The following is a 239,612-nucleotide window of genomic DNA, read 5'->3' on the forward strand; positions in this document are numbered from 1 at the left end:
AGGAAGGAAGGAAGGAAGGAAGGAAGGAAGGAAGGAAGGAAGGAAGGAAGGAAGGAAGGAAGGCCATGGATATCTTCAGGCCATTAAACCTCATGGATGAAAGAATATTTTATTGTTCAAATCATGCAACATGAAACTTCACTACAGGGCCTACCACTGTCTGGTGGGGAAAGGATCTTGTCATAGATTTCATTTTTGGATTTGCAACTACAAAATTAGAGACTTCTCTTCTGTGGGAACAGGGAAGGGAAAGTGGGATAAATATGGCGTTATTTTTAGTCTAGAGAGAAAACCAAGCATTAACCAGGAATAATTTAAGAGGTGGTTTCCTCATTTTGGGCTATCACTCCAAATTCACAACAGAAACACTACTTGAGAAACAACTTCCAAAGCTGGATGAAGAAAAAATGCAGTTACATCTGAGACCCAGCTAATTCTCACCACTCTTCTGACTTGAATGGTATGATTGTGAACAACTAAGAGTTGACCTTGAAATAGTATTTATATTTGCATGGAATGCTCTCATTTGGGACTGCAGATGCACAACTTGGCCAGACGTCAGGTTGGATGGTGTGAATGTTGATTTGCTCTTCCCTGCCTACAGTTACCAGGGTGGTTCCTGTGCACAGTCTCAGAGTCATGGTCAGCACTGCAGCATGGCAGGGCTGCAGGCACAGGGCTCCTGATGAAGGCAAAAGCCAATAACCCAAAAGCTAACACAGAGGCCTGATCACCGCTGACTGGTGGGACTTGCCATCAAGAGACAGATAACTCTAACTATTCACTCACCCAGACAGGACATACTAAGCCTAGGCTTTGTATGGTCTAGACTTTGTGTGCCATTTGGCACTCCTCGAGGCAAGTGCAGTTTAGCCCTCACCACTCTTGTGCATTTTGCCTGCCTTTGTAACACTGAAATAGTACAACCTCTCTCAAGCCTCTGGTTTGAGCAGTCTGACTAGGTGTCAATTCTGTTTTCAAAACAGAATATCCAACTTTAAAGGATCAGAGAAAAATAATAAAACCCCATATGTCTAACCAGACAGCAATCACTGTGTTATCTGAGTGCCTCACAAATAAAGCCTGTCATACAGAACAGTTGTTGCCATTTATCTCAGGAATGGTGTTTGCATATCCGTCTTGATCTCCACATTTTGCAAATTACCTAAAGGCATTTGAGTCAAGGTACAGAGAACAAGGTGAGTAGTAATTGCAGTCATTCAGACCTCATGACACTTTTCACAAATGTCAAATAACAAAGTTAACTAATGAGATAGTCCATACCTTTGGAAAGATTCATAAAGGAAAAGGACCCTATCTTCTCTTCCTGCACTAACTGCTCAGTTAACTGCCAAAAGGCTCCAGCTGACCATCACAGAAAGTCAATTCTGTGCACGTAAGAGTACCTAAAGCAAAAAAAGCCTAATCTGCCATGGAGATAATGTATAAACTCATGAGAGAGTTTAAGAGCATGGCTGTTGGTCTAACCCAAAGTAGGATTCAACAATAACAGACCATCCTCAGTCCTGTAACAACCCTGTACCCAGAGAAAAATAATTCCACTTTTTCCTCCACATCTCTACATTGAAAATGGAGATAACAGCATTTGTTTTACTTCTTTTGACATTGTGAAGATTTTGGTTTTTAATTGCTTTCAGAAACTTGATAGAAGACACTTCTGAATTTTAATTGATCAGAAGCACTTTTTTCAGATAATAGGACAAAAATAATGCAAAAGCAATAGGTGGCAGAAAAGGTTTCAAGTTTGGATTAGAACTATGTAATTTGGATTAGAAGTCTGTAGGATGTAGAACACTGGGATGAGCCTTCCTGCGGGAGATATTGCAGAAACACTTCCACTTCCAGGGTACATGCTGTCCTTGCTCAAACACTGACCTTTTTTTGTCTTTCTCCAACTCAGTTGCACCCCAAGGGGCCAGAAGTCTAAGTGTTTTTTCAAGCAATTATATGTGATTACATAGTGATGCAGAGTGCCATAAAATGAATGAGTGAAGACATTTGCAAAGAAGTGCTCTTATAATCCTTGTGATGGTGCACAATGGAACATTTTATCCACACTCAAGCTTCCTATTTCCTAAATTTACATAATACATCATAGTTGTATTATAGGCAATACAATCTATTGAAGTGTGCATTAATTAGCTTGGCTTTTCTTCTAAACAGAGGTAATATAATTAATTATTAAGCAGTCAAAGGAGTCAGAGAAGTGCTTTTTATCATGTTCTGTAATCTTGATAGTGCAATATCTTCTGGGGAGGGTGCAAGGACCAGTCTTAGAGGAAGTCAACAGGCATATTACTATTCTCCAGAAGCTGCCATCGAGGTAGCTCTGGCAGCTGTGAGCCAAGGTCTAAATTAAACAAGGCCTGTATCTTCAGGGACTCTGAAAGTGTCCCATCTATTTAAAAGGGACAAGCTTCTATGATATTGATGACACTTTATATGGCAATACTGTTGAGCTCTACAAAGCAAGGACAAAGGATTGGAGGTATCATATGCAAAGGAGATACATTACATATCCTGTTGGCTTGGCTACTCAGTGAAGTAGGAAGGATAAGAAAGGAGATTAATTTATTTTGCCTGACCTATCTCATATTAACTGCACAGCCACATTTTCTTGTTTGTGGTAAATGCAAGGTAATATTTTCCTGCTAATAAATTTATATTCCATCATGACCAGTGGAATCTTGTTTGTAACAATTCCCCAGATGCCTGTTCCTTAGAGGCATCCTCTCACCCCTCATGGTAAACTGCCAGGGGTTGAGACTCTTTCTGGGGATTCTTCTACACACCAAAGATACACAGGTTTCAATACATTAGCAAAAAAAAAAGTCCCACTACAGAGAGAAAATTTATGTTTTGTTCAGAAAATAAAAGAAGCAAAAAAGGACAAAACAACTGATTCACAATTTATGACTTGCTAAACATTTTGCTTCATACCCATAATCTGTTTACATGAATTGCTTTAGTGTAAAAGTCAGAAAGTTAATTGCTCAATTGCAGGAACCTTAGATAAAAGCTGGTTCAGTAACTATAATTCACTGCAGCCTACCAGAAGTCTGGAAATAAATAACTTTATACCACAGTAATTCTACTGCTCTCTGATGCTTCACAAGGAGCAGAAGGGTTTTGAACCAAAAAGAGCTTGTTTTACAAAAGATAATGTTCCTGATCATAATTTATTCCAATCAAAGCTTCCAAGTAGCATAATTTCTGAGCTCTTTATTTCTCTGAGTGTCCATTTCAAGAACATCCTAAAGCTTACATCAGGGTTTTCAGAAAAAAAGTGCCTGTGATGGTCTGCTCCCCAGCCAGATTCAGCAGTGATATCCTTTAAATGCCACTACCTCACTCCTGACAGTCTATGTTTTTCTACATTCCACTAGAGTCCAGGAGTCTTTAAGATAATATCCAGAAGTGATTACATCATGTCCTTCCTTTTGCTTCCCATAAAATGAAATGTCATCTCTATAAACCTCTACTCCCTTTTAGGCCCTCTGGGCAGCATCTCACTCACTTCCCTTCAGATCAAGGGTCTGCAGAAAGAGTAACTCCCAACAGCCCTCTGCCCTTTGTTAGCTGCCATTGCCAAACTGAACAAGGGCTTTGTGGAAGCTGCAGAATGCATCCCACAAAAGCTATATTGCTGCATGAGGCAGCGTGGAGATAGAGCCCAAGCCCAAGCAAGCTTTCTGCCCTCCCTGTTGCATGGTTAGGACCTTTTTTCTTCTCTGCCAAGAACAGCCTTTTGTGGGGACCTGTGGGATTGCTGACTGCACAGGGTGGTTTCCAGATTCCACAGCAGCCCCTCCTTGAAACACATACTTCTCACAAAGCAAAGGCCCAAGGCCCTCTCTGTACCTGCAAGAGCTGGTAGAGGGGCCTTGGGTTACCACATTACAAAGATGTCACTCATATCCTCTTTGCCTTTGTAGCATGTTTGAATGGATTTAGACAATTGAATTGTCACCTTGAGCTGGTGCATTTTTGTCCCTTTACAAATCCCAGTCACCTCTCCCCTGGCATCAATGTGATGTGCAATAACTGTATTGCAGACCTTAAAAATAACAGTCTAGGCTTGTTCATTAATGCCTTTTATGGATATTGAACTCAGAAAATAGGTAACTCTCACTTGTACCTGGCCTTTCTCTGTGGCTTCTTTGCTTTGACAGACACGTTTCCAATATCCTATTATTTTGTATGTTTGTACTACAGTAAGTAGGCATAACTTTTCTCTATTACCTTTTCTCTAGCATTCACTGCTTTCTATACTACCATCCTGCCCCTTATTCCTCTTTTCTTCTGAGCAAACAAAGACATTTGTTTAAAAAACAAAGAACAAAATTACTACTGAAAACTACTGTGAATCTTTCTTCCCTTCACTGCACAGCCTCTACCTACAAACCTTTCCTCAGCCATCTACCTCCCATTTGAAGAAACCTTTCAAGCCTGGATATTTTCCTTTCTCTTCCCCAACATCAGCTCTCTGGGAGCACAGAGCCACATGACTTTCCAGCACCTTCATCTTCCAGCATCCCACACCAGCCCTGTGGGTGGGATGGTTTGATGGCCTTGGACCAAGTGGAATCCACAAGCAGCAAGAAGCATTGGAACAAATGATTGTCCATTAAATGCTTTCATCTTTTTAATGGACTTTGACAAGCAAAAACCCTGAAAAATGTCCCTACCAAGTCACCAGCAAGGTCTGACAAACTATATGTGCCCCACTCAAAATCGTAAGTCAGTGAGACTCTCACGATGCACATGATCCTTTCTTCTTGTGAAAAAGAGGTCTTTTTCTTGGACTTCTCTGAAGATGCAAAATTATCAAACAGGAAGTGAAGAGGCTTAAGAGATAGAGAGGGTTATAATTATAGAATTAGTACCGTCACCAATGTCTCCAAGAGCAATTGTACTTAGGAAAAAAGTTACTCAATGCACATATGAATCCTTGCTAACTCAAGAATATAATTTATTAGGTACCAACTGTCAATGACTACTGTCTGTTTGTTCTCAATTTTTATTTATTTCTTCTAACTCAGATAAATAAATCTTGCTTTGACCCTAATGCATGACTCAGTGTTCAGTACAAAAAGCAGGTTAGCTGCAGCAGTTGCCTTAGCTGGGAAGTACTCCCCTTTTGGAGCAGTAACTACTTGGTGTGGTGAAGATAAGAGAAATGCTATTCAAGAGTTCAAATGCTCACAGTGAAAGTAAAAATTAGTGCCGAAAACAGCCCCAAATTGAAGACCAGATGTCAAAAAGTCCCCTTCAAACCATATGAGGGGTTAGAAAAGAAGCAGAGGAAATGAGAGATAAGTGGATGACCTCTTCTTTCTGTGCTTTTTCACTGAATGATTCCAATAAACCTAAAGCTTTCTTTTTTTGAAAGTAAATAAAAAGTTACTTCAATGAAGGCCATCCCCTACAGCCACAGGATTCATTCCTTTTTAAAAATTTTTAAAAGTTACATCTTCCTTTTGCTAGACTATAAAGGTAAAGGAAATTAACGTTACAGGGATTAAGCCTGCTGTGACATCTAGGCATTCATTCATTCGTCTCCTGGCTGAACTTCAGACATGTTGCAGGGTATGGCTCAGCATGAAATTGTGAACCCATCTGAGAAAGGGACAAACTCGTCTGCCAACTTATTTCCTGTGGGCTAGAAAGGGCATCATCAGTGCTCACAGTGACCAGAGCTGTAAATGTTAAAACCTGAGGATGTTGTATTTCCCACACTTGAATGCCTTGATTGTTTGCTGAGCAGCTGAGGTTTAGCAGCCCCATCTAGATCCCATCAATCTCATTGGACTCCCATGTACATTCACTTTGAGAGTGCTGCTCATGTTAAAAATGTTAGGAAAGGAGTGGAGAAGGGATGTACAGGTTCTTGGTAGTACAGGAGGATTTCAGCTTCCCAGCAGTGACACTGGTTCTGCAGGGACCTCCTCTCTGGGAGAAGTAACTGGTAATATGGATTTCAGCATCAACCTCAATAAGCATTCAACTAAGGAAGTGATATTTATGTCACTGCATCTCCTGAAGGGTGAAAAACCTTCATGGGTTTAAAATTGGCTTAGTTAGTGATGGCAATCTGTCTGCTCTAATGTGTTCCTCAGGTAAATGTGTCTTCTCTTAGCTCAGTGTAATTGCTTAGTCCCATGTGTTTGTGTGTGTGTGTGCATATGCATGCTTACACATAATTAAATACATGCTCATACATAACTAAAGTAAATTGCACTCATATAGAAATAACATGTCCTCTGCCCTCACAGAAACTTTTAAAACCATTCTATTGGTTGAGAGAAAATGAGCAAGGAATCGATAGGGTACAACTTTACACTTATGCAATCTTTTCTATTTTCAAACCTTTAAACTACATCTTTATTGGCAATGCACTTTGAAATGTCTGAAATCCATTTATAGATGGAAAAATTCTTAAGGAGTTTTCTTCTTTTCATTTGATCCACAGTACTGCACACAAAAAGAGAATATGCAGAAATATTTTTGTGAAAACAAGGAGATGCTTCAGGCTGTGCACTCAAGAGAACCACAGCTGAGACAGGTTTCGATTTGTCATTCTTTTCTGGCAGTGTGTTTCCTGCTTGCTGTATCTTTATCATGGGAAAGTAATGTGCAGAAAGATTCCTACAAAACCCCTTGTCCTAGGTGACTTGGAGATCACAATATATTTTAAGATTCTTCTCAACACCAGATAGTACCAGTATTGCTTACAGGTTTGTGGGGCTACAACTATTTTGTGAAAGTATTCCCTCCACTAGTGGTGGTGGTGGTTAGTGGTTTTCTTTATTTGTGGTTAATATGATTACTCTTTATCTGAGGTTAGGGGAAAACAATTTTTATCCCTGTTGGTTTTTGGCATTTTTTGTTTGTATTTTTGGATTTTTTGGGGGTGTTTTTGTTTGTTTGGTTTGGTTTTGGGTGGTTTTTTTGGGGTATGGTTTTTGGCTTTTTTTTTTTTTTTTTTTGGTCTTTTTTTTTTTTGGTTGGTTGGTTGGTTTTGATTTTTTTGTTTTTTGGCACTTTCACCTAACCTCAATTTGAAAAGTACCCTTATGCTCCTATTTTAAAGAAACTATGATCTTCATGTCAGGAATGTAATTTTCCTCTTCTCATAAATAAAATTCCCAAATTTCACCTCACTGTAACCCATTGCAAGAGAAGAAGAGAATCTCTCAATTCATATGTGCAGGGAAAATTTAAGTAAAAGCCAAATGCCTGCCCTGTTGGACATAAGCCAGCCCAGGACTAAAGTGTGATTCTTGCAGTTAAGTTTCTGAAAAAGTACTGTAGTTCAAATGTTAAAAAGAACACAGTAAAATTTTAGATGAGTTGTTTTTTGGGTAAAACATGCTTGTGAAATAGAGTGGTGAGGAAACTGCAGGGTAATTCTGTGGGAAAGACACTAGGAATTTTCTTAGTCCAAACTCCTCCTGGAAGCAAGGTTAGTCAAGAAGTCAGGTCAAGCTTATCAGGGCTGTATCCATTTAACCTCCTTCAAAACTTCCAAGGATGTAGCCTGCTCAGCCTCTCTCAGCAACTAGCTCCACAGCTAGTGGAGCTGGGAAATAGTTCTCACTGGGAAATATGTTCTCTTATATCCAGGCTGATATCCATCTCCTTTCATTAAATCACCCGCCCCTTTTAGCAATGGGTCCACATTTTTCTTGTTCATTCTTTTACTGCTAAGTAGCACACAAGCTTGTATTGTTTTCCTTGATCTCCCTCACAAGTATCAACTCCATCTGAACACTGCTTTTCTAAAACCATGCCTACACGCCCAGACAAAGTTTCTACATCCCTCCTTCCAGCCCCTTCTTGCTGTCCACTGTCTGAGTTCTGCCTTTTGCATTACCCAGTCATGTTATGGCCATGCCTGACCCTAGTTCCCCTCATTGTGCCTGAGAGGACACAGGGCAGCAGTCAGGGATAGGGGAAGGGGTCAGGGAGAAGAAATGGCTTGGACAAGAAGTCAGGAACAGCAAAAAGCAAAGCTCCTCTAAGCAGAAAGAAATTCTCTGTGTTTTATATTCTGGGTATCTGACTTCATACTCTTGAGCCTGATTTCCTGAAATGCTGAGTATTCCAGCTGCAACTGAGCTCAATAGGACCTGAACTCTGCTTTAAACAGATAAAGCTGAGCACACTGGAAAAATCTGGCCATAGGTGCCTCAGACTGAAAAAAAGAGAATTTTGTCTGTGAATCTGTAAAATAGGGCTAATAATATCTCTCATTCTCACAAGAGTCTTGTATAAATAAGTGCATTCATTGCAGAGTGCTCAGATACCACATGAGGGATGAGCTCAATAGAAAAGCCTAGGAGGCAACTGAAAATTCTGTCTTTAGAGAAGGGTTTGAATAGTGTGCAGCAAATAAAGCTTGAGTCCTCTCATCTGTGTAATGAGGAGTAAACAAGAGACTGAATAACTGCTGATTAAGTGAGCAGCATCCATCCTGCATGATGAATGAGGTATGATCCTTTGGAAAAAATCTATATGCAACTGTGTTATTCAAAACTATGCCATGATACATAGACACAGTGGAGTGGACATTTATCTCCTGATAATCATTGTAATTCTGATACTTTCTGATTCTTTGGTAAAGTGACTCTGCAATCTTAAAACTGTTCTTTTAACATAATTTCTGCACACACTTGCATTTATGTTTATTTAAAATATTGTGGTTTACTACAGCTTTGAACCAGTCGATTTTTGGCATACAGACTTATTCAAATAATTTTGATAAATCAAGGAACACTGTCACAGTTTATATTTTCTATTTGTTGCACTAGTTCCTCCTAGCTTACACAAATCCTTCTAGCCTATCAGTGATTGAAAATTGGTTTCCTCTGCGGTTTAGTAGTTTCCATATTTTAATCCATTGCATCAATAATTGCATTATAAATGTATGTGTTAAGTGCATATCTGGCATAAAACAGGCAATCCCATTACTTAGGGAAGCTGTATTCATGTCTGCATACACAGAAAAATCCTAGGTGATGTGTTTGTCATAAACACTTGTAATGAGAAATGGAAATTGGGTTGTGGGTTGCTAGAAGGAGTTTAAATAAATTGCTTTATTGCTATAGAAAATTTCAAAAATAGGATGCTTTCTAAAGCAAGGTGCAGTACTGATCTCAGAAAGGAATTTTGCTTCCTTTAAGCCGAAAGAATTTTTGTTTTAATTCCATTTCAGTTTGGTCAGGCAGCTGCATTCAAAATGTGTCCTACTATAGAAATAGAATAATTTTTGGGTTACTTGCAGTCTGGCTAGGCTTAATATTAGCTCTTGCTTGAAATGGCACTGTACTATCCTTGTACAACTTTCTGTTAAAAGACAACCCACTGCAGGGGATTTACCCATCAGTTCTTGGGGCAGCTGCTCTAAGCACTTTAGCCGGTTTGCAGCAAGACTTTTTACCCATTCCTATTCACAGCTGCCAAAATTAAGTGGTCTTTGTTCTGCGTACCTCTTAGGAACAAGGCAAACACACTGCCAAACCAGCACTAGAGCACACTGCTGCACCAAAACCCTTCCAGAAAGAGTTCAGAAACCAGCCCCTAGTGTCTGCTGCTGCTAATTACCACATCATTAAAGCAAATGGGTTTCTACAACCAAAAGCAAAAGCATGTTTACAAGAAGGTAAAATGTCTGAAGACACAAATAAGTGTAATCTACAAGAAGGGCTTTAAAGTTCATAGCCGGTCAAGTCTAGCATGAAGAAGAGCAGATGGTATGTCAGCACCAGAGCAGCAATATTTTGGGATTAATCTGGCTTTTCTGTAACCAACAACGTGCAGGGATTATCAGCTTTCAAGATTTTGTTTTCCTGCCTTTGCTTTAGTATCACACAATTTCACAGAAGCTGCATATGACAGACAATGCTGCTGTTCCTCCTTTGGATTTTATACTGGAATGTTAATGGAAAATTCAAGAAAGAGCTGAAGATGGCTGTCACCCTAGGACAATGTCTTAAGCTTTCCACACCATCCTTGTCATCAGACCAAGAACTTGTGCAGGCACATGGGGGAAAGAAGCATTACATTGGTGGGGGAACAAGTATATGAATATTTTTCTGTCCTGTAACTTTTGTTGCTTGGGAGGTTTTAAGGATCCTGCCACACATTTACTGTCAGATTGAAGTCCTGCTGCTGAAGTGATCTCTACTCTCTCATTGTCCACTCTGTCACCTCCTGAAAGCTGCTGTCTCTGTAGCTGAGGTGACTGGGTGGCTTTTGAGCCACCTCTTGACCACCACATGTGCTATATGTTGCCGTGAATCAAAGCAGATTAAAATCTCCTTTAATAAGCCTGGCAGTTAAATGCATGGATTTAGGAGAAGCCCCACAGTCCATATTGTGGGGACAGACATTTCTAAGAAAAGGGCAAGGCAGAAGCTAGAGAACTGCCTGCCTGCCTGCCACAGTTCAATCTGCTTCTGAATGCACATCAAAGTCTTCAGTGGCATATGATGGAAACATAAAAAAAAGATGAGGAACCTACCCTGAATAATAAGATACATGTGATAACCCAAGACTAATATAACCTAACCTACAAGATCTCATCCCTCCCAAGAATTATGTCACTTTTCCCAGTGACACGAATCACATAAGAAACCATTGCTTTTGTGAACAAGGAAATGTCATTTAAATCTAAGCATTTAGCCTGTTGAGGGGAGCTTCCTAGGGACTGGTAGAAATTAAAACGAGGGTAAAAACATTGAAAGATTTTGTTTTCATTAAAACTACAGTTGATACTGGATAGTATAAATATTCATTTCTAATTTAAAAAAATAGAAGTTTAAACAACAAACAGGACACAAAACAAGGAAGTGAACCAACCCCAGATAACATCTTTACTCATTCTCTTGTCTTTTGTCTGGGTCAAAGTGCAGAAAAGAAGGAGAAATGTTTAAGCTAATAGGAGACAATTATAGCAGTCAAGCTTTTTCACACCCACCTTTCATTCCCTTCCTGATGTGTATTTGCCACCCCGACAATAGCAAGCAAGATATGCCATCCATTGTTTCATTAATGATAAAGGTGGGTGGAACAGGGGCTGCTGCCTGATCCCATGACAGAAAAATTCTCTGTCACTACAGTGTGCTGGAAACCTTATGTCTGACAACCTGTGTTGTGCCATCCCTTCCCGCAGCCTCTCCTAGATGGGGGAAGTGGGCTCCCACTAGGGCAGCACTGCAATTTGGAGAGAGAGCGAGGCTCTCTCTGGGGCTTGTGGATGTGTTTCTAAGGCCAAATCCCATCCTGCTGCCAGGCCCAAACTGCTCTCCTCCATGATGGTTTGAAGCTTTCAGCATGAGACCATTCTCTCCCAAACATAATCCAGAGATATGAAAATACTTTAAACTCTGCAGTTCTTTGCATGATCCAGGATCCCCTGGGCTCAGCTGAACAAAAGGGATGGGGATCTCCCAACTGGAACTTGCACATGCTCCAAATACAACAGGGTTTGCTGTCATTTGTAACCACCACTAGCACACCAGTGCAATGCCTGAGCCCTGTCAACCCTTTAGCCACATCCCACTGCCTGGCCTGCAGCAAGAAGCACCTATGTGCACTGCAAGGACAGCTTTGGAGGTCTGGGAACCACTGATAGGCAGCCACATCCTCTGGTGCTGGGGCACCCAACCATTTGGGGAAGCTGTGTGCTGACCAGGCTGTACTACCGCTGAGAGCTGCCCACCTGCCAGGAAAAGTCCTGCATGGCTGAGCAGAGGTTATTGAGATATATGCCATGGGAAACCTCTTGGTATTGTAAGGAAAGGCAGCAAAAATCCATACAATAATGAATAGATGGTTTCGGCTTTGTTTTCTCAAGCTGTACATTCTCCTGCCCTATGAGCTAGAGGCAATGGAAAGTAATTGGTGACTACTAGACAGAGATTTTTAGAAATGCATATAGCTTAGAAAAGCCTAAGTACTATTGATATCTTACTCTAAAAACCCACACCCTTTCTCCCCTTGCACTGTAGAGGATTCAGACAAGCAATCCTCTTATCAGATATATTAATTCTAAAATAAGGAACACATATAGCTGTAGAATTTAATAGGGTTATTGGAATGGAAAATGGCACTTCTAGAAAATACATATCTTTGTTGTTGCCAGTCTGTAATACAAAACTGCATCTGGAACCCCTGTTTTTGTGGCAATGTCTGAAAGGAAGTTTATTTCTGCAATGATGAGAGACAAAACCATGTAGTTTTCAAGCTGCTTCATATTTTGCATGCCCTGTGCAGAGGTTGCTTTTAGAAGGCACTTCACCCATACCAGATGCTGCCACAGAACAACAGCATAATGGAAATTTTACATTCTCTGCCCCTTGCTGGACCTTTCTGTTTCTCAGCACACAGTTCAGTAAGCAAAGATACAAACTAATAACAAAAGAGAAAATGTTTTTATTTATTTTTCCCTGATCTCTAAGGTGTCGGTGACGCTCAGATCATACTTCCCAAATGAATAGTTTCAGTCTTTATGGCTCATTCAATTTCAGTTTGCACACTGCATTTTATCCAGCTCGGACTCTGTCAGTATAATGCAATTCAAGATACTGGGTTTCTATTCTCCATATATGTAACGTTGGCCAGAATTCAAGCCCAGAGACATAACAGAGGCTTTTGTGCAGATATTTTTGGCTGATATTAGGAACTGCTACAATAAAGAGGGATGGAAGCCATCTGCAGAAAACACACACACAGACAAAAGCAGTTTTACTGGTCAAGGAATCCAGGATCAATGCTTTGCTTCAGCTCTGGATATTATCAGAGCTATGCAGGAGCTAGAATTTCTGTCTCAGAGACAGTCCAGGATTTTTAATCTTGCCATATTAAATCAGAACAGAATGTTTATTTTCAGAATCTTCCCTACAAATGTTTCTAATAAAAGTGTTACTTTTTATTTTGACATTTGTCAGTTATAATTTAAAAAAAAAAACACTCTAAAATGGAGCCAAGAGGTGCAGTCTGATCAGCTTGTCATTTCAAAACATTAGAGAAATAATGCTTTACAGAAAGTGAGAAGGTGGCTTCATTACTTTCCATTTTGTTCAAAGTGAAATATCATTATAATCAATATTTCCTGCAAAATGTCCCAGTTATAACAAGCTGATATTATCAAACATAAAGCCACTTCCACCAAACGTTTTTGACCATATTTGCTAAGAAGTACTTTTCTACACAGGAGGAATTCAGATACCTGATATCCTTTCTGTGCAATTGAAATCTTATTTCTGCCTCTCTCAACCTCATTTCTTATTAAAGCCTCAGGAGGAAGCAAACTAGAAACGCTGTAGGGGAGGGGAAAAAGACCTAGCAGGAGAAGCAACAGCTGACACAAAAGAAGGAAATGCCTTATTAGGGACACCACTAAGGCTAGTGAGCTGTCTCTTGCATATTCCTCACTCCCAATGAGCTGGGGTGGCAACTGCTCTCATGGAGGCATGAACTGAGCTGATCTGGAAAGCATGAGCTAAGCCAATCTAATCTGAGCTGAGTTTGTCATTTCATTCATGGGCAGGCTATGTTCCTGGGCTCTGGAGCCAGTCTGGCTGAGCCTTGAACTTAGTTCAAATGAAATATTTAGTAGGAGAGCCAAGAGGATCATCTCTGCACCAGGCACAGACTCTGGCATTTTGCTCATCCCTGTGCTCACTGTGCTCTGCCAGCGGTGGAAACAGAGGCTATGCTGATAACACATCCTGCAGGACCTGCCCAGCCAGGATCCCGGAGACTGCCAGGGAGACCCTTCCCTGGTAAGAGGCATCAGCAGAGCTTCAAGCTCAACAAGGGCTCTCTCAGCTGTCCCACAGTAATTCTGGATGGGTGAGTCCCTGCTTCTCTCTGCCCAGCATCACCAGCAGCAACGCTGAAAGGGTCAGATGTTGAGAAAATGCTGCTTAAAATTGAAATGCAGGCTCAAGTCCTCATAACAAGCATGGGAAAAATAGGCACTACGAAATGCCCTACAAAAAAGACAACATGCTGAAATGGTCCACCTACATATTTAGAACTGGAAAACTAATATAGGAAAAAAATTCAAAACATTAATTTTAGAAACAATTATTTACAGAATTATTTATGTCCTAGTGAAGCAAAAGACTTAGTCCACACTTCATGAAGGTTTATGCAGGGCTTTTCTTCTGCCACTTTGTCACCTGGGCATTTCAATGCCTCTTTCCTGCCCCAGTCTGCACAGGACAAAGTCCAGCACTTCTTTCCTTGTGCTTGGTGCAAGCTCTGCCTGCCTCTGTGTCCAATCATATACATCTGGATGGAGGCTTAAGTCATGGCTGGATGGCAGTGAGTTTGTAGCTGCTTCCAGGCTTCTTTCCCCTCCCCTCTTTAAATCACACTGCATGAGGACTCCATAGTGTGGTAATGCAGTAACATTTTTACATCAGCTGCAGTGAGGTGATGCCAGCTCTGTGATGCCTCTTGCTTCAGCAGCGCTCGTCTACAGCAGCACAGCAGTGACAGTTTCATTCAGACCCTTACCATGTAATTGCTGTTTGTGTTTTGCAACTCTAGGAGTTGGTGCTGCTCTAGAGTGAACTTTGAAAAATTTAGGGCAGACTTACAATTTTTTTCAACTGAAGATCCCATAATCAGGATTCCAAGGTTTGGCATTGCACTTCACAAGGGCAGTCTGACCTTAACTCTCAATTCATGCCACAAGTGTGTCAGCCTTTCAAAGCAGGGTCTCTCTGCTGCTTATTCAGCGCATGCTTTGTGCTTCTTGGTAGAACAAGAGGAGTAAGGGGTCAGCAAAATGGACAATCCAGTGCAATATTGTCTTTGGCTTTCTTTACTTTTAAATTGAACACTTCTGGTTTCTTTTAAAACAAAACATGAGGACTGTTTCTTCCCTGTCTTGGTTTGTTTTGCAGTGTTTCAGCTCAGACTGGGACTTGGATGGTATAGTACTAATAGAATTTATTAATAGGAGTTAATAATGGAAGCACAGATACTTTAGGGAATAAGATCACTACAATTAAGAATATGAGAAGCCTATACAAGAAAATGAAACCTTACATTGCCTAAACAGTTTTAATAATAACTAGTGAGTTTCCACTCATTAAGATTAAGTAATCTGCATCAGAGAGATGGTCAAAGAAAATATATTCAGAGATAAACTGAAGAAAAAACAGAGCAATGAATGGAGAATGAGGTCACACTTATTTCCAAATATACAAATAGATAAATATCAGAACAATAGATTTTCTTCTGTTCTGTTCACAAAGGTGCAGTTTCCTTATCTGAGATCATTGTGAGGCTAGTAAGAGCACAAGACAATACAAAATCTCCCAGAGAAGACAAACAGTTTGGCCAGGCTGGCTTTATTTTAGTAGAACCCTTTGTATACATACACATACACGCAATATATGTGTGTGTGGACATGTGAAACCAACGACACTTAATTTTCACTCTACTTGCTGTTCCCTTTATACAAAAATATAATTGCACAGTTAGAATAGTGGAAAACAGTAATTTTTTTGCCTTCAGCCTAATGGGATATATTATGTGTGTGTGTGTATGTGTAAGGATGTTGTCTGTGTAACATGCAGAATTACTTCTTCAGCCTTGAAGTAGATTTCATGTGTCATCTTACCTGTAGTGATGATAAGCAAGTCTATTATTTCTTTGTAAATTTAACAGTACTTACTGCTGTCAGTAATTAAACCCTAGACAGAAAGAACATCCATCTCCTGCAGGACTGAACACTCATTTCCCCCCTCTAATATATTTGCCTCTCTTACCAGCCTACAAGTAGGAAAAGAAATGATCCCCTTCCAAACATGCCAATCATCTACTGTGGTTTGGCAAGGAGGCCTAAAACCATGTTGTTGTGGGAGATCTTTGGCAGAAAATTGTATTCCCAGGCTTTTCTTTTGGCTGACAATATTTCAGAACCTGAACCATGAGCTGGCTGGTTGGAGCTTTCGCTTTCCTTCCCATCTACTCTCCACTCCATGGTCCACCTATTCAGAATAGAAAACTCCTTGCAAGCTTTGTCCAAGTTCACTGCAGTCCTGGGTCTCCTTCCTCTTGGTTTGGAGGTCATGGTTTAGATATTGAACCTGGAATGGAAAAAAAACTCCAGCAACATCACATAAGAAAGTTGCTGGTGGTGGCAGAAGGTTTTACAGCCAAGGTATTTCCATGATCTTGGGTGACTCTGCCAAGGGAGCAGAACCTTCTGCCCCAAGTAAAAAGCATGGAATTGCATAAGCATGCATGCTCAGCACTTCTAACAACTGAAGTCCAAGGTGTCTTGTTTTTGTTAAAACCTGCCCAGGCAGAAGCAGAGCCTTCTTTGCATGACATGCACTTCAGGATAGCATCATTCACTGCCTCTGAGTATGGGGGGAGAAAAAGAACACTGGGAATGGCCTAGTCATTTGGAAATCCTGTCTTCTATTCATGGCTAGTTACAGCTTCTCCTCCATGTGTAATTACCTGCAGTACCCAAGCAGTGAAGACAAGGTGACACAAGCTTTGCTATGAACTGGACAAAGTTTCCAGGACCCATGTAGTGCTGAGGTCTGGACTACCACATGTCCACTGTATTTCCTCCTGTGCCAGCTAGACCTAGTCTGTGCAAGTGCACCTGCCTGTTCTGGGGTCATTCTTTAAGTTACAACATATAAAATTCACAGAATTATGATCCCAAGTTTCCCATTTGGTTTAATGAGATGGGACAAATCATTATACCCCTTCCATGCAAAGTTTACTTTAGACATTTTTCGTAGTGCATACCAAATTCATTCAAAGCCTGAAAAAGCATAACAACCACAAAGCAAACTTGTGGTACCCTTTTAAAATTATGTTTAAATCTACGCTACCATCCAGATGCTAAAGGCAGGATTATTATCCACCCTTCTGCCTCCCTCATTACACTAGCTTTCCTAACAAGAGCAGGGAAGCAAAGGAAGCTACAATACAAAACAGCATGTCAAGTTTAAAAAAAAAAAAACAACCAGTTATCAGGCCTTTCAGATTTTCATTATCTTTTACCACCATTAACTAAACCTCTTTCTGTGACAGATGTATTTTATCATTCAATTTCTTTAATGAAGAGTTCAAATTCACAGATTGTGCTAGTGTCAGGGACTGAAATGAGAACTTATGACTCTGTGTCTGTTTGACAAAAGCTAATTCATAGGAGTCATCTGTGTGGAAAAATAACTGCAATAATATTCATAAAACATATTGTCCATGAAGATACTCATGGCAAATGTAGCCTGAACAAGTTTTCACCACTGCTGTTTCCTTAGAAAGACACATCATTCCTTGAGAGGTACGTGTGGTAAGCGATGCTGAGAGCGGCAGTGCAAATGCACAGTGACTGGGTACCAACAGTTCTACCAAAATACATTCCCCAGATAAAAGAGAAGCTGTCATCCAGAAACACACTGTCAGTATAGATACAAAAAAAACTGGTTTTAATGAGGAAATCAGTGTCAATAGAAAACAGTGATAAAAAATTAGCAAAAACCTAGATACAAATGGGGAAAACGTGTATTACATCATTCTGTGTTACTGAAGTAATGATATAGTCACAAGGGGAATAAAATGGTCAGAACGACCAAGAGAGGAGAATTGTGTTCAAATTTAAAATGTCAGTAGTGAAAAAGAGGCATAAAAATCTGAGCCTGAAGAGACCTACATAAATGAGTGTCTGATATTTCACACATATGCTTTTTCTTCTGTAGATATCTTTATTCTTTGTGCTAATTAAAATCTTTGTTTGCATGTACTTTGTCTCCCTCTTTCTCTTTGCTACTTCATTCTATTCTGTTCTTTCTTTTCTCATCTTTTATCTTTGCAGATATCTTCTAATTATTTTTTTTCTTAAGGTCATTTTTTTTCCTATCTAATGCAGAATTAATTGCCATTTGTTCTTTTTTTCTTTCCTATCTTACCTTTTCTCTTTCTGTCTTCCCCCCCCCCAGTGTTTTCCAACACTTCTTTCTTTTAGAGAACTCTTTTTCTGCTCTCATGTTCCCATTTTGTGGCTCCCTGCACTTACTACCTTTCTACCACACTTCACTCTCTTTCTTACCCTATCTCCTTTATTATCAAAATTCTCACATAATTCTTTTCCATAGCCCCAGAAATGCTGACCCTTGCCTCCTCTCAGACACACTCCCCTTTCTTGGCAGCCTTTTCTTCACTAAACATGTAAAATTCTCTCCAAGGCATTACTGCTTTGTCCCAGAACCTAGTCACAATTGCAAATTCCCTTTTCACCAAATTTACTCATGCTCAGACTCATGTACTTTTCCCTACTGGCTAGAGATAGAAAAAGGTATTAAATGCCCTATCTTCTCCTATTTTAATTGCAGAAATCCAGAGCCAGGTTTGGTCCTCAGAACTGAAGATTTCCATTCTGATCATCTCAGCATCTGCTGCCTGGGCTACAAGCTCCAGATCTGTTAGCCAGGACATGAGGGCAATGGGCCTCTATCTCGTCCTCAGAGACAGGTACTCATCTGATGCCACAGGAGCTGTGGATAGACAGGACTTACCCATGCTGCTGTTGCTATTGCATCCAAGCCCTTTGAAGGCTTCATAATCTTTCACGTGCATTTCTTGGCCCAACAACTTCACAAAATAAGGATATCAGAAGTGGCAAAGTAATGAGAAGACTAAGCAATGTGTCTTGGTCCACACCAAGGGCCTATAAAAGAGCCAGGAACTGAGTGTACCTCTGCTGCTTTGCCCTGTTCTCTTTTCTCAGCCTCCCATCCTAGGCCATTCAAAACTTCCCAGCTCTCACCATGCACTCCTGACCTTTGAACACATATAATGTTTCCTGGTTTTCTCAGAAAGACATGTAGCTCTACAATCCTGAAACACACACAGACTTCTCTGCTTGTTCCTATACACCCCTCTCTTACAGTAACTCTTCCCTACCTCTTAACCTTTTTCATATTCCTCTCCATTTTTTCAGTGCCACCCCAAAATCACTCACCATTTCTAGACTCCTTTTCTCATCTCCAGGTTTCTTGGACTAACTCTAACATATCGAAACAGCTCTGCCTAGTGAAGGGAGCTCAGTGTTGGGCCAAACAGAAAAACATAGCTTGTCCTAATTCTGTGAGCACTGTGACCTCAGTAAAACTGGGAGGCTTGCTGGTAATTGCCACTAACAAGGAGAAGTGACCAGACTGGATTCAAAGGACGAAGTGGAAAAAACTCACAAAAGTGGAGGTGTAGCAGCGTGAACTACTACAAGTAAAGTCCAGGGTAAAGAAGCAGAAAGGGCCTTTGCATGGTATCCGCAGATGTTTAATTCAGCCACACGGTGAGATGTTCAGAATTCCCCCAACACACACAGGTCTCAGCTCTCACTGCCTGTCCCTAGGGGTGCCAGGGGGTGAACCTGGTCTCCGGGCAGTACAAAGATGAGGGCCAATCAGAGAATAGGGAGGGAGTGGCTCAGGGACATGAAAACAGACATAGGAACAGCGCAGGAGCCAATGGGGTTTTAACAGTTTGAGGGAAGCTTCTTGTGTCTCCTTAACTTAGGGGATGCCCCCCAGGGTCCCCACATGGAGGAAATTTGGTTTTGAGTTTTTTTCTTGGGTAGGGCTGAAAGCAGCAATATCACCAGGTGCAGGAAAAATGCAATGAAATGCATCGCTGTGTAGATATCAGTAAGTGCTCTGTGTGCAGGCACCATGTGCTGAGGTCAGACCAGCTCTCCCTGGCACCAGTATGCTCTCAGAGGGACCTGTTCTTTTCAGCATGGCTTTCTGCACTATTTAAATATTCATTCTTATGTAGCACAGCACCGAGTGTGTTTTCAACCAGCTGTTTTGTAATCTAGAAGCAGCCTGTTGAATAGTCAGTGTGCAATATTTTTGTGGTTTTTCGGGACCCACCTCCTCTCACTTACTTTACACAGATATCAGGAAGTGCTCAGCTGCTGAAAATGTGTCTGAATACCAAAGACCTGGAAATCCAAGGGAGCGATTAAGAAAATCCATGTTAGTTTCTAACACACCTTTATTACCTTGGTAATGAATTTTGATTGATTTGATGCAAGCAGGTCATTATGAGTGTTTTTAAATCAATTTACAGCTCAGAAGTACTCGTGGAGTTGGCACGATTACAGAGCATCATGGGACCAGGTGAAGCAGCTGTGCCTGATGCACCACATGGTCATGCTGATGTCTCACACTACATTTTTGGGTGGTGTCTGCTCCCTACCAGCTGGCTGCAGGAACAGTAGCATACAATCAGAAAGACCTATGTCTATTTTAAATGTGAAATTAATCATATTCTGTCGCCTTCTGATGAGAAGGCGGGCGACCTGGTATCAAGACACAGCACGGCGACCCGGCCTCGCCCGGGTCACTCGGTCCACTGACATGCACAGACACCAATGTGGTGGATGGTCAAATGGCGTTTATTACCTTATCTCATGAGGTTAAATAGTCAAGGGGGTTTTACTACGTCAAAGGGGGACGGTGGGTCCGGCTAGGGTTAGTAAGGAGTGGAAAACTACTGGAGTTAGGAGGGGCTGCATGCTTCAGGGGTGATTGATCACTTATAGCAGGATGAGGGGGGAAGGGTCTTGCTTTCTGTCACATCCCGAGATTTTCCGTTCGCCTGTCCCTATCTACCACATCTCCCCCCCCCCTTTTTTTACTCATGAATGAGGTAGTTATAAACATAGGCACTAAGGTGAGGTACAAAGTTATAATTTGATAAGGGAAAAGGGGTTTTGGTAAACCTGAGTAATCTTCGCAAGGGAAGTTTAGAGAACCTTTGCGACTGGCAGTGTCCTCGGTTTTTGGTTCACAGCATTTGTTGATGGCCTATAAACAGGATGTTGGCCCGTTCTAGGCAAGCTTGAACAAATGAGACCAGCTTGTTTAGCAGGCATGGTCCGAATGTGAAGGTTAGAAGTAGTATTGCTAGCGGACCTATCAGGGTGGAAATTAGAGTGGTGAGCCATGGCGATTGATTGAACCAGGACTCGAACCAGCTCTGTTGGGTTTCCCTGTCTTTCTTTCTTTGAGCCAGTCTATCTCGGAGTTCTGTCATGGAGTCTTTAACGACTCCTGTGTGGTCTGCATAGAAGCAGCATTCCTCCTTCAAGGTGGCACACAGTCCTCCTTGTTGCATGAACAGGAGGTCCAGTCCTCGCCTGTTCTGTAAGACCACTTCCGAAAGCGAGGAAACTGATTTCTCTAGAAAGAAGATGGACTTCTCGATCCTCTGCAGGTCCTCATCAATGGTCATCTGCAGCTGAGCAAGCCCTTGGTGTCGGGTCGCGAGGGCTGAGACAGCCGTGGCTGTGCCAGCTGCTCCCAGGCCGAGCAGCATTGCGATAGTCACTCCCATTATTATTTCCCTTTTGTGGAGTCGGCCGGGCTCCTCAAAGAGGTGGTATACCTCTTCGTCTGAGTGGTACAGGACCCTAGGAACAATCAGAACTTGGACACAGAAGTCAATAGCATCATTGAACTTGGCAAGGAACACGCAAGGACTCACCCCAGATCTCTGACAAACCCACATCCCCGATGCGGATGGGACCGCCCACTTGTTGATCTTTCTGTTGGGCTTGACGACTTCGGTGCAGAAGTTGCCTTTCTGCTTTGCCAAGGCTGCATTGCCAAAGCATTTGCCCTGGCCTGTGACTTGACTCAGGGTGATTCCTCTACAGGGAGTGTCCCATCTGCACTGGTGGGGGGCATCGGCTGTGGAGTAACTGAAGAGGGTGTTTAGAGCAACTCCTTCGTAGAAAGGAGGTTTAATATCATAGCAAAGCCAGCAGGAATTGGTTAGGTTTGGGTTGGATTCGTTCAAGTGTTATGAACAGTTTCCAGGTGTTCCCCAGAGTCGCGGGCAGGGCCTTCCTAGTTCCCATGGCAACACTAAAAGAAAACTAACTCTAGCTAAGTACCGATATTGAAATGCTAATTAGCTAATTGCTCTGTTTGTTTTCTCTAAACTACCTGGGGACAACCGGCCTCCCACCCCTCCACGCTGCCACTCTGAGACTAACATGCAAATAGAAAACCCTTAAGATCGTGGGAGTATTTTTAGGAGGAAAAAAAGAATATAAATCAAAAACTGAACACAGTAGAGGAGTCTAGGCAAATGCCCTAGCTGAGGAAGAGGGAAACACATCCCCTGATTGACTTTTAACTGTCACCATCACCTAAGAAGGAACAGACTATATTAGGCTCTGAGAAGCAGGGCGATAGAGAGACAGAGAGCCCTGGTGCTGCCACCACGGAAGGAGCGAGGACAGCTGTTGTTCTGGACTTCAGCAACAGACTCTGCACGCCACGCCTCCTCATCCTTGGGCCACCGGTGTGCCACAAGGAAAGGAGAAAGGACAGCTGCTGCTCGGGACTCCAGTGACAGACTCTGCACGCCTCCTTCCTTTCGGCTGCCTGGGAAAGCTACGACTGCGGGGGCGAGATGTGCATCGAGCCCCCTGCCCAGCTGATCTTTTTAATAAAGAGCTGAACATTAATAAAGGCATTAGCCCTGTTCATTTCACAAGGATAGAAAGGTAGCCTCTAGCATGCGGAAGATTGGGTCTGAGTCTGACTCGGCTAAGCGGCCTATTTGGAAGGCATCTGCATGGCCGGTCAGGATATCAGTGGCCTTTGTGGGTAAGGTTTTGGGATGGGTTATGTTTCTCCCTTTCAGCACGTCCTTAATAACCTTATTGGGTCCTACCGGTCGGGGTGCCGGTGGTTGGAGCCTGATAATTCACACATTCACCCACTCTTCTGGCCCTTTGAGGACTACAGTCCACGTTCTGCCTGTGGCCCAACTAGGGTGTTCTGGCTGCAGAACCGTCATGTTATAGTCTGTGCACTTCCAATATTCGGGCTGTGTATAATGGTTGCTATAGACCCCCTCCGTGATGGCGGGCTTTTTACAGCCGGTAGGTGCCCAGGTGAACTGTAAAAATCTATCGGGCTCCTGCGGTTCCCACCCTTCTCCTGATGGTCTGGCATCTGTGACAATGGTTTCACAGCCCCAGTGTCCGCAATATCCCCACCCCAGGTAGTTACAGTACTTCTTCCCCGGGTTGGAGGCTGGACACCAGTAGGATAGGTACATGTACATAACGTGTGGGTACTGGGGTCGTATTTTTGGTCGTCCTGGAAACAGGTCAGCGATGTGGAACACGAAGGATAGGGTGTCTGCCGTGGTGATTTCTTTGAATACCTTGTCACTCGAAAGATGTTGCATGACCCACCTGAATGGCTGATGGGGTAATAGTCTGGGTTAGCTCGCCCCCCGGCAATGAGCCCTAATAGCAAGATCACACAAAGCCACCGTTGCTGTCTGGGTCTCACCGGTGTAGGACTCTTGGGTGCTGTCTGGCGTTTCGGTGGTTCGTCGTTTTCCTCTGGAACCGGGGTGTACGCGTTACAGGGACGGCCCACAAACATGTCCTGTAAACAGAAACTCGCAATTCTCATTAGTCTCATTCTGAAGGTCTGGCTTGATTGACTTAAGTGGGCACCACCTGATCTTGCCCTCTTTTTTAACCGCCGCATACTCCCGTCCCGTGAGCACCAGTCTCCAGCCCCGTTCCCATTCGCCCAGCTCGTTTTTGATTACGACCTGCGGGCCCTCCTCTAGTGCTCGGGTGACCCAGTGCTTTCGAACAGGACTGTCTGCCTCATCTCCCCTAGGGAACTGATTCAGTGCGAGCAAAGCTGTTGCCAGTATACGCGCTTGGTCCCCTGGGGGAACGGAATTGGCAAAGCCCTCTGCCTTTGCCAATACTTCTAGCTTAGCTTTCAGGGTCTGGTTTGCTCGCTCAACTATGGCCTGTCCAGTGCTGTTATACGGGATACCTTGTACTAAGGTGATGCCCCATTTTGAGGCGAATTCTTGCACTGGTTTGGAGATGAAATTGGGACCTTGTCAGTTTTAATTTGCTTGGGGATACCAAGCCATGCCATAGCTGTCAGCCAGTGCTGAATTGTGGCCTTAGAGTTAGCTTTGGGGTGCTGTGTGGCTACGATCGCTCCGCTGTAAGTGTCCACTGTCACTGCAAGCCATGCTCGGGGCTTTAGCAGTTGACATAAGGTGAAGTCCGACTGCCAGATTTCCGAGGCCTTGAGACCTCTTGGGTTGACCCCACTGGTCCATAGGGGCGACTTCTGGCAGTGAGGGCAAGCGGCCACTACATGTTTTGCGTCCACTGTCGAGATCCCGCATCTCTTCGCCAGTGCTTTGGCTCCGATGTGGAACAACTCGTGCAGCTGCCGAGCTTCCTGCAGTGTCCACACTCCCTTTGCTGCGGCGTCCGCTTTGTCATTGCCGGTCTGGAAGAAGCCTTTTACTGGGTTGTGGCTATTGACGTGAATGACAGACACGGTGCCCCGTCGTGAGGAGAGCGCCTCTTCCAGCATTGAGGCCGCTGCTGACGTTGACACGCCTGGTCCTGACATGGCCAGGCAAAGCCTTGCCACGAATATAGAGTCCGTTACGATGTTGAGGTGTCCATCTTGGAAGAGTCCGCACGCCAAGACCACTGCTGCTGCTTCCAGTTGTTGCACTGACAGTGTGGGGTCACATGTTTTGACGCAATGCCATCGCTCTCCTGCCTGCCACACTGCCGCTGCAGTAGAAGTCGTGGAGTAAGCGTCTGTGAAAACCGTCGGTCCCGGCTGCGGTCGGTCCATGACCTTTGGTGGTATGTCTATATCGACAATGGTCAGCAGCTGAGTCCAAGGTGGCCTGGTGGCGTAGGAGATTTCTCCTCCGAAGCCGGTGAGAGCAAGGGCCAGGTGCTCCAATATCGCGGTTGACTCCCTGGTCGGCCGCTTGCGAAAGGGGAGGTGGATTCTTGTCGGCTCGGTTCCCAGGTGTCTCAGGGCGAGTCTCCTGCCTTTCATGATGAGGTTGGTGACGCATTCAACTCCCGGGGAAAATGCACGAGTTGGTCTTCCGAGGACCACCCATTGGATCGGCCGGGACTTTTCGGAAGGCCCTTGGGCCAGTGCTCCCACTCCTCCCTTCTGTGTGAAGTAGATGTATAGATCGAGCGGCGCATCTGGGTTCCACCTGGCAAGCGTGCCAGTAGATATCTGATGCTCAATGAAGTCGAGGGAGCTCGCTGCTTGTGGCGTCAGCTCCTTGGGATCCCAGGGGTGCTTTCCTTTCAGGAGGTCATATAGGGGGTCCATGACCTCGGGGGGAATCAGGGTGATGTTGCGGAGCCACTGCAGAGATCCCACAAGGCGCTGCATGTCATGGAGCGTCTTGATGTCTCGGCGGACCTTCACCTTGGGGGGTGTCACGTAGGAGTTCGTGATCTCCACTCCCAGGAAGGTCATGCAGGGTCCTCTCTTGATCTTCGTGTTCGTGATCTCAAAGCCATTGGCCTGGAGAGTTTCCGTGATCGTGGTCACCAAGTGATCCACTTGGCTCGCTGATGGTGCAGCGACGAGGATGTCGTCCATGTATTGAATGATGGTCGTAGCGGGGTAGGATTGTCGGACTGGCATCAGTGCTCTGTCCACGGTGATCTGGCATATGGTCGGGCTGTCCACGAGACCTTGCGGTAACACCTTCCATTGGAAGTGGAGGTTAGGTCGCTCGCCGTTTGGGAACACGATGGAAAAGGCGAATCGTTCCTTGTCCTCAGCGTGCAGGGGTATTGAAAAGAAGCAGTCCTTGATGTCCAGCACTGCGCATGGCTGCCCTTTGGGGATGGCTGAGTTCGTGGGCAGCAGTGTCTGAACTGGACCCATGGGTTGGATCGTCCTGTTCACTTCCCTCAGGTCGTGGATGAGGCAATAACCCTCTCCGGACCTTTTGGGGATTACAAATACAGGGGTGTTCCACGGGCTGGTGGAGGGTTCTATGTGACCCTTCTGCAGCTCGCGGCGACTAGTTCCAGCAAGGCTGCCATTCAAGGCTTTGACAGGGGCCACTGCTCGACCCATATGGGGTCTGACGATTTCCAGGTCAGTCTGATTGGCAGCGGTGGGTGTACGGCAGTGGCCCTCAGGATAAATTTGTGATCCTGACTCCTAACATAGCGAGGACATCCCTTCCTATCAAGGGTGGAGAGCTTTGTAGAATGTAGGGGTAGATTGCCACCGTCTGTTCCGGTCCCTTTTTCGTGTGGAGTGTTATAGCCACCAGCTGGGTGCTTTTCCACGCCCGGGATGGCCCTCCCACTCTGTTCACTGGGGGGACCTCTTTGCATTGCCAATGCTGAGGCCAAAGCACTTGGGGAAAAACCAAGCAGTCTGATCCCATGTCCGCCCAGAACTGAAGCTCTATGATGTGGGGATCCTGACTGCAATAAAGGCGGCATGTCCCCCACATCATCAGGGGCTCCTTCCCTATTTTCATGGCCAAGGCCACCCAGGGGTCCCGCTCTGGGGCGTCTCCTGCTGGCCCTGTGGCACAGGCGCGGCTTGTGGCGGTGGTGGATACGAAGGTACCACTGGTGGTGCTGGAAAACTCTGCAATTGTGTCGCTGGTGGGGGTGCGAAGCTGGCTGCCTCCTGTGGGGGCATGGGGTTTGAGGGCCCCCCGCCCCACTGGGGGTTGACATAAATGGGCCGCTTCGCATTCACAGTGGGAGGAGGCTGAGTGCGGCCTGTGCGCCCCCTCCCTTTCCCATTTCCCTGAGGCCAGGACCTGCAGTCCCTAGCGAAATGCCCCTTCTTCCCACAGCTCCAGCAGGGCCCTCTTGGGCGTGCTTGGGGTGGGGGCACCGCCGCGGACTGCTGTGCCGGCTGGGGACAGCTCACTGCGATGTGGCCTGCCTGACCACATTTGAAGCACGCCATTGCACTGGTTAGGGTGCGGACGGCCGCTTGAATGGGTGTTAGGTGTTCTTCTCTTACGACGTGCCTGATCATGTCGGCTAGGCTGGCTCCGGCTGGCAGGGAGCGCAGGATGTCCTTGGTGATGGAGTTCCATTGCTGGCGCAAGCAGTCTGCCACCACAGGGCCCTTTGCCTCCGCAGGCAGGGTAGAGGAGTCTACTGCCGCCTGCAGGCGGTCTACGAACTGTGTGAAGCTTTCGCTCTCTGCCTGTCTTATGGTGGACCACGGTGATGGCTTGGCCACAACCAGAGAGGCAGCCTGAATAGCCTCCCTAGCAGCTCGAGTGGTGGCCCTGACTTCCTCGGCCCGCATCTGTGCAGCTTGTTGCTGAGGTGTAACCATCTCGTCATGTTTCCCCAGCAGCCTGGATAGGCTCAACCCGTGCAGTGGCTGCCCCGCCCCAGAAGCCTGGGCTACCGCTTTTGTACAATTATCTTCCCATTCCTGCTGAAACACGATCATTCCCACGCCGCCGAGTATCATGTGACCTATTTGTTTGATATCAAAGGGGAGCAAGTCGTCATTGCCAAAAAGGCCGTCCACGAGGGTGGAGACCATTGCTGAGTTGATCCCTTTCTCTGAGATAGCTTTGACAATTGCCTGTATGTCTTTGGGGTTTACCGGATTATATATCCTTTGCTGGTTTCCCTCTGGTCCGGTGATCCTCACCGGGAAGGCTTGGACCGCGGCTGAAGGGGTCCATTCTGCACAGGCTATTTTTATTCTTCCCCAGTCGGTAAACTGGGCTGTTTCTCATTGCGATTACCTTTCGATGTGGCTTAAGGCTTTATTAGTTTTTGTTTTAAATCGCGTTAGCTCCGCTTTTTCCGTTTTTGAGTCCCAGTCGGCTTCCGTCAGCTCTCCCGAGCTGGTGGAGCTGGTGTCGTCGGACTCAGAGCCGGAAGTCGAATACCAGTGCACTTCCGGGCTTCGGTGCCTTTTTGTGCAGCTCCAGCCCCGCCCCTCCCCTCGGGGGTGGTGCCGCTTCCACCCCCTGGGCTTGCCCTGTCGCCCGCAGGGGGAGGTCTCTCCCTTAAATGGTAGCAGCGCTGAGCGCGGCTCCCAATTTGGCATGCGCTCTCTGCCGCTCTCCTCCTCTGTTGCATCCCGGAGTTTGGGTTTAGATTAGGGTTTTTAATTTATGTTAAAATAAGTCAAGTTCTGTAATCCCGTGTTTCCCCTGCGTTGTTCCCCCCCCGCGGTTTCTGGCCCCATGTTGCCTGCTGCCGGATCCTTACCCCTGTGCCGCTCCTGTAACCACCCTGCCGTCCGGCCCCGGGAAACCCCGTGCTGGCCACCCCGAGCCACACGATCCCGCTCAGCCCGTGGCTCGGCGCTCGCCCCTGCGGGGTTCTCTGGTTGGTCGCTGTTGCTGGCGTCACCGCCACGGCAGCCGCCCCTATTAAGCGGCAGGCCGTGGATCCTCTCGCCCCGCCCCTCCATAAAGCCCTATCCCGCCGGCAGTTAGGCGCCATTCTCTCCCATGCGAGTGCCGGGAGCGGTCGCGCCTTTCCATCGAACTGCGCCACGTGACCAATAAACCGTTCCTGCTAAGCACGGAGTGAATGGACAAATTCCTTCCTCTTTGCCAGGTCCCTAGCGCACGGTAATAGCGGCTGGCCAGCCCACGCACCCGAGACACGGAGCCGTGTCCGGGAACCCGCGGCAGCAAACCCCGGCAGCACGTGGAAGCTACGCCGCAGCCGGGCTCCCAAGAGCCGCGTGCAGCCGAGGAGAGCGAAAACCCACGCCGCAATTGGCGCCCGAACATGGGGCCGAGGCCAGCGCTGAGCTGATCGCGTGGACGGAGGTTCACCGCGGAGCTTCAGGAACAGCGCCGGGAGCCGCCGCCGCCGGCCTGGGGCCACGCCGCCGCCAAGGGGGGAGCGCCGCCGCCAAGCCAGAGCGGGCAGCGGTCTGCGCCGGACCACAGCTCCGTGCCGGACGGAAACCGAGAGCAGGGGCTCTCCAAAGTACGTCAGTGAATTCTCCGTCGCCCACGAGGGACCAGACAGTGTGTCCTGAGTGGGACAGGAAGTGCAAACTTTCGCAGCCAGGAGGGCAGAAGAAAGGACACTTCCCGGGACTCCCGGACCCTGGTGGCAGCTTTTCTTTGCAGAGACTTCAGTCTGGTAAGTATTAGTCGTGGAAATGTGTCCAGCTAATACGGGGAGGGCTGGCCGTGTTCCCGAGGTTGGGACGTGTGGCGCGCAGCACGAATGGCAGCTGCTGGAGTCGCCTGCGTTTTTTTCCTTTTTTTTCTCTTTTTTACTGCCCCAGGGGTGAGGTGGGTTGGGTGGAAGAAGCATGGGGACCGTGCTATCTGCCCAACAAAAGGAATTTTATTCCCAAGTTAAGGAAATCCTTTTGGTGAAGGGCCCCTACCCAAAAAATTTAGTTAAGAAATTTGTCCGGTGGTTGTTCTTTGCTTTCCCCCGTCTACCGAGGACGCGCGCAAAACAGAATTTTGGGAGCAAGTGGGAAAAAGGCTAGCAGAGGGGATCGGAAGGGATCCCTCCATAGATGACTGCTTCCCTAAATTCCATTTGTTGATCTCAGATGTGGTAAAATCAGACCCCGCGCGAAACTTGGTTGGGGAAAGGAAAGAACCATTCGGAAAATCTGTTACTCCCTCTGAATCTGTTTCCCCATCCCCTTCTCCTACCCCTTCTTCCCCTAACCCGGGTGGGCGAGGGGGAGCACCCCGTCAGTCTGAGACGCAGGGCAGCTCCACAAATGTGGACCGTGCGCCTGGCTCCCCCAAGCCACCCCGGCGTCCCTGCCTTAGCGAGATCGGTCGATTCGCTGAGGCCACGACCCTAAACCCCTTTTCCAATCCCTTTTTCCCAGTTGAAAATCCCAGTTTCGGCGCTACCCTGCGCAGTTCTGTTTCTTTAAACCCCTTTCTTTGTTCCTCTGAGGAGGCCGAGGCCACGTGGTCGATCCCTTTGTCTTCCCAAGATGGAGGGCGGCCACATGGCAGGGTCTCTTCTTCCCACAACCCCTTTCTGTTCTTTGTTCCCGGTGTCCCCGCCTTTGACCCAACCCCCACCTGCCTCCCTGTGGGCGTGGGCGCCGCCCCCTCGGGAGGTCAGGTTACTCCCTCACCCATTGTTCCCCCTCGAGTGAGTGTTCCTCCAGTCCTTTGCATGTCGTCCCTGCTGAGTCATCGACTCCGCCCTCCTCCACCAGGGAGAGCTCTGCCATCTCCACCCCGCTGCCTGAGGGAGGCAGCCCCCGTCCTATTGCCCGTACCCTGTCCCCATCTTCCCATGGGTCCCGGAGATCCGGGCGGGAGGGAAGAGGGGGGAGGGAGGAGTGGGAACCCCTATCCCCATCTTCCCATGGGCCCCGGAGAGCCGGGCGGGAGGGAAGAGGAGAGGGGGGGGGACGGGAACCCCTACCTCCAAGTTCCCATGGGCCCCAGACGTCTGGGCGGGAGGGAAAAGGAGAGGGGGGGGAATCGGAGCCCCTGCCTCTGCAGTCCCAGGGTTCCCGGAGACCCGGGAGGGAGGGAAGCAGGGGGATGTGGGTTTCTGAGCATTTTCCAGATTCCGTAGAATGGGTCGAGCCGACAGATGAGAGGCATGTAGAGGGATCGGAGGTTCGGGACAAGTTTGTCCTGGAAGCGGCATCCATGAACACTGCTGCCTTGGATGCCGTGCCTCCAAAGAACGCTTGTCCGAAGCAGCCTCCAGCAAGACGCCAGTGCTTCCACTGCAATCAAAGAGGACATTTTGTGGTTCAATGTCCGTTTCTGGGCAGGGCACCCCCAGGGACAGTGGGAGGGGGGAGAGGGGGGGAGGGAGATCCCATTCCCCCAAAAAACTGAAGAAACAACGTGCACCTGCCTTGCGTAAAGATAAAAGTAAGGCAGGCCACAGCACCTTAAGGAGAGCTGTGAGTTATCAAGTAACTGTGCAGGTGGTAGTTCAGAACATCAGGGTGCCTTTGAGCGTGGCAGATGACCCCACCAATCGGGGGGTTGCATCAAACCGCAGGCGGCGCAAAAGAAAAAGGACCCTACAATCTCCTTAAATCTCCTTAAAAAAAATGTTTTTCCCCAAAGCTGTGTCTGTGTGTGTCCCAAATCCCCATGTTTGTAATAAAGTTGTCCCAGTTTCCCTATCCCTAAACACCCTGAGAAGAACCAGCCCCAGCACCATCTCCAGGCCCTCTCCACCTGCATAGCAGTCACCGCAGTTGCAGCAGCAGAAGAAGCTGGGAGAAGAGGCCACCGCTTGAGAGACTGAATCAACACCACTGCTTTTTATATTTTATTAAGCGGGGAGATGTTGCATCCCGGAGTTTGGGTTTAGATTAGGGTTTTTAATTTATGTTAAAATAAGTCAAGTTCTGTAATCCCGTGTTTCCCCTGCGTTGTTCCCCCCCCCCGCGGTTTCTGGCCCCATGTTGCCTGCTGCCGGATCCTTACCCCTGTGCCGCTCCTGTAACCACCCTGCCGTCCGGCCCCAGGAAACCCCGTGCTGGCCGCCCCGAGCCACATGATCCCGCTCAGCCCGTGGCTCGGCGCCCGCCCCTGCGGGGTTCTCTGGTTGGTCGCTGTTGCTGGCGTCACCGCTACGGCAGCCGCCCCTATTGGGCGGCAGGCCGTGGATCCTCTCACCCCGCCCCTCCATAAAGCCCTATCCCGCGGGCAGTTAGGCGCCATTTTCTCCCATGCGAGTGCCGGGAGCGGTCGCGCCTTTCCATCGAACCGCGCCGTGTGACCAATAAACCGTTCCTGCTAAGCACGGAGTGAATGGACAAATTCCTTCCTCTTTGCCGGGTCCCTAGCGCACGGTAATAGCGGCTGGCCAGCCCACGCACCCGAGACACGGAGCCGTGTCCGGGAACCCGCGGCAGCAAACCCCGGCAGCACGTGGAAGCTACGCCGCAGCCGGGCTCCCAAGAGCCGCGTGCAGCCAGGGAGAGCGAAAACCCACGCCGCACTCCTCCTCTTTTCCTTGCGGATGCGCACTAGCAAGAACTTGGGACCCCAGGATCTTCCCGCCGAGAGCTTCCGCACCCCGCCCATCCCCTTGGTCGCCGGCGCCATGTTCGGCTGGGTAGGGCGGCGGCGCCGCCCGCGTCTCCTTCTGAGCCGCGTTCTCCGCGTCTCTGGCTTCCCTCGCCAGTTCCTCCCAAAAGGACTGCGCGCGCTGCCGCGCTCCCGGCACCGGATCGCTGGTCAGCGGCGAAGGGACGGATGGGGATTTTGTGGGTTTTTCGGGAGGTTCCGTGGGGGGGTTTGGGCTCGGGGAGGGGGGGAACGCGCCCGATCCCCCCGGGTCCTAGCTCCCGGGTAAATCGCTTTTGGGGGCGGTTTGCATTGCCGCTCCTACCCCCAGCTTGGGTGTAGCTAATAAACATGTGCGCGCGGCGCCCCATGTTTCCTGCTCCTCTAGCGCCCTGCGTAGGGCTTGTTCGACTTTTCCCCACGCCTTGAGGCTTTTGCCGCTGCCTGAGGACTTTGTATCCTCGGCTAGTGCGGCTGTGCATTTCTCCCACACCTCCGGGTGTAATATTTCCATGGGACGTTCAATCGCCCCAAGCTCTAAGAGTCTCGCAATAGAGAGATAAAAATCCTTGAGCCTACATTTAATTCCCCACTGCTTATAAACTGAACTCACGACCTTCGCGATGGCTTCCATGTCCATCGCTGGTCTGGGGACGTCTCCCCCGCCGAGAATCGGTCCAGCCGTTCCGGCCGCTGCTCTTGTCCAGACGATACCCGCTACCCGAGAGTTTTTCTTTTCCCTTTCCCGGGTTTCGGCAGCACTATGTCGCCTTCTGCTGAGAAGGCGGGCGACCTGGTATCAAGACACAGCACGGCGACCCGGCCTCGCCCGGGTCACTCGGTCCACTGACATGCACAGACACCAATGTGGTGGATGGTTAAATGGCGTTTATTACCTTATCTCATGAGGTTAAATAGTCAAGGGGGTTTTACTACGTCAAAGGGGGACGGTGGGTCCAGCTAGGGTTAGTAAGGAGTGGAAAACTACTGGAGTTAGGAGGGGCTGCATGCTTCAGGGGTGATTGATCACTTATAGCAGGATGAGGGGGGAAGGGTCTTGCTTTCTGTCACATCCCGAGATTTTCCATTCGCCTGTCCCTATCTACCACAATATTCCCACTTTTGTAATGCTGCTAGTTTCAAGCTTTGGGTAGATGCTAAGGCAGACATTTTAACTGGCTAGATAATAACAACATTTGCTTTCCTTGTTGCTTTTCTCTCCTTGGTGCTTTGATCTGTAGAGGACTAGTTTGTTTCATTTCAAATACTAACAGCTAAATAATAACCATGTTTTCTGGCTAATAAAAACCTGAGTCAACCAATTGACTTAGAATGTTGTTTCACTTGTCTTTTTTGCATTCTGTCTCTCTCTTTTATCTTTTTCCTGTTTCTTTTTTTTTGTTGTTTTGTTGTTTTTTTTTTGTTTGTTTGTTTGTTTTTTTTTGTTTTTTTTTTTTGTTTTTCTTTTTCGGGGGGGAGGGGGTTTGCTTAATTCATGGGCACAAGGTTAATTACAGCTGCTCATATCCTCTATAAAAATCTTCTTCATCTACAGTAATAGATCTGGAAAGATGAGAGTAAACAAAAAGAGAGCCCTGATGCAGTACATAAATCAGGACATTGGCAAACCAAGCAGGATTTGTTTGTTCTTTCTCGTTAGCATTCTTTCCCCACTAGTTCAGTAAGGAATTTTAGCTGACTCTTCCTTTTGAGAGGAGGCCCTCAAAGCCTTCTCTGCTGCCCAGTGTCACATTACTGTTCTAGCTTTTTCAACTCTACTTATCTAAGCTAGTTTTTAAAATGTCTCGAAGGGCTCAGCAGCCCTCAAAGTCACACCTTTCACAGGTGCTATCTTCATGTTCATTTACACCTAAATGTCATCATTAAGGAGAAGAGGAAATATTTGTTAGCTCAGGAAAAACATATGTATGTATGAAAGCAGTCTAAGTGCTAAATGGAACCTGGCCATGGGGGAATTGAAAGTGTGGAGGCACGCTGCAGCCTACACTAAAGCAAATGCATACTTTCCTTGTTTCTTTCTTACTCTTTTGTTTATGGTTATTTTACTTTGTTACTATTCCTTACTTACACTCTGGCAGCATCTAAAATCCAGATCAGGATGGAGGCAACTTCTGTGCAAGACTTTTGCAGTCAAAATAGTAGACCTACTAGTCTTCAGAAAATAACTGAAGGGAACACATGATGGTCTCTTAAACTTGTTCTGAAGAAGAGCTTTGAGTTTGAAAAAAAAAAATCTTTTTCTGACATGGTAAAATTAGAGGGTTTAATTTTGTCCAGAAATAAATGCTTTGAGGCTGGGTTTCAAAATAAGTTCATATTTCAGAATAAATTACATAACATCATATGCATTTTATGTTGTGTAACACAACATAAAATAAAAGGGCTCAAATTCCTCTACAGTGCTTCAGTTTTAGAAAAAAGAATAGTGTCATGCCTAACTTAACAAGAAACTTTGTGTAAGTGCCCCTTTTCACTGGGGATTTTGAATTTTCAGCTCTTTAGTGCAGATTGTAATAGCATTATAAATTTAAAGATTTCAGATATAGGGATGTAAAGTTTCTGTGGTTTAGGAAGTAGAAAATACTTCAGGCTTCTGAGTGACATTTATGGGTCAGGAAAAGACTATTGCAGAGTTTTAAAGGAGTCTGATGTGTTAGAGTTACAAACAGACTGATGTGCTATCTCGTGTCTTGTTTGTGGTATTAATATTTTTCTCTGATGCATATATTTGATTGGAAGAATTTGCTGCCTTGGAGATTTCATAATTACTCAGATACAAAAATTCAGCTGAAAAAAAAAAAAAAAGACATTTCTAATGTTCACTCACGTCTAGCCAGAGCTTCTCACCCGCCACAGGAATCACAGCCTCAAGAAATGTTTCACTTTTCAGTAGATAAGAGCAGAAACTCACAGTTACTGCATTTTCTTTTCAATATTTTGATTTTCTTGCTGTATTTCAGTGACTTTGAGAGTAACAGTCAGGACAAAACAAACATAAGCCACAGCTCCTTGCCATTGCTCCCTAATAAAAGGAAATGTACCACTTGCTATTGCTTGGAACTTTTGCAGTGAGATGTAATGAAGTGACATGAAGAGAAGGGGACATGCAGCTACTGAATTTACACTTGAAAGACTTTACCAAAATGCTCAATTGACATCTCTAACTTCTTTCTAAACAACATGTTTGCTGAGGCCAGTGTAGGATGTTCTCTTGACTTCAATAAGTTCTGGTGAGGGTCTTCAAAATTATTGCCTTATTATAATTCAAAATTATTGACTATCTGAGTACACCCTGTATCTAAATGCTAATAAATACAGAAATCTAATGCTGAATAAGTACAGAAAATGGATGATTGCAGTGGCTATGTGAAAACAATGAGTGAGACACTTGCAAAGATATGAAATTAAAAAGACAGAAGCCAAAAAGCAAAAGCTATGTATGATGTAGATTTTTCTTTCAAAAAAGGTCCTGTTTAAGTCTACAAAATGCTATTGTATTTTAGCTGAATTTAACAAGCAATGTGACCAAAATACTTGTTAATTTGTGTTGCTCATTTTGTCTACTGTTAACAGCACCCAGAGTCTAGATCTATTTAACAGCAGACAGAATTATTGATTGGGTTTGTTCTGCATTTAACACTAATAAAAAGAAAAAAACAGCATTTAGAGTTCTTTAGCAAAATATGCAACTATTAATGAGCAAATAAAAGGTAAAAAAAAAAGGAAGTGAAAACCTAGCCTAGACACATTAGAAATAAAGACACCTCCCTGTCTAAACAACTTTTGGCAGATAACACTTCTTCTTCTGCTTCTTGTCTTTGATGCTTTTTCTGCTGCTGCTCTTGACAGTTTAATGACAATTTGTAGTGAATCAAACAGTTCAAAAAGTACAAAAAAAATCACTTAATATAATATTTCATTTTATCCAAATTAGGATTTTTAAATTCCAATTTGAGACCTTTATAAAAGATTGGTATTCCTTCTACATAAATAAGAAAAATATTTCCAAATTAATATTTAATAGAAATTAACATTTTAAAATATTTTTAAAGGGAAAGGTTTATTTTAAATGTCAGAAATAACTATTTAGTTTTTTTCAGTATGCTTGTTTTTTGTTATTGAAATGAAAAAAATACTTTCATATATTTTTGATGTCATAAAATGATCCTCCCCTGTTACAAAGAAAAAAAAAAGGAAAATATTACATACCTCAGCAAAGTAGTCAAGTCAGCAATCAGCTGAGAAAAGTTACAGTACTGATGGGTGTCTTCATATTCTCACATGTAGCATGGATGTAGAGGTCATCCTTAATTACCTTCATATTCACGGCCCTGTTATCTGCAAGTTTCCTGTAGAAATTTTCAGCTGCCATTCATAGGGATTACTCCTTCTCTTCTGTCTTTACAGCTGAGATGCCTGTAGTGGTCAGATAACTGGGGGTGTGTTGGGCAAGCAAGTGGAAATATGCTCAAGTGTGAAAGACTATCAGCATTACTAAGTCCTTACAGAAAAGTCTTTAAAATTACACAGAAATCCTACATGATCAGAGGACATGTACATGCTAAATGAGGATTCATACAGAGAAACCTAAGCCTTTTTTAAAGGGCACAGCTCTGGGACCTTCAGGTTCTAAATGAGACTCTGTGGCCTTTAGGTTCTTCATGTTCCAAATGACCTGGAGTAACTGGGATGACTCTGGAGGTCAGGGTCATTGCTGCCATGCACTAGTGTAAATAAACCAAGGTCATGGTTGAATTTAAGACAAGGCAGAAAAACAGAAAAATGGTACAAAGATGCTCATTTCTATAAGCTTCCCTATTTCCTTCCTTTGCGATGGATGTGCAGTGAATACCTGTACTGATGTCTTTACTGAATATTCAAATATGAAATTACCTATAGTGGCTAAAATGGCTGTAAGAAATAAGCAACTTTGTACCATAGAAAAGGAGTTTTCCCTTGGAGCCTCAGCAATTGCAAATAGGTTCCAGTAAGAATTCTAAATTATCTCCAAATTTTATATGTAGTGTTTTAATAGGTTTTCAAACAATTTGAATAGATGGTAATTTAGAAATGGTTCCTCTATTCTGCTGTGGCTTGGCAAGACTGAAGGAGAGAACTGGCTGCTAAAAGATGGACTTCTGGAAAAATTTGAAATAAAACACCAGGAAACAATATGTATACAAACAGCAGAATATTTGCCAGAGTTTTGTCATTCTTTCCCTACTGAGCTTGCAGTTTCTTGAAAGAAAGGAGATTATTTTCCCAGCTTATGCTTGGAGTGGATTTCTCGTTGAAGTCACACTCCAGGATCTACAATCACCGAGATCAATTACACATGATGGACACCGTAAGCCAAATCTCTCCTCCTGCAGAAAAAAACCTTGGGAGATAGGGAAGGTGTAAAATAATAAACAGAAAGTGAGAAAAAATACATGGTCAAGGAATAATTTCTTTTAACAATGCAGAAGCTGCCTTCACAATTCCACATAAAGGCAAACAAGGCTTCTAGGAATGAAAAAAAAAGCCTGTTTTCATCTGAAATCTTCAGTGGAAGGCAGTGTGTATTTGTTTGCATAAGAGGATGTGCCATAGGCTCTTACCAGCAACACTAGAACAAGATTGAGAATTTCTCTTTGAGTAAAATATTTATCTAAAGCATTCTATCTCAGAAGAAACTTCTTTTGTGGATCTTTTTATGTGCATTATGCATAAAATAATAATCTCCCTTCTTCTATTGTGACCTCCCCCATTTTTCCCAACAGGCCAGATCAAAACTTGAGAAAATTCAGATCTCCAGTGTCCACTTGTCCCAGCTAAGCAAACTCCTCTCCCTCACATCCTGCCCATCATTCCTCTCTAGGCAGAACTGAACTGAGGCTTTCTGGTGGCTATGGCACAAATTTCAAATCAGTGGAGGGTACTTAGGAAAGGAATATCATTCAGCCTGGGGGAAAAGATGTGGCAAAGGCTGAGGTGTCTGGCCTGGCCCAGGAATTTATGCAGAAGCCCTGGATCAAACCAGCCATGTGATGGTAAGGAAGGTGTTTAGACAAACACAAGGTGGCTCCTTCTGGAAAAAAACAGCATGTTAATATTATATGAAGAACACTTTCTCTTTCATAGAATTCTTTTTTTTTTTTTTTTTTTTTTTTTTTTTTTTTTTTTTTTTTTTTTTTTTTTTTTTTTTTTCTCTTTTCATATCCCACATGCTGCTGGCAGTAGAAGTCCCCTAAGCCTTTTGGAGATGGATAGCTTCTCACCTCAACCACTCACAGCTTCAGGGAACTTGCTCAGGGAAGTACCTGAGCTCACCTCAGTGTAAACTGAATCCACATCAGATAAATAAGTTTCTCTGCATCTTTCTTAGGGTTGCCCTTTGGAGGCTGGTATATTGGGAGGAAAAAATTAAAATGAAACATTTAATATTCTCTAAAAAGTTACTAGACCACTGTTTCCACCTTGGTGCCTTATTAAAGGAAGGTTGCTTCTCTTCATCAGCATCAAGAAGCAGAGCACACTTAGACAGTAATGTTCAGAAATCTCAGGGAAGTGGATAAATTTACAGGGAGAAAATGCCAAGGGAAAGTGGTCAATTCATAACACTGGCATTCAGTGTTAGTTGGTTTAATTAACTGAATGTTCAATTACCAAAACACTTTGCCTTCTATGCTAATGCTGTTTCAAATAATAGGTAAAAACAACAACAACAAAAAAATAGTCCATCTGAGGCTAAGAAGCAAACAGAGCATAAAAATTTGTGATAGGAGATAGGAAAAAATCAGATATTTCTTAAGGAAATATTTCACACAATAACATTCATTTTCCCATAATATTATTCATAGAAGGCATAGGTGGCAGTTAAGTGTGCACCTTGTTTTTCATCATTGGTTTGGATAAACTTTGTGCTGTCATTAAACTATAATGGACTTTATCTGAGGGGTGTCTCTACATTAAATTCTAGCAAATCTCTGTATTTGTCAGCCCAGTGTTAAAAGGAGATTCCTGACTTTCAACTTTAATGTGAGGCAGTTCTTCTTAGCATTTTAAAATAATACCCACTCTTTTTTTCTTCATAATATTTAAGCAGGTTGAATAATTTAACAAAGAGCATAATCCTCTAAATTCACTGAAATGAGGGTTTTGCAAAGACAAACCCTGAAGAGGTTTCAAAACTGTGTCACTAACCACATGGGCATTAAAACCAGGGTATGGGCATGAAGTACAGCAGTGATGTGGCTGCCAAGGCACCTCACCTGTGGTTCACTGACCACAGACAAGCCACAGCAGAAGCCTCAGTGAAACCCAGACCCAAAGTTGGTGGGACCTGTGTAAGATTAGGCCTGAGGAGTGAAACTGCAGAAACCCTAAAGCACTCCTGCCAGACTCCGAAGATCAGCACTCACTCCATGACAGCTCCTGGGGCAGTTCACTTGAGGCAGCCTGAGCTGTGCTGAGGCTTTTGGTGGTGGTACAAGTGCCGCCTTCTGATGAGAAGGCTGGCGACCTGGTTCAAGACACAGCACGGCAACCCGGCCTCCCCCAGGTCACTCGGGCCACAGACATGCACAGACACCAATGTGGTGGATGGTCAAATGGCGTTTATTATCTTATCTCATGGGGTTAAATAGTCAAGGGGGCTTCACTACGTCAGAAGGGGATGGTGGGTCTGGTTGGGGTTAGTAAGGAGTGGAAAACTACTGGGTTTAGGAGGGGCTGCATGCTTTGGGGGTAATTGATTAACTATAGCAGGAAGAAGGGGGGAAGGGTCTAGCTTTCCGTCACATCCCGAGATCTTCCGTTCGCCTGTCCCTATCTACCACATACAAGCCAGGTGTAACCACAGACATCACCATGAGCACCTGAATAAAGGTCAGAAACTCCAACTTGAACATCAAGCACACACCAAAATGCTGCACTGAATGAGTACCTCCGAGCTCATATTCTGCCAGCTAATAAAATAACTAAGGGACATATGTAATTTCCTAACCATGACCCAAGCAAAAAATAAATAAATAAAATTTCCCCAAAGCCAACCCACATCCCCCAGCCTGCTTACCCAGACAGTATAATGACATGCATTCCAGCATAGCTCTGCAAATCTGTTACGCAAGGACCATGTTCCCAAAAACAGCCTCTGGCTATAGCAGTCCTGAAAATATGTTGCTGACTTTTTTATTAAAAAAAAAAAATATAGGGAAAAAACCTTATTTTTGTAAAAAAAAAAAAAAAAAAAAAAAAAAAGGTCCAGGTTTTCATTTATACAGGAATGACTTTGTTGTGTGGTATGCCCTTCAATAAAATTATAGCTTAGGTCCAGAAGTGTGTGCATGTTTTGAGGTCTTATATTGAATCTTAACTTTTCTTTATTTTAAAGGTATTCAATATTGTTAACAACCAGGAATGTAAATTACAGACATACACACTCATGTACATTGCCTACCTAATTTTACAACTCTTGTTAAATGCTTTAATTACACACAATGGGTTATAAATAATAAGATAGAAATGCATCTAAATATTTTGCAGCAACACCAGAAGCTATAAAACTCCATAGAATGTGAAAGGTCCTCACTGAAAAAATAGGTTTCAAAATTTACAAATTAAAAGTCTGTGAGCATTCAAACCCTTAGGTAGCATTGTATTTTTTCCCAACTTTTAATCTACTTTGTACCACATTAACAGAATTTTAAAGGGTCTATGGTTTAAAGTCCTTGCTGTTATGCTACTGTACTCACATATTAAAAAACACAGTAGAAAGCTATTTCTTTTACCTAATTATGAAGAGAATTAAATTCTTGTACTTCCTCGTAATAACTCAGAACTTCCCCAAATGCACATATTTTTATTATTTGCTTGCACATTATTTATTTCTATCCTTGTGACCTTACTTTTTTAATAAATACATTCTAAACTTCTTCAAGAGCATGGAAAGAATATTTAACACCAAGCAAAGTAATTATACTCTGAAGGTTCTGAAATATAACTGAAGTGTATGCCTGGGGCTATTTCCTGATAATTAGGTATGGCATAAATAATAATGATTAATTATGTTTCTGCATAGTCATCTGCCTCCAATGAAATATTGTTATCCCTGATAATACTCAATATAAAAAAAACCCCACAACTAAGTGTGTTTAAACAGAATATTTTCCTGAAACTCATGTGCAACTCAGTACACAAGCTATAAATGTCTTTGATGTTGCTCTGATACATTGTGCCACTGGAATACCAATTCTTCATTTCTGAGTGCGTTAAATAATATAGTCTGGCAACAAGTCAAAATCCAGGAGACCACAATTACACTAAATAATTTGATGAGTTTTTCTTAAATGGGTTTGGAACATCATCTTGATTTTTCTTTTGTCCAGTTTATTAAAGATGTGACAAATTTTTCACCCATTTGTTGCATCCCTCTGATTACAGATCTACCAAGAAATAGTACAGGAATGTAAATGGATCAGAGCTTGAGCAACTTTTTTCATGATGATTTTGTAAGTACCAACTGTGGGTTTGGATGAAAACTGAATTTTTGTTCTTTGAAAGAAAGCCAAGGCCTTTCCTGATTATGTCCAGCACATTCCTGTAGTATTATTAATACCTTCTTTGAGGCTCATCTTAAAATGCACAAGGCAGTGCCCTGAAAATGGAGTTTGGAAGTAAAAATGAAAGCTGAAGAGCAAAATCAGTAGCACTTAGCAAGTGAAAAGCCAAGGGGTAGGGGTTGCTCAGAGCTTGACCTTAAGGACCAGACTTCCAGGTGAGCACTGACCCTTCCCAGTGCAGCTTGGTCAGGCTCATCTCTGCCCAGCACCACACCTGGGCTGACCCCAGGCAGAGCACCAGCAAAGCCAGCCCTCAGAAGCCATCAGGCATCCTTGTCTGTCCTTGGAATGGCAGTGGGGGAATTAGACAGTGACATGCTGCCTTGGACATGTTCAGAGACCCCTCCTTTGGAGAAGAGAGGTCTCCACCAGAAAGACAATGAGTGTCTTTGCTGGGAAGAACTGGTCACTACCTGAGCTGGGCTTCTTCTGGGTCATCCAGATTGGTTATGCTCACAAAAACACAGAAAGACCTCCAACAAGCCCAGAAAAAGAAGCAAGGGTCATTCCACACTGATGGCCAGTCCTCCTTTCCTCCTTTCCTTCTTTGTGTTTGCTCTTTCAGCTGTGACTAAGTTCCCACCCTTTTTGGCAGGAAGATGGGGGCAGAGTCTCATTCCAGCTGAAACCAGCACAGTTGCCATGAGCAAACGTGAAGATGACTGCTAATGCAGCGGGGTGATCCCTGGAGATCCACAGCTTCATCAGGCTGGCTGCTGATAAACAGATTCCCAAAGTTAATGCACAGGAGGTGGGGGAGGAATGAGGAGTGCTCACTTTTAAAGCAGCAATCGTAACAAGCCACAAGGTGGAAGCAGAAAAGCCAGAGAGGATGGCATCTGTCATGGTGAGAAACAAAATGAGTGAACAGAATGCTCTGTTGCAAGAAAACAGCAGGAAATAGGGGAGCATATTCTTTAAATACTTCCATCTAAGAGGGCCTAAAGAGGGGAGACGAGGACTAAAAGTAAGTAAAATAATAAAATGGTCATAAAAGCCCCACCTGCCAAGAGTGTCAATAAAATGATGGGAGCAAAGGCAAAGGACATTTTCTTGGCAGCAAGAAGCACAGATGGTCAAATATAAAAACCATGGTTCTATATGGGATTTTCATCTTTGTTACATTTTCGATGAATGAATGCACAGGAAAAAATTGTACCTGGATTATGCTGTGTGAGCAAACTATAGATTTGTATTCATGAATATTCTTGCCATAAAGCCATGCTAAAGTTTTTTTAAATCCTGTTCAGTTCAGTCTGAAAGATATATCGTAGAGTAGCAACGTCTTTGGTGAGATGTCTTCATGCCAGTGGAAATGGAAGCATAAAGAATTCTGAAGGGATGTATTTATTTTAAACATATTTGCATTTACCACATGTTCATGTCAGGAGTTGGGTAAGATAATACCTAAGTTTGAAGCAAATCACAGAGTTAGAAGGCATTACTAGTCACTCTGTCATTTGCTAGGAGGCATTCCTGTATTTAACTTACAAATTTGTGCTATTGTTACAGATATAATCCCGGCTTGTGCAAATAGTCTGTGAACATGGCACAAAGTTTCTGCCAGCATTCGGTTACCAAACTTCAGCTGAACTCTGTCCACATTCTCAGTGACCAAGAACATGCTATTTTTAATCCTGCTTGAAAAACAATTTACATAGCAGATGTAACCAAGATGTATAACTGTAGCTGACTTCTGGAACTCTGCTTCTTTTTTAAGGAGCATCTTTCAGGGAGACAAGATTCCAAGGATAACGAAATAACAGCAGAATAAAGACTGGCAAAGGGACCACTGCTGCATCCTCTAAAAGTGAGGAAGAATTGGGAAATCTCTGCTGTCTTTGGGAAGTGCAGAAGGGAGTAAACCCCAGCCCCTGGGTCAGTTGGTGAGCCTAGACTTGCATCCTTACTGACTCTTTAAAAAGTATCCTGGCCAAAAGCCCATTGCATATCCTAATACTGATGCTGAATAAAACATTTGCTCAGTTTTCCTCAGATTCCTTCTCAGGAGGAAGGAGATGTTTTGAGGCTGCAAAGGCAACCATGTAAAGCACATTTCAGGACTGAGCATAGAGTGAATTAAAGTGACATATAAATACAGGAATATGAACTCAAACTATATATATATATATATATATATATATATATATATATATATATATATATAGTTTCCACCATGGGCTGAATATGTTTAAGCATTGTACATTAATTAAAAAGTTATGCACCTATGATCTGAAGCTGTCCCTTGAAGGCAGCTTGAGCTTTTTATTTTCAGTGCAGAAGTTTCCTAGATACATTTTTCCTTTGTTGTAGCTCTACCCATTGGCTTGGTCAGCACATACCTCCTTCCTTCTTTGTTGTGTTGTTTTGCAACTCACTCCTATTTCAGCATGGGGTTGCTTCTCATTCTGCCTTACAACACAGGCATGTGGTAATTGGCTCCAGGAAGAAGCCAAAACATATGTTTCCCCATGGCACTAATTAATTAGTCATATGCACACTCAATACTTAATTGCTATTGTACACTCTGGCCTGTTTGACTTCTGGGAAAAAAGGTGACTTTGCACCTATCTTGATTGGAAACCTGCAAAAGTGAAAAGTGGCCGTATGTTTTTACAAATGAAAGAAACAAAATTTCACTAGTCACACTATTTATTCCTAGCATACCTCTTACTTAAAAAAAGTCCTCTGCACTCTGCTCGGTACATCTTCTAATGTAACCAAGCCTAGAAGCATAAAGTATCTGTGCTCTACTAAAAACTGCTGATATGACAAAGAAAAACCTCTTCCTCAGGACTACTACTCCTCTCCTGTAGCATAACAAGTGCTAGTCAACCACAAGTGCTCCTAAGAATGGCTACTTTTAGTGCTTCTTACCAACAACAGGCAGAGGTTTTGCCCATTAAGGGTTTTATTTTCCATCTTACAACAGTGACAACCATTTGGAGCTTTGCCCATACTTCTCTGTGCTGTTTTTTAGGTATTTATAACATTTCTATTGTACTTACCGCCATATTACCAAAGTCCCTTGCACTCATTAATCTCCCATATAAGTTGTTCCTTTGTTCATTTCTTAAATGACTTAGAACAAGACCACAGCCTCTTAAGCAACTCTAGCAGGAAAAAAGAAATTGAAGGTAAATTAGATATTCTTATTTTCTCATTACTTTTCCACTTTAAGTGTTCCTGAAATAGCCAGAATTATTAAAATAAACAAATAAACAAAAAAGCCACAGGACTAAATTTTACTCTAAAAATGTATAGGTGACTGAGTTAGGAGCTGCTGGAGGCAGTCCAGTGAAGTGCCATAAACAGGATTTAAGGGACTGGAGCACCCCTGCTATGAGAAAGGTTGAGAGAACTGGGACTGTCTAGCCCTGAAAAAAGAAGGTTCAGGAGAATCTTATCAGTGTCTACAAATACCTGAAAGGAGGGTGCAAAAAGGATAGAGCCAGGATCTTCTCTGCGGTGCCTAGAGACAGGACAAGAGGTGTTGGGCACAAATGGAGACACATAAGGTTCTCTCTGAACATCAGGGAATATTTTTTCCCTGTGAGCAATGGCACAGGTCACCCAGAGGAGTGATGTAGTCTCTCTCCTTGAATGGGAAGCACAGTCCTGGGCAGCAGCTTCTGGATGACTCTGTTTGAGCAGGGAGGTGGAAGCAGAGGAGCTCCAGGGGCCCCTGACAACCACAAGCATTGTGTGATGGCATGAACTTCATAGAACCCAGGTCTGAGTGTGTCTCCAAAGACAGAATGCAGATAAATTTCCAGGACAAAACATTTGCATATCATTCTGGTCACTGTGTAAGTTTAGTCTGAGAGCAAAGTTCTCAACATTTTTTAAGTGATTCAGTGTAATAACTTTGTTAATAAACCAGCATCAAACCAAGACTTTGAAATGCACTGGATTTGCAAATAGAAGCTTGGATAAATGGACAGAATAGCACATGAATTCAAAATAGCAAATGATCTCAAAATATGAGGATCTGGTAGCACAGCAAGATGGTTTACCAGCCAAGAGTTGTTGTGATTACCTTCCTCAGCTGTCCATTTTCTTCTCTCTCAGGTTCCAATCTTCCATGTCCACACAAACCTCAGGTGCTCTCAAGGCAGTTGCTGGGTGATCCCAGTTTCTAAACCATCATGGTGAATGGGGCTCACACTTTTCTATCAAGTTGCTATTTATACAGCTCAGAAATTGGTAGGGGGGGCAAATGAATGCCCTTGTAATGAGGGAAGAATGGCCACTGAGGTGACTTTTTTTCATACCAACAGTACTGACCTATGCCTGGAGGTCTACAGAAGACTGAATTGCTTTACAGAGTAGCATGGATTGTTTGCAGCAAAACCTGGTATCTCAAAGACCATATATTGCCCAATTCAGGGTTTACAAACTTGCATTTAATTTCACATTTGCTCAGAGTTTGCTACAGCACAGAAATAAGTAGTGACTGTGGATCAAGGTAAGATTTTATGCTATTCCATACCATTGCACAACTGCATAAAATGAAAATTGACGGTTTCCATGTTTTCTAAACCTCAAATTGCAAGCATAACTCAATGCCTGAGTAGCTTGAGCCAGACCTAATTCCTGTCAATCTCATATATTGTCTTTTACACCTGTGCAATGAGATGAGCAAATGGGGCACTGAAGGATGTTATTTCTCTCTCACTCCTTACAGAGATATAAATGGGTTCAACAAAGTGAAGGGCAGTGAAGGAAGGAAATGCAGAAGGAAAAGTGTTGAAGAGAAGCAAATCAATAGGTAAATGTACAGAAATTGCATTGGGAAAAGAAGGAAAAGGACTGCAATTTGAAAACAACTATGTCAAAAGTTCCTTATGAGTCAGAGGGCCAAATGAAGGCCAGCAGTGAGTGGAACACCCCAGTCTCTCCTTCACAACATGTCACAACTGTTGGTACTGGGATATACCTGAAATGAATTTTTCCATAGAAAGTTGATTACAACATTTCTGAAGCTAAGGAAAAAGAAACTGGAAACATGTTTTGTGAAATATAATCAGAAGTGTTAATATCTAAAGAAGCTGTATCACAGAGAAAAATTTGTAGGAAACATGAATGTCCAAAGTAATGGGAGAGAGAGAGTTAATAATAGGCTTAAGTGATACTGACTTAGTACAAAAATCCATCATCATCACGTTGGCCATGCTTCCCCCTTAGTGAGACAAGTCATAAAATCAAAGTTAAATTTTAGAAGGTGATGTGTCCTAAGAAAGTGGTCTGATGAGAATTGGAAAAGCTCTGATTTCACTACACTGAAAAACTTCACTGTCTCGAATTTCATTTTATGTCTCTGGCATCAGTAGGCCAATGCATGAGATAATCAGATTGGTGACTGATGAAAGTCTGGCAACATCAGCGCTGGCATGCCAGTTTACTGATGTCAGTTTGCAGCATGAGGATTTTAACCAGCAGATTTTTATTAATTCTTTAATTTAATTATGCATGAAGTTTGAAGACCTCTCTGTGCATGGTTTGATTTTTCAACAGATCTTGATGTCAATGGATTGACAATGCCAAGCAGCTGGATCTGGACCTCTGTGTACACTTTTCTTGTTCTTGTATTTAAAGAACCATTATAAGGACATTGGGAAAGATCTGATGTTATACAAAGAAGAAATTCAGTAGCTAGATTCAGCTGAAATGGGAGCAACTTTCTAAGTATGTTGGAAAACCTCCCTCCCAAAAAAACCCCAGACTAATCCCATATGACCACCAATTCCTGTGGAATTTGACAGGTTTCTTTCTGGTTCAACCACTTATTGCAGATTCAGAGCTTAAACACCTTTCACACTGCAAGATGACAGCAGGACACCTATTGGCTTCAAAGGGGCCAAAATTTCATGAATGACAAATGTGCTGCTCTTAACTTGATGGAAAGAACTTGCCTGATGCCAACAAATCTCTCAGCTGGACTATGCCTGGGGTATGACTGTTCTGTGGGCACAGTCTGTGCAAACTTCTCTCTGAGAAAGCCACCAAAATGAAATGCCTGCTGGAAGACCACCACCACCGTCCCAAATTTCAGTGTTGCTAAAATGGCTCATATTGCAACACTTTCCAAGGGGCTAAGGATCTGCTCAGTTTGTGAATGTCTCCTTGAGATGCTCATTATCCCAATGCAATATAATAATGTTTTGAGGGCACTTCAGCACTGACATGAACAATAAAAATATACTCATATTCACGGAGCAAAAGATTGTAGCTGCTTATGACGGTGATGATTCAGCGCAGAATGAAAGTCACCTTCCTGAGTCCATTTGCCTTGGGAGTTAATTAAGAGTCCTCAGCAGAACGAATACATGAGGAGAAATTGATACTGAGTTTAGGATTAGGAAGATATAAGTCTTTCTTATGCCCTTGCTGCATTTCTTTATTCAGGTGTCCATATCAGCAGTTAAGTGCTTGGAGGCTGCAGGTGATGGATGCTTAATACATGATTCCTTACTCTGCTGCAGGAGAGATCACAGAGGCCAAACGTTTGGTGTCTTTTACACTTACACCTCACTTTACAGAAATATAGCTCCAAATACTGCAAGGGTAACAAAGGACCAAAAAACGACTGCCTGAAGTCCTGGTTTGGGTATTTTGCAGTGTTTATTGTTTTAGTCATTCAAACTTTCAAGTTTCATTAAAATAATACTGTCTGATGTTCAGGCAGAACCCTGTCTTTATTGTTCCCCTGTTGAATCAGTCTCACAATAATTATGTGCAGAGATGCAAAGTGAAATTACTGTAGCAAAGGTGCAAATTCAACCGAGACTGAAAAGGGGCATCAATTTCAAAGTCTATAACTGAGTATATTTCGATATCAAATGCTCAGTAGGAGGTCAAGAACTTCAATATTTTGAGCACTTTATGCTTTCTCATCTTATAACTACAGTCCCGTGGTACAATACAGAAATATTGTTTTTACAAAAGCCTCCAGATTATGGTATTTGAAATGTTGCATTAACATTGAGTTAAGATTTAATAACCAGAACAAATGCATTAACTCATGAACCCTGAGGTCACAGGTTCTTCTAGAAAACACTCACATAAACTACAACTTTTTCATATATATTTGTAACAAAAAAAAAAAAATCATATTGATATTTCAAGAACGGATAAATTGGCAAAATAAACATTCCCAAATTATCTGCTAACCTCTGATGATTGTGCCAATTACCTTTTGCAGAAGTAATTAAAATAATTTACAATGGAGAAAGAATATGAAATTAATTTCCATTGCATGTTCATTGAACAGAGGTAAAGTAGTTGCCCTAGAAAAGGATATTCTAAAAATGGCAAAAATGAGAATTTGTTATCATATGGAGCAATTTAGAATTTCTGGTATGTTAAAATGATCAATTAATGTTACATTTAGCATTTTTACACTTGCCTAGACTTGACAAGCAATTTGTGGTAAACTGGCACATCATTTGCTTTTGGCAGATGTCGATTGCTCTCATCATTATTTCAAAACAGCAATTATAATAATTGAAAGGAAAAAAAAGAGGAAAATTACCTTATTTCCAGTCCAAATAAAAATATATTCTTATTAACTTTATGACACTGTTGGCTGCTCTTCTCCTATGTTTATATTATTTAATCAGAAAGTTTGTCTTGCTGTTTTGGTAACTTCTGGAGGTAAAAAGTAGAACAGATACAATATTTTCTTTTGTGTTTCTGAATAAAGTATGAGCTATTTTAATGTATATTTTCCTGACTTCTTAAACATCTGATGGAAAATAAACATTCCCACTGATCCTGGTAAGCCATGCCACTATAATCACAGTGCCAAGTTGAACCAACTCCGTAAAGAATTCATAATAACCGTGGGGATTTGTCATATCACCATGGGCAGACAAATTTGACTCTTCCCATGAATGGGGATAGCAGCCAAGATATGAACCAGCTCAGAATTAGAAGCCATTTAATTAAAGGTAGCACAGTGCTGAACTCAAATTAGCAATGTTTACTAAGAGGCAGCATATATTAACTTGGGCTCAGCGTGGTGATAGAGTGCTCTGCTTCCAGCCAAGGTTACACAGGCAGTAATCTCCTAAAGTGCAATGCCATCCAGAGGAGCGAGCCAGAACAGACAAGGCTGAAAGAGTTAAAAAGAAGTTCTACTACCTCTTTGCTGATGTATCATCCTTATGGAACAAAAAAAAAAAACCCCAAAACAAAAACCCCAGAAATGCAGGCCAGTGGTTACGTACAGTATTTAATATTCCATTATGGCTCCAGGTACAGCTCTTCCAAAGCAGAGCAAAGAGAATGGGTTATGGAAAGCTGAAGAAAACATCCTTTCTTTGCCCAGATGAAGTATGAAAAAATTGTGGTCTTATGCTGCTTTGATATGCATGTCTGAGTATTGCCATTAAAATACCACGTATGGCTGAAATACTTAGCAAGTAGACAATTTTAATTATCTGTTAAGTGTTGTGTAAACATCAGAAACAGCCATGATATTCCCAATTTACAAAGCTGCAAATCAAAGCAACAAAAGTTATTGCCACTCTAATGCAACAGGGAACTATTTAGCTCTTCATTGCTCTTCTTGATCATTCTCTTGGTTTTATTTCCTTTCATCTTCATTGCAATTTGGTTAGGGAACAACTCTATCTAGATGACACCTCTAAGGTCCTTTAAATTTCATTCAAATAAGGAATCCAAATTTGAAGCTTTATCCAAAATTTATAACTGTTTTTTTTTTCTAAGGGTCCATCTATTTCTTTCATCTAGGTAACTTTAAATATTGGGACCTCTACAGCTGGATACTCAGGTTTTGGCACACAAGAGGTTCTCTTTAGGTGAAATGGAAAACAGTAGGAAAATACAATATGAATAAGATTACATCTGTGAAGATAATCCCATAAAAAAGAATTGTGAATATAAAAGGGGAAAGTAGAAATTACAATTTCTACTAAGGACTAAGGTAAATCAACCCAATAAAAACATTTTTATTTGGAACAATCTTGTAGCTGTGCTTTTTTAAAAATTAAAGTCAAAATTGTCCTTGGAAAATGTCCAAAAAAAAAAAAAAAAAAAAAAAAACCTTAGCTTCCTTTATAAATTGGATACTAATTTTTTTACTATGACCTCTTACTATGAGTAAAGATGAGTAAATATAGGAGTCTTCTGTACCAGCAGAAAGGAGCTGATCAGCAGTCCCAGTAAATGTTTTTCATAATTAATTTTTATCAAAAAATGAAATAAATGGTTCAAAATAAAACTCAGGTAAATACTACTATACTATGGAATAATGAAGGGAAAGTTTGACAATTCAGGGTTTGAAATACCACATTAAAGTTTCCTTTGCACAGAGGATGGACTGGCTTAAGGAGTGGAGTTCTGCATGCTGTCAGTAAGAATGTCTTCACTGACTTCAAATCATGTAAGATAAGCTCCTGGGGGAGAGTCTTGAGAATTTTTTAGGTTTAAAATACTGCATCTTTAAAAATATAAAGCTGCACGTGGATGCATTATTTGAGAAGTAATGCATGATCACCCTGCTAAAGACTGCCATAGGCAAAAACCATAGTTATGAGTGCATGATGTACCTCAGCTTCTGAAATGTTTAGTTTCTGACTGAATAATAGTGAAGCCATAGTATTCTAAAACATGGTTCTCTACTTAATGGGCATATAAATTGTATATATAGGGAGCATATGTAGATGGGTACCTTCCTATATATATATATATATATATGGACCTACACACATAAAAATTTATGTGTAATACAGTCTTGTACTGTAATAAAACAAAAAGGTCAGGCTAGGGAAGTACTTCTAAAGTGTTCGGCAGGAGATAATATTTAATCTTCAAGTTTTCTTTAGTATTTTATCATTCAAATTTCTGGAGTGAAATGGAAAATATGCATCAAACTTGGATCTTTAAAAATAAACCTCATCATAGAGAATTTCAGCTGTGGAATCAAATGCCTGATATTTGAACTTCCAAGGAAAAGAAAAGCAAGGATTTCAAACACAGCTAGTTGTACCAAAGGAGAGCTTATAATCATTTTTATAATAATGACACAAAGGATTCAATTTTCCTATTTCAAAAACAATAGAAAGTTATTGAAATAGTAGGAAATTCAAAATTGCAGCTTCTTAGAAATGTAGAGTACAGCTGAGTATCCAAGACATGGAAAAGTCTAGCTGAGGAAGGTCAAGGTTTGGTGAGATGTAAATTCCCCTGAATTTCACCATTCAGTACTGCAAACATTATATTTTCTGCAGGACCATGATGCACATTAAAAAAAGGTTACTAATTATCAGCAGTAATAATTACAAATTTAACAAGTAACCATTATACTTCAAAAAGTTCACACTAATGTGTGAATAATTTTTGGCCTAATTAAGTATCTAATATTGCATTTATACACAAAAATGAAACATTAGTTAAGAGTGTGACAATGTTTTTGCATTAGATAAAAGGAAAAGGTAATTTGGATAACTAATTCCTGGACTGAATTTGTTGCACAGAGCTCATAAAAAAAGGAGGTAATTTTTATCCTTCCAAACATTTAGAAGCATATTTTTCCCCCACAACTCTCCCTTTCCAGTGCAGTATTCAACTGTACATCTTTTTTTCCCCACCAGAGATGAAATCAAGAAGAAACATCAGGAACTCCAGAAGCCCTGAGGGCTTTCAGGGTAGGTGTCTTTTGGGAGATGGAAGGAGTCTTGTGCAATGCCCCTGCATGGAGAATATGTCTGCTTTTGCTGGCAGAGTTCAGAGTGCCTTGTGGTGCTTCAGGCAACAGGAGTTGACAAAATCATACAGTAGACATGAATGCCTCTCAGTGATACACAAGTGGTACTTAACTGAAAACATTTAGCAAAAATCAGCTTAGGATGTAGCACGCCACAAAGAATGTCTGTTGTTACAGTGGCTTTCACCTGGTTGCTGTTTCTGTATTAATTTTCCTCCTACCTTTTCACAGGAAAAATAAAGCCAGGTGCTGTAATAATAGTAATTTATTCATGTATCCATATATCCATTTATGGTCATTTGAGCCTCAACAATGTTAGACAGTAAATTGTGGGAAGGAAAAAAAAGCCTCCCTACTCATCTGCAAATGCCTTGATTTCACAGTTTTCATTTTTATTAATATTTGAGTGAATTTCCTTAGTCAAGATTACTACATTTTATCAAGCACAGCACTAAGTCATCTTTGCTTGAATGTCCCCCAATTACTGGCCAGTGACAGAAAATTACACCAGCCCAAAGGACAGACAATTTCTGTGATATTTTCCCATTCTTTCTTGACAATTCATTACAGAATTCCCTACACACTACACAGGCTGCATAGCTGGTTCTCCCATAGATCCATGTAGCCTGTGGAAAACATACCATCACTTTTGCTGTAGGCTTGCTGGAATGCCTAAAACTTCAGGAGAACTTATTTGAACAGAAATACAAAGTATTGTGTAAACACAGTCCTGAGGCTGCCAGACCATAGCTAACTCACGTAGCTTTGAATCAGACTGCACCTCATAACTTCTCTGTGTGCAAGGCCTTGAGACAAACAACAGGATTTGCAACATTCCAGTGTGAAATTACTGTAAGTGTGCCACTGCTGTTTAACTCCTTGTACTCTGGTCCAAAAAACCCTTTAGCTATGCCATAGCCCTGAACCCCTGAATTTCATGTTGTTTTGTTGCTTCAATATGTGCATGTTCAAAAGTCTGCTTTAAAGCCTCTTCAAAAAGCAGACTGGAAGCTTTATATTGTTTTCAATAGGAGTTTGCAGGACCAATACTGAGAACACGTACAGGCTTAGGTACATATATTGCACAAATCCCTGAATACACACATGCCTCTTGAACCCTTGGACCAATGTCCAGTGGGAATTGTTTCTCACCTGCTCTTCAAAGGAAAGGCCACTGGAGAGCCATACTCTTCAATGCACTCAGGGCAACTCTGCTATGTAATAAATAAGTGAAAAAACCATCATTAACAGCTGAAATTGAACCTTTCCATACTTGTATATGCAGATTATATCCTTTTACAAAAGTAGAATTTTTAAACTAACTTGCTCTTCCTACACCCTCCTTCCATCTCCTGATTATTCAGTACATGTCATGGGACCCAATGATGATCCTGAAATTTCTCCCTTAAACCCACATGTGGGGTTGGTTGGTGGTAGCAGTTAAGGCTGCCTGGAAACAGTCTTTAGAAATGCAGAGAACCTGGAGAGAAACAAGACTGTCCATAATATAGGACCAAGAATTTGGAGGGGGAATGACAGATGCTTCTCCTGATGGAAGGGGCTTCAAAAGCTTTTTCCATTCCCTGTAAGAAATCTAAGGTCAGGTAGGGCATAGACTGCATCCCCTATATTTTTTTTTTTTCACCTGAATACTGCCCTGCCCTTGTTTAGGAATATATTAGAGAGCTGTGGAATGAACAAATGAATTATCCCATTTTGGCAAATGCTCTAAATACATCCCTTTGGGTATAAGTGAGATTTGCATCAGCCCGTATTTGCTTTCATTCTGATGGGTTTGGATACACCTTTTCTATTCATATCAGTGCAACTTGACCAGAGCTTTCAAGATAAGCATAAGCTTAAATGCTTTCCATAGGGATAGGCTTTATTAAAAAACACAGTTGAACTTTTAGTGTAGATTTTTAAATGCTTTTCTCAATAATGAAATAAGCAATGTTGGAGGCATGTTACCCAATCCACTATATTTTCTTGTGCCTACATTTTAAACATATATTCCTCCACCTTTTGAACTCATCATGTCACATCTCTGTAGTTTTAAGCCAGGCTAGAGGTAATTATAGAAATGTGTTAATTGCAGTTATACTTTCTATAGCATCAAAAATATAACATCAGAATACTTTTTTTTTTTTCCCCAAATAAATGCTTCAGATTGGTATGCCTTAAAATATCCATCTGTAGCAGTGACTCCTGGTTAAGGAACTTTTCACTTGTCTTTCAAAATTAAATAAATTACTGGAAGAATCATCCTCTGAATTGTAGAATGAGTCAGCAATACCTTCAGTATTTTTGGGGCCTATTTTACAGAGGTTGCTTTTGCTTAAGCCATTAGCAACTATTACATTTATTCTCTTCATTTCACGTTGTATACAGCTGATGGGAAATGTGGGCAAAAGACAGCCTTCAAGGCATTAACCCCTTCACTCCACAGGATGTTTTTTCTGCTTGAAAGGAATTTGATGATTTCAGCTTTCTTCTCCTTCTTAACTTTGCCTCCATTAGGATTGCCTGCATGAACAAGGGGCTGCAGAAACTGGCCCTTATATTGTAATGTAATCACAGATTTATTCACCTCTGCAATCAGCCACTCGTCTGTGATGATCATCTCAGGGTCCTGCCAAGAGTTTCTGGAAGGCTCTGTGCTAGCTCTCTACTGATCACATAAACCACAAAAAAATTACCTATATATTACTTTCCACTAATTCAGATCTGTGTTCTGAGGGAAGAGAGAATCAATCATAAGGAATCATAAAAAACACTGCTTCTGAACATTAATAAAATAACCATGCATACCATGCTCAACAAAAACAAACACACTGAAAAACTGCAGATAGAAATAAAATTTTCTGTTAAGTTAAAAAAAAAAAAAACAAGAAAAAATAGAAAACAAGGGGGTGAAAAAGGCTGAAAAAGCAAGATTTAAAGAAGGGAAGTTGTATGTGGTTTGAAATGTGCATTTGGAAAGAAAAAAGATATCCAAAGATCAGCATCTCTGAGAACAGCCCATTTACCAATGTCTAAATAGCTAATAACTAAATGTAAAAGTGTCTCCTCAATCTAATAAAAATGTACTATTGTATTATTTACTACAGTATAAACTTTAAAACATTAACATGGAGAAGGCAAACAGAAAACTGAATGTTTACTATGTCAAAGACTAACATTCCTTCTAAAGTTTGAGTCAAATATTGCTACTAATAATACTGACAGGAATATTTCCCTGGGTGTGAGTGAAATTATTCTGAGTCAAAGTCTACAGAAGAGCCAAGTTTGGCCTTTTGTCTCTTGCTTTGTGATATCCCTTTCCACTGACTCCCTTTTGCTTTGGACAGCTGGAAAGAGCCATGGACTCTGGCATTAGCTAATGGCCAGGACCCTCAGTTCTTTGTATGAGATGCCACAAAATCTTTTTATTTCTGGTGTGTCTACCCCCCTTCAAGTGCCACTGCTGTTTTCTTGTTCAATGGCTTGTATCTGGCACTTTTAACAAATATTGCCCTCACTCTCTACACTTTAAAATGATAAATGCATCACCTGGAGGCTGTATCCACCAGTCCTGTGTAATACTTCTCTCTTAAAATGCGACATAACATTTTATAAATGGAAAATGAACATCCCACAAGGAATTCTCAAGAGGGAAGGACATGTGCAAGTGCAACCATGCAGTGAACTAATCTTTAACCACAAAATGCCAATGTACTCTTGAAAATACCGAGAAACGCTGCAATGAGGCACCAGTTAAGCAACTAAATATAAATCACACAAAGCCACCAGTGGCAGACACTCCTTGTATCTGCTCAATTGTTAATAGTTTTTCTCCAAACTGGAGCAGTTTTCCATGGTGCTAATGAGAACTTTTGCTAGCACACCTTGCATACACTTGAAATCCAGCATCAGGGGAAGTATCAAAAGCTGCACCCACCCTGCTAAAGGTACCCCCTCAGACAGCAGTGCCAAGTAATGCAATGTCTGCAAGTAAGACAATGTCTGCTACAGCAGTTTTCTCCAGGTCCAAAATGTAGGACAGGCATACTCTGAGACACTGACCCTCCCCAGTCTTGACTTTGACATGAGAGGATCCTTTTCCTCTGCAGTGCTGGTTTTCCATCAGCTTGTGTACCCAGAAGAAATTTTTTACCATGGTGGGGCACTGGCACAGGTTGCCTGGAGAAGCTGTGGATGCCTCATCCCTGGAAGTGTTCAAGGCCAGAATGTACAGGACTTGGAGCAACCTGGTCTGGTGTCCCTGCCCATGGCAGGGGGTTTGAAATTGAACGATCCCTTCCAACCCAAACCATTCTACAATTGTAAGTTTTTACCCTGAAAGGTAAGATGTGGTTGAGGAATGGTGCAGTGCCAGACATTGTCCTGCAAAACACTTCCTGGGTAATCAGGATACACCTCCTCAGAATTCCCCTGGCTGTAGCACAGGTGATGAAGTCTGGCTGCAACACTGGGAAGGGATGTACCCACACCAGCACCATGTATTCTCTACCACACCTGAGATAATTTGGTTCTTTCCTGAGGAGAAAACTTGCTGCAGCTGAGTACTGATTTGCTACTCAACCTATGTTTCTAACTTCACTGAAGGACAAATGTCTTGTTAGTGTGAACTAGAAACACGACAATATAATTTTCATAGATTAAGCTATGATTTTCTGCCTTAGGAGCAATTTTGGTACCAAAGAATCTAGACTGGCACTCATCCTGGAACTCCAGAAATTCCCTGCATAACAGGCTGGGCCTTCCATGCCTAGAAAAGGCCACAAAAACTCCCTTAGAAGAATTTTATAATTGCATTCACTTCTTACACTGCTAACTATGCCAGCTGGAAACTGAATTTCACATCAGTGGTCAGCAGTGCACCTCCTGAAGTGAGAAGATCTGTTTTACAGCCAGGGGCACAATATGACCTATCATTATTAAAGGCCAGAAGAGGATTCAGTTCCCCTTTGTGAGCAGTATCACTGACTATTCTTGTGAATTACTGCTTCTCAGAAAGGGAGGTAGAATACTTCCAATCATTTTTAACATCCAAAGTAAATAGCAAGCTCTCATATCCAACAAAAGTTACAATATTTTCATTATGAATAATTCAACCTAGTTTTCCTCAAAATAGGGGATATTAATAATTCTTAAATTCTATAAAGCCTTTCAAACTAACCCATTTTATTGCTATAAGTCCGGACTTTGAAAACCTAAGTTGTATTTTACTGTACAAGTAAGCCCTATGAGACTGCTCTTAGCATATATTATCATTTGGTGTAAATTAATATCCACTGGGCCATAATTTGTAGTAATAAATCAGATTTTACTGTGTAAGTTCAGAGGTGAATTGTATAGGGAAGTTCACACAGATTTGAAAAGTGAAGAAAGATATAAATGTATTAAAATGTAGGGCTCCTTCTTATCACTTTAAAAAAGGTCTGAAATTTGGAAAACTTGCAATAATTTCTCATTATTTCTGCAGATTGCTCATAATTGGATCCAATAATAAAGAGGAAAAAAAGTCAAGCCAGTACTTAACTTGAAGTATTAACTACACATTGTTCTCCTGTAAGCACTCAACAGATCTCTTTTTGCTAAAATTATGGCAAATTGGAGCAGCAGTTCCCTTCTGAATCAACCTTCATTTCTCTGTCCTTCCCTGCTGAACACTGTTACATGTTGAAGGCACAAATGGTTATTTATTTATTCCCCTATAAAATGCATGCATGGTCCCAAAAGCCATAATATAAACACCCTGCAGTACACATAAATGCAGTACTCATTATTACAAATTATTAGATCACTTAATCTTCTTTGCCAGTTCCTTCAACAAAAAAAAAAAAAAAAAAAAAAAAAAAAAAAAAAAAAAAAAATCACAGTCCCCCTATACAAGCCTAAAATACAAGACAATAAAACTAATAGTAATAATAATGATATGTTTCCTTGGTCTTTTATTACACAGGAAACAAATGCCTCTTGAGTTGTATTGCAAGGATATACACATTGCAAGTTGATACATGGCTGAGTCAGTCAGTTCCTTACCCTGCGGATGCTGAGCTTGGGTAGAAAACGTTCACTTGCTTTTTAGGATCAGGAAAGAACTATAGGAATGAAAAGGGGGCACATTGCTCCTGTTTTGAGTCCCTCCCTTTAAGATGAGAGAACTGTCTCTTGGACCTTTGACTCAAAAGTCCTCTCTACCAACAGCAGGATTTGGTAGGATTTCTTTCCTTTGCCCAAATAATTGAGCCTTGTCTGGAAATTGAAACAGGGCAGCATCAATCTACAGGCTGATGCCAGATCCCACTTGGGATGCTCACCTTGTCCTGGCTTTGTATCTTGCTTTATCCTGTTCCTCAAACTCAGCTTCTGCTCCAGAGATCTGTTCATTCACCTGATATTTCCCATTGCTTTTTTCCGTGTCAAGGACTGTTTTCCTTCCATTTCAGTCAATGAGAGTAAGCAGCTGATTACAAAGGGAATTTCTGAGCAAGAAAAGGCAAAAGTAAAGGCATGCTCTGCATTCATAATCATTCAAACCATGATATAAGTAACATAGTAAAATAAAAAATCTCATTCTCCTGGAAAGCAATTATGATCAGAGGTGGTGTAAAAAGAATATGAATTCTGCATGCCCTCAGAAATCCTTACATTGGTGATGAAATTAGATCTTCTAAGATCTCTTGAAGTGAAATTACATTATTTACTTAGGCTACCAGTCAGCTGGACCTGAGTCAGGTGAGCTCTCCTTAATTTTTCAGGTCTTAACACTGACTGGAAGTAACAAATTCCTGGTAGGTGTAGATAGTATACCCTAACCCTTTTTCTCAGTCTGGATGTCTGAGAATTGCTTGCATAAAAGGGACAACTGTTCAAAATAAAAAGAAAGTACACATCTTCATGTCTCAGAAAACTCTACTGCAGCATTATGTGGTGACATTAGAACCTATATCAGCTAAAACCCAATTGATTCTTGGGTTGGGTATCTTTAGGAAGAAAAAAGAGATATGAAAATAGAAAACTGTGCTGTCCTTCATTGGTAAAAACTCTGTGGGGCCCTGAGTTTTTCCCAGTATTAACACCAAGTATAACTAGATTAGAGTCATAAAGTTGGCTGTGATTTGTTTTGGTTGTAGCAATAAGAGTACACACATGCACAGCACTCCAGAGCAGCAGTAACCATGATTTCATTATTTTATTGTTCATAGCATTATTTATTACCATATCTGAGGGAGTCCAAGTGAAGACCAGTGTCTAGTATGGCAACACAAACCTTCAGGTTCTTACAGTATGAGAAATGTGGGTGGTGTCTCTGAGTCTTTGGACTTAAATTCTATGAGACGATCCTGTGCAACAGTGACATCCGTGGCACCTTCAACAAACATTCTTAGAAAGTGTCTCTAATTAGTCACCTTCTCTTATCTTTATTTTACTTTGAAATGGAGTAAACTTCAGGATTGAGCACAATCTATTTTCTGTCCCCATTGTGGTGCAAAATCACATGAAAGAAAAGGTAAAATAATTTTTGGAAGCCAGAAATGGAAACGTTGGATCAGACTAATCAAACCACAGTAAGGTAGGTGGCTTGATCTTCAGGAAAGAGTTGTGATATAGGCTCTCCTTCTACCTCCTTTGTCAGGCAAAGGTAAAATCAGCTCATCAAATAAGCTGAAATTCTTAACCTGTTCTTTCACTCCCACTCTTCCAGTACTTGCATCAAACAATTATACAGAGACTCTAACACAGGCTATGTAACATATTCTGGGAACATACAGTAAAAGAACCTTATTAGCTATCTCCATTAGCTGAAATGAGCAGGAGCAAAATAGCTAGTAAGCTGAATTTTAGGTGTAGGGCATTACACATCCCACAGAGATAACAGAGAAAATTCACGCCTCTTTTAAAAGCTGTCAGAGTGTAGGCTGGGAAAGATAATACTGCTCTGGGTTGCATTAAGATCAGGTACTGTGCAAACAGAAAAGGTGGAAACTCAAGCAAAACTACAAAAGCTCAATTTATGATGCTAAATTTTGCCACAGGGTCAGATTCCCATGTCCCTGGGTAGCTGAAGAATCCCAGAAGACAGACAGACAGGCATAGAACAGTTCATTGCAGGTGTCTGCAAACTTCCCACAGAAATCTGCACTGAACAGGGAGATTTTGGCCCTTGCATGCCTCTTGATTTCTTGCACCTGTTCCTCATTTCTAGGAACAAGCAGTTACAGTCACGAAGGACCAACCACATGGAAGCCATTCGTCCCTTCTCCATTTACCTTCTAGAGTCACACTGAAATCCACAGGCGCCACCAGTTTCTCTCTGGATTTGAAAACAATGGAAATAAGGAATTAAAAGTGGAGACAGCAGAGTGAAACTTTCCTGAACATAAGAGCTGAAAATGAAATGTTGAAAACTGCAAGATTTCAAGAACAGACATTTTGGTTTCTGTGTTTGACTGAGAAACGGAGACAAAGCAGAGAGAAGGATGCATTGGGCTGATGGTCCTAGAGACAAACCTTGGCAAGGAGAGAAGTCCTTTGCCGAGTTTGGTCTGTAACTATTGTTTATCTAGCCATTGATGGGAAAAATCATGGAATTATTTGGTTTGAAAGGATGTTTTAAATATTACCTAGTTCCGACTCCCCTGTAATGAGCAGGGACAGGTTTCACTAGAGTAGGTTGCTCAAAATGCCAGCCAACCTGGCCTTGAACATTCCCAGTGATAGGGCATCCCAGACTTCTCTGGATAACCTGTGCCAGTACCCTCATCACCCTCATAGTAAAGAATTTCTTCTGAATATCTAATCTACACCAACCCTCTTTTAGTTTAAATCAAGTGCTATGCTTCACACATGGGCATCTCATTCCCCATGAGTAAGCAAAAGGAATTTGGCAATCTGGACAGGACTGCCACCCCTGACAAGCCTACTGAACCACAAAACAACTTCCCCCAGGGATTCTCAGGTATTTTAAATTTGTCTAAATTGAATTGACAATGCCAGCTGCACCATTCAAAACTGCAAAAAAAAGCCTTACAGTGTCCAGCCTTCTACCAGCATCGCAGACATGGCTTGTTCAGAAATGAATTTGAGTTGAGAGTGAATTTCAGAACAGATTTTTCCTACATGGGAAATCTAAAACTTAATTAGTTAATAAGATGCCAGTACTTTATTGCTAAAGGAAAACAAGGAGGGAAGGGGTGCTGTCCATATTCCTTCTTGCATAGGGGGAACTGGTAGTCTAGAGACATGAGGCAAGCATGGGTACTTTTGATTTTTTGCTACAGCAGCAAGTCCTTGCATACTCCTTCAAGAAACAGCTTGTCTAAAATTCTATTTGACAAACATATTCTCAAAAGTGGTCTCAGAGATTTGTTTCATCTTCATTAGGAGTTCAACCATTTTTAATAACAGATTTTGAGGGCGGGTGAAAAAGGAGGGATTCTCTTGCTGACAACTATTGTTGAAAATGAATTTTAATTTGTGTGTGTGTGTGTGGAGCCAACTCAACATGGACCAAACAGCATCTGAAACAGTTAGGAAGAAATTAAATCTCTCCATTAAGAGACCTGTACTTGTGATTTAGAAAAATATCCATTTTGACCACCTAGTATATAAAGACAGGTACCACATGGCAGCTACTAGTGTCACATTCTTGACCTAACAACTCAGGTGGAGAAAAAAACAGAACATGTTTGTTTCCCTAGACACAAATTGGCTGTAGTCTTACATACTTCTGGTTATATAAAATAGAGGCATTTTATTCTTATCTTGTTTGTAGGACCAGATCCTCATCCCTAGCACACTTTACAGTTGCTAGGAGATTTTTTGACTGTATAAAGCCAGGGCTGATGACCTGACACTGTGTGTCCCTGAATTATCTTTCCCAAGATACAGAGAGAACTCTGACGCTCTGGGACAGCAAGTCATGAATCTGGGATCCAGCTATTCCTGGCCTTTAGGCCTTTAAAGCAGACCACAGATTAGACAAATTTGTTCCAGGAGTCAAAATATAGAAGGTATAGAAAGGTGACAGAAATTTACTCTTGTCTGCCTAACTGAAAGAGTAAGAACACTCCACAAACATGTGAAAAAAAAATGTATATGGCAAATATGGATTTATTTTAGACTGCAAAGTCTACTGGCACTTTTATTATGTCTGTGGAAGACTTTGACATATCTCAATGGAGATGGTGACTATACAAACATTGAGGACAATTTTGGTCTAGATTAGTTTTCACATATCTTGGAAGAGCACCATACAAAGGATGCAGAGACAGGGTTGACCTAACTCCAGAATCAAGTTGCATTCAGTCTTTTGGGTGGTTAGGCTTATTTTCTCATGTACAGCACAAGATCTCACTTTTGAAGGGAAGTTACTGTACGTTCAGCTGACTCTTTGACAACCCTTGCCAGAAGGACCAGTTTTACTGATACCAGTTCCTAAAGGCATGGTACTGGTCTTTCACTTCATTAAATTGAAGGCATTGTTTGAAGAAATTGAGCTTAATTAACTTTTGATAAAGCACTACAACACACTACTAAATCAGAATCTGGTATCCTTTGGAAATAAATAGAATTTCTCCTTGTTTTTAGGGAGAGGAAAATACTTTATTTTCCTTGGCTGATAATTCCAATTAAAAAGTCTACAAATCACATCAGATTAATTAAGTTTTATGTGGAAGTACAAGTGTATATATTTTACTTATTAATGTATTTCATTTGCACAACTCCAGTTATAAATATTGATCTGTTTGGACCATTAACTGAGGTGCAGCTTTAAAAATGGAATGATCAAATTCAATAAAAACTAAATTTAAGAATAGCAATTTTTGTCTTTTAATACAGCAACCATCAGCTTAGCAGAACCCAGCTGGATTGAAGAAGAAACAGCTATGAGGCTGTCTCCCACAGCAGCCTCTGAAATAGGGATCACAATTGTATTCTTCAGCTGTTAAGAAGAATCATGGTTTCTTCTGCTAGTTTACTAGTGGCAAATTGGCTTAAAAGAGTCACCATAAATATATAACGTAGGGTAGCTAGTGCCAAATGTGTTTATTAGGCTAAATGAGAGTATTAACCTTAAATGCAATGGGATTTCCTGTCCACATCCAAAGTCACTGGTGTGAATGGTACTTGCTGTTACGACTCTGCATTCTGTGTCATCTGAGACTTGCAGGCACTGCACTATGGCCATGGTCAATCAAACCCTTAAAGATCACAAGGGCACTGAAAGATTAATCATTATCTCTCTGTTATTCTTTTGCAAGGAAGGTAGGAATCTCAGGGGTAAGAAAAGCATGCACAATGAGAAGGGGAAGGAATAAATAAATTATAGTTTTCTAGCCAAAGGTAAATCCATCTGTGCATGTTGGATTTATCACCACCAGAGAACAGTGCCTACATGATCTAGAACACACAGAATGAAGAGCAATAGCAGAGCTAAAGGTGAAACTAAGAAAGAAATAGGAGTTTGTCCAAGGTCTGGCTGCAGAAGAGGTGATATTGATGGTAATGGTTGCCAAAGAAGACTCAAGAGCTTTGTTTGTGTTTATGGATGACTCTCATAGAGCACTTTCCAGCTCACATGTGACTGGGTGAAGAAATAAGGTAGGGCTGAAAACAACCCACACTGTCCCTACAACGTCTGGTACATAAGGGATACTGGGGAGCACCCTCCAGTTAGGACTCACACGTCAGGCTGGTTCCAACTCTGCTTCTGAAATAGCTGAACATTCTATTTTACTCAGGCTGGGATGAGAAAACCAGATGAGTTTCAGCTCAGTTTGACCTAGCATTCAGCAGATACCAAGTGGAGGCTCACAAAGTTTCCTCCTTGCTGAGCTACTGTCCTCTTAAAACAATCCAATGCAAGTAAATGCTATTTAAATCGATTGTATGCATTCACAGACAAATTTGGTTTAAAATTTATTATGTGTAGTGGCTCACCATGTCGAGAGAGAACAGAACATACATTTTAAAAAACAAGCAGGTTTTCTTAAAATAATCAAACATTCAATAAAAGAGGTTTGTTGCTGCCATCTTTATTTGTTAGGATGGGGAATGGACTATTTTACTCTTCTTCTTGCAAGCTAAGCAATGTTGAATAACCATGGGAATGATACAGGGATTTGCTTTATTAAGTTTAATAATAATTTCAATTGTCTTTGAATTTATTTTAATCTTGATTTAAATGGATAATGCAGTGTATCCATCTCTGCAGTTCTTGAATTGCCCACTTGCATAAGAAAATACACTTCAGAATATGCTTATTAAAGAGCATAATGGCTTTGAGGGATTTTCAAAAGCAAAGAGACATTATAATCTTCTCTCACTGTAGTAGTTGCATATTTCAGATGTAGACAACGTTTCCTTTACAATTATTGATTATTATGGCTGCCAGATGCAATTAAAGAACAGTTTGTGCTCTTCCTATGGCTCCCTTCAAGCACTCACCCTGTAAGTCATTACTGAAATAGCTAGATTAGAAAATACTAATGGCTACCACATGTATTATCTTTACTCCCCAAAACCCTAAAATAACTTGCAAAAGAGAGAGGCATTATTGACCTGTTGTTCTGAGGAGGAGAAGTGAAGGGTGGAGGCATTCAGGCAAATGCATTTGCCTGTTTGAGGTAATTCCATTTGTAGGAATTGTGCATGGAGAGTACAAAGCCTTTTCAAAGGCATTTCACCACATAGTGAAAGGACTTTCTAAAAGTTTTCAACAAGCTTCCTCTTAAAGGGCTTTTAATAAATATTTACAAAAATGCTCAAAAAAGAAAAGGAGGGAAGAGTGAGAGGACAAATTTGTCAATTATCCAGCAGAGTGGAAAGGAAAGGATGCTGTAAAAGCACACAGAAATATGGCACCGTAGTGGGGAAAGCCAAAATGCAGTGTCAGTAAATATGCAGTGATGCTCCAGAGACACAATTTAACCTGATATGTGCAAGGACAGGCTCTGAACTATCTGTCCTGCATCCAGAGAGCTCCCAGTCACAGCAGCTGATTCCATAAAAACATCAGTTGGCCCAAGAAAAACACAAGGGGATGCTTGGAAATACCAGGAAACAAATAGAGATTCAGGCTGCAAATGTAATTATTTCTTTTTATAAACCCATGGTGTGCCCATACCTCAATACTGCCTGCAGTTCTGACTTTCTGGCCAGAAAAGCTGTACAAGGGTGAGAGAACATTCTGATAAGGTATCACATAGACAAGAAAAATATCCAAAGTAGAAATAACTAGATTAAGACTCTTTTGCAGAGAAAAGAGATAACCAAGGGTAGATGTGACACAAATTAATAGAAATGTCAATAACATTGAGAAGATCATTAGGAAATTATTTGATTTTTCACAGCTCAAGAAATAGGGGCAAAAAATGACATTATCAGGTGACAGGCTGAAAACAAACAAACAAAAGAAGGCATTTTTACAAGCAGCAAAATTAAATGGAAAAAACTTCTTGCCCAAGATTATTCCAAATAATGTTTATTCTTTCCAATAATGTTTATTCATTTCAAACAGCAACAGGGTCAATTCATGGAAATTATTCCACCAAGGATGGTAAATCCACAAACAATGTTTCTAACCAAAGATTTCTGGAAGCAGGGAGAAGATGCCAAGGAAGCATTGATGTATACTTGCCCTGTTATTGTGACTTTTTCAATCATTCAGTACTTGACTATAGTTGAAAACCAGCTACAGGCTAGATGAATCTTACCACCCCTTAAAAAAATGCCTCAGTGGTCTGAAGAGGGCCACCACAAATCGAAAAACTTTTGCTGATACATATAATTCTGTTGTTTATTGTGGTCAGTGGGCTTTCCCAAAGAAACCCAATGGATCCCAGAATTTGATGTCACAGATGATACCAACATCTATTATTTCCTCTTGGGTGGAAGGATGAAATATTGGCTATGTTGAAATCAGCAGAAATTTTGGCAACTCCTGCAGTAGAAGCAGGATCTCACCCCATTCTACCTGACTCCCAAGACTCAAGTCCTCCCAATATATCAGGTTTTCTCCTAGTGACTGCCAGAATAGTCAATTTGAAAGGATAAGAAGATTTCCAAAGTGCAGAACTTTGCAGCATGCTGTGCTGGTTTTGGCTGGGGTAGGGTTAATTTTCTCCACAGTAACTGGTATAGGGCTGTGCTTTGGATTTGTGCTGAAAACAGTGTTGACTATGCAGAGATGTTATTGCTGCTTGCACAGAGTGAAGGCTTTTTCTGCTGCTTGTACCACCTCACCAGTGAGTAGGCTGGGGCTGCACAAGAGGCACACAGCCAGGACAGCTGATCCCAGCTGACCCAAGGGATATTCCATACCATATGGCACCATGATCAGCATGGAAAGCTGGGAGAAGGCAGAAAGGGGAACATTTAGAGTGTTTGTTTGCAAGTCACCACTACACGAGATGGAGCCCAGCTTTCCTGGGGATGGTTGCATGCCTGCCTGCCCATGGGAGGTGCTGAATGAATCCCTTGCTTTGCTTTGGTCGTGCACAGCTTTGCTTTTGCTATGAAGCTGTCTTTATCCCAACCCATGGGTTTTTTCACTTTTGCTCTTCCAGTTCTCTCCTGACCCTGTGAGTGGGGCAGTGAGAGAGTGGTTGTGTGGTACTCAGTTTCTGGCTGGGCTTAAACCACAACACATCTCTTCACCACAATCTGAGAGGAAGTGTTACTAAACAGGACTTTATACTAAAACAGCATACAAAAATGAATGAGCACCGTGACTCTGGAATTGGTCTGCTACAGTCAGTCTCATCAACACATTAATTCTGTTTTAACATTCAGATAGCTGACATTGAAAGCAAGCCTGATTTTGCATCTTAAAGAGAAGCATGTAAAATGTTTTATAGGCTTTCACACTTTATTTGAAGATTATCATAAAGTGAGATTTTTTCATACCACAAAGAGTATAAACCATAAACCTTTTAAGACAGTTATCACATTTTTTTTCAGAGAATGATCTGGTCTATATTTTCATCAGAGTTGAAAGCATCAGAACTTAAGTTAGAAGTCCACAGGTTGAAATGAACTGTCCTTAATTGAACAAAGCCTCCCTTAAAAAAAAAAAAAAAAATTGTAGTTATATGAATTCTGCCAGCACATTTTCTTTGGCCTTTTAAAAAACATTTGAATCAAAAGATTATTTGATTTTTAAAAATGAACATGTTAGTGTATTTCAAGAAACACTTGATATAGTATTACTCAGGGGATGAAAGATGGTGTTATGAACTAGAGAATGAGTAAACAACCTCGCGTAGCAATATACATTTACCATATTAACATTTTCTTGATTCATACAAAAACAATAAAGGTATGAAAACAGAATCACTACTAGTGAGGAAAACCTCTCTGTAAGGCAGAGCTTTTTGCACATGCCTGACACGGCCCCATTTATTAGTGAGAGCTATTTCAATACTTCTTCAGGAGCAGCAATTTGCTTAATTGTGGCTAAGCAAGGTGGCTGAAACTGCTGAGATACAGAGAGATTTTTAGCCATGACAATTCATGAGGTAAACTAATCTCGTCTTGACCAATGAATCAAATTTTTGGATTTTAAGTCTAAATCCAACAGATGAAGCTAATCAATTGAGGGTTTTAATAATAAGAAAGGGGAAATGAGATGAACCATATTATAAATATAAATTATAACTATATAGCTAAATTATTGTAACTACACAGTTGGAAAAGCAGAGACAGTTTGCACTTGTAACAAGTTAGATCTCATGAAACCATGTAATGGAATAAAAACCTTAACAAAGAATTAAAACAAAGATGGAGGACTTTAATTGAAAACTTGATCAATTAGCACAGAGGCCATAAGAAGGAGGCAACAGAGCATGAAATTTGATTAAACTGAACCATACATCCTACTTCATTTTCAGTGATGTCGCAAAACTGATGACCTTGAAAAGAGAAGACATTAGAAGAGTATAAAATAGCAGTTATCTCAATGTTGGCTAAAATAGAGAACTGATAATAAATATTGTACAGCAAGGAAGCCTTAAATTAAAATGACATACATATTCAGAATGGAGAGATGGGTAGTCATAAATTGCAATAATTGACATGCAATCCAAATTTATTACAATGGATCTAAGCAGAGGGAAAGCAAGAAAGTGCCCTAACTCCACAAATTTGACAAACAGATCAGATCATACTCCATCTCACTGACTGCTCAGATTATTGTTTGATAGTTGGCATGATTCTACTGCATTAGGTGATCTTTTTGTAGTCGGTAAAGTAGATTAATTTCTAAAGATGCAATGAGCATCTACAGTAACACAGCACAGGAGTCACCAGTGTGATTCTTCTGTTTTGACCCAAAATAAAATCAGAAAAAAGCCACTCCTTCACCCACGTCACGCTACCATAAAGCTATGAAGAGCTCCTTTTTTTTTTTAATAGGTGAAATAATAGGTGAACCTGCTATACTTTGAATACAAGATGTCTTTGTTCTTGCTGCAGATGGGTAAAGCTCTCCATTGCTCTTACAGATCCCTACAGCACAGGCCCACACAGCTATGATCCCATATTCTCATAGGATTAAATGCAAGGACTCTGACATGTTCTTATTGCCATACAGAAGCACCAACATCAGCCCCAACAACATGGGGCTTACATCTTGATCTGCATTTCAGCTTTATCCCAGCTATAAACAAACAAATAATGCCTTTCTGACCTAAATCCTGCTAAAACAAAGGTTCTCCTTTAGTATTTTTTAACAACTTGGACTGACAGGGAGACATTGTACAGCTTCAGGGCTTTATGTCATATGGCTGTGGTGTTTTGTTTCTCTACAGTGATCCTTAAAATTAGATTTACTGTCATGTGGCAGCTTAAGTGATTTTGAGGTGGATTTTTTCCAAAGTGTCATGCACTTGCAGACGTGCTATGCCAGTAAGATTTGAATGAGATCATCCCAGATAGCTTTTGAGCGTCCCACTTATTGGGAATTCCAAAACAAAACAATATCAAACATATATGTATCATGTGATGGTTTTGCTATCAGTGTTCTGAGAAAAAAATGCTATGAGTAGAAATTCCTTATAAGAAATTTGAAAAAGGTCTTTCTAGGTTAAAGAGGTTTTATAGCTTCCTTTACCTGTTTGTGCATACTCATAGAATATGTAGAATAAACTGATTGCAGGAGAATAATATTAGTATAATGTAATTTTCTGTTAAGATGTCAAAAAGCAAAAAAAAAAAAAAAAACAGAACTTAATTTTATGATGGCTGAAAGTAAAAGGAATTTTTGCATGGCCTGTATCAGAAGGTACTGCACTGTACTGTTTTGGAAATAAGTAAGTCAGATAAACACAATTAAATAGGTTGTCCACATGGGTGCTTCTTGCTTTACTGACCTACCTCCCTCTGCAAAATAAAGAAAGGGACAAGCACTGGTGTAAGACTGATTTGCAGTGGTCAGGGCTCTGGCACATCCTGTCCTGGGGGATCAGAGCAAAGCACAGAGAATGCTCACAGCTGTGATGAACATTTCATTTTTTTCCAAATAATTTGTGAGTAGTTTTGTTTTTAATCTATTCCCTTATTTTCAGCTTCCTTTTGAATGGTCCACCAATACTATTTGTGATATCTGACACAAAATGTTTTTGCCTGCAAATTTCACAATCTGAACTTTTTAGATATTTCCTAACCCACTCTTCTCTATTTCTATGGGAAGTGGAGAAAAAGGTCTGCAAACACTGGGCATTTTTTTTCATACATTTACTTACATTTTCCTTGGGCTGAGAGAGTACTAGCAGAGACCCTCATTTTCCTACAAGGCTGCTGTATTTTTTTATCTTCTTTTTCAACATGTGTACAAACTTCCCTTTCCAAAGCAATGAAAGACACCAGTAACCAGTCAAATAGTCATATAAACACTCATCTAAACAATATCAACGTACAAGGAGAAGGAGTATTATTTATGAAAACTGATTTTTCCCCTTTTTTTTTTTTTTTTCCAATGAAGCTTACAACAATTTGCATCAATCTGGCTTCGGGATCTCCATGACTTTTCTTTCTTCTCTCTCTTTTTTTTTTCCTTTCTTTCATTTCTTTCTAGTGTCTGATTCCTTTCTAAATTTTATATCATGCATGAGAGGCATAATGTATTTATTCTGAGACAGTACTAGTTTCATAAATTGCACTAAATGAAGTGTACTGCTAAATACTACTTTTTTGACAGTCAAGTGACATATGAGAATAAACATGAAAATATCAGTATTAATGGGCTTCTAAGAAGGAAGTAAAATCTGTTAATGCAACCATCTTACAAAAGAAAAAAAGCCAAGGAGACCAAGACTTAATTTTCTAAAAGAAACAAAATGACCAAAACAGTTCAGTAGTTCACATTCTTGAGAATTCACAGGCGCCAGGAAGAGACCACCACTGTGTTTTAAATATCCACTGCTGCTGCATGGGCTGTAAGAACACAAATAGTCCAACAGTCAATTTTTAAAAGGCACTTTTCTCATCAAGCCCACACAACATTTGCACTGGTCAGCAATGGCTCATAGATACAGTAGATCCCAGAAAGATACAATAACAGCATATAAGAAAAACCTCTAGTGAAATCTCTTTGCTATCAGGAATCACAAAATGGATAGGACATATTCAAGGCAGTTCAGCAGATGCACTGTGTCAGCACACAATGGCCACAATCATTGCCTCCACTGGCCAGGTACCTATAGAAGTTTTGCACACTCCTAACACCAGAGTATGGAGTGTGAAGCTCCTTCTTCCCTGTGTCAGGCATGAGAAGTACCTTCCTCTGCCTTCAGACAGAACCCAGAGAGGAGGAATCACCAGTATTTCCCTCCACAAGACCATACAGCCAATTATATTATTTGTTTCTTTATGGGGAACTTGATGCATTTTTAAGGAGTGGATGGATGTTTTCTGTGGATTACACATGCTGATTCTGATATAGAAATACCATATGGATTTTTTTAAGATGCCATATGGATATTTATTAGCAATGGTAAGCTTTGACAAATAAATTAATGTTTTTATTAAAAGCAAATAGAGTGCTCTAGCCTTTTTGGGACAATAAAACTTCATGAGTCAATGGAAAACTCTTTTTCTGAGAAGTCAGAAAAAGAAGCTGAGATGATAATTCTGGGAAGGCCCATTTTAACCCAAATGATTAATTCCAAAAAGTCTTCCCACCCCGTAGTCCATGTTATTGTGCATCCTGTAAAAAACACACACAATGAACACCATATTATGTTTTTTACATCTTTTGGGATATGCACCAGCCAACCAGTGATCACTATCACTGGTTGATCACTGCTTGCTCCAGCTCCAGTGGACTTGTGGGTCCTAAAAACTCAGTGCAGGATCACATGGAGTCTGATCAAAGATTCTCAGTCTCAAGTCTACGCCCTTTTTGGACCCCAGCTTGCCTTACTCAGGGGAAGGCTGTTGTAAACTCATTTTATTCTCTGCAAAACCCATAGAAGCAAACAAGTCTTAGAAGGGTTTTGATGCTGCAGCCAGAACACAGGAGTTGTAGGCAGCCTGGCCCATGGGCAGTGTCCAGGCAGCAATGCAGATGGACAGACAAACCATGTCTGCTCTACCAAGTAATGCAGGCCAGCAAGAGAAGATTTTCAGACATGAACAGCTGATGGCCAGGAACTGGTATCTGCACGAGCTGCACTTCAGAGAGCTTCAAATTACTTCTGGTCTGGCCCCATGCACTGAGCCCATTGCATCTGAAGCATGACTGGAGCATGTGTCCTGGCTTAGTTTCATCCAAAAGAAATCCACTGTGAATACTCTCAGATTTGTTCATGATGTGAAAGTTTGCTAGGTGTGGATAATGGATAGATTAAGCCCAAAACCAGCCCAAAGTAACCCACAAATATGGATCCATCCATGAAGTCTTTAGCAGAAGGGTCAGAGATCTTTCAGACAGCTCCGTGACATGAACAGATTTGGGTATTATCTCACTGACTCCAGCAGCTTGAGGACTTCCTATTTATCAAATCTGATTAGAGGAAAGAGGGTTTCCTAGACCTGGACATGTTGTTTTACAATTTGTATGGCATGGTTTGTGATATGCAATATGATTCTAGCAATACTATTTGTGATATCTGACACCAAATTAAGAACCAATATAAATTTAGAAATGGGGCTATGTTTCACTCTTTGTTTAAACTGTGTTATTGTATAGAATGGTATATCTTTTCTGTAAAATGTGATAAGCATGTAGGATCTCAGGTAAGAAACTAAAATGAAATATGGTAAATGAGGCATTTCAACTCTTAGTTTTCTGCATTTTTTTTTTCAGGTATTTCAATCCCAATTTAACTTCTACTGATGTTCATCTTTTCTTGCCAAGTCCCCAGCAGGTTTATCAACCAACTGTACATTGTTTTAACCAACAAATTTGTTCATTTTGCGGTTTAGCATGGTACCACACTAACTGTTGACCTTGCAGTGTGGCTTCACTTTAACAGATAATTTACTAATCTTTTTTATTATTTCAAAATTATCAAAAATGTTTTTAAGATGCTACTTGAAACAATTAGAGTGAGTATCATTCAGGTAGATTCTCCTTTTCAAGTGGGTACAGCAAGTCTTTTGATCTTTCTCACTTATTTTTATCCTCTGTAAGGCTTTAATTCTAGTAATTATTATGAAAAATTCAAGAACTAGAGTTATGTTTGCAACTGCAGCTTTTAATTTATGTTTCACCACTTTTGGAATACTAGACTTAAGATACCCTGCAGCTAATTTTCAGAGGTGCTTAATGTCCACAGCTGCTGGTGGCAGCTGCTTGATGCTAGTCTGTCTTGAGACTGGCAGAGGGATGGCATATTAAACCACGAGATAAAATTGCCAGTGGCCCTGTGTCAACTCTGAGGTGAGGGAATTAGAACTAAAGAGAGGGCTGCACAAGTTAGGAAATTATTATTGGTTTGTACACATGCCATTCCACAATCCCTCTCTGTGAACAGTTCATTAATGCCACAAATATGAATGAAGCACTTCAACCTATCTTCAAAGACATCAAGCTTTCAAAATAGCTTTGGGAACCAAACAGCTTAGAAAGCACATTTCTAAGTAAGATACGTCTCTCATTGCTCATAAAAATGTCTACACAAGGAGGTAGTTTGGAGTACCCAGCTTAAGGCTGGATTTACTGACAAGAAAATGTATCTGTGCTCTTACTCATTATTCCATACTCTCATTCTACTAATAGCACTCTGTGTGGTACTTGTGTTTTCAAAACAAATGACCAGACAAGGCCACACAAATATTTCCTTTTTTTTTCTTAGCACAGAGTTGTGTACAACACCACACCAACTGTAATTCCATACTCTAGCTTTGCATAGCAGTAACTCTGTATAGGTGAAGATCTAAGGATAAGAACACAGCTTAATTGCTACATCCCTTTAGACCTGCATCTGAGCCAAGCAGAGTTTCTGATCCTGGCACATAGCCTGGAGGAATTTCATGAAGAGATGTCTCCTCTACTGCAATTAAGACCTGACAACAGAAATGCTTTGCAGACAGTCATCCACTGTTACTTGGAATGAGAGAACCAAGCAAAGACTTATTGTGATGTTGTCTTAAGAATTCATACATGGTCAAAAGCTGTTTTACATTCAGAAATGTTGAATTAAAATAAGACAGTGCAAGTTTTCATTCTCACCTTGAGAGAAAAGTATAAAATTGAATCTTGTTTCACCTTTTGCTTTGATTAGGTCATATTAACACCTTATGTTTTGAAAAGTGAGAAGCATTAAGTATAATTTTTTAATTTATCAATTTTGTTATTAATTTATAAGGTTTCATATTCTTTACATAATATTCTTCAGACATTTGATTCAATATAATAATCTGCTTCAGCATTATTAAAATAAAATTGTTCAGCATTCCAAAATAAAATAGATTAGCATTTCTACTCTAACTGAGACTTTCATTGTAATTGAGAAAAAAACCACTCTTTGAAACTCCAGAATATCTTGTGGGATACTACCTTCTCACTTGCTGTGCTTCTTAACAATAAATGTAAATAAGAAATACAAGCTAGTACCTCTAGAGGATGAAAAAGAAATCTTCTAAATCTGAAGTCAGGTATTATTTCAGTACCTTCACACTTGAGAAAGAAACTGCTAGTTAGCAAAAGTCAACACATCACATATTCATGTCAGTAATCATTATATAGCTTTTCTTTCTTCTTCATTCTGTTCCAATAACATCTAACTGCTGGATGACAATCATAACTGCAGTTTACAATTGCTTTTCATCCCGAAAGATCCTAATGTGCTTTAAAAGCCTTTATAGAAATGTGGTTTGCAGAGATTATTTAATCTACCACTACAGTTCAGACATCTAGTATGAAATTTGGCATCTGTTCAACGTCCTTATCACACAGAAAACTAGAAGTGAATAGGTGAATCACAGGTCAAAACATAATCATCTACCAAAGATGAGACCAAAGTTTCAAGATTAATAATAATAATAATAAAATAACCAGAACACAGCAAGTTAACATCTATGTCTGAGGGAATGGTCTCTATGGAGAATGATGTGGATCTTACCAGGCTCTGGGAAATACATTACTTTCTTTGAAATGAGTCTTTATCTTTCTCCACACCCTGCCAATGATTCTGGAAAAAGTGGAAAAGTGACCAGGCTCTGGGATGCCTCTTCTCTATCATACTAGAAGAAGGACATGTAAGGACCTGTCTCACTTCACTCTTGTGAATCACCTCTATATGATCCAGAAATTAGAGGCTTCCCCATACAGTCTGACCTTTAATGAACAGCAGCTATCAAGACAGTCTCTTTTTAGTATCATTCCCTTTCATTAATGCTTCGTGCTTTACCCATCATCTAACACCTGCAGTGTCCTTTCAAAGGAATCTTAAAATCCCTTGAAACTAATTCCTAAAATTTCCAGGCTGTGATCCCTGGAAGTGGTCTTATGTGTCTAGAAATGGAAGTTGGTCATTCCATGACTTCAGAACGTGGATCCAGATGCAGGACTTTGGGATCTAAGGCCTTGCTGCCTTCTCTCGCCTCTCACCCTTTTGCATTCTGCCTTTGCTGGAGTAGAATCGAAGGTGTTTAGTACAAAGGCAAATGGCTGCAGCCTGTGCATTGCACCCTCCCCTGCAGCAGAGCATGAAGGCTTTACAAAGATCTTGGCAGGGTTGATAACGGTGTTACTCTTGCTACTGTGAGTCAAGAGACTGAGCTGCACTTGTGGCACACAAAATGCAGGTGGGGCCTTTCATCTCCTCTTGCCAATATTAGGTTCTGGCAATTTGCATACTTGAGGCTAAATCATTATCAGATACTCCAGTCCCACCTGCATTGCCCAGGATCTTGGCTCCAGGCCATGTCTGCTGAAAGGATTCAGAGCTCAGTGCTGCTCTCACTGCATGTATGAACTGAGTCTGCACTGAGAGCAGGCTGAGCTGTGCTTAGCTCATTGCTCACTGACATACTCATGCAACATAAATAGAAGAATTATTTTTAAAATTTTGTTAAAAATCACATCCACCTCAGTTCCTTTATTTGGTGATTTAATTATTTAAAGTGCCAAGACTTAAATGAACTACTGAGAAATGAGGTATAATTCTAGCTAGAACACCATTACTACACTGAAACTTAATTGCCCACATGCATTGTCATTCTGACACCTTGTTTTCATGCACACATAAATTTCCAAGGATACATGTTTTGAACTGGGTTCTTTTTCAGATTTGGTGGCCTTTCACATGCTCATTTTGATTTTCTATTTTATTTTTTGAAAACACAACCAGGAATGTTTCAGCATTGCTTTACTACAGGGAGAGGGGGCACAAAGAGAAAATGATCTCCTATGGCTTATTTTAAAAAAATAGTGTACCATTTTATGAGTTCTGGCACCATTAAGACATAAAGGTAGAAAAATTACAAGTGTCTTCATTATGTGTTTTTGTGAATGAAAGTCTTGATGTATGTAGGACCTGGCTGTAAACAGTGCTCTTTAAACATTCATTGAATAAATAAAGTTTTACATAGGAATAAAGTTTTCAACACATTTGGTTGAAAAGCCTACCAAATCAATATCAGTCTTTTCAATTATGATAAAGGTTTTAGGTTGAACAGAAAATATACATTAAACTATAAGGATATCTGAGTTTTTCAGAAGAAAAATGTTTTCATTCTGCAGAGACTCCAGGCTGCATACTTGTCCCTCATGTTGTTTTAGAAAATCCTTTTTGTCTACCTTTCATTAATTTTTCAACAATAAGGTCCCCACATACATATTAGAAATTTAATTAAAACTTTCAGTTCAGATTCTATGAACTTTGATAATTACTGGATGCTTTTTCCATTATTAGGCTTAAGACTTTGATTTTTTTTTTTCTTTTTACTTACTTTTTCTCAAAGGTGATCTGGTAATATGTTGTATATTCAAAAATATTATTTATTACACTTAACAGTGCACTTTGCTATGTCACATCTATTGTTGCAATGGATTATGTAGATTACCACCATTCTTACTGTGCCAGTTGATAAGGCATCTAATTTAATACGTTACAACTCCTGTGTTTGCATGCAACCACTGGGATACATGTATCTTTCCCTGAAGTGATTGATTGAAAGTTGATGAAAGTTTATTGGAAATCCTGAGACTCCAGAGGCTGTTCAACTGATATCTCTGAGACCTGAATATGGATTTAAAAATACATTATTTCTTTCAATTTGAAAAACAGGCACAGAGAATCAGATCTCCTTTTAAAATGACACAGTAAAAATGAGATACAAACTTAAGAGTTGTTGATTATAAGAAATAATTCAATTTGAGACTTTGCATATGATTGACATAGTCTATGCTTTGAAAATATTAAAAAAATCTCAAGAGACAATCTCATAATGAATCATTTATTATGTATATCTCTTAATTCTAGACAGGTTGAGTGAGCATGAAAGCCAGGGACAGAGCTTCATGCATCCCATAAACACTCCTTGCAGATATTTATACGTGTCTTCAAGCACCTCTGCATGAAATACAGGAGCAAGGACACTTACCACATTTCCTAAAAAACTTCTGCTGCCTAGAAAGTGTTGTCTCTCTTGCATCTGAATCCTGCCATGACCCCAGAAGTTGAGCAGGCAAGAGCACAGAGAAGACCAGTAGCACACTTGCAGAGAGCAAAAGTAAAGCCAACCTTTCTTTGTGCCAGGTAGTAACAGGCATGGGGTGGGGTACAGAGCAGCCAGGCTGTAGCCCATGCACTAATTTACCTTAGGGCCAAAAGGCAAGAATATTGTACAGGGGGCTGGAACAACCACAAGTGGTGGTATGCCAGGGAATGCGTATCTTTGGCTTTCTGCATCACCTGCTCTCACTAGATGTACACTTGAAGAAGTATTTCTGTTTAGCAGGGTTTTTTGGGGGTCAAAGCACCAAAAGGCAGTTTGCATATAAATACAGAATGACCTTTTCAAGAATATTTGCCCTAAAATTTCTGTCCTTGGACCAGTTATGCATTGAGCAAAGGTTTTCTTTTTCTTCTGTACATCCTTAAAAGAATTCTTTAACTATTTTTTCAGGGTCACAGAACAAAGTTCAAATGGGTTTCATTAAACATAAAAGGGAGATTTTGTAGCCAAGTTGTCCGCACACCTCTATTTACAAGCTGGCATATGAAAAGTAAGCAGGTGCCTTTCCAGAGTGACAGGCATGATATATAGCTCTTAGAGCCATCTAATACCATCATAAACACCATGTTTTACAGGCTGCTAGATGACTTAGACAAAGAGCCACCATAATGACTCCCCTGGCTCTGTAATAGCTCCATTTACAATTAGTGTGAGGAGGTAGCAGAGTTCAGTTTTGTGTTCAGAGCAGGCACAGTTTAAGCATGACATTGGTGTACTAAACATGCCTGAGACACTTGTCTGCAGGAATTCATGCTCTCATTTTACAGTGGTGGCTACTTGGATTGTTGAAGAAGACCTGCTTGAGTAGTTTTGTTGTACCCATGTATTTTGTTTGTAAAACACAGCTTAAAATTCCAGACTGTGGCTGTCAATTTGAATATTCACCTTTTGCTATCTAAGCTGGATTGATGAGATTTAAGAGTGGATTGTTTCACCCTTATGAGTGGTAAAAGTGCCAGATCTTAGGGAAGGAATTAGATACATTTGGAGCAAAGGTCTGCAGGGAACTTGGCAGGTTTTGATACAGGGAGATGACACATTCACAGCCCACTCCTGGGCTTTTATTATTTCAGGTGGAAAAAGTATCCTGGATGATGGCAAGAACTTCTATTAAAAATGTGGTAAAATAAAGATCATAATCAATAGTAATTTTCTGCTGATAGCACCATTTTGCTTGGGTTTGGTCACAGGTACGGGATCACTGAGGACACATCACAGCAGTTTCCCTGATGGTGGGGGACACATTACCCAGCAGTACTTCCTAGTTCAGACCTGGATTTGCTGCAAACATCCAAACATAAAAAACTTTCAACAGCAGCAGTGTTCCAAACACATCTGACACAAGTGGTGCTCAAGACAGGCAAATGTTTTAATGCCCCCAATCTTCAAAAGATCTAATTTTAAGAATTGCATTTTTTTTCCTGCTGTCTAGCATTGCAATGCTTGTTACTACTGTTCGTTCTTTAATTTAAGCAAGATACACTGCCCCTCTTATCTTACTTCTTCCACCTCAGAATCAGGAGAAACCTGTTTCCCAAACAAGCAGAAGCCCTCGCTGAAATACACAAAAAAGCATAAAATATTTCAGCTCACCATAAATTGCTAAAAGGAAAACAGGAAATTGATCCTGTTTATCTTTTTTTTTTTCTTTTTATTTATTTTTTTTACCTGCTTGCTTTACCAATGGCAAAAAATTATCTAAAAATCATCTTGTCAATGTGCTTATTGTCTAAAATAAACCACAGTCACTATGAATGTCATTTAAAATAGAGGAGTATGTTGAAATATTCTAATTTGGTGGCTAAAAGATATTATCTACTGTGAAAAAAGAATGGAAAGACATGTTGAATATAATAGGCAGATCATCAAACTAAAAGAAATCTTTTTTCACCTAAAAATCAAAATAAATAAACAAACTCAAACATTTAAAAAATAAATACAATAAGCACACAAGTGTTAGTAAAAATCTGGATCTTTCCTAGTAACACAATGGAAGACATTAAAAATAGATAGAAACAATAATGAGAACATTTCTATGTGTGTTACATGAGATTACCATCTCTGTGTGTGTACAGACTACAAGATATTTCAGGTACCTTAAGCCAAGCATTTAATCATGTGAAAGTACAAACAGCATAATTCAAAATACCATCCAGGAAGAGAGGACACCTACATTTTTAAATCACTTTTTCTCACAATTGAAGAATGGAAAGCATTACACAGAATGGGAGCAAATTGTGCCGAATTGACATTAAAATATGGTAACTGGTTATTTCACAATTCCAGAAAGCCACAGTTTGGTACTTTCTGTGACCTTGGGTTAGATTTTCTATGTACACTGCTTTAGTGACTTACAGGGGTACTTAGGCAGAGGTCAGGAAAGAAATGAGCTTCCTTTTTCCTGAGCAAACATTCACCCTGATCTTCCCTACTGGGAAGGTCCTCTCCTGTGACCTTTAGGTACACTGACTCCTGGTCTATTCATGTGCACGAGGCTACAAAGAGTTCGAGACTCTAGAACTGAGAGCACTTGTGTAAGAGGGGAAAATACAGCCACACACAAACACTGCCACTGAAGATTTGCATAAAATTATTCAGGTGCAGAAACCCTAGATCCTTTACCTAAAATAGCTCTCAGCATACTTATCTTTAGGGACTTTTCACCTTGTGGATGTAATTCCTTAATTATGTAATTCCTTAATTAATTACTTCATCTTCTGTCTGCAATCCTCCAAACCTCTTTGCAGATCTGTTACAATACAGTTACATATTCATGTAATTCAAGCTTTGTCTCAGTCAAATGTGGTTTTTATTCATGGTATGGATTATAATCACAGTTCTTTTGAAGTACGAGCTCATGAACACACCTAGCCAACACAGGTAGCTGCTTAATTAAAAAAGATAAGTAGCAATAAGCTTGACGTTTCAAAGAAAGACACATTTAAATGTATACCCCTTTAAAAGTAATTCTGCCTAGCTGTGCAGATGCTGCACTACATTTAAAATTAAGGTAAGCTTTTACCTCCTTAATGGAGGTAAAAGTATTTATGCTTTTCTGCACTGACTAAGATAGAGGCAGTCCCTACATCAGTGATGAAGTCTGTATCTCAAGATTTGGGTATGCAGTCCACGGCACACGGGAAGTATATGTCCAGTAAACAAGTTACTGAACAGGCACTCAGTGCCTGTAGAGTAAAGCTTTGATGTCCAAGTCTGTGGCAACTAAGAGGCTGATCTCCCAGGTCTTCTGGAAGCACAGTTGCAAAACAAGTTGTGTATGTACCCATTTAGCTAGGAACCTTTGTGCAAAAGGAGGCCTCTGAGCAGCCATCAGCCTACATGGGCATGCAGGTGCAGACATGGAGGCATCCCGCAAGTACAAACACCAGGTGTGAAACCAAGAACTGCACAGCAATCTTTTCAGCCTGAAGTTTCAGTATGTAGGAGTTCTGAAGTTTCAGAAGTAGGAGAAGATGGAATGCGAAAGAGTCTTAAGATGACCAAATGAGACATCGTAGGAGCAAGAACTAATATTTAACAATATTAAATGTTCCCTTCTAGTAACCTAGTTGTGCATATTACCTTCAGCCCTGTGCTGTCCAGATGCTGGATGACTTTTAAGGAAATAATGATTTCCCCTGCATCTTTTCTTCTGCTTCTTGGTTTTGAGATTTGGAAAGATGTGATGTTGCTAAAAAGCTTAATCAAAGGAACATGTCCAACAGATATCATTGGGCTGATATTCTAATTGCTTGCTAAAGTAAATTTTTCAAGTGACATAAAAGAGTATCCTGTTTCACGTCTTGAGATTAGAAACTTCACTATTGTGACAGAAATTCTTATAAAAAATGATGCTTGTAGAGAAAGATGTGCTTACTTGAGTAGCTTTGGCAGCCAGTGTGATTTGGCTGCTATGAATCTAGTGCGAATGTCACAGATTTGGCTCCATTCCCAGCTCTTTTGTGAATTTGTCCAAAAATTATCACTCAATTTAGTACTCTTGTTTTGTTTCCTCAGTAGTGCCATGGTTTGGAATGTCCACACATGACTTTGCAAACTACCTAATTCAGTGGGTCCCTATTACAGCTAAGAGGGAAAAAAAAAAGGTAAATCCTCAGTAGGCTTTTGAACATAAGGCAGAAATCTTTAAGTTAATTCTGTATTCAGTGGGGAACTAATGGAGAACAGAGCACTAGGGAAATGAGTTTCCTATGTTTCTGAATAGACAAGTTGCTGCATTCTATCATCTTGGGCTGTTTTCAGTCTGGGTAGCTGTATTTCCAGCTGTATTTCCAGATAAATTTCCAGGTGCAATTTCTCCAAAGCAGTTTTAAATCCTGCCATATATGATGAAAGGTTTCAATGTTTTTCATTTACTTGCTTGTGTTCTGCAACAAAAAAAAAAAACAAACAAACAAAAAAAAAAAAACAAAAAAAAAACAAAAAAAAAAAACCAAACAAAAAAAAAACACAAAAAAAAACAAAAAAAAAAAAAAAAAAACAAACAAAAAAAAAAAAAAAAAACAAAAAAAAAAAACAAAAAAACAAAAAAAACCCAAAAAACAGAAGGACAATAACAGGGAGTTGATTGGAAAGATATTGGGGACTATCAGGGGGTTCAGAAAAAAGTTACAATTCCTAAATATGGTAATACCTACAGTTTGCTAAAAGCAGCAATTTTGTAGCATTTACTTAACTGCACCTTTTTCATTAAAGAAAAAAATAGGACAGTTAAACTTTAATGCATTTTTGTCTGTGTTGACAATTCAGATGGGTCTTGGGATTTATGTGTGTGTTTGTTTATTTATTTCTTCCTAATTGGATTATAAATGGTCACAGAGCCAATTCAGTCTCTAGAGCCTATAATTTAATGATGTTCTGAACCTCTTTCTGAAAGTTACCCACAGAGGAGCTGTACTGAGAAAGATGACACCTTCTCTTTTCATAGTGTAATTAAACTTTACCTGGCTACCAATAAATTAATTTAGAAGATCTTCCTACAATTTAAATGAAATGCGAAAATATACATCCTTTGACTAATTTTCAGGAAGCTGCATCAATATAATTTAGGAAATTAAATGTTGTCTTCAGACAGCTGATCTTAAAACCAGCCCCCTTTGCTTTCTCTCTTTTTCTACCAAAATTTTTATACTTTGCATAACTCAGAAACAACCCATATTTTGCCAGTGTCTTGTAGCTAATATACCATGACACTATACGGGGCATGTCTTCACAAATGCAACAAATGCAGAGCAACATTTCTTTATTGGTGTGTTCTTATTCTTTCTTATGTTTATTCAAATACAGCCAGATTGGCACATATCAAAAATAAAAATTAATCCATCATTAAGTGCAGATAAGGTCCATGGCAAAGCAGCACAGCTGCAGCCTTGTCAGTGTTACCTCATTTTTTGAGTCCAGAGAGATATTCATGTGCTATGTCATGTGGACTAGGAGACAGAAAACAGGCCCTGGACCGTTAGTAAGAATGAAGCCTTTGGGGCTTTCACCTCTGAAGAAAGGATAATACCCCTGGAGAATACCAGCATAGAAGGAATTTCTGGTACAGTAAGTCGTACCAGATGTGACAGCACCCAAAGAAAGTGCTTTCTCCTATGAAGCCCTGCTGACACAGTCATGGTTTGGACTGCTCCTGTAAGAACATTTTCAGGGGCGGGTGTACTTTAAAAGCAAACTGTCAAAGCCGGAAGGCTGTGCTACAGTAATTCAACTGAATTTAAATATGAGAGAGGAAACTTCAAAATGCCAAAAGATTTACAGCCTCATTACACTGAAAATAGCTGCAATTTTTATGTTCTTGAGTTTTGAGGAGCTTTAAAAAGTTTTCTCCTATAACTTGAGGCTTCTATGCAGTATGAGGAAAACCACATCAAAAGAATGACTGTCTGGGTCAAGACAAAGCCATAATTCCCAAGCTGTTGGAAGGAAAAGAGATGAAGACAGAACCAGGTCAGAGACCCAACATTACAGCTCTGCAGATTTGCTTCTGGTGCTCTTTTTGGTATCCAGGGAACAGGGAGAAGAAGCCTTGTGCCCACCTCCAGCAACAGGTGCTGCCCCAGCCTATCAACCACCAATCTTCAGTTCATTTAAAGCTGCAGCTGGCCTGATTTTGCAGCGTTCTGGTACAAGCAAAGCTATCAGAAGGTCATCACCACAGGACTGCTCAGAGCAGTCTGCTATTTCAGGCAACTGTTTTTGCCTATACATACATACACTCCAGAATTCACATGTTAGTGAGAAATAGTTTCCAAATACAGAAATGACAAACTGGTGGCCACCAAAACTACTGGAATGAATAACTGTTTGCTGGATGTGTTAATGCACTACCTTGCTATTCTTAACTGGTCTTATTTTTTTAATTCAACTCTAGGCAGCTTTGAAACAGAATAAAAATGAAGACAGAACATGGCTGGAAGAAAATGATCAGCATAAACTAAGTAAATAGTCAAATCAAATTGCAATCATAGGGTACAAAATAAGAGTTTTACATGAGACCAAGAAGGAAGAGAACAAGGGAGTGAAGATTCTAATTGTATTGGTTATTAAGGGTATCTGAAACCATGACAAAGGCAGAGGACAGAAAGATTAGTTTATACCTCAGAGAACATACATTTCAAACTGTACTGAAAACCCTTAAAGGTTTTCAAAAAGAAGAAGCAAGTTCTTTATTTAAAAATAATGCAGGTGACACTAAATAATTGCATGACTATAAAAGATGGGCATCCAAAGTTGTTTGCAGAGTTCAAAACTTTGCCATATGTGTCAGCTGCATGTAACAACTGTTTAGGAGTTTTAAAATTGAGCAAATGGAAAAGCCCACAGAATATTACAGATGATGTAGATTTAGCATTTCAGAACTTCTGGATAAAACTATGATTTGTCTAGGAACCCTTCATATTTTTAATTACCCTTTTGGTCTCGTGGATGAGATCAGTATCAGTAGAATTATGGAAGTACTTATAGAGGTACAGTCACTGTGAACCAGACTTGAAGTGATTGGGAGTGACAGAAGTTAAGCCATAAACAGTCACTCCTTTATATTCAGAATATGTATTTCATGAATCACCATCTATGCTTTATTTCTAAGTCACAAAACATTGCCACATGCTTTATGTTACTTTGCAAAGCAAGCAGAATAATACTAAGTCCTGCTCAATTCCCCTTGTCCATCTCTCACTTGCTACAGTAACGTGCAGTGATTCTTTGTCTGCTCTGTCAACCCCACATATTGCCTCTGCCTGAGACTGAAGTTTCCCCAGCCCCTTAGGAATAGCAGATGAGTCTGCAGCATTAATATGACACACAGTACATCTAGATGTAAGTGAAATACCAGCCTGACATGTTCCTCCAATCTCCAGATCACCTCCTAAAAAGTTCTTATATAACCTTGTGAGGTCATTTCAAAGCACTGTTGAAAATTAAAGGATGTTGGCATCCAAGCTGAAAGTAAGTGCCCTCAGAAATACACGCATTTTAGAAGAAAGCCTGCTTGATTAGACCCAACCTGAGGACATTATGTTTAATCCAATGAGGGCATTTTTGCCAATTTACTTTTATAGGTGATTTGCCCTTTACCATTTAAGTTAGCAACAGTACCCACAAGTAGAAACAAATCCATTTTCATTCTGTACCTGTGGAAAGACTAAGCAGAATTTTGCAAAGGTTATGTGTTTACAGAAGACCAAACTAATGCAAGAGCCATACACACCATAACAAAGAAGACCTAAAAGGATAGATGGCTGAACTGAACAAAATGACAATGGGACAATGAAATCTCCAGCAACCAAAAGCAATACTTGAGAGAAATTTTAAAATTAGGTGCCTGAAGTTAAGCACTCACATTCATATGTAGGCAGTGATGTGAATGATTTGAGCTATGAAGGATTCAGGCAACCACTGCTTACACTGGAATCACTCATCAAAAATCAGGTCATACACTTCTCAGCCTACATATAGATTTAATGCCTAAATTAGGAAGGAAATTTTGGAAGTCTTGAGTTCTGAATCTTAAAAACACTAGAAAACTTTAACATAAACATGATATTAAGTCCTCATATATGGTAAATCAGCATAGCCCTATTGGCATAATGAAAAAGCATTGATATTTTAATGAGCTGAAGATCTGGCTTCACAGTCTGCTGTGGCATTTGTGTATCCATGTATGGATAATATCTCTATATTGGCAGGGAGAGATGGACAGAAACAAGGGAACAGTCCCAGAAAGCAGGAGTTACGGGTTCAAGCCAAGATCTACATCCAAACTGCTGTGCTATCTTGCACACATCACTTTGTAATTCTGAGCATTTTCCCAAACAAAACTTCACTTCTACATACCTGTTTAGACTGTAAAAGTCCTCTTGCTGTGTGTCACACAATGCTGAGCAGAAACAAGATTATTAGCTCAGTTTGTGCCCTCACCTGTTATTCCAAACACTATCAATATTAAATATATTTGAATTTATAAAACCAGCCCAGACTCTCTGACTTGGCTGTGTAAAATCTGCCCCTGACTCAGCAAAGAAAAAATACACCTAACAAGCCTTGAATCTGCATCTGTCTATGTTTGCACAGACTCCATGTAATGGATGTAACTGCACATGAAATTTTACAATGACAATAAATACACATAAATCTACTAAACTGATGAGCATTCATTCAGACCTGATTAATGATGTCCTCAAGAGCAGCACCATCCTTAAAGGTGAAAAGCAACGGTTTTAAAGGACATGAAGCAACACAGAGGACCATTTCTCTTCCAAGCCCTTGAGAAATATTTCCAGCATGATTCTGCCCATCAATACAAAAGCATTGCATGGCAGCCAGAGCACCAGGAGGTAAAAAATACCTTCAGCTCCACCACAGGAGGGACAGGAACATAAACTCTGCACCATGGTAGTAAAGGTGCTATCCAGTACCTGAGCGGAGACTTACAGGAGAACCCCACACCCCTCACAGCTGACCTGGAGCACCCCCACAGTAAAGTGAGCAGCTCTGCCCTTCAGCCTCATACAGCCAGGCAGGAAATCTCCAAAGGTTCTGAACCAGACCTGGCTTTCATCCAGACAATGCAAAGGAACACAAGTTCTGATCTGCCTGTGCCCATTCATGCAGGCATGGCTAAAAAATGCCATGCACCCACAGTCAGTTTGGGAATCAGGCCTTATGGACTCCTGTACCCCATACTGTTCCTACACCAGCAGCTCTCTCTGCTAATCATATGCAAGTTCATGCTGCCAGGATTATTTAAATGGGATGAATTGGTTCTCTGAGTATTTAATAAATATTGCCTGCTGGTATAAAAGGGATTGAAGAGCTGGAGTTCTGAAAGAGCCAAACATCCCTTTTGGCACCTTTGCTCTAATGATGCAACTGTGTCTGTCAGTCTCTGCCAGTCTCTGCCAGTCTCAGCTGACTGGCATTAAAGTGACGCTTTGCGCAGGAAAAAGGAAATAAACAGATTATACTCTATCTGATGCATAAAAAGTGGGATTTTATTAAAAGCCACCAAATGCAACTTCAAACAGCAGTGCATTTTATTCTGTGATTCATTTGCAAACCATTGGCCAAGCAATAAAATCTGTCGTTGTGAAGTATTTTTATTTTAAATAATATGTGAAAATAGATTTATAATTGTGTTCTTCTGGGAGGACAAAGGATTTCTGATAATTAGGCTACCTAGTTAATTACTAATTCTCTTCAAATATGGCTAATAGTCTGGTTTGTCAACATAGCTTAATAGAGATGGAAATTAAGTGTGTCTGATTTTGTTAGCCACAGTACTTTCAGAAATGGTAGAGGTGTTTTTCCTCCCTTTTCCCACAGAGAAACAGATGTACCATAGGTCATGGCAAGATCCTGGGCACAAGCACAGCTAAGTTTTGATGTTGAGCACTGTTAGCCTTCCTGGCTTCTCCCTGCCCTGGTCCATACCCTTGTGAGGTAATTGTAATACTAACTCCAGCAATAAATATTAATTAAGTTCAGTTTTAATATTTCTCATTATTACATAATCTCATAAAATAAAAACAAGCACAAGTAACCACTAAATTTTGACTACTTGCTATAAAAGTGACTTTATAACATGGCAGATTTTTAGCCTTTGTTCAAAAGACAGCTTTGGAGATTTTCAACATAACAAATAACTCAATTTTTTCAGTGCACAGTGTTTTTTATAGAAGACTGACCCTCAGTCAGGTCTCTTTTCTGGTTTAAAGGACAGTGCAATGGGCTAGGACCCAGGAGATTTTTGCCCTACTTTCCCCATTTTAATGTCATCCTTGAGGTGTATCACTTCTGCATGCTGTGGTCACCATCTGCAAGATTCAGGTAGAGCTAAAATATTCCTTTGTGAAGGAATGAAATTACCCCCAAATTGTCCCCTTCAAATTCCTACAGAGAAGTTAGGTCCTATTACCTACATTGAAAAAAAAATTGAGTCAATATTTTTGTTCTAATATAATGGAAAGACTAATTACTCTCCAACATGCACATATGCATTCATTTTACCAAAAAATTAAATATAATATAAAGACCTCTTAGGTACCTTTAAGGAATCAGAAGGAAGATAAAATTAAATACTGTCTAATGAATAGCCTTCTTTTGTCGTTATTAGATTCTCAGAAATATCATCCTAAGCTAGTTTTCTCTTTTTATGTTCTTCTAACTCTGCACATTTAATAGGCATTAAGGATAAAATTTCACAGACCCAACTTGCAGTCCTTTGCTGAGTACCTTTATTACAGTTTAATAAATTGTTAATATTCAAGATAAATAATGAAATAACTACTGTCATGTAACCCCCTACTAACCATTACACAATTATGCTTTCTGACAAAATTTCAACTTATTACTAAAATATATAGCCCCTATGCAGGCAAAGGTAATATTTCTGATGTTACTATTTCTAATAATAATTTTAAGATAAAACCTTTTTTTTTCACTAAGAAATATTATCTTTCATTTGAACAAAACACTCTGAAGCTGCATCCACTTGTTTTGCACTGTTTTCCATTTGTTAATGAAGAGAGTAGAGGAGTATTACACGCTTACTCTGAGGCAACTGAAGTCTTGGACAGTGCTTTATGCGAAGACATAGAGAAACCAACCAAAACCCATGAGCATGGTTATGGACAGCTGGGACAGGCCTTCAGAATTCTCTATCAAAGTTAGCACTTTCATGCCAAAGACTTATTCTGCAGCAGCTTTCTGGTGTGTAATTCCACACTGAGTACAGTGCATGAGTTTTGTTCAAATATTACATTTGAACCTGCACGTCTAACTTCCCTTCAAATTAACATTTGAAACGTCCATCAAAACATGCTACAATTTTATGAAACTCCAGTGCAGTCCCATTACTCACTGGCATGTTTCATCTCACTCTCCATCTCCTATTTTTAATATTTAATTTTGGCAAACAAATGCAGACATTTATACATTGTGTAGTCCCATGACTGCAGTATTGCTATTGATTTCTTATGTGACAAACCAAATACATAACTCAGCAGGATCTGGGCTGGTGTAATGATTCCTGAAGAAATCCACTTTTCACTTTATTAAGAATGTTAGGGGAAATAGCCTGGTAGTTTTATACAGGATACATTAAAACTGGAAAACAAGGCTCTCTCAGCTACAGCTTTTTCTATTGTTAGGTTGTCTTCTCTTCAGGCAGAACCTGATTTGGAATTCCTTTTGGGGGGCTGCAAGAGCCCAGCTAGAATCTGGGGAATCCTCACTATTCAAATTTATCATTTTCTCTGGAGGTAAGCAGAAACTACTGAGGTGCCATATCAAAACCAACCAACCAACCAACCAATCAACCAGCACATCACCATCAACAAACCAACACAAAACCAAAAAAACCTCCAAGCCACCAAAACCTAGCATTATCACCTGTTTTCTTTCCTCCTGTCTCTGTCCTGACGCATTTTTTAATATACCAGGATGCTTCTTTCTTTTTCATGAGGGCAGTTATTGTTTCATTATAATCTTGCTGCTCTCCCAGCAACTTGCTTAATGTAAGCACATTTTTACTTTAGGTTCTTTGTGTTCAAGACGAAGCAAACTGTTACAGATGCTCTAAAAATGGTTAAATAAATAATTTTTACAGTATTTTCATTATTTGTCCTGAGGCATTGTAACATCTCAGACTGCCAAAACACAAGCCAGGTCTCAAGGTTCCATTCATATCAATGAGAAATAAAATGGGATTTAACAAAGGTAAAAAGATGAGCTTGACACCTTTCTAGTAGAAAAATCATTTGGATGATAAAGAGATGTGAACTGGGAATTCCTACAAGAGATAACTGAAGAAAGGAATGCTTTATCAAAGGCAATTTTTCTTCTACTTTATAAGAGGCTGGCAAAAACAAACTCGAGTATGCTTTAAAGTGAACATCCTATGACCTGTGATGTGAGTTTTACTGTGTTCTCATTCAATCGAAATGTCCTTCAGAAATGGCAAGATCTGGATTTTTTTTAAATGTAAAACAAGCCAGCAAACAAACAGAGCATTGAACCCAGAGTTCTTTATACAAGGACAAGAGGGTGATGTTCATCTTTAAGCAAAGAACAAAGGACAAAGGGATGGGAAGCAAACATTTACCTGTATTCCAATGAACATCGAACATGTGACACATCAAAAGCCTGAGATTTTTAAAGGAATTGTAGAATTCAGTGAGAGCTTTTAATTGGATATACTGAGAGCATTACACATTTCTTGAGAACTCAGTAATTGCATATGTAATTGTTCTGAAGTGCATTGCCATGAGGGCATGACCTCTGCATGTCCAGACAGAAGGCAAGAAATACTGGCCAGGGCACCCTTTAGGATGGTGGTTTGGAAACCACACTGTGCACCTGGTGATCAGTAAAGCTCAGGGTCTGAATGGAAATACATTGCTCCACTTTCAAGAGCTTCCAGTATCGTAGGACATAACACAGTACACACTAAGGAAAAAGCAAACTGAGCTCTCATGCCTCTTTCATAACTTCCAGGTGGAAAAAGGCCAGAGCCTCTTTCCTAGGGCTTTTCTTGGAACAAACACAGATGTCTGGCACAAAATGTACATTTGTGTTTGTAGTGGATGCCAAGCTGAAGCTCAGCTTTTCTTCATTTCTCTTCAGCCATTCATCATACGGATGGTGAAGTAATTTCTCTCTCAAGAGCTCCTTTATCAGTTTAAGAACACCTGACCTCCATTCAGCCCACAGATCCAGGAGGGGACCAAAGTGCAGACAGAGATGCCTGCAGTTTACAGGCTGAGCCCCACAAAGCCCTCATGCACAATGGGCAGCTGAGCCTCCAACACCTTGGGCACAGAGCTTGGCCCCTGGCCCACAGAGCCCCAGTTTGAGTCATGCTGAGTGCAGCAGCAATGAAATCAGCACTCGAGTGGCTCCTGCTGCCTTCACAAGTGGGCGCGCCCATGGTCACCTAAGTCATGTGCCAAACGCTTTTGTTGTCTGAGCTGAAAACTGCAGCGGGAGAAGAAATATTTAGGGGATGACAGCACCTGAAAAAAAAAATGTGTGGCAGCAGCACCTACCAAAACATTTTGTTCTGCTACTTGCAGTCCTGCTGTTAAAAGACATAATTTTAACTTTCAGCAAATAATGTGAATAGAACTAAGAATTCCTGAAGCATTTCTACATTCCCAAGTGAAAGCTGCTATATTTAATTTCTTTTGACAAATTTTGCAAACAATTACAGTTGCAAACAATTACCAGATCCTGAAGTCCTAAGCAAAATGCCTAAAAAATTCCATCTGCATTTTCAAAATAATTCAAAGGCTACATGATGTATTTCAATATAGCTGCAAAAAAATTACTGTATGTCTGTATCAGGCTTAACTAGAAGTTACTGTTAATCACTAAGGATTGAAATAAAAGCCTACAGACCATTTACTTGCAATAAAATGTAACAAAAAATATAATAATGCTACCTTTTACTTATCTATATTATTCACAGAACAAGAGCTGTGTTAACAATGTCAAAGAAGTAATTTGAAGAAATCTTTAATTAAAAATTCCTAAACATATAGAAAATAGTAAAATAACTGTCCTAACATTTTATTAAAACCTCCAAGTGAATTGATAGATTGAAATTCAGATAAATATCTAAGCAGACTGTAAAAACCACTGCACATTTTAATAAAGGTGTCACCAAAATAGTGTAATACTCTGCAATATTTCAACATAATACCTTGATTGCAAAATGTCTGAGTGCTTCCCACAACTCTGTGGAGAGTCAAAATCTCACACTTCCATCCCTTCCTTCATATTAAAAATCCACCCAGATAATTTGATTTTGAATAAAATCCCAGAAATTCTTCTGAAAAGGATTGAATCATTATGTGGAATTGCAGACAGAATTGAAGAGAATTGATTTTTATGCATGGAAATTTAAATTAAGGCAGTTCATGTTTAGAGTCACAGAATAGAAGTGTGCCTTTTGAGTTAACACATTGCAAAATTCAACTCTGATTAAACTCTTTCAGATTTATATAAAAGACTAGCCTAAGATGGCCTTTTGGGGGATAAAGCAAAACTGAATTTCGTCACAACATTTCACATCCTCTCATATACCAATACCTGTGCTGGCAATTACAAAAGCAAGAATTTTGCTTGAAGATTGTTTCCTGCTTCCTATCCCTTCTGATTTTTGTGTGAGTCTTAATATTATATATACAAGAATAAAAAATAGATGGAAATATTTTCCCCCAAAAAGCTCAGACTCTGTTTCATCATTTCAAAGTCCATTTTTCAGCCTTTACTGGGTGAAAATAAAGAATTTCAGGTAAAAATATAAAACTGTGGACTACAGCAGAGGGTGACTGAATCCTTAAAACACCGCTCTATTTGGACTATGGGAAAAAAATATAAATTATCAGAGCAGAAACATCACAGAGTAGGGAAGCACTAGACTAGAGATGGCCAAGTTACATTTATCTCCCAGTCACGTTACCATTAAATAAAATATTGTCATGTTTTTATATTGCTATACTTTTCTAGAACATTGTGCTGGTTTGCAATGTAAAGTCTTGGTCAGTGAGAAAAGGGCAGGAATTTTATGGAGAATTCAATGGAATGAGGTAAATCTAAAATAGTCTCCAAGAGCTGTGTGTCAGGATGTGCTGGTGTACTTCTAGCCCATGAGAAATGGCACCATGATTGTTTCTCTTATTGTACCTTCAGACTGAAGGATAACAATTTGGGCTTTTTTCGCCTACCAAAAAAAAAAAAAAAAAAAAAAAAAAAAAAAAAAAAAAAAAAAAGTAAAAGATAATAATACATTAATGGAACAGTAGCACAAGCTTACCAAAACATTTAATTTATTCAAGTTTTTATTAAATACACACACAAAATAATATAGAAGTTAACACAAAGCAATGTAGAATCACAATGTTAATATTAAAAGAAAATACAGCAAAAATATTTCCAAAGGAAAAACACAAAATGTGTTTTTATATAACACAAAATGTGTTTTTCATTCAGAACATTGATTAAACTGTTTTCCCCAACAAAATATTTTTATTCATTCCCATAAATATTTGAAATAGTCCATCTCAAACTATTTTAACTATTGCTAAGAGTAAATGTACATTTGAAAGCTAAAGCAACATGCTGGCTTGCTATACTTATTTTATATAAAAGAAAGCATCCTTGCCAGCAACTTATTTCTTACTCTAACTCTTTCTGGAATGAGACTTGTCCAGCAAAACATAACAGCAGAGCTTTGAAGCAGAAGGAAAGAGAGGAGCAAAAATTACTAAAATAGCTCGAAGGCACAGAAAATATGATACAAAAGCCAATGGCACAATATCTGCACAATCCACAGGATCAACAAGGCACAGAAATATTTTCTTGTGGTGCAGGGGTGAGCTGGAAGCAATTAGGGAAAAACAGCCCCTCAGTGCTACGTACAAACGTGAAGCAACAGTCAGGACTAAAGCACAGTGAATCGATGCCTGCCACAGCTGCCATTTCCAAAGTGCTGCTCCAACAGTGGTTTGTGGAAGGAAGCCTAAGAGGGATAAATGTCTGCAGGAGCCCCAGGGACATGCAACTGCTCTACAGACATTAAAAATAGCAGTGAGAATTCCTGCTCTGACAACGCGGCTAGCGGAAAGGTCCTTGGCCCCAAGTAAGTTACAAACGGATACTAAAAACCTGGGAAGCCCCTTAAAGTCTCACCCTGGGCCAGCCAGGCAGATCCCACAGGCTCTTTGGCTAGAAGCTGAATGCTGATGAGCAAAACCATGAAGAAGGATATAGTTTGGGGATAAAGCAGAAAATTAAATTGCTGAATAGAAAGCTGTGCCTGGCTTCCTTAATCCTTGCAGGTTGGGAGTAATTGCAGTGATTCCATAAAGCTCAGTCACAGAGAGTACAGTGGTTAGATGGTCAGTTCTTGGCAGGCAGTGGTTCATATTAATAATGTTCCAGGCTTTCAAAAGCAGCCTGTATGTCTAAATCAATTACTTCCTGCAGCCCTTGTGTGCGGTAAGCAAGCAATACTATCTCTTTTCTGATATAAGGAAACCAGAAGGAACTGAAATCGTTACAACAGGAATGTGAAGCGGACAGGACAAGGGACCCATATTTCTTTTGTTTAGAGTTGTGCTTTGAATAATTTCTCCAGACTGTTTCTCTCTCTCCTTTTATGTTACTCATTGTTATCTCTTCAGATTTCAAAAAATGAGTTAAGCACCAGAAAATGTGCAGGGTGCTGAAAAGCCACTAAAAAGGGCTCTGTAAGCCTTAAGAGTCCTACAAGGGCTTCCCTACAAGAGAACTGCTTCATGTTTTGGCCTTGCCATTTAAAAAGGTCATCAGATGATATTTGCAAAGAAAAACATGAAAACCATGCAAAATGCAAGCTTTTATTTAGAATGAAGGTTGATACTCAAACATGTACCTAGAATAGCTGCAATGTTGAATAAAACATTCAACACTGACAGTGATTTGATAATTGACATCATTTTATCCACGAAAAATATTAAGCTTGTTCTATTCATCCTCAAAATTACTCAAAGGGAGGCAATTTAATAATGAGATAGTCTCTGTGGCTAGCCCAGGACAAGACTTCCCAGGGGGTTTCCCAGGTTTTTAGGATCTGTTTGCAACTTGGGGCCAAAAATCTTTCCACTAGTCTTCTAGAAGGAAGCAAGATGTGTGCTCTCTGGGGGGTCTAAGAAGACCTATTCTTTCATTTCTGAGCAGCATATTTGCTCACCATTCCCACTGGACACACCCATGCTTGCGTTTATCCAAGGGTATCTTTACTAAAAAGCACAGTGGATGAAATTCCAGCTCTACTGATGCTAATGGCAAAAACTCTCAAGTATTTTGATGAAACTCATCTGATATTAACTTCCTGAGTCACACTACAATTTTGGTCATTATTTGGGGAAAAAAATCAAAATCTGCACAATAATCTTTGTGACCAGATGGGAAAACTATTACACTACAGGAAATACATCTGTTATGGGGTGTCTATGCATGCAGTCTATAACTCAGGGCATTATAGCATAATCCTATATACTATACAGATATATGAATTAGTACCGGAGTAATCCAACTGTGGTAGCACAGGCATCTACCCAGTCGAGAGAGTTTAAAAGTAGCTCAGATTTCTGTGTGCTTTGTACAGTATGCAGTGAAACCATTTCCTCGCTGACAAAAAAATATTTAAATTAAACCCCTTTTATGATATGTAAGCTTAATTATATTGCAAACATAATCTTATTTTACAGCAAAGACTCCTAATTGGATAAGAAAGACTTCTTATACTGGTTTACTTCACTCCATCTCTTCTTAGTATCTGTTCAGTACTGGCATGAGATAACCAGGTATTTTTTAAAGCAATAGAATTTACTAAAAGTGTCTCTCAGCCCAGCATTATTTCTACTTTAAGTCAGAGACCTAAAGAAAGAATTGAAAGATGAGGACGTATTCCATACTTTGACAAAAAGCCATGATAAAAGTATTGATAAAACAATAGGAGAAAAATAAATCAAGAAATATCTCCAAAGTCTAGCATATAGGGTGTTTCACTGTTCCAATACAAAAGAAAAGAGAGAGTTGGTACAGAGCCCAATTATTGCCTTGAGTGCAGTATCAGTATTGCTCATGACTTCAAAGAACTTTGTGATTTTTCCGGTAAGTTCATAAAGCTCTTGTAGGCTGCCTAAGAACTGATAAAGAACTTCACTTTCTGAGGCAAAAAGTGATGTCTGCATCAGAAACAGCTGTGTTAGGAGGTTCTGACAGATTCCTGTTTTCCCAAGGGTCATTTCTTGGTGAGGTACATTTGTTCCTATCACTAAAATGCTGCAGGCAGAATCCTCAGCTGGCACAGATGCTTTGTGCAGACTTGTCATGGAGCAGCCTGGGCATCCTAACGAAAATTTATGTCCTAATTTCAGGGGAACTATGCCATAAGCAGCCACTTCCCCACAGTGTGGCTCTGGAATCTTCTAGCCCAGAAGAGTGCTTAAGCTTCAGAAAGTGTCTATAAATTCAAGCAACCAGCTTGAGTGTGTGTGTTATGTAGGAGAACCCCAAAGGAGTTAGTGTCAGAGGGATCCTTTCTTGGCGTCCTGATTTTGTACCTAATCTTCTAATCTTTGATGGCACTAACTGCTGAAAATAGGAAGGACTGCTCCTTGGAGCTGCTGCTGACAAAGGACAAAATGTGGCCGTGGCACATCACAGAAACAGGGCCACCAGTGCTGACAGGAATTACAGACTCTGTAGACTCAGCAGGCAGCATTTGAACCACAAATACAAGCACTGAGCATTAAAAATGGAGTGAGGTACAAAGGGGAGGAGTTCAAAGAGGAACAGGAAAGGTGCGTAGGTTGAAGCTCAAAGATTTCTGAATATCTCTCTATGAATTGACTTATATAAAACCTCTGGAAGAGCTAAATAAGCATTCAACGTCAATTTTTCTGCAGCTATGTTGTAGTGTGTTTTGTTTAAAGTTAATGTCTGCCCCCTGTTTTCCTCCTTAATCCCCTCCTCTCCCGAGCTGCCAGTCTTCCCAAGGTCCTTCCTAACTCCCTCCATTCCAAGTTGTCAGTCCTCCCTTTCCACACCCCTTTTCTCCAGAATGTTCCTTGTCAATCCTCCCTATCCCTACCCTTCCTTCCAGAGTGTTCCTTGTCTATTTTGTTATACTGGGCACCCTATTTGTTACTTTGTGTTATTCCACTCCCCTACTTCTCCTGATAGGTTTATAATACTCCCACTTTAGACCACTCCCCAGCTTTACCCTCATTGGTTAATGTTCCTGCACCCCTCCTCCTGAGTTACTGTATAAAACTTCTGTTCACCCCCCCCACAAGTCTGGTCTTGGGGCTCCATCTTGTCCATCCGATAAATACACTCTGGTTTACCCCAAGACCCGTGTCTTCGTTATCTGTCCCTGCGCCGAACCTGCTGATAACTGGGATAGCAGAACTCACAGAGGGACGGTCGCGCCCCTGCATTCGCCACCCAGCACACCCCACGACGGCGCCCTGCGACACAGCTATCGCCTGGAATGTCTGCATTCCCATTTTGGTTCTGACATTGATTCCCTTTGTGCCCTTGCCAAGACAATTAGCAGTACCAAGTTACACCGCCTGGATTCATGCCACAGAGGTCCTTATTCTGCAAACATAGAAGGGTTGCAACCTGCTTTAATATTTTCACTCATAAAAGCAAGAGATTATAAAAATAATATACATCCTTTCTGCTCTCACTTGGGTTATGAGATTTAAGGTTTTTCCAGTTCTTTGAAAACGTAGATTGACACTGAAATCAAGTATTTTTTGATAAGTTGTTTAAATGCCAAAAAGGCAGCATGATTATCAGAGATGTTCTGCAAGATGATCTATTGCCTCATCTTAATGTAGTTTTTCTTAACAAGGGGTAGATTATTGTATATAACTGAGTGTTGGAGGAGGAAACATGGTGGGAATACTTTGGGTACATCTATATCCAGTAGATCATAAGCCAAGACAGATATTCTTCTAGAAAGCAGAGTCTTACTCCTCGTACTGGTCCCACCACTTTGGTACCTGTCATTCAACAACCCTGCACTTAGACCATCACCTCTACCTTTACCTCACTAATGCACTACTGTACCTGAAACAATAAGAAGGAGATACAGATTTTAGGAGATTTGAATAACATCACTTAAATTGCAATGATTCTCATGAATACCTGAGGCAGTGTAGCCTTTCTGGAGCAACATTCTCTGCTGGGGATGATGCGTACATGCAAGCAAACAAGAGAAAATGTTTCTTTTTTTCCATATAATGTACATTTGGACAGCCTAGTTACACCTAGCTTGTGTGCTTCTGAAATATTATTTTCAGATATCCACATTCAGGATAAGCCCCTGAAGTGTTAGATCAGATGGTTATTAACAAAACCCTGTGATCCCTCACACAAACTCACAACTTCTAGCACTGAGAGATGCTCAGAGAGCACCTAAATCACAGCTTTGTGAAGAAAAGCAGGAATAATGGTTTCAACAACAGCTAGATAAGTTGGTTGCCAAATGTCCTTGCCATTCCCAACCAATCCCATTGCCCAAGTTCCTCTGGCAAGGACCTCCTCACCCATCCTTAGTACACTCATGGAACCTTTTCGCGTGATTTTGCATGTACTTGCACTTTCATATGCACTTTAGGTTCTTTCAAAAATAGTCAGAAATTCTTTCAAGTCACAGGTCTGTGCCAAATTCAGCATGGTTGAAGACCATAGACATAATGTAGGAGACTGGGTAAATTGATATTAAAGGATTTCAGTATTTACTACTAACTGTACAACAAGTGCATGTAACCAAAATAAGAAAGGGAAGAGCACGCCATGGTGAACGTATAGGAGATTAAGTTCTAGGCTGCAAAATCTGACTCTTAGCAGTTTTCTTCTGAAATACTTACAATTTTATGGTTTCTGTTCTCTACTTTCCATTCTACATCTTTGCTTTTCTCGCCTCAATAGTGAATTTATCAAATTTCTAGACTACAGTCTGGAATAGGCCCTGCAGTACAACTTGCAAACCAAAAGGGTTTGTTTGCTTTGTCCATATGCATGAAATGCTCCATATGTAGAAATAGAGCTTGGAAGAGTCTCTGTCAATCTGACTTCAGTATTGCTCAAACTCTCTTAATATAATGTTTTAGAACTTTTTATTATTTTTGTAAAAAGAGCCTTGCTTCCCTTGTGCAATTGCCATGAGATTGCGAGACAGAGCTGCTATTACACCAGGTATCAGATTTAAAGAGCTGAACATCAATATTATAAAGGAAAGCATTATCTCTGTGTGCAAATGTATGCATACATAGGGATATGTGGTGAGGTGTAAGTGTGTGTACATATATTTATCAGTATAGATTTCTAATTTTGCATACATGCCTCCCTCATCCTGCCATCACAATGGCAGAATGCAATTTTGAGGCTTATTTCAAAACAAAATAAATTGCCTCCTGGCAATTCCATTTGTAAAATGTTTCAGTAAATTGTTTTGTTAAGAGTAACATTATTTTCATCTCACCTAATCATTATTTGTCTAAATAGTGTTTTCCTTTTAAAAATACATTGCTTTATACTACTAAGTTTTGCTGATTTATAAACTTCACTGCCCCTAACCGAACAATATTGCAGAGCATGCTGATTACGTGACTAGATTGGATAAGACTATGCCTGAACTCCTTTCTGAAAAAGAAGTCTGAGCTACAAGGCTGTATTGTCCTCACCATGAGTGAAAACAAGGACACAAATAGCACAGATATTACATATTTATGTAAATTTTAAAAATCTTGCTCACTTAAAATTTGTGTAAAATGGATGGATTGCTTAAAATTACCTCTCCAGTAAGACTTCTAATTTAATTTTTAAGTTTATGGTTTTTTGCCTCCAAGATACCAGGAAAGCAAGACTTTGAGAAAAGGAACACTGCTCTTGAACACTTTCTGTGTTAACTGACAGGTGTTCACTGACTATGGCACATTGCTTTCAATCCAGCAAAGGCAAACACAGTTACCATTACTTCCCTGAGTCAAACAAACATCCACGGAAGTGATTGGGACTCTATGCCCCCACTTCCCCAGAACAAGAACTAGGGCTGGATATGTGCATTACATAAATTGTGCAGGATGGGGCACTAACCCTTATTCCAAAGGCCCTTCTTTCATCCTGCAGCTACAGCAAAAGTAGAATTACAAGAGAGCACAGAAAAGCACAATTCAGAAACACATGGACTCTCTTCTCAAATTCAAAGGCAGATGCAAATTACAAGCAGTGAAAAATAAGAAGTGCTGCATTCAGCTTTTTGCCCTGGAACACCATGGAGTAAACTCCTAACCACAGCAAGTGTAGCACGTAGGACTGTGGTTTCATGAAAGGCTGGCTCCAGCCTTCTGCAATAATTTGTACTGAGCTCTTAGTTAGATGTGATATCTGCAGACTCTGTAAATCCCATGGATGAGGTAATCTGGGTCAAACTGAAGAAAAAATCCATATTCATTTTTCTTTTCCTCTGCTGCTATTCCATCTGTTTTACAAGATTTAGTCCCCTCATACAATTGTAAAGTATTTAAATTCCTAACAAACAGGATGTCTTGGTAAATATAGTAGAGTAATATACCTACTATGAACCTTAAAGATTATTATAATTAATGTGCTAATAGTTACATAAATAAAATTAATAATGACAATGCATATACATTTATTTAACCCAAACTGGCAGCTCTGGACTCAGTCAAGCACAAAGCAGAGCCTTCATCTCTTCTCCTGATTTTCAAAGATCATTTCATTGTACTTCATCACAAAATTTTTGGAAGCACTTTTCTTTCCTGCTCATGTTAAAAAAAAGTTTTAGTAGAACATCTGAGGGATTCATCCAAATCCTTGACTATAATATTCCTAAAAAAGCCAGATATTTCACCTAAGTCAAAGATTACATAATGCCAATCACAGTCTTTGCCTATCTAGGGTCTACTGAGGAAGCAGCAATGGAATACAGCATTTTCAGTAAATACCTTCCACATACTATCCCATTCTGCCAGTTATTCTGTGGTACACCTTTCAGCTGAACAGTGGGTGTGAGGTACCTTCCACATGAATTTACAAGCATAGTCAGAATGTTCTAAGTGTTTCTGACATGGTATGTAAGCATTTCCTTTTTTCTTTCTCTTTTTTTTTCGCCTGGGATAGCTGGAGCTGTCGTTGTCATTCATAGCATCTAGCAGCTTCCAATCTGACATAAATTCATTCTTTGCCAATACAAAATATCTGCTGGTCACGATGCATGCTGTTTCTTATCTCTGAAGATGTGAACGTATGTTTCAGATATACACAGCCATACCCTGCTAAGAATAAAGTAGTAAAGAGAAGATGCATTTAGGCACTTAATACACACAGATATGAACAGTACATTGTATTATGAAATCTTTCCCACTTATGTGCTATTAACATTAACCAGAAACATAAGATATTAAAGGCTTATATGCAAAAGGAAGATGTTGCTGCAAACCACACACTAGACACCCACACAGTTCTAGAAACATCAATGTGATAAACAAACAGCATTGACACAGGAACAAGTATTGCCCTGTATTCAGGAGTGTCTGTTTTGTCAGGATGCTATTCATGTAAATATTTTATAAAAACAAGAAATACTTATATCAAAATATATGGAAAAAACATAAACACATAGTTTACAGTAAAATGTCATCCATGTGTTAAGGTGGTTCTGGGATGCCTGCTGCTGCTTATCAGACCTTTTTCAATATGACTAGGCAACTCAGGGAAGTTTTTTACATAAGATGAGTGGTAGAAGAGTGAAAGATGGAAAATCAGGGTGATAATGATGGCTAGCAGGGCAGAGGATGAAACAACTGACAATGGAAAACCAAGACAGTAGGCAGACCAGTGCAGATAGCAAATTCTTACATTGTGTGCATATATTTAATGCACACAATATTATATTATATTATTAATATATTAATATATTAATAATAATTAATAATATTAATATTAACAAAATAATAATATTAAATTAATATTAATAAAATTAAAAATATTAATAATATTATATATTATATTAATATTATATTATATTTAATATGTTCTTTACTATATTTATGTAGATAGATATAGATATAGATAAAGATATTCACATTTATAAGCCTTCTATGAGCCTTCTAAGATGCATATAATTGTTTCTACCCTGGAATGCTTAAAAATAAATGAATGGCAATTGCACTTCAGTAATGTATTCTACCAGAGAAATTAAAACTGAATTTGTCCATCAGGGGAAAAAGCAAGTGTGACATTATTTACATAATGCCTCAAGTGGAAATCGCCTAAACAACTTCCAAAAGTGAGAAAATTTCTCAGTGATCTACTCGCTAATACTATGTATTTGAGTTAAAATCTATTTTGTTGTTGGTAATCTGAAATTTTATTCTACCTTGTTTGGAATACCGATACAGTAACAAAGAGTTTGGAATAACAGAATGTGCAATAATTTAACTTTGAGATTATAAGTGCTATTTGGAAGTCTTGAAAAAATTGTTAACTTCTCTCAATTAGAATAAAACATAGCAACTTCTTCTTCCAGAGATTTCAGCTACAGATGCAGAAGTGATAGAGAGGTATCATCATTTCTGTCCTAAAACGTTTTTACTGTCCTCCCTTAAAAGTGTATGTTGATTTAAAGTTCTTTTCCCTCACAAAATCTTTATGGTAGCTAGCTAGCATAGCTTTCAGATTTTATCTTGCCATATGTTTCAAGTTGTGTGCTTCAGTCTGCATCTGCTGACTATCTGCAATGGTAGGGCTACAACATCAACTCAAAACAATTAGGACTACAGTCTTTATAATAATTACCCTCTGCAGCTGTTGAAATCAGAATCTCTTAAAAAAGGAATTTAAAAACTGTAGCTTCTCTCCCCCTCTCTCTCTCTTTCTTTATTTTTATCTAAGGCAAAAACAAGCACATCTTGATGGGACTTTCTGAATTAAAAGATAGAAGCAGATTTTTTTCAAGGTATAATATAAAGACACTCTGCTTTACAGTATGGAATAAAGTTACATCTATCTTTAACCGTGATAGGTGATTTAGAGAAAATCTCGTGGAAAAAAAGTTGTAGTACAATACGTCTTAGGCATTAGAATTCTCATTTGAAAATGACATTGACTAAGTTCTGCTTTTCAAAAAAAATTTGCTGGTTGTCATAAACTGAAGAATTTATTAACATCTATAACCCTAGCAATCCTAAGCTTGCTTCTCTTATGGTTTATGAAGGCATTGCCAACCTCTTTATCTTAATAGCTAGACAGCCAAAACAAAATCAACCTGTCTTTCCAGTAAATATATTCAAGCACCTGCATGCCGTTAGATGTGGCGTCACTACAACGATTCAGAAGCTATAAAGAAATGTATTTACGGTATCAAGGAAGAGTTTGGTCCTCTAGTTAAGGTAGAACTGCTTGTTTAGAGTAATTCATTCACAATCTGAGCACAGTAGGCATTTTTATCTGTTCTAGTAGTGTTATTTTAAAACTTCTGTAATTAAAATAGTATGCTCATAGGATTATAAGAAGGTAAGTGGCCTCAGGAAGTCAAACACAGGATCTCTGTTGAGGGCAGACCATGCTGATCACAACTTAGTCTAGCCAGGTTTTGAAATCCTTCAAAGACAGAGACAGAATATCCTTGTTTAGCAACCTCTTCCACTGCCTGACTGTTCTCTTGGGGAAGAAGTTTTTTCTTGTATCCAACTTGAACCTCTCTTGTTTAGGCTTCTGTCCACTACCTCAGTGTTCCACAAGGAACCTGGCTCCAACATCTTGATCATCTCCTTGCTTCTCCATATAAAGCTGCTATTATGTTTTCCCAGATGCTCTCTTCTCCAGATGGAACAAGTCATTGTGTAATAATGTAAAAGCAAAAAGGTTTTATATACGTATGACAATAGCAGCAGTGAGTGCATGTAGTGTTATTACTGCTGCTAAAACACAACCAAAAGTTGTTCCTTTATTAAATAGGAAAAATAATGTTTCTGCCCCAAATGATTGAAAGTGCAGATTTTCAAAGGTGTTTAAGGATTTCTATTTCTCTTAGATTTGGAGGAAGCCAAATACCTAGATAGCTTCAGATATTCTGCCATAACACTGTAAACAAAACCACTTTATGGTCACCACAACTGGAGCCCTTAAAGGTTCAGTAAACACAGGAACTTACTGCAAGCATTTGAGCAGCCGCATCTGGTCTGCTTTCAAACCTACAATGAGCATATGCAAAAATATTTTCAGATTATTAGCTAAAGAAAGATAGTGCAAGGAAAAAAAAAAAAAAAGGGAAGGCAGCAAATACTGGGACAAAGGGTGAATATGTGATGCTCAGAAGTACATTTTTACAATAAACCCAGCTATTTTCTTTTCTAATGTGTTAACAAGTTGCCAAAAAAATCTCACTACTGTGATGGTGAGAAACTTCATTTCAAAATTTCAACTAAATCAAAAAGCAATGTCAACACTTCTGTGGCTGCACTGTGCTCAAAAAATACACAAGGTAAATTGCTCTGGAGGAGTCTTCATCCATCCATGAGAACTGAATCTCAGTCCTTCTGTTTGTCTGGAGTTCAGGAGATTAATTCTGTCCTTTGGCAATACATTAGCAATGGCTCTAAGGTTCTCTTTTCAATGAGTTCCTCAACACTGCTGAAATCCACCCCTTTCCTTTGTACCTCACAAGGTTCAAATTATTACAACAATTGCTATAGCAACATTGGAAAACTTCTTCAAATAAAAAATAAGCTTTTTCGTTTATTTTTTTGATGTACCCAATGATTCGCTCTCATTTTACAATGATGCTGTTTTTGGTGGGGATTTATTCTATTCTCAGATATGCATCAGAAGAATCTAGAATGATCAGACAGGTATCTGCCTGCTACTTTTGTGCTATAAATTTAAGAATTAATAACTAGGAAATAAATGCAAATTATTTCCAGGTAATAAAATGCTATATCCTCATTTTATGAGCATTAATGACAATTTTAAAAATAGTGAGGTTCAATCTGCCTAGCCAGACTCTAACATAACAATTCTGATACCTTATTACATAATGATTACCTACAAATTCAGCCACCCTACACATCTGTATGTGGATAAAGTTACTAATTTTCTGCAGAACTTGCAGATTATTAAGTTGTTAAACTACTTAAATTATTAAACTACTACTTGTTTAAAATTTTGGAGTATGAAAGACATGCTGAAGAGAAGCAGATGTGCTGCTACTATAAGGACTAAAAGGTAGACCATTAAACAATGTATTCTGATAAAAAAGTTTACCTGAACTGAGTTTAAAAGAAATTACAGACATTTTATTTCTCCTCTTTTAAGATGTGCTGTGCAATTTTCTCTTTCTCTAAATACATACATCTGTATCAGTGTGAAAAATGTACTAGGATGTAATAAGCAAAAGTGTATCTATCAAACTAGTGGTTTTTCTTCTTAGCCAATTTCAGAAAAGCAATTGGAAGTGCACTAGGTCTGACCTGTGCACTAAATCCAAGGAGCATCAGCTATGACAAATGTGTACAAATACTTGCAAGAATAGAAGAACTTTATTCTACTATGCTGGTAGTCTTTCCAGGGCTCGTTGTTGCTTTTTCCAGTCTTCCAAATCTTCCACAGGAGCCCATGGTTAAGGCACAGAAGTTGTGCAAGAGGTCTGCTGCACATTTCCTGTTTTAATGAATGGGTCTCCAATTCTTAAAGCAATATAGCAATCAAGTATATAAATAACTATAAGATTCTGCATTTGTTTTCAGGGACAGGATGAAGGTGATGATTATATTAAGTAAGTCTTACACTTTCAAGGTTACTCCTCCCTATTCTGCCTATGTTTTCTCTCTAACTGAATGTAGACTGGAAGCACATGGAGAATCATAAATTATGGATAACAACTTTAATTCATTGCCCTCATAACTGAGAGCCCTCAGTAATCTGCACTTACTCTCCTATACACCAGCAAACAAGCTATAAATCTTCTGAAGGTTGTTACTAATATGCCTCTCTTTTCCAGCAATCACAAGCAATGTCTCAAAAAAAATAGTTGCCTTATTCACTCCCACAGTATTGTGAAACAGTTTGATAACCGTGGATTTAGCATTAGTGGAGAGTTCAAACACAGTTTCAATCTCAATGAAAATAGGAGGGTTTAGTTGGTTACTAGGGCACAGACTCATCTAAATCCTTTGCTTTGCTTAAACTCAAACTAATTTTTTTTCAAATAGAAATTAATAGCATATGAAAATTGGCAGGAAAATGAAACTAAAAATATTAACAAAATGAATACTAGATCAAATTCTTTGCATCCTAATTAAGCCATAATCTTGTTTAACAAGAAATTTACTTGGTTAAAACCCAGCAAAATACAGCCATTATCTGGGGAGTATGGGAGGCATGCTGAGCAACCTGCACAACAAGAAAACTCCGTTGAAAGTTGCTTGTGACCTGCCAACAGCACTGCCTAAAGGAGCTCTCTCGAAAGGAAGTGAATTCCACTTGGACTGCTAGAAACAGCAACTTGCAACCAAGAGGAACATGGCTGAAGGAAACCAATTTTGGTATGCCATGTGTGTCTGCAGCAGCAATGGCTGCCACTAGCTGGGATACTGAGTGAAACATAACAGGAACTAAGAGTAGACTAACTCACCCATACTTACAGGATTCCATGAAGAACATTTGCAGCCTATGGTAGGTGCATGTAGGCTAAAAGGCAATGAAGATATACTACACATTCTACAAAAAAGCGATTGTCCTGAATCAGCTAAGACTTTCTTTCACTTTGAAGACAAACGATGGACTTAAGTAAGTGCATAAACAATTTTTCAGGTCAGCGGTAATTCATGCAAAAATAATGGTGTCTTTTGACAATACAGGAAAGCTTTAATATAAATAAATGACAAGTAAAAATCTCAATTTCCTATTGAGATATAAACTCCACAATGGCCTGTTTATTATGATCAGCTTGCATATGTTGCACAAGAGTGTTAAGACCCCCAAACAGGACATTGGAGTAAATTTGAATAAGAAAAATAAATTAGCTCTGAACAGAAATTATGCAAAAATTAGCTTAATAAGCAAAGTATTATGCTTAACAATTTTTTTTCCTCAAACCTACTATACTAAAATAAAATAGTTTAAATTTAGGAATAAAAAGGACCAAAAACAAGAATGTGAGTTAGCAGGCATACAATATGTGTCTGCAACTGTTTCTCACTACTCTTCAACCTCCTACCAATGATTCAGCAACTGAATCCTTTTTCCAACTTGTTAAAGTGGATTAGTTCTGAAGCTAATGTACAGAAGGCAAAGGTATTTCCAAACTTATTTCCAGTCTACTAATTCCCTTATATACATATACATATACATATACATATACATATACATATACATACAATCATGTGTAGCCACTGCTGCTGTGTTCCATGTGTTCAAACAGTAGGAGTCATCAGTAACAGCAGCTGCTCTGCATGGGGAACATGACATCCTTCTGAAAAATCAAGACCCAATTCCTTCAGCCACGAACAGCCTCAACACTCTGAACCACAATAAGTCACATAATTCCATCCATGTTTTCCCATGAATGTTCCATAACGATGACGGTACTGCCCATCTACTGATCAGAACTCAGGGCCTCCTGATGAAAAGTTCATAAAAACAAGTAATTATAATGCCTATTACATTAACTGTAGTAGTCACCCAACTACCAGTACAAGAAAAGTACCTCTGCCCCCCATGGTTTCCACATAGCTTTGTCTAGCTTCAGTTTATTTACAGTTAAATAACACATCCTATGGAATGCATAGGTAAGATCCCAAGGATATTTTCATTATTAAAACAAAAAGACCTAGTAGTAATTTATTTCATTGCACACACATGCAAATCACATTTAAGCAACATTATCTAAAACTTCAGATTTCAGCAGGACTGAGCTTCAGTAATGTCTTTGAACAAATACCTTGAGAAGGCAATCTGCTGTCACAGGAAGATAATGCACCCTAATAATACCATTTTCCAGATTATCCATGGCTTCCACAGAGGCTCCACATATACTTTGGGAAGGACATGAAGGATTCGATACCAAGAGGCACTGGATTATAAAAATTCTCAAATTCAGACTTCTTAACATTTCTCAAAGAACTGAAGTGGCCCACTTGAAGAGTTTCTCTCAAGGATAGCTTATTCTTAAGCAACACTCAGAGGAAAAACCAAGATGTTATAGATTACAGGGCACTACTAGCATTCATGGGACATTGTAGCAGTTTCTGAGTCTTTTACAGATTATTTGTTGATTCAGGAATTCAATCCCCTTCATCCCCTTCCTCAGTTTCCCAATCAAACACAATATAAATAATGATACTGACATTCTTTCTTAAAGTGCTGTTGGAACTGTGCATGATGAACTTCACAGAAGCTGCCTCTAAGTCCTATTATTCTCTCTTTTTTTTTCTTTTTTTTTTTTAATTTAAGAGCCACTTAGCTATAAGTGAGATAGATGCCATCTCTAAGAACCTCTTAAGACCTCAGAATTTGGTTCATACAATATAAGAATTACAAGGCTGTGCCATTCTCCATGTCATCAAGTAGCATTTGACAATGCAACATTAATTTAGTAGGAGCTCAATTATAGGCTCAAATCCTCCTGGTTGCCTTTTAGAGCGGGTTCATCTTTTCAAGGGGTTCATCTCTCTCAAAAGAGATATGATTTGCAAAAAAAAAGTTCACAATGCATGCAAAATTAGTTGCAGTGGTTCAAAAGAAAGTGGAAACCTGTCTGCCTAACAGCAGCGTTCACTTCAGTAATCTTCATTTATGCCTCTCTAAAACCTCAACCCCATTCTCAGAAACCTGAAATTTCATACACTGCTGCGCTGTTTCATTGAAGCAAATTTTAATTTCCTTCCCCATCTTACCCACAAAAGGACTTACAAAATGTCTACACTCTCTTCCCATTTCCAACTTCTCGTTCTTTTGTTTTGACCTTTTATCTATGTGAGAAAGAAACAAGGCTGAAAGATTTATACTTAAAGAATGGGTGAGTGAATGTGAGCAAGGTGCAGAGAACTGTGATTAATGCATCCAATTTTTTTTTTTTTTTTGTTGTTTTGTTTTGTTTTGTTTTGTTTTGTTTAAATAGATTTTACAACAGTCTTACAAAAGAACAACAGGGGAAAAGTTTAGTTTGAGGATCAAATGGTTCTTCAGCATACACTTAACACCCTTATACAGATGCATCTTCTTATCTTGAACTAGATATTGAATATACAATTTTGTGGTGAACAAGTGGCACGACCACTATTTTGTGTGTGTCATTAATAAAGGGACACAAAGCCTGTTTACTTGTAGTGACTATGTAACATCTTTAGCATAGAGTGAATTTTAAAAAGTACAAAACAGAAGATAAATTCAAAAAATGGGTCAGAAGCAATTCTGTAAGGAACAAGTCCTCTTGTAGGTTAACCCTGAAAGGCAGCTCAGACCCACCCAGCCATTTGCTCATTCCCCATAATGGGGTGGGTGAGAGAATCAGAAGGGTAAGAGCAAAACAACTTTTAGGCTGAGATAAAGACAGTTTAACAGGGAAAGTAAAAGCCATGCATGCAAGCAAAGCAAAACAAGGAATTAATTCACTACATCCCATGGACAGGCAGATGTTCAGCCATCCCTAGGAAATCGGGGACCCATCATTTGTAATGGTGATTTGAGAATACAAACACTATCGTTCTGAACATGGGATGAAGCAGAAACATCTTGTCTGTGAGACATGGGAGACTGTTTGACAATGAGAGAATAGGGTGAACAGCAATCTGCAAATAAAACTCTGGGTAGCAGAGTCAAGGGAATAAATTGACCTCTGAAAAAAGTTATGGACTTAAAAAGTTAGATCAAATGAAATCCAGAAAAGTAGAGAGAGCTTGATAAGTCTGCCCTAAGTAAAACAGGTAGATTGTCCTTCTTGTTACTAACTGCAAACTTTCAGAACACTAATTCCAGGAAGTTTGAACCATTTTGACTGTCATTTCTAACTAGGAACCATTACACACATCCTGACAGAATGAAAATCTGACCTTGCAATCTACAATGTGCTTGCGAATCCACCTCTTGCAGAGTGTGATCCTGAGACAGCTGATAACAATTGTCATCCAGCCTTTGAGTTGAAGACTGCTACTAAATAGATTACCAAAATATTAGTTATCCATCCTTATCAGAAATTCTCAGCACTCTGTATGAAAAAAAAAAGACCTTACAGCACTGCTTCTATAATTGCACTGATTATTTTAGCCAGTGGAAACATATGGGGCAGCTACTACAGTAAGCCTCTCTCACAAGGATGCACCAGTAATTGATATTACCTTCTAAACTGTGACTCATCACTGGTGTCTAATCCAACAACCTGTAGTTACATCTTCTGCCAACATAAAACGACATAAATCACCTTCCTAAAGACATTTCTCTGGTTTATTGAAGGTAAGTACAAGTTCATTTTTATGAAAATACATCTTCTACTATAATTTCTGCAAATCAAAAGTTTTTTCAAGTTTGATTTGGTTTTTTTCTACATTTTTTTTGCTTTGACATAAAAAAAGAAATTAATACAACAGTGTAATGTATTCAACTGAGCCAGAATAATATACAAGAATAACATTTTCTTTTCCTTCAAAGCACACTTTACTCATCCTATCTAATTCATCTGTAAACTACCTGTAGCAGGAGCTCTTCCTTGTTCCAGAGCAGCAAAGCTTTTTGAGAAGAGTCCAAGAACTTCAGAGATTTTGCTCTAATGCAACATACATATTATATAATGATCATAATTCATACATGGATAATTCTCTAAATCCATGTGCTAACTCTCCACATCTTCAAGTATGTTGGAAATTTTCTGCTGATTTAATTAAACTGTTTTCAATAGTTCCAATCACTGTGTTCTTTTCAAGGGCACACCTTGAAAAGGTATCACCTTCTGAGGAACGAGCATTACATACATAAAGGAGATATTCCAATAATTTTCACCTGAGTAGTGCTGCAATCCAAAGAATCTGATCTTGAAAACCTTTCAATCTTCAAGTATTTAAAAATATAATTTACAAATCTAACCTTGAAACAGGTATCCAGTTAAATGAGAGATGATCAAATACATTTTTTCCAGGGATCTGACAACACATAGCTCTGAGGAACACACCATCAACTGGTGGCCTTTTTATCCCTTGAAGCAGGCCTATTCCTGCCTTGGGTAACTGGCAGATTGGGAAAAAGCAATTCCTTTCATTTACTTAGGAATTGCTCTTCCTAATCTACAAGTGCTGATGTAGCACAACTGGGGCAGACACACTGCAATAAAGGTTGCAAGGAAGAAATTGCAATGTTGGAACACAGACAGTGGATTCATTTTAATGGTTCTGCATATGGCTACATTAAAAAAAAAAAAAAAAGCATAATTGATTTCCTGTTGACCCTCTCTTCCAAGTTAATGAATGAAAGCTGCATATGTTAAAAGTCATGCAGCATGAGAAAGTCTGCTACTACCATGAAGAGTGTAAAGAAAAACTGATTAGTAGGGTCTGAGGCAATATCTGTCACAGAAGAAAACTGCACAGCTTTGGGATGTGCAGAATCCAGTGTCCTAGCATTGAAAACCAGTGTGAACCTGGTACTAACTCTATTTTAATCCTCCCTTCCCAATTCTCATTTTATTTCTGTATCTCATTTTCTCATTTGTCATTTATTATTTGCATCTCTCAAAGAAGCAGTATTTCAAAGGATCTGAACTCTGAAGTATGGCGCACCTGCTCTACTCAACACTAACTCATCATTCTTCAACACTTGATCAAGGTTCTTTGGTTCACTCAAGACAAAAAGAGAAGAAAATTGCTCCTGCAGAAGAGGTAACAAATTTACTTTGGTCCAAGTAAGTTCTGAGCAGGCATGAAAGGTTCTGAGCTTTGTCCTTTCCATCTTCCACAGAGACCTACAGGTTTGCTCAATTTTCAGTGATTTTCATCAGCCACAAGAAGATCTGAAACCAAGTGGTCTCCAGGTGGATAAGGAGCAAACTCTGTTCCATATCTTGCACTCAAACTTTCTATAAAATATCCCTCACTTCTTTCCATCCTTACTTTCACTGCTGTTCTCATAATGCAAAGGAGAAAATCCCCAACATGCTCTGAATGAGTTACGTCCACTTTTCTCCCCTTGGCTAACTTTGAAAATTAAACATGAGCACACTAACTAGTACAGGCAGGAGCACTGCACTGAATTGACTACCAGTCATGCTTCTGATCTTTACATCTGTTTTTATTACCTTTCTCTAACCAACAGAAATATAAACAAAGTAGTTTCAGTTTGGGAGATTGAGGATGAAATCTCAGGAACTCTGAATCCTTTCTTTGGTTTTTCAAACAGATTAGGAAACCTGTTCTTATCTCTAGAGTTCAGTATCTTGTCCAATGTCACAGGCTGCCAAGCACTTAATGATCAAATTAAGCACAAAATCCTCAAATGAAAGGCAGCACAAAGTTGAAAGCTATTTGAGTGCCTACCTTATAAAATGCCATGATTTAATGTTGTGATAATGAGTGGCAGCATGCAGCAGGGATAAGGAGGCTGTGGCCAGAGCAGGCCTCCATTCCTCTTGGTTGCTCTGCCAGGATGCTGTCTGCATTTGCTTTGGCAACGTGAGTAGAACTGGGTAACACAGGCCCAGATTTGGATGCTGGGGCAGATTATGACAGAGCTGACCTTGCAAGAACCCAGCCAGTCCAAGTCCCAGCCACAAGTGATATCAAGAAAACAGATGGGGAACTGCTTCCAGGTGAGGCTGGTGCCAACGCCAACTGCACTGCACTCCTTACTAAATAGCCCTGTGGAAAGGCTCCTCAGCCCAAGAAGCAGCTTCACAGACCAGGACTTGGCTGAGGCCCTCTGAGAACTATGTTCTGCACCGCTTGAGACTCAGGAAAGTCCATCCTGCACACAGGCAGGCCAGCTGTGGGTAAGTGTAAGGAGTTCATCCAGCAGGGCAGAGAAGCTCAGTGACATCCTAATAAATCACACAGCACTCTGCTCTTTCTTGTTCCTTCACAGCACACCAACATTGCAAACCAGGTGTTGCAGAACTGCTTGCAGGATGTTTTTGGCAGAATGCAACGTGTCTTGTAAAGGATGCTGCTTAGTACAGGAGGCCCATCAGATCCTATATTATTAAGGTATTTTCCTGTTACAGTCAGGGACTGTCAAGGACTAGAAAGCACAAAAAGTCAAAGAATTTGATTTCATGGACACTGAGAAAAGGGGAAACAGTCTAACCATTTAGCAATGCTAATAATCTCATTCTTTGTATTATAGCTATTTTACTTCAATATATTATCAGTGCTATTCTTCGCAATTGTGTATTCCACTGGATACCAGAAAAAATAATTCTTTGCCCTCATAAGTGGCTTTTGTAATGAAAAAAACCAGAGTCCTGAAATCTGAAAACTGCTTACTTTTACCTACCTCAAACCTTTATGAAAAAGGCAGAGGAAAAGGTCATTGAGCCTTCACAAAACGTGAGTAGGTGGCCAGGAAAGTTGATATATACTGGTCCAGCCTAAAGAACTGGATTGCTTTTTCTCTTTATGCACTTCTCAATCACCATCATCTAATGTGAATCTTGTCTATTTTGTGCATAAAACCTGCTTATAATCTAAAAATTTTATTTTCTTCATATTTGTTTTTAAGGCAGATCACAAACTTTTAAAGACAACCAGCTATTCTACAAGCTCCGTATTCTCATGTTCCATTTGTATTTTATGAAAATTTCATCTTAGCTGAAAGCATTCTGGGTATTTTGTATATATTACAAATGTAATGTTATTTTAATGAATGTTTGTACAGTGCTGTTCCTTTATTTATTTATTTATTTATGTTCACTGGACATGTGTAATAGGAAAATAAGTTTTTTTCAGGAGCCTAATTGCTATGCTGATGACTGTAATAACAACACTGGCAGGCACTTGCTAATGTTCTTCAATAGTATGATTTTTGCAGTGAGGAAATACTGAAAATGTTGATTTAAGGTATTCTTATTGTAATTTGTTGAGGTTTTTTTATTTATTCCAAATATATGGGTCTTGTTTACTTAGGTCAAAGACAGACAAATTTGCAGATACCTGCAGAAACCCCAATTAAGTAGGCTACCTTCTTTGCTACTATCTGTCACAGTTCACTTTTGTGCCAGCTCTGGTTTTTGACCATTTTCTATGTGTCCTGCATGTTCTGTTTGAAATACTTTACAACCTAGAGTTGTACTTGACCATGTACAGCTGATCCACTTCAAAAAGACTTTGCTGCCAGTTATCCTCACGTGCTGATGCTGAGCAATGCAAAATGATTCCTGACAGACATGAGTATTCATCTACCACAGCTTCTAGTGCAATCAAGCAAAATCAGTGAAAGACTCTGCTTGAATTCAACATGCTTTGGCTGACATGATTTGCAGAGTCTGGTGTTTAAAGGTATTTAAGGCACCTGAAGGAGCTAGAAGCACCTTGTGGATTTCTCAAGAGTCATAAAACATGAGCCAAGTCCCAGCTGATTCACCAAAAATTCCTGTGTCTGTGTTGTAACCAGCAGTATGGATTACATATATGCTTAAGCCTTGGTGTTAGATAATGTTGAATCACATTTTAACACAAATGACAATAATCTAAACCCATGCAAGTCTCTTCTGAATTGACACCTTTACCCCAGCAGTGCCCAGACAAACAAACAGAACCAGATTTGCAGAAATGCAAGGCTGGACATTGCATTCAATGCTTGTCTTACAAATCAAGGGCAGTTTAAACAACAGGTCTCCACTTTGCAGATTGTATTTTGAGTGCTGAGCCAAACCAGCCCTCAAACTGATTAACAGTCATCCACTCACTATTAACAACAGATTAAATTATCAGGAACATTGTGCTCTATTAAACACTATTCTCTACTATTCCTGCTAGAAATTGAATTCCAAAGTGTTTTATGTACCTGCTGTAAAAGGGAAATGATGTTTCAGATTAACAAAAACTCTTTGTTTTTATGCACTTTCAATCCACTTTGTCACATAAATAGAAAATCTATGGTTTGATAGGATTAAGCATTTAACAATATATTATTATTGTTATTGCTTTTCAAAAACCAGTTATTTTCTACAGATTTTTTGTACTAGTAAGTGTTTTAGCTTCTTCAAAATAAATGTTTATTTTGTACTTTAAAGCCAGGCAGTTGCTGCTTTTCCAACAGATTAGTGCCTCACTCATGCTCCCATTAACTTCCATAGGAAGAGGAGCATGGCCCAAGAAAATAATCAGTAGAAAAACAAATCTATGTCCTATCAACCTAATAGACATTAAAAGAATTAATTACAAGTCTTAGAACTGAGGATAGCCGAAATGACATAGCATATAAAGATATCTTTAATAATTATCTTAACAATTTCTAATAACATTTAAAATCCTGTAAAGTTATTAAAACACTTAGGCAATCTGAGCTTGAGATATTTTCTATTTACTCAGAATTCAAAGAGCTCCTTTCATGTGAAATGTAGAAACAGCTTTGAAGATAAATGACAAAGGAGTGAGAGAAACCCTAAACAAATCACACTTCTGATTAAAGTATTATGTCCTTAATGTAATCTCTCACATTTCTCATATTCCTTACAGACTTTAGGCAACACATTCAGAGCAAAACAGTCCTCAAATAATTTTTCACAATACTATCTTGAGCATAAATTGTAAAATTACCCTGTATGTTTTGTCTGCCTGAAATGTATAGTTCTATAGCTTGCCTTTTAGTCTCTGTACCAGGCCATTGGAAATTATTTACTATACTCAGAAAGACTTCCTTATCCCTCCTCCCAGTGAGAGAACATATACTATTCATTATGCTCATGCAAATGAGGCAGCAGTTAATCATCTGCTTTGAAAACAAGGTACTTGGGCATTATTTAATTCCATAAACCAGCAAACCATGTGTTTGCATTTATACAAATTGATCTCACTATTGCCATGTTGAAAAAAACCCAAACAAACAGGTACTAAATGCAGAGTGAATTCTGGCCAATAAGCCTTTTCTTATGTTTATTCTCACTCAAAGCATTTTTAGAGTTGGCTTTTTCTGTTTTGTTTTTTTTTTTTTGTTGTTTGTTTGTTTGTTTTTTTTTTGTTGTTTTTTTTTTTTTTTGCCAGACACAATTTTACTCACTTCAACAAGATTGCCCATACCAATGTAGGAGATAGGATTAGGCCCTTAATTTTTAATGGAGCCCAAGTTGTTGCAAAATGAGCACATACTATTAAAAGCTCTATAAATGGAACAAAAACAAAGTAGGAATAAAAGTTTGAACTCCGTTAAATGGTCATCTCAGTGCAATTCTATAGAGAGCCTCTCCCAAGATTTTTGAGGAAGTCTCCAGGTCTGACAGCAAGAGAAATATTAAATTTCCCTACTAATGATTACCCTACGACTTCTAAACGTGCAAGAAAAAAAAAAAAAAAAAAAAAAAAAAAAAAAAAAACCAACAAAAAACCAAAACACTGAATGGGAAACACTAATTTGCTTCAACAAGAAAACAAAAAGATTATTGATCTTAAAAGTAGGATTGTTTTAATTTGCTTAGTAATATGCCCATAAAGAGAAATCTGCTGAGAAACTAAAGGACAACAGACCGCTGCGGAGCAGTAAGCCTAGAAAGAAAAGTATTTTAAAAACAGATTGCATGGCATGCCTTACACAATATGAAAGATAATAATGTAGAAGAACAGAAGGACTTTTTGAAGTGAAGACAATAATTTAGACTTAAAGTTCTAAAAGCCAAATATTCCTTACCCCGCTTTACAAAAAACAAGCACGATATGCAAAAAAGTACATGGGCTGTGTTTTTCTAAATGTACTCTGTATCACTGTAATGTTTAAGTATTTTTAGTTGTTAGCCATCAAGAAAATTGTTTTGAGAATGGCACAACAGACTGGCTAAGTTTGTCTTTCATTTTCCGGAGTTTTGTGGAAGTTCCCGTCCAAGAATTCAAATCATCACATGGTAAAGTGAGATAGAGCATTTGACACTTCAGATTTCACTACTAGAAAGTCCCTCTGGAGAGACTAAACTATGTGCATTATTCATATTTCAGATTTTGGACATCAGGTTTACTTCACATGACTGTGTGGGCTACGTGTTGGTCATGCAGAACTGTTAGCTGAGAAACTTACTGTGTGGCTTCAGCGTGCTTATTTCCCTCTCAGTGAAACAGCACTACTTACTCTGACTGAAACTGGAGGAGAATAGAGCACTGTGAATGAAAGTGCTGCTTCTGGATTACATTACTTTGATGGGGAATCTTTTTGACCTTTAGGGCAGCCGTCTTCCACAAGTGACGAAAGATCCCTCTTCACCCTGCAGTGCATTTCTTCATACAACCAGTGTGCTGAGCTTCCCTCCTTTTATCCAATCCTCTGCTTTATCAAATAAATCAGATGAAGCTGATTGTTATTGTCTTTGCTTTTTTTTTTTTTTCCCCCCTTTTTTTCATTTTGGCTCAGAGGAGGCACCATCACGTTTCTATACACACAATAAAACGGGTATTGTCATTATTATTTCATTATTTTTTAGCTTTGGATTTGCAGTACTCGTAACCAACACGCTTCCTGAACACAGCACCAGAAAACAGCCCATGCACCGAGCGGAGGCAAAGCAGGAGTAGGTGAAGGAGGGATCGGCTTGTCCCGCATGCCCGTCAGCCCCGGCCCCTTCGCCTTCACAGCGCCGCCCCAGAGGCAGCGGCACATCCCGGGCGCCAGGGGAGGCTGCACGGGGCGGGGCGGGGCGGTGGCGGGGCTGTCCGCGGGGCTCCCCCGGCCTGCGCTCCGTGTGCCGGCAGGGGCGGGGGTTCGGGGGCCGGGCCAGCCTCGCCACCGCCCGACTCCGCCTCTCCCGCCGCAGTGCTCAGTCCTGGAGCGCCGCTCGGCTGCCAGAAGGGAGCCGCCACCTGCTCCGGTGCGGAGTCGTTCCTCGCTGCGCGCCGAGAGGGAGAGCAGCCGCCCCGCCGCCCGCGCCCGGGAAGTTACCGCTGCTCCCGCCGCCGGGGGAAAGCCGCCACTGCTTCTTCCAGGCCTCGGCAAAGAGGGAAGAGCTCCCGCGGGCGCGCCGCCCCGCTCCGCCGCCGCCTCCCGGTCCCGCCGCGGGCAGGCGGGATGATGGAGTCCCCCGCCACTGCCGCCTGCGCCTCCTGCCGCCGCCGCCCGCTGCCGCCCCTGCTCTGCCTCCTGCTCGCAGCTCTCTGCCTGCCCCCAGGTGAGCTCCCGCCCGCAGGAAGCGGTGGCCACGGCCGCGCCGTCCCGGCCGCGCGTAACTTGGCGGAGGTGAGGCCGGAGCGCAGGTGGCGGTGCCCGCCCGCCGCTACCCGGAGCGCCACAGCACCTACCGCGGGCTCCCTGCTCTCCGGGGGTGGCTCCCGACCGGTGGTGCCCGCCACATCCCGCTGCGCTTCTGGAAGAGAGCGGTCCTCTCCTGCCCTCCGAGGGTGCGCCGGCTGCTGCCGTCTCTCCTGTGGAAAGGCAGGAGCTGCCCGAGCGGTGAGGGGGATCGAGAGACGCTGGTCTCATCTTTTCCCGTTGGAAGCGGCCGTGGGGTCCCTCCAGGGCGTTGTCGGCGGCCGCCGGGCAGCGCTTCCCCCGCGGGAGCGACAGCCGAACCCCGGTGCGCTGCCGCTTTCACTTCGTCTGCGAGGCGAGCCGCCTGCATCTTCGGCGCTACAGCCGCTTCTCCCCTCCTCGCCTTCAGTGCCGCCCGTGGCCGTGCCGGCATCCCGCGGGACCGGCGGCCTCCCGCCGCTTTCCGCTGCCGGTGGGAGCCCGGGGAGCGCGGCGGGCGCGGTGCCGCCCTCAGGCAGCCTCGCTGTCGGTGCCCCCTGCTCAGGCAGCCCGCTGGGGCAGCGCGAGTGTCGTTCCCGGGGGCAGCGCTGCGTGCCTGAGGCTGCTCCGACGGATCAGGGCCGCGTGGGTAACTTCGCTTCCCCTCCCCGCCCGTGAACGCACTCCTGAGCGAGGCGCTAGGGAAGTAGGAAGGCGCAGAGAGTACTAAATATCCTAATTGTTCTGGGAATATTTTGGCTATGAGGTGTTTGTAGGCTTTGTTTTGTTAATATTGAGCGTGAAAGTGAAGTCTGAGGGAAAAGCTGTGAATGAGGAGTTCTGCATTCAGCGCGGGGACCGTCTCATTATTTTTGTAGAAAGAGCGTCAGCCTGTGGTAAAATTTTGTATTGCTTTAAGAAATGGCTTTGCTTCTATGTGCCTTTACAACAACGGAGGGTTTGCAGAAGTGTTGGAACTGGTGGTGGTTTTTCATTCCTGGCCTCTGCCTGGTTGTTACGTGCTCTCTAGTTAACCGTTTACAGCCAGTATGCTTTTGGCGAAATGGAAGAGAGGAGCAGACCTCTTTCACTAGGTGCATTGATACTTGTGTTTTACAAGCTCCAAGTAGAAAACTGAAAACTAGCTGCAACAATAAAGGAAGCCTGCTGAATCTGTAATTTCAAATAGAATAGTAAAAAAGCACCAGACAGAATCAACAGCAATATTGGAACTATAAGCAGTGTGTCAGACTGTGCTGCTTGGCTTTTGCTTTGGCAAATACAGGGTATAATCACTGTTGGACATAATAAATACTAGTCCCAGTGGCAGAGCTTACAAAGAATACCGGTTGCTGTGATGCAGAGAAAGTCTTCAGGAAAGATTGTTCATTTTAGGAAATCTTGAAGGCATGTGGATTATCAGAGGGATAAGCACCTCAGCTTCTAAGAAGCAAGACTTGGCTCCTGTGGAGAGATTTAGCCAACTAAATACAAAACTATCTTGGTCATTGTGTGACTGGTTACATTTTCCATTTGAAGAAAATGTGAACCAGTAAAATATTTTATCTCAAAGGTTGTGTTGATGGAGCTCTATAAAAAAATGTCACTTGACTATCTATGATCTTAATAGGCCGTCAGCAAAGCCATTTAACTTGTTCTTTCTGCTTTTCATTCCTTCTTTGCCCCATCAAGGAGAAGCTCAGGCTAACTGTAAGGAAATATGTGTGGGGAGAAACCAGCTCCACCTCAGCTTAGAAACTTTCCCTGCAGTGAAAATGCTTGGAAAGCCCAGTAGTAGATTTAAGCCTCTAGTTCTCTGTTTAGTCTGAGGAATATAAAAGATACTTACATGCAAAAATACCTCTAAAAAGGTCTTGATATTGCTGTAGTTTTACTGGTTCTCCCCCCTTGCTATCTCAGCTATTTTAGATGATAGCTAGTTTGCTATCATCTAAACAAATTATAGATTACTCTATCATGGTGCTTGGCTTTTGGGAGTTCCATTTGAGCTTTGGGTATGGAAAGCAATAGATGAGCTATTAAAAGTTGATGTGCCTCAATTGTAAATATCTCTGTCAATATTTAAGATGGACTGGAAGTCCTTATGAGAAAACTTGGTTTTGTTTCTTTAAAACTTTAAAACTTTATTTTGTTTCAGAATAAACTGCCTAGGAAGATACCCATCTTAAAAAGAGAGAGGGGGTCCAAGTACACATTTGGCACTAAGAAACTGACTCTAGGTCAGACTAAGTGAGAAAATGGATTATTATCTCATACATCACTAGAGGAATGTCTGTGTGTGAAAAGAAAGTAAACTCTTAATCAAGACCTCATTATGACCTTCCCCCTCCCACTGCTTTCTGGTGGATTATAACAACAAAGAAGCTCTTAGTCTCTCCTTTAATTGCTAGACTTGTTACATATTGCCTAAGCCTAGTGAGACTGAAACATGTAATCTTATTTGTGACACTCATTGTGTTCTCACTTCTGACTGTGTTTTTTTCCCTGGTATATATGGTGTGACTTTGAGCTAGGGAAACTGGATTTCTATATTAAGATCTGGAGTTCACATGAGTTTTCTGAAACTGAAGTCAGAAAGCATCTGCACCATGTGTGTATGCTTCAGTGTGCCATGTATTTGTGGCCTAATATACAGGTAACCAGATTCATTCCTAAGTAAGTTTTAATTGTTGGATTGATTGCTTTGGGAAGCATTTGATATATTTAGGTTTTTTTTTTGTTTTTTTTTTTTTTTTTTAATGTGAAAATCTTCCAACATAAACTATTTTTCTTGTGCTCTCCCCTCTACTGTTGTGTTTGTAGCACTGAGAAGACATAGGCCAACAACAGAAATCATCCAGGTCTGTAAATCCTTGAAATTTCAGCCAGGTGATTTTTATTGAAGAAAATATATGTTGTTATATTCATGAAATAAATATATTTGTCACAAGTCATATTTAATTTCAGGATATTTTATTTTCACTTTCTAACCTGTGTAAGAATAATCCCCTTTCTTGCAGTACCATCCATTCTCCTTCCTGAAAGTAACCTGGGTTGTTAAAATTATTTTCCCTGGGTATTTTCTTCTTTGTAGTAGAACTCATTTGTTGACTTACTTCCAGCAGAAATTTTTGGGGAACAGAATCTCTAAATATTTATGCAAGAAGATACATAAAGGGGAAAATAAACCAGGAGAAGTGTTTTACATAATGCAAATTACATACGCATGATCAGGCTAAAACTGTATTCACTATTTTCTTGCAAGTATCTTACTTCTACAGTGGGGTTTATTGTCTTAAGATGTAAGAGTGCTCACTGCAGATTTCCATGGTATCGTACCTGATTCCTTATGAGATCCTTCTGAGCCATATGAAAACAAGCATTTCTGTAGCAGCAATAGCTTTAATATAGCTGCTCATACGTAACACACCATTGTGGTCTTTTTTAGGTTCCTACCAGAGGATTTTCTGGAGAGTATTTTTTCGTGAAAGTGGTTTTGGACTTCTTGGGTGAAAAAAGAGCAGGTTGCTAGTAGGGAACTGATTACAGAGGAGCCCCACCTCTCTGTGTGTGTTTTGAACCTAATAACACTGGGGAGACTGAATGGGCTTATTTTCTAGGCTGTAATTTGTAATTGGATCTCCTAACACTAGATGATCAATATTCAGTCTTCCCTTCTAGTGATCGGTACTCTGTGACCATAACATGATGATCACAGATAAGCTGGCCCGAGGTCTGATCTCCACTGGTTATTCCACTGCTGTTTCACACACGGGAGTTTTGTGGCTTTTTAATACTACCATGATGATTGTTGAAACTGTTTTTCCACATCTCTAATAGTTTGGTGTCATAGTATGGTCTTGGTTAGTTCTGCTAGCTCTGATAGGAGGCTAGACTTTATATTTGTTTTCACCATATCTAAAACCCTATAATCTTTACACTTTCTCTTCAGTGCTACTCAAGGTTCCTCTGGGGTGGCTGGTGTGCAGCTTTTTCATCTGGTAATAGTCATTTTTATTAAAAAATGTGTGTAAACTGCAAGGTCACATTTGTAAGAGAATTGAGGACCTGTTGCAATATTCTGATTTCTCTCAAGTTCCTCTGTCTTCAAGAAAAATAGTTATGCTTCCATTCACTGATGCTCAGATGAGAGACTATTAAAGAACTGTAAATGCTGTAGGGTGATAATTAGAAATTACTTAAGCAGAATGTGATTTTTTCCAGGAAAACCTGCATATTAACAACTCCCCTTGATATGAAATGGTTGAGTGTTATCTTCCAAGAAGACAAGGTTTTGACCTACATGTTCTTTATCTTAGTATATTTTCTTTAATGGGAACAGGATGAATATTAAAGAAGGCTGTGCATTTCTGCCTTTAATACACTAGAAAATGAATCTCATCATTTAGAGAGGAGATTGCAATGCACCTTGTATTCTGACAATCCACTACTGCCAGTAATCAGATCAAGTTTCTTCCTTTTTTTTTTTTTTTTTTTTCTTCTCTGGTTTTGTTTCCTTTGTCTTTCCCAGTGTTTTATTGAGGATGGCTTGAATCACAATTATTCCTACACCAGTGGATGTTAATCTACTGCTCCACAGTGTTGGCTCTTTTGAGGAATTTCTGCCTAGCTTAAGATCAAATTGCTTTTTTTTATCATGGATATAGGTCTCCAGAATGGCAAATAAATACTTGCTTATTAAAACACTGCTGCTTCTTCTGAAGTAGTATTTTTATTGTTGGTAATAAATGTGCTTCTTTTGGGAGGTGAAAAATGGGAGAAAGTGATAAAAGAGCATAGAGAGCAAGACAGAGCACCTGCAGGATATAATTTTTAGAGGTTATCAAGGGTTAGAACAGTTCTGTAATGTTTGGGTAGAAAGCATTCAAAGTGCTTTCAACAGCAATGGAAATACTAAGCTGTTCCCTTGGTAAGAAGTAAAAAATGCAGTTGGTGATTTAATAAGTGTTTCAGCAGTTTGAATATCCATATATTTTGTTTAGGTTGTACTCTGTACAGTTAACCCCTGTTGTGAAGAAAAACTTCAAAAGCTCGAACTGCACTCATGTGTTGTGGTTTGTGCTGTGGTAGCACCATCTGTAGTATGCCCTGGCATCGTTAATCATGGGCGTTGGGCACGGCAGTTTGGGACCTGATGGAAAGCTCTCAAACAGGAGCCAAGGACAGCAGAAGTCCCCAGGGCTGTAGCCCTGGCAGGCAGTGACATTTTGGCATGTGTCACGGGCTCTGTGTGGTGGTTGTCCCCTTCCCTTAGCTGTCTCTTGCATACAGTGTACATGACGGGTCCCAGCTGCCCAGGCTGGAAGGTTTTAAGTTTTTATTAGAACATTGATTCTGACCACATCGGCATCTTTAAAGCTTTGAAGAGATATTGGCAGCTAATTCAATAGAGGGAGCTCCGCTACATTACTGTTAGAAGCAGCATGTCTCAGCTTTTCCCAGACCTCTGGCTTCAGCCAGAAAGTTATATTAAAAGTCTTTGTTTCTTCACAGTGTTTTGTGGTGCTAGGCTTCGTTACTGAAAGCATCTGACTTTCATCATAGGCTTCCTGTTGCATGAAGTGGAAGGAAGGACAAATCCAAATCACGTAATAGGCAAACCCCAAAAGATGGCTCAATTAGAGATAGTTCTCTTTTGCTGCAAGGCTTTGGGTGTTTCAGATGGATACACTACAGAATCCGGTTTTTAAGTGACACTTTCTTGTCTAGGGAAGCAGCTGGTGAGATTCATGGAGAAGCCCAAAAAGAATTAGAATAAATATTTCCAGGGTATTTCTAGGGATCAAATGACCAAGAGTGGTGTAGCATGAAATAGGCTACAAACAGGATAAGGAAATGGTTGTACCAGACTTAGTGCTGGGGTGAGAGAAAGTTAGAAATTCCAGTAAAATGTTAGGTAGGGCATTTGTTTAAAAAAGTCTGGGTTTTTGTTCTTCCAGGATTTTTTTTTAAAGGAAAAGTGGAATATGTATGTCATTCTGTAAATGTGGTGATTGTGAAAGAAGCCAGCTTAGGTGTATGCTTTTAAATCCTTCCATGTCTCTAACACAGAAAAACATACATACAGAAAGCTGATAACTGCTCTGTAAACTTAGGGCTTTATATTTTTCTTGAATATTTTCTTTTTTTTAAATAGTATTTCTGATCAGATGATTTTGAAACTAATTATGAGGTCCCAATAAATAGCAGGACTTCTAAAAAGTATTCTTAGAGTCACCTTCAAGTAAGCTTGTAATGAACTCAGCATTATTCTTCAATGAATAATGGTGAATCCTGGACATATGCCATTTATCATTTTGCTTGCTACAGATATTGCATTTTTTTAAACCATTTTTCTCAATTTAATTAAAGAAAATATCCATAGACATTGGAGAACAAAATAGATGTAGCTTGGGTACAGCTTGATTTAAGTATGATGTTTTATATACAATTGACTTATTTCACTGTTTCATTGGTTTGGCTTTTTAATGTGAATTTTTGGTGGGGTGGGTTTTGGTTTTGTTTGGTTTTTTGGGTTTTTTTGGTTTTTTTGGGTTTTTTGGGGGGTTTGTTTGTTTGTTTGCTTGTTATTGTTAGAAAATGTAACCATTTATTTTTTGAGAACTCACGGTTGAGCTGAATAAATTTTTCATGCTAACCAGGAAGAATTCCTAAGGCCCCTGTTTTAGAGGGTTGGCACAGTTTATCTCTGGGGTGGAATGGTAAGTGTTCACTTAAGAGTCTGTAACTGGATACCTTACAGAGAATACATGGGTTGAAATACACTTAAAAATGGGCAATTGAAGGCAACTATGAGATCTCAAAATTATTTGTGAGATGCTGTTTCTTTTAATTGCAGCTTCTGAATTATTTTTCAGTTGATGAGATAGCTAGAGTATTAATCTATGCATTTATCCCTTTTGGCATGGAATTTTATTTCATGAAATGTACAAAGCAGCATGTGTTTAGCAAAGTGGATTCTGTGAGTCATCCAGATAAAATCATGGTTTGTGATTTATTCTAGTTGTTCTGGAGAGTAGAGATGAGCTCAGTGGCTTTTACCTACAAAACCACACGTGGAACAGGGAAAGGACAAATGGAATATTCAGGCAGGATTTGGGAAACTGCAGTGTAGCCATGTAACTTCAGAAGAAAGAAGAATGCTGAATCAATTTCTTCATTCTTGATAAAGCACATCAAATGTTTGCATATGGAGAGGATGATAGGGCGTATATTATTTTAAAATCCACACAGGGACACCCCAGTATGCGATTTGCTTTCTAAAACTGGGGAAGGTGGAAATTTCTGGCACTTGACAGCAAAGTAGTGCCCTGACAACTGGTGATGTAAATCCAGAAAACATTTGCATCTTACACTTGACAGCTTTAAAGGTTAGCGAGGGGATAATTTTTCTAAATATAATTAATGACTGAGATTTTTTTTTGTCAAGTATCTTTAATATTACTCTTCAGTTTTCAAACTGCTGCACAACTTGCTGCTAATCTTGCACCTGGCCTACACACAGAAGCAATAAGAAAATCAGTGTTATGAGTGTCCCAGCAGCTTCCAGTTTGAGTGAATTATATTTCTTACTGTTATTTTTCTGCAAGAACTTAGTAATGCAGAGCTTTACAGTCAGTAAAGTAATTCTAGTAATTATGGTTAATAATGGAGCCCTGTGGTTTGAAACAGTCACCAATGTATGAGTAAATAATGACAGCTGCTTTGCATTGCATAAGTTTATATTTTGCACTTTTTCCTCCCGATATTTTTTGTTTTGTTAAATATTTAAAACTTTCAGAAAATGGTTTGCTCCAGTAATTTAGCTATTGACATGGTTTCTGTAACTGGACTTTTGGAGGTTGACTGTTCCGTAGTTCAGTTTGACCTGGAACATCACACTGCTGTTGAATGATGCAACATGTTCTGTTTCAGCTTTGAAGTTTAAGTCCTTGATCTTCAAGATTTAACCCCACTTAATGTGAGGTGCCTCACAGCAGCAAATTCCAAAGTGTCTATGTGAATCTTGGAGTGCACTTTCTGAAAGTTCACCTGCAGACTTGATAAGGGTCAGATTCTGGTATTTCATCCAGACTCCCTTGTGGCTGTGGGTCATTTCTTGTCACTTTAAGTACCCTGGGATGTTAAATCCAAAACTTCTGCACAGCTTCTCAGGGCAGCAGGGGGAGTAGTCTAAAACTTTTGAGATGTTGGGAAATAAGTAGTATGTTGCAAAGGTGACTACTGTGGATATAGAGGCAGATTAACCATTTTTTAGTAGATTCCCAGAATATTTTGGCATCTTCTATGCATCCTAACATAATGTATTGCCTGCTCTCTAAGAAAGTTCTTTCCTTATTTCAAAAGAGCTTTAAGCCCTTGGTATCTGCAGCCAGAAGGAAGGTAAGCTTTCTGGCCTGTGTATAAAACTGTTGGTGTATCAGAGGGGCAAAAGAGATGCCTTGTGTCTGCCTGAGAGCCAAAGGGACAGGAACAGGAAAATGAGAATTGTGGTTTTTTTGGAGGTCTTGTGGGAATGGGAATGTAGCTGGGTATTGGGGCATGCTGGCAACACTAGGCTCTGCAGAGACTGCTGGCTGTCATCATCCTGCAAAGGGGGCCTTGGAGGCCTGCTGCAACCACCAGAGCAGCACAACTCAGCCTGGGGAGCTTGGGGGTTCCTCTTGGACAGCATGCAGCTGAAGAGCCAGCTGGCAGGAACTCTCCTGTAGTGGTGGTCACCTGTAGGTCCATCGTGGCTGTTTAATTTCTGCTATGTAAGAGGGGAAAGATGTCTATTCCTCCCAAGCATGAGAAGTTCCCACCTTTTGCTGGGGGCATGCTTACTGTCTGACCTATTGCAAAGATGTGTCTGCTTACTTTAGAAACACTTTTCATCTGCTCTGAATCGTGCATGAAGCCCTCTGTGGGTCAATTTTTAATCATTATGTCCATCTGCAAGTACAGCAGTGATAAGGAAAGATGGGCTTCAGCACACCCAGTACGCTCACAATCTTTGTCTCTCTTTCCCTTGCATCAGTGGCACAGGGCATAGAGGAATGAATAAGTGTGTTTCTGTAGTGAATGCTGAATGGCTGAGTGTGAGCTGCCAGCAGCTTTATCCAGAAGGAAGGGGGTGTTGGGAGGAGTGATACTTGTATCCAGAGGAGGAGAGGCAGGTGAATAGTTTCTAGCTAGAATGCTCAGTCCAGTTTTTTTTTTAAATGTGGGAGTAGTTTTGAAGACTGATGTTGATGGCTCAGTCCAAGAGGATGTTAATTTTTCTGGGCAGAAGTAATGCATTCAGACTGTTTTTCAAAATGATTTATTCTTATAGTTTTAATTATGGTTACTCCTGAAGGCCACATATGAGGTTCACATTGGAAGTTTTGTGTGAATATATATAAAAATTTAGCTCTTGGTATGGTAGGATGCCTTGTTTTAGGTGTGGATTCTAATTCACAAAAGTAACATCCATAGCTTGCTTATACTTGTGTTTCAACTGTTTTCTAGTCTTCCTGTGAGGTGTCATCATCTGTAAGCAGCAACAATTGTTCTGGAAGGCTTTTCATCTAAGTGTGAGAGAGCAGAGTGTTGAGCATGTGGGGACCTTGACTCCTTTTGAGGAGACTCTCATCATGCAATAGAGAATTCATGCTTTTTTTTTTTTTTTTTTGGACATACTGTACAGTACAGATTTTTTTTTTCATAACCACAGAAGGACAGAAGGAAGTTGGTGGTTCACAGACTGCAAGTTCTGTGACAGTGTGATAAACTCTACATAAAACTTGAAGGACCTTGTTATTTAAAAATAGAAACTTAAAAGGGAATATTTCAATGAAAACCTTTATTTTTTTGCTAAAACTTTTCATAATGTTTGAAAGATTTTTTTAGCTGGCTTTTAAGTCGCTTCTAGTTATGTTTTTTGCATTTTCTTTTCCTTCTTTAGAGCTGAACTATTACTCTGTCTTTAGGGAGGGATAGCTACTACAAAACCAGAAGTTTTATTGGGGCTTAATTCCAGGTGTGAAGTACCTAAATCTTCCATCTACTAATAAAATGCTAAGCTCTGCAGTTTTCCATTATCTTCCTCAATAGTAACTTGAAAGTTAAAAAAAAAAAACAAAAAAACACCAAAGTCCAGAGTTTCTTTAATTCCCTGTGGGCACGGAACATTGAGGACTGAATGTGGATTCAGGGTTGGATGTTTCTTTTTTTGTTTTTGTTTTTTTTTGGGTTTTTTTTTGTGTGTGTTTTTGTTTGTTGGTTGTTTTGTTGTGTTAGGTGGTTTTGGTTTTTGTTTGTTAGTGTTTTTTCTTTTTAAAAGAAGAGGAAATTGATGAGTGTTCTCTGAAAAAAGTCGCACCATATGCCAGGCTTTCAAACAATGATAGTTGTAGAAGCTGTTGTGAACTAGGACTGACAGTGGCTTAGGAGAACCACTTTCCCCTTGGACATATCAGCCCTCTGGGGTTGTTAAGTTAGGGTGGAAGTACTACAGCATGCATTTCATCTGAAAGGATTTGAATGATCTCTGTACTTTAGTGGTGAAACAATTATTTATGTTTCTTATGGCATTTGCTTGTGCTGTACTTCAAACATAATGGACACTTAACGGCCTTTGGCTGCTTGGTAATGCTTTAGTTGCAACTGCAAGGCTGGATAATTTTCTATGGTCTAATTCTGCAATGGATGCACATCATTGGTAATTTCTATTGCCCACAAGCTGTTGGTGAGTCTGGAATGCTTAATCTTGTGCAGATTATATTTGCAGATATACCAGGTGAATTGCAGGTTGAAGTGCTCTCCCAGTGTCACGGTGGCCGAACTTTGTCATGCAAGGCTTGGAACAGGGAGATTGTCTTGAGATCAGATCTGGAATAGCACATGTCCAGGTCAGAAAGCTCAGGGAGGTCCCATTTTCATCAGGAGCAGCAATTCCTGTGAGACAGTTTCTTCCCTCTGTTGCAGAAGGGACTAGGCTGAGTGTTTTGTGACTCTGGAGGGAGCTTGACAGTGTCAGCCTGTACCACCAGCTACTGCTGCAGCTGAGGAGCATCCGTGTCTGTGATTTAGCCTTGGATTGGACCCTTGTCTGGCTCTAACTATGCCTTCTAGGTGCTGTATATTGCCACATGTGATCTCTTCTACTCATGACACACGAGTGGAGGTTTAAAATTCCATATAGTGAGTTGGAAGATAAAGCTGTTCTTTACTGCCATTTTATTTGGAGGGGAGTCTGAACCTGACTTCTCAAAATCATAGGAAAGGGAAAAAAATGCAAAGATTACTTAAATTCTTACCCACCAATTTTTATTCTTTTGGCAGCTGAAATGTAAGAGAAAATGTCTGGATTTCTGGTTTAAAGAAAGCAAAATAATATAATAGAGGTGGTTTTGATTTATAAATACCATTTGAACATCAAAAGATATTTGATAACATTTCAGGCTGAGAAATAGAAAATACTTTTTTTGCTAGCATATTGTTTGCTTAACTTCACTCTGTTATTGACATAGTATGCCTCTATGTTTTGTAGGCTTTGGAGAGTGAAGACTTTAGAGGTGAAAACAATTAAAGCTGGAGTGTCTAGGATTGCAACAGCAGCACTTTGGATCTTTGACAGGGTATATTAATGTGCATACTTAAAAGTTCACTTTTCTGCCACTGTTCTGTATGCAAATATTTATGACTGGAGCCTTTACAGACGGGAGAGAGAAATTTGCAGTCAGTAATGGTGATCCGGCCAAGGACACAGATCAGCATCTCTGTAGAGTGACAGACCCAAATTAAAGGCAAAGAACTTACTTCCAGCATGTGCAACACGGTATACCCCTACAGCCTATGTAAAGAAATACTATAGGAAAATCATGGAAAGAGGTCTGCAACAGAGACTGGGACAGGAAAGCTGGGACAGAGAGCATGGGGACAGGAGGAGCTGTAGCTGGCGTGTGTGGGGCTAGCGTGTTGTGTGGGTGGGTTTTTGGAGGACAGTCGGCTGAGTCTGAGGGGAGCCCACATGCCCTGCTGCTGCAGAGACAGTGGGAAGGGATGTTGGTTGGAGAGCCTGGGGTGGGAGAGCAGGCAGGCCATGTCAGGAGGAAGGAAGCAGAGGGCCCTGGCACAGCCAATGTGTGCTGCCTCTTCCCCTTGCGTGGGTGGGGGAGGAAACCCTCTGCACAGAAAGGGCAGCTGGATTTGGGCTTGCGAGTGAAACAAGTTGTGACAGGAGAGCAGAAAGCATTCTGGAAAATGGTGGGGTTGAGGAAGAACCCTCGATCAGAGTATTTTGAGGGAGAGGAGCAGGGGAGAACCCAATTTCAAGATAGGCAGTGCCTGGCCGCCCCTGTCTGTATCTCCACGTATTCCCCTGGCGTTGACAATCACACCCTTTCCTTTCACCTGTGGTAATTCAGTAGGATGTCCCTCTTGGTAAAGATCCTGTTACTGCCATGTCACGCTCTTCCTCTTTTGTCAGCCACACAGTTCAGTGTTATTTCCTGTCTCAGGACTCCATCTCTGCTTCCCACAGGGACTTGGCAAAGCTGACACATCCTTGCCCTGGGCAGACGTGGCCTGTGCTCATAGGGCAACCACCTGGACTAACATAGCCTTTCTAGACAGCCTCCCTTCTCCATCTAGGGGTCAGAACAGATAAACTGAAAAGCTCTTCATACTGACAGTCTTTTTGAGGGGAGGAAAAAACCCTGAATGTTTTCTTCTAGGCATCGTAAGAGACTTGGTGCATGAGGTAATGTGCCAGGGAAAGGGTGTCATGTGCTGAGCATAATCTCTGGGTGACATAAATGTCTGTGTCTGTCCTGTTGAGCCATCAGATGTTTTGTGGAGTAGCTATTTAAATCTATTTAAATCTATTTAAATACTCAAATAATTTCAAAGCTGAGTGTTCTCACAGTGCGTTTTTACCAATTCTGAAGAAATGTAGCATTAGTTGTTTAATAAGGGTATTGTAATAAATATAGTGTATGACCCACTGCTGCTGAAATTGCAACAGTCAGCCTTTTTCCTGGTCTAAGCCTGTTCATGCTGTATCTGGAATGAGGTGGGGAGAAGCAGCCTGTGGTAGTTGACAGGTGCTGTAAGCCTAAAACAGCAGCTTTGCTTGGTGACTAAATACAGAAATTAAGCTAACACAATAGTTTTGAGTCATCATCCAGCATGTGTTTGAACACCCAGCTTTGAAATTATTTGAGTATTTAAATAGTTTCTTAAGGACCTAATTTTTAGAATAGAAATATCAGGGCCTATGCAGAGAGGGGACATGGGAGGATATAGTAAACCAAAAGAGATGGTGTAGAGACTGTTAAGATGCTGGATACTGTCTGTGAGTCACAGAATCTTTCTGCTCCTTGCAGAGCACTTTGAGCTATCATGACTTGCAGAGAAATAGTTCAGGTAGGGGATTGATCTAGTTCAGTCTTCCCAAGTCTGAAGTAAGTTCACCTCTTTGACTGACTTTTTAAAGCCTCCATTTTAAAATTGCACACATGTGATTTTCCCATCTACAAAATAGAATATATAAGAATGGATACATTTTTTTTTGTGCCTGTCAGCAGGGAATAGGCAGCTTACTAAGCTTTCTTGAGCGAAATTTTAAATGGATAAAATACTTCTATATAAACTGAGATTATCTCATCACAATATTTTTATGATAGTTAATTAAAATGTGAGAAAATCCTTTACAGCAGATTTGCAGTTTTGTGACTTTTATGAGACTTAACATGAGAGATCTATTTTTATAGTTATGCCTTCTTATTAGTTTCAGGATTAGGATATGTTTAAATGCATGGCTATCAAATCCTGTTATAATTACTTGTTTATTTTGCAGTGTAGACTAATTCAGTTATGGTCCCATTCATGTGTTGTTTGTGTCCCACTTTTCAATGAGGTACTGTAGTGCTTTATTGTTATTGCTATTTAAAATAAACTCCCAGAGCAGTTTTAACTTCAGCTTGTATGTTTTTAAGTATTAAGTTTCAGTGAAGCATATTTTATTAGCTTGTTGTGAATAATGATCATTTAGGTTGTTCCGGCTCCTGGACATCCATTTTCATTATGCTGGAAGATTGTAAAATGTAAGCGAAGGATCATTGTGACTAACTGTAAGAGACTTAAATACTTAAAAAGTTGTCTAGACATAAATAAAATCCTGTAAAATCTTGGCTCTCACTGCATACAACTGTGATAGGAAGCAAGACCTATAGAAAATTTACTGAGATAAAGTGGGAGTTACTGAAGACCAGCATGTGCTCTGTTCCCTTTGCAGTGGACAGGCGCGTCAGCGGAAGATTGATCTCTAGACATGGTGCTTTCTACTTGAACTTGTGCTCAGTCTAAAGAAAGAATGGACTTCAACAATTTTTTTTTTGTCTTTCTTTAACCATGCCTACGATAGCATGATACCATGACTCTTTTAATCACAGGCTCATCTGCCATCTCAAATAACACCTAGGAGTTCTACACAGAATTTCTCAATCTAGGACCAATTCAGGCAGAAGTGAATGTGATGAGGATTCGAAGTCCTTTGCCTTGACCTATTTGTGTGAGTGACCATGGGGAGAGACTTGTGCTCTAGGCCAGCAGGTGATTATGTAGAGGAGTAAAGAAGGCTGCTCTTTTCTCCCTCTGGGTCATTAAACACAAGCTTATGGGGTTTTGGAACAATCTAGAGAGGAAACACATTAGATAGAATTCTCAGGGCTAACTGTCCAACAGACTTTGCTCAAAGAATATCATGCATGTTTCCCCAGTGCTTCTACAGCAGCCCAGGTGTGAGCATAGATGTGCTTAGCGAGCAGACTGCACTGTCAAAAGCGGAGCAAGGGAGAGGAGGAAGGGAGAATTGTCATGCTGCCAGGAATGCACATGCTGATGAGAGCTATGTTTATATTAGCAAACTATTCTGATACAGCTAATTAATCAGAATTTTTCTACCAAACTATGCCTTGGAGATACAGAAACACAGTATTATGAGATTCGCCAGATTTCTGTGATGGATCTTTTTGGGAGACTTGTGGAACAATGACTAATGATTGCTTCTGACTCCTAGATTTCCTCCCAGAAAAGTAGTAACTTAAGATAACCTTGTATCTCATTTTGTCTCAGGCCATTTACCCAGTAATAACACTAAATACACTGAAGTAGTCCACATCATTTTTTTTTATGGCAATTTGAGTTCAGTCTTTATTCAACAGAGGGGAAAGTAGGCAGTGAGACAAACCGTTGAATAAAATACCAGTGTTTCACATACAGGCTTTCATACCAGTGCAATTGGTTGCATACTGAAAGGGAGAATCAATTATATAGCTGCTGCTTATCAGAAGTTAGCAAATAGTAAATGCAGTTTCATTTTTATAAGCAATTACCTAGCTCTGAAACTTGTTAGTAAAGGTTAGAAGCTGTAATAATTTTCACTGAATGCCTACACATTATCTCAATGTGTTTCTACATGCTGCATTTTAGGGAGATGAGGGAGAAATGTTTTTTTCCTGGAGTCTTTTAAACTGGCTTCCAAAAGATGAGGGTCAAGCCCGTCAATTTCTAAGCTCAATTTACATTCATCCCACAACAAAGATGATGGTGTGTACTTTCTCGTTAGTCAAACACCTTTTTTTTCACCTGTAAGCGTAGGTTACTTTACTTTGAGCTTTGTGAGTTTAAAGAATGTGTGCATTCCTGTGTGGTTAGTTCAGCCACATCATTGTTCAGAATTTACAGATAAGTGGGAGAGTATCAAAGGATAACTTTCTTTTTTTTGTGATTTTATTTTCCTCCAACATTCTCAACAGGGATGTGAAATTCTTTGTGTGAAGAAGTTATTTGTGCTGGTGACAGGCTGTAAGTGCATTATGCCATAAAATTGACAGTCTTCCAGACCTCTAGCCGAGTGTTTGCTGTTTATATGCAGCCTTTGATGTTCTTATTTTTGGGGTACCTCCTTTATTTTTGTTCAAATGTTCTATAATTGATGTTTGATTATTGATTCTTCTATGGTGGTTTTTCTGGAGGCTCATGCAGGCTTTGGTTCTGCTTTTTTGCTGGATGGCAACATATCCTGTTAGAGTTGCATACCTCTGCATCGCTTACTTCACTGAAATATTTTTTTTTTAATATTTTGTCCAATATAATCCTTGGGTGTTTCTTTTCTTTTCTTTTTGTTTAAAGTTCCTAGTATCTGAAACTACAGCTATCAAAAATGGCTCAATCAAATTGCTCTCCCAGCCAGATTATGCCCAGTAGGATATTTGATTTATTTGTATTTCTTGGTTACTTTGCTCAAGATAAAATTAATTTTGGTGAAACTGGGTGTCTTGTACATTTTCTTTGTTTATTTCCCCATGAGCATGGTGAAATCTACTGAAATTGCTAAGCATTATCAGTTGAGTTTTTGCTCATTTTTAATTTAAGAAAAATCATTATTGGTCTGTGTTAATTTTATAGTTATTTAACGCAACCATTTTTTATTTCTTGTTCAAGGCTAGCTTTTGCAGACCAGTTAGTTTCTGAATAATAATGCATCACAGGCATCCTCTTTTTTCCAAGAACATTTTATTGGCATTAGTCAGGCTCTCATTAACTGCATTTTCTGTTTCAGTATTATCTTTTTATTAATTGACTTAGTTTCCTGACTGCACCTCTGTTTTTAAAAGTGGTAGATAATGTTTGAATCTCTGGCAGTGTGCAGTCATTTTAAGTTTGTAGAATTTTCTTCTTCTCTTCTTCCCAGGACCTCACTGAGAAACTCAACTGCCAGCTGCAAATTGCAGCAGCAGTGAAAATGAAAGAATTTCTTAGGTACACTTGATATCTTTATTTAACTCAGAAATCTTTATTTAACTGGAAGCAATGCTAAGAATAGCACCCTCCTCTGGCCTGACTGGCACAATTCTCCTTCAGGCCTTGATATCTATGTTTAGTGGGGCTATTCTTCTGTTGTCCAGTATCATGCATCTTCTCAAGTTGCCCCAAATTCTGCACAAATTAGGGAATCCAGATCACACAGATGATTTAACCAACTCTTTCCTGAGCCGGGTGTTGATTGCAGGGCACGTGTCTCCTGGCAGTGATTTTCTGGGGTGCTAAGTATACCTAGGGCTGTGCAAGGATCCTGGAATGAGCACAGAACCCTAGTGTGGAAGGATGTAGCTGTGGTGATGTGCTAGGAGTTGATATATGGTGGTGCTGCTCAGCTGCATTGTCAACAAGGCAATTTTCCTTCTAGTTTTGTTGCTACCTTGTGGAACATCAGCTCAGAGGTATGTGAGCTATTCAAAAGGGGTTGGAGAGCTGCAGGACTCTTTCTCAAAGTCCTGTGTGGACAGGAGAGGGACATAAGAGTGAACTCTGCCCTTTGCATAGATGGGAGGAGAGTGAAACTGTGGTTTGTTGCCATTACCTGCTTGTCCTGGCCAGGTGGGTTTGTCCCTCTAGCAAATGCTGCTGCACCTGAGGCAGTGCTGCTGTAGGGTGCCTGGGCAGTGGCTGCCTGGCTTGCTTCTGGCCAGGAATGGTCAGTGGAACTCATTCCTGTCATCCTCTAAAATGGCAGATTAAAAGAATTTAGGAGCCTGGAAGGACTCTGTTACTTCATGAAAGGAGAAATGGGATGGAGATGGAAAAGCTAAGTGAAAGGTAAAGAAAAGCAGAGGGAATGAGGACTGTTGCAGAATCCTTTTTGTAAATTAAAAAACCCCAGCAACAACAAAAACAAAACAAAACAAAACAAAAAAAAAAAAAAAAAAGCCCTCTTACTGGCATGAAATAATAAAGCCCAGGAATGGTTTCTTTGCTTTTTATTTTATATTTTGCACAGCTTATAAAAATGATATAACTGTACTTCATTTATGTCTATCAATAATTGAGTCTGTAATTAAGGCTTTTATTACCAATAAACCCTTGTGATTCTGTGCGTAGTGAATATTATTAAAGCCCATTTTTCATTATAAATTACTCCTGTTGATCAGTTATTAAAGTGGTATTTTTTAATTTTAAAATAAGGACATAAAGCATTCAGTTGGCAAATTTTTTTTTCCTTGGGAACACAGAGTAGAAGAGACCAATACAACTAAGATGATGATCCAAACACTGCCATCTCAACTTATTTTGTCTCAATAAGAAAGCATAGAATTATTTTATTTTTCAACCTTTAATATGGGCCTTGGGCAGGGCTGACTGAATGTGTTTTAAATTCTCTGTTGCTCTATTCCAGTTCTTTGTTTTGCTTTATTCCTCAAAAGTTGTGTGAGTTCAAATGCCAGGAAAATAAACTGTAGCAGAGGTTTTCATAAGCTGGTGCCTGCAGATTAACATGTACTTCTGCAGATGCCTTTTTTCTTTGTGCTTTGTGTCCAGTTACTGCACTGTAGAAACATCCTACACAAGGAATTGATAGTGGTGTGAGTGGATCACTGTATTTTCATATAATGTGACATTTCCTTAAAATAAGGAAATAAAGATACTGCTTACTTACTTGATGTTACTGACTGCATTTTAATATTGGGAATACATGTTAGATAATGTTTTGAATTGAAACTTGATGAAGGAGAGCATACTGTGCTGTACAGCAATGGTTTTTGCACCAGCATGGGCTGTTTCTCAACATCCTGAACATTTTTCCTCCTGCCAAGTGACTTGTTTCTGAACCTGGAACTGCTGCTTTGAAAACTCTTGTCTTTAACAGCAGTTCTGTACTACAGACATTTTGCTCTTTTCCACAGTTTGAGGAAACTGGTACCTGACTGTTTTTTTTCATTTTCCTCTCCTTTCTTCTTTTTCTCCTGTCCCAGTCCCTGACAGTCTTGGCTGTTTAATTCCCACTTCAGTACACCTCTCATATTCCCCTGCCTCATCAGCCAAGGTAATGAAGAGGCACACCAGACTACTCTCAGGGTGCAGTTTCCAGCTAATTGTGTGCTCTTGAATTGTCCTCTTAAGAGAATTATTTCCAAGATGGACTATATGTCCCTTTGTAGCTGGTTTCAAAAACACCTTTGGGTGTTGAAGCACTAAGACAGCTGTCCAGTACCTTCTCTGGCTTTAATTCATTTACATGCTGTGAAAGTGGAGCATCCTGATTCACCTTCATCCTGATTCACACCTCATCACTTGGAAGGTCACTTTAGCAGCTCTTCCAATCAAGTTGTCTGTATGAGTAAAACAGATTTTTTTTTTTTTCCTCAGAACAGAATTTTTTTCCTCAAAACAAAAATTTTTGACTAATGCTGAAGTCTCTCATGTCCCTTGGGCAGTTGCTGTAAAATGTCAGGAAGTGAAGAAAAACAGTGATTTCAGCATGTAATGTACTATTCTTTCAAAACTCCTTTAATGTCAAATTGCAGGGCTTGTTTAGTGTAGCAGTGGTGTCCTTAGTGGAAGCTAGGTGATGTGTAGGTTCTGTCAACTGAAATCAAATCACCTATCCTGCTAGAGGTTTTGCTTGCTTTGTTTTAATTTCTTTTGCTCATCTTAGAAAGCATTTAAATTTTTTCAGCAGTGTGAATTTTCAAGGTGGAATAACTCATACACAGGGGTTGGTTAAGTTTCGCTATTGTGAATAGCCAGATTTCTTTGTTTTTACTATTATTAAATGTGCTAAATAAACAGGGAAGACTCTGATTATTCCTAATGCTGACAAACTAATTCTGTGCTGTTACAAGGTGGCAGTTCTGCCACTGACATCCCTGTGGCCCAATATCCACTGCATTTGTATGTAACTTCTTTATTGAAACATTAAACTTGTGAAGTTTTGTACTGGTATATTTTAAACACAAAATTACCTTAAATTATACATTTTTACTCTCTTCTAGTCTGGTGTGAAATCTCCCCTCTAGGATTTTTAGTGCTTAGAGGAGAAAGCAGAATAGCCTGCCTGCTCTAATACATGCAAGAACATGTCTTGGTGGCTGTGAAAGCTTGGTGTGTTTGTGTAAGATTGATTGCTGTACTTCACTTTTGAGTTCCTGTTTTAGTTTTGCCCTTCAGAAGTTTTACTAGGATAGTTTGTAAGTGCCAGTATTGTGCCTTAAGTAGGTGTGTTAGATAGTCTTAGGTGCTGTGTTCTTTATTGATGTTTGCAAATTGCACTAAATATTGTTGGGGAAAAAAAATAAAACTAAGCACAAGAGACCTTTATGAATCATTGTATGCTTTCAGAAGTGTTATGCTTAGCTTAATGCACACTTTAATTCTCCAGAAAGCACCCCAGCAAAAGACACAGTGCAACAAACTAAATCTCTTTCTCCTCTCCCCTTCAAATCTCATCTGTCACAGCACTGCAATTGTTTCTGCTGCTTTTTTAATGCCAAAAAGGTGTGAGCAGATCATGGAGCTATGGGAAAATTGCCAATTATTTTACAGGAAGTTTTGTGTTAAAAGGACAGAAGGAAGGAGGAGGATGTTGATGCAAAAAAAATGAAGTATGGAGGACAGGAGAAGATACCTAAAAAGAAAGTACATTCTTGAAACTGCTACTTACATAAATAAAAAATTATAGGCTAAAGTATATCTAAGTGTTCCACAGGAAATCTGGACAATATAAAACTCTTCCATCAGAGTACAATTTATTAAAACTTGTATTTAGTAGGGAGTTGAGTTTATTTGTATTCTGTTTGGAGTTGATGGTGATGGGCTAAGTGGAAGGCTGTGCTTACCTGTTTAATCTTTACCTAGTTCTATGGATAGATTTTTAGATTATGTAAAGCTAAACTTAGGCTCATGGTGGATCATCAGATATGATCCACTTCAATTCTGTAATGAACTCTATCTTTGCTTTTCTATTTTAGCTCTAACCTTTGACCCTGAAATTCTGCCAAACTGTACATTAGGCTACAGGTCATCTGAGACTACAAAGTCCTTTAAGTTCAGTGTCTGAGTAACACTGTAAACAGGAGTGAGATGAGTATGTGTGTGTGATGGGAGGGAAGAAGTTTATCTATTTTGTTTTTTTGATTTGAGTGCCCTTTCTGAAACAAAATGACCTGATGCCTGTATGCTTCCAACACAAGATCAAAGCATCTTTTTGGGGATCTAGTGAAACATACTGACCTCTGAGCACTTGGCCCTGGACAAGATTCACAGATTTTTATGAGGGCAAGAATGGATTACTTAAGCTACTGCATTAGCAATGCTTGTTTGTATCAAGGCGCACAGTCCTGGCTCTGCTGTCAGTCACTGGGTTTACAGTGTATCAGTAGTGCTGATGCACGCACCTGTGAAATGTGGTTTGAGGAGGATGAGAAGTATTCCCTGCAGAAGGCTGGCTTTCTCTGAACCAGCATGTTGGATTTGCAGAGCTAGGTTTTGGTATTGGTGGAGTTAAAGAGGTGGCTTCTGTGAGAAGATGCAGGAACCGCGCCCCCCCCCCCCCCCCCCCCCCGCCTCATGTCCCATATAACCATGGAGCACAGAAACAGCTCTGCAGACACCAAAGGCAGAGAAAGAGGTGCAGGAAGTGCTCCAGGCATTGGAGCTGAGGTTCCCCTGCAGCCTGTGGTGTGACAGCTGTGCCTCTGCAGCCCACGGAGGTCCATGGTGAAGCAGAGATCCACCTGCAGTCTGTGGAGATCCCCATAGCAGAGCAGAGCCCAGAGGAGGCTGGGACCCTGTGGGAGGCCCACACTGGAGCAGGTTTGCTGGCAGGACTTGTTACCCTGTGGGGTACAGGAGCAATCTGTTCCTACAGGAATAGGAGCAATCTGTTCCTGAAGGACTGCACCCCATGGAAGGGACCCACCCTGGAGGAGTTTGTGAAGAGCCTGTGTGAAGGTCTCACATACAGAAGTTCATGAAGAACTGTCTCCTGTGGGATGGAGCAAGGGAAGAGTGTGCAGAGTCCCTTCCCTAAGGAGGAAGGAGCAACAGGAGCAACACGTGATGAGCTAGCCATTTCCCATCCTCCTGTGCCACTGTGGGGATAAGTAGAGAATTCAGAAGTAAAATTAAGGCCAAAATGAAGGGAAGGGCAGGGGCAAGGTGTTTTAAGATTTGTTCTTATTTTCTTATTATCCTACTCAGATTTGACTTGCAATACATTAGATTAATTTTCCTCAAATCAAGACTATTTTGCCTGTGGAGTCAACTGTTGAGTGATTTCTCCCTGTCCTCATCTCAACCCTTAACACTTCAGTTGTATTTTCTCTCTCCAGCTGGGTTGGGAAGTGACCTGCTATGCAGGGAAGGTGAGCCCACCACAACCAGCCACATAACCTGTGGGAAGGAACTGCCTGGTCTTGAGCTGTGGGCATCTGCCACAAAAACTAGGAGATGTGGGTTGCACTTCTGAGTGGTTGGAGCCCTTGAGCATGGTGTTTACCTTCCAGGGTGGGTCAGTGTGTAGAATTGCTGGAAGCTGCTCAGTCCTGTGCATGGAACAAGCCTCCCAAAGTTTTTTGACTTGAGTATCTGCAGGAGTAATTATTCAAGGAGCCTCAAGTGTTAATGAGTTGAAATTTGTAAGGTTTATAGAAGCTAAAGGCATGAACTGCTTTAAATCAAGTAAAAGGTATTATGGTTCAGATGAACAATTTCTTCTATCCTTTAATCTATCTGTGGTCATGCCAGGAATACCAGTCTGAGATGATATCTCTGGGTTGATGTCTGTGGTTACGGTTCTTTCACTCAGAGGAAAAGTCTTCACAAAAAGTGATAAAAATTATCATCTCTGTCTCTTAAAGTTGAAAAAAAAATAAATCCCAGGGCTCCTATTAGTCAATTTTATTTGGCTTGTTTTAATTTGTCATATACCTAACCATGAAATTTAATCTGCATGTACCTCACCAGGGTCATTGTTCTGTCTAGATTAAAATGTAAATATAAATACAGAAAAGCATCTATATTAAGAATTCAGTGACTGACTTGTTATAATTGAATTTGTATCTCAGACTGGGCATTTGTGCTTTAGCTAGTTTAATTTGCATTTGAATGTGTAAGTAGAATCTTTGAATAGGATGCTCAATTACAAAATGGTATGCAGGTACAGTCTTCCTTGCTGTAGCCTCCAGACACAATTAAAAGTCCAAGTTCTAGGTTTCTTATTAAAAAATAAGGTTTGAAATTAAAAAAAATATTGTTGGGGTTTATTAGTTCATTTCTGTACCAAAATCAAATCTAGAATTACCAGTCTTTAATTAGGACTTTGTTTCAGGAGTGATGGAGAGTGTTCAGTACTCTTTGCACTGAACAGTAACAGTTTTGATATGCTGGTGGTCTTTTAAATCACATCTGGTAAGAGATGTGATTTAAACAGAGTTGATGCACTGACAAGCCCAAATCTGCCGAATCAAATTAGTTTAAATTTACTCCAACTGAGCTAAAGAATTATTCCTGTGTATATTTAGAACATGTAGGAGAAGATCTGTAATTTAGAAGTTCATTTAATACCACTTTTATGGGGAGGAACCTTAGATCTTGGCAACACCAGCATTAGTGCTAAGAAGTTGCAGGTGGGAGATGCAGGCAAATAAGTACTTGCTATTAAACCAGCTTATTAAATGCTGAAAAAGCTGTGGTGTGTCACTCCTAAAACATCACTTCAGAAACATTTCTGAAAGAAAGGGAGGACGAAGGACAGGAGTGGGGCGGGAGAAGGCAGAGTGTGAATTATGACCAAAGGTGCATCTGCATGTTCCCAGGCTGGTGGTGCATCCCCAGTGCTGAATGGAGAAGTGTGAGGGTATCAGGCACATCTGGTGCTCCTGGAGCCTTCTAAGGCTTTGTCCTGGTTTTGGACAAATTAGGGGAAAACACCTCCAAAGGAGCCCCCTATAGGAAACCAAACCCTCCGCAACCTCCCCCCACCACCGGGTTCGGGAGGAATTCCTTCAGAGGGGAAAGTGGAAAAAACTTGTTTATTAAGGCACAACAAAAAAACACTCCCCAGCACAAGAGAAATAGCCCAAGATGACCACAGATGTTTTCACCAGTCTAAGAGGGTTGAGCTGTATCTCTCTTCGCCACAGAGGGTACGCAGCTTCTTTCGCAGACCCCGGGGGGAGCTCCTGCCCGGAGTAGGTCCGATGTCTTCGGGGGGGGGGGGGGGGGGGGGAACCGGGAAAAAGGAAAAAAAAAATGGCAAAAAAGCAAGCCAGCGAAAAGCAGAGAAAAAAAGAGAGGAAAGCAGAGCCAGCAAAGCATGCAGCCAGCAGCAAGCCAAAGCAGCAAGCAAGCTAAGCAGCAAGCCAGCAGCCAGCCAGGGGGGGGGAAGGAAGACAAAACAAACTGAGGACAGGGAACAGAAACCACGATTGGGATAATGAGCATGAAAATGTCCTGTCCCCACGACAGGCTTCTGCCTCAAGTGCTGGGCTTACAGCATGTTGTTTATAGGCCCAGTAACCTCAGCAGGGACAAGTCAGTATTTTAAGCAAGAAAATGGTAAAAACACAAGGAGAGCAGAGAGGATGCAGAGGATAAGAGGAAATCTTTGGGAGATCTATATTAAACGTATAAGAGGTTAGGCAGTTAGAAGCTCATTACAGGGGAATTTGTTTAAAAATTCAGCAGACTGGAAAATTAAGGTAGGCTCAGAGGAGTCTTGCATTTCCAGTTCAGGTGTTAACTGCTGATTTCGGGCTAAAGGGCATGACACGTTTGGGTGAAGAAAGTGCTTTATGCCCATGCTGGAATTTCCTTTGGGAAGATTTATAGTGATGTTACTAAGACAGAGATGTACATTTAAGACTGGAAGGGGCATCTTGGATCACAGAGTCCATGCCCATATAGTTGCAGATGATAATGTAAATTCCACTTATTAATTGACTGACTCCCTTTAAAAACTGTTTTCTATCATTGCTTCTTCCACTTAGAAGGGAAGAAAGCCTCACCTTGTCAGAAAGCAGTAATAATATATGTGGCAGTATTTGAACTGTAGCTTAAACACTTCGATCTCTAGTATGTTTAGATAATAGTCTCTCTTAGTCTTCCCTCATGTGATAGACTCTTTCTTCTTGCAAGTGCACAATCTTTTTACTTGTTCAAGTTAAATCAGGTCTTGAAAATACTTTTAACAGCAATGAGCTGTTGAGGTGAGGCTTCACTGTGGTTGCTGTACAGTGACATAAATACTTTATCCTCAGATATAATTTAGGTTTTTGTTTCTGTTGAGCTGTCAGACCGTAGTTACTGTGTCATTATCTGTTATACCTGGGCTGGTGTACTTGAGCAGCACTCGTGAGATGTTCAGGAGAGCTTGGATTTTTATAACTTTTGTCCCATTTCTATTATTCTAATCCTAAGGCAATCCCAGATCTTCCCATGTGGTGTTCTCCTTTGTTCTAATGGCAGCATTGTAGCATCTCTCCACTCTGCTCAGCCTGCCAGTGTTCATCCTTGTCAAAATTTGCTTTGCAAATGAACACAGTGATAGAGGGAGCAGAGCTGTTGACTTGGTTATGAGCTGCAATGTGTCATTGTCTTGACTGAAACTGTGATAATTGACATAGTGTTTTCTCCACCTCTTAATTTTAGAAGGTTAGTTTATTCATCTGGTATCAGATCCGAAGTACAGATATGTTGGGGGTTTTGGAACAAAATATTATATTAGTGGAGAAAATTACTGAACTGTCAAAATGTAGTGAATAAAGCAAGATGGATGTGGATAGAAAACTTGATGGATATTTGTTAAGGCATATGAAAGTGTTGGACTTTCATTCTAAAGGCTTAGTCATATCTGTTTATACATTACTTCTTTTATAGCTGTGCAGAACTGAACTAGTTCAGATGATGCTGTTTATACTCTATTCATCATCAGAATTTTCTTTTTCTGTTAGTTTGTATGCGTACAAGAACAGATCCGTCATCTACACCTGGTTGAGAGGAGCAATCCAAACAAGGATGTCTTGGATCTTAGAATCAATACCTGACAAGTTAGGACACAGTTTATCTCACTGTCCTTGATGTTGCAGTGTCCAATGTGACCTAGACCCCTCATTGTTTTTTTTGTTTTTTTTTTCCCTGTTGCCTCCTGTTCATTGAAAATAGAAGAATTCACATAGATGGAGGTACAAAGTTCGGGGATGTTTTTTGAGACATAGAACATAAAGGAACTTTGAAGGTAAATGTGTAACCACCTTTTATTGCATTACAAAAGTAGGCCATAATTTAATTGCTCTGACTGTATTATTAAAAGTAATTTTTTGTTTTAAATTACCAGTTGCATTAAGAGATGAAATTAACTGTTTTATGGAGTGTAAACTCAGTAGAAAAAGTAATGTAGTGGGAGACAAAAGAGGTAGATGAGAAAGAAAGGCATGTGAGAATAGTGAAAAATACCACATGAAAAGTCAGCATGATGTGGTTTCCTATGTTCTCTTATCAGTGTCAGAGCTCCTGATTTCAAGCATAGATCACACCATTTTTGTCCGACAGGTAGACAGGATCTAAGTAATCTGGAAGTTTGATTCCTTGCAAACTTCTGAATTGAGTGAAGAAACCAAAACTGGTATTTCCAGTGTGTCAGTAACTGTTCTGAGAGAAGACATGGGCTTCTTTTCTCACACATCCAACTTTCCCCACCACACACTTAATAAATTGTTGCTTTGCTGGTGAGTAACTAGACCCTAAGGGAGCAGAGCAGTGAAGTACTAGTGAGAGAGAGGGTGGCTGCATGACTGAGAGGAAGGAGGCTGGACTGGGAGATGCCCAGTATCTGAGAGGCTGCATACTCTCTTTTTTGTTGTTGTTGGGTTTTTCCTTGGGTTTTTCAAGCATTGCAGTACCTGCTTATCTTTTAAGGAGGGGAAATATTTGAGATGGTGAAAAGACAAAAAAAGACACTGGAAGAATACAGATTCCCAACCAGCATCTTGTGAGTAGAATGATCCTTAAAGGTTTTGCTCTGATATTCTGTATATTCACCAGTAACTTTGTCCTCAGTATTACTGAAAGCAAGCAGTCATTTTTCAGAGTGCCAGTAAAGCAATGCCCTGCTATTTCTCACTTAGCTGCAGGAAAGGTTGCTCATTTAATGCAATGTGAACCAAAACAAAGAGGTAGTTCAAAACAGTGTGTGTCTGCTCCATTGTAATTAGGAAATCAGAATGAATGGTTTTCTGTTTCTTAACATGCATCATCTCTTGGCACTGCCTACACAGTGTAAATGCAGTAATGAAATGAAAATGAAGGAGGGAAAAGAAATATCCTGTCCACTAATTGATTTTAATAAGGAATATACATAATTCTTTGGAATGACTCACAGCTGGACTTAGCTTCCAAAAATGGCATTGTAATGAGATTCATGCTAGCTTCAGGTTTGCCTGCCTGTAACTTAGGGCAAAATATTTGTTATCATGTATTATTTCTACTAATGGTTAGCTGACTCTGGCTGTTTTAGTGACATAATAAATTAGTGAGGAGGTTATTTCTTTGGGATTTACAACAAAAAAAACCCCAAAACACAAACCCTCAAGAAATAAAAAACCCAAACAACTAACCTAAGCCCAAGCAATGCTGTAACAAGGTGGCTGTAAGGCTTCCTGCTCTGGAGTTTAATATTTGACTTTGGAGTTAGCAATCAAAACTCTTGTTTTTTCATACACTATTGTAATGTGGAAGATAAAAAAGATACGTAGAATGTCTTGCTTTTGTATTCATCTCTCCCCAGCTGAAGGAAATTGGTGTCACGATACAAAGCAACCAAAGATGATTGGTCCTGCTGTAATCTCATCCTCTTTGCTTATGAAAGGTAGTTTCCTGCAATGGTAGACAGTGACACCCTATGCATGGAGTATTTCTCTGAAGGCAGAGGACATGTGGTCTTGAAGTGCAAAACTGGTTTATTGTGGTTTGTTTATTCAATTTAGTGGGTTTTGCTGGCTTGGTATGGTTTTCTGTTATTTTACATAATAAAGACAAATCCAAAGATAAATCTGAAAAAATGTAAAAGTATTTTTAAAATTGATATATTGACTTTCCTGGGAAGTGGTAAATATCTTTATGAGTAAAAATTATACAGCGGGATGGATGTTTTTGTTTTTCCCACTACCAGTTTAAGAAAAGTATCAGATTAGGCTATCAAGAAAAAAATCCTAAATCTCTGTATTTTACGTTCGGACATAAGTCTATAATATGAGCTATAATATGAAGCTAGCTGATAAATTTATTGACAATATATTTTCTTACACTGTAGTAAATATTCAAGGGATAATGGAAAGGCAGGATATATAGTGAGATCACATCTGGTTGTAAAGCAAGTGTAAAATCATAGAATTGTTTGGCTTTGAAAGGACCTTAAAGGTCATCTAACCCCAACCCCTTTGCCATGGGCAGGACATCTTCCAATAGATCAGGTTACTCAGAGCTCCATCCAGCCTAGCCTGGAGCACTTCCAGGGATGGGGCATCCACAGCTTCTCCAGACAACCTGTGCCAGGACCTCAGTAAAGAACCATCACAGTAAAGAACCCAAATATTTCAGTTTGAAGCCATTCCCCCATGTCCCATCACTGCATGTCCTTGTGAAAGGTCCCTCACAGCTCTCTTGTAGAGTACTGTGAGGCTGCTGTAAGGTTTCCCCAGAGCCTTCTCTCCTCCAAGCTGAAAAGGCCCAGCTCTCTCAGCCTGTCTTGGTAGGAGATTTGCTCCAGCCCTCCGATCACAGGGCTTAAAATAATCTCTGAAGTGGAGCTTAAAACACGAAGGGCTAAAACTAGACAACTTTCGTGTTTAATATGATTGCAAGATTTTTTTGAGAAGTCTTACTCGAATACTGAGATTATTAATTGTGTTGTTATGGTTGTGTGGGCAGAGACTGTTACAAGTATAAGGAGCTGTCTTACTCCCTTTCTCCTACTCCCATCTTGTGTGGGAGGAACATGGAAGAGGACAGAGATACAGTGGTCAAACTGGCAGAGACCATATGTAACACTAATGGCTTAGAGATTAGCCTGCTAAAAGGAATATATCTGTGTGGTATCTATGTGGATGAAGACTTTTGGACTTCAGCTGTCGAACCCAGAAACTCAAAAAAATTAGACTCTTCCATGAAAATGAAAGCTAATGTACTACAAATGAGACATAAAATGTGAGCAAATACAAACTAAGTGACTTCGCAAAGCAGACAAAGACGCTCAGCTCAGAATTAGCATGATTGCTGTTTTCAGTGATGTGGTTCTTTTGAGGAGTTGGAGATGTGACTCTAAATCCCCTTTGCCAGTACCTAACTTGCAGGATAGGAAGATCTGTACAGCCATTGCATGTATATTCAGAAGGGTTCACTGCAGGGGAAGAGGAGCTTGCTTGTGTCAACTCCTAGGAAGTATCTCAGCCCCCAAAAGAATTCATTTTCATATTGAAGAAGCATTGTCAACAAGAAAGACTGAGGAGGTCATGGCTCTCTGTGGTTTTCTGGTCTCACAGCTGGGCTTGCTATTGTGATGTGCTGACACTGCTGCAGTCAGCCAAAGAAGCTGAACCCAAGAGTTGAGGGAGAAATAAAAAGTGTATGCTTGTACCTGTACTCTGGTTGGTGGTATTTATAATGAGCCTGTAAAAAAATTGGTGAGTGTTGTTTTGGGGTTTGTTTTGTTGTGGTTTTTTTTGGTGGTGGTTGTTTTCTTTAGTTTGGTTTGTTTTGTTGTTGTTTTCTTTTGTGTGTGTGTTTTTGTTTTGTTTTGTTTTCTTTCATTTAGTAAATTTTGTTGAAGGGGTCTTTACTCCTAGAACTGGCTGCTGTGTGAAGAATTATTAAAGCATGAAGCAGTTACTGCCGAGCCGTAGCTCCTCTTTCAAACCTTCTGTTTGTGCCAATACACATTGTGTTCTTGTTGCTGAAATGTGGATTATGGCGGTGGTGTGCAGCATGCTTGCATGAATATGGCATGAGAAAGGAGATTTCTGCTGGGACAATGAGCCCTTTGCCTTATTTTTTTTTTTTAAGTTGCTTTTCTCTTTGAAGAGAAAAGGGTGATCACTTACTACGTTGACGATAAATTGTGGAGGCTTTATTGCTCCTGAGTGAGCCCAAGGACCCTGTATGTTCCCATAAAGAAATGTGTTTTGACCTAAAGAATGAACATTTCATTGTAGCCAGTGTTAGATTAACAGATTGCTGTGGATTTCTGATCTATTGGTTCGGTGTCAGTGAATATTTTTGGCTTTGCTTTATAAACAGAGCTTTTGGAAGTCTAGCCCACAGTTGTATCAGAAGAAATGCCTGTTAATGTCTTCTGTTCTCTTCTCAGTGGTTATTCAAAAGCTAATTTTTGGATGCTGTTACAAACAAATGAAGTAATGGGAGGATATTTCTTTCTCTACCATCTGAAAGTTGCAAAAAAACATTTTCATAAAATCAGAAACCCCACTAAGATCTTTTTGCAGACTTCAAATTCAGGAATTTTTTAGATCACTTTTTGAAGGTCCAAAGAGGTAATCTTCAGAATATAGGTTGGATTTCTTTCACACAGTTGAGTAGCAGAAGAAATATGTTGTATAAAGGTGATGTCAGGATCAAGAGCATTAGACTGTTTTTTATCAGAAGTGTGAAGTTTTAATAGCCCTTTTAAAAGCTATTATGAAGCACTATTCATATTCTACAAAGGTTAAGTTTTATAGCTTGCTAAAAATGGTGTATGCTTAGGTTATAAATGCATTTTGAATTCTTTAATACCATCCTAGCATGATAAAATCAGAATGGATCTTTTCTGACCAATAAACAAAACAGCAGAATCTATTTCTCAGTAGGCAGTTTCTCCTCTTTTATTATAAAAGGAGACTTTTTTTTTTTTTTTTTTTAATAGAGGAAATGGCCACTGGTTTGTGGATATGTCAAGTATACTGTGTGCTATGAATTAAATCACTCCAAGCCTTAAAAATCAGTCAGTGAAAAATCATGTGGGAGGAGAAGGTTACAGGCATCCCCTGGCAGCCTTCTGGCAGACTTGTGGTGTGATCCCTCAGCATCTGTATCAGACTGGACAGGGATTGCAGTGGCCAGTTCTGTCTGATGAATGACTTTAAAATTATCTAGGCATGAAAAAAGTCACATAACATCTTGCTAACAAGGAGATGCTTGTGTATCTCTGCAGTTCCTTGAGTGTTTTCAGTCTGAGGATGTCACATCTTTGTGTGTTCTTGCAGGGGGATTCACCTAAGCATGAACTTAGGACCTTGGACAAAGAAAAGGAATTCTGACTTTTCACCAAAGCTTCTTATTTAAGTAATGAACATAAGGACTTGGTTTGTTTTTTTTAACTACACACCAGTGAAACATCAGTCTGATTATAGTTACTTTTGCCATTATTTCCAGTATTTTTCTTAACACGTATATATACAAGATATACAAGTGAAACTGAGACTGACAAAAGAGCCTGCTGGCTTTCTTGGACAGAATGTGCTGAGAGCCAAAACAATTCTGTTGTATTTCTTTGAGGTTTTGTTTTTTCATTGGGCCTTTTTGTTTGGTTTGGGGTTTTTTGGGTTTTTTTGGCTTTTTTTTGTTTTGTTTTGTGTTTGTTTGTTTGTTTGTTTTCAAAAAAAAGAGAGAGGTAATGCAAATAGTGCTTCTGACAGCCCTGAAGAGCATTTGTGACCTAACATGCTTTGTCCCTATTCTTCTAGTGTATCCACGTAACTACAAGTTGCTCTACTTCTCTAAGGCTATGCAACAATATGAGGTTTAGAGTGTAAACAGTTATGAGTGAGTAAAAATAAAATCTCATTTATGTGCACAATGTTTAATTTGATTAGGAAAATTTTTATTGGATATGGAATGTCATCAGTCTTCATTTAGTAGTCATTGTTGTTGCCTACCTTGCAGCATGTACAGCTGTGTGGCTGATGGTGACTGCAGAACTCATCTAGCCTTTCTGAAGGGCAGGATAGCAGTAAATAACAGGGATTTTTTTTTTTTTTTTTTTTTTTTTTAAATCTCTGAACACGAGTGTGTCTAGAATCTGGCAAATTCTGTGGCAGAGACCAAGAGATGAACATTTTCTCTTACTTTGAAGCAGCTTTTCTGGCACAAAAACCTGGCAGCTTTCATGTCCTCTATTGTCTCAAATCAGGAGGGCTGGAGCAAAATATGCCTAGTGGGGGATGTCGCTTGTAACACAGAAGTAGGGAAGCAAACTCTCAAATACTGCTACTGGGCTTCCAACACAGTAAAATGTTACAAAAGCTAGAGGGAAAAAGAGTATCCTAAGCAGTTTTTCAAATTAATTTTGTGAGCTGTAAATAAATTTAGGATCCTGCCACATGTTGAGAACCCTCCACAAAAACAGAAGAAAAACCACCATTTAAACAGGGTCAGACTTTCTGAAAAGGAACTCTGAATTTTTACTGTAGCTACAAATGGCTGTGAGTAACCATCTATTTGAATTGGTTGTGTGTTTCTAGCAATATATCTTTTCTCTTTCATGGTAACCATAGTGAAATGCCATTCAACTTTACTTGACTTCACAAGAAGCCTGGCACAGAACTTTAAATGGCTAAGCCATTTTTTTAATATAATCTTAAGACTGGATAAAAATTAAAATTCCTATTTAGCAGTATGTTTTGTGATGCAGAACTTGCTCAGGAAATTCTTGTCAGCTTCTTAATGATTTGAGTTCATGCAAGTTAGCATGATGAAACTTTAAATATATCTTCATATTACTGCTTTGAACAGAGTCTGAGTTCTTTTCTATGTAATATTAGAAATGAGAATTATTGCATAATGGGCTATTCCAAGCTGGAAGTGGGAGGGAACTTTGCTAGTTTGGAATTTTCACACGTCTGTGTTTAGTTACTATAATATTGTGTGATAGCAGTTGGCTATTCACAAGTATATAAAAGTGTATAGTTTGTTAAGAAAGACAGGTAAGAAGATTTGGGGTTTTTTTTCCCCCATATTATTCAAATTAAAGTAGGCTTGAAAGTTCTTACAGTTTGATAAAGCTATGAATCTGTTTTTGTGATTCCCTTGTTAAAAAGTGTACAGTAATTAGTAGAGCTACCAAGAGAAGCACTCAAGCAAGAAAACATTAAACTGGAAGCATTAAACAGGTAAAGGCAGTAATACATGAGCTGAGTGTGGGAACATGCTAACAATTTTATATAATTCTAAAAATGAGGGGTCACAGATTAAGTTTTGGGTTGCTTAGCTCTTTTGATACTTAGGAGTTTTCAGTCTCAGCCCAGAGAAGATTTTGCATTTCCATTTTTTTTTTTTTTAATTTTGATGTAAAAACCCTATAAAATTGTCATGTACTAAAAAGTGTAGTACAGTTATTATCAAGTATCTAAAAATTGGGGGGAAAAAGTCTCTTAAGCCTGTAAATCTGCTCCATATTAATTTATGCCAAGTCTAGAAGTTTGATAAGCCAGATTTATGGGAATACACAAAGGATAAAGTGGTCCTGCTAAGATGTTCACTGCTGCACTGACAAAGCAGCAATTTAAATTGCAAGTAAATTGTGCAGGTTTAGTTTATGGTTTATTACCAGAAAAAAAAAAAAAAAAAAGTTCAGTGGGTCTACAATTCCCAATTTTTTTCTTTATTAACTCTTCCCATCCCAAGTCTGAACCAACCAGAGCTGGAGCTAATTTCTTGTTCATATAAAACTCAAAGACCCAGATGGATCATACTTTTATGAGTAAAAATCTATAAGATCATAATCTCATAATCTTTTCTTTTTTTTCTGCAAATGGGATTAAAGCATTCATGTAAAGACATGGGGAAGGAGGGAAGGCTTTTAATGATTTTTAGTCTCAAAGACTAAATATTTAAGCTCTGTCATGCAGCATTTCCTCATCTTTTTTATTCACCTCATTTTGTTAGGGATTTGGTGTCTCCTACTGTGTTCCTGCTTTTCCCACCTGATCCCCATTAGGGTTATTGCTGTAATCTGTAGTCCCCCTGCCTCCCTTCTGTGTCCATATCCATATTAGCCAAGGAAAAGGGTAGGGGGTAGAGCATGGAGTGTACATCCACCAGCCAAACATCCTGCTAGGAGCAAAGCCTGGCTGGTGGAGCTGTGCCTGAATTGTGCCTGTGCTTTGCTGGAGCAAGTGTGAAGCTGCCCAAGGGTGTGTGGGAATGGGGAGCCTCTGGCCCTGTCCTGCTTTGCTCCCTGGGGCAGACATTTGAATACAAAAATATGAGCTTGTGTGTTTGCAGTGGTGACATTCAGCTTTTTTGTTGGGTTTTTTTGGCTTGTACAAACCCATCGGTATACAGTCCTATGAACATTAAAAAAAAAAAAAAAAAGAAAAGGAAAAAGGAATAAGACAAAGTTTAAATTTCTAAAGGTGTAAACAACACAGTTTGCTCACAAACGTGTCTCTTATCTAGGGCACTTAGGAGGTTTGCAAAAGTCTCCTTGATCAACAGAATTTTCTCACTCACTAATACTTGGTTCAAAATTGAAATGAAATAAATTCTATTGGCAGCAGGAGGATTTTTGTCATGATTTCAGTCCTCCATTGCAGAAGATGCCATGTTGTTTGGATTTTTCTGCACTTCTTGTTTGTTTACAAGTTATTTTACAAATTGCAAATGCCTTCTAGCTTGTAGTCTAGTACCAGCATTAGAAGAATGGGAGGGGAGCAAAAAAGCTGAAGAAGCTTGATGATTTTCTGTTTTCCCTGACAGTAGCCCCACTGCTTGGACAGAAGACAACTGAAACAGTGCACTTAAATGCTGTGTGGTTTTAGCATTGTGTTAAAAGCTTTTGCACAAGAATAATTGTCCTGATCACCTATCTGGAGTTCAGGTGGTTACTTTCTGAGGCATACATCCTATTAAGCTGTAATTAGAGCACTCGAGCACTTGCACAGGTGCGATGTAGTGATGACTCAGTAAGTATAACTCTGAAGTTAATTTTGTGTTCAAAGGGTATTTTAACTAAATTTCATAGCAAGGTGTATAATTAGATCTTTTGTTGCAGGAGGAAGGTTATGGTGTTAGTTCTAGGTTTACAGTACACTGAATTCAATAATTTTACATTTCAGGTAATTTTTGGTTAATGAAAAACAAAAATCTTTCGCTAGCCAGTATCTTTTTCCTTAATAACTCTCTTGTCTTTATGATACATAATTTATCAAAAACACCCACAGATATGCTCTTTTGAAATTTCAGCATGGAAATGTCAAAACTTAAATACTTTAGCATAAACAGTCTTCCATAAAATTCTTCCTCCTGATGCATATAAATGTCATCATGAATGTTTCTCAGATGTAGTATTTGGGCTTTGCCATTGGAGGCTGTTAAGAAGTTATGGCTTTGTTGGAGAACAATGACAACTTCATTGCTGTTCCTCGAGTGAGGATTGTGAGGAGCCTGTGTGTACTGTTAAGATTGTTGAGATTACTTACGCGGTGTGCCTTGTGTTGATTTTTAAATACTATCGCCATCTTCTTATTGGAAACCTCTAAGCAGGGTTTTTTTTCCTGATTATATGCTACAGGGATAATAAACTTTTCAGATATTAAATATAGAGCAGCTTAACACGTAGTGCGCATCTCTCTCTCATGCATCATAAAATGAGCACTGAACTTGTTTCTTGCCCAGTTTTGCTGGAGGAACTTGTGTCAGGTCAGTATAAACAGGTCAAGAGCTCAGGGTCATTCTCTACCCCAGAATAGTAAAAATATATGGAGATTTGTAGTTGTCTGTATCAAATGTACTCATTCAATTGTTTCACTATTTTTTTTTTTCTGGAAGTGCAGTGGCTTCTAGGAAACAAGCCCTTAAAAAACCACTGTGTGTCACTAGGTGTTTGAAATAGAAATGAGTCCTATCTGACACATTTTCCAGGGTTGTACTGACAGAGGAAAGAGCTCTTCTCTTAACTTAGTCTCCTGACTGCAGATGTTCCCTTCAGCAGTACCTGCGTGTAATTTGCTGAAGCTGTGAACTCTTACCTGAGTGTTTTGGGATGTTATTGATTTGGCATATATGGTAGGAGAACTTCTATCAGCTATATACTTATAGAGGTTTCCTAAAGACCTTTGGTTGTGTGAATAGTTGGAATGTTTGCCTCCCGTTACTTTTAGTTTTGGAAACACTCTATGACAAAGTAGGTGGAAAGCTATGTGAGGGAATTGTGTTGCAACACCGTGTCACGGAAAAGGTGTAAGAAGGTGGTAGAGAGTTTTATTAGTCACAGAAATCTGGAAGATAATTAATAATGAACTGGAATAAAAATTGCTATATGATTAAAGGAAGAAGTAAGTGTTTGCTTACTATGGAATTAGCTTACCTTTCTATGTCAAAATTGAGGAAACCAGTTAAACTTGCAATCCAGTAGAGACTAAATACCAGTATATGAGAGAAAATAAGGAAAACCTCCCCATATAATCTCTGAATCTATACTTTTAGCAAACATACAGTGAGATCTATTTTTTTGATGGCTGAGGATTTATATATTTCTGTTTTAAGAGTGATAGCCACTCAACAGCTGTCACAAGCAGCTGTTGCCTGCCTGTTGGTTTATTGAGTGAATGATAACACTTACTGAAGGTCCAGTGCCTGCTTTAGCACGTTGCTTGTATGTGTAGCACATGTAGTACAGGCTCTTCAGGTCCAAGTTTGATCTAAAACTTCATGAGGGGACATTTGCTGTCATTTAACATTTGGAAGCCCAGGGTGCTGGAGAGATCTGTGTTTACATGTGTTAAACAGTGGGTTTAAGAGTTCCTGGTTGCAGAAATGTTGATAGTACATGAGAATGAGGTTAGTATTTACAGGGTTAGTAAATATGTGAATGAAGCTCAATATTCTTGAGATGTTCCCACTGTTCTTTTTTGCTGGGTGGAAATTGTTTCTGAAGGAAAAAAAAACTATTGTACATTTAAAGATTCTTATGAAAATTAGCCTTCCAAAAGACAACTCTCATATGTTATGTAATTAACCACTTTTGGAAACAAGGACAGACAGATTTTTGAATGTATAATTTACACTTCTGTCACAGAATCCATAATTCAGGAGATAAGGGATGGGTTGGTTTGTTCTTGATTGATTGTAATTGCAACCAGATTTAAAAAAAAAAAAAAAAAAAAAAAAAGGTTAAATAAAAATTCTAATGGTAATTTTGACATGGAAAAACTAGATGGTACTAGTATGAAATTTAACAATGTAAATTGACTGAACCTTAATATTACAATTTCAGTGGTGGCATCAATCAACTTTTAACCTTCTCTTTTATTTCATGCTGATCAACCTTTTTTGAGGCTATTATATTTTCATCTCCCCTGAAAAGCTTGAAGGAGTAGTTATCTGAGGATGGAGGAGGATGTGCCAGAGCTGTCAGATCTCATGCACACCAACTTGATGGAAAAAGGGAATTTCATGATTGGCTGTGGATCTTGTTGCAAGCAGTCAAATGTGTGTAATTAGAGGACATGGGATTAGCTGCTACAATATGCTTGAGCCTCTTGTCTTACACCACTTGTGTTAGGAAGTCCTTTAAAGCTAGTTTAATGTAGATGGGAAATGGGGCTGTTTAATTACAGGAGGAAAGTTTGATCTGTCTCCCTCATAGATGGGAAGTAATTTAATAGCAGATTTAGTTGTGGTTATACTGGATAGCTATAAGGGGCTTATAACAAAATTGTAGTACAGGCAAGAATAAACATTTGTACTTGGACTGTTGACTATACTAAGAGTAGGCTAACAAAGGGCTCTGCCCATTAAAGTGGCTAATAAAACTTTGTATGGCACAGTGAAAGTTCTGGGGGAATTACCAGGGAATGACTTGCTCAGTAATTGTGGCCTTTTGTGATGCACAGTTTTTTCTTTCATTTTTATGCTTTTTTTCCTTCTTCAGAGGAGAGAGGTGGACTGTGAACGCAGAAGAGGCACAGTCTGTTCATTGGCTTCTTTGTATGAATCAGATAGAATTGGCATATCTGGGAGGAGAACTGATGACATTTCTGCAGGAGACAAAGTTATTTTCATTGACTTGGGGGGAAAAAGAGTCATTCCAGGGTTTCTTTCTTTCAGAACCCTTCCTGCAGCTTTTCCTTCAAAAAACCTCCCTAACAGTGAATAAACTTGTCCCAGTGCTTGCAAAGAAATGTTTTATTTTGTGTTCTATATATGGATAACATAGGAACTATGGAGTGAGGACACACTTTAGTATTCATCTCTTGATATGGAGAAATGAGTTACATGATCGATTTAGAGGAGGCCATGAAAATAGCCTTACAAGATGAAGAAGTATTGCAGTCTGGGACTGGAAATTCATACATAGAAGCAAAGATCTCTGAAATGAGAAATTTGCCATTAGATCTGAGAAATGTGAATAAGAAAAAGAGCTGTTGATCATCTCTAGGTGTAAATCTTGTCCTCAAATAGGGCTGTAGTATTTAGAGTAGCTTGCTTGCTTTTTCTTAATGATGGTTAGCAGCTGTTTGCAATGCTGAATTTCAGCCCTTGGAGACTGCATAGCAACCAGTAGCACTCAGAAATACATGATAAATGATTGTGGTGTGGTTGCCTATGTGATGACCATGCATGAAGAAGGATTTATAATCATATGTTTCACTTCCAGGGAAAACAGCCCTAATAGCCAGCTGGGAAAATACAGTAAGTGATCCTGATCATCCTATCCAATGTTTATTCAGGTTGAAGACTGCTGTGTGGCAGGCAACCAGTTAAAAGTAAAACTATAAATAATTGTGTTAATCAGTGTATAATATATCTTTGTTTATCAACTTGGGTACTTGAATAGGCAGCTCTAACATACAATTAATCAGTAACCTTCAGTGTTAACTTCACAGTGCTCTTTTATTAATCAGTTGTGATGCAGAGGCTCTGCTGGCTTGGAAAGCCAGGAACTGTGCCATGTAAACACTTTTGTTAATGTCAAGTGAAGGTTGAGATATGCTTTTTTCTTTTTTTTTTTTTTTTTTTTTTTTTTTTTTTTTTAGCTTAATTGAACTAATCAGCTTTTCGGGGCCTAGGTACAAGTTCTATAGGCAATTGTAAACAATGGACAAGAAACATGGAAACGATGTCATGTAAATGCTGTGAAGTTTTTGTGCCTTAACCATTATCATAAGTCTTTTCAAGTGACTGATAATGACATGTTTATGTACCAATACAGCTATGTGTAGCTAGTGTGTACAGCTAGTTGTGTGTTTCATTCAGAAGGACAATGGGAGGGCTGATTTTTGCCTTTTCTAAACACAGAAAATCTACCTGCACATCAAGTAAGTGTGGAAGGGTTTCATCTTGGCACTGCAGATAATAACATAAACACAGGTACTGATGCATTTTGGATATCCGATTGTATCATAGACTCAGAATGGTTTGGGTTGGAAGGGACCTTAAAGATCATCTCATTGCAATCCCTTGCTGTGGGCAGGGAGAACTTCTGTGAGACACACTGCTCAAAGAATCATCCCTTGAACGCTTCCAGGGATGGAAGGAGATTCTGAAGTTCTTCTACGGGTGTTCAGGAGAGCATGAAGAGGAAGGTTCTAGTTCTGGGATTTTTCAAAGAATCTCTTTGTCAAAGTTAAGCCTTGGCTCACCTACAACGTTATTCAGACCCTCAAAAATAACATAAATATAACAAACACTGATTTTAACAGTGGCAAGTCTTGGTTATTTGTAACAGTTGTGTGAACTTGAAAGAAAACTGTACATTTCAGTCTTAATACTTCAAATTTAGTTACATTTATGAAGATTGTATGAATGATGTACCAGTGGAAGAACTGTTTATACAAGTTTGTGTTTTTGTGAGAGCACCAAAAGAAAGAGCAGGATGAGGGCTGTAAGAACAGCCTGTCTTGCTAACAGCAGACACAGTTTGAGTAGTCTGAGACACTACTACTACCTGGACACCATTCCTAGTAGTAACATTGAAGAACATATGGTTTATGCCAAGACCAGAAGGCTTGTCCTCTGCTGAGACCTCAACATAGATGAATACTCAGAACACAGTGTCTTCTGCTGGCAACCGGATGATGACAACAAGGTTGCAGAGTATCATCTATATGATTTTTTCTTCCTGTGATCTCATGAGGGAAAAACAAACATATTTCAAACAAACAAGGAGAAATGGCCAGCAAACAGCAACCTGTCCCAAGATTTATGAAGACTGAAGTAAGCAACGCTTTGAAGCAAGGGACAATGCCATAACAAGTGTTACCTCAACTGTTTACATGAGAATGATAATACAGGATATTTCATTGGAATCAGTGTGGCACACAAGGTATGTTGGCCAAACCATTTGGACACACAGGCTTATGTGGGATTGTGAGAGTGTGGGTCAATGAAATCTTTGAGAAAATAGATCAGGTTGAATTAACTTGGAGATATGCTAAATAAATACCACATCTCCTTTCCACAGAGCTCTCTTACAAAAATTTTCTGATTATATTTGCCAAGGGCAGTCTCTCCCAGAAGGTTCAACTGAAGACTTGCTACTGTTCATCTTGACCTTGTTGGTTAGAATATGGTGGTTAACATGTATTGCCAAGTCAACATGTTCATCTGCAGGCAGAAGAAAGGCAATACAATGCTGTTTGAAAAGAGACTATCTCATACCTCCCTTCTGCCTTCTCAAACTCCTGAAGCCTTGAGGTCATATGCACAATAACCCTGACCCACATCCAAGGAGAATCAGCCAGATGAATTAATTTATCCAAAGGGGAAGAAATTAAATTAAGTATGGGCTGCCTTATAGTCCTTATCTCTGTTAAATGAGAAAATAGTAAGTACTGAAGAACCTTGAGGCTGATGGCTGTGTATCAACTCCAAAGATACTTTCAGGTCAAAGTAATTAGGGCTCAGCTGATGGATGGACACATACACAGCTCACCATGTTTACATAAGCTCTGTTTCCATAGGACACCAGGCTCCATACATGACAGTGTTTATTGTAGATGAGCAAAACCTATTGTGGCTTTCATCCAGCAGGGTGATAGATGGGGATTCTTCACAGAAGGAGAATGAGAAATAACTGCTAGGACTGACAAAATGCCAGACCATGAACTGAAACAGTGAATAGGTGGTATTGCAAAATCAGTGCAACTCACCTACAGGATAATGTAGAGGGGTCATCTGTCTTTGTCCTAGCAGACAGTCATCTACATCAGATACAGCTGAATATGTTAAATGGAAGCCTCATGCAAAAAAAAGTATCAAGCATGACACTGCTGAAAAAGACTGATGTTACTTCTTCTGCCTGACAGTTAGGTTGGGCTGCTTGGTCTCTCTCACACAAAAAACTGCTGTCTAGACGTGGGGGTGGGAGGAAGCCTTTTGCTAATAGTAAAAGTGGTTATAGAGTACTTTAACTGTGAGAGAAATAGTTCCTTTAGCCTTTCTCATTCAAAAGTGCTATTTATTAAAAAGAAGAATTGGGCAATTTTTATATTTGTTCTTGGAAGTTTAGCATGACCTACAAAACTACCATATATCCAAATTCAGGCAGAGGATTCCCTCTGCCAATATTTGTGTCCTCAAGTGTATAGTTTTCCAATACTGGCTGAAATGCTGCAAAATAGACATTTTTATTAATCACACGCGTCTGCTTGCTTTAGATAAACTAAGTAAAAAGAGCTAAAATAATGATGAGAGTATTTTTCAGCTCAAGCTTTTTTTTCCTGTACTTTGCCATAAGCTTCAATACAGAACTATTTCTTAGCCTGGAAGTTCATATTAGTCTTATCTTTCTAATAGTTAGAATAATCTCCAGACATTGAAAGGCTTATTACTGCCATAAGTCCGGGTACAGTGACCACTGGTATCAAATGCAACTCTGTATCTAAATTCTTACTGTCCCAAGTTTATGACTGAGCAAAGTAGGCAAACCAAATCATTTGAGTATTAAGAGACTTCAAAGTCTAGAGTGAGTTTAAATGCATTTTTTCACAAAATCCATCATTTATACCAGACTTAATACCTTAAAATTATAAAATTGATATTGAAATGGACTTAGAATTACTTTTTTTGTTAACACTTACACTAATGGGCCAGCTAGGGGTAATATTTTCCCAATCTGTGTAGCTCATGAACAAGTAGAAAATGGTGGTGAAATTAATGACTGAATCAACCATGAAATGATGGCACTCAAGATTGTGAGGGGATTTCAAGTTACCTGGAAAGTTCTTCATGCTGATACTTTCCTTCCCTCCTTTGAGCATTTTGCCTGTTAGTCAGCAAAAATGTAGGTAGATCAGAACCGAGCTTCATTTTGAGTTGGCAGTACTGGGGATGTGGGAGCAGCAGCAGGCTGCAAAGGAGGGATTCAGAATTGTTGCCATGGCACACAGTTAGGAAAGCCAAGGCTCACCTGGAGCTGAAAGTGGAAAAGGACATTGAGGACCACAAGGCAATCTTCTGCCACTGGATGGGCAGTAAAAGAATAAGCAAGGAAAGTGCTGGCCTGCTGCTGAACAGGACAGGTTGAGTGACTGTGTACACAGATAAGAACTCCTCAGGCAGCCCAAGTCAGCAGAACCTTCTTTCCCTGAGTTTTCACTGGGATCTCCCTGGGGTCTCAGTAGATGAACTGCCCACAAGCCGGCAGTGTGCCCTTGAAGCAGACAACAGATACTGTCTGGGGCTGCATTAACAGGAGGAGAACACCAGGTCAAGTGAAGCAGCTACTCCCTTGAACTGGTATTCCTAGAACACATTGGGAATACTGCTCCTGATTTTGGGCCTGTAGATAAAAGACAGATGTGGGTAAACTGGAACAGTTGTGGTGAGGAGCCTGCCATAGAGAAGAGGCTTTTATGATTCTATGATCTGCCCACATAAAGCCTTGAGGAGTCTTATTCAATCTTATGACTGACTCCGGTTTGAGCAGAGGAGCTGGGCTAGAGACCTCTTGGGATCCTGTTTAACTTGAATTGCTCTGGGATGATTCTGTGAAATAGGTCACTCTCTGGATTATTGTCTTTCATTTGCTTCCCTTCTTCAGTCATAGTCTTGATATTGGATATGCCTGAAGATTCCTCGAAATGTATTGTAAGAGAAAAAAAAAGATCTTTTGACACCCTGGTTAGAGGGCTTGTCCAACAGTGAATTGTGTTTGAAAACTAGGTATTAGTAGTGAAGTGTGATAGGCTTGGAGTTGGTCTGAACTGTCAGGTTTTCTCCCTAATGGTAGATTGTTAGCAATAGTCAATCCTAGCACAATTAATTGGTTTCCTTATTTATTTGGGAAATGTATTGTGTTCCCCTCTGACTTTTCTCTCCTCCCATACTTTACTACAAAGGCCTTTGTCACAGCATACCTTTCTTTTTGACACTAAATAGCAGGAATCTAATACCATGTACTTGGTAGGCTGTGTGTCATCAGTATTGGATACCAGACACGCTGGTGCCAAACCAACTAACAAAATCATTTCTCAGATAACGTCAGGGGTTTTCCTGCCTTTGCTTGACCACTTTGAAGTGATGTAATAGGCTCTGCTGACTTCTTGTCATCAGGGAACACACAATGCCTGGCTTTTGTAACCAAACCTCCAAGGGTCTCTGTGCTGACCTGTAATGTGACTCTTGAATTCTCAAATACAGACAAGTCCACTTTCATAAAAAGGTAGTTTAGTATGAATGACACATGCAGAGCACTAAAACTTCCCATTCAGCATTCCCCCACCCCATCATTTCTCAACTGTGCGTTTTTCAGAGCCGTGACTTTGGCCAGGTTTCTTCAATCGTTTAATGGAGACAAAGTGGGCAACTCATGCATGCTGCATGTACTTTGGTAAGACAGTTGTGTTTTGTCAGGAGAATGCTCTAAATAGTTGATCTTTGCTCAGTGTGGCCTCTATTGTATATGTGAATGTGTAGTTGTGATATTGCTCCTATCCAGCAATGAGTTCTTTGAATCTCACTCCAACAACATTGTAGGAAAACATCAATATAAGGAAAATCATAAGGGTCTTTTGATAAATTTAGTCTGCAGGCATCTTTAAAAACCTTTACTTCCACTGAAAAATAGATAATCTAAGTATTTTTATCGAAACAAGTAATTATGTTGGCAGGTATTGTGTACTTTGGCCTTCTAAGGAGAAAAAAAAGTGTGCTGAAGTACCTGTTTCCTTGATGGCTTTTTTTTTTTTTCCTCTGGGTTCATGACCAGAGACTTGTGTTCTTGCACTTTATGTCTTGGGGCAACAATTATTTAGAGGGCATAGGTTAAAAGTCTGTCTGCTAGAAAGCTTTACAAACTTTATTTACAAATCTGTAGTTTTTTGGTTGTTCAATTTCCGCTCCTGAAACTTTTGTTATTTTGCGATCTTCCTGAGAAGCTGACGACAATTATAATTAGAAATATAATCACTAAAGACAATAATACTCATATGCCATTATTTTATACCTTATTGTTCAGGGGTATTTGAGGAAATTCTGTATTTCAGTTGCTTAATCTCACTCTTATCTGAATTCAACATCAAAATAAGGTACCAAGTGTTTTGCTTCATTGCTAAACATCTGCTCAAGCTGGATCATGATGATTTTGAGCAACTGGAGCAAGATTTCCTGAGAACTCTGCAGCGTAAATTGGAAAACTAATTTGGCACCATAAATAGATTTATTGCCACATGGGCATGTATTGTCCAGAGTCTTCCACCAGCCTTCTTTCAGAGATCTGTAGTTTATCATGAATATGTAAGCTGTGTTCTCAAGTTCCTGGCCTTTGATCTAGGCAGTATGTGATTAGTCAACTTAGGTTAACTAAGTATTCTGGGATGTAATTTTTTCATTCTGAAATGAAGTTTCACACACTCCGGGCTGACTAATTAGGCCCGTTTAGAAAGCAATGAGTGACTTACTCTATTTGAAACAGAGTGTGAAGTTAAAGAACCTGGTAACTGCTGAAATAATGCTGAGTGGTCAGGCCCCATTATCTTCACCTTAAAAATGTCAGTCTGTGAAGTAACTTGCTTAGCACTTAACTTTTGCTAATTACTTAGAGAGTCACCATTTGCATTCCTCTTCCAGCTACTTTGGAAATGGGCAGAGCTGGGGGTGCCTGGGCTGCCGAGAGCTTCTGTCTCCTCTTGGTGCAGAGCCTGGCACTCACAAGGTCCTTCAGCTGCGCCTCCCTTCCTGCTTGCTCGTCCCACTGGTGGCAGGTCAATGACCTGAGATATCTGTCAGGATGGAGACCCTGCACATAACCACCTTGAAATGAGGGCTGATATGACTTTGAAGTGTTCCATGTTTTGTTACCAAGTTCATTACTCTGCTGGATATGAGCTCCAGGCTCTCTAAGCTCAAATCTGCATTAAGTAGTTAATTTTTCTCTTTTTACTTTGTTCAGTTTTTGTGCTTGAAAAACAGAAATGGTAATACTCCTTTTTCTAGGTAGCTTATGTAGATGTAGCAAAAATGCCTGTAAACTCGTTAATTTAAAAAAATTCTTTACTATTTCAAAATAAAATTGTATTAAGTATATCTCAAATACGTTTGCAAATTTTTATATTGACTTCAGCTTTTTTACAGTACACTGGTACATGTTTTGCAATTAATTTCAAATGGCAAAAGGTTAAAAAGGCAATTTTTTCCCCTTTGTCAGCTACTTCATTTTCTCCAGCATAGTTGAAACCAGTGTAGCACATGTGTTACCTTGTCTACTGGATTTATAAAGCAGGATGTAATTAATTAAGATGAATCTCTCCAAAGCCAGTTTCTAGATCAGGTGAAACCTCTGGCCTTGTCCTCTGCTTTGAATGTATGTGCTTTCGGTGGGTGCAACAGAGACATCCACAGAAAACTTAGTGGCTTTCATTTTGTTCAGAGTGTCTAGTTTGTTGCCTGGGGAGGGCAGAGTTAAGGAGGAAAAGGGCAGGTGGCCAGATGAGCTGTTTGGTTTTTTCTTGCCTTTCGCACTCTAATCTTGGAAACTTTATGGTGAAGAAGTACAGCCTGGGATCCTCTGAAGAGAAGAGATAGCAGGTAAATCAGTATGCTATTAAGGGCTGGAAAACAAGACAGGAAACACTGGACTCTCTGCTGAAGCACTTGATGCTTCTCTGACCTATTGCTTTTCCTTTATCTCCTCCTCAGTAGAGCTGGGAGGGTGAATACTTCCTACCAGAAACAGGCAGGATTAGTTATACTTTTGAAGTTCACCGGCAGGAGACCTTCAGGACTTTCTGACAGCTGCTCTTGGAGCATTGATCATTCGGGTTGTCCTGCATGAGAAAAGTAATCCCTGTTGGTGAGCCAGTAAGTATGCACTCTTAATTTGCTTTTTGGAATCTCTGAGGGAGCAATCAATACACTTAAAAGTGCCCCCAAATTATTTTTTTAAGTTGCTCCATAAAGTTAGATGACTTTTAGTCCAGAGTTCTTATGACATGAGAAGACAGCTGTGTTCCAAGTCTCTGTAGATTATTATCTTCCCTCCTCTGATTTTCTTTAGCATTTCCCATGGTACTGGAATTGAAGGGCAGGGAGTGGCAGAGGTAGCCCCTGGTGTGTTGGCTCTCATTTTATGTTCAAAAGCATGTTATCTCAAGTTTGAAATAAAATGTTTAATTTTGATGACCATAAAGAATTTACTTAAAATAGTTATCTATACAACAAAAAATAAAAGCCTATTCAAACCTACTGTATTCCAGTCTGTCAGCCTTTGTGATTGTCTTCTGTTCTGTACTCAAGAGATTTGCCCAAAAGCATAGAAGAAAAAGCCAGCTCCTCTTTGTGTACCTAACCCTTCTGGGAGACACTGCTCTTATTGCTGCACCTCATCTCCTGAATTTAGAGTCTGAATATGGCAATGGAAGCAATCCAGGGTAAAGTCACACCACAAAACCTTCACAGTCTGTTATCATGTACCTTACAAAGACAGCTTTCATACTGACTACAGAAGGGATGTAAAACGTGGCTTGTAACAAGGATTTGTTTGCTCTTGGCTTACACACAGTTCTCAAAAAATCACTGCAAAGATTTAGGGAAGAATGAAATAAAGCTCTGGAGGTAGTACATGTCCAGAGCACTTTAATACAGTATGTTGATATAATCTGCACCAACTCTGCTCTTTTCCAACCTTGATTCTTGCATGGTAGTAGAGATTATACTGCCAAGAATCCTACTCAATTGTTATTTCTTTTGCTGTAGGAAGGAAATGCAAACATAGGTCAGGAGGTGTTAAATCCATTTTCATGTCATCAGTATTATTCTCTGCCATTAGAATTAGCAACATGTGGTACCACGTAAGTTATCCATGGTTGTAGAGGGGACACAACAATAGTTTCTATTTGTTAGTTTTGTGATCTTAGAAAAAGAATGGCAGCATTTATCCTTCCCTGTGAAGGGCCACATACTGGTTAATAAAGTCTGTATTTACCTATAACAGTGACAGCAGTCAGTCTGTGCAGATACATGAGAAAATGAAATCCCTGTACATGTCCTCTAGATCAGTAGATACCAGCTAATTTCCCTGTTCAGTGGAGCAGATAGGTATCCATCCAAATATCTAATACCGATATCCTGAGGAGGCCGAATAGCTGGATAGCTAGAGTTGCAGGTCCTTTCCCCCATCATCTCTCCCCAAAGAGCAAAGGATTCAAGTAATACTGGTTCACTGGCAAAGCAAACGTGCTCAGGTGTGTTAGCACAGTCTGCTGCAAAGGACATATTACAATCAACGATGGCACGTTTAAAATTTGAAACTAGAAGTTTCTTGGCTGTGTCTCAAAGCAAGTTCCCTCAGCTCTCATTACTGTGGAAGAAAAGCTCATCCTAAGTGATTCTGACCAAAGGCTTCCTTGAAGAAATGCCAGGAAATTTTAAAAATTATGGGTATCAGAAAGTGAGTTTAGATCATCAAGAAAAGATCATGATGAAATCATAAAGAGCCAACAGCTCTGTAAAAGATAAGGAGTAGCAGCTTAAAATGCTTAAGGGAGAGCATGGAGAGGATCACTGTGCTGCTTGGGATGGTAGCTAGAATACTCTCGACAAAACATTCCTAGATAAATTTTGTCTGAAAACAAAGGAGAAAAATTTTGGATTCTTCCCTTGAAACAGAAACTCTGTGTCCTTCCTGTGAGTTATTTTATCTTTCTACCTCTCTTTTTTTCCCTTGTGTTGGAGAGCACACAGTAGGAGATAGGGTTAACAAAAATGTCCTATCTTTCTCACAGAAGCAGATGTGAAAAATCAGCTCAAAATTTCTTAATTGTTGCATTCTTAAAATTATAAACAGTTTTTTTTTTCTCTTATTTGCTTATTTTAAGGGTCAAAAAAGTTCACTAAGGAATCAGTTTGCTAGTTGCCAACAAGAAAACTGTTTCAAATCCTAGTTATTATTAGTTGAAGCTATTAAATTAACTTGAAGAAGTAGCATGAACCATTGTGTGCTTTTTTAAATCTTGGTGATTTATGGTAATGGTGATATAATTTAAAAATTATGTAGGTTTTTAATTGAGATATCTAGAGAATCTTTATATGTAGTTTGCTCAATATCAATGTCTCTATGAAATAAAGTTTCATACATTGGTGTCATTGTTACATCCTTTAAATATTTTGAATATTTTATTACCAGAGACTTGATTAAATGCCTGTGCAGTGTTCTCTCTGTATGCAGTGTCTGGGAAATATCTTCTAATTTTTGAGGAAAGAAATCTATTGCTTATGATATCTGTGAAAAGTAATGCTCTCAACACTGATCTATTACATGATTTTGCAAATATTGTTTTTTTCTCTAGTTCTGTAACTTTAAAAATATTGGTAATGCTTGGAGCAAGTTAATGTCAGCATTTTTACTAGAAAACCTTTACTTTTTGTCTGCAAAAATTGTAAAATATTGAAATTGCTTATTCAGCATTTAGTCTTGCAAACCAATGACTACAAAATCATGAGTATTTATACCTGTGTGATAGAAATGAGGATGCTTTATTTTTGCAACCATATGAATAAAATCTTGATAAATATCCGAATGCTCCTTGAGGCTCCATTATGCTATATCATTATTTTATGTGTTGGGACTTCCTCAGGTATCCAAAGTCACTTACCTAAGGGAGGATATTGTTGCACATGTAGACCTGCAGCAGTGACCAGCATGGATTTGCTGGGTATCCCTGCTCTCTGGAGAGGACTACTGGTAGCTTTCTTTGGATTTATAAATGTTCCTGTCCAAGGCAGAGCTGGAACAATTGCAAGCTTATGCACAGAATATTTGACTGTTAGCTTCTGTTGATAACTTCCTTAAAAATACAGTTGGCTGTTTGGAATTTTTTTTCCTCAAATATTTTGAGTACAGTAATCACAGGAGTTTATCTGACCACTTGGGCAGATGTACATCTGAGTCAACTGACTAAAGAGCATCTGCTCTCAGTCAAGAGGGCATGATTCACTGTGAGGAAGACTATTCTTTGTTAGCTCCCTTGAAATGCCATTTTCCCTCATCTGAGCATAAAGGCGATGCTGAAGTGGCATAAAAAGCCACACTGAATGTAATTACAGTTAGGTGAAATAAATTTTACCTGAGTTTACTGCTTTATTAATTTTTCTTCAAGTCAGAGAATGGCTGTAGATGGTTCTGTTGGGGGCAGCAAAAATTCAGTGAGATAAATATCCTGAGTTTATGACTTTAGGACTGTTTTTATAAGAAATGCTTGGTAAGCTTTGAGTCAGCATACAAAAAATCAGTCAAATTTTTGAAAAGCATACTTAGCCCTGATAATACTTACCTTTAGAAGGAGAGAAGTGGGAGTTACTAAGGAGCTGAAATGGAAATTTTACAGCATGAATAGGTAAGCCAGGAGTAGTAGTGGTAGTGTATTCAGCTACATTTTTTGGTAGGTTTTCTGTATGCTTCAGATACTGGTAGAAGCAAATTTTTACTCAGCTCATGGACTGTTCATGAATCAAAATTAATTTGTATGCTAACAAACAAAGAGGATTTTGACATTACTAAGACATATGGGCAACAACATTCAGAAAGCCCTACTTAATAAACCACAGTTTGGAGAGATATACAGAAGATACTGGTCTTGATAATTGTCTAAGAAAACAAAGAATTTTTTAATGACTTATAGTGCCAAAAGTCTCTTTACAGATTAGGAAGCTTAAGATCCAAATTTTGTGATTTAATAGAGTCAGACGAAACTAAGACTCTTAATTTTTTTCGATGTTCTTTGAATTTTTTTTTATGTCATGTAAAACAATTTTGATGGGCCATGTTAATTTTGCCAGTGTTTGGTATTGAATCCCTTTCAATTCAGTTAAAAATTTATCAGTTTAAGTTTTTTTCTATCTAACCTCTTGTTATTCAGTTGTTTCTGCTTCCTCACCTTTTATTCTGTTTTTTTTTTTCCTCAATATTATGCTTCTTTTAGTGATACTTTATGAGAGGAACCTTGACTAACAAGAACTGCAAATTTCAGAACTGTCTAGAGTGACATTACTTAAATAGAAAATCAGCAACTTTTTTCCTCATAATTCTTTTGGTAATGTGTTTCCCTTGATTTATTGCAGTTTATGTTACAAGAAATGTTACTTCTTAACATTTCCCCATACACATGTAATGATACAGATCATGTCCTATCTGCATATGTTCTAGAGAATGATTTCTTTGATGATCAGCTGCTAAGTTCTTGACTTCATGTTTTGGCTGCACAGTCTATTTCTTTTGCTTCCCAGCATCGGATGCAGACTAGTTAATCACAGCCTCAAGAGATGAAGTGCCCTCTCAGCAGCTCTCAACAGCTCAGTCTTTTGGAGACTGGTGGTCCAGGCATATCTAACAATACTGTTGTAATTCTTCCTAACAAGTAGGTGGTGATCCTGGTTTACCACTAAAAGTCTTTAATAAAATCCACAGAGGTGGCTACTGAAAGGGCAAATAGCACCTATTTTAGCAATCAGACAGGAAGCCTTCTTTCACAACTTGAAGTCACATTTCTTTCTCTTCTTTTTTTCTTAAAATACTCCTTTTAATAAAACCCACATTCAGAGGATCATTCTTCCCTGTGGTCTTAATCTGATATTGAGTTTCTTAATGGAAGCACCCTTTGAGCCTTCCAGTTTTGATTGATTGTAATTCTTCTTTGTCCAAATGCCTCTCCTCTAATTATCTGTTCTGCACAGAGAGTTAAGAGTTTCAGATCTTTTCTTATTCTTCAGGAGACAAATTTTCCTCCTTCTTCCACCTGTTCTTTTTTCAGTGTCCCAGGATTCAGCTGAAAACTTAATTTTCCCTTCAGTTAATCAAGGCTCTGTTCTGCTTCCTTTCTCATCAATATCCGGCGCATCTTAGCTGATTAGGGCATTGTTAAAACAGATTAACCTTAGCTGTAGATAAGGACCTAAAATGTTTGCTGTCATCCTCAAGTGAGAGCCTTACAAGTTTGAAAGAACTACCTGTCCACTTCCGTTAATGGCAAGATGATTCTTGAACAAACTTTGGGATTGAGAAAACCTTAATTAAATTGCTTAAATTCCCAGGTGTGGATCTGATCCAGCACTCACTGAAGCTGATTGATATCAGCAAGACTTAGACAGACCAAAGTCCAACACAAATCAGGTATTCTAGTACTGTCACACAATAATTACAAAGCAGCTCAGCAGCTTCTTTCTGTCTCTAGCCAGAAAACAATATTCTGGCTTGGGTTTTACACCAGATGGCAACTGGAATACAAGGTCTGTAGGATGCTTTGATAATGTCTCTGGAACTGCATTTTTATTGTTTGTTATTTCCATGTTATTACAAAACTCTAGAGGATATTGGGTGATTTTGGAGCCACTTTTTAATCTTGCATTTGCTTTCTGTCTTGAAATTGTATTAGAAGTGATCATTCCTTGAAGGAAAAACTTAATATGAAAATTAGTCAAAATGAAAGGTTTTCATTGAAGTCAACACCTATCTGGAATTTGAGTGTTCTTCTTACACTTCTTACCTAATTTGAAGAGGATTAGATAAAAATGTAGTATTTTACTGTAAATAGTTAAGAATTGGCTTGACAGGGCCATACATAACCTGATCTGGACTCTCCTTTAAACAGAAGGTTGCAGTGGATGATTTCCAAACCCCCTTCAACCCAGACTTTGTTATGAATCTGTGATTCTGCAGGATGTTCAGGGGCACGGTGGGTACACACCTGCCCAAAGCTGGCTATTCCTAAAGATGTATCTTTGGCTGACTTTCTGCTCGTTCTGATCTGTATTCCCACTGTCTCTAAAAGCCCATATAAAACAAAGCTATAAGTGATGAACACGAGAAAAACTGGGAGTTCTGCTTCTGTACTTGGCAAGAGCAAGCATGTTGGAGCACAGTGCTGTTAGCATTTTAGGCCTGCAGGTAATGAGTGGAAAACCAAAGGAGGACTGGGAGCATTAATGGAGTTCCTAAGATGTGACAGGATATCCCACTAAGCAGAGTAAAGAAGTAATTTATTACTTTCTTCCTTTGAAAAACTGTTTGCTTCTCCTTTTAGTGTGACATGGAAGATTTCATGTGTGTTTAACAGTAAAAAAAACCCAAAATGTATTTACACAGTTTGCCTTTATAGCACTCAGTTTTTAGAGTGCCATGAGATTACGTGGGAAGAACTGGCGTTAGTGAAAAAGCACCTGGCTTGGGTCTGTGATGAGTCCCCTGTGCAGTTTTTCCCGCACAAAATGTCCTGTCACGTGTTTCTTCCAGATGGAGACGAGTCCAAGCCAGGTTAGTTTCTAGCTGGGGAAATGTGGACTGAGTTACATCCTGAACTTTTATTTTATATACATGAAGAGGGAATGCTTGGTGCTTTACACTTCTATGCAACTGGGCAGGAAAGAAGAGAAGAGGGAGGGAAATGTGGGGATTGCAGCTATCAGCAAATTGTGTTGTGGATCCTCTTATAGTTGGGGATTTGCCTGTTGACACCTTATAAAAGCTGGGGAAAATGCTTTTAATTTACAGCACATATGTCTGTTTGACATATATCTAAGGGCCAGTGCTCTTCAACAGGCTCTGTTTGGCATGCTTTCCAAGACAAGGGGTCTAAATTCCTGGAGAAAACTGAAGAAATCCACAGACAAGGTTAAACTAAAATTTAAATTCCTTATTACAAATCCTTGTTCAGAAGTTTTGATTCAAAAAATTACATTTCTAAAGGTGTAGAAGGATTTTGGTTACTTTCCTCTTAGGATATCTTCAGAGATGTCTTCAAATAACAAGAAAAAATTGTTTCTTTGACAACTTACAGCTCTGAATTTGCTGAGTTGGGGTAGATTTGGGATATTAGGTGTTTGATTTGTTGGGTTTTTTAATCTCCAAATATATAATTGTACTTTTGATATGATGAATAGAACGTTTTATAGATTTGTACGAGATTGCAGAATGTACCCATAATAACAGCATTTTGAGGGGATCTCATGTTGTGTAGAGACTTAATAATCTTAAGAAGCAGTGCAATTGGTTGTGCTTAGCCTTGGGATGCCAAGCTGGATATCTTCTCAGGGTGTGACTAAGGGGCAATTCAGGAAATTGGATTTCTCCATTATATGTCACCTTGATCACCCAAAAACAATCCTGACTCTCTAAATTCATGTTAATATCTGTGCTGTCTTGCTCATACAGAAATATATCTCTGATTAACTTTTTTGCGAAAGACCCTAATTTATAAATGTTCTGCAATAATTTTTAACTGAAGTAAAGTATCTGTTACTTATCAAGGTTTACTGTTCTGTAGTTTCTGCTACCTTTATTTCTTCCTCCCTATTAAAAATAATAAGGTTACTGTCCAGGAGCAGCTTTATCAGCTATACACTTTTCAGATGAAAAACATGAGGTTATGTGGTAAGTGGTGAGTGTTCAGACCTGTGGAGCAAACAGTACATCTCTTGCTGATGGCTGATCATCCTGCACCAGTGGATGCAGACTCTGCTTCCTTCCTCATGCTTCATTTTTCATCATCCTTGGTAGCAGCATCCATGGGGATTTGCTAACAGGAGAACTTACAGGGAAATGTCATTTTTGTAAACCAGACCTGGAAAAGCATGAAATAGCTGTTTCTCTTAGTGTCTGCTTTGTCTGGACTCCTCCAGAGCTGGTCTTTATTGTGCTCACAGAGCTTGTGGCTGTGAGACCAGGACTTAACAGGTTTTAAGATCTCTTGAATCTGTGAAATGTTTTGTCCCTAGGAAGGCAGCTGTCCTTGCCTCTTAGCCCCCCTCATCTCTTGCTTTTTCACCATTTAAAACAGGCCAACCAAGGTACCACAGCAATGGCACATTTGCAATTGAATTCCTGGGTTAATCGTACTAGAGAAGGTGATTTCAGTCTCTGGCCCTTTGGTAGAGATGGGTCTGCCCCTTTCTGCAGTTTCAGGCTGAGATTTGAGAAAGATCATCTTAAAGAGTGAGGTTTCCAGGTTTCTGTGTGCAGCTGAGGCTGCTGGTGAGCAGCAGGTGTGACCTGTTCTGCAGTGTCATTCTCAGCTCCATGGTCCAGCTTCTCACCTCCAAAATGCATCGCTGTCAGCTCACTGGATCCTACTTCCCATGGCTTCTTTGAGGGCAGGGAAGTGGGGAGAAGGAGTGGAAGAATAAATCTTTTGCCTTTCATTTTGTGCCTCTGCCTTGCTTGTTTTGCAAGGGTTTGTGGCAGCCTGCCTCCCTGTGCAGCACCTGGTACGAGGTGAGTCTTCAGGTTGCTTCATGCCATGGTAATAGAAGCCCTAACAATGCCAGCATTTGAAATGCAGAGAGAAATTGTGGTATCTGAGCAGTATGGAGGATTGCAAATTTTAATACCAGATAAAAATATGCTGACATCTCTAAAATCAAGCAGATTAGATGTGTGTTTTAATAGTTTCTGCACTGACTGCTTTTTGCTGTCACGTAACTTTTGAACAGAAAATAGAAAGTGAAAAGGAGTAATTCTGGTATTTGCACAGAGTGATTTTGAGTATAGTGGAATAGCAAGTTCTAAGAAGGGCTGATCCCTGTGCTGTACTGGAAAAGTTACAGTCTTGCTTTCTCTTCTCAATTTTCTGACAGGCAGCAGAGCCAAATTAAATAGTGTTTAGAACATGAGGTTAATACCCAAGAGACCTGGAGTTTGTAACTATTGCGTTTGTAATACAATGTATTATGGATTTAATTTTCTAAGTAGCCATGCCTCCAAGTGACCCTTAAAAGCAGCAGTTTAAAGCTGCTTCTTCCCACACTATGTTTCATGAAAAACAAGATGAAAGCAAAATCTGTTTTGTTTTTCCAAAACAGAAAATGGTGGTTTTGTTTTCACAGTTGGGTGCCAAATGATAACAATTTTTTTTTATTCATGCAATTAAACCTGGAGGTTAGAATCTCAGAAGCACTTTATAAGTTTGTATTTCAACTTACAATACGTATAGAATGACTTAAAGCATCATTTGAAAAATTATTACTCTGTTTGTTCAGTTATTTATTCCCCAGATATATAAGGCTGGCGTGTCATAAAACCCCACAGAAGGCTCACAAAGGTGTTGCTATCAGACTAATTTCAGATTTTTCTGTGGAAATTGCTGTATTTTTATACTAACTGTGCATTGAGAGGGGTTATTTTGCAATGCCTGTAGAAACTGGATTAAATAGCATGTTTTGTGGTTACTTCAGAGGCAACTACTCTCGTAGTAACTATCCCTGGAGTGGAAATGCAGGTCAGCCAAGAGAGCACATGTGCTGTAATCCAGTAACAAAGTGTTTGGTAAAACTCAATGTGCCTTGGTGGGCTTCCTGAGCTGTTCTGCCGTAAACCTGATTGTGTTGGCCTGTTTGGGCAAAAGTCAGCAAAATCTCTTAGATCTCTTTGAGTTTGTTAGCCTGAAAGGGACTTAACAGAGAGAGTCCTTTGAGTTGCTTGGGTAAGACTGAAGGCAGGAGAAACCTTTAGGCAAAATTGTGGTGTTTTTGTCAAGGTTTCTTTTGCTCCCAAAGGATGTGGGCATTAACAGATTGTTTACTGTGTAAGATTGAAACCCAGCTTGTTTTAGAGTTAGTTTTGATCTTCAGATCTTTTGGACTGCTGTCCAGCTTCCATCTACCTACTTGGGCAACTGGGTTAGATACGGATGTGCTTAAATCAAGGAAGGAAACAGCCACAGGAAGGCAGTTATTGCTTTGAATTGCCACCCTATTTAGGCTTTATGGTGCCTTGAGTTACTGAAACTCTAATGATATAGAAAATACAGTAATTGTTTTGTGTTAATGAAATACAAGTATTTGCCCTTAAATCAGAACAGCTTGTCATCATTTGTTATGTCCCTTCAGCATTGTTATGTCCCTCAGCAAGAAGAGTTTAAAACTACATATTTAATGAAAACCTGAACTACATATCAGTAGTCAGGTGTTGGATCATTTAACTATACTCACAAAATCTTTTTTTTTTTTTTTTTTACACAATGTAATATTATCTCATCACAAAATACTATAGAGCTGGTTAAAGGTTTGAAAGCAATTTGCCTGATGCACAAAGTTTAATTTTTTGGTGGCAGAACAGGAATACAAGTGTCCTTGTTCTTTATTCAGAGCTTTAGCCAAAAAACCTTTCTTTCTCTAATACTCATAGGTTGGTTGTGGCTTTCTATTGATACTTTGTTACTCTAGATATAGAACATACAATTTTCCTAGCAGTAAATTATTCAAATTAAGGTATTTGGTTTATATAAAGTCTTGCACCCTGGTTTGCATGAAAACTGACTGGTGTGTTTAAGAGAATAAATTTAGATGCAGCATGAAAGATAATGCTGTGTTGGTTGACTGGCTTGAGCGGGGAGGGAAGCAAGGACATAGAGATTTAAAATAATTAGCTTTCAGTGTTTTTTTTCTGGTGGCTATAACAAAAATTTCCACTGTGATTTAAAAAATATACATATGACATTAAAAATGTAGAGCCAGATCTTATTTGATCTAGTATGAACCTAGAATAACTTGTAAAATTCAGTGATCTATGCAGCTGCAGCTGAAATCAGAACCCAAGCCACAGCTATTGCACTTCATCTTCTCTTCAAGCACTTAAAGGGAACTTGAAGGCTGAAATCTCCAGAAATTGTAATTAATTCACTAACTTGGAAGGGGGTGGGGGGCAGGGCATGGTGGTTCGTTTTTGGTTTGGTTTTTTTTTATTTGATTTTTCAGTAATATATGAGTGCGAGATTGAAAAGAAGATTTAGTGAAATCTGTCTACATTTATAGTGTGAATGAGCATAGACATAAACAGGTGTGTAGATACGCTACATGCAACCTGCTTTCTGTTTCCAGAAACCTGAAATGTACAATCTCTATCTAAGTTGGTAATGGAAATAGTTTTATACAATTGTTGAAAAGCAACTGCTATCACAGTAGAATAAAAACTCTGTTTAAGATGGCATGTCCTGTGTAAACAATGAAAATAAGAAATGCTGCATTCTGTGTTCAGTGGAAGACAAACCACATGTTAAGGTGATAGACCATAATTCTAAGGAAAGAATTATTACAAAGAATGGGTTTTTTTCTTAGTGTAAAATACTAATGCATAAAGTGTAGACATTTAAAAAAAACCCAACAATTTACCTAGAATCAAACAGCCGTAGGACCTGCTTAAATGTGTTCTTCACAAAAATTACAATGTAAAGTTAGGTAGAAAAGAAAACTCAGTGTCATCCTGAATGTATGGCTTCTTTGAATAGAACAGAGCCAAAAGGCTGCTTGTTAAAATATGATTCACTTCTCTTCAGCGGCTGTTTCCACAAGACAAGAATAGAATTGTTTCTTTGATAGATAATAGAATACAGAAGAGGCAAGAAAGCAGGTGTGTCAGCACATAGCAAATGTCCTTCTGAAAACAGCTAAGTCCAAGGTTTAACCTATCATTAGGATTTATGCTTTGATTAACCTGAACAGTGAAATCTGGTGAAAAGTACAGAGTAAGGAGTTTTTTAATAATTATTCCTAAGCGCGTGTTTCTGTTATGATAAGTGACTAAGCATAGCAATTCTGGCTGTGGTGGAAAACAGGGAAAAGTCTGTCCTTTATTTGCATCTGACTGCAGCAGCTGGCATAGATGTATCCAGCTAGTTTAGGTGTGCCAAAACCGGGTGGGATAACTATTATTTTACTAAATAGACGCTCTCTGTTTTTGGAGGGCTCTATTGATTGCCAAAAGGTTTGATTTTTTTTTCTCTTTAATGTATAAATTTTACAAGCTTGGTGATTTTTGAAAAATAAACACATGAATTCAAAGATGCATTCATTGTCTGTAAGACAGTTCAGCTTTCCTCGTGTTAGAGAGTCTTGTACAGGCTGAGGTTTATAAGCAGTGTAGGTGTATACTGATACTATTTTTTGTTTCAGTGATAAATTCATGTTTAAGATGAGATAGAAGATAAAGTACCTCATGAGGCATCTTCAGTGCCCTGAAATACCATTTGAACCAGTTTCATTGTCCAGCTCTAATAGTGTGATATATGGAAGCTCTCTAAGCATAGAAAGTATGGGGTTTTGTTTTACAGAATTTTGACGGCATTGAGTATTACTTTCACTTAAAACCTGTAATTTTAAAAGATGGAGGTGTGAAGACTTGAGAGGAGAAAGTTAAATACTGACATTGAGAGAGCTTTTCTGTCCCCTCTCTCCCTCGCCTCTGCTGGAAAGGGAAACCAAGGTTGAACAAGCCATGCCAAATTGCATAAACTTGGTTTATAACATTGGAGGGTGAGGTGACAATAACAAATACAGATTTCAGAAGCACGTCTGGTCTGTGGTGTAAACTGCCCTAGGTAATCCAACTGGGATGGAGGGGAGAGAAGACAATGTGCAAAGCATGCTTAGAGACCAATATGCTAGAACTGTTGTTAGTTAAATGCAGCTGATTTTATTTCCTGGTGCCACCACTTTGACTCTTAACTGGCAACACATCCATGCTTTTGCAGAGTGGTATTTTTGGCACAGTTAGATGTTGTTGTGTGAAGGGTGTAGCTATTTAAGATGTTGTAACCTGCTCTGTAGCATGTATTTGTAGTGGTCAACCCTCCAAGACTGTGGTACCCAGCAAATCCACCTGCAGCTGTGTTCTGCTTTTAACTTCTTGGAGCTGCAGGTAGATAACTTCAAATACCAAGAGTGCACAGGTTGTGTAGCTTGGGCCTTGGCATATTACCTCCAAAGCAAATGAACAAAACTAAGTAGCTGAAGCTCCTAATCATGAAGCAGGAGAAATTCTGCATTGCTGTTTAAGCTGCACTTTAATTTATCTGACATCATCCAGGCCAGCAGTCTGGAGTTTTTGTTAAATCTTCATCATTTGCCCACAGTAGCTTGGTTTTGTCTATTTTTCTTCTGAATATTCCTTCTGGATTGATTGTTCTTATCACTTGTGTGCTCTCAAGTGGTGTTTTAAAACTTTATTTTCTTTGCCATGTCAAAGAAAACTAAAAGCAGAATCACTGCATCTGCCTCTGCTAGCAGATTGACACTTTGTGCTTCAGGTTCCCATAGTTTGTAAGGAAAAGTACCTTAACACTTCAAAATCAAATGTAAATATTTTCTTACTCAAGAACATTGTCAGTAAGAGTGGAAAAATTATCCTCAGAGATTTCTGAGGTAGAATATGAGCAAATCAAACATACTTAATCTTTTTTTGGAAGGGATTGTAAGTTTTGTTTAGGTCTGCTTTAGCTCAGAATGGTTTGAGGTGGGCTCCATCCCCATCTTTCTTTCAGAGCTTTGCAGAGCTAAGGAGAGAAGGGAAAGGTTCTTAAGACACTGACAGGGAAATGGGCAGCTCTGAGTCCACAGCTTTGAGTGCCTGCTGTGGGCAGGGCTAAGGAAAAAAGCATCACCATTTTTTCATTGCTCATTTTTAGCAGAGCCCCAGCTCCCTGGTGGAGATTTAAATAGTAGCTCATAAAGATTAGGAGTTGATATTTTTCACCTGTAGCTTTTCCATAACACAAACAGCCAGAATTGTATCGACAATTAAAATGAGATACTGCTCAGCTACAAGCTCTCTGTGCTTTTGTATTTACTAGCTGATGTAACTCTGTGTTTGGTTTGCTAGGTTTATATGGAGAGGTATGTCTTGGTGTGCACTGGTACAAAATGAGTGTTTTCTTACAACTTTTCTCTCTGTCAAGACTCTAAAGCGAAAAAAAAAAAAGGAAACAATATTGAATGAAGCCCCAACGCTGTACACTGGTGATGTTTAGGTTTACTAGTAATAATGTGTCTCTCAGTCCACTCTCCTGAAACATCCCTTAGTTCATTTTAATGTCTCTCTTCATTCTTATTAATACCCTTTGCTGTTCTCTATTCTGCTGCCACATTGTATTACACGTACTTATACATGAAATCCATTCTGCTCTTCTGTCACCTCTGGCTCTTTTGCAGCACAAGGATTGTCCCTACATGTCCTCTTCCTTTTTTGCTGACACTTGCTTCAGAATTTTTTCCCTCATAAATTAGGAAGTTTTTTTTTTTTTTTTCCTAGCATAGCATTTAATCAGGATTTCTATCTCATTTTCAAAATACTCTGAACTGTTCATTGTTGTGATCTCAGCACCATTTTCCTCATATTTTTTGTATTAATACAGTTGCAAAACTATCTTGACAGCTTTTAATTTTTTTTTTCAGAGAATGTTGCACAATGTCAGGTTTTATACTTTTAATAGGTGTACCTAAATTACATAATGCGTTATCTTCTAGTGGGCTCTATTGTTCTTTCACAGAAATGGATTAAAGTCTGTGGTGTCTCAAATTGGACTTGTTTTACCCCAACAGTTTTAGAAGATACCTAAGCAGAAATAGTTACATTTATCAAGACCTAGATTTATTACAATCTCTAAACTAATTTACAGTGTGTTTCATGAGCTTTAAAATGTGAATGAATTTAAAAGCTATGCTTTTTAACTGTTAAAAAATAGTCACTTCAAGCTTTGCAGTCACAAGTCATTAATGTTGAATAAGAATAAAGATTTTAAGCCATTTTAACATGAAGTGTGTTCTTTTCACAATTCCTACATTATCTTAATAAAATGAATGAGCTTTCATTAAGAAAAAAGTAAAAAGTACAAGATTAAAGTTGATGAGCTAAATCAAGGTGTCCTGCTTGGTTGATTTAAATCTGTGATTAAAATCAGTGATTCGATTTAAATCAATCCACTGTTCTTTCAGGCAGTCTGAAATGAACTGTTCTTCATTTCCTGCCTAATTAGAATTGCTTCTGTAAGATTAGTTAGGACTGTGCTTTTATACAGAAAATCTGCTGCATCCTCTGAATTGCCTGAATTTTGGTTTTGGGGGATGAGGACTTTTTTTCCTCTTGTTTTCCTGCTTTTCAAATAATAGTTTTAATGAAGTGAGACTTCCTAGAACAGTACACCTCTATCCCTTAATGGCTGGAGATAGAAAACCAGGTCTACAACTACAGCTCACCTTGTTAGGATCATTTCAGCTGATGATTTGCTCAGATAGCAGGGAAGGGGTTGATGCTCCTTGTATCCTCCTGCCATCTCTCCATTATCCTGGAACTTGTGTTCCCAGGTGCCTGCTACCGCAGAGCCTGGTCTGTTCAGCCCGGGCAGGTCACCCTCAGCCGCAGAAATGACTGAATAGAAAGGTGTGGAGATGAAACCAAGGAAATGAGGGGCAGTAGACCTAATAATGGCTATTTTTCCCACGGCTTCATGGTCATCAGTGTGTCCACAAACAAAGTTGGTGGAAGGTCCTGTGGAAACTTGTCTCCTCTGTGCAAACTTCTTCACAGGGTGGATGCTCTGATAACCTGTCAATTTAAGCTTATTTTGCAGGTTTTTTTCTCACCTGCCAACAATCTTTTATTTCTTTATTAATTTATTTTCCCCTCTTCTCTCTTCACGACACTTTTGATATGAAGTACTTATTACATTCCTGTGAAACTTGAGTGGAAATTGTCAGCTTCTTAACTCATATTGCTGTGGGGGTGCCTGTGAGCAAGAGTCACACAAGCTTCATTTTCCTTTGCTGTAACGAAAAGCCTGTAACACAGCTGTAAGGAAGGTTTATCATACTAAAACCTGTAGTCCAGGGTTCTTTAGGCCCACAGAAGCAACCTATGATAAACTACTTTGTACTCTGAAGTGTAACTAAATAGCAATTTCTGTTTGTAGCTATAGCATCCCTCCTGAAAAATGAAGTGATTTCATCCTGGTGTGAAATCCAGGACAAAAGCAGACTATTATACCACATGGCCTATAAGCAGATCTGTTCAGAAAAGATCTTACTTGTTGATTTAATTACTTTGGTTGTTCTGGAAGACAAGTCATAGAAAGGATGGTCTTTTCTAGCAAAGCCTTGGAAAACCAGCTCAGAGTATTCTTCCTGTCAAATGCTGCCTGCCTGGTCTTTGTCAGTCATGAGAACTTTGTGCTGCACCTTCCCCTATAGAAGAAAATTTGTTTCAATAAGGTTCTTTTCCTTTGATTTTCTTTCTTAGTGTACACAGTTGTTTAAGAAAAAGATTACCATATACTCTGGATCTTTGGCATGCCCTAATATGTTGAGATACAGGGGAGACACAGTGACAACTATGAAAAAATAATTTATTAGTGATGTGCAGAGAAGATTGCTTGGAAAAAATACTGCTGCCAGCTCTGAAAGCTGAAGAATTTACCTTTATGGTGAAAATGAAAAATGTGTAAAAGCTTGCTTGTACTTCAAACAAGAAAATAATGCTTTATTAACTAGAATATAATTTAAAACATGTTATGGGAATTTACATTTTTCTAAAGAAGGAGCTGCCAAATCAAATTAATTTTGAATTCAGGAAAACTCTTGTTGAGGGATTCAGACAAGCCATATGGTACTCTCTTGCAAGCATCAAGGCAAGGGAAAATATTGTGTGGGCTTTTATCACATTGTAGTCATTTTGAGAAGAAAAAATGTTTAATATTTTTATGCATACAATTTATATTGCAATTTAACGAGACAGAAATGACATGTACCTAAGATAAATCTAGATAATGAAAACCTACTCAGATGCATTCAACTTGATTTAAGGTGCCTTGTTTCGATTTTAGAGCACTTAATATATTGAGGGTTTTGTTTTTCTTAATGGCTATATGGATATTTATCTTATGTTGGACTAATTTCAGTACTGTAGCAGCCAGTTTCAGGTGTTTATATGGACTGTCTAGAGAGGAAAAATAATTCATGCAGCAGCTCTTGGTGCACAGAAGGCGAGTTCAGGTGTGAAGCTTCTCCTAGGGACTTTCTGGTATTTCACCCTCAAAGCAGAAGCATGATTCTTATTAAACAGTACTTCAGGATAATGCTGTGGGTTTAAAATGAAACACTTACAACTCTGCAGCCTGGTGGTCTGTCACCCAGTTTAAAGCTGCTTTGTGCCAACTGTTTGTCACTGCTTCTCCGCATCCCAGCTCTGCCACAGCTGGCAGTTCTCCACACTGCTTGTCTGGGAACATTTTCTGTGCTGTTGTAAAACAAAGGTAAAAGCAGTTATGTCCAGGAATAAGTGCTTTGAGATTTTCTGGTGAGTACAGGGATCTGTAAATGGAGAGTTTAGGTTTTCTATTGACTGTTTTTAACAGGTACTTTTAAAGTACCTGAATCCTGCTTGCAAAGGTCCAGGTTCACAGCCCTTTGGTGCAAAAGCTGTGGGCTCCTGTTCAAAGGTCTCCATGCTGCTTTCCAGAAGGGGGAATGAATGGGGACCAGCTGGTGAGCAGGGGCTGCACTGGTACTCCCAACACCTGTATTGGGTCTCAAAATCCAGCCCTTCACTCATCTTCACCCCATCCCTGGAAGTGTTCAAAGCCAGGCTAGACAGGGCTTTGAGCAACCTGGTCTGGGGGAAGGTGACCCTGCCCATGGCATGGGGGTTGGAACTAGAAGATCTTGAAGGTCCCTTCCATCCCAAACCATTCTGTGGTTCTGTGGCTTAGTTTAGGCTGTGAGCACCTGTTTTTCAGGGTGAATTTGCATATCAAATGCATTTATGAAAAACATATTTTAAAAAGTTCAGCTAATGAGCCTAAAAAGCTGATTTGTACCTGTGAGAAGCTAAAGGCAGCTACTCTTTTGCTGGAGGGTGACATGGGTTGATCTAGGATTTTGTTTCGGTGTGTGGTGGGGCTGGGTTGGGGTAGATTGTTTGTTTGTTTTTCATGGCCTAATTAAGACCAACCTGACATACCATAAATTCCCACTGTGCACACAACCCATCCACATGTGTCATGGCATCCCTCCCTTTGGTCAGACAGGCTGACATTCTGCAAAGACCCTCTTCTGTTACAAAAGGCAACTTCTAAAGAATAAAACTTCACAAAGTCACTTTTATCTTCACTGTGCGACACTTGTTTCCCATTAATTTAGAGAAAAAAGGCTTGTTGTCAGTATTGGGGCATTAAAAACATACATCATCCTGTGAGCTGTTCAGACGTGGTCAAAGATCACATAAATAATTCTCTAGCCTTGGTATTTTAGGAAGGGCACCAGATGGTGCTCCAGAAAGAAGGGAAAAAAAAAAAGGATTCCAGAACTATAAACTAGTTTTCAGGTTGTCTTTAGAATTATTATGTATAGGAGCATTTAAAAAAATATTTATGCTAGTTAGCGCATGTTTTTACAGAAGCTGGAGATGATTAAAGATGTTCTGCATCCTCACAGAAGGCAAAGAAAGTTTTTTTCTTTGGGGATCAGATTCTTTGACCCACTGAGCCATCCTACCACTCCTCCAGATGGTCAGAGATGGCTTGAAGTAGCTGTAAGATTGTTTTTGCCTTTCAGGAATGTTTTCTGCCAGGTACCCAGCATGGTTTTATTCTTCTTGGTACAGACTGGTGGACTGGGAAGGCTGTAGGTAATGGGTGCTCTAGGAGTCCCCTTGGGCATGATGGCTTTATCTCCACAGCACAGCAGGACAGCTTGCAATGACTGACTGACTCAGGGATGCTTTCAGCTGAGCAAGAGCTGAAGCAGTCCCTCACAAACCCCCTGTGAATGCTGTTCCTCTGCAGGAAACACAGCAGTGCTCTTAGGAGAGAAGTAAGGTACCTCTCACTTTACAGTACTGCAGCATAAAGGTGGACATGAAGGCTCTGCTCTTCAGGACAGGATCTGCTTCAGCCAAGAGTTGCAGTAGCTTGTGTGCTTTGCCCACACATGGCCTACATAGCAAGCACCCCTTCTTCACTGTATGCAAAATGGTCATTCTCTGAGTATATAATTAGTGTCAAAAAATGGATAACTGCCACTGTACAGGTAAAAGCTGCTGCTACAAATCAAAATAACAACTCAGGAGACCCATCCTCTATGTTCCTGCTCAGGGGCAAGTGGTAATATGGGCAGCAGCACCAGCACCTAGACAGGGAAATTGGTAATTGTGGCCGACATGTGTAGGTCAAAATAAGATGTTCAAATGTACTTAAAAGTGCAGTTGGGCATTAAAGCAGTTTACAGGAGCATGATGCACTGTAGCAGCTGTCATGCTGACTAAAACATGACTGCCTTCTCTGTAGAGTTTCTGACAGGTATATAAAGGAAGCAGTGACTTTCACACCAAGATTGGTGTTTACAGAGAGTTTCAGTGCCAGCATAAGTGTAGCCACTCTGCACTGGAAGCCGTGCATCTGAGGTGGGCTACTCTGCAGGAACTGTTGTTTGCTTGGCCATTCAGATCAAAATCTGAAATTACAAGTACCAGAGACTGTGCAGTTGCTATCATTTCTGATACTGCTGTTCAGTGTACGGGACTGTGTTGACGTGAGGTGTGTGCAGAAAACACATTCCCTAAAGCCAGCCTAGTGTATTACCCAGGCAGTCAAAGTTTCTCTCTTCCTGCAAACCACATAGCAGGTTTTATGGGTGGCATAGGCACAAACCTGGAGGTGAGGGGTTCCATTGAGCTGGGGTTATGCTCTGGAAGTAGTAGTGACTCTATGGGGATCATAAGGTGGTCTACATAAGGTTGGTCTGGGCTGGATCCCTGAGAAATCATTTGATTGTGTCTCCGTAATATCTTACAAATGGGGTCCTGGAAGGTTCTCTAGAAAGCATGTACAGCTTTTCTCACCCATTCAGTGTCATGGAAGGATAAAACTGTCCTTCATCTATGCCGTCTGAAGTTGCATCTTCTGTAAAGCTTTGGCCTTTTTGTTTGTTTGTTTGGGTTCTTTGTTTTGAGGTGATTAGCACATGGTTTTCACCACAGGTAAATGAAGCTCATTCACTGAAAAAATTATTCTGTACACATTATACACATTACGGTCACAGGTTATTATTTTCTTCGTCATGAAGTCTAGCTGATTTCTTTGGGAATAACTGCTAAAGCCAGCAAGCAGCAGGTCTGCTAAGTGTGACTGCAGTAAGGCAAGTGTGGCAGGACGTCATTTGTTACTTAGCTGTGGAGCCTACAGCCTTGATGAAGGGCAGGGAGGAAAACGACTTTTCTGTGATACATACACAGTATTGGATGTGCAATTTTGCATGCCCATCATGGCAGAGTGTCAGTGCCTTGTGCCCTTCTGTGAGTCCCCTATCAAACTTACATTCACCGAATATTTTACTTCTTACTTACTGGAGTGTATAGGAATACAGCTGAATCTTTTGCAAGTGTTTCAGAGCACTGATAAAGAGAAACAAGAAATTATGGCTTCTCCCCACGGGGTCTTCTCTGCTTGTTGGGAACACTGTTGCAGAGGTGAGTATGGACAGCAGATAGTGAGCCTATGGCAGAAGCTGGGGTTACCTTAGGGTAGTTTTGCATGAGTAAAGAAAGGTCCAAGTGGGTGTGCAGATAATGGAGAGAGGTACGTTTGCAGATCTGGAACAGTCAATAGGAGAGATCTGGCCTTTTCCTGTGTTTTAGGATTCCTTGACAGAGCAGATCATGATTTGAAGTAGAGGGGCAACAGGCATGATTAAAAAAATTTACATTGCTGGAACCTGTCGGGCACTAATTTTCAGCTTGGAAAAACCTTAGATGGGTGGAAAGAAAGTAAGTGCCTGTTCCTTCTGACTGTGGGTAGAAAGGACACAACTCACAGGAGGAAAGTGGTTAGAAGAGGAGGAAAGTTGTTTGCTGTTGAGTTTACTTTGCATAGGAGAACTTTGGTGGCATTAATTCAACTGCATAATTTTTTTCTAATTTTTTGTGTTACTTGCCTTTTTTCCCCCTAATTCCTAATTTTTTGTCCATTGCATTTATTTACTTTTAACTAGGGTGATCTTTTTCTTTAACTAGAGTGATATTTTTCTTCCCTCATACTTTGCAATATTATTTGCTTTATGGTACTTTGATTTTGCTCTTGAGTCTCCTTCAAGCTTAAATAAGTATACAAAATATATACATGTTTTGGAAAGTTCATATTTTGTAAAATATAAATTGTTACAAAGCTTTCACTAGAAAGAAGTTCAGTATACTCTATACTGTCAATATCAAGTCATGAAGAAACAAGAGGGACAAATTTTTTTTTAATATGCTGTCTGTTGACTTTTTTAATAGGAAAAAAGGGATTCATGGAAGAACACAATGGTGATTTTTAGGCAATTGTTTTTAAGCTGTAGGTTTTATTTGACTTAGAAGACACTTTTAAGTCCCTTCAAATTATTGGATACATACCAGCATTGCTGACTAGCATAAAGAGAAAATAAAAAAAAAATTGAGTAGTTTTAACAAACAGAGAAGTGCTTTAGAAGTGCAAGTGAGAAGCATATCAGAAGTATGCTTCAGGAGCAGCCAGGGGCTAACCTCAGAAACAGTGAGAAGTTTCAGCAAGCCACAAAGGCTTTGTTGATCCCATTTTGCCTAATTAAATATACCCTTTAAAGTAAAAATTCTTTGCAGTATTGACTCAGAAACTGTTCTCGGAGTCACATTTGCTTCTCATCTCTTGGCAGATAGCTTGTATCATCAGACTTTAGTAAGCTATAACTCACTTCCCTGGCAGATGTGCCTGATCACTCATAAAAAATCACACCATATGTCGGTAACTATTTTGATAAACTATTCTCAAATTTTTACTGTGTTAAAAAAAAAAAACCTTGATCATAATTCCTTTAGTCATGGCTACATCTTGAGCAGAAGTATTTGTAAGAAGATACGTTAGCGATTTTATTTCTTCCTCTGAATTATGAGAACTATTCTAAGCAATGTTTTGTAAAATATTGCACAAAAGTAAATCATTAACTGTGGTCTTTCAGTTGCAGCATTGGCTGTGGGAAAGAACTTTTTTCCTACTGTATGGTGCTCATAAAAGCCATAGCTGGGTTTTCTGATGTTGACCCCAATTTGTCAATGTTGGGCATGTTTTTTGATGTGGCTCTGCCTGGATCATGTGGAAATGTTTTCTTTGTTAGCTTTATACTAATTCAAGCATTTATTAGGTAGTTGTGTGTTCCTTAAGTCTAATTTGTAAATATTTGCTTGGAATTACACTGCATTTTTTTCCTATTTACAGCAACATTGCTATATATGTAACTTCTTTTAAATCTGTAAGATTTACTCAAAGGACTTGAAAATTTAAATCCACAAATATGACTGATTTGGGATTAGCACTGAATCCAGAAACAGGTTAGATAATTCTGAACCAAAAGCTAGGACTTCCATAAAATAATGTGATTAGAAGGCCACTGATATCACAGGTGATCTTTTGGAGTGGTGGTTTGGGAAAATAAGCTTAGGTCTTTCTCTTTGGAAGGAAAATTGTGCTGTACCAAAGCCCATGTGCTACAAAGGCGTTAATGGCTTTCATGGGTTTTCCTTGCAGTTCTTTAGGAGATTTTGCAGCCTTCCTGATTTAAAAGGGAGAGGATTAAAAAGTGGAGCTTTTCTGGTCCTATTTCAGATCTGTTGGACCTAGCAGTTTCCTTTGTCTTAACAGAGCTGGGCATTGGAGCGAGGCTGAGGTGGTACAGTAGGAAGCTTGATGTGCTGACACAAGTAGTTCATTTTGCAGTCACATTTTGCATCAGTTACTGAGCTTTGAACTGCTCATTTAGTCTCCAGCTTTGCAGAGGCTAATGCTAGGAACAGCTCTTTTATGTCATTTGAAAGCTGTGCTAACTTGAAAGCAGTATCTGTTTTACTTTAAATGACAATGATAATGCATTTTGTGATGGCCATTCAACTTTTAAAGGAGTATGACTATGTGCAAATTTCTTTTGAATACCTATCAAAAATTCTGGAAACTTTTGGTGATTATGATCTGGAAAATGTCATGGTTATTGCTTTATATGTAATATTTGAAGTTACTAAGCTGACAAAAGATTATTAGTCATCATTATTTAGATGCAATTTAGGTGTTTGGGTACATTCAAAATGAAAAGCTTTTTTCTGTATGTTCTCCAACGTAGTGCTTTAGCAATGAGGATGATAGAAGATGTTCAGAGAAATGCTCAGTGTGAACCTCCCTAGGGTAAAGCTTGCAGTAATGATAATCCCTGTAAACTATGCACTGTAGTATCCACTACAAAACCATCTGCTCTTGGAAGCACATAACTTTCTAAGACCTCTGCCTTGCAGAGAAATTTCCCTCAATCTTCCTGAAAGCTTCTGCTAAAATAGTTTCAAATCAGGCTACATGCAAATCATACAGAAAAGGAGTGTAGAGATGGAAAGCTGTTTTCTGGTTTGGGAAGTGGGAAAAATAGTGACCAAAATACTGAAACAGCTGGATATTTTGCGATCTTGGAACAGAAGTAGCTCTCAGTAAAATGAAAAAATAGTGCAGTAGTCTGGTTTGTGAATAGACACACAACACTCAGAACTCTATATGGTCACCATGTAGGACTTTGAAAACTGTAGTTAAAATGCTCCATGGGATTTTGGACCTAAACTTATGGAGGCTCAGCCTGGAGCTCACACTTAAGGTTACGTAGAAAGCCAAACAATATGTATGTGTAGGAAAACTGTCCATCCTTGCCATTCAAGACTGGCTGAACTATAGAGGAAAGAGCCAGTGAGAAGCATGCAATGGTCTCAGTCCTCTTGAAGAAGTGGGCTGAGGATTCCTTAATTGATTTAGATGGTAGAGCCCGTGTAGGCTTGGTCAGATGGGACAAGTTATCTCAGCTAGTTTCTTTCTAATTATAGCTCATTTCTTTGTAGTGATAAGGAAAACACTTGTTTTATATGGTATTAGAAAGGCATTATTGTTATATTCATAAGAAAGATGATTTCTGAAGAGCTGATGTGTTTCCTTCAGGATTTTTTTCCTCATTCATGGAGAAAAACTGTGTTTTAAACACACTTAATGCTTGTGTAGGGTAATGATAGCTGAATTCTGCTGTCATTTAATGCCTACTCTCTGATGCTTTTAGTATATCTTTAGCTTTAAATACCCTGCTCGTTTCATGGTGTGTACTGTCCAGTGCCTTAATGTTGTCAGGTGCCAAGGCCCATTTCTTTAGCCTGCTCAAGTACTTGCCAAAATCAGTGTTAAGCACACAAGTGCTCCTGTATGTGTGGGTTTGGCTGCTTGTGTCATTGGAGTTAAGGAAGTGTTTATCTGACAAGCTTGTCAAAAGCAGCTCAACCATGTTTTCAGCTGGATCTTCTCCCTTTCTTCTCCCCTTCTCCCCCCCCCAAAAATCCCCAAAACAAACCAAAAACAGTCCCAAATATGCAAGTTAACTTCACAGCTTCAAGGAACTCAAGTTAGCAGTGTGTATTTGGAAGGGTAATTGCTGTCTGTTCCATCAGTGCTTATAAGTTGAAAAAGATTTTTTTTTTCCTTTGGTGTTAAAATTGCCTGTGTTCTAATATTATTCAGGGTTAAAACTAATTGAAGGATTACTGTGATAAAGCATAAGAAACCCTTCAGCAAGTTCTGTTATGTTGCTTTAAAAGTGCTTGGTGCATTAAATGCTAATTTATATGTTTATGTACAATTAGTTTCCCTCTTGGATACTTTGATTCTTTGTAACTAATGCTCCTTTTGACAAGCTAGTTGCTCTTATGTGGGTTTATTTCACTGTTTGAACAGGTAGAGATAAGAAAATATACTGTTTATATAACCTGTATCAGATAACATATCAACAAACACATGCACCTTTGTTTTTAATCATATTTGTATGGTGAAGATAATTGCTGTTTGAATTTTCTTGGAAGTGTTTGCCCTAGTTCCCTATTTTCATGTCCAGCATACAAATGATCATACCCACCTAGTTGAAATAAGAGATGTCTTACATGTGGGTTTTGATAACATGAGCCTTTTTTCTGCTTGCTTTAACCAGTATTTTGACATCCTGAAGTGTATCTTGTATTTCTGTGCTATGTCAGAAAATTAATGATCACTGTGTGAGCTGTGCACAGGATTGCCTGTTGTAGCTCATGTGAAGAGGCTTGTTCTCAGCAGAGCAGGCTGGATCACAAGGACAAGCTTGTTGAGAAAATGGCAGCTGGACCTCTGTTACAGAGATGTGCAGATTCAAGGCTGGGTGATGTTTGGCTCCCTGGCTGTTGTGGCTCAGGAAAAAAAAAATGTATTTATGGGTTTTGTTGTGTTTTTCAACTGATTTTATCAGGCACAGTGGTGAAATAAAAGGTGCATGACATGTTCGCTGCATACAGTCTTCTTCTGCTATTGTGAAAGTTTTGAAAACCGACTAAATGACTTGCTGGAAAAGCAACTTTGCCAGGCAATGAAAAGAGAGGGAGGAGGAGTAGTTAAAAGTTGAGCCCTACCTGAGGAGTCCATGCAGCACAGAAAGCAGCTCTGGAGAGAAGACCATTTGGTAGATACGGGGTTGAACAGGAACCAGTGATGTACCCTTGCACAAAGATGGCTAATGAGATTCTGAGCTGCATTAGGGGAAGTACTGCCATCAGGCTTGGGAGTGGGAGGTGATCCTTCCCCTCTGCTCAGTGCTAGTGAGGCCACAGCTGGAGCAGTATATCCCTTTCTGAGCCCTGTAGTATGAGAGAGATGAGCATACTGGAGAGAGTCCAGGGAAAGGCCCCACTGCATCACCTCCCCTATAGGAAAAAGCTGAGAGAGCTGGGGCTGCTCAGCCTGGAGAGGGGAAGGCTCAGGAGAGTCTTCCCTGTGTGTACCCTCCTGAAGGGAGGGTACAAAGAAAACGTAGACAGGATCTTCTCAATGATACCCAGTGACAAGACAAGATGCAGTGGGCACAATCTGAAGCACAATGTGTTACTCTGAACATCAGGAAACACTTTTTTCCTGTGAGGGTGACTGAGCACTGGCACAGGCTGCCCAGGGAGGCTGTGGTGTCGTCTTCCTTGGAGATGTGCAAAAGCCATCTGGATGGGGTCCTGGACGACTGTAGGTCAGGGCTGTAGATTGCCCTGATTGAGCAGGGTGGTTGGACCAGTTGCCTCCAGACTTCCCTTGCAATATCAATCAGTCTGTGATTTTGTAAACTCTCTTAATTCTTTTTTCTCCAAATAGTGTTTTTAATTAAATGAAAAATACTTTCCCATGGCTTTAAGGCATTATCAAGTATCAACAGTTGGGACAGTAAACACCTGCTGTCAAGTCTTGTCACATCCAAAGCAGGAGATTTTTCTTCTAATACATTTTTGTATTGTCCCAACACCCAGCGGTCATTCATATACTGCTTTGTCTTTAAAAAAAAGACAAAAAAACATACTTTTAATGAAAGCATGTTCAATGAGGAGTGATTAAACTGGTGAAGGATGTAGAGAATGGGTCCTGTGATGAGTGACTGAGGGAGCTGAGCTGTTTAGTCTGGAAACTAGGAGACTTATCACTCTCCACAGCCACCTAAAAGGAAATTGTACTGAGATGGGAGTTGAGAAATGGCCTTAGGTTGCAGCAGGGGACATTTACATTGGCTGTTAGGAAAAATATCTTTACCAAAAGGTTTATCATGCCCTGTAATGGGCTGCCCACGAAAGTAGTTGAGTCACCATTCCTGGAGGTCTTTAAAAGAATTAGGGACATAGTTGAGTGGTGAGCCTGGCAGCATTAGGTTTACAGTTGGACTCAATGATCTGTAGGGTCTTTTCCAACCTAAATGGTTCTGTGATTCTAAAAGGTGCCATCCTAATCTTAAGAACAGGTAATGGTTTTGTGAAACACTGATGTTTCCTAAAAAATCATTTAGGTCAGTACAGCCATTTATGCTGGTTCCTAAGAGAGTACCCAGTAGGACCTATGTGTATGCCTAAATAGCTGAAATCCCTTTAGGAAGTGGAGGGCAGAAAGAAAAATACCTAACAACTTAATAAAATATTTATTTCATGAGGCAAAGCTTTATAACTTCCCAGATTATATTTGGTACAGGCTGGTCTGGGCTACCTGGAGAAAAGATGGGAGGGCTAATGCCTGGAGTAAAGATTTGGAGTGTTTATCCTAATGTAGAGTTTACAAAATAGTTAACTGCATTTTCTGAGGCAGGTGCTAAATAGACATAATAGCTCTTGAGTTTGGACACTGCCATTGCAGAAGCTGCTAGTTGACCTCCCCTGCTTCATGCTGCCAATTGCTGCAAAGAACCCTAGCAGACAACGTGTCCTGCTGTTCTCTAGTAATGAGACTTTGCTCCTTGAGTCCAGAAAGTGTAATAAAAAGCAGCACTGCTGAACCTGTCGGGACAGAAGCATCAGCAGTAAAAAATTAAGTGCAAAGGAAAATACAGGACACCTTTGTAGATGTGAAACACCATTTAAATCAGTAGATGCCAAGGTACTGAGGGAAGTTCGGCTCCCCAGACTTCTACTGCTCTGGAAGTAAGCCCTGCTGTGCATGCCAGTGCAGAGGGGTCCTGGGCAGTACCTGTGCTAGTCAGCTCTCAGATACAGGCTTGTAGTCTCACATGGAGCTTGCATCTAGAGGGTGTTTGAACAGCTCTTCTTCTGTTTTACATTTGTCCCAAAAATACTATTCCTAAGCACTTAGAAGGTGTGTTTGTGGCAAGAAGTTGTTTCAGTATTGCGAACAGGCGGTAGAGGTGGAAAACATGGCTGCTTTTGTTATTTCCTTGGAGAAACATCAGCTTCCTAATCTCTTTTTTCTTTTAACTCACCTTCTATGCATTTCTCCTATATGATCCTGTTGATTTAAAAATAATAATTGGTCTAAAGTATGACCTGCCTCATACTTTTGGTGAGGATCTAAAATAACAACAGCACCTTCTCTGCATTTAAGCTTCTGTTCAAGATTTTTTTGTTTTGTCCCTTGAAGATGTGGGTACTGTTTGGTTCTTGCTTTGTGAAACACAGGCAGAGAGCAGGACAAGGAAGGGTGCATTTAGCACTGCCACGGGACATGGAAAGTACTCCAGTTAAAAGCATCAATAGCTATGTCATCTCAATTTACCAATGTCCTGTTGGGATCTTTCTCTGAGCCATCAAACCTCATGAAGCTGCTGCTTTCTTTACATGTTCTATCCCATGTGGAAAGGTCTCATCTGGCTCAGAGTTTCTTCAGCACTGGATCAAAGAGAGGGAAATGAAATAAATCTCAGCCTTCTCAAGCCTCTTTTGTATGTAAAGAAATGGAAGGAAAGTGATATAGGTGTAGTTCAGACCTAGCAGGTAGAGCTGCTCTTGGTATATGTGAGACAAAATCCTGCCTCTGAATTAGTGGTGTTATTCACAGCACTAGCTCAGTTTTAGAAGACAACATCTGAAAATCACGTAGGGAAGCTGGCTGAGCTCTTAATTAGCTACAGAAAGGTGCACCAGAAATAGAGCAAGGCAGGACATGATGTCCGGTGATGTAGTGTCATTCCCTGTGGCCACCTTTGCTCCCTTCTGCAGAGTTAATGAGAAATGAGGGCCCTGACATTGACCCTGCACTGTGTTAGGGCATGGGCAATTTGTTATGTGTTTGTAGATCCCGCTTTCATTTTCGTTTTTGTAGAATGAGCTGGAAATTATGTAAAGAGGCCTGATAATATGATGATTGATGGTAAGCACTGCTATATCATTAAGCAAAAATTTTCTTCTCTTCTTCATCCCACCATTTTACGAATATACCCAATAGCAACAGAGAGAGGAATTTCCAATTCTGTTTAAGTGGTTTTTTGGTTTTTTTCTTAAATGCGTAGGTTGGTATGGTCATTTTGTGGAGATTACTGCAGTTACTGTGGTGAAAGTCTGAAGTTATTCAATTAATTTACACTCCTTCCATGTGCTAGACCTGTTGCTACAGAAATGGGAAGAGAATATTTTGCAGGAGGACTTCTTGTATTCTTGCAAGGACTGTTTCAAAGTAAAGGACTGTGTCTTTCTAGTTCTATGTTAACAAGCTCATAGAAAACAGTGTGATTTTAGTATAGGCAGAATTTATGGCAAGTCATGAATTTGTCCATTTTAAGAAATGCCTTTCAGCTGAAAGAGTTCTAAAATCAGAGGTCAGTCTTTCCCTTTATCAGGCTGTTCATCAATTACCTACTCTTAATGCTGTAGAGTTTGTCCAGAAACATTTTCCTTCACCCTCATGAGGCTGTTTGTTGAGTCTTCAGTAGTGTATACTTGCTACTTTAGCAGTTCTGCAGGGGCTAAATGGATGTCTAGAAGACAGCAGCATTTCAGATCCTAGGGGGTCATTTTGTTTTCCTCTAATGACAGGGAGTATTTCCCCTAATACCAAAGAGTATCTCGTATCAGAGGAGCAGTTTTTGGTTTTCCATGTGATGCCAAATACCATTACAGATTTCAAATTACTAAATGGCACTTAGCTGGAATTCGAACAGGTACTAACCAGTTTACTAATTGAATATATATTTGCAAGTCTGTTGTAATTTTGCTCCCATGGGAGAGAACCAAAAAAGGACAAAAAGGACAGCTTTTTCTAGCTCTAGCAAAAAAAATGAAAATTAGGATTGCCCCCCTCCTGGTGATCAGAATGAAGATGAGTGCAAGAAAGGGCCAAGGGAACAATTTCTCCCAGCTTTGAATTTTACTTCCAATTATAGCTTGATATTGTAAAACATTGCTTCTGTTTCCATGAAATTGAAGTTATCTGATCTCTTTAAAAATTTTAGTTTAAGTTTAAAAGATTGCTCTTACTCAGCACCACCTAGTGGAATGACTGCTATTGTCATTTAGGAAGCAGATGGTCTCCATGAACCATAGAAAATTAGAGCATCCAGTCCTTACAGTGTGAATAATGCATCCAAAGCATGTTTGTGACTAATTAAGTAACAGAATCAGAAGGATTACCAGTGCTTTAGTTGAAAGGGAGCTGAGTGAAGGGAAGAAAGTTTAAGATAAATGCAGGTAGTGGTACCTGTTATCTCCTGTGCTCCTTTAGTACATTAAGCTCCAGCCTGCTTTTCTGCCTTAACTATGTGGTGCCATCCAGGTTGTAGCTTCTCTAAGGAAAGATTTTGCAATACTGTTTCTTTGTGCAATATCATACAGCACAAGCCCCACAGCCTCATTTGTCACTCTGATACACATGATAAATGCAAGCTGATGTTAACAGTGAGCTCTGGAGTCTTCACCCAAGAAAAATCCTCTGGGATCTTTCTAGTTTAAATTGCAGGCAAGGAATTCAGTGTTTGGCTCTTTTTCAGGCATGATTTTTTTAAAACAAAAATCCCTTGGAAAAACCTCTCTATTGAGTGCAGCTATGCACTCTATAGAATTGTCAGGTCCTCCAGGCATAGGTTTTAGGACTTGGGAAAAGCAAAGGGGTCTGTGGCTCAGGTCTTAGGGGGTGCATGTTTCTTTTTCTAGCTATAGAAAGGAAGGGCTGAATCTCTCGAAAAATTAATGTTTCTAGAAGGAATGGATGATTCTCCTCAGAAACACCTGGCTACATCCCCAGCATCTTATTTCACTCTCTTAAATACAGTTCGTTTAGCAGCAATCACTTAAGCTATAGTTGAAAATGAAGAGACAGCAAAGGGGGAGATCCTGAATCTCTGGGCAAAGAATGTGACAGAAGTTGCAGATGTGTGGCTGAGAGCAAGCAGCCAGCATGCTCTCTGGGCAAGCATTAGAGGCAAAAATCTCTCTCCAGTGCAAGGAGCAGCAAACAAGAGGCAGCTAAGGAAAGGAGGAGCAAAGTTGCATTGTAGCAAATGCACCAAGTTGTAATATCTTCCCCTTTAAGCTTTCTTGCATTTCAGCACTCATCACTTTAGGGTCTGTTGTTTTTGTTCAATTCACATGTTTTGGACAATGAAAATAAGTGGGTCAGTTTTATTCTGTAAATTCATATGCATTAGCACAATAACATTGTGCTGAGGTTTCTGAAAAAGCTGTTCTTAAATAATTCATTGAAGCATTTCACTTCATTTTTCCAAAATCTAAATGTGCAGACTAGTTTTTCTTGGTTTTGTTTTTTTTTTTTTTTTCCAGGTTTTAGGGAACATATTTTAATATCATCATTGCCTTTTCTGTCATCATTTCCTATGTTTTAAATGTTATGCAGCAGTCAGAGTATAATTTCTTTACTGGGTTCCTCACAATATTGTATTGCAATGCAACCTCTCCAGGCTGTTTTTTCAGATGAAGAAAATAAAGGTTTAGGGATTTTCCCTTTGTACGTTTTAAGTTTGTGACAGTCCTGATTGTAGTGTAGATGTTCATCTGATTGAGCAGGTCATGTGCAGTCCTGTTTGGAAATCCACTTGGCTCCCATTGACTCTGGCAGGAAACATGAGTCTAAAAAGTCATAACATTCACTTAACAAATTTAGTGACGGGAATTCTGTTTTGTTATAGGTTTGAGGATAAATCCTACATGCTGGAAAATAGCCATTTGCAAAGGAGCTGCTGTTACAATAGGTGTGAACCAAATATTAGCTAGCATATGGGAATTCATGAAAACACTCAAAATTGTTTTCTCTGTTTCTCCTCTAGCTCTGGGATTGTACACAGTAAATGCAATATATGGAGACACTATTACTATGCCTTGTCCTCTAGAAGTACCAGATGGTCTTATGTTTGGAAAATGGAAATATGTAAGTATATATTATCTTTATATTTATTAGAGCTGTTATTAGATGATGTGTATTTTGTGTGTGTGTGTGGAAGAGATTTTAAGATTCCAAACAATAGGATTTCTACCTCATATATGAAGCCATTTATTCCTGTGTTTGTAAGGCTGCAAGATTCCAAGCTGTATAATTTCTGCCAAGTGCAGATTAGAGGTTTGAGGAATTAATCATATTGTTCAAGAGAAATAATTATTCAGGAGTTCTCTGCCAGCCTGTATTAGAGATCTGGCATGTTATCCCATGGTGTCTCACTCAATTGACAGAGCCATCACTGTATGTTTGAACATTTTTGAAGTCAGCTGCTTGAAGCAGAGTGTGCTCCATCCCTGGGAAAAAGCACAGTCCCTGTCTTTGGTTGATCTGACCGTCACTGGGATCTCTTTCAGGCTTTGTTTTACTCAATGCACTGCAGAGAAGAGAGCAGAGCTGACCTTGGGAGCACTGCTGGTGGTTTCACTCTGCCATTTCTGGCAGGGAACAGGGGTAAAAACATGGGTGCTTTCTAGGTCTGCTGGTCAGCCTGCAGTGGGAACACCACAGGATGAGCTTCTCCTGTATATGATCGCTATCCCAGGTTACAAGGAGGATCAGCATATCACAGTAAAGGAAACCTGGAAGCATATCTGGATAAAAATGCTGGGATACCAAACCCCTTCTGCTTTTCAGACTGTTTTGAGATAAATGGTTTTCCTGCCTCTGTGATTCATCTAAATTTCCTCTTCTCAAACCAAATGTACTTGCAATAATAGATAATTTCTAGTGGATTTAAAATTATGTACTTCTCTCTCTCTTTTTGCAAATGGCATCCACCAGCCTGTTTTTGCAGAAGAATGATCTGCCAGCGGTGGGGGCAGTCCTGTTCTCCCCTAGCGCCTTCCTTTTATCTTCAGGTTTGCAGCTTTTGCAGCCCACATCCACTCAATAGTTCTTTTCCTGCAAACACTTTTCAGGAAATGAAGTCAGAAGTTGGGAAGAATGTTTCCCCAAAAAGGGACAGTAAAACTGTTTCATGAGCATTCAGAAGATGGAGTGCCTACATTTTGCAGTATCTTTTTCAGTCTACTGACTTTTCTTGAGAAGACATAAGTCCATCTCTCTGAAGATGCAAGGATATTCTAAAAAAACTAAATGCATTATCTCTTTCCATTGCATTTAGATTGTCTGTGTTGGACAAGCAGCAAGTGGAGATGTTGCAGCTTCTTCTAAATGGAAAGGGACATGAAACCTAACATACAAAGAAGCCTCTCTAAGTTGCTATTGTATGAAAATGTTGACAGCCCACACAACCAAGGGAAAGTGATACCTTTTCTCCCAGGGCAGCTCACAGCATGGCAACAGAGAGAGCTGGATTAAGTTATTGGTCAAGTGATTATTTCATTGGAAGAAGGATAAACTCTGTTTTCTTCTCTACTGCCTTGTGAGGAGCAATTTGAGTTCTTGGTGGGAACCTGGAGGCACTGGGAGACTTGCACCATGGCAGTTGTTGCTCACTTCAATGTCTACCTGTGTGTGCTTGCAGCTGGGGGGGCTACAGAAGTTAGGAGCTCATTTGCACTTGACATCCAACTTCTTGTCAGGAGTATCGAGTCAAGACAGTGTTTTTTGTGTGACAAACATTAGACAAATCCAAGACTTAAAAGTAGAAGAGGGAGAAAGACTGTAAGGGAATTTAAATTTCACAGCCAGCTGAGGCCTCCTGCTCCCTGCCCAGCTCTGACACCACTCATCTCGTCACAGCATCGTAATGCCTTTGTGGGCTCTGCAGTCCAGCTGAGGTGTTGTGCTGAGAACACTACTAACATCAGTGCTGCAAGGTATAAGGGATAAAAGAGAATCAAAACCTTCTCCAGCAGCCAGCACAATACTGAACATAAAGACAGAATCAGCATTTCACCTCTCTTTATTTAAAGGCAGACAGTGTGTGTCCCTGTTCTGAGCATGTGCTTGTGTAAGGAGGAAGGAATCAAATCCTGTAGAACTGCACCTGTAACTTTGTCCCTCATAAAAATGATACTTTTTTTAATATGAGGGATTTGTGCAAGGCTGTCAACTTTGTATTCCTTCTTAGGATGGCAACTGCATAAGGAGGATGTCTAGAAACCAATACTTTGCAGATTAACAATATTGGATGGTATGTAAATTCCCATCTACAATCTCTTAGGTCCTTTAAAGACAAAGGCAAAAAAAAAAGCTAAGAACTAATTTAGAATAAAATAGACAGTTATGCCTGATTAAATCCTGCATTTGAAATGAAGTCTAAATATCCCAAATAAACAATGGGAATATGTAAAACAATAATGAAAAAAAGGAAATTGGAGCTGTTGAGACTAGCTCACACATGCTTCTATTTCAAATACCTTTTCATACAGACAGTGGCAACTGCTGCCAAAACCACCAGCTTTTATCAGAGAAAGCCCTTTGCTATCCTGAGATTGAGCCAAAGGATTGAAATAATTTTTACTGATGATACTCTCAATGTGTACTGTGTCAATCTTAAACTAGCTCTTATTACACTGAATTTCTTCTATGTACAGCAGAAATTAATCAGGAAAAAAAAAGCCATCTGATAGATTGCAGATTTTTTTTTTAATTATAGGTTTGTACCAATTGCAAATGTTCAGGTACCTTTAAATGAGTGTTTATGCAAAATAGAGATGTTTATGCTTTTATTATAGGAAATGCCAAATGGATCTCCAGTATTTATTGCCTTCAGATCATCAACAAAAAAAAATGTGCAGTATGATGATGTACCAGACTACAAAGACAGGTTGAGTCTCTCAGAAAACTATACATTATCCATCAAGAATGCAAGAATCAGTGATGAAAAGAGATTTGTATGTATGTTAGTTACAGAAGATGATGTTTCCGAAGAGCCGACGATAGTCAAAGTTTTCAGTAAGTAAATCTAGTTGTTACTACCATTAACATTCATCAGCATCTGAATCATAAATTACAGAAAGTTTTGTTTAAGGCAGGATCAAAGCCAAGAAAGTAAGTTTGGCTCAGTAAATTACTAAGACTAGCAAATTTCTGCAGCTTTCAAAAATGTAATCTACTGGTGGCATTTATGTAACAGGACTGCCTGCACTTGCAGTTTATTCATGATAAGTGCTGGCTCAAAGAGATTTTTAGTCTTTGATAATGACTCACTTATGTGATGTCATTTGTCCTTGGAAATGAAAAATGTAAAATTAGCATTGATTATTTTCCATTTTTTCTCCAAGCAAATTTTTCTGCAGGAGGGAAGCATTAAGCGTGTGCGGTCTGTAGGATTATTTCAGGGAGGGGGTTGAAGTGGCTCTGAGCTGCTACTGTGCAGTAGCACAAACTGTGAGGGAGAGAGCAAGAGGCTGGAAAATGATCCACCAGCCCCAAATGCTTGTTTTGTCCCCTGCTGAATGGTAAGAAGGAGGAGTATCTGTCTGCCATTCTTTCCTAGAGCACAGCAAGGTTCATTAGTGTTTGCTATCACTACAGCTCAATGGCAAGGCTGGTCTGCAGTGCAAACCCCAGGCCTGTGAGGCACAGCCCAGCTCAGAGCTTACACAGGAGCAGGGACAAGCCTGGTCCCTTCCTGGTACTGATTCAGAGCAGGAGTGTAATCCATCAAACCTTGAGTCAGCCTGGGGGGGGCATCCATTGTGGCTTTTTAGGGACAGAGGGCTGTGACTGCAGTGTCTTATCTTCCTTAGCTTCATGTTTTTATATGGCTTTTGGCCTTTGTTGCTCTTCAGGCACAGATTTATACAGTCGGAGTAAGTCTGTTGTGGGAACATGCTGACTGCAGGTATGGGTAGTTTCAAAGAGATCACACTGTGCTCAAAAAAACACAAATTCATGTTTTGGAAGGGCAGCCTTTTGCTTCTCTCAGGTAGAAGGTGTCAGGGAGTCCTCAATGATATCTATGCTGTCAGTCACATAAATGACTTTAAAGCTAGATTAGGAGCCAATAGTAATTCCCTCAATTCACTTTCAATTTGACTGCAAGAACAATAGAATTAATGACAACAGGGAGGAGTGTGCTCAGAGCACGCATAGTAAACACAGTGCTTCAAAGGAAATGATAAAGAATTATCATGTTTACTTATTTCACAGTAGTAAATATGTAGATGAGGCAGTGGTATATGGTAAAATGAAACACTAACTGCTTGAATTATTGTGTACTCTACTAAGCATTAACACAATGCTAACTCAGCCGTGGAGCACAGCGTGTCTGGTTTATTCTGTGCATTAATTCTAATAGAGAAAGCTTCTATTTACTAAGAAAGATAAGAAGGGAGGATGCCACGCATGTAATATGGCCAACTTAGCACTGCAAGAGAAATTATCTTTGTGTTTTTTCATTTTGCGCTCACAACTTTATTTACGGTTCTCTTAACTTTTCTTTGCATTTAATTTTCTTGAGTCTGGTTTTTAAGTTCTCATTTTTAGTTGCTCGCTTGTTTGCATTAATTGCAGAAGAATTAAGAGTAGCTGGCAAGCTTCATTTATTTAATAAGGGAAGTTTCTAAGTCATGGAGCCACAGGTACAGAGCAAGGCTGCTGCAGTGTGACCCTCATAAACCAGAATCTCATGCACCTGAAACTCAGCTGCATTCCAGAAGCCATGACTGATGATGGGTTTTGCTGGAGTGTGTTCCATCCTCAGCTGTGCTACCTGGTTATCTCAGGACTAAGGAGCTGAAATGGCTCACTGTGCAGGTACCACCTGCTAGTCTCTCTCACTGACTACTCAAACAAGCACTACCAGCTTTCCAGATGGATCCTGTCAGCAACTTTTTTGTGGAATTAAACAGCCAGTTTCCAAAGCAGGGCAGCCCAGCAGACAGGAGCTGCTGTCCTGCTGCACTGGCATTTGGCTTTTCTAGGCAGTGAACTCTTTTTTCCTCTATTATGAGGCCTATATAGAGTTGCAAAGTACTCTGGCAAGCTCTTAAGCTGAGAGATAAGCAGTGTGCTGAAGTTGCAAACCCACCAAAGTGGAGTTTCCTGCCAAGTTTAAATTTTTTTCCTTGCTTCAGATGCTGAGCTGGTAAATGCCAAGTGAGCGTTCTACAGTGAATTACCTTGGCGCACGTGCAGCGGCTGCGGGGATATGACAGTAGGTGCTTCCTCTCAGAGGCTGCTTGCAGGGAGCAGGTGGCAGTGTCTCAACTGGAACACCTGCTCAGTCACAGGGCACTCAAAGTGGGGAGAGCCCCACACAGCAGCTGCAGAGCAAGGGGGCTTCCCTTCCCCTCAAAGGATCACTGCAGGGCAGGGGCGTCCAACACACCAAAACCAGGGTCTTCTCTAACCTGTCCTAGAGGAGATGAAAGACAAAAAGAAGCAAAGCTGAGGTGGGGGAAGATGTCATGGCTTGATCAGCTGGTGACTGGAACAGGCAGGCAACAACCCTTGTTTATGGGACCCAAAAATCTGACCCAGAAGGTCTGTTAATGGTTTTGTAAAACCACATTTTCTTGAATTGAAAATGTTTTGTCCTTGATAGGTTCTTATATGGAAAAGATCCACCTTTTTCCTTTAAAGCTAACTAAAGAGAAATAATATATTTCCTTAAAAAAAAATCTTTATTAGTCCTTTGAAGAAAATATGACAGTCTTAGTGTATAGCTTTGACTGTGTCTTTTTTTTGGTTTTGTTTTTTGCCACAAGCAGTTATTTGAATAATGTCAGATGAATAGCTTCTCTTATTCACTTTCATTTCCCTTTTGACCTGATTTTGTTCCATCCTGGGGTGGTCATTCAAGTGAAGAGTATTTGTGAATTTGCATGTAAACACGCACAAAAATAAGATGGATTACTGGGAAAACACACAGGCTTGCTACCTCCATGACAACAGGAGCTCCGCATCTGCACATCAGTCACTTCAGCAGTGTGTGTTGGCAAGACAGTGGTGAAGTTCACCTAGGGCTGGGATTACCAACATACGCACAGTATTTCATAGGAAGCTTGATTTGGGGAAAGGGTTCTGTAAGCTGGCATGGTTAAGAATGTTTCAGTCTGTAAAAGTATGCTTGTTTAAGCAGTACAGATAGGGTGTAGAGCTTTTCCTTGACTGTATAGACATTGATTTATTTTTTTTCCCTTCATTCTTCTCCTCTTCTTTTAAAATTGTGGGGGAAACTGTCTCTTTTGGAGATGAAAATTTGCATTCCGGGCTTCAAGCCAAACTGTTTTAACAAACAAGTTAGTCCTTAGGAAGTAGTCTTTTATGATGGAAACACTGATAGATCCTCCACTTTGGCAAGCTAAGAGATCCATCTACCGTAATAAAAGTAAGTAAGAAGACTAACTGGCACTGGAAAAAAGTTGTTTTTTTTTTTAAGAGAGTCATAACTAACACAGAATCAGTTAAAATAATTACACTTTTCTCTGTAATCTGGATTTCTTAAATGTAATAATCCCAGTTAGGAAAAATAAACATTAGAAGAATGATTAGGTTGAACTTGTTCCTTTATAATGTTGACAGCTCAGCTACAGTAATATCTGCAGGAAAGCTGCTTTTTTTGTTGCTACAGTTGCTGTACAACTGGCTCCCTCTCCAGCATGTGTATCCTATAAATCAATAGATCAGATCAGGTTCTCTCCTCCTGGGTAGTGAACTAGTCTGTCTGGCTAAAAGATGTATTGTCCGAGTACCTGGAATTCATTATGGAAGATGTGACACATTTGAAGTGAGAGTTTGTTCTTGGTTTTTTTTGCTAATACTGAAATAGAAATACCTCACCCTTTCTTCTTTTAATGGGAAAATGTAGGTAAGACTGTATCAGGCTAGATTATTCTGTCTCATTTCAAAAGTCCACATATTTTTAGTATTTTTTTGTTTTTCAAACAGCTGTTTGTGCTCCCTTCACCAGTACTTTTATCCTATTTATGTTTTAGAACAACCCTCTCAACCAGAAATCTTACATCAAGCAAACCTGTTAGAAACAGAGAAACTACAAATGGTAAGAGCAGCATTCTCCCTCACAGTTATGTTCCCAACAGCTGCCTGAAGTCCCTTTACAGTGCAGACAGAGGTGATGGCTCAGAGGGGTGAATGAAAGCCTGTGAGTCTATAGCCAGGCTGAGCACAGAGCTGTAGTGGTCTGGCCACTACTCTATTTACTCCTGCCTGATCTGCAAACAAGGGCCACCCTGATCTTAAACCCACCACCCTCTTCCAAACTGTACCTCACTGATTTGATATGCCTTATTTAAGAAAAGCAGTTGAGGTTAAGCATTTGAACTTCCTAAAACTTTTGACCCAAAAAGGCATAAGTAAGAGCAGAATTCTGTTAGAGCCTAGGGGAGAAAGCAAGTGGCTAATTCCTGCCTGTTTTACAGCTCGGGGAGTGCGTTTCAAGGGACAGTTATCCCGAGGGCAATGTCACATGGTACAAAAATGGGAGAGTGCTGCAGCCCCTGGATGACGGTATGTTCTGGTGTCCCTGGATCCACACATGGGTGTATGCATGAAGTGTTTATAAGGGTTGCTCTGCCTTATTCTAATGTATTCTTCCTTTGAGAAAAACTGCTTATATGGAAAGATACAGCTGGAAGGAGATGTTCAGGCCTTTCAGAGTACCGAAGCTACACCACATAATCGTTCCCTTTTAGTTACGGTTTTAAATACACATCATGGGGAGGAGAATTGCCTTTATTAATGCTATCACAAAGCTATTTTTGAGCTTATGTAACTAATAGAAACCTGTATCTAATTTCCAGCTTCTTATAAGGTATTAACTGGCTCAGTTTCATACCTGTCCAATATTGTCTTTTGGACCACACAGACCATCATCTTATACAACTATTTATTTTCCAGGATATGTAAGAACAACTATTTTTTTCCTTCTTTTCAACTTTGACAGATCATTAAGGCTACAATATTTTTCCTTCCTTATAAATTAGGGAGACTTAAAAAATAAATTTTATCCTAATTTTTTTGCCATCATTTTTGAGGCTTTCTTTCTGTCTTACAAATTGGGCTGATATGTATTAAAAACCCAACCAGTTTGCAATTAGCTTGTTTTTTTTTTTGTATTTGATTTAAAATATTAGGTAGGTTAGGAGTTGTTGTAGGTAAAATGCTCCTGGTATACTTCAGTGGTAGTGCTAGAGGAAAAGTGTAAAATTTCTTGGGTAACATTTCATGTATGTTTGCAGCCTGGTCTCAAATGCAGAACAGGCAACCACATACAGGAAAAAGGTTTCAAATTCTGTCTGTGTGACACTGAAACATTATTTCCTTTTCAGTTGTGGTCATAAATTTGCAAAAGATTGTGGACAGAACAACCGGACTCTTCACCATGACGTCGTCTCTTCAGTACATGCCAACAAAGGAAGATGTAAATGCCAAGTTCTCTTGCATTGTGGCGTACTATGAACCATCTGGCCAGAAAACAATGCAGTCTGAAGCAGTTGTCTTCGATGTTCACTGTAAGTTATCAAAAAGCATCTTTTGCTGTACAAAGTCTACCTCCAGGGCAGGGGAAAGCAAAATCAGAAACAGTTTACAAAATTAGAGAGTGCTTGGCTATTGAAATGGTTTCTTCAAAACTTATTTGCATCAAGAAGGTCTGAGTACATTGCCAAGGTGATTTTTATTATCTTCAGATTTACCTGAGATTTCATTTTTCCTAGCAATGCAATACTGAATATCAAGATTTCATTGACAAGAGAAAAGTGATAGCCATATGAAGCTACAGTGAAATAGGCTTCTGAGAATTTTAAGATAAGTTATAGTGGTTGATAAAAGTGATTCTGTGCCCCCTGAAATATGCAGTAAATACACAATACAGTTTTTAATAAACTCAAATATTTTTCATCTTTTCAGAGTCAGCATCGAGCAATTAATGCTGGCTGTCTACCTTTCACAAAGCTGGTGAAACCTTACAGCTGTAAGATGTTGTGTTTTACATTTAAAATGTATAATTTGAATATTGGTAGACTTTTAAGTAAAGAATTTGTGCAAATAATTGCTTCTAACTGAACTGAATTCTAAAGCAGCTTCCTTACTGTGTTACTGACGGCTGTAGAAATCATAATGTTCTTTTGAATAAACAAAACAGGCTTTTGGCAAGGAAAGATCAGAGGAGGTGGCAGCACTTAGAGACCAGGGGAAGAGATGTTTCAAAGTCATGTAAAATGACACTTCTGAAGGACTGTAGAAGGCAGCAGGTCACAGCAGGATGTAGAGGAACAGCAGACAGACAATATGTCCAGTCGAGTGTTACCTCTCTGCACACTTCTAATACCACTTCATCTCATAAAAGATGAGTCCCTGTTTTGGGAATGATAGGGTCTAAGTATACAGTCCAGCATCTGTGCCTTAGCAATGTGTTGTATGACAACTGTGTAATCCAGCTGCAAACAAAGAAAATAAGGTATTCAATCTCTTCAAGTAGTGTGAGTGCACCACTGCCTTGAAAACAAAAGCCATGGGCTGGAAGTGCCATGTGTGTTCTGCCTAGACAATTGTTGCTTTTCCTCTGCAGATAGAGTTTGTTGAGGGTAGGGGATCAGTTTTGACCTTGATCAAATAAAACCAAACCTTGGAGCAGCTGGTCTTTGGTTTCATCTGAAGTCAGAGTTGTCTTTTTACCAGCTGTTTCTCCAGAGCGACAACCAGCACAACTAAAGGAGAGGAAAACCTCTGGGACAGCTGTTACCCATGGGAATACCATAGGCACTTCCAGCCTGCAGACACCTATCCCATCACTTTAAAGCTAGAAGCATTTCTTATTTTTTTGGTTTTGCTTTATAAAGCTGGGTACCAAATTTCACCATGATTTTTTCTGTCATTTGTGGAGCCCCATGACCATGACCTGCTGTGCATGGCAGATGTTCCCAGGAAAGAAATGTAATGACTAGAAAGCATTTGTTGCTATTACTTGCCAGGAGATGCTGTGCTGTCCTCATTTCCCCTCTGCTTTCTTGCATTAGGGCCACTTCACCTGTTGAGGGTAAGGCTGTTCCAGATTTCTATGCTGTGTGTACTACATGCACTTGCAAGTAAGAACTAGCCAATATGAAGGGAAAAGAAGGCTGCATAGCTCTGGGATGGTCACTGGCCATGTGTAGTGTTCCCTCTGTATAAAGATTTAATGTCTGATAAACTAGCTCTTCTAGTCCTGGTCTAGTAGCACACAATTTAAATAATTCCAGCAGTGTGTTGCTAATTAGCAAATACTGGGAGGCAGGTACATTCTTCAGTACTGATGAGGCCTCAGGTATGAGCTTTGGATTTAGAGTGTGGAGTTACCCAGTTCTCTTTCTGAGTATTTTCATCTGCTGTAACTTCAGTTCCTTACTCTACATAAATGCATCTCCAAATGAATTTGTGAAATTCTTCATTAATAGATGTCCAAGCTTCAAGAGGTGCATTTCATGTCTGCTGTGATAATGACCTGTCAGATTTGGTTTTGCTTTTTTAGTTTATTTCAGTGTTCTTAATTAGTTTCTCAATAATGAGGTTTTTTTAATGAGTCAAATATAATGCAGATTAAAAAATGGCAGACTGAAACTCTTAAGAAATGGAAGTCTTTCAGCCTTTTTTAATTTTAGATTGACCATCAAAACTGTGATATTTTGTGTCTCTAAAGCAATAGAACAAAATCATAAAGACCTGCTGCTCATTCCTTGCAACTTACCCATTTCTCCTAAAGAAATGGGGAGAACATGATTAAAATTATACCTTCAGAAGATTTTTTTAAAGATATATCTATTCATTCAGGATCTAAGAAATGTCTGATTGTTTGTTTGTTTGTTTATTTTATCTTTTGAGTTGAGTTAGTGCAGTCTTTAGTACTCAAGTGTTTAATAGCTAGTTCTTATCCTGGAAGGAGCCAGGCAGTGTAACCTTGTATGAGAAGAAGAGTGAATTAGCTCTTGCTGTGTTGGATGTTACTTGTATTAGGATAATTTAGCTCAGCTAGCAGCAGTTACATGCTTGCTTTTGCAGCTGCAAGCAAAGAAGCTACTGAAAGCAAGGAGTACTAGGAGAGAAGTCTTGGAGCTGGACACTTAGACAGTATCTCAGATATTTAATTATCTAGACTCCAGTTATGTAGGGTTCTGCTCAGCATTAATCAGTGTAAAAAGATAATGTTTGTCAGGCAGGCTTCCCAGTCATGTCCTGTTGTTAGGTGTCTGTCTTGTTATGGATAAACTGCTTTACATAACAGATTGGAATCAAGGACACTTCACACTCAAGCTGCTTCCAACATTGGTGTTTTCCTGGAAATGGCACAGTGGCTGGGACAGCTCTGGGATAGCAGCATTCATTTACTAAAAGGCTGCCTTTTGGTGCTGGCTCCTGGAATTTTGCTGTTGTAGAAAGCAGAATCTTAGATTTGCAAAGGCAACAGGTGAGATGGGCCAAGTCAGGCATGTGTGCCACTGATGTGCTTTCACCAGGCTGCTCCTGTAGCAGAGGAGTATATTATTCATACCAAGCATCATTATGCATGGCACTGGACACCATCTGCCTGTTCTTAGGCTGCATCTTCCTCAGAAGAATGACCTCTTCATCTTAGGCAGCAGTTAAAGTAGGCTTTACTTCTGTATGTTTGGGGTTTTTCTCTGGTTTAGCAAATTAAATTAAAATTTGCTCCTGGTTGACTACAGTAGATAGAAGGGTAGGATATTTCTAGAGAAAACACTGGTGGTTTGCAAGACTGTAACTTTTGTTTAACTGTGTCCATTTTTAATCCACTTCTGTTTATCTCTGTGGCAAAAAAAAAACTGTTCTAAGTCTTTCTCTTTAATAATTCCTCCCATTTCAGTCTCAAGACAAAGCCTAAGCAATCCCAGGATATATCTAGACATTCTTTATGATAACTTTACCTTAACATAAACTTGACAGAAGGAAAGATGTGTTGCAGCAGCCCCTGAAACTGAGTTTTTTGGCCCAGCAGCTACCAAGAGGGGCATGCATGGCATTCCTGGCCAGCTATCTCATTGCATCTGTTGTATTTCACACCAGCAGCAATGCTGGACTTCCTTTTTCCAAGCAGACAAAGTTGTACTTCTGCTCTGAAGGTGCTGAAGTAGAAGCTTGTTTGGCCGTGTGTTGTGGTTCCATGGGAAGGGAGCCGAGGCTCTGAAGGAGGGAGGCTGTGGCAGGCTGGAATCCAGCACCTGTCCTGTCCTGGGGAGGGTGAGGGACTGGGCTGGGTCAGGGCTCTCAGTGCAGCTCCTGGCACTGAGAAATCCCACCACAGGACACAGACATGAGGAATGCCTGAAGCGTTAGGAGGGCTGTAGAGCACATGCTTCGCTAAACACACAAAATCACCTGTCAGCCAGGGCTTTCTCTGCAGGGGAGACTTTTTTAGTGTCTAATGAGGTGCACTGTGCTATATCTTAATGCAAGACTGGCATCTTTGGTGGAATTTCATTCATCCTTTGACATTAAAATAGTGAGAGCTATCTGCCCATATTATTTTAATTTTGTTTATTTTACTTTGTTTTTTTAAAATTATGTTTAGGCCTCTACTTAGAAAGAATAGCATCTGCTAAAGAATACTCTACTTTAAAAAAAATATGAAAGTAAAATGTAAGTTATAGTTCAACTTCAGTTAACATGATAGAAGTATGTTACATTTACTATTCTGTTGACTATGTTAAGGGTCCTATTATTTATCTTTCTGAAAGCCTGTAGTGATCAGCATATAGAATAGGCTGAGCATAGTTGCTCAGTTCATATTTATTTCTTTTTAATGCCAGAAGGCTGTTATCTAGTACTAATACATGGTGTTGAGAGCTTCAGTTGTTTTTCTGGTTGCTGCAGTCCTCCAAATAGGGAATTTCACAGAGGACAAGTTAATCCCTCATAATGAAATCACACCATGAAATGGTTCATACTAATCACGATTTCTTTTGCTTTAAAACACATGACATAGTTGTAATCATTGCTGTTTCATTTACAGGTATTTTGGAGAAGAAGAATTAATTTTATGTTGTATGAGTTCTTTGCACTTAATTGGCAAGAATATAGAAAGTGTGATTAACTTCAAGTTCTTTTATAAAAAGATCTACATATGCAAATATTTTCAGCTGCAGGATGATAAAATTGCATTTTCTTGGGCAATTAATATCATATGCATAGTGTTGCTGTATGATTACACTGAAGATATTAAATATGTACGTTTTCACAGACCCAACAGAGAAGGTGACTATTCAAGTGCTGCCACAAAGTAGCACCATTAAAGAGGGCGATAACATCACTCTGAAGTGCTCAGGAAATGGCAACCCTCCTCCACAAGAGTTCCTGTTTTACATTCCAGTAAGTCCTGCCCTGCTGTCACTGCCTAGTGAAATATTCTGTATCATTCCTTCCTGCAGACATTGATACATGTCAGTGTCTACGTGGTTTTGAAGAAAGGAATTTGATGCAACAAACACTGAAGATAGACATTGACTATTATATCATGCTCTGAGAACATCTCATCTCAGTTGGCAAAATATTTTTAAGAAAAACTCTCCTTCCCCACAGTCCACCCAAATTTTTCAGGAGTTTACACCTACTAAAGATTACATGGCTTTATTTCATCATCAGGTATTTTAATAAACAGTTTTGATTACAGCAGCTTAGCATCATGAAGAAAACCATCTCATCTGTTTTCATAACACAGATCCAGCAGTGAAAGTGCAGCAAATTAATTCAGCTATTTTTTGGACTTTCACAGGTTAATCTTTGTGCAATTTCTTTTTTTCATTTAATTGTTTGTGGCATAACAACAGAAAAAATAATGTGTGTGACAGCACAGAAGAACAAATCTGTAAAATGCTTAAGACACAGACTGAGAAAAATAAAGGCTTTGTTACCATTAATCTTCTTAGTACTGGTGAAATCCGCAGACAGATGTGGCTTTATATTCTAAGACTCCTGGTCCTTGTTCCCATGTCCTGCTTCCCATTCCTGTTTTATATGCCTTATTTGTTCCTGCTGTAGCTCTGAGCAGAGCTGCTCTTGCAAGAAGCCAAAAGAAGTGGTATCTTTTCAGATATTTCAAACCCAGCATGACACCCTCTGAACATAATCATCATCTTCTCTGGACTCCTGGCATGTTTGAATTGCTGGAGAGAGCAAGGGGAGCTAGGAGCTGAAGTCCTTATCTCAGAACAGCCATTTAGATTCAGTGAGTCATCCTAGAAACTCACTAAATGCCAGTGAAAAAGTGTCTGGTATCTCTCCTTGCTCCACTAGCACAGTGAGTGAGCTAAACACCCGAGTTTGTCTTACCTTCAGGCTCCCTGCTGCCTGATACTGGTCCTTTCTCTCAAGGAGAGCTGCAGTGGGTGATCTCTTTGAAAGGCTCACAGGTATTGTAAATCTCTTTCTGGATTCAGAGATAGGGATTAAGGTATCATTTTATGCTGGTTTCAAATCTGATGTAAGTCAGTAATCAGGGGAAACTGGGGAACTGGACAGCCATAAAGCAACCTTTGCTGGCTAATTCAAAACACCGATGTGCTTGTGCTGCTCAAAAATGTGCAATGCAGTACAATTCAGTTCGTGATTTGTCCTAAACTGAATATATCAGAATCAGATTTAGAAACACAGTTTGTTTTGTTTTCTTGATTTCTGCAATATGTTAGTAGACTGGCTTTTTCTGCTAAACTTTCAAATTTTGTATTGTAACATACTCTTAAAATGAGTTAGTCATTCAATTAAAAGAGTTAGCTCTTAATTGTAGTTGTTTTTAAATATAATGTTATCATGCAGGAAGTAAATGTTAGTTTAACTAATAGGTAATTACATTTCAATTATGCCGTGTCTATACGTGCTTTGGAGTATTTCACCATCCTTATAATTAAAAAAATCCTCAACAAAAATTGGTAGGCTTAGCAGGCCCAGTACAGTAATTGTCTTGTTTTCCACCTGCAGGGAGAAACAGAAGGTATAAGAAGCTCAGATACTTACGTAATGACTGATGTGAGACGAAATGCAACAGGAGAATACAAGTGCTCTCTGACTGACAAAAGCATGATGGACTCGACCACCATCACTGTGCACTGTAAGTCATTGCATTTTGCACTCCTAGGTAGGACACAAACTGATCTTGGTCCTCCTGGGATGGTTTCTCTGCTTTGTGTATGCAGCTTAGTGCAGTTACTTACAGGTGAAGTGTTGGTTTGAAGGCATGTCCAGTCATTCCTATTTATTCTAATGTATTTCTGTTTTAAAATCTTGACTTTCTCAATTCATTGGCTAGATAGTTTCACTTCATGTAACTTTGGATAGTATATGGTTCTATTACACTGTCACATAGGGTGAGAATTTTGTTATTTTATCTTTTGCTCATGTGAACATATATAGGACAAATACTCTCTTTCAGCTGTGCTTAGAATGTACACAAACATGGGAGCTAATCCACAGGAATATCACTGAAGGTCATTCTTCAAACTCAAGTTCCCATTCCCTCAATGAGGTTAACATGTAAGGAGCCTAGAAAAGAAACTTAGGAAGTTGTAATGCTCACGTAGGAAAAGTTGGTTTTTTTTACTTTTCCCAGGATCGTGAGAGCTACAGAGCTCAGTAAATTTTCTATAGCTTGATATTGTTTAGTCACACTATCAGCAACACTTCAAAAGCAGACATTGAACTGGTTGAACCATTGAAGCAGTAGTTGCTTTTAATCTCTTTATGCAGAAGACAAGAGCAGGAACTCTTTCAAAGTCTGCTATACTATCACAGGCTGTTAACTAAAACTCAAGCCAGGGGTAGAAGTTTTCCTCTAAAAACATTGGTTGTCTGTAGTCTTTTACAGTATCATCAGCAATTGACAGGTTCAGAGGAATCTGAAGGATAGTGAAGTTTAAAGGCTTCCACTGTAGTTATACTTTACATTAAAACAAACTTCATGTTTCTGTACTTGGTTTTGAATTTTTTTTTCTTGGAAGAGGTACAATACATGCATAATATATTGGTGATTAATGATTAATTACACTACACATGATTAATTACACTATTATATTTAATATTTTGCCTCTAATAAGATCATCCATTGTTACCTTGCCCACCTGTTTTGTTTGCCAAGAGTTGGGCATGTAAAACCTGAAAAGGGTTCTGTGCTGCTGCCTGTTCACTGCAGGATAGCAAAGGTAGCTTTGCTCCTGTATAACCAACCCTTTAATTTCTCTCCGAGTGGATTGCATGTCTACTTTTACTTTCATAAATAATTACTCTAAAAAATGGCTTCCTCAGCTCCAAGTTGCTTTTAACAGGCCAGTTTTCCTGTGTCTTCTATTTTGTCTGCATACTCAAAGAGCTTTACTATGCCAGAGGAACATGTAATTTCTAGACATGAGTCTTCCCAGTGCTAGCAGCTAATGCAGCTACTCAGAACTCAGAGCTGCACTGAGCACCCTACTACTTCACTTTACTCAGGGTTAATTTTGTTTTGTTTTGTTTTTCCAAAGCACCTCTATCTGCAATAAAACCTTTTTTTTTAAATGAGGTGCAGTGGCCTGGTATAGTTCTGTAATTCCTGAATGTCCAGACCATGCCCCATCTTTAAGGTACTTCAGTATTTTGTCAGATGCTGGTCTAAAGCATTTCTGCAGCATGTGGTTTGCCCTTCAGATACTAATTACTAATGCCTATCAAATCCTACTTTTTCTCCCTCTTTTGCTTTATTGTTCACCTTTTATACGGATGAATATTCCTCTCTGTGCTGGTACACTAAAAAAACCTTGATAGGAGTCAGGGCTTTTTCATTTCTTCACAGCCAATCTCAGCATTTTAGATTTTTTAAATTTTCTTTTTCAAAAACCCAACCACAAGTACAGAATCACAGAATAATGAGGTTGGAAGAGACTTCTAAGATCATCAAGTCCAACCTATGCCTTAACACCTCAACTAGACTATAGCACCAAGTGCCATGTCCAGTCTTTTTTTAAACACATCCAGAGATGGTGATTCTACCATCTCCCTGGGAAGACAATTCCAGTACTTTATTATTCTTTCAGTGAATTTTTTTTTCCTAATCTTTAACCTGTACCTTCCCTGACGTAGCTTGAGACTGTGTCCTCCTGTTCTGTGGGTTGCTGCCTGGTGGAAGAGACTGACCCCCACCTGTCTACAACCTCCCTTCAGGAAGCTGTAGAGAGCAATAAGGTCACCTCTAAGCCTCCTCTTCTCCAGGCTAAACAAACCCAGCTCCTTCAAAAGTTCCTCATAGGGCTTGTGTTCCAAGCCCCTCACCAGCCTCTTTGCCCTCCTCTGGATGCGCTCAAGCATCTCAATATCCTTCCTAAACTGAGGGGCCCAGAACTGGACACAGTACTCAAGATGTGGTCTTACCAGCGCCGGGAAGAATGACCTCCCTACTCCTGCTGGTCACACAATTCCTAATGCAGGCCAGGATGCCATTGGCCTTCTTGGCCACCAAGGCACATTGCTGGCTCATATCCAACCGGCTGTCGACCAGCACCCCCAGGTCCCTTTCCGCCTGAACACTGTCCAGCCACACCGTCCCCAGCTTGTAACACTGTAGGGGATTTTTGTGGCCAAAATGTAGAACTTGGCACTTAGACTTATTAAACTTCGTGCTGTTGGATGAAGTCTGCCCATCCATCCAACCGATCTAAGTCTCTCTGCAGAGCCCTCCTTCCTTCCAATAGATCAACACAAGCTCCCAGCTTAGTGTCGTCTGCAAATTACTAATGAAGGACTCGATGCCCTCATCCATGTCGTCTATAAAAATATTAAATAGAACTGGTCCCAGTACAGAGACCTGAGGGACACCACTGGTGACTGGCTGCCAGCTGGATGCAACACCATTCACCGTCACTCTCTGGGCCTGGCCATCCAGCCAGTTCCTAACCCAGCGAAGAGTGCTCCTGTCCAAGCCATGGGCTGCCAGCTTTTCCAGGAGTATGCTATGGGAGACAGTATCAAAGGCCTTGCTGAAGTCTAAATAGACAACATCCACAGCCTTTCCTGCATCTACCAGATGAGTTACCTGGTCATAGAAGGAGACCAGGTTGGTCAGACATGACCTACCCTTTGTAAACCCATGTTGACTGGGTCTGATACCCTGGCCATCCTGTAAGTGCTGTGTGATAGCACTCAGTATGAACTGTTCCATTATCTTACCTGGTACTGAGGTCAGGCTAACTGGCCTGTAATTACCAGGATCCTCCTTCCTACCTTTTTTGTAAACAGGTGTCACATTGGCCAGTTTCCAATCATCTGGAACCTCACCAGTGAGCCACGACTCCTGATAAATGATGGAGAGCGGCTTCGCAAGCTCATCTGCCAGCTTCCTCATCACCCTAGGGTGGATCCCATCTGGTCCCATTGATTTATAAATATCCAAGTATCCCAGGAGTTCTCTGACTGCCTCCTCTTGGATAACAAGAGGACCATTCTGATCCCTGGCACCACCTACCAACCCCTGCGGACAGTTGTCTTGAGGACAAGCTGTCTTACCACTAAAGACTGAGGCAAAGAAGGCATTAAGCATTTCCGCCTTTTCCTCATCTTTAGTTACTAGGTTGCCTGCCTCATCCAATAAGGAACCGAGGTTGGTTATACGCTTCCTTTTACCATTAATATAAGTGTAAAAACTTTTTTTATTATTTTTAACAGAAGTTGCCAAGTTAAGTTAAAACTGAGCTTTAGCCTCCCTGATTTTTTTTTTCTACATGCCCTAGCAGCTCCCTTAAATACTTCCTGAGAAATCAGTCCCTCCTTAAAAAATATGATACATCTTTTTTTTTATTTCTAAGTTCCTTCAAAACCTCATTGCTCATCCAGACTGGGCGTTTGCCTTGTCAACTCGTCTTTCAGCACACAGGGACAGTCTGTTCTTGTGCCCTCAAGATTTCTGCTTTGAAGCACACCCATCTCTCCTGAACTCCTTTGTTTTCAAGGGCTGTTTCCCAAGGAACTCTCTGTCTCTTAAATAGTCTCTTAAATAGGTCAAAGTCTGCCCTCCAGAAGTCCAGTGTAGAGATCTTATTGATATTCCTCCTTATTTCACCAATTATCGAGAATTCTATAATTTCATTATCACTGTGCCCCAAGTGGCCTCCAACCTCCACATCACCCACCAGTCCGTCTCTATTTGTGAACAATAGGTCTAACATAGTCCCTCCCCTGGTGGGCTTGCCCACCAATTGTGACAAAAAGTTATCCTCCACACACTCTAAAAACTTTCTAGATTGCTGTTTTTCTGCTGTATTAAGTTCCCAGCAGATGTCTGGTAGGTTGAAGTCACCTACAAGAACAAGGACTGATGATCCTAAAACACTGTTCAGTTGCTTATAGAATAAGTTGTCCACCTTTTCATCCTGGTTGGGTGGATGATAGCAGACTCCCAGTAGGATGTCAGCCTTGTTGGCCTTCCTCTTAATTTTTACCCATAGAGACTCAACTTCATCATCATTAGTTTCAATACCTATGACATCCAAACCCCCCCCTAATATAAAGGGCCACCCCTCCACCTCTTCTCCCTTTTCTGTCTCTTCTGAAGAGCTTGTAGCCATCCAGTGCAGTGCTCCAACTAAGTGAGTCATCCCACCACGCTTCTGTGATGGCAACTACATCATAGTTCTGCTGTTGCACCATGGCCTCCAGCTCTTCCTGTTTGTTACACATGCTGTGTGCATTGGTATACATGCACCTCAGCTGGGCTACTGATTTCTCCCCTAACACAGTCTTACCATCCTTGGGCCTGCTTCCAGACAGCCCAGCTGCATCCCCTTCCCCCTTCAAACCTAGTTTAAAGCCCTCTCAATAAGGTCTGCCAGTTCATGAGCTAAAAATCTCCTGCCCTTAACAGAGAGATGCACAACAAAAAGCAGGCAATATAATAATATTAGTTTAAATTTAGGAAACTCTTTATATTAATTTGTTAAATTTCAACTGTAGTGTCTTTTCCCAAACTAATTTTATTGTGCATTATAATGGCACTGTTTTCTTTTGGTATCTAGGTAGGGAAAGCTTCTTGCTGGTATGAAATAAAATATAATACCATAATCCTCTTTTTTTTTTTTTTTTTTTGTAGAGAATAGCAAGCTCCCTTTTTCCAAGTTGATTGTAAATTATGAGACTCACGGAAGGCTGAAAATTGACATTAAAGCAGCTGTAATGCTTAGGGAAATAATTTATGAAGGAAATTGAGGGGGGATGAAAGATTCCCTTCCTTATCCATAAAGGACAGACTGTATAACCTGAGCTCATGCCCTTCAGAGCAGGATCTGTGCAGCCAGGTCCCAGTTTAAAGTCCAGCAGAACTGAGTGCTCGTGGTTGGCATGATTTGTCCTTCTACAGAGGCAGCAATAGAACAGGATTGATGTTGTGGGTTTGCAGTTTTTCACACGAGGCTGTAAATTCTCTGCCAGCTCTGTACCTTCAGTGAGTTTGCCCAGGGTCAGATGAGCAAAACTGGCAGGCAGAGGACCAGGGCAAAAGCTGTTTACAGCCACTTACAGAGCTGTAGAAGCACACCCTGAGTGAGACAAGGAAAGCACCCAGCAGTAGAGAACAGGTATATCTTCCCTGAGCTATAAAGAAGCAGCTCTTTCAACCCACAGTGCCCTTTCATTATCTGTTGCTGTGGGGATTGGAGCAGCTTGGTCCAGTGTTGGTGTTCCTGCCCATGGCACAGGACTTGGAAGCAGAGGATCTTTTAGGTCTCTCCCAGCCCAAACATTCTATGATTCTGTAATTGTTTCTGCACATAAAACCTAGTGTGGAGTAAGTAGGTCTGTGGAACTTCCTCTTTGTGATGTTTTCCTTTCTGCTAACATGTGTTCTGCAAGCCATCCAGTAAATTAAAAGTCTTAGGAGTATGGCATTTGTATTTCTCTATAGATATTTTTATAGCCTTGTCTTGACTTGTCTCGTCTTTCTGTAAAGCCCTTGAAAATACAGGGGAAATCACCTTTTGAATGTTGCATGGAAAAAATCTATTCTCAAGATACTAGGAGAAGTTTCCAGTTGTCTGCTAGTTTATTTATGGAGTTCAGACAACAAACAAGTGCCTGCATAGTTTTCCCAATTGCAGCACAGTATTCCATCAGAGGCCTTCTTTAAATGCTAGGAGTCTGTCCTAGATGTGCCACAGCTTCCAAACTGAAATGTGTGCTCCAGTCTTGCCCACATTAATTCCATACCTCCCTCACATGATGTGGCAATACATGCAGAATGCGCTATCTGTCTCTTCCCTGGTCTACTTGGTATGCAAAGACAGCACTGAAATCAATGCAAGACTTCAAATGAGACCACATTAAGAGCTAGCATATATTGAAAATGGTGCCTGATGAAGAGCTTGTTTCTGAAGAACATTCCAAAGCCAAATATGAAATGCACAGAAAATTCTCACAGAAAAAGTTTTTCTTTCAATGGACACAAAATTTAATTTTGATAGTCTTCTATATGCAAGAAATGTTTTCTCCTCATACTTCTACCAAAGAGAGATTCTTTACTAAGTAGAGAGGTAAAGGTAACTGCATCACATTTATTTGTTGACCTTACAGTTAAACTGGCAGAAAATTAAGCTAAATCATGTTGCTCATTTAGAGCTCCTAGAGGGGATCCTATGTTAAACAGTAGCTGAATTCTGTTTTGCCTCATAAGTCATAAAATACTGCTCTTAGTTATGTAGCTCACCTCATACACTGTACATTTTCCTGAACTGCTATAGCAACCAAGACCAGTGTGGGAGGGATTGTAGTCCCAGTTACACCACACAAAGGGGCCAGCAGGGCACAGTCAGACTATCCTGGAGGAAAACTGGGCTGAAGGATTGCTCTGGGCTCGGTGTCACTCCTGCCTGAGATGAAGGCAAAAACTTCTATGAATATTTGCTTCCTATGGTAAATATGAGAGGAATGCCTTCTGAACAGTCTTTGGTGATCTCTTAGGTTTGAGGTGCTATCTTGCTTCAAAGAGCAAAAGGGTTAAGTACATGTAGAAGGAAATTCTTGAGGGGAAAAAAAAAAATCTTAGCTTTTTTTTAGGTGCCCCTCTGCCCTGGTAGAATGTGTTTATGAGTAACACAAAGCAAGAAGAAACACATCCCATACACTATCTGAATATATACTGCTCACTGGAGGAGTCTTGTTACTTTGTTTCTTTAATTTTTTTCTTCTGGAAGCCACAGTTTCAGGAGAGAGGATAGGAAATCCCCATAGGAATACAGAAACAAGATGCCATTTTATGTCATCAGAATTTTTTGACTCATTCACAGATGAAAGTACAGTTCTTGTGACCTCTCAGAAAAGAAACTGGACTTGTAACACAGATAGTAATGCTGCAGACCCATAGTACAGGCTGAACCCTGCTGCTTTTCGTTCTTTTCTCTCTCCGACTTCCTTGTTTTTGCCCGGTTACACTTTCCCGGGGCGCTGGCCAGGCACTTCCGGGAGCAGCCGGAGAGAGGCAACAAACACCTTTGTGGGTTTGTTTGATACGGACAGAGCTGTTCAGGGAGCGCGATCAAGACCGGGATAAAGAGACTCGAGAGATCGGACACTTGTTGTGCAGTCCAAAGTAGGTTGTATTTGCCCGATCGCCGCACGTACAAGTGACAATGATCAGGGGTCCAGACACAGGTTTTATAGGGGAAAATAAGAGATAAGGTGAAAACAATAGAACAATGCCCAGTGTGAATACATTATAGGTAAAATCCAATGGGAATAACTCTAGGGGGAAGGATGAATACACGTAAAAATACGGAATAGAAACTCCAGCTTTAGGTTTAGGAAACAGAAACTCCCATCTCAAATTCACAAAGCCCTTTTGCTCCATTTGCATAGCTGCACACTGCAACATCTCCCTCTTTTTTGTTTAATAAAATGAACAGAGCTTTGGGGGAAGGAGAAACTGCGGCTATCAAACTGCAGTGTTGTTTTGTTTTCCATCTTCCCACCATTCTCCTCCCGTGGTGGCAGCAGCAACTACAACAGGTGCGGAGGCTGCAAACTTGGAGGAAGCAATGCTAAAAATGATTCGCTTGAGAATCCCAAATGATAGCAAAACTAAAAAAATTCCAACTACAAAATAACAAATGTCCTTTAGAAGGGACAACACCCACCCAAAAAGATCCCAGCCCTTAAACATGCCCTTGAATCAGTCCTCATTCTCCTGCTTCACGCTGCCAATGAGGTTTCTCATTTCCTGGATGGAGGATTGAACACTTTGGCCTTTTGATGACAAATTAAAGCAACACAATCCCTCAAATTCTTTGTATCCATGCCCATGTGCAAACAGCAGGAAATCGATAGCTGCCCTGTTTTGCAGGGTGGCTTTCCTGGTAATTTCCTCGTCTGCAAGCAGGTCACTCAAGGCTGCTGATGTTAAACTTGCCTGCTTCGTCACCCAGCATTCCAAATTCCCTAATTCACTCAATGCTTTGGCTGCCGCTACCCATGGTAGGAACACAGAGACGGCAACCCTTTTCGATTTTGCCCAATGGTAAATTTCAGCGTCACAATGTTCATCAAATTGACTTGCACTCCGTTTAGTAATTTTTGTTTCACTTTTCGTTTGCCCGATTGGAATTTGAGTCATGTTGGGGGAAGCAAGGGAAAGACGCCCCAGAGTGCATGGACCTCCAACAAGACGAGAAGGGATTCCTGGATATGCTCTATCCCCACAGATGAAAAACATTCCCTTTTCCAGCTTGCGGGGATAGAAATCCATGGTGCTAGGGACCTCTAAAACAGCAACAGCTGTGCACCATTGGCTTGCTCTGAATTCCATCTTGTATTGTCTGACCTGTGCATATAGTTTTATTTCTTTATCCGGTGAAAAATTAAATTGAACGCAAAATTCAGCTCTTCTGGAGCCCAGTAGTTCTAATTCCTGGGGCTCCCCATCAGCAGCGGGCAAGTCTAGAACAAACTTTTGCCACAGGAGCAGGGGATTCTGAACAGGTATTTTAACACATTCTACAACATCCTTGTGCTTGTAGAACTCTTTCCAAATATTCGGGGGATTTTTTCATTCAATTCAGTTTGCAAATGGATCAAAGACTTTGGAAATTCTTGTCCCTTGCTTGGAATCCCTACCAGGCATGTGGACATTGGATTTTCTGCTGAGGCAGTGGCTAAACACAGGTGTTCTTGTTTCAAAGCTTGGGCAAGGGTGACCCACACTTTTTTCCGTGGCTGAGGGACGATCCATGCGTCCCCTGTGGACAGGTAGAAGGTCATTTTCTGGAGCCAAACGAGGAGCAGGAACGTAGAAATTGACATCTTGCTAGTCTGAAAGAAAAATGAAACCATACAACAGGGTAAACTAACTATAAAAATTCTGCCAGTATAAAGGAAAAACAGGAATGAGGGTTCTTCTCCTCCCTTGCGGCGTTTTCTGTTTGACGCAACTGCGTCATCTGTGGGGTCTCCAACAACCCCCTGACCCACCCCATTTGTATCATCACACAGGGTAGGTCTGCGCTCCCCAATTAGTCTTTTTGCTGGTTGGAGAATTCTCCCCCCACTCCTTCCCCCCATGAGGAGGCGCTGTCCCCTGAAAGGGGCACTGGCTGATGAAATGGCCTTCCTCATTGCAGTAATAACACCTGCGTTTGGAAGGAGGAGAACTCGATGTTGGAGTTTCTGGGGTTGCTGATGTTGGAGCAACCACTTTTCCCTGAGGACTTTCCACCAAGTCTTCTGCCATCAGTGTGGCTTTTCTTGTGCACTCCTCGATGAGCCGATCCAGCGTAGGTGGAGGAGACGCTGGAAGAGCCATGATGACTCGCTGACAGGCATCATTTGCATTTGTGATGACAATTTCAAACGTGAGTTCGTCTCGTGCTTCTTGCCCTTCCACCTTTTTCTCGAGCATGTCTCTCACTCGATCAACAAAATCCATGAATGGCTCTGAAACAGATTGCTTGAGAGTGATATAAGGTATTATAGGTTCTTTTGAGGGCATACTAAGAAATGCCCGTTCTGCTGCATCTTTTGTGAGGTCTAACACTGGTTTTAGAATCCTTGCTGCTTGCTTTTGGGCTTGATTCCAGTCCCCTGCACCCACAAGATGTTCGAGGGTGATCTCATCCTCCTCTATATCTGTTGCATAATCGGGACTCTGCAAAATTCCTGGAGGAAGGTCTCCTGCAAACCTTTTCCAAGTTCTTTCCCACATTCTGTATTCTGATGGAGGGAGCAAGCAACTGAACAAGCGCTTTAAGTCAGTGGGAACTAAGGTGTTAGAATTGAAAGTTGCTTTTAACATGCTCTTAAAGAATTTGCTTTTTTGCCCAAATTCACGTTTTGTTTTGCAGAGCTCCTTTATGCTTTTGTATGAAAGTGGTTCCCATCTGGGGTTTTGCCCTCTCACGTTGTACAACACTGGCGCGAGAAACAAGGAGTTTGAATCCTTGCCTGCTTTCTGTTTCCCGGCTTCGTGTTCCCCACCTTTCCCGTCGCCATGGGAACCAGAGGCCGGGCCTTGGGAAACAGGAGGAGGGGGGGCAGGGTCCGGAGGCTCGGGGGTGGAGGTTTGTGTGGGAGTGGCTGAGGTTGGTGATGCCATGTGGAGCGGGGCGGGATCAGGTGGTGCAACCTCGAGGGGTGGAGCTGAAGGAACCACCTGGAGGGGTGGTGCTGTGGGCGGAGGCCTGCAATAGCACTTGGGAGGGGTTTCGTCTGCCGCAAGAGAGGAGGAGGAGGGGTCAGGACAAAAGGAAGGAGGGTCACGGACTGGTGTGGGGGGGGTACCTGGGAAGAAGGAGTTCCCGCCGTGCTTCTTTGTCCATCTTGTGATGAGACAAAGACCCGTGCCACACGGCTGCCGCCATTTTTTGGCGGTTCATCCCGTGGGGGTTGAGGGAAGGGGTTAGAAGGGGTACAGCATTTTTGGGAACACCCACAACTCTGAAAAGAATCAGAAGAAGGTTTAGGAACAGAAGTTTCAACAGAGCAATTAGCATTTTCAGACCGTGGGGGTTGGGGAGACGGGGGAAATAAAGCAGATGGACTCTTTTCAGTTTCCCGCGTTTCCCGACTGTCTGCACCCTCTTTAACAATGTCATAAACTAACAAAAAGATCCTCATGAAACCCTTTTTCACTGAAGGATCCCCCTTCTTGGTGCCTTGTGTTAAAACTGTGCCAACCCCCTGCCAAAAGACTTTCTGCCTCACATCCTGAGCTGAGATGTTGGAAACTTTAAAGTCAACCACTTTATGAACTTTTTCACAAAACTTTTAGAAAAACTTTCTCCTGACTCTGTCAGGGTTACTTTTACTTGGTAATAAATCTCTTTCTGCTGTTTGGACAACTTCTCACCCATGTTGCCCACCAGCAAGCCTCACCCGCCTGCTGCTGAAAAAACTAAGAAAAAAACCTAAAAAAGTCTAAAACCTGACGGCAGCACCTCACACGCAGCGCGCTTGCGTGCCCTTTCCCTCTGCAGGAACGGGGGTACCTCCACCCAGATCCACTAACTGGGGCCCTCCCGCATTAGTATTGAATCTTACCAATCCGTCGACCCTTAGAAAACAAAAAACAACAGTGGTTCCCGGTCTGAAGTCGTCTTTTGGGGTGTGCAGAAGCTGTGTCTTCACTCCGCTGGAAACCCGGATCCCGGCAGGAGCCAGAAAAGTTTCTCAGCGGCGATAGGTCTGCGGGGCTGAGCGGAAGGAGCGGAAGCCCTCTCGGACTCGCCGTAGTCCAAAAGGCTTTTCCCGCTGGGCAGAGTCTGGCGCTGACGGCTCTATGGTGGCGGCGTCAGGGGCCATGTCTCCCGCAGTGACGGCGGTGGAAATCAGCGTCTGGAAAAGCCCCAAACCGGAGCGCTATCTGACGTGTTTTAAAAACAGCTGCCGCATCAAAGCCACGCATTCGGGCGCCACTTGTTGCTTTTCGTTCTTTTCTCTCTCCGACTTCCTTGTTTTCGCCCGGTTACACTTTCCCGGGGCGCTGGCCAGGCGCTTCCGGGAGCAGCCGGAGAGAGGCAACAAACACCTTTGTGGGTTTGTTTGATACGGACAGAGCTGTTCAGAGAGCGCGATCAAGACCGGGATAAAGAGACTCGAGAGATCGGACACTTGTTGTGCAGTCCAAAGTAGGTTGTATTTGCCCGATCGCCACACGTACAAGTGACAATGATCAGGGGTCCAGACACAGGTTTTATAGGGGAAAATAAGAGATAAGGTGAAAGCAATAGAACAATGCCCAGTGTGAATACATTATAGGTAAAATCCAATGGGAATAACTCTAGGGGGAAGGATGAATACACGTAAAAATACAGAATAGAAACTCCAGCTTTAGGTTTAGGAAACAGAAACTCCCATCTCAAATTCACAAAGCCCTTTTGCTCCATTTGCGTAGCTGCACGCTGCAACAGAACCCTAGTTGTTCCCTCAAGTTCTACCTTTAATTATAATGGTGTTCCCAGGGCAACCACTGAATGAAGCTAGTAGTGAAATTCACTGCTTTGTTAAGAAAAACTCTGCTTAAAAGCCAAAAGGAGACTTTGCAGCCCTTTTCCAGCAAGTACTATATTTTAGATGAGGTCATGTGTGCTTCTGACTGCATGTGTTTGTGTATGTGCACATCTGTGATAGTCATTCAATCAGGCAGCTTGGCTTACAAGCAAGGCACTGTCAGAAGGGAGGCAAAATAAAGATTGGTAAGCTCTGCTTTTCTTTCACTGTAAGATTAATTTTTTTAAAAAATGACCAGCCTGCCAAATCCTTAAACTAAGAAAAAGCCAGAGCAGTGTTTCCTGATGTTTCTGTTATTGGCTCTCACCCTGCCTTGTGTTGAACACAGCCGTCACTGACTGCAATTTCCCTTGAGCTTAAATGTGTCAGACAGAGCTTGGACTCTTTTTTGAGGTACAAAAGTGGCATTTTAAGTTACAAATGAGAATAAATAAAGGGCTTCATATGCAGTTCCCCAACCTTGTAATTTAGACTTCTCACCCCTTCAGTCAGTATCATGTCTCATACACCCTCTTTGACCTTCTTCATCCCTTCAGATTCTGAGGGTAAAAATCTTCTAGTTTTATCACACAAAAGAAAGGTAGCCCTTGACCTGCCTTTTTCTCCACAATTACCATTTAGGATAACCTGTCCCCACCTGCACTAGTCCTCCCCTGAAGATGCATTTCTACCTGGCCCATAGCAAACTACCCTCACAGCATTCTGTGCTTCTCTTTCCGAGATGCACATACTGTTATGTAAAGTACTTCTTCAGCTTCTTGTGCCTACTGTGTCATTCTTTCACCAGAACAAGGTGAAAAAATGTATCCATTTGTCTAGTGATTAGTGAGGTTTTGCTTTTCTTTTTAGGTATAATTACAGCAAAAATATGAATGTTCTGCAATGCCTGTTTTAGAATAATTCTCTCATCTCCCTTCCTTGTAAAATTGACTTGAATTTTATTGAAGAAATGAAATCTTGAAATTAATGAGTGCAATTAGTCACATTTTCTTTTCTTGATAAGCCTCTGAAATGGGCCAGGCATTCTGAGATTAACTTTTTACAAATGTTCTTTCTATCCCAGATCTGGATTTGCAGCTTACTCCTAGTGGAGAAGTCACAAAACAGATTGGAGAGGCCCTGCCTGTGTCATGCACAATTTCTTCTAGTAGAAATGCAACTGTGTTTTGGATAAAGGTCAGTAATTCATCTATTTCACACTCCATCTGGGTGTTCACCTCTTCATATTACTGCTGCTACTTCAGTGTTCTGGAAGGAAGGAAGGAAGTTGTCCATTGGGCTTTTTAAAGAATGTTAAAATGGGTCTAACGCATGTGGTTAAAATGAGATCTACTCACATTGGTGGCTGAAAATCAGTTGCTGTAATTTTCAGCTCAGCTTCCAAATGCAGAGAATTAAGGCATATTGTAACACAAATACAACTTCTGTGAAATGGTCTATACAAGGCCCTTTGAGAATAAGGTTCTTCTAAGAAGAAAAGCCGATTTGGGGGAATTTTGGTGCATTTTGTTAGAGGTGTGCTTGGTCTTGGTTCTGATAAACATAATAAAAGGGCAAGGGTTGAAAGGTTGGATGGTGAAAATAGTAGCTATTGAAGGTGTCTTTATACAAAACCTGTAGTGCTGGAAACTTACAGTAATGATGCTTCATGGTTGTTTATGAGCATATGCTGATCTCACAAGCCTGCCCTAGAGGACAGTTACTTGTGTCTCAAATGTTTTATCACTCATGATCTTGACCAACCTACTAGAAAAGCTCAGAGCTAATAATTGATCCCATCTATGGTCTTGATTTAAAAACAAAATTGTTCAAGAAGAAAGAGATAGCTTCTATAAATCTCCAGCAGTTTCCACTTTTCATGCTGTGTATTCAAATATACTTATTAATGGGGAAACAGCTTAAAAAAGTGAGGCTGAAATTTTCCAAAGCATGTGAAAACTTCTGTTGATAGTAGTCATTAAGGGGTTAATGTATCGTGAGTCCATCTCTGTTGTTTCTAACTCCTGACTTTATCAGGACAATACCAGAATGCAAACAAGTCCATCATTTTCAAGTCTTCAGTATCAAGATGCTGGAAACTATGTCTGTGAAACTACTCTACAGGAGGTCGAAGGATTGAGGAAAAGACAGACACTTAAACTTATTGTGGAAGGTAAGCAAGCAGATAGTTATGATTATTAATTGTTCTTTCAAAACAAAATGGTTAACTGTATTATTGTTCTTGTAGGAAAACCTCAGATCAAAATGACCAAGAAAACCAACACAAATAAAATGTCAAAAACAATTATCTGCCACGTGGAAGGTTTCCCCAAACCAGCAGTGCAGTGGACAGTTACGGGCAGCGGAAGCATCCTAAATAAAGCAAGTATCTTTCTTATTTATTCACCAAAAATTAGTGTATAGGAAGTGCAGATTAAAATCAAGGAACATTTTTGTGGTCGTGAGATTGAAGAAAAGTCTTTTTCATTTATCTAAGGGAAGGTTAAGAGGTAGCTGTAGCTACATGGTGCTTACATGGATGATTTTTTTATGATAAAGCCTTTTTGAATAGAGCAGGTGAAGGCAGAGGAGATCCACTGGCTACAAGCTGAAGCTGAAAGGAAAAAGAAAAGGTTACAAATAAAATATGCAATTTTTTAAATGAAGGTACTTAGTTGTTTTCTTTGGGTAATGTGCTGATTTTGCCATTGCATAAAGAACTTGCAAATAATGATGCATTTGTAGAACTTACATTAGAAAGCAAATGGGTACTTGATGTAGGCATTAACTGAGTGAAATGTAATGAAATTTGGCGTGTGTGAATCAGAAGTTACATTCAGTATAGTTCCTTATGTGCTTTGCAGCTTTTATCCTAATATTTATGTTTTTGTATGTTTCTCACTGGAAACAGCACAATTATGCATTCATCCTGAGGGATAAATAAGAACTCATATATAGCAGGGAAAATACCTGGAAAATATGCAAACTGAAGTATTTTCATATGGATTACCAAATCCCATGAAAAGCATTGCCAGATTTTGTCTTAGCAGGAAAAATAAATGAGACCTCTCTACAGTCAGTGGCTGAAGGACAATGTACAGTGATCCTGTAGATTCCATTACATTCCATTAGGTTTTGCTTTGAGCCTACAGAAATTATGTGTAGCTGACAAAATTTGTCTGTTTACTTGTAGGTATAGGACAGCAATTTTCTTGAAGCTATATAAATGATTGCAAATAATTTTCTCTAGGTGTTGCATTAATCCAAGAATGATGTGCAGCAAATTCAAGGAACAACACATCAATATTACAGTACAGATACAATAGGTGCTACTAGACACATGTAGCTAGGCAAAATAATGCTTAGTGTGGAAATAGCTTGGAAAGCTGGAAACTGGAAAACTTGGAACAATTCTTCCCCTTATAATGACATAAATTAAAAACAGCAAGATGGAAAAATTATACCTTAGAAATTTGAATTTTTTTAAAGAATTTTTTCACTTGGAATATTTTTTAAAAACTTGAATTAAAAGCAAATACAGAATGTTGTTAACTTTCTCAAAAAAAAAACTTTTTTATCATTGGTCTTACAGTGCACACTATACTATCTATAACTGGATATTTTGGCCAACTTTTTCTTTCAAATATTCACATTATCATTAAATAAAACAATGTAGTATTTCTCTTGCTATTGTTTGGAAAACTGAAATATTAGTTGAAAGTTATTTCCCTCTGAACATTTTCAATGTGTAATGCAAGTGATGCATGTATTGTTCTTTGGTTTTTAAAAGATACTAATCTTCATTTTTCATCTTTTCAGACAGAGGAGACAAAATATGTTAATGGGAAATTTTCCAGTAAAATTGTAATTGCTCCTGAGGAAAATGTAACTTTAACATGCATTGCAGAAAATGAGCTAGAAAGGACTGTCACCTCCATGAACGTCTCTGCTAGTGAGTGTCCTCTAAAATAATTTCCTTAAAGTTACAGTTTCTCATAAAGTACCCATACATCACACTCAAATGAAGAGTAGGTCTGCATAGTAATGTTAATACTAAGATACTTAACCTTTTGTCTTAAATCAAGCAATTGTAAATCTACTCTGGATCAGTAGTACATATAATTTATTGATAGCTTTCTACAATAACTGATTTAGTCTTCATGACTTTCTTGGCTAGCTACAAAAGTAAACAATATTACAAAATAATAGTACAACATAATAATACAAAATACTGCAAAGTAATACTTCATTTACTAGACAGAGTTATTTATTGATTACAAAATTAACTATATCTCTTAGTCCCTAAATTACAGTTTATTATTATTGGTATGACTTGACTCACAACAGAAATCAGCCATACTGGGCTTTAATCATATATCATGATGAAAGGTAGTAGAAGCTTTGGAAAGGTAGCACAGAAATTCTCGGTCAGAAATATTTCTGACTTGAATATTACAGGTTTAGAGTAAGATTCTTCTAATGGGTATAGTATAGTTACAAAGGAAAGGCTTCTATTTAAAGATGGGATTATATATCTTGTTTGGAATACACTGTTCCAGTTTCTGTCATTGCTGTAAATAGGTAATTAAAGGTGATTTTTAGGTCTGTGTTGTCTTTAATTCAATTTTAACATTTTCATTTCAGTAAGTATTCCAGAATATGATGAGCCAGAGGATAGAACTGGTATGTACAGTTTCCTCACTCTTTTTTTATTCTTTTTTTTTTTTTTTACTTTCTAATCCCTTTTTCTGTTTCTGGTGAAAATTCTTTAGAAATGTTATAATGCTTTACTTTATCATAGGTCATCTCATTAACTTTTCTTCTTTGCTTCAGATGACAATAGTGAAAAGGTTAATGACCAGACAAAGCTAATAGTGGGAATTGTGGTCGGTCTTCTGCTGGTTGCTCTGATTGCAGGTGTTGTCTACTGGCTCTATGTGAAGAAATCAAAGTAAGAATTTTCTGAAAAATTTATACTAAGCTGGAAAAGAGCAGTGATAAGAAGATATGCCTGTTTACTTGTTTTCCTTCCTCTGCAGCATCCCAGTTTTCTGGGGTGGGGAAAAGCTGTTACAGTAGGTGCACTTGATAGCAAAAGAAAACTTGGTACCTCTGATTGGCTTGTCCTAATGCGTAATGGGACTCATCTCCTGGAGGTGGGGTTCTAAGATTTTCATAGATCATAATAGTAATGAGGTCTTGTTTCCTGACAGCCAAGTCTGTGCTGACTCTGTGCATTTAATATAGTACTTAATTGTGGAACTTGACGTGTGAAAGTCTGTGTGGCTGTATAGGTGCTAGAAACTGCCTTCATTTAGAAACTGGCTACCTTGTTTCATTTAAAAATGGAATAACATACAGAATAAGACTCAACCATCTGAGGGAGAAGAGAGATCCTTAAATTGTTTTGTTCACATGTACTTTGAGATTTCTGAAATAAAATTGGTAAAAATAGAGCTTCCGTTGCTGAAATATCTAGGAGCTCTCATCCCAATCCAGGTTTTAGACATCATAGGCATAGAACAGCATTTTCCATTTTCAAGTTTCTTCCTTGTCACAAAGGCTCACTTCAGAAAATAAATGGGAAGGTGTCAAGAAGTGACTGTGTTTCTCCATCCTTTTGAAGCTGGCTATTACTGTGTGCCCCACTTGGTCTTTCCCCCCATACCTTTGTCTCCAGGGAGAACTGAGGGCAGTCAGAAGCAGGCTTGCTTTCTGACAGCTCTCAGAGCTGCTTCTGAGCAGGGGAGGTTAAGTGGCTGTGCATAACATGCTCCAATCAGTACAGGTGTAGAAGCAGTCTTAAAGTTCAGTTGGTTTTAGTATGATCTTCCATTAAAATTGAATCAAATGAAATCTAAAATATACCAGTGGGATTTTACTATGAACAAATGTGTTTTCACTGATGTGAAAATACAACAAGGAATTCTCCATCTGCTAAGAAATGCTCTTTTTTTGGATAATACATAAAGACTTTGACTCAACCATAACCGATCAGGTTTTTGAAGTTTTCCAAATATAGAATTGTTATAAATTACCCATGCACAGAACCGTACTCAGATACTATAGAGGGTTTTTTGATTTTTTTCCAAAGCTTATGCTTTTTTTGGGAAAAAATTAAAAGTAACAACATAGTGCTCTTCCTCCCACACTTTGCTACTGTTGCAATAATGTCTAGAATAACTTTGTCATGCCTTTTCAAATGTATGAATGTGGAGCCATGAAACTGTGGTACACTGCTTTGGGTTTCTTTGGATGAGGTGGTTTGAGTATAACAAGGGCAGAGAAGGTAAAATATCTCTTCTTGCACCATTGAGTAGTGTGGGGAGAGCAGACAGGAATCGTAGAATATAGCATGAGATGAATCTATGAATTACAGCAATTTTTTCTGCTTCAAAGATAGGATATGGCATAATCTAAATGGACACCACTTCTTTTCCTCATGTTCCACTTCTATTCCTAAAGCTTAGAGGAAAAATTAGAACTAGGATTGATTAGACAGGCTCACTGGAAAAAAAAATGCCTTTATAGTTAAACAATAATCTCTGTATTTGACATATGGTTGCTGGCTTCCAAACCCCTTAATTGATGCATCATCATTGACAATCTCCTGTTCTCTGTATATTTTTGAATTGATCTGTTGTTATCCTCCCTGCTTCCTGCACACCATACTTGCAGGAGCAAGCAGAATGTCAGTACCTATTCTGGCAAAGTTTTCATTATGAATCATAGCCTAGAAATCAAAGTAGACCTTGCAAAAAGCAACTAACACCTCTGGACACAACCCCCCCCCCCAATCTCCATCCAGGCCAGCAGGTAGTAGTTATTTTTTGAACCCACCCTTGACCAGTAACTCACCTAATCTCTATCCCCAAAGTGATGCCAAATGAAAGTCCGAGAAGGCAGCAGCACAGAACTTTCCAAGTCTGCCGAGGCAAGAAAAACATTACTTTTTTTGTTATTGGTGTTGTGGTTTGTATAATCTTCTATTGTCTTGTCATCCACACTAAGTAGGAATTATACTTATAGCCTTGGAATATATTCACAATAAATCACTTGTACAGTTACTCACTGCCTCAGCTTCACTTAATGGAAAAGCTGATTATTGCCACATATTATTTTCAGTGTGAATATTGTCTCATAAATCAGAAACTCATCTGTATTCCACATCCTGCAACCAGCCTCCTCTTGAATAAAGAGTTGAGCCTACCTACCCCAGCATGCCTTGTTTCTCCTTCATCTGAGCAGAAGGCCAAACAGTTGTTCTCTGCAGATTTCTCCTTTTTCCAAAAAAGGATGCTGTAAACTAATCTGTACCAAACAGACTATAATTTAGCACTTCATAATCTTTCTAGAATTTTTGTGTCAAGTGTCATTTGAGATTGCAGGACACCCATGTTAGGTAAATGCTTCATATATGAAATTTTCATCTTGCCAGAAACAGCTGAGGGTACATCAGAAATGAAAGATTCAGAAAGGAAATAGTGCACTCAGTACCCTGTCCCCTGCTCTCTAGTCATGGAAGATGGCATGTAGTTGGATCTTGGCCCCATTTTTATCCCTGGAGTTGGGAGGTGCCCAAATCTCAAGTCACATGACGCTAGATCAAGGTTAAAGTGGTTCAACATCCAGTGAAGGACACTTCAGCTGGGCCAGCTGAATCACAATAGCAGTCTTAAAGTTGTTCACATTCAGAGCACATCAAACTCTTGACATGTTTCTTAGGTGACAGTAATGACAAAGGTTACTGGCATCTCTGAAACTGAGCACTAGAAGCATAACAGTTCTGTTTTTCTGATACTTTATAGCAAACAAGCATATGAGCTAGATGTGGTGGGCCAAATACGTAAGAAACTCACTATGTTTTCAACAAGACTCAGCATTTGTATTTGTTTTCACTCAGTTCCCTTTCAGAGAAAAGACATAGTTACCAAACATCTCTGAAAGTGTCAGCTCATAACACAAATCTAATAAAAAAATAATACAAATTAAAAATGATCAACCATTTCTTGATGACTGGAATATTTTTCTAATATCTCTCTGGTTTTTCCTACTGATGGACATGTGAAAATAATCGGAGGAAGTGGAAGGTAAGATAGTAAATAAGGAGGTTGCAGCTAGTCCAGATTGGGATGTATAAAACCATTAGCTCCTAGAAAATCATCTACAACAGTGCAGTTGAGTGTAGCTTTAATGAAATCCATGGCTCTTGCTTCAGCACCCAGAGCTACACAGATTTATGTAATCTTACCTGTCATTATCACAAGGTTGGGTAACAAGGACAAACAGCACTGCATACTTTCTCCCTTAAATAGTGTTGAGGACAAGGCCTAGACTTGTGAGATTAAAAGATATCAGACCCTACAGCAATCTTTGGGTCACCTATATGCAGTCTGTATTTACACTACAGCAGGCAAAACAGTTATCATGGACAATGGTCTTCATATTACAATGCTATGAACAGTATCTGAACAAGAGCCATGAAAATAGTGGCCTCACAGCACACACACTCCAAAGAATACTAAAAATCTCACATTGGTACTACTTACGGAGAGATTTTGATTAGGGTTCCCTGAGGATAATTATTTTCCTGAAGAGCAAGCATAGATAAATATTACATACAAGTCATAATTTTAGTAAGAGCTCAGAATGTTCCATGATTTACAAATTAATTTAAGGGGAAAAAAAAAGAAGAGTTGAGTGAGTAAACTCATATTTATACAACCAACTTCTTGCTCTTCCAAACAACACTATCAAAGGTGTGGGCTTTTTTTCTGTAGCTGCAGCTAATGACAGTGTGAGAGTGCTCCAGGTCTGGGTAAAGAGGGCTGTCTTCCCTTTTGGGTAAATCCTTGGGATTATTTCTGTAAGTTCAGACTCTATTGCCCAGCTACTCAGATATTATGAGGACAATCTGGAGTTGCAGATGGAGCAAGCTGACAGGAGCTGATACACAAAAAAAGTAAAGAACAACTTGTTGAATGTTAAGCTGGAAAAGGACTATTTGTCCTGTGCCTGAAGTCACCTCAGGAACTGAGGGAACCCATGTTTTGAGACATTTCTGTTACAAACCCAAGTTTACAAACCCCATGTCTGTCGAGCCCTGGGGACTGATGCTGTGCCAGGGTGGCTGCTCCTCTGCTGTTGGTAGAGCACTGCCTGTGCACCACACCTCCGTGCAAAATAACTCCTGGGTCTCGTAATGACACTGTTTAGATAGCACTAAAAGAGGCTGCAGCATTGTTTGTGCTGAGGTGGTGATTCTGCCTCAATAATGGTATTTGGGGAACAAAAAACAGGTCAGCAGGATCACTGAACCATCATAAATAAACAGCTGCATTTCAGACTCACGCATTGAGAACTGAAATCCATCTGATTGTCAGACATGAAAAACTGCTGCTGCTCTCATTTCAAGCAAGTGGTTTGTAATATCCTCCAAAAGAGTTCTGGAGCACCTGCCTCTTTCAAAGTTAGTGTTGCCCTTTAAATCTCCCATTTTTGCCCAGTGTGGCTTTAGGGAAAATAAAGGTGACATTTAGTTTGACTGAATATAGAGCTAAAATAGATTACTTTAAAAATCAAAACCTGATTGCATTGCAGAATCTGCTGACATTAGTCATTGAATACTTTTAACCTAATCAAAGACCAGACAGTTCTCTCTGCTGTTAAGTGTCAGGTCATATGAGATTCAGTCTGATTTGGGCACTGTAAAACTGGTGATAAGAAGCCAAAAAAAAAGGATCCCAGTGAGCCATGCCAGTAGTCTATCCAGTCTCCAGGAGCAGACATTAGCAGTTATATGAGGACAGATGTGCATGGTTCTGCTTTCTCACATCCAACTCACTTCAGCTCAGGTAATTGCCTGAGTCCAGATTCTTTCAGCTTTTCATCTCTTCCCCTACTGTCTCCAATTTTGTGAGAATTATTTATGAAAAAGACTCATTAGCCACATGACAAGCCAAATTATGTGCTCAACCTAAACCAAACACGTTTTAAATTATAAACTTTTTTAATTTTCAAGGGATTTTTTTTGAGGGGTTGTTTCTTTTTTGTTAAAATTAAAGAGATTTGTGAAAGGTTGTTAAGCTCACAGAAGGTCAGTCTCTACCAAAGCACTGAATTTTCTTCTTCATTGCATTTCATATACTTCCCTTTTATTGATGTAATGTGTTTCAGGTTTTGAATAACAAAAAAAAAAAAAATAGATTGTTGCTGTGCAGTAGAAATTTACCACTGTAGAACAAGTTATTTTGTAATACTATCTCAGCACTTTTAAAATTAAATTTGCCTGCAATGAAGAGCAGCTCAGATCTTTGCAGTAAATAGGTTTTCAGCATGATACGTTCCTGTCAGTCACACAAATATAACAGAGGCACCCTAAACCAACAGCAAAAGATAATGCAGCTTTAAAACATTTAAACTTATGGCCCTTCAGGAAATAATCTCCTCTAAAACCAAAAATATTTTAGAGTGGTCCCTTTCAGTGTAGCCTGTGGGATTTGGGATCCAGAATCCCATCCTCCCCAGGCACTCCACCTCAAGCTGGAGAGCAGTATTTCAGCAGCACTCCCAGAGGTGGGCAGGGGTGAGGTGCATTTGCACTGCCCCAGGAGCTCTTCAGAGACGAGGACTAAGCTTCCCTGCCTCAGCAGGGTCCTTAGCCCAGGGCACACTTGGCATGCAGCCGCTCTCCTGGCCTTTGCTCAGATGGAGGATGTGCACAGGAGCACCCTTCTAGCGATAATCCCGCTGGTGCGGTCTGGTCCGCACATTCCTGCATGGTGTCAGCGTGCCATGTCCCACTCCCCAGCCTGTGTCTTCGTTGTACCTTGCAAGTCAGCGTCACGCTGGGTCTGTACCCTGAAGCAAGGGTGAGCATATGCATCACTCTTTTGCAGCAGACCGTACTTTTCTATAGGGGAAACAAATCATCTGTCAAGAAAATGCGAATACGATAATCTGCTTTGACACAAGGGATTTACTTTGTCCCACTCAAACACATTTGCCCATTTACATTTTAAAAATTGGGGCCTTCAAAATGTTATCACAGCACTGCAGGAATCTTTCACCTTGGCAGACAGTGAGGCTTTTCACAGATTAAATGAATGGCATAGTGGTTTTATTGTGCTAAGCTAAACTAAGCACTTAACTCATTAATTCATCACCACTACTTGTATTAAGGAAGACCTGCTATTTTAAATGAGGCATACCTCTTTCCCCCCCCCCCCCCAAACATTTACACAATCTCATCTTTACCCAAAGCTTGTCAGTCATAGTTAACACAGACCTACAAGCCAGAGTGAGATTTATTTTCAGTGGTGCCAGAATTTTCATTAATTTCTTCACATTTAAAGAGTTTCCATTTGGCACAGGCTCTGAAAGTCGTTTACTACAAATACACAAAAGATTGCTGTGTTGATTAAGATATTTTAGCTACACTTGTAACGTTTTAGTATGCCTTAAAGCAGACTCATGTTTTTTTGAAACAAGCTGCACAATTACTTTGTCAAGAAACATTAATCTCCACAACTGGTTTAACCTTACTAAATGTCTGCTAGCTCAGAATAATTCTGAATTCCTCAAGAGGTAGATCAAACACTCAGAGCCCTGCTGCAATACTTCCTGTGGTACCCATAGCAGTGGGGGATCCGGTGTCACTGGCCTATTTACAGACATATGCAAACCTGTTGCTCTGCTCAGAACAGAACTGTCAAAATTTTCTGTTCACTGTGAGGGGAGGAGGCAGTGTCATTAATATGAGTATGGAACAAATTGCTGAAGACACACAAAGATGACCTTCCTTTATATTATAGGACAGCATCAAAACATGTAGACAAAGATCTCGGAAATATAGAAGAAAACAAAAAACTAGAGGAAAACAATCATAAATCTGAAACTTAAGAGAAAATGTGTCAGTCATCATTACAGGTAAGTGTTTTATATTACAGTATTAAAATCTCTTTGTCTACCATTTCTCTCTGGTGATCAAAGCTCTAGCTTGGTCTGATGCTCACCTTCCAGAGGTGAGGCAGTGGGGTCACTTTGTGGTGTAGTTTTAGGACAGACAGACTCAAGCTTTTGGCCAGTTAAGAATTCAGAAATGCACATACAAATATAAAAAGAAGTCTGACATTCAGATGGAACTTAATATTTGGCTTTATGTTAATGCATGTGCTTGAGGAAATGACAATACAAATTTGTATAATGTACCACTGTGCATGTGTATGTATGTGTTTATATGAAGAGTAAGTTTAGACAGAGTTCAGAAGGTTTCAAGTTATGATTTGAAATGTTTACGGGAACTTCTTCCCTTACTGAAAGCAACAGTTTCCAAATCCTTGGTCACTTTTTTTCATCATTAATGCAAAGGTCATGAAACTTCCTTCCCTTAGAACAAAACAATTGTCTTAGTCTAGATTTCAACACCTGTGCTATGATCAGTTTTATCATGGAAAGAGACACTGTGTATTACATTAGTAACAGGTTTGAAAGTTTCCTTGCTGGATCTGTATGAAGTAAACTGTTTACAAATGATCTGGCAGATGCCAAAGTTCTGTTGGGAATTACAGGAGCACTGCAGAGCACCAAGAGCACCACCCTGTGCTCACACATATATACACCACTGCTGCACCTCTCCTAGTACCCAAAGGAGGGGCTTAGACAATTTTTCTGGCTGGTTTAGCTCATTTAAAATTAACACTGTGTTAACACAAGAGTCTGGAAACTAGCTAACCATAGAGAGGTTTGTTGAGCTAGTCATCAAATATTCTTAAAAATGAGAGTATTACATATTCAGGGGTGCTTGCATTGTAAGCTCCTCCACAGGAAAGCTGTAGATAACCCTGATTTTCAGTGATCTTAAGTAAATAGCACTGGATACCTTCTTGAGGTAGCAGGGGTTTAAAGCATATGGAATTATGTGAAATTATGATATTTCATATTTACATAACAAGGTTTCTTCTTTAAATGAATGCAACTGTCAATAATTTCAATATGTCAGTATTTTCTGAAATTTTCTAATACAAACCACAAGTTTTGCATTAAATATTTAGAATGTAATGGATTACATAGAGCATTTATGCAGTATATAAAGAGATGCAGCATTGCTGTAGGCACTTCACCCACTTTACCAGCAATATCACTGTTTTACTAGTTTGGAAAAGGGAATTGGGAATACTGAAATTATGTCCTAGGAAGGATTTAAAGGTGGAAAACAAGTCAATTTGGATTTTGAAAATGTTGCAGCGTAAACATCTTGTGTGCCTTTGGTGCAATCATATTCTTCGTATTCCTTCAGATCAGTAGATCTGCATAACTGAAATGAACATAAATCCATTACTTACCAGACAAGCTTACTGGATTTACTGGGAACAATACTGCAACAGTGATTCTTGTCATGAAAGAAAGCATTTACATCACTGAGCTGCAGAAGAAAGTAATTTTCACGTAGCTGTTTATTTACAGCATAGATACTGAGTAGTTATGATGGTTAACATATTTAAAAATATTTAACTGGCTTTATCTTTCATATTTTCAGAGAATACATATAGACCAATTGAAGCATGAATGTGGATTGTATTTAAACATATACAAAGAAGTGACAGCTATTCATGGTTCAAGTATTAAGCAGATCATACTACCAGGTTTTCAAAGGATTTTAGACACAATTATCTCAAGCTAAAAAACCCCACAAACTAATTTTGGCAACAGCCATGATAATAGGTCACCATGTTGTGTTCTGTTTGAAATATTTTTTGTAAATGTCTGCACTGAAGATTTCTTTTTGTTTGCCTTTATGTAAATTTTTTACGTAGCTATTTTTATACACTGTAAGGCTTTGTTCTGGGAGTTGCTGTTAATCTGATGTATAGTGTAATGTTTTTATTTCAATTGTTTTTATGACACCCTTTGAGCAGGTACATGTCTGATTCTGGTTGTAATCAGTGAAGCCTCTGCTTCGTAGCAAGTACCTAGAGCGTAAGATTGTCTTAAACGAAAATGTCAAACTCCTTTTTCATTCTTTGAAATCATGGTAAAGCAGAAGGGTGACAGCTGTGACAAAGAATGAACTAAATTGTTAATGAAAGTGAACATTTAAAAAACCATACAAAGCTAAACAAGCTAGAAAGGGAATAAAGAGTTTCCCTGAAGAGCTCTGGGTATTGAGTAAGGAACACTATGAAAAATTCCTAGCCTACATACAGCTGGTGGCTAAAAAATCCTTTTCTTCTAGAGCAAGAATGCATTTTATTGATGGTTATCAGTCATCTTTCATGTTAGCATTAGGATAAGGAACTGGAATTCTGGATTAATTTTGATTCCTTTATGTTATTCGCTGCCTTAAAGTACTGTACCTTTTCATCTTTTCAGAGATATACCAGTCAGAATTGGAAACTTTTTTAAAAAGTGGTCATATCAAAGCTGCATTTTTTCCCCACAAAAATAGAATATATATATATTTTTTGTGTGTGTGTTTTTGTTAACTATGCTACAGATATTGAATGCACCTTGAGATAATTTCAGTGTTTTTAACCGGTACCTAATTTATCAAACAGTACATATAATTGTAACAATTAAATGTCTATGTATCTTTAGTTACATTCATGTTTGTAACTTTATAAACATGTTTTTTGCTTGAGGGATTTTTTAGAATGATACTTGATAAGAAAAGGTTTTAGGGTGAATGGCCAATAGAAAGTTGTACTTAAGGGAGATAAGTTTCATCGTATCTGGAAAGTTAGTTTCTGGAAGAAGGTAACAGGCAGCTCTGATGGAGAGGAATATTCAGCAGAACATCAGGTTTCCATTTACAAATATCCAGGGAAAATGTAAGTTTTTATAGACTGGTAGGCAAAAATAAATAAATAAATAAACGAAAAATATGGATGTTAGGAAATGTATTTTGCCACTTTTGAATTATTTAGGGGGCAGAAAACACTGTTACTTGTAAATTTGTAAAATGTTAAATGTCTGGGCAGCAGTGACTGATGTCTTAATAAAAGCTTCCTGTAGTGCATTGGCATGGATTAAATACATAAGATGTCCTATAAACTCTATGCTGTATAAAATATTAGAGGGAAATCCTGTTATATGCCTCTAAACTTTAATTTGTTACTGTTTTATTTGGCAAAAAGAAAAAAAAAATTATAATCTTGGTCAATATTTAAACCAAAGTAAAATGGGGGAAAAACCAAAGTAATTTGTTTTGCATGGCTAAGCCATTCTGTTATGTCTGTAAATATTGTGATTTTTTTTTTCTTTTTAGAATTTTGTTTAAAAAATTCTAAATTTTTTAAACACCTGTTTTTCCAAAATAAAACGTGAACACACAAAAAATACTTTATATATAAATATATCTTTTTCTTTTGGTGCAAGAACACTGCCAAGCGATACACGTTTTTTAAAAGAAAAAACAAATTCAGTGGGCATGACTCTGAACAGGAAAAGTTGTACCAGAGTCCTGTGAAGGAGTGTGCATCTACCACCTCTCTTTGTTTATATCACTACAAATAATTCTTAAATACAGAGAGGAATCTTCCAAAGATAGGGAAAACTCCAAAGGGAAAGCATAGGGAAGGGCTGAAAATTTTCATACCGCTGTCAGGGGAATATAGGGCAAACGAGAAGAAAAAAAAGTCCTTCAACTTTCACAGCTACAGAAAAGAGAATATAAACAACTCCTCGCCTTTTGGGATTCTGCTTGATCTCCTATGCACTTTAAATCGTCAGTCCGAGGAGCTGGGTTTTTCACTGCTCCGAGTTCACTATAGGCAAGTTTCAAGAACCAAGAGTGCAAAAGAATTAATGTTTCTATCCATGCCTAAACAACAATAAAACTGAAGTATGTCTTCACTGGCTTGTGTGAAATCTCAGTTTACAAGAACATGTGTGAGCCCAAGGGAAGGCACTTACCCAGAGCTTAAGCTGCTGCTGCCGCTGCCTGTGTTCCTGCAAATACACCCCGTGGAGTCTGGCTGGCAGGAAGGGTCATGGGGTGATGGGTGTGGGTTTGTGGGATTTCTCCTGGCCCACAGCACCTGGGGACTACAAGCACTTTCTCAGCACAAGCTGGCACACTAAACCTTGCCAAAGCTCGTTGTGCAGGTCTCTGCTTCAGAACCAGACAAATAATTACTCTAGCAGTGAATTTGGGGGGCCCTCTTCAAATCTGAGCGAAGACACCACAAGAGTTCAACCTCAGTTTACTACACACAGGAAGAAAGACAAATCCCTGCTCACAAATGGTTTAAAAACATGAGAGGAGGCAGTAGAGGAGGGCCCATCCTTCTCCTTTACAGTCAAGAAATAATGTAATTAGTGGTGTCTGTTCATGGCTGTGCAGGAAACTGCCACTGAGCTAGGAACAAACCAGGGGGTTTCACTGCATGCTGCAAAGGCAGTATCCTGCAAAAATACCAATGGGCTTCCCAAGCAACTCGGAGTCCTCTGAAGCAGTAATATCAAAGCTATAGCTGCGCTGCAGTGGATATGAGCTACAGAAATGTGATAATGGTGTGGCCACAAGGTGAA

The 239,612-nt window shown here is 39.9% G+C and overlaps 1 protein-coding gene across 3 annotated transcripts; it reads left to right on the forward strand.

Annotated features, from left to right (window-relative positions):
* Window positions 1–117,688: 117,688 nt before the first annotated feature.
* ALCAM (activated leukocyte cell adhesion molecule) lies at window positions 117,689–238,934 on the forward strand. 3 transcript variants are annotated; one of them, XM_053971032.1, is made up of 16 exons: window positions 117,690–117,865; window positions 195,568–195,668; window positions 198,380–198,599; window positions 202,589–202,653; window positions 203,033–203,120; window positions 203,942–204,124; window positions 208,846–208,973; window positions 210,579–210,708; window positions 224,167–224,279; window positions 225,120–225,255; window positions 225,331–225,468; window positions 226,906–227,034; window positions 227,727–227,765; window positions 227,916–228,033; window positions 234,896–235,010; window positions 236,380–236,586. In XM_053971032.1, the coding sequence occupies exons 1-15, from the start codon at window positions 117,766–117,768 to the stop codon at window positions 234,981–234,983; spliced, it is 1,776 nt and encodes a 591-aa protein (XP_053827007.1). In that variant the 5' UTR covers window positions 117,690–117,765; the 3' UTR covers window positions 234,984–235,010; window positions 236,380–236,586. The 3 variants fall into 3 exon arrangements, with proteins under 3 accessions (XP_053827008.1, XP_053827007.1, XP_053827006.1); XM_053971031.1 differs by lacking the exon at window positions 236,380–236,586 and adding an exon at window positions 236,620–238,934 and having other exon boundaries at window positions 117,691–117,865; XM_053971033.1 differs by lacking the exons at window positions 234,896–235,010; window positions 236,380–236,586 and adding an exon at window positions 229,960–230,079 and having other exon boundaries at window positions 117,689–117,865.
* Window positions 238,935–239,612: the final 678 nt, after the last annotated feature.

The sequence above is a fragment of the Vidua macroura genome, chromosome 2, assembly GCF_024509145.1.
Source record: "Vidua macroura isolate BioBank_ID:100142 chromosome 2, ASM2450914v1, whole genome shotgun sequence".
NCBI classification, from domain to species: Eukaryota; Metazoa; Chordata; class Aves; order Passeriformes; family Viduidae; genus Vidua; species Vidua macroura.

What these genes read in the sequence shown, in the direction of transcription:
- ALCAM (XM_053971032.1), top strand. Translation starts at nt 117,766, where the DNA reads ATGATGGAGTCCCCCGCCACTGCCGCCTGCGCCTCCTGCCGCCGCCGC. An exon ending in ACTTAAACTTATTGTGGAAG is followed by an intron (nt 225,256 to 225,330) that starts GTAAGCAAGCAG and finishes TTGTTCTTGTAG; the next exon opens with GAAAACCTCAGATCAAAATG. An exon ending in CTCCATGAACGTCTCTGCTA is followed by an intron (nt 227,035 to 227,726) that starts GTGAGTGTCCTC and finishes TTTTCATTTCAG; the next exon opens with TAAGTATTCCAGAATATGAT.